This window comes from Papio anubis, chromosome 13, assembly GCF_008728515.1.
Source record: "Papio anubis isolate 15944 chromosome 13, Panubis1.0, whole genome shotgun sequence".
In the NCBI taxonomy this organism is placed as follows: domain Eukaryota; kingdom Metazoa; phylum Chordata; class Mammalia; order Primates; family Cercopithecidae; genus Papio; species Papio anubis.
The window spans coordinates 65,959,330-66,246,714 of record NC_044988.1 but is presented as its reverse complement, the minus strand read 5'-3'; the positions used below and the strand labels follow the sequence as shown (position 1 = coordinate 66,246,714).

General features: G+C 48.5%; 2 protein-coding genes and 3 non-coding genes across 5 annotated transcripts; 3 read left to right on the top strand and 2 right to left on the bottom strand.

The window, feature by feature from the left end:
• Nucleotides 1-10,415: 10,415 nt before the first annotated feature.
• On the bottom strand, nt 10,416-10,519 carry LOC116270178. Its single transcript, XR_004178104.1, has one exon. It is a non-coding gene; the product is annotated as a small nucleolar RNA U13 (small nucleolar RNA).
• Nucleotides 10,520-55,064: 44,545 nt separating this feature from the next.
• Nucleotides 55,065-55,198, bottom strand: LOC116270147. Its single transcript, XR_004178078.1, has one exon. It is a non-coding gene; the product is annotated as a U8 small nucleolar RNA (small nucleolar RNA).
• A 78,090-nt stretch (nt 55,199-133,288) lies between these two features.
• Nucleotides 133,289-133,880, top strand: LOC110741489 (the record flags this gene model as incomplete). The annotated part of the gene is made up of 1 exon (XM_031654340.1): nt 133,289-133,880. A coding segment is annotated over one exon (474 nt), but the record flags the coding sequence as incomplete, so codon positions are not given.
• On the top strand, nt 133,461-282,177 carry SHB (SH2 domain containing adaptor protein B). The gene is made up of 6 exons (XM_021927365.2): nt 133,461-134,618; nt 186,069-186,189; nt 226,119-226,334; nt 244,760-244,931; nt 252,114-252,233; nt 281,306-282,177. The coding sequence occupies exons 1-6, from the start codon at nt 133,902-133,904 to the stop codon at nt 281,487-281,489; spliced, it is 1,530 nt and encodes a 509-aa protein (XP_021783057.2). The 5' UTR covers nt 133,461-133,901; the 3' UTR covers nt 281,490-282,177.
• LOC116270141 lies at nt 264,345-264,408 on the top strand. Its single transcript, XR_004178074.1, has one exon. It is a non-coding gene; the product is annotated as a U7 small nuclear RNA (small nuclear RNA).
• Nucleotides 282,178-287,385: the final 5,208 nt, after the last annotated feature.

Below are 287,385 nucleotides of genomic sequence, written 5' to 3'. Positions count from 1 at the left end.
TGAGGCAGAGGTGGAGAAGCTGAATTAAAGCCATAAAGAGGAAATAGGGCGGCACCGGCCTGTCTCCCCCACCACACACACAAAGGATCCTGCACGCAGGTCCTTAGGAAAAGCCACTGGCTGCATAAGCCACTTTGGCTGCTGCTGCTGTTAAGGAAGCATCTCCAGAGAACTGTTTCTAGTCTGCCTGAGCAGGGAGAGCCTTGAAGGGCCCTGGAGAAAGGAACGGACTGAGCTGGGGTTTCACAGTGAGCAGGTGGGAGAGACAGGACTTGCAAGCACCCTGGCCTCCCGCCTGCAGACTTATGCAGTCTCTACTGCCCCATGGCCAAATATTCTTGCACTGTCTTCCTTGGATCTTTCCTATGATTTGTGCACATACTGCAGTGAAAATGGCAGAGAGAGATCCTGCAGGGATTGGTAATTTTTCACCACGGGTGGCACTGAGACTTCCCTGCTCCCTGGAGGAGGGAAATGAAGAGTTGATTAAGTACTCGAAACATCCCTGCCTGTGTACTATTTAATAAGCGCCTCGCCTGTCTCTCAGCCATAGAGCAGACATTTGGTTCGCTAATCCAATTTGGCAAGCCTCTCCCAGGCTGCGAACGCTAGCTGCTGGGCGCCATTTTGTTTGATGTGTTAGGAATCAATGCAGGCTCCCAGCACTCGCTCGCACTACTGCTTGACTGATTACTAACGAGACCTCTCCCTTGCACAAGTCACCGACAGAGAACCCCTCCATGTTCCAAGAAGCTCTGAGGACCTGGTGATCATCCAGTCATCCCCCTGATTCTCTTAGCAAGGAATCTGAATAAATCAGCAAAAGCAGGTGTGGGACTGCAAAATATTTGCTTCCCCAACTGTGATCCAAGCTATGTTTTCCACTTAGCAGGAGGAAGTCTGTAAGAAGGACAATATTTTAGCATCTTCCATAAAAACCACAGCAATGGCATTTTCATTTTGATATGTGATATCTCTTATTCAGATGCAGAATTAGTGCTCGGCGCATCTGTTTCTTTCAACCAACAAGAGCTCTGTGAATTAGTAGGGTTTCTCTTTGCCGTGGCCACCAGGAAGCTCGGTTATAAATGCTGGTTGATAGTTTGAGATGCAGGCATATTTCTGCCCACTTAGTGAGCTTTCTCACCTCCTTTTTAATAAACATTTTAAAGTATTATATCATATGTGTTCCTTTAAAAAAATGAATGTGAATTTATCATTTTTCACCACAAACTTGCCTTAAGCTGTTGGAAAGTTCCCTTCTTTCCTTTTCATAGAGAACACTCTTGGAAAAGGGAGATGGAGTGAATGTTTATTTTTTGCCTCCATAATATTAGCTCCTCACAAGCGACAACCAGGATCTTCTTATGGGGTCCAGGTACCTCACTCTTAGTCTAATTGTTCTGGGCACTTTTCTACTCTCTGACCCAGGAGAGGTTTGTACTTCTTGGGCCATGGCGATAGGGTTTGAGTGACACCTTAACTTAAGGTGGTTCAATGAGAGCAAAAGTCAGAATTTCTGCTGGAAAATGCTGGGAAAAGATTTCTATCCTTTTCTACAGGGTCTGAACTTAAAAGGACATAGGCTTAGGGACTGCTAAAAGCCATTTTGTGACCAAAAGGGAAAAGCCTGTCTGAGAATGAGTCAACCTTGAGGAGGAGGAACTGAGAGACAGAAACAGAAGTGCATCCTGACATTACTTGAGCACCTATATCAAGCTATTCCTGAAGTTTGACAGTGCAGGGATGTGAGCCAATACACTGACTTTGGGTCTGGTTTCCAGTGACGTACAGCTAAAAGAGTCCTGATAGTTTCTAGAGGTCAGCAAGGGATTCACTGCACCTCTGCCTCCAAGTCATCCTATCCCAAGCCCCCTCCTCAGGAGACCCTGTGACCAGTCTGGTATCCTCTCCAGGTAGGCAAAGATAGTCATGGTGGCACTAAAAGCCTCTTTAATGTCCTGATACAAGTGGGATCGGTCCTTTTTTTTTTTTTTTTTTTTTTTTTTTGAGATAGAGTATCACTGTCACCCAGACTGGAGTGCAGTGGCGCGATCTCCACTCACTGCAACCTTTGCCTGGGTTCAAGCAATTCTCCAGCCTCAGCCTCCCGAGTAGCTGGGACAGGTGCATGCCACCACGCCTGGCTAATTTTTGTATTTTAGTAGAGATGAGCTTTCACTATGTTGGCCAGGCTGGTCTCAAACTTCTGACTTCAGGTGATCCACACACCTCAGCCTCTCAAAGTGCTGGGATTACAGGAGTTAGCCACCGTGCCCAGCCCAGTCTTTTGTTGATGATCTCTAGGCTTATGTCTGCTGATGGCTTCCGAGTCTATCTCCAGGTGGGTCTCTCTACAGTTCCTCACCTGGTGCCTCTTGGCACCTTAGCCTTAGGATCTCCCACCACTGTGAAGGCACCTCTGTCCACGGCATCTCTTCTAACTCTGTTCTGTCACCAACAAATTGATCACCAAGGCCAAGCAGACATCTACCAGATATCTCTCGAATCCACTTCTGCTTCTAGTTTTCACTATTTCAGCTTCAACTCAGGTCAAACACTGGTCTCCACACGGAAGCCTCTCCTCCAACTTACTCTCCACGCCTCCATCTGACAACTCCTCAAGTGCTGCCCTTACCTCACAGCTTCCCTGCTCATAACCCTCAAGGGCTCCCTCCCACCAAACCCCCCATCTGGAATTCAAGACCCTCATGATCTGACCCCAAACTGCGGAGACTGTAGCAAAAAGCACATCTTTTCCCACAAATAGTTCACTTCTCTTCTGCCATATTTTTGTTTACATGGTTTTAATTCCTTCTGTTTCTACTACTGAATTCCTACACATCTGTCAAAACCCAGCTCCAATGCCCCTCCTCTAAGAAAACTTTCTAATTATCCCCCTTTCACCTTAACAGTGGAATTGTAGATTCCCACAGACCTAGAAAAATTACTTTATAAAATCACAGAGGCCCACTCTGACAATTTTAGGGCCCAGGACAAGTGAAAGAGAGCTCTTGCAGCCCACAGTGCCTATTCTCTTCTCTTCCACCCTCCCCACAACTCCATCCTGCAATGTGAGGGGTCTTGTGCACACAAGCAAGGACCTTCAAGCCCTCACGTTCAAGCTTCACCCCACACCCCCAACAGCCCCTTGCCAACTGCCCCAGTCACTCTTTGGCCATCCCTTGGGGTTGGGGCACCATGGCCTGGGGGAAGAGGCCAACACAGGTCCTGGAAGCAGGCTTGGTCCCTTTGAGCAGTAAATCCCAGGGTTGAGAGTACAGGAGTGAGGTCCAGAGAGTGTGTGGGTGGGCCCTCTCCCCTGTGGGGAGGGCAGAGCTGGGCCCTCTACAGTCAAGCTGTCCCATATCAGTGTGCACGTTCATGGGGAGCTCCTGCAAGTCTAACAAGCCCCCAGGGCACGAGGCGACTGCCAGGCAGCAGCCCACGCCAGGAGTAGCAAGGGTCTGAACATGAGACCCGGGTCCAAGGGTGGATGGCAACATCAACCATGTGGAGTCTTCTTTGTTACATAATGGGTAAAATAAACTTGGAGCTGCAATTCTCCAGAATGAAGCTCAAAAATAGTAAGTTCACAGCAAGGGCGTCTTGGTCTCAAAGCTGTGCTGAGCTTTGCTGTTACAACTCGATCTCGCTTATGGATTCTCCAGCAGCCCAGAGAGGCTGTGACTTGGCAGGTTGGTACATACGGGGCCTCCTGCCTCTACTTCCAGGCCCTTTGTCTGCCTGGTGCTGTGAAGACTGACCAGACCCCATGGAGCAAGTATTAGAAAGAAATCAGGCCATTTCCTGGGTACATGACTCTGCCAGTGAAAACGAGCCTCCCTGTCACCCCCATAGAGCCAGGACCACCCACAGTAGAATCGTAAGGATGTCTCCCCAGGGGTCTTTGCTTACCCTGCACCATCTCTCCTGGATCTCATTGTATGTCTGCTTGAGTTGAGGAGTTCCAGACCAGCTTGGGCAACATAGCAAGACTTTGTCTCTACTTAAAAATAAAAAATAAAAAACTTAGACATGGTGGTGTTCATCTATCATCCCAGCTACCGGGAGGCTGAGGCAGCAAGATTACTTGAGCCCAGGAGTTGAGGTTGCAGCGAGCTATGATCATGCCACCACACTCCAGCCTGGGTGACAGAGAAACACCTTGTCTCAAAAGCAATAATAATAAGATAATTTTTAAAAAATGTATGCCCTCCCTAACTACTCAACCCCCTTCTCCCTCAGCAATCTCAGACACAGTTGGGCCTCCTCCCAACTATTTGGCCCCCAGGCAAAAAAAATCTGGCATGAAGTTTGAGAAGTGGAGGAGGGTAGGAGAAGGCAGAGTTTCCTTCCTTCTTTGTTGTGCCAGGAGTCTTAATCACCCCCTTAAGTTTAAATATATATATATATTTTTTTTCTTTTTCTTTTTTGCCTTAGAGTCACTGATCATCAGGACTGAAAGTGCCCTAGTACAATTCTCTCACTTTAACGATGGGGAAACTGAGGCCCAGAGAGGGTAGTAGCTTGCCTGAAGTCCCACAGCAAGTTGGTATGGAGCCATGACTAGGACGCAGGTCTCCTCACTCCAGTCCAGTTCTTGTTCTGCCCCACACTGGCTCTTTGCTAAACTCACCCCTTGCCCCATGTGGCATAGAACAGACCTCACCCTCTTACTACCTGGGTGAGTTTACAAAAGCCACTTACTCTATCTGAGATTCAGTTTCCTTACTGCTCAGAGGGGAAGAGCAATTCTTACCTGCTGGAGTCATGCAGGTAGAGGAGCCAGCACAGGGCCCAGAATGTGGGAGGTGGTTGAGCCCAGTGTGGGTCCTTTTATTTGCCCATTATAAGCATGACAAGGAAAGAAATGGTCCTCAGATTAGCTTCCTACGGCTGCTGCAACAGCTTGTCACAGAGTGTGAACAGCCTGGAGTCTGTATGGGTCTGCAGCAACTACAGATTCTTAGCCTCCTCCGAGGAAAGAATTTGTCCAAGGGGCATAAGGCTGAGTGAGAGATGGAGGCAAGTTTTTGAGCAGGAGTGAGTTTATTAAAAAGTTTTAGAGCAGAAGGCCAGGTGTGGTGGCTCACTCCTCTAATCCCAGCACTTTGGGAGGCTGAGATGGGGGTATCGCTTGAGGCCAGGAGTACCAGTGTGGTCAACATAGCGAGATCTCTTAAAAAACAAACAAAAATGTTTTAGAGCAGGAACAAAAGGAAGTACACTTGGAAGAGAACCAATTTGGTGACTTGAGGAATCCAAGTGGGCTGCCTGACCTTTGACCTCTGACCTTGTTTATACGTTGTCATGCTTCCCGGGGGTTGTATCTCTCCTCCCTTGATTTTCCTTGGTGCAGGCCGTCCACACGCATAGTGGCCTGCCAGCACTTGGGAGGGGCCGTATGCACAGTGTGGTTACTAAAATTGTACGCATGCTCGCTCGAGGTGTTTTTCCCTTACCAGTTGAGAGTTCTCAGAGGAAGGTCCCATGCCAGTTAAACTCTGCCATTTTACCTCTTAGTGTACATGCTTGAGCCACTTGCCGCATCCTTTTTTTTTTTTTTTTTTGAGACGGAGTCTTGCTGCATTGCCCAGGCTGAGATGCAGTGGCGTGATCTCGGCTCACTGAAACCTCCGCCTCCTGGGTTCAAGCAATTCTCCTGTCTCAGCCTCCTGACTAGCTGTGACTACAGGCGCCTGCCACTACACCCAGCTAATTTTTGTATTTTTAGTAGAGACGGGGGTTTCACCTTGTTGGTCATGCTGGTCTCGAACTCCTGACCTCAGGTGATCCACCTACCTCAGCCTGCCAAAGTGCTGGGATTACAGGCATGAGCACCGCACCTGGCCACTTGCCCGATCTTATTGGGAAGTGACTGATTACCAGCTTCAGGTGTTTTCTATCTATTGGAAGCTTGCCTTTGCCTGGCACCAGCTACAACCAATTATTATTTGAGAGAGACAGTGAAACAACCAGCTGACCGTCACCTGATCATCACCTGACATTCCTGGTGGGTGTGTGGAGCCTCTCCCGCCCTGCTCATGTCTGCCTAACTACCTATTCTAGCAAGAGGAACTTAAAACAACACAGATTTCTTATCTTACAGCTCTGGAGTCAGATGTCCAAAATGTGTCTCATGGAGCTAAAATATAGGTGTCAGTGTAATGGCCTAAAGGGTTCACCTTGCCCACTGCCTAGACAGAGCCCATTTCTCAAGACAGGGAAATTGCAATAGAGAACAAGTAATTCACGCACAGCCAGCTGTGCAGGAGACCAGAGTTTTATTATTACTCAAATCAGTCTCCCGAGCATTTGGGGAGCAGAGTTTTTAAGGACAATTTGGTGGGTTGGGGGAGGCCAGTGAGCCAGGAGTGCTGATTGGTCAGAGATGAAATCATAAGGAGTCAAAACTGGCTTCTTGCACTGAGTCAGTTCCTTGGTGGGGGCCACAAGATCAGGTGAACCAGTTTATTGATCTGGGTGGTGCCCCCTATCCATCAAGTGCAGCATTTGCAAAGTATCTCAAGCACTGACCTTAGGAGCAGTTTAGGGAGGGTCAGAATCTTGTAGCCTCCAGTTGCATGACTCCTAAACCATAATTTCTAATCTTGTGGCTAACGTTAGTCCTACAAAGGCAGTCTAGTCCCCAGGCAAGAAGAGATGTGCTTTGGGAAAGGGTTGTTGTGGTCTTTGTTTTAAACTATAAACCATAAACTGAGTTTCTCCCAAAGTTAGTTCAGCCTGCACCCAGGAAAGAACAAGGACAGCTTGGAGGTTAAAAACAAGATGGAGTTGATTAAGTTAGCTCTCTTTCTCTGTCTCAGTCGTAATTTTGCAAAGGCGGTTTCATTAGTAGGCCTGGGTCCCTTTCTGGAGGCTCTAGGGGCGAATCCATTTTCATGCCCTTTCCAGGTCCTAGAACCACCCACACCCCTTGGCTTGGGGTTCTCTCCCATCTTGAAAGCCAGCAGTGGCGGCAAGTCTCCCACACATCACCTCACTCTGACTCTCCTCTTTGACTTATAAGGACCCTTGTGATTCCACTGGGCCCCCCCTAGATACTCCAAAATAATCTCTTCTTCTCAAGACCAGAGGATTAGCAACCTTAATTCCATCTGCAGCCTCCATTCTCCTTTGCCGTGGAACGTAACATATTCACAGGTTCTGAGGTTTAGGATGTGGAGAGCTATTATTCTGCCTATCACAGAATAGGCAGAAAAATTATTTTGGGGCTTGGGGCGTCTGAGGAAAATCAAGGCTTCACTTCCAGAAAAATGTACATGAAAAATTGTGGCATATAATCTCAGGGGATTCACTGGCACCCATTCATGGACCCCAGCTACGAACTCTTGAACTAAAAGGATAATGTGGGTCCTCCACCCTGCATGACATTTGTCATAGATTTATTAGTTGTGTACTCCCATGTGTACATACGCACACATGTATGCATGAATCTACTTGTTGTGTATGCTGACTTATCCAGATACACACACCTGCATACACATGTACCTGCCACACCATTTTCCTACAGAAATAGCAAGACTTTCTTTGGCTTCTCTTTGTGTGAGATGCAGCCAGGAAGGCACAGAATAAAAGTCTTCCCCTGCCTTTGCCTTTCCATCCAGCTCATTTCTCCCCGACCCCAAGGCCCGTGGGTCCGCGGCCCCTCTGGGCTTGTCCCTCTGCCTGACTGATCTTCATCAGCGGCCCTGGTAGATCTGACATGGTGAGTACGGACCGGCCCTGGCTGGCAGGTGCCCTGTTGCTTGTTTTGCTGCAGCATGTTTGGCTTGCAGAGCAGCTTGGGGTGCTACTCTGCACTTGCATTTTCAGAGTGGTGTCCTTTTAGGGTTCCTGGCCCTCACACCTGTGAATTCAGAGCCAGAAATGCAGTCAACAGAGGCTAGTCACAAGGAAGACAAAAGGGTTAACTGCATCATGCACCTGCATGGACAAGAACACTCACTTCTAGGGCCACCATCCACCCCCACTCCCCCACGGCCGCCTGTGCATCTCCAGGACGGCAGGTCCCAGAAAAGAGGAAGTCACAGGGAAAAGAGTGGCCTAGCTCCTACCTCAGCAGGACAGAGACACACTATTGCCCCCAGCCCACCTCCCACAGATGCCCTCCTCTCACCCCCGCCATGCCAGGCTCCTCTGAGAGCCCCGCTTCTTCCCCAGCCTGTGGGATAAGCCGTCAGTCACTATTTACCTTGCTTCAGTCCTGCTGCTTGATCAGGTGGCAGACGCTCCAAGTCCCAAGGGCAGAGAGGAGAGAGGGAGGATCACTGTGGTCTAGCCTCAGGTGAAATATTGAAAAACTCTATCATGCTTCTGAGCCTACAAAAGGCAACTTCTTGCTGAAATATCTCCAGTAACTGATTATGTTAAGAGAGTATATCTCTCCTTTCCAGCCTTGAGCCATTCACTCAAAAATCTGCTTTCCTTGATTATATTACCTTTGAAAGGGACAGGGTCTAAGACAGGAGGGAAACTAACTGAGCCACCCAGAGGGGGATCCCTGTAGCTGGTGAAGGGTCTGGTGGGGCCTGCACCTTCCCAGAGAAAAATGCTGCTCTCTGATCTATGAGGAATGCAGTAAGCCCTTCTGGCAGCTCTTCAGAGGACAGTCTACAACCAGTTGGCGACAATGACCTTCCACGCATGCATGGAGGAGGAGCAGTGAGGCAGGTGGCATCTGGTCTCTCTCCCCTCCCCACCTCACTGCTCATGCCAGTTAGCTGTGACAACCACTGGGCTCAAGGACAATGACATGCTCCTGGAGGTGTGGCTTGGGGAGCACTGAGGAGCCACCTAGGACTTCCTCCTCTCACTCTCTTCATCCAGGCTATTGCAGCTCTGGCCGGGAGTGACATAAGGGAAATGGGGGCTCCCAGCTCGACATGGAGGCGTGGCAGGGAGGACCTAGATGTTGGGAGAAGGGAAAGGTGGCTGGGAGAAGGTCACTGCCAGAGAGAGAGAGAATAGGAGGAGAGGGCAGTGTAGCGGAGACTACTCGCAGCCAACCTGATCATGATTCCCCTGCTTCCTGGTTTTCCAGGAGTTGACAGTGTGCCCAGGCTCCACTGCAGCCAGCAGCAGCCACAAGATACAGTTAAGGCCAAGGTGATGTAAGCAGAAGCCATTTGAGGGGAGTTTCCAGAGAGCCTTTTTAGTACTGTCTGTCCTTAGACTCTGCTCTGGGCCTCCTGCTTCAGAGGGCCTCACTCGAATGTCTCTCTCTCTCTCTCTCTCTCTCTCTCTCACACACACACACACACACACACACACACACACAGAGCTATGGTTTGAATGTGTTCCCCAAAGCTCATGTATTGGAAACTTAATCCCCAATGCAGTGGTGTTGAGAGATGGGGCCTTTAAGAGGTGATTAGGTCGGAAGGACACTGCCTTCCAGAATGGGCTAATGTCACAGTCTTGAGTTATCAGGAGTGGGTTCCTGATAAGGAAAGGGGTGAGGCACCCCGTCGCCTTTCTCGCACACTCTCACGTCATCCTTCCATGTTAGGATGCACCAAAAATGCCCTCACCGGGGACAGCCCCTCCATCTCAGACTCACTAAGCCTCCAGAACTGTAAGAAACAAATTCTTTTCTTTATCAATCACCCAGTCTCAGGTATTCTGTTATAGAAACACAAAACAGACTAAGATGGCCACACACACACACACACACACACATAAATATTTCCTAACAAACACAAAGGTGGTCTCTATCATCTGGGATCAGGTCCTCAACACAGACACAGTGCAATCCATACCCCAAATATTCATTCTTACCGACACCATGCAAGCCCAGGGATACACACATTCACAACTCTTGCCCCGCCCTTGAAACACTCTGAGCCTGGAAATTTTGCATCTCTGTGCCTGAGGACATTGGAGGTGGTTGCTGCTCAGAGAGCAGGAAGGATTTGAATGGCAGAAGAGCTTAGATACTGGAAAAACACAAGTTGCTTGTTAATTCTTTCCCAGCAGATATCATGGGTTTAACATTCCTACACAACAAAGTAGCATTTCCCAGTTGTCCCAAACATCTATTTTCTTGCTTCTTCTCAAGTTCTAGCCCACTATTCTGAAGGTCCTCACCAATTACAGGGCATTCATAGCAATTGTATCTGGCAGCTGAAGAACATGTTGCCATATTCAACAACTCATACTGCTCTGAAATCCGCAATATGTAGGTCTAAGTAGAATCGCATGAAGAATGGTACGAAGTCTTTGCACTGGCAATCACATAGATGTTGAATGGTAGAAGGTCAAGTTTTATTTTGACAGAAATGTTTAATAAGATTTATTTAAACGTGTTAAATAAAATTTAGCTTTATTTAAGTAATGTTAATATGCATGAATTAGAATTAGTATTTTACCTTTTTAAAAAAAAATTTTTATGTGAGATGGGTAACGTGCTGACATCGTACCAAGGTTCATGAGGGTGATATCTCACACATGCACATGAACATGCAATCATCATGCTTGTGAACTACAAAAGAATCTTACCTTTTAATTTGTTAAATTATGACTTCTTTAGGAAAAGACTTCTCTAGAAGATATATACAAAAAAATAATTTTAATTATTGAACTTCTTTAGGAAAAAACTTCTCTAGAAGATGTATACAAAAAATAATTTTAATTATTGAATTTCTATGTTCACTTTTTTTTTTTTTTGAGATGGAGTCTCACTCTGTCACCCAGGCTAAAGTGCAGTGGCACAATCTCAGCTCACTGCAACCTCCGCCTCCCAGGTTCAAGCAATTCTCCTACCTCAGTACTCCCGAGTAGCAGGGATTACAAGTGTATGCCACCACACCTGGCTAATTTTTGTATTTTTGATAGAGATGGGGTTTCACCATGTTGATCAGGCTGGTCTTGAACTCCTGACCTCAAGCGATCCACCTGCCTCAGCCTCCCAACGTGCTGAGATTACAGGTGTGAGCTGCCACGCACGGCCATCCATGTTCACTTTAACTGACACTTCTTAATGAAAATAGATTCAAATTTTGTATATTTTGACTACAATTACATTTAAAAAATACTTTAGATCAGGGGTTGGCAACTTTTTCTTAAAGACGCAGACAGTAAATATTTTAGGTTTGTTGACCATACAGTCCCAGTCACAGCTACTCAGCTCTGCCACTGTAACATGAAGACAGCCACGGACAACATATAAAAGATGGAGCATGATTGTGTTCCTTTAAAATGTTTTAAACAAAAAACAGTTGACTGGACTGCAGGTTATGGTTGACCAATCCTTGCTTTAGACAAACAGTCCCCAACCTTTTTGGCACCCGGGACAGGTTTCCTGAAAGACAATTTTTCCGTAGACCATGGTTGTGGGGGAATCGTTTCAGGATGAAACTGTTCCACCTCATCAGGCATTAGATTCTCATGCAACCTAGATCCCTCGCATGCCCTGTTCAGGATAAGGTTCCCTTGCCTACGAGACTGTAATGCCTCAGCTGATCTGACGAGAGGTGGGGCTCATGCGGTAATGCTTGCTCACCTGCCGCTCACCTCCTGCTATGCGCCCCAGTTCCTAGCAGAGAGCTGGTCTGCACCTTGGGGCTTGGGGACCCCTGCTTTAGAGCATTACGGTCAACAGAAGACAAGTTTGTGAAAATGTTGATATTAACATAATTATTGAATTTTGCTCAGATGATAGAAAAATAATGTATGGAATAAATACATCATGACTTTTGAATTATGTATACCTTGGTTTTATTATAATACCTTGGTGTCATTCAGACTTCGCCAGCTCATCAACAGAATCCCAGATATATTCAGTCATAATTAAATTCAATTGTCTTTGGTGCTTCGTGGCTTCCAATCATAGAAAAACTATAGCTCAATTCCACATTGAATTTGGGCGCAAGAGAAAAAAAGTATAGCTTGACATGTTTTTGCCTTTGTCATTTTGAGGGTAGGAAGATAAACATATATTACTTAGTAGCCTGTTGGCTTGAATTATAACTTTTAAATACATAAACATACAGTAGCTAGACCTCCCTTTGTACTTTTTTTTTTTTTTTTTTTTTTTTTTGAGACAGAGTCTCTTTCTGTAGCCCAGGCTGGAGTGCATGGTGTGATCTCAGCTTACTACAACCTCCGCCTCCTGGGTTCAAGCGATTCTCCTGCCTCAGTCTCCCGAGTAGCTGGGACTACAGGCATGTGCTACCATGCCCAGCTAATTTTTATATTTTTAGTAGAGACAGGGTTTCACTACGTTCCAGGTTGGTCTCAATCTCCTGACCTCGTGTTCTGCCCGCCTCAGCCTTCCGAAGTGCTGGGATTACAGGCATGAGCCACCGCACCCAGCCTTGTACTCTTATTGTGGGCCCTGCAAAAGGCAGGAGCAGCCTGAGCCCTTTAAGAGGGGACAGACTTGGCTGACTTCCCCTTTTGCCTTCTTCCTGCTGCCTCCTTCCCCTTCCCTGGGACAGAGATGTAACTGTCGGATTTTGGCTGCCCTCTTGTGACCATGAGGAAGAGGCCAAGTAAATGGCAGAAACTTAGGCTTGACCACCCCCGCAAACTGCACCAAACCCAATTCAGAAACCACCCACCCCTGGACCCTTACCGTTTGAGGAAAATGAATCACTATTTGGTTAAGTCATTAACCAAAATTAGGGTTTTCTGTTACAAGCAGCCAAACACAAATTCCAACAAGGGTATGGGGTATGTGACTCTCATCCCACTGCTTTTCTGATGCATCTCTCCCAGCTCCCAACACACTGATACATTCATTCATTCATTCATCCAATAAGCCTCCCCAAGGGTCTATTCTGGTCCAAGGCCTAGGATAGTGCTGGGCCTACCATGAGGAACTGGAAGAAATGTAGGGAGGGATTGTCATAAGGAGCTCACAGCCTCATAACAGAGACAAGATGGAAACGATCATAGATCCTTGCTTTACCTACAGTGTTAATTAGGACACGGGTCCAGATATGTCATCAGGAACCCAGGCTAACAGAGGCTTAAACAAAAGAGGAGATCATACACAAGAGAATACTCTTAATCCATAAAAAAATTAAATCCTGTCATTTGCAATAACATGGATGGAACTGGAAGTTATTATGTTAAGTGAAATAAGCCAGGTACACGAAGATAAATATTGCATGTTCTCACTCATTTCTGGGAGCTAAAATGTTGAACTTGTGGAGGTAGAGAGTAGAATGATGGTAACTAGAGGCTGGAAAGAGTGGAGAGGAGGATAAAGTGGGGTTGGTTAATGAGTACAAACATATAGTTATGTAGAAGAAATAAGTTCTCGTTTGATAGCACAATAGAATGACTATAGTGAACAGTAATTTATTGCATATTTCAAATCAGCTAGATTTGAAATGTTTCCAACACAAAGAAATGATAAATGTTTGAAGAGATGAATATCTTAAAGACCCTGATTTGATCACTACACGGTGGATGCATGTTTCAAAATATCACATGTACCCCATAAACATATACAATGACTACATATAAATAAAAAAGAGAGTTAATTTATCTCAAGTGTAAAAGTCTGGGCTGGTATAGCAGCTGTAGCTCCGAGGTTGTCAGTGGTCCAATTGTAACTACCCAATTGGGTTCACCTTGCCTGCTGCCTAGAGAGAGCTGATTTATCTTTATCAAGTCGGGAACTGCAACAGAGAAAGAGTAATTCACGCAGAGCCAGCTGTGCAGGAGACCAGAGTTTTATTATTACTCAAATCAGTCTCCCGAGCATTTGGGGAGCAGAGTTTTTAAGGACAATTTGGTGGGTTGGGGGAAGCCAGTGAGCCGGGAGTGCTGATTGGTCAGAGGTGGAATCATAGTGAGTCAAAGCTGTCTTCTTGCACTGAGTCAGTTCCTGGGCCGGGGCCACAGGATCAAATGAGGCAGTTTATTGATCTGGGTGGTGCCCCCCCATCCATCAAGTGCAGCATTTGCAAAGTGTCTCAAGTACTGACCTTAGCAGCAGTTTAGGGAGGGTCATAATCTTGTAGCCTCCAGTTGCGTGACTCCTAAACCGTAATTTCTAATCTCGTGGCTAATATTAGTCCTACAAAGGCAGTCTAGTCCCCAGGCAAAAAGGAGGTCTGCTTTGGGAAAGGGCTGTTACTGTCTTTGTTTTAAACTATAAACTATAATCTGAGTTTCTCCCAAAGTTAGTTCAGCCTGCGCCCAGGAAAGAACAAGGACAGCTTGGAGATTAGAAGCAAGATGGCATTGGTTAAGTTAGAGCTCTTTCACGGTCTCAGTCATAATTTTGCAAAGGCTGTTTCACAGTCTTCTTCCTTGTTGCTCTTGGTCACACCGGAGTTCTGTGGCCCACCTGGTCCAGGATGCCTCACCATGTGTCCACATTCCAGCCAGTGGGAAGGGGCAGAGGAGAACACGCCCCCTCCCCCAGTTGGACACAGCTTACTCCCACCTCCCACTGGGCACAAGTTAATTACAGAACCGTAAGTAGCTCCAGGGACACGTGGGAAAAGTGGTCTTTCCTCTGCTCAGTCTCGTGCTCAGAAAAATACTTAGGCTTGTAATACTATAGATGAAAGGAAAACCAGCCATTTTTATTACCCTTTCTAAAACTTTCCTGAACCACCAATGTAACGAACTTAGATGTGTAGGCGCCTGACTTCTGGCATCCCATTCCTAACAAGACACTGGTATTTCCTATATTCACCCCCCCATACCCTATTACCAATTAACTGTCTTTTGAAAATTTCATTAACGTTTTATTTATTTCCATGTATTGCACACACACACACACACACACACACAAAATATAAAACACTGTTTTTATCACTTAAGTGGAGTTACCTGCTAAGCGATGGGAATGAAACCGCCTTTGCAAAATGACTGAGACAATGAAAGAGATTTAACTTAATTGACTCCACTTGCTTCTAACCTCCAAGCTGTCCTTGTTCATTCCTGGGCGTAGGCTGAATTAACTTTGGGATAAACTTAGTTTATAGTTTAAACAAAGACAGTAACGGTCCTTCCCAAAGCAGACCTTCTTCTTGCCTGGGGACTAGACTGCGTTTGTAGGACTAGCCACAAGATTAGGAATTATGGTTTAGGAGTCATGCAGCTGGAGGTGACAAGATTCTGACCCTCCCTGAACGGCCCCTAAGATCTGTACTTGAGATATTTTGCAGACCCTGCACTTGATGGATCATCTGGCCCCACCCAAATCAGTAAACTGGCTCATCTGATCGTGTGGCCCCCGACCCGGGAACTGACTCAGCACAAGAAGACAGTTTCAACTCCCTGTGATTTCATCTCTGACCAATCAGCACTCCTGGCTCCACTGACCTCCCCCTGCCCACCAAGTTATCCTTAAAAACTCTGCTCCCCAAATGCTCGGGGAGACTGATTTGAGTAATAATAAAACTCTGGTTTCCCACACAGCCTGCTTTGCGTAAATTGCTCTTTCTCTATTGCAATTCCCCTGTCTTGATGAATCGAGTCTGTGTAGGCAGCAAGCAAGGTGAACCCCTTGGGCAGTTACAGGAATTGAGAACGCCAAACTTCAGTGGGAATTGAACACTGGGCCTTCTGCTAGGTTCACTGGCTAGCTCTGAATCTTGGTTCAGGAAACTGGCCTCACAACTCAGGATTCCAATCCATGGCCTTTCAGGTCTTCAGAAGGAGCTAAAGCTGTGTGTTTATTGTTAAGCCTGTGAATCATAAATTTTTGAACCTGAGTGAGTGTTATGATAGACATCTGAGTGAAGCAGTCCATTTTGATGTGGCTGTTTTCATTCAAAGGACATGTTAACATGGTACTTTTAACCCAGGTCATTTGGGGCTATATCAAAATGTAAAAACTGTTTTCTGGGCAAGCCACCTTTAGTCCTGCCCTCTTTCCCAGCTTCAATCCACTGCTTGCTCTACTCCCCCCATGCTATTGTCATTCAGCTGCAAAATTTATGGCCTTAGCAAATCGCCCATAATAAATGGGCTCTAGTAAAAGATCTGTAAATCCGCCATTCCTCTCCCAAGGGAAATTTAATAAAAACGAACTCAGATAAAAACACTCATTAAGAATTGCAACAAAGATTGATACAGTGTTTAACTTATAATTAATACATGTCTTTCTCTAGGATATTTGAAAATATTTTATTCTCATGATTTTTGACCAGTATCGAAGTGGTTCCACCAGTTCTCACATTTTAATAATGCCTGTGGTGTGTCTTTTCTTTGTACAAAAAGATTATATTTGAGGTTTCTTTTGGGTTGGTCCTTGGACTGGCAAATTTCCAAATGGCTTTGACTGAGCCATTTGGAAAGGTAATTCTTAGCCATTACCTTTCATTTTCCTTTCACTAGCTGACCTAACATGGGTAGAAATAATGAGGTTTTGTGAGGTTTATTTTTGACAACTTTGGTGGCTTTAAATACATATCTTTGACCCAATTTTTAAATGGTTGTAGATTTTAAGGTATATTATCTACTAACACATCAAATGGAACCTCTGGGTCTTTAGTTGTCACAAACAGAATCACTTGAGCTGTAAGGAAGAACTTAAACCACTTCCGTTTGGTGTTTTTAACTCTTCATTGACTAATTTCTTTTTTCTTTTTCTTTTTCTTTTTCTTTTCTTTTTTTTTTTTTTGAAACAGAGTCTTGCTCTGTTGCCCAGGCTGGAGTGCAGTGGCACCATCTCGACTCACTGCAGCCTCCACCTCCCAGACTCAAGTGATTCTCCTCCCTGAGTATCAAGTGATACTCAGCCTCCCAAGTAGCTGGGATTACAGGCATGTACTACCATGACCTGCTAATTTTTGTATTTTTTTTTTTAGTAGAAGAGGAGTTTTGCCATGTTGGCCAGACTGGTCTCGAACGCCTAGCCTCAGGTGATCCACCTGCTTTGGCCTCCCACAGCGCTGGGATTACAGGCATGAGCCACCACACCCAGCCTCTTTGGCTAATTTCTTTTACAGTTTCTTTCTTTCTTTTTTTTTTTTACTAAATGGGGAAAAAAAAATAGTACTCAAGAAGACTGAATAGGTAGCATATAATCTATCCTGCTTCTAATCCATCACCACAGTTGGCTCAGTTTCCTCATCTATAACAGGGAATAATAATGGTACATAATTCACAGGGTTTGAGCACTCAACTAAGATGCATAAAGTGCATAGCACAGTGCCTCGCACATAATAAATGGTCATTAAATGATAGCTGTTGTTGTATTATTGTTATTCTTTAGCACAAAATTAAATCCTAAATATCTTCCTCCAAAAGGGATTAAATTATGATTTAATTTTACGATTTAGTTTTTGAGGACAGGCTCTGAAACTGGCATAATGAAAATGGTGCCTTCACAATGGAGAAAATTGGAGGAGAAGATTAAAATTAAATCAACAATAGTGTGATGGGTTGACATCAGGAATGTAGATGACATTCCTGATAGAGCACATGGAAAGCACCCAGCATCATTTCTGTGTAATTCCTGCCAAACCTCATGTTGAAATTTTATCCCCAATGTTGGAGGTGGGTCCTAATGGGAGGTGGTTAGGTCATAGAGGTGGATCCTTCATGAACGGCTTCATGAGGTTCTTGCAATAGTAAGTTTTCACTCTACAGTCCCTACCAGAACTGGTTGTTAAAGAGAGCCTGGCACCTCTCCCCACACTCTCTTGCTTCCTCTCAGGCCATGTGATCTCTGTACACTCAGGCTCCCCTTCTCCTTCTGCCATGAGGGGAAGCAGCTTGAGGCCCTCACCAGAAGCAGATGAGCTTCTTGTAGAGCCTGCACCATGTTTCCTGTACAGCCTGTAGAACCATAAGCCAAATAAATCTCCTTTCTTTGTAAATTACCCAGCCTTGGGTATTCCTTTTACCAATACAAACAAACTAAGACAGCTTCTCTAAGGATAAGTCTATCAAAGCAGCATAAAGAGCCATCCCAAACAGGTATGGCCTTTGTCCTATTGGTTTCTGTGTGGCACCCGTGCTAAGGAAATAAAAATGTCTTGTGTGAACAGGTTTCCAAACTACTGCCAAAAATTTTCCTTTGACCTGTTGCTGTGACAAATTGCATTAATGCACTTATTCATAAAGAGCCACCTTTACATTCCTGTAGTAAAGCTGACTTGGTCATAATGTAGTATTATTTTAATATACTACTGAATTGAATACTAATACTAACATTTATATGGGATTTATGCCTCTATGTTCTTAAATGTGTAATCATCGTATTGAACAGTCTGAAGTCAGCAGGGTATAAATATAAAATGGTTTTATGGGTGTTTTTTTTTTTTGGTCCAATCGCTTATCTTCAAACAAATTCTTCCAAATCTCTTCTTCCTGTCCCATAATGACATTTGAACAAATCATGGATTTCTGGTCACTTTCAATTAATAAAAAGTCCAGGCCAACCTATCACCAGTTTAAAACTTCAGTTACAGCATCAGCAGTACTGTGTCCAAGTGCAAGGATGTCAAGAATGTTTCCTTATCAAACTTCCAGGAAGAATTTAGAGCTCAGACAGAACCCCACAGAAGCTTTTTCACAAACGTGCAGAGGATGCAAATAAGTGCCTTTGCTTGCTCTCCGTGGTCAGCATGAGTTTACAGCAGGAATAAGGGCATTCAGAACACCTGGAAGCAGTAGATATCCTTTGGAAAGAACAAGATGATGGTGGCCTCAGGCAGAGAAGCCTGTCTGCTGAGTACAAAGACCATGTGCACCAGTCTGATCATAGTTAAGGGAAGACGTTGGTCTCTAGTTTACCAACCACCTAAGGAGGAAGTGAGTGAAATTATCTGAAATGAACCATGCCGAGGCTGGATCCAAAGCAAGATTCTTCATGAGCCTGGACTTGGAGGTCTCTGTAGTTATTCCTCCATTCCACTGGGGCTACACTCAGCCTGCTCACCCCCATCAAGAGCAGTGTGAAAGGAATGAACTACTGATACACACTGCAACATAGATAATCCTTGAAAATATTGTGTGCTGTAAAAAGAGCCAGTCACAAGTGACAATATACTACTTAATTCCATTCTTATAAAAGTCCAGAATGGGGACTCTAGAGAAACAGGAAGTAAATTTCTGCTTGCTTATGGCTGGGGGGCAGTGGTTGAAGGATAGGGGAGTAATAGCTAAGAGGTACAGTGTTTCTTTTTTCGAGATAATGAAAATATTCTAAAATTGACTATGATGATGGTTGCACACATCTGTGAATGTAGTAAAAAACCACTGAATTGTACCTACTGTTAAATGGGTGGATTACATGGTTTGGATATGGTTTGTTTGGCCTCACTAAATCTCATGTTGAAATGTGATCCCCAGTGTTGGAGGTGGGGCCAGGAGGAAGGTGTTTGGCTTGGTGCCATTCTCACAGGAGTGAGTTCTCACTCTTAGTGCCCAAGAAAACTGGTTGTTGAGAAGAGGCTGGCCCCTCCTCCTCTTTCACCATATGAGTCTGCATGCCGGCTTCCCTTCCTCGCCTTCCGCCATGAGTGGAAGCAGCCCGAGTCCCTTGCCAGAAGTAGATGCTGGCACCATACTTCCTATACAATCTGCAGAACCTATGCCAAATAAACCTCTTGTCTCTTTAAATTATCCAGCCTCAGGTATGTCTTTATAGCAACACAAATGGACTAAGACATATGTTATGCAAATTATATCTTAATAAAGCGATTTTTAAAAAAAGAGAGACAGAGAAAGAGATGCAGAGATTCTGCCAACCAACGACAAAGTGTGCAAGAAAGACAACATGTTAAGGTATGGCAGGCCCATGTCCTGCAGCTCTTTAGGTCTGAGATGTCTGAATTCAAAAGGGCCATCTGATTCATGTGGCAGGCACAGCTGGGAAGGTTTGAATCAATGGGTAATGAGGCAGGAGGCACATGTACATCCTCAGAAGCAAGAGGAAGGGGATGATGAATACTGGGGTACTCAGGCCTGTGAGCAAACCCCACCCAGGTCACAGAACTCCTCTTCCTGCTGTCTCCTCTCTGGGAAATACTCATTTGCTTCTGGCCTGGGGACGAGGAAGGGAGACAGGAAGGACTGACTTTCTAGAAAAATGTTTAAAAACCGTATCTGCAGTTGACTCCCTGTGGGCAGCAAAAGGGACTTTTCTTAGAAAAAGACTCTCTGAAGTTGTGCTTTCCTCCAGATTTCTAACATTCAGAGCTGTTTTCCCGCTCTGGCTGCTGTGACAGGCCCCTGGCCACAGCAGTTTCTCTGCACGGGGAGTGGGCACCAGAAACCACCAGCACTGGGATTTCTTTCCTTTCTTTGCCCCTGCTTGGAATGGGGACTTCTGAGGGACATGTGCTCCCTGTCCACCCTCACCTTCGCCCACGGGGAGGAGGCCTGAGTCCTACTTATGCACAAGCCCCATGAATGTCACCTGAAAGAGAAGAGCACTTAGCCAAGGGAGGAGGAAATCCACGGCTGGGGTGCAGTGTAAGCAGGATGGTCCGTGAGGTGTCAATGGCCAACGGTGATCTGGATGCTTTAGTCCTCCCTTGGGGGTGACTCGGATGGTCTTTGCATGTATTGTCCCATCTACAGGGTTGAGAAAACAGCTCCTTCTGTGCATGTCCCCCCTTTTCTATCACATTCAGCAGAGAGAGGGCCATTCTGGCCCCTGTTGAGAGGCCAGGCTGGCTTTCAGGATGGGGGAGATCCCCAGGGAAGGGTACAGTTACCCATGAACCTTCCACCAGCCTTTTGTTCTGCTCCCCCTCACCAAGTCCCCAGGAAGGACAGGTCCCCTAGGTCTCTCAGGTGTGAGCTACCAAGTCAAGTGCCTGCTTTATCCAGACAGGCAGTGCCAGAGAAGAGCTGCTTCACCATCTCTGTGTCAACAGCAGTGATGACAGGGATGGACTCTCTGACTCCAGGGGTGCCATCCCTAAAGAACAGGCAGCTACAGCAGCCACCTGGCCACAACAATGGAAGGGAGAGGTGGCTAAGTGTGGGAGAAAGCCTTTGCCATCTTGAGCCATGAGAGCAAAGGGGAAACAGATGGTTCATCCATGAATAACCAGGTCAAAGACCCCACGGCAGCAGACTCTGTGGTCCCTACTCAAAAGCTAAGAGTTCTGTTCCAGCAGCTTCATGCTAGACTTGCCCAGAGTGAGCACATGCCCTGGAAACCCTGTAAAGAGAAGCACCAGATGTCATTATCTAGAAACCTTCATTACATTGTGACCAGGGAAGTCAGACAGACAGACAGACACACACACACGCACACACACACACACACACACGCTGCTCCCCAAGACTGACATCATTTGGTTAGTTTAGTTAGACTCTACTTTGTCCAAAAATAAGTTAAGGAGCCTCCAAACACTGTAGCTATGTGGCTAAAAGCCTGTGCTCTGTTCTCAGGCCATGTCATCTTGTCATGGCACAGAGCTGAGTTTGGCGCCCAGTCCTGTCACACAGCAGCTGTGTAGACTTGGGTCTGTGCTTCACCACACCCAAGCTCCCGCTCCCCTTTGTAGGATGGTTACAGAGATGGGAAACTACGTAAAGCAATTAGCAATAATGGGAGCTGTTTTTGTTTAACAAAATACTTCAGTCGCATTTCCCAATGGGAGGTTATTTGCTGCTCCCGCAGCCCCTAGCTTGGCCCTGGGAGCAGTGAAGGGAGGGAGGGATTTTTTCTGCTGCTGAGAAAATCTCCTTCTTGTCCCCCTTCATTTTCAAGGCTCAAGCCCCTAGCGCCAGTGTCACTTTATGTAACTGGATAGCTCTTGGGAGTGAGAAGCACCCAGTGAAGTGAGGAGCACTCACTTCGGCTTAGTCCATTCTTTCTGTAGCTAATGGTTCCACCGATTGGCCCCTGTGGTCAGGGCGAGGTACTGGTTTTGTTTGGTTAGCGCTTAGCTCTGCTCTGGGAGACGACAGTCCCATCTCCCTGCTGGCCCAGCACCCATTCATGCCCCCCGTTCCCTGGTTGTTTGGGGCACCCACTTGTCTGGCCCAGCCATCCAGGCATCCCCAGAGCCTCCATCCCTCCTGCACTTCACCTGTTCCTTCACATAGAGTACAGAGGGCCCTTTCTGCACACCCTGAAGGCCTTAGCCATCTGGGAGGGCAGCCCCCACATCCAAGTCTTCCAGGCACACTACACCAAAGTCCTCACCCACCCTCTCAGCACAGGCTGCCCAGCAAATCCTCAGGCGAAGCAGGTGCTGTTCTCTATGTTCACAGCTGCTATGCGCTGAATTGTGCTGCCTCAAAATTCATATGTTGAAGTCCTAATCCCCAGAATGTGACTGTATTTGGAGACGTGGTCTTTTAAGAGGTGATTAAGGTTGAGTGAGTTCACTGGGATGGGCTCCAATTCAGCCTGACTGGTGTCCTCATAAGAAGAGAAGATTAGGTCCCAAGAAGCGTAGAGCAAAGATGATGCACACGCAGAGGGAGAAGGCGGCCACCTAAAAGCCACAGAGAGAGGCTCAGAAGAACCCAATCCCTATTGTGATTTGGACCTTGGAATTATAACCTTCAGAAGTGTAAGAAGATTAACTTCTATCCTTTAAGCCACCCAGTCTATGGTATGTGTCATGGCATCTCTAGGAAACGGATACAGCAACCACCCCACACGTGCCCCAAACTCCTGGGGACGCCTGTCAGGCTGCCCTAGGGATCTCCCACCACACTGCCATCATCTCAGCCCCTCTTCTTGGGGTCATGCTCCAGATTTCACAGCTCAACCAATACCCACCCAACAAATGGGATCTAAGACTTCCTGCAGCCTCCACAAGTCTCTAGGAAGGATCCTCTGGGGTCCTCGCTTGCCCAGTGGGGAGCACACCCTCCCCTCAGTCCCTGATCCAGATTTCTGTCAAGTACCTTCTCCCTCCCAGTCCTCCAGCGGGAGCTGGGGAGGTTGCTGGAATGAGGAGAAGGTGGAAGGAGCCTGTGCAGCCAGCTCCTAAGAAATCCAGATATAGGTGCCTGGGCCTCTGATGCTTTTTGACTTTCTTTACAATGTGGCTGTGATGGTTAATTTTATGTATCAACTTGGCTGGGCTGTGGTGCCCAGATATTTGGCAGAACATTATTCTGGATGTTTCTGTGAAGGTGTTTTTTTGGATGAGATTAACATTTAGATCCATGGACTTTGAGTAAAGCGGATTACCCTCTGTAACAGAGATGGGCTTCATCCAATCTGTCGAAGGCCTGAATAAAGAGAATATAAAAGATAAAATAATAGACTGACCTCCCCTGAGCAAGAAGGAATCCTGCCAGCAAACTGTGTTCGCACTGGAACCACAACTCTTCCCTGAGTCTCAGCCTGCCAGCACACCTTGCAGATTTTGGACTTCCAAGCTTCTACAATCCCATGAGCCAATTCCTTGAAACAACTCTCTCCATATACATATACACATATCCTGTTTGTTCTGTTTCTCTGGATAGCTCAAACAGGTCCAGTGGCTTTCTTTAGATCTACTGCTTTGGGTATCAATTACTCATTCTGAGGCAACTGGAAAAGTCCCACTCACTTCCTGCCACAAGTGAAATTGGATTATAGTTTTCTGGGATCTCATCCTCAGGTTTTTGGTGTAAAGTTATGCTATTTTCAAAAAATACGATCATATGCATTTCATACTTTTCCCAGAAAGTTATCTATTTCCTAAAGATTTAGAATAATCCACCCATAAAACCACTTCCTTTTCTGAATGCAACTCTTTAATAACTTTCTTGTTTTCTTCAGATCTATTATGATTTGGCTACATTTTGCCAATTTATGTTTTCTTATATAATTCATTTTGACCATTTTTATACATTCTTTTCTCATTAAAAAATTTTATGTCTGTATGCACATTTCTCCTTTCTTATTCTCTATGTTAAATTTTTGATTTTTCTTTTTTTTTTTTACTAAACTTGTTAGAGCTCTTCCTCTCCCTCTTCCCTTCTATTCCTCCAAAAGCCAGTAGCTATGGCCAAGCAAGGTCAGTGCCTGCAGGGCTGAGGGAGAGCCTTGGTAACCGGAAGCAGGCTGTCAGAGCCCAGGTGGAGCACCAAGCGCATTGTGCAGGGGTGCTGCCAGGCATGGAGTGCAGAGCCTGAGCGTGAGAATATTGGTTCAGAGGCGGAGGTGTGCAAACAGTGTGAGGCATCAGAGAATAAGAGAAAAACATTCAAGAGGGGATGCCCAGCGTAGGGTGTCAGAATCTAGCAGGATGAAGAAGGCTTCCAGGTGGGAAGGGCAGACTGGTGCTCAGATGTGGTGGGGAGGGCGTCTGCACAGGGTAGAAGGTGCAGTTGGAGGTTGATTACATGAAGGGGATTGATCAAATAAGTAAATATGCAGTCAGTCCTCTGTATTTGTGGGTTCTGCATCCATGGGTTCAACCAACTGTGGATCAAAAATATTCAGGGAAAAAACAATAAAAAATAACAATACAGTAATTAAAAATAACAAATTAAAAGACAATATAGTATAATAGGTATTTACATAGCATTTGCATTGTATTCAATATTATAAGTAATCTAGAGATGATTGAAGGCATATGGGAATATGTGCATAGGTTCAATGTAAATACTATACCATATTAGATAAGGAACTTGAACATCCATGGGGGGTCCTGGAATCAATACTCTACAGATACTGAGGGATGACTGTATTAAGGATAATGTGAATAATATTTCTCATTTCCAGGGAAGGGAGCTATAACATGTAGAAAATAAGAGAACTAGAATGAATCCAGCCATATTGGACTAGAATTGGGGCTGTTGGTGTGAGCCCATTGATTTCAAAATATGGAGATAGATATAGAAATATAGATGTAAATGTATATATATTAAGGGAGATATGTATACACATATCTTCAGAGGAAGAGCATAAAACTACAATGGCGAATCCTGGCAAACAGGAGGCCTATCAATGTCCACTGAAAGGGCCTGGGGTAGTGATACCCCAAAAGCAATGAGCACACCTAGTGTTCAGGTCTTGGCTTCTAAATGCCATTCTCCATTCAAAGGAACAAGAGTTCCCTGGAGAAATGGCTGACTCCAGAATTTAGAAGGGGAAAGTGCAAGATATCCTGGAATGTACTATCATTCTAGAAAGCAAGGTAGCTTAAAGAATGATAGAAACATGTCAAAATGAATCAGCTTAAAGGCGCTACCAAACACCAAATCAGAGGCAATTTGGGCACTAAGATAAATAGTGATAGTAATAAACCATAACTTATTGAATAAAACAGAAAATCCTGAGACTATCTGACATAAATTAACAAATGAATACATTAAAAGTTTAATGAAGAATGGGACACACTCTCAAAATATCTCCCCACAAAGTACTTATTAATTACGTAGAGGAAAAGAGTAAAACTATAACGAAGAACCCTGGCAGATACAAGGTTTATCAACTTAGATTATCAACATGAACATTATGAACAATGGCATGAATCGGCATTCTGAGCCACCTGCAAGATTGCAACGAGAAGGTCACAGAAGCATCACTTCTGTGTTATTCCTACTTCAGACACGTAACTTGAATCTAACTGTAAGGAAATGTCAGACAGGCCCAAATTAAAGGATATTAAACAAAATAAATGGCTCATAATCTTCAAAAGTGTCAATGTCATGAGAGTCAAAGAAAGACTAAGGAAGTGTTCCAAAGTGAAGGAGTCTGCAGAGACAAGAAACTAGTCACTAAAGGCAACACATGACTCTAAACTTTTTGATGTAAAGAACATTATTGGGATATTTGGCATAAGGAACATTATTGGGACATTTGGCAAAATGCAAATAGACTCTGAGGATTAGATGGTAATAAAGCATTGATGAAAATTTCCTGATTTTGATGGGTATGGAGGACTAGTAGGGAGGGTCTGCTCCTCATAATCCCCTCTGTTCTACCCTGTGCTTCCTCTCTTTTGTTGGGGCAAAGAGAAGGAAGATGGAAAAGGGAAAATGTCTCTTACTTAATTAGGCAAGCTTGTTATTTTTTTCCTAGATAATGATAACTGAGGTGTGTATATATGTGTATGTATGTGTGTGTTTTATATATTTTGATGCTATGTTACTTATAGCATAAAGATTTATAATTGTTATATATTCAAAACAACTGTACCCTTTGTCGAAATAAAAGCTCTTTAAGGCCAGGGTATGGTGTCTCATGCCTGCAATCCCAGAACTTTGGGAGATCAAGGCAGAAAGATTGCTTGAGGCTAGGAGACCAGCCTGAGCAACACAGCAAGACCCTCATCACTTTAAAAAAAGAATAAATACATAGATAAATAAAACCTCTTTGCTGCATTGAATCTGTTTGGTTTTGAATCCTGCTTAGCCTGAAATTAATATTAGGGCTCCTGCTGTCTTTATGTTTATATGTGCTTGATGTAATCTTGCATGTCATTTACTTTCATATATATTTTGTATTGGGGAAAGTATACCATTTTAACCATTTTTAGGACTACGATTCAGTGGCATTAATTACATTCACAGTGTTCTGCAACTATTACAACTATTTTGAAAACTTTTTATTCTCCCAAACAGAAACTCTAACCATTAAGCAATAGCTCCTCATTTCCCCTTTCTCCAGCCTCTAGTCATCTCTAATCTACTTTCTGTCTGTGAATTTGCCTATTCTAGGTACCTCAGTATTTCTCCTTTTGTGTCTGACTTACTTCATTTCACTTAGCGTGCCTTCAAGATTCATCTGTGTTTTAGCATACATCACAACTTCATTCCTTTTTGCGGCTGAATGATATTCTCTAGTACATATATAACACATTTTGTTTACTCACCGACCTGCTGATGAACACCTGGATCACTTCCACCTTTTTTCTATTGTGAATAATGCAGCAATGAACATTGATGTACAAGTATCTGAGTCCCTGCTTTCAATCACTTTGGGTATACACCTAGGAGAGGAATTGCTGGATCCTATTTGCTTTTTGCATTACTGTTTTACTTTATTTTGAAAGCCTCTCTTGTAGGAAGCATACAATTCGAGATTTGTTGTCATAAAATAAAGGAATATAGCCCATTTACACTCATAGTTGAAATAGATTATTAGTATTATATCTATTACCCAAAAATTATTTTAATGCTTTCTTGCTTCTTCCAGTGTTTGCTGTTTGGTATGGTGACCACGTATTCTTGACTTTCTATATTTTCCTCTGGGTGTGTGTGTATATATATTGCATATGTTATATAATTATATATTATTATTATTATTAAGATGGAGTCTCACTCTGTCGCCCAGGCTGGAGTGCAGTGGCACGACATTGGCTCACTGCAAGCTCTGCCTCCCAGGTTCATGCCATTCTCCGGACTCACCCTCCCGAGGAGCTGGGACTACAGGCATCTGCCACCACGCCCGGCTAATTTTTTCTATTTTTCAGTAGAGACGGGGTTGCACCATGTTAGCCAGGATGGTCTCGATCTCATGACCTCGTGATCTGCCTGCCTTGGCCTCCCAAAGTACTGGATTACAGGCATGAGCCACCGTGCCCAGCTATATTATATATTGTAATGCACTTTATATTATGTGTATTTATATATGGCACATTTTCTGTCTCAAATTCTACAAATAATTAACTTTTCAAAAGCATTCTTTAACTCACAATTTTTTCTAACTATTAATCAAGAGTACATCAATACTTCCCAAGTTCTCTTTGCTTCTTCTTGAGAATATTTCTAACTTTTCAAATTTTGAGCCACTTTTTAAATTCTTTAGACTTTTCTCTGTTTAGCAGGCATTTATACCCTGTCATTTCATTTCATGGCTTCCCTATTCTTGATTCTTAAATGTGCTTCATCTCTTGACAATTTTAAATACTTCTCAGAGTTCCTTATTTAAAAAGGGCTCAGGGTGGTATATTTCTTAAACCCTTGCATATTTGAAGGTATCTTTCCTGAGACTGCAAACACTGTAAGTACCTTGGTTGGACATCAAATTACTGAATCACAATCTTTTCCTCTATTCTTCTGAAAACTCTGTAGATGTTCTTTATCCAAATTGAGGGCAATAAGAGCTTGAAGCCAGTCTGATCTTCCTTCCTTAGTAGATTTCCTCTTTACTCTGTGTATATACTTATAGGCTTTTAAGAATCCTGATTCTTCAAACATTTTTGTGGGGTGTCTAGGTAGAGGTCCATTTCCAGCCATTTTGTCCTGGGATATATCAATCTCTAGTGAGCTGCACACTCAGGGTGTGCACAGTGGTCCCTTATCTCTTGGATGATGGCTTCTCTCTAGTCTCACCCCTCAGAATCACCAAATTTCCTCTTGGTGCTTCTGTGCTCCCTGGTCTGCATATATATAGACTTTCCTCCTGCCTTTTAATTTCTGTATCTTTTTCTCTGCATTTTTGATGAGATTTCTCGACCTTGACCTCCACAGCACTGATTTAATATTTTACAGTACCAATTCTGTTCTTTAATCTCACCCAGGGATTAGTGGTGGGTTTTCATTCTGTGATTACATTTTTAGTTTCTCTGACAGTGTTTCCTTTTCTTATCAATTCCCTTTTCATTTAATCTTTTTTAAAAAAAATCTCATTCTGTGGCTTTTTAAAGAATGCCTGTCCTTCTCTTTATGGCTCTCTACATTTATTTCATAAGGGTTATGACTTCTGACATGCAGAGTAGGATGTTGAGTACGATTTTCCCTGTAGACCAAGAACTGTTGTTAGCAAGACCCAAAATGAGGCTGAAGGGCTAGGTGCCCAAGTTCTAGCTAAAGGGATGCAGCCTATGTAGAGCCTCTGACTTGATCCTGTAAAGCCACCTCCTTGGGGGCTTTGGGCCATTCTTGGGGTTCCTGGACAGACATCTGGGCCTGCATTTCTGAGAATGCTCCCACAGAGCCATGACAAAGCACCAATTCCCAGCTGTCTCCCTTCCCTTGAAGCTGTCAAAGGCAGAGTTTCCAAAGCCCAGGAGGTTTCTTTGGCAGCAAAAAAGCTCCAGGGCTTGACAGAGTCCACATTGTTTCCTGAGGGGAACTCGGTTTTTCACCAGCTTCTAACCAGAGCCAATCCTCCTTCAGTTTTTCCCCAGTCTTCCTCCTTGCCTCAGCCTGGGAACAAAAGCATTTCAACAAACCCGCAGGATCATGCTAATTGGCAAATAACTCAGGCTTTCGTGCCCTGAGGGGGTCATAGGTCTGTTGGGTACTGCCAGGGGAAGAAGAAAACCGAACACCTTAGCAAATGCAACATCTCCTATATTTAATTGTATTTAAATATGTCCCCTCCAGGAGTCTGCAGGCCCTCAGGGGTACAGGAAGTTATGAGCTAAAACAATTTCTCCTAATTGCTGAACCAGACACCCAAACAGAACCCTGGGTTTGAGATTCTCGTACAGAAATCAGCTCATTCTAATTACTGGATCAGCTAAGACTCTACCCTAGACCAGCGTCTCTCAAAGTGGCTTCCGCAAAGCACTCTTTCTATAAAATGTTAATAGGTGTTTCTGAAAATAGGGTTCCAATTAAAATAAACTTGAGATACTCACAGTAAACAGAGTGTCAGGTTCTTTCCTACAGGACTTCTTGGCATCTGGCATGCTAATTGCCTATTATTCAGTCAATCACTGGGGATACACTGAGTATCTGTTGTGTGCCAAGCATTGTGGAAACAGAGATTCCCACATGGTCCATGTCTGCACGCTTACAGCGAGGTTTTTTTTTTTTTTTTGAGACGGAGTCTCGCTCTGCCGCCCAGGCTGGAGTGCAATGGCCGGATCTCAGCTCACTGCAAGCTCCGCCTCCCGGGTTCACGCCATTCTCCTGCCTCAGCCTCCCAAGTAGCTGGGACTACAGGCACCCGCCACCACGCCCGGCTAGTTTTTTGTATTTTTTAGTAGAGACGGGGTTTCACCGTGTTAGCCAGGATGGTCTCGATCTCCTGACCTCGTGATCCGCCCGTCTCGGCCTCCCAAAGTGCTGGGATTACAGGCTTGAGCCACCGCGCCCGGCCTACAGCGAGTTTTATAATACCTTCGTACTCAGTACCTGCAACATCAGATGAAAACTTGTTAGAAATGCGGCTCTTCAGCCTTGCCTCCACACTTACTGAATCAGAATCTGCATTGTAACGTGCTTCCTGCATGATTAAAGTATGAAAAGCCCTGGAATAATGCATTGCTAGGAGAGAAAAGGAAGGAAAAAAGAATGGCCGAACTGGGAAGCCAGGAACTTTGCTATGGGGCCCAGGTAAAACCATGGGCAACCAAACTGGGGAGGAGCACATTGTCCTCACTTCAGCTTAGACGGTGAGGCTCAAGCCAGGAGGACTGAGAAGAATGCAGTTCCATTTTGGCATCAATATCTGTTGAGACAAGGTTCGACTTTGAGGAAAAGAATGTTAGAAATCAATTTTCGGTGCTGCAAAAGAAATAGCACTTGAACATAAATTTAATTTTATCAGCAAGGCAATTTTACTTCTATAGAAGAGTGCAACTCGTGGATGGAGCAATGGCAAGAGCACACCTGAACAAGGGAGGAGAACGGGTTTTTATTCCTGATGAAGGTAGCCCCTACTGCTATGTCGTTCCCCTATTGGCTAGGGTTGGTCCACACAGTCTAAGCTAATTCCGACTGGTTATTTTAAAGAGAGCAGGGGTACAAGTCAGAATGGCGGGAAGAGTAGTTTGGCAGGAGGGACGGTTACAGAACAGGTGACTCAGGATGACTCAGGTCAGAGCAGGTGACCAGGGGTGAATCAGGATGGAGCAGGTGATACAGGCTAGAAGGAGGTCATTTACTGAAACTAGGGGCAAGGAGACTAAGAGAACGAGGAAGTTAACTTTTAAATGAAGAAAAAGAATAGGGGAGCTGTGTTAGATACAGTGAACTCCAAGTTTTTCTTCAAGGAATCAGTATGTCAGTATGCTCAGCTCTCTTATTCTTTGTTCTCCATTTTAAAGTTTAACTTCCTGGTTCTCTTCGCCCTCTTGCCCCTAGTTTCAGTGAACAACTTTCCCGCCAGTTCTAATCAGTAGTTCACATCTGTTCCCCTGGTCACCTGCTTTGACCTGAGTCACCCTGGTCACCTGCTCCGTCCTGACTCATCCTGAGTGACCTGTTCTGTAACCGTCCTTCCCGCCAAACTAATCACCCCACCACTCCAACTGGTACCCCTGCTCTCTTTACAATAGCCAATCAGAATTAGCTTAGACTGTCTGATCCAACCCTAGCCAATAGGGGAACAATGCAGCAGTAGGGGTTAGCCGCATCAGGAATAAAAACCCCTTCCCCTCCCTTGTTCAGGTGTGCTATCGCCATTGCTCCATCTGCAAGTTGCACCTTTCTATAGAAGTAAAAATTGCCTTGCTGACAAAATTAAATTTATGCTCGAGTGCTATTTCTTTTGCAGCACCAAAAATTTATTTATAACAGCTAAACGTACTGATATATTGGTTCTTTGGAGGGGATCTCAGAACTCGTTGTACTTAACAATTTACAGGCTAAAACATTTGAAGAGGAATCTATTATATCCTACAAGAAAAACCCCAAATAAGAGTCTCTTAAACAAGATAAAATGTTTACGGAGAAGCACCACAGGCCTCAGCCACTGGGCCTCAAGGTTTCTTTTTTTGTATTTTTAGTAGAGACGGGTTTCACCGTGTTAGCCAGGGATGGTCTCATCTCCTGACCTTGTGATCTCACTGCCTTCAGCCTCCCAAAGTGCTGGGATTACAGGCTTGAGCCACCCGCCTCGCCTCTTTCTCTTACTTTCAAGAAGTCCAGCCGTTAGAAGTACTGGGCTGGTATGACACACTACAAGATCAAGGACCCATGCTCTTTCTATCTCATTACTATACCACGCATAGCTTCCATTTCCAAAGTCAGCTCATGGTCCGAGATGGCTGCCAGACCTCCAGCCATTACAGCTGCACTCCAGCAAGCAGAAAGGGAGAAGCCTGCTTTTTTTTTTTTTTTTTTGACAGAGTCTCGCTCTGTCACCAGGTTAGAGTGCAGTGGTGCAATCTTGGCTCACTGCAACCTCCACCTCCTGGGTTCAAGCAATTTTCCTGCCTCAGCCTTCCGAGCAGCTGGAACTATAGGTGAGTGCCACCATGACCAGCTAATTTTTGTATTTTTAGTACAGACGGGGTTTCTCCATGTTGGCCAGGATGGTCTTGATCTCTTGACCTCATGATCCTCCCGCCTTGGCCTCCCAAAGTGCTAGGCTTACAGGCATGAGCCACTGCACCCAGCCATCTTCCTGCTTTTAAAGGCACTTCCTTAACAATTATACACAATGTCTACTTATATCTCATGTGCTTAAATTTAATCACATAATCACACCTAGCTGCAAGGGAGGCTAGGGAATGTCCTCTTTATTCCAGGTGGCTATACGCTGAGTTAAAAATCAGAAGTCTGCTTCTATAAGCCATAGCATCTCTCAGAACCATGTTTGGGAACACTAAGATATGTAACTGACAACCGAAATGAGTAACTGAGACAAAAGTCTCAATCACTGAGGTTTGTTAAGCCAACTTTAGGGCACATCTAGGAAAAAAACATGAGCCACAGACACATTTGTGACTGCTTTTCCAAAGAGGTTTTCAGGAGGTTTAGGATTTATACATTCCTTGAAGAGGGGGAAGGCATGTAGGGTAGGCAGTAAGGAAAACAGTTACATTCTTGTGAGACTTCAGTTAGTGCCCAGTAAATCTACATTTTACATAAGGCAAGGTAAATGTTTAAAGAAAAAAAGGAAGCAAAGGAAGAATCAATTATCCAGTCTGTGGGTAGGTAGACGAAATGAGTCTTGACTTTGTTCTACACCTGGGAAGATAACCTTGTAATAGACAGTATCAGTGTGGAGTTTTAGAAGCTAGACTTAGATTGTTGACCCAGAGTTACAATTGGCATGTCCTTGTTTATAGAGGCCAGCAAAGAATTTACTTATGAATGATCTGTAGGGGCAACCCTTTGCAGATGCCTGAGGCCTTTAACCCTACTCTGGGGATGCATAAGTTTAGTAATAGTTACTCATTTGGAAGAGGGGGCTGCAAGGACTCAGCCTTCAGGCTTAAGCTTCCCTTTTGCATAAGAAGTTTGAGGAGTTCAGCCAGGCACAGTGGTTTAAGCCTATAATCCCAGCACTTTGGGAGGCTGTGGTCAGTGGATCACTTGAGGTCAAAAGTTTGAGACCAGCCTGGACAACATGGTGAAACCCCGTCTCTACTAAAAATATAAAAATTAGCCAGGCACGGTGGCACACACCTGTAAACCCAGCTACTCTGGAAGCTAAGGCTTGAGAATTGCTTGAACCCAGAAGGTGAAGGTTGCAGTGAGCCAAGATCATGCCACCACACTCCAGCCTGGGCAACAGAGTGAGACTCCATATCAGAAAAAAAAAAAAAAAAGCAGCAGCAGCAGAGGAGGAGGAAGAAGAAGAAGAAGGAGGAGGAGGAGGAGGAGGAGGAGGAGGAGGAGGAGGAGGAGAAGTTGTTGTTTTGTTTGAAGAGTCCTGAGTATTTTTGTTTGTTTGTTTGTTTGTTTGTTTTTGAGACTGAGTCTTGTCCTGTCGCCCAGGCTGGAGTACAATGGCACGATCTCAGCTCACAGGAAACCTCCGCCTCCTGGGTTCAAATGATTCTCCTGCCTCAGTCTCCTGAGTAGCTGCAACTACAGACGCCTGCCACCACACCCGGCTAATTTTTGTATTTTTAGTAGCGACAGGGTTTCACCATATTGGCCAGGCTGGTCTCAAACTCCTGAACTTGTGATCCACCTGCCTCAGCCTCCCAAAGTGTTGGGATTACAGGCAAGCGCCACCGCACCTGGCCTGTCACGAGATTTTTTATTTTCCTTTGTATAACTTTAGACAAGGAGTCAACTCTGCCATAGATGACATTAGCAGCAGACACAGGGATGAGGCGCCTATTTCATGGGACCAAAGAGTACAGAAATCAGTGGGGAGCCAGAGCTGGCAAACACAAGAAGACTGTGAGCATATGTGGGACCCTCTCATGGCACAACCTGGAGAGATTTCAAGATGGCTGAAGATCTAGCAGATTTTAAGTTATTATTATTAACACAACCTCCTTTCTACCCACAGTGTGTGAGAACCAGGGAGTTCAAGGTTACACTCGTTTCCAGCATCAGAGGGAAAGAGACATATGGCATAGTTCTGTCAGCTCTATTACTTTGGGAGATGGATGGGGTCATCCCATGCAATGGTTCATCATTTCTCAACTTCCAAATAATGAGAATAACATTAAGTTCATGGGGAGAATTTTCTGAATTTAAATTTTGTATTTATATATTTTTCCTTAAAACACTAGTGCTTGCAACTGCTTGCCTACTTTTCAGCAGAGGTTTTTTTTTTTTTTTTTTTTTAAGTGAACGAATGGCAAATGGCAAAATAAATATTAATAGGAACAGAATAAAATTGCAAGTTCAACAAGTTTGCAATGAACACCTGGTTGTTACTACATTTTGCACAGGTAGAAGAGAGCCATGTTTGTAAAACTGTTTCTCACTCACATTTGCAAGATGAACTTAGATGTGTTGAGATTTCCTGGTGGACTACAAAAGGTAAAATGATGTCCAGACACTCTGTCCCTGAAAGGAGTGGAGGTCCACTGCTCTAGAAAAAGGCTAAAGGCAGGCTCTGAAACCTGGGAGGCCAAATCAAATGGCCCTACCATCTTCCATAGCCCAAGCCATGATGACCCCCACATGCCAGCAGTCACAAGCCCTGTTCAGGCCTCCCAAATGCCTCACTGTGCACCCCCTGCACCCTGAGAGGCTAGAAAACACAAGGCTAAGGATATGGACCCTGGAGCTGGACTGCCTGGTGCAAATCTCATCTTGACTTAGTAGCTGTGTAACCTTGTGCAACTCTTCTAACTGCTTCATGTCTCAGTTTCTGCATCACTGAAATGGGAGTAATAATAGCGCTTATTGAAGAGGGCTGTGAGTGAATAGACCTGAAGCATATTAGCCATGTGGGTGTCGGCTCCTGTTACTGTCACCGCGGTTACCACCTTGTAGACCAGGCCTCATGGAGGCCATTAGTGTTCTCCTCAGAGCCTTGGCCCAAACCGTTGGACAGTGAGTGCCCAAAGCCCTGAGCCCTTCAGTCACCCATCCAAAAACCTCCAGTGACTCCTTGAGAGCCACGGAATTGAGTAGAAACTTCAAATCATCCCATTCAATGGTCTTCACGATATGGAGATTGACAGGTGTTGAAGGAGGGAAGGAGGAAGGGGATAGAATAAAAGAATGCAGGGAAGGAAGGAAAAGAGTGACGGGGCACTGCATCATTGCTTCTGCTCATTGGCTACTGTCCTAAATGCATGGTCAAGTTGGAAATCAATTGTTTGGTTAAGCTGGTCATCTTAAGAGAGTCTGTTCCCTCTGTGGGTCAAAACCTAGACTGTAATTGGGTTAACGTCAAAAATAACTTATCACTCTAAGATAGGCATTTGGGGATTTTGTCTGTGACTGGCCAGGAGAACGTAGCTTTGTGGATCCCCTGGGTGTGCAGAGCCCTTGACTGGTTGCACTATGAACAAGATCAACCTAACAGGACTTGGAGATGGACATCTGCAGAATTCACCTGCACTTTCTCTTCTGGGCAAATCAGAGACACCCAGCAGTACTGGGCCCATCCACCACCACCCCCTGCCCGCCCTGGCCCAGCCCAGTTTCCTGAAGACTGTCCCAGTTGGAGCAGGGAAAGCCCTGCATTGCAGGAAATCCCTGAGTTCCAAACCAGGATGGTTGGTCCCTGCAAGGACCTGGCATCAGTGAATTTACTCTGGCTCTCAGGGACTCCATGTTTGCTCTGAGAAGATACCAAAAGAATCCAAATTCCTCAGAACTGTAGTTCTAACAGAGGTTCACAGATGATGTGTTATCAGAGCTTCCGGGAAGCTGCTGGCTTCTAACTAGGACCTTCAGTGTTGACTGAAGTTTGGGCACGTGTGGTCAGCCTGGAGCCTGGGCAGCTTCAACTTTTGCTTCCCCACATTGTCCCCACCCTCATAGGCCTCACCCCAGACCAGCTACATCTGAATCTCTGAGGAAGGCCCCCAGGCAGCAGCGTTGTAAAATCTCACCAGGTGATTCCAACCCACAGCCAAGTTTGTGAGAGCCAGTGATCTGGAATAGGGGCTGCAAACTTTTTCTGTAAAGGACCAGAGAATGACAACTTTTAGCTTCATGGGCCATGTGGCCTCTGTCCTGACTGCTCAACTCTGCCATCATATGGCAAGGGTAGCCACATACAGTACACGAACAAATGGGCATGGCTGTGTTCCAGGTAGAGCCAGCCTCATGGGCGTTCAGCCCGTGCAAGCACAGGGCCCACACTTAAAAGGACCCCTGTGCCTAGCTTAGTGCTCTGCTATTGCTGTCTTGACAGTCTTAATAATTTTTGAACAAAGGGTCTCACGTTTTCACATTGCACTGGGCTCCACAAATTCTGTAACCAGTCCTGGTTCCAATAAAACTCAATAAAACAGACTTTAGGTCACATTTTCCCATGGGCCACAGTTTGCCAACCAATCACCGATCTAGAGCCTTGTACCCAATGTTCAGTCCACTCGGAGTTGGTATGGAGACCAGCGACAGCAGCAGAAGCAGCTGGTAGCTTGTTAGAAACCCTGAGTCTCTGGGCCAAGCGTGGTGGCTCACACCTGTAAACCCAGCACTTTGGGAGGCCAAGGCGCAAGGATCACTTGAGCTCAGGAGTTCGAGACCAGCCTGGGCAACATAGCAAGATCTTGCCTCTACTAAAAATAAAAGTTAAAAAATTAGCTGAGCATGGTGGTGTGTGCCTGTAGTCCCAGCCTGCTCAGGAGGCTGAGGTGGGAGGATCGCTTAAGCCCAGTAGTTCGAGGCTACAGTGAGTCGTGATCATGCCATTACACTTCAGCCTGGATGACAGAGTGAGGCTGTGTCTCAAAATAACAAAAAAAAAATTAATCCCGAGTCTCAGCCCAGACCTGCTGAACCAGAGCCTGCAGTTTAGCAAGATCCCCCAATGATTCCTATGCACAGGAAAGCTTGAGAAGCACTGCCCAAAGAAAGGGGTTTAAAAATGGGGTTGACCACAGAAATGAAGTGGGGGTGTTTTAGGCAGGCATTTTCTTAAAGCTGGCTCCTTGAAGCTCTGTCTGTGTGCACGTGTGTGCACATACTCATGTGTGTACAGGTATGTGGAAATAAACAAAGGTCTTGGTTTGCTTGAAACAGAGCCAAATTAAACAAAAAGCTTTGTCCTCAATATAACCTGCACACCCATTCATCCATTCCTTCATTTACGCACCACACACATTCTCACACACACGCAGTGGTTTACGTTCACACGCAGGCACACGTTCCCAGGCATACCTGCTCACTCACCTGCACACACACATTCACACCACCATTGCTGCCCCCTGCAGGAAGGGCAGAGGAAATGTGGTGAGGTGCTGGCAGGGCCAGCCCTGTTGAGAGGGAAGAGGCATTCCCTGAGGGGATGCCAGCCCCCAGGCCTGGAGGGGAGGGTGCGGGGATCAGCAGTTTAGCATGAGTGGGGCAGAAATACAAGGAGTGGGGGGTTGGGGGGAAGTCAGAAGCAAAGACCAAAGGGACCATAGAGGCAGGAGCAGGGCAGAGACGAGTGAGGGCAGCCCGGAGCCCCAGAAGCACTCTGAAGGTCCTCAGGGCTGAACGTGACCCCAAGCCAACCATATCACAGGCTGCCAGAAACTAACAGTCTAAGGAATAGTGAGATGTGCCCTCCCTTAGTGTCAAAGGGGAGCCTGAGACCCAGAGAGGAGCAGAGACTTGCCAAGGTCACACTGCTGGCAGACCCCAGGCTGAAGATCTGGTTATCAATCAAATCCTGCCTCCTTGCTTGCAAGTTTTCCCATCCTGGCTGGGGTTTCAAGACATTCCCATGGTGAAAGATTTCACAGTTTTGGGGTAGGGGGTGGCAGTGGCTATTCTTTGCGGGGAACAACCTGCTAAGAGCAGAGCATGGCAGCCCTGGAGGGACCCCCAGCTGAAGCTCAATAGGATGCACCCTCTGACCTGCTTCCCTTTGCACAGTGAGGGGAGGGATAGGGAGCTGACATTGTCCCTCCAGTCCCTGTATCCATGGAAGTCTCCCGAGACGGAACAAGCGGCTTTGGGTCCTGTCTGTTGCTGGGTGTGTGTTTGGTCAGGAGAGAGAGCCTGGGAGAAAGGAAGCAATTATATTTAGTATTTACTGCCCCATACATGATTCAGTTGAAAAAGAATGTCACCTTTACTGTAAAAATCAATTTTAATAAGGGAAATGCTTCTACACGTGACAAAATTCTCAGCCTCGGGACATACAAGCATTAATTAATAATGCTGCTGCTCCATCTTTTCTGTCACCCCCAACCCCAATTCAACAGGAGGCCATGGGGCCAAAGAATTGTCATGCTGGAAGGGACAGGAACCAGCCCTGGGGGAGGGAGCCCTGTGCTCTGGGAACCGACCACTTCCTAACCTCCTGCACCAGCCAAGGCACAAACCTGCCGGGAGTAGGTTACTCCAAAAGACAAACAGAGTGGACTGTGCCAGGACCCAGGTAAAGTCCTCAATTTCCTGATTCAGCACAGGTATCAGCAAGGGGACCCAACACACCGCTTCTGCCCTCTGGGACTCAGTTTCCCCACCTGTGCAATAATGAGGGAGTTGGCCCTTCCAGCTCTGATGTTCTATAACTCTAGGGGCTAGACCAGGGCTGGCAAACTACAGCCTACAGATCCAACCAGACCCTCAGCTGTTTCTGTATAGCTCCTTGGCTAGGAATTTCACAGATATTTTTAAAGAACTATTTTTTAAAAAAGGAAAGAAAACCACAAGGAAGGCTATGTGACATAGTCTGTATGTGGCCCGCAAGGCCTAAAATACTTACTATTTAGCCTTTTACAGAAAAGGTTTGCCAATGACTTCCCTAGACAATGCTAGATTTGTGCTCCTCTCCATCAGAAGTCATAGAACTCTCTGGAACTCTTTGGGATAAGGAGGATTTATCTGCAGCTGTGCCATAGTTGCTGAATTCTCCCACCTCCACCGTCCTGTAAGCTCCCGGGAGGCTTGTTCATCAATGCCCTCCTATACCCCAGCACACAATAGATCTTCAGTTACTATTTGCTGAATGACCGAATGAACGAAGTCCAGGCTCTTACATCCTCGTAGCCTATATGCAGCCCCCCTCAGGCTGAACACTCACTTCGGTGTCATGCAGACTGAAACCATATGCTTATTTTACCCAATTAACCATCACTGAGCACTTTACTAGAACAAGGTTCCATGCTAGGCTGGAGCCCAGGCCTGGCTCTGCCCACCAGGAGCTCACAGTCCAGTAAGAAAGATCAGACACAGACACAAATAACTACAATACAAGATAGGCCACTATTCATACCCTGAAAGGAAGGTAGAGAAAGTGCAATGCACACACAAAAGGAAGTGGCAATTACATCTAAACACGATTAACAGTCCACTAGATAAATGGGCAAAGGCAGGAAAAGACAATTCACAAAAGGGAATGTACTCCAATAAAACCAATATATGGGAAAGTCTTCAGCCTTACTAGTAACCAGAAAAATGCTAATAAAAATTACGATATATCTTTTTACGATTATTAACATAATAAAAAAAAAATCTATTTCAAGTCATAATGCCCCGTGCTCTCAATGGCACAATGAAAGGCTCTCTCGCACAATGCTGTCAGGTAGGAGTGGAGTTGAATGACTACTTGAAATCAATTTGGCAATCATATCAAACATCACAAAAATGTTCAAACTTTATGACCCAGTCATCCCCCTTCCAAGAATTTGTCCAAAGAAAATAATTCAAGTTAAGGAGAGGTTTGTATGCTAATACACGATATGACTACAGTAGCAGTTGTTTGGAAGCAGTCTAAAACCTTCCCGTGAAATTATCTTCCCAGGATCCCTTTCCTACACGAGCTACCTGGTCCTTTAAAGATCACCACGTTAGTGGAATCTGACCCTGCCCCCTTGCTCCACAGGAGGAGCCAGCTCCTGAAAAATAGGGTCAGTCTCTATTTGGGAGGCTGTATTGTCACATGTAAAGCTTGGGTGTGGTCAGTGGGTATTTTCTGCCACATGGATAGGAAAAGCAGAGGAAGCCAGTCTGCTGAGGGAGAGGGGAAAGAATGAAGCCAAGGCAGGCACCAGTGCCTCAGGCGTCTGCACCTAGGTTCCACGTCCCCACGGCCCAACATTTCTAACCTTGGCTTCTGCAAGATGCCCCAGCAGCCTCTGCACAAAGATCCTTTTTTGCCTAAGCTCTTTTAGGTTGAGTTTCTGTCACTTATAACGATTACTAATATACAATGGAACAGTGGATAACCATTAACAATTGTGATGTTATGAAGCAACATAGGAAAAGAATATTTTGACCTAATAAAGGGTGAAAAAGAAAAGCAGGCTGGGGGGCTGGGCACAGTAGCTCTTACTTCTAATACCAGCATTTTGGGAGGCCAAGGCAGGAGGATTGCTTGAGGCCAGGAGTTCAAGACCAGCCTAAGCAATATAGCAAGAATTCCTCTCTACAAAATAATGGGGGGGGGGCGGGGAGAAAGCTGGGCATGGTAGTATGTGCCTGTAGTCTCAACTAATAAGGAGGCTGAGGCAGGAGGATCACTTGAGCCCAGGCAATTGGGCTGCAGGGAGCCATAATCCTGCCACTACACTCCAGCATGGGTGTCACAGAGAGATCCCATCTAAATTAAAAAAAAAAAAAAAAATTAGATACAACATTACATGTGCACTACATATACCAATGTATGTGCACAGGGAAACTGGAAAGGGATATATTAAAAGTTGTGTCAATGTCAGTGATGTGATACGAGTGATTATTTCCTCTATGCCCTTACTTGCATTGCTTTTCTTAAAATAAAATTCTGATTGAGATGAGCCATAGAACAAAACAACAGTGATGCTAAGTGAACACTGCTTGTTGCCCAGAGAGGGGTAGATATGGAGCTGGGGAACTCAAAAGAAGGATATCTTTATTACCTCCAGCTGGAGAGATCGGAAAAAAATGATGAAGGAAGCAGCATTTGAAATGGGGTTTCAGCAACGGGAAGGACTTGAACACAGAGCAAAGTCTGCCAGGCGGGAAAGAAAATCGAGATTGAGAGAAAAGGATAGATGGGCGTGGAAGAGCACCGCATTTAGGGAAGGAGGAAACATTCCCTGTGGCAAGAGCAGAAGGTACGAAGTGGAGATCAGTAAGAAATCAGGCCACATTCCAGAGGTTTTAAGCTGGCGACCTTCAGGCCACATTGGCCCAGTTCTTTTTTTGCTCACTGGCGCAGTGATGACATATTTCTAAATTAGGTGCTATGCCTCTCATCTCTAACCCTATCCACTCTAAATTTGCCTTTTATGATGACAGCTGGGACACTAATATTCTGCTTGGCCTGCTGACGCTCTCTTAGCCTCTGCCAACAGGGGGCGCTAGAGAGATATCGCAAGGGGGAGGAGCCAGGGAACCACACAATGAAGGTGGGAGCCCTTCCTGATCTGGCTTTAACTTGTAAGGTTCGAATCGCACACGTCATATGATCCAGCAACCCCACTTCTAGGTACGTCTTTGAGAACCTCTTCCATGAGCCCTGGGAGGCATGACCAAGAATGTTCATAGTAGCGTTTCATGATAGCAAAATACTGGAAGCAAACCAAATGCCTAATACCAAAAGAGTAGATAATATGTGGTGTTTTACACGGTGAGATATTGCACAGCAGGGAAAATGAATGAACTAAACTACAGGCATCAACATGGATGAATTTTAGAAACAACGTTAGGTGAAAAAAAGTAATTTACAGAAGACTGAATATTTTACTGTAATATCAAACGGTATGATTGTTTCATAAAGTTGAAATGCAAATGAAAGTAAATAATGTATGGCTTTGGAATATGAATATATGTGCTAAAACTATTTTTTAAAAAAACAGCCAGGAAATAATAAACACCAAAACCTGGGTTGAGGTCGTTTCTGGGGGAGGCGAGGGGCTAGAATAAGAAAGAGGTACCCAGACACATGCAAGAGTACCAAGAAAGCTCTAGTTCCAAAAGCGGATGGTGAGCTCATGGGTGCTAATTTTACTATCGTGTTTTGCAATGAATATATGCATTACAAATATTGTTCTGTATATATATAAAACATTTCATAATAAACATCTTGAAAAATTCAATCATAAAATAGCTTGTGACCAAGAAATGGTGTTTTCGGGAAGATCCTGTGGGCTCAGCCCACAAATGTACTGGTGGCTGAGGTCTGGGCAAGGATGGAGATGCTGGTTTGGACTCTGGCCAGCACCATGTCCAGGTATCCCACCTGTTTGCTGCATCCCCAGGCATAGCCAACCCTGAGAGGAGTCAGGAGAGCCTTGACCTGGACATCTGGACCAGCTTCCAGTTCCACGTCTACCTTACCGAGTTACCTTGATCAAGCTCCCTCACCTCAGTTTTCCCATTTGTACAATGGGAGAGTAGGGAACAGGTGATTTCCCAAAGCCTTCATTCTAGTGTTATCGAGTGGCCCAGGTGCCTTGATGGAAAAGGTGAGTTAGGAGCTGATGGTCCTGCTGTCACCAGCTGGGGGACTTTGGGCTTTTTAAGAAGCAACTTAACTTCTCTCTGCTTAGTTTCCTCATTTGTTAAATGGGGATGGACCGGGTCTCTACCTCATAGGATTATTGTGAGGATGAAATAAAATAATACTTGTAAAGCATCTAGCATAGAATCTGGAAAAGAAAGCTGCCAATAGACAGCAGTCATTGTGTGGAAGACCAGGCAGCCTGAGTGGCCACACCCATGCTGTGCAAGTGCCCTCTCAAGGGCCATGCTCCAGGAGGTGCACCTGGCCCATGTCGTGCCAGGCCTTTTCCTGGTATCACCATCACTGGCTCCCTAGTGCTGTCACGATTAGCTCCTTAGTGTGACATTCAGGGCTCCTGCCACCTCTTGCCAGCCTCCCTCCCAGGCTTCCTATAGTGCATCCTTCCTTCCTTCCTAGTGCATCCAATGGTGTCTGAGTCTAATCTGCTGCCCCAGGGTAGATTCCCACTCCACTTCAAACCAAGAGTGTTCACCCCACTCATCAGTAACAGGCCTGAGGCTTGCTCCACAGCTCCTGGGATGCAAGGACCATTGCATGCTTTCTATAATAAAACCAGGTTGCCCAGCCATGTCCATGGTCGACAAACAGTCCCTCCACCTCACTTACATGTTACAGGAAGCCCCCAGGCTTACACATTCCAGTTCTCAGGGCTACTGTCCCTTGTGGTCATGGCTACCCCGCTTCTTGCTCAGACCCCTAGGGGCCATCCAAAGGCAAGTCATTGTGCTGGACATCCTACTCCTCCTTCTTCACCATGCAAGGCCATGTGGGTCCCTGCTGAGGCTCCTGGGGCTCCCAGGCTACCATATAGCCCCCGTACCCACCCAAGGAGCCACACTGCTATGAGGCTCAGGCCCCTCCACCCTCTTAGGAGCTTGCCATGCCACCACCTTTCCGAGGCAGGGGATGGGGGAGCAGGACAGGCACTGTACCCTGAGGTTGGACACATGAAGTTCAATCCAGAGCATGGGTCCTCATGCCCCCACCTCACACAACCCAGTGTGATCACCTAGGCTCAAACCCCCCGACTAGAGATGGTCTCAGTTCACCTCTCCCTGGCAAATTCTTCACTCTGGACTTAAGACTCCAGAAAGCCTGTTTCCTTCCCCCAGTGAAAGGTCAAAAACAAAATGAAAAGCCCAAACTTTAGAAACATAGGCAGGTTCCTCCGTAGGCAGGGAGACCTGCAGGCTACAGTGAAGCCTGGGGAAAAAATGCTTTTGTTCCTCCTGGAGGGCTCAAGAGAGTCAACACAACAAAAAACCAATTAATTTCTCAATACTCCTGTTGGTTACATATTCAGTGTTAGCCAGAATCCAATCTAGCCCACTTTAAAAGAATAGTTCTTATCTTCTCCATCCCACAAAACGCAAACTAAAAGGATAGAAGGCTGTGCATAGCAAGTAAGTAATCATCTTTGGGGCGGCAGGAAAATGTCTGCCTCTTCAGTGGGAAAGCTTTGGAGATACATCATGTTTCCCTTCGACCCTGTAGTCCACTGAAGAATGACCCCCAAAATCTCCAGGTCCTAATCCCTAAAACCTGGGAATGTTACCTTATGTGGCAGAAAGGGTCTTGGAAGGCGTGATTAAATTAGGGATCTTGAGATGGGGAGGTTTTCCTGAATTATCTAGGGGGACCCTAATTGCAATCACAAGTGTCCTTATAAGAGGGAGGCAGAGGGAGATTTGCCACCAGTGGAGAAGGCAATGTGACCACGGCAACAGAGACTGGAGCGCTACAGCGGCAGACCAAGGAATGGAATGCCAGAACCTGGAAGAGGCAAGGACATGGATTCTCCTCTGCAGCATCCCGAAGGAATGTGATTCAGCCCTGTAAGACTTGGTTTGGATTTCTGGCTTCCAAAACTGTAAGAGAATAAATTTCTGTTGCCTTAAGCTATTAGGTTTAAGTTAACCGGTTACAGCAGCCACAGGAAACAAACATAGCCCTGACTGCCAGGAACCTGTAACCAACTGCAACAATCTTCTTGGTCTAAGAGGTCTGAACAATTAGGTTCCTCCTGCTTTATCTGTAGGGTATAAATAATTTGTGTCTAGAAAGAAAGAGGCAAGTGAATGGATAGGTAAACTGAGGCTAGATCATAATAAGGATGGTCTCCAGCTCTTGACCTCATGATCTGCCCACCTCGGCCTCCCAAAGTGCTGGGATTACAGGCGTGAGCCACCGTGCCTGGCCATAAATGATCTTAAGTGACAATCTAAGGACTTTAGCTTTTACTCTGCAGATTGTGGCAAGCCATAGAAGTGGAGGAGGGAAATGGTGCGAAAAGATTTCTTTTTAATACACTGCAGCTCTGTAGAGAAAGAATGGGAGGCAGCCAAACTATATGCCAGGACACGGGGAAGAAACTATTGCAATAATGCGAGAAAGAGATGAGGATGGCAGGAGCCTGAGAGGTCAGGTGGGGAGACAACCACAGAGGCCTTTAGGTTCTGGCACAGAATGAAGAAGAGTAGCTTTTATAAGAAGGGGGCAGAGGAGAGCAGGTGATTTTCAAAAAGGACAAGCCAGGTTCCCTTTTATTTGGATGAAATCTAGCCTAAGAAGAGGAAGGCATTTGATCACATGCCTCTGGATATATTTTTAAATGGCAAAAGCCAATCAAATCATTCACTTAAAAAGGAAACACTTTTGAAAATTCCAAGCAGATCAGCCCATCTCTGACTAGTATAGTGATCAATATAAGTCAGTTCACATACTTGCTTTGTGTCATATTTTGCAAAGCATCCAGCCGCATTTCATGTGGGGCTTTGCGTGATCAATGCAAATGACATGCAGATGTGGGACTTTTACAAGGGAGGTGGCCTGCAAAAAGGTACCTTAGGCTGGGAGGCAGGAGCTCCTGGGTCCAGTCCTGACTTTGCCCCTAGCTGTGTGGCCTCAGACAAGCATTGGCCCCTCTCTGGGCCTCAGTTTGTCTCTAGAGCAGCAGTGTTCAAACAGGCGGCAGAGCTCGGGAATTCCTTTTTGTTTGTTTTTTGAGATGGAGTTTCACTCTTGTTTCCCAGGCTGGAGTGCAGTGGTGCGATCTCGGCTCACCTCAACCTCTGCCTCCCGGGTCCAAGCGATTCTCCTGCTTCAGCCTCCCGAGTAGCTGGGATTACAGGCATGCACCACCACACTTGGCTAATTTTGTATTTTTAGTAGAGATGGGGTTTCTCCACGTTAGTCAAGCTGGTCTTGAACTCCCGACCTCAGGTGATCTGCCCGCCTCAGCCTCCCAAAGTGCTGGTATTACAAGCGTGAGTCACTGCGCCTGGCCAGAGCTCTGGAATTCTTTTTTTTTTTTTTTTTTTTTTTGAGACAGTCTCGCTCTGTCACCCAGGCTGGAGTGCAGTGGCGGGATCTTGGCTGACTGCAAGCTCCGCCTCCCGGGTTCACGCCATTCTCCTGCCTCAGCCTCCCAAGTACTAGGACTACAGGTGCCCGCCACTACGCCTGGCTAATTTTTTTGTATTTTTAGTAGAGACAGGATTTCACGGTGTTAGCCAGGATGGTCTTGATCTCCTGATCATGTGATCTGCCCATCTCAGCCTCCCAAAGTGTTGGGATTACAGGCGTGAGCCACCGTGCCCAGTCCTGGAATTCTTAAGTGCACTGGGGCCATACAGGCCTCAAAGAGGCCAGGTATCCCTCTCCTGCATCTTGCAGGAGGCCTGTTCAAAGGTAAAAGCCATTTGTTCTCTTCCTTTAGCTGACATTTATTGACTACTCACTATCTGCCAAGCACTGTTATAAGACCCTTGCCTGTGGTACTTGTTTTGCCAATGAGGAAACAGAGGCACTAAGAGATGAAATGACTGGTTCAAGGTTGCACAGCTAATACGTGACACAGCTGGGATTCGAACACACACAGTCTGGCTCCAAGGCCTGCAGTTTCAGAAGCTCGCTTCTTGTCTCTGCTTATTCTGTGTCCCCACAGCCTTCCATTTCATCCTCCATTGCACCTGGAGCATGCTGCTGTGGATGTTTGTGTCCCCCACCCCACAGCTTGATATGTTGAAATCCTAACCCCTAAGGTGATGTTACTAGGAGATGGGGACTTTAAGAATTGATTAGAAGGCTGGGCGCTGTGGCTCATGCCTGTAATCCCAGCACTTTGGGAGGCCAAAGTGGGTGGATCACCTGAGGTCAGAAGTTCGAGAGCAGCCTGACCAACATGGAGAAACCCTGTCTCTACTAAAAATACAAAAATTAGCTGGGCGTGGTGGCACACGCCTGTAGTCCCAGCTACTTGGGAGGCTGAGGCAGGAGAATTGCTTGAACCCAGGAGGCGGAGGTGGCAATGAGCCAAGATCACGCCACTGCACTCCAGCCAGGGTGACAGAGTGAGACTCTCAAAAAAAAAAAAAAAAAAAAAGTGATTAGGTGATAGGACAGGGCTCTTGTGAATGGGATTAATGGGATTAGAGCTCTTATAAAAGAGGCCCCAGAGAGCTCCTTTGTGCCTTCCACCATGCAAGGACACAGCAAGAAGGTGCCATCCATGAACCAGGAAACAGGCCCTTATCTGACACAGAATCTACCAGCACCTTGATTTTGGACTTCCCAGCCTCCAGCACTGTGAGAAATAAATTTCTATTATTCATAAGCCACCCATTATGGAATTTTTATTATAGCAGCCCAAACAGACTAAGACACATGCTGTCCAGTATAACTCTAGGTTGACCTGTCAGACTCTTCCTGCCACTCTCAGAGCACCTCAAGGATCAGAACTAAGTCCATTTTTATCTCTGTCCACTCTCCCCACCCCCATAGCAAGCCTGACACCTGTCAGCTTAGCTATCAGTGACAATTACTAAGGAATTGTCTGAATGAAGGTTGAAATGAGGATCAGAGCGAAGCCCAGCAATAAGGCACCTCCTCTGCCCACATACTGGGCACCAACTCTGTGCCAGACCATGCGCTGGGCACTGTGGACACAGAGGAATTCGACTGGGCCCCTGACCTCCGGAAGCCCAGCCTGGCCAGGCAGACAGATCTGCGAGCTGATAACAGAAGCCCAGTGTGCCATTGTCTAGCATCACCCAGACAAAGCTCACTTACACTGGGGAAAATCATAACGACATCGCAGGAAACCTGCCTGTGCGTCTGACAGCCAGCCCCTCACCTCACAGACTTGGAGCCCAGCCTGTCCTGGGGGAGGGCAGACAGATGGTGACCCTTGCCGGCCAGCCCCCCACCATCCCCCAGAGAGCTCTTCATTCCCTCATTCAGTCAGACACGCACAGAGCAGCAGGAGGCTGGCCCCGGGGGACACAGATGAGATGAATCAGACACGGTCCACTCCCTCAGGGATGTCACAGGCTAGTGGTCAGGGTGAGCCACAGACACAATAACTGTCTCCCTAACATGCAGGACTCCCTGAGCCACCAGCAAACCACCTCCAGGTGCCAGGTGAAGGGAGGTTGATTCACATATTACAGCTTCCAGACACACATTGAACCAAACCTTGACTTCCAGACACGCATTGAACCAAAGCTTGACTTTACTGTCACACAGCAGTCACTAGCAGAACCGGGACAGAAACTCAAGCATTCTCTCTCTTTATTCCCCATCCTCTGCCCCAGTTTGGAAAGTGGAGATGTTAGAAACTTAATAGGTACCTGTTCTCCCTGGCAGTTGTTGAAATTTGGGTGACATCAGACAAAAGAACTCAATGCTCCCATTTCCTGGGCTCACAGCGACAATGGCCACAATTCTGGTGCAGCTATTGCTCTCACAGCCAGCTTAGCCAAGGGCCTGCTAAATTCCAGACAGAGACACGTGGGTTGACCCCAACCCACACCATCAGCCTGACCCAGTAGGTCAGAATCATGGCTGCCCCTAGAAGGAGCCAGCACTGTCCCCAAACCAACCTCCATTTACAGCCCCTTCATGATGCAGGCAGATGCTGTGATGTGTTGGCAGAGGCCTGGGCACACTGGAGGGTCTATGCTAAGGACAGAAGAGGCCTCCACATCCTATGCCTGGTAGGAATCTTGAGGTTTACCAGTGCATGGAGGCTTTAAGTGGAGCTTCCTGCTGTGTGCAGTTGTCTAGTGAGCAGGAGCACAGGCTCAGGAGGACCGAACTTGAAGTAAGATGCTCAGCACCCTGAGCCCCATTTTCCTCATCTGTAAATGGGGATACTGAGAGGAGCCTCGAACAGCCATAAGGACCGAGTGGGATAAAGCACGCAGAGCTCTGAGCACGGTGCCAGCCTGTAAGCAGAGCTCAGCAGACCATAGTTGCTGGTAGTAGTAATCACAGCATGAGTTGTACCAACAGTGGTATCAGAGCTGCTGAGTCACTGGAATGAACAGAGGCTACAGGTTTCAGAAGGGTCCCACAAGGTCTTCGGACTCCTAGGAGCTACCTCAGGACTCAGAGGCCACGCGTTGGAATCAGACAGGGCTATCCCTAGAAGGGAGCAAAGCATGGGGCAATTCAGTTAACACAGGGCCACCCTGCAGAGTCTACACAAAATGATTATCATAACAACACAGTCAGTGCCAGATGGTGTCCATCTAAGCGTGGTCAGTCAGCAATGCCCTGCAGCACCTCATACCCCCCCAGGCAAAGGGCCTAAGGGGTCTGGGCTTAGGGAAGTGCCAAATACTTTGGCTCATATTCTATTCCCAGTACCTAGTGCAGAGCCAGACACACAGAGGATCCTTGATAATTTTGGTGGGATGAAAAGGACTACTGGGCAGAGTTCTGGCCCCTGTCAAAGGACCTCCCTCTCACTTCTGTTTTATATAATGAGCTTCTATTATATGGAAGATTTTCCTTTGAAGTAAAAGAGTTTTTAAAAAATAAAGCTGAGGCCAGGTGCAGTGGCTCACTCCCAGGACTTCGGGAGGCCGAAGCAGGCAGATCACCCGAGGTCAGGAGCGCGAGGCTAGCCTGGCCAACATGCGGAAACCCCGCCTCTATGAAAAAATTCAAAAATGAGCCGAGCATGATGGCGGGCACCTGTAATCCCAGCTACTGGGGAGGCTGAGGCAGGAGAATCGTTTGAACCTGGGAGGTAGAGGTTGCAGTGAGTCAAGATCATGCCATTATACTCCAGCCTGGGCAGAAAGAGCAAAACTCTGTCTCAAAAACTAGATAAATAAAAATTAAAAATAAAATTGAAATCCAATGACCTAGTTTATGCTCCTCCTTTTATAGAAGGGGAAGCCATGGCACAGAAAGGCAGGGGGACCTGCCTGAAGGCACAGAACTTGGCAGTTCCCACAGATTCAGGCTTTCTCCCTCACCTGGTTAGGTCATGTTCCAGGATGCTGAGGCTGTGGGGCGAGCAGCAGGACTGGTCTGGGTGCTGCTAGAGTTACAGACCCTGGGCTCCTGGTGCTAGAAGGGCAGGAGAGGTGCAGAGCGTCTGACCCCCCCACTGCTGGGAGTGAGACACGAGTGCACCATCAGAGGGGCCGCCCAAGATTTATGCACCAGAACGTTCACCATCATGTTATTTATAATGTCAAAAAATTGGAAATGACCTAGAAACAGGTTAATAAATTATGCCAAAACCTTTCAGTGGAATATAAATCAGCTACCAAAATTTATCTCTTTGGAGATTATTAACTGGTGACTTAGAGTCGAGGCTAAACAAGGCTGACACCAATTTTTAAAAATACGTATATATAAAAAAGTGTTAAGAATAGTTTTTGGGGGAGGCTGGAGAGAGTTAATGAGTAATTTTTTTATGGTTTTACATATTGTCTGTTTTTTTCCCAGTTTCCTACAGTAAACATACATTGCTTTTAGAATCAAAAAAGTAAAAAAAAAAAAAAAAAAATTAAGATTCCCTGCCCAAGGCCAGGTAGAACCCTCTGAGAGGGCCAGCCTCATTCATCCCTTAGTGCAGCAAACTACCACTGTCTTATTTCAGGCCCTTCTGTTTCCAGACACTGGAAATGTCTTAGACACGTGGATCCCTTTTTTTTTCTTTTTTTGAGAGAGAGAGGGTCTCGTTCTGTCACCGAGGCTGGAGTGCAATGACGTGATCACTCCTTACTGCAGCCTCAACCTCCCAAGGCTCAAATGATTCTCCCACCTCAGCCTGCCAAATACTTGGAACTACAGGTGCGCACCACTACACCTGGTTAATTTTTGTATTTTTTTGTAGAGGCTGGGTTTTGCTATGTTGCCCAGGCTGGTCTCGAACTGGGTTCAAGTGATCGGCCTGCCTCAGCCTCCCAAAGTGCTGGAATTACAGGCGTGAGCCACCGCCCTTGGTCTTGGATGCCATCTTTAATCCATTTCATGAGTCAGTTGCCAAATATTAATAATATTAATAGGCTTCTTCTAATTGCTGAGGCAACCATTAAAGATTCTCAAAGTGTCATAATACATATTTTGCATTTTGGGAAACCGTTTATATGTTCAAACTTTAAAACACCAAAAGCGACTATTTTTGTCTTTTGTGCCCTGTAGGTTGCCCTTTGCATTCTAAGAAGGAAACATGCCCACTCTTCTCCCTGCTTAGACTTTAGCAGTTCCTTTTTTCTTCCAGCTAAACTTATCGCTGGTGCTAATGGTCCCTGGTGCACTGTGTGACTTGGAACAAGTCACTTGACCTCCCTGGACTTCAGCTACCCCTCTATAAGGGCCTTTCCAGCTTGAGATTCTTACTCTCTCTCAGCTTCAGTTCCCTCGTGGCAGCCAGCTGGCAGTTTTCAGCCTCCAGATGCCTTGGCTGCGCCCTTACATGGTGCCTCTCAAATGTTGGGTCAGTTGATTTCAGCATCCAGAGTTCCAAGAGAAGTCAGAGAAGAAGCGACACCTTTCAGGGGCGGTGCTAAGACAGATTCGGCATCCTAAATGGACAAATCATTCTAATCTAAATCTTTATGGGCTCCCAGTGCCTCATTAAACATCCAAGCCCCTAAGGCTCTGAATCACAGCTCCTCGTCCCTCGCAGCCCTCCAGGAGGAGTTCTGATTACCCCATAAATTACATGTTGTCAGAGAGTATCTGCAGGCCCTTCATCTTGCAACATTTTTACAGGATGTGGATCCTGCCAGGCTCCCACTCCCTCCATCCCCATGGTTACCAGGGAGAGTACCAGTCGAATGTCCTCCTTGGAGCACTAGCTCAATCTCCACTGATGCTTCTCCCCTCTCGGAAATGCATTAAATTCTCCCAAATGGAGAAGTATTCATTCTCAGCTCTTCTACCAAAATGAAGTCCAGGTGGCCTGCAGACCCTGCTGCCTCAGTAAAACTCAGTAAAACCAAACAAACCACTTTCTAGACACTCTCACTCCTCCTGGGTGTTCAAAGGGGCTGGCCCAGGGGCCAGAACCACTACTGGGACCCCAGTCTCAGGGTCAGACCCCAAATAGCCATGGTGACCAGCCAGCCAAGCAGAAGGAATGGCCAGAGAAGCCATAAAAACAAGGTGGAAAGGAAGGGGCCAAAACCCCCTCAGCTCACACCACAGACTCAAAATCTCCATCTCTCAGCCCAGTGGTGGCTGCATTTGATCCCAAGGTCTGGTGTGCCTCCACCTCACCCCTCTGGCCATTTTGATCCATTGCCTACTATCTTGGTTTGGGTTCCCCCAAATGCTGACTATGAGACAAGGATTTAGGTATATTTATTTGGGAGATGACCCCAGAAGACTCCTCTTGGAGAGTGGGATGTGGAGCAGGGAAGTGAGTCAGCCAGCAAAGGGTACAGTGCAAAGCTTTAACCCACTGGGGAACTCTAGGAGCCAGTGCCAAATTCATGCCTCTGAGTGCTCCACACCCCACCTTCCAGAAGCAAGGAGCTGGGGTATGTGCACACAAACCTCAGTCAGTCATTGGCACGAGACTGCTGGGAGGACAAATTCTCCAGCGCTTGTGACCTGCCATAGACTCTGGCAGGCAGGATAAGTCCTTGGGCAAAGAGATGCAGATGCTGTACTTGGAAATCAGGTATCCATCATGATGCTGGGGATGAAGGATTAGCTGCTACACCTGTTTAGCCACTTAGAAGGCAGGTCACCTCCTCTGGGAAGCTGTTCTGGCTGCACATCCTGTGCAAAGTTAGACAGCTTTACTCCTTGTAACGTCATCTCCTTTAAAAGAGGCAAGAAATGTCAGGATGCTGGGACTCGGGGCAGGGAAGTAAGCTGCCAACACAGCCAGTGATTGCAGAGACAGGCTGCTGTGATGATCTCACTAGGAAGCACAGTGTAACCTGCACCCGGATGCCCCTCCATTCCCCATACTCAGGTGATGCCTTTGTACCCTAGGGAAAACTTAGATAGCCCTGAGCTACATGATCTACGTGGGTTCCCAGAGTTCCCCGGTGAGAGGAAACGCCAGTCACCCACGATGGTCACTTGCTGATAACACTCCCTTTATTGGCAGCCTCCCTTCCCTGCTTCACTTTCTCACTCTCCTACATGTGTGTCCTGGAATCACCTTCCAAATAGACTACTTGCACTCAAACCTTTACCTGAGGCCTACTCTGAGAAACCCAACGGTGATAGCAGGCAATGAGCAGAAGTAGACGGACACTGAGATGCTTTTCTGGAGAAATCTCAGTAGTAAGACTGAATAGTATAAAAATGTGAGTTCTTCACAAATTAAATTTTCTGCTCAATACAGTTCCATCAAAATTGTAATGGAAAAACACTTAGAACATCATTTTAAAAAAATAATTTTTAAGTAGTATATTAGCTTCCTACTGCTACTGTAACAAATTGCTACAAATTTAGTGGCTTAAAACAACACAAATTTATTCTCCGATAGTTGTGGGGGATCAGAAGTCCAAGATGAGTCTTTAGGAGCTAAAAGCAAAGCGTTGGCAGGGCTGGTGCCTTCTGGAGGCTCCAAGGGGTAATCTGTTCCCTGTTCTTCTGGCTTTTAGAAGGTGCTTGTACTCCTTGGCTTATGGTCTCAGGACTCCAATCCCTGTTTCTATGGTTTCCTCTCTCTACCACCCCTGGCTCCCTCTTACAAGAAGTCTATTACCCTATGTAATCACATAGGGCCCTTCCCAGATAATTGAAGATAATCTTCCCATCTCAGAATTCTTAAGGATCTTAATCACATCCGCAAAATCCCTTTTGCCATGTAAAGTAACATATTCATAGGTTCCAGAGATAAGGACCTGGACATCTTTGAGCGGTCATTATTTAGCCCTCCACAGTTAGAGAAGACAAGTAAACGAGCTGAAATTGCAAAGAAATTTTTGAAGAAATAAAGAGTAATGAAGGTAGACTTGCTTACCTGATAAATAAACTCTAGAATCCTAATAATTGAAACTGTACTATTGGTGGAAAAATCAACAATAATAGGATCACAGAAATAGACCCAATGATATGTAAAAGATAAATGTGGTAGATCAAATAGGTGAAGAAAGGAAGAAGTTGTTATTCAATATACAGTCTAGTTGGTTAAGTTCCTGAGGACAAATAGTTTCCTTACAATTTAAAACAAAATATAGGTAAAGAGTGTAATGTTTAAGAGTTTAACCAATAAAGGGCTAGAAGGAAATAAAAGTAAAAATATTTACTAGCTTTTGGTATTAAGAAGGATTTCTCTGCCTGTAATCCCAGCGCTTTGGGAGGCCGAGGTGGAAGGATCTCTTGAGACCAGCCTGGGCAACATAGAAAGACCCCATCTCTACCAAAAAAAAGAAGGATTTCTCAGTATAAAATCAATAAAATTCATAACAGAAAAGGTTAATGAATTCAACTACATAAAACTTAAAGTCTCCATGTCAAACGTACCACAATATGATGGTATATTTGATCAAACAGCACATAAAAAGGAGTTTGACATCCTAAGTCATCAAGGAAATGAAAATCATTATTGCAATGAGTTGCCACTACAGTCCACGAGAATGACTAAGATTTTAAAAACTTACAACACCATATGTTGGCAAGATATGGAGAAACTGGAACCTCATACATTGCTGGGGGGAGTGTTAAATGGTACAATCACTTTAGGAAACAGTATGGCAGTTTCTAAAAAAAGTTAAACGTACACTTGCCATATAATCCAGCAAACCATTCTTAGATATTTAGCAAAAAAAAAAAAAAAAAAACATATGTCCACAAAAAGACTTGTACAAAAGCATTCATTGGAGCATTATTTATAATAGCTAAATACTAGAGACAACCCAAACGTCAGCCCACCAGAGAATGAATAAACAAATTGTGCTATGTTCATACAATGGAATATCACTAAGCAATAAAAAAGAAGAGCGTATCAACCATGACAACATGGGTAAATCTCAAAACACATTATGCTGAGTGGAAGAAGCCAGACACAGAAAAGTCCATGCTTTACAATTCCACTTGCATAAAATTCTAGAACAAGCAAGACTGATCTATGGTGATAGAAATCACAACAGTGGTTGCCTCTGGCAGAGCAGTGGGAGGGTGAGGATTGACTGGAAGAGAGCACAGAGAAACTTTCTAGGGTAATAGAAATATTTATATATATGTTCATTTTTTTCTTTCAAAGTAGTGATCGTCCTGAAGAATCAGACAGGAGTACTCAGGGTGTTGCAAGCCCTGATTAGGCAGAGGCATCAGTCACATTTCATGCAACTCTAATCATCATGTTCTATCTGCCTTCCAAAAGGAGGAACAGGTAAGGATTATCCCACCCATCGACAAGTATCATATATTTTGATAGAAATGTGGGTTGCACAGGTATATGCATTTGTCAGAATTCATGAAACTTACATTTAAGCTCTGTGTCAGGATGACCAATCTTTTGACCTCCCTGGGCTACATTGGAAGAAGAATAATTGTCTGGTGCCACACATAAAATACACTATTGTCACAGGATCCTTGAGGTGTCACTTTTCTGGCTGGAAACCTCTGTGGCTGCTGGCACCTTTGCCTGAGTTTTGCTTGGGCCCACTGGACTCGTTCTGCCCACTTGGCCTGGCAGGCTTTGTTCACCTTGCACTACCAGCCTGGATCCCACAACTGCCAAGGGCGAGTCAGGTGCAGAGTGACAAGGGGTATGTGAGTGAGTGAGCGTGAGGTCTGGCTGCAGCAGCCAGGCACAGCAGCTGCAGCAGGGCAGGTAGCTCCAGGCACTGGCATGGGTGCTGGTTCCCTGCAAGGCTGCAGCTGGACGAGGAGTACTGCAAGCAGTTTCCATGGCTGGCACTGGGGAACATGGTGGTGCCTGGAGGCTTGGAGACTCCAAGAACTGTACAGCCCAGAAAGGGTGTCACAGCCCTGGCTCAGGGAGCTCTTAGGTCTGGGATCCCCAAAGGGCTGAAGCTCTTCTCTCCTTCTCTGTTCTCTCCTTCTCATCTTCTGCAATGTGGCAAGCAAGGGACATGTTTCAGTCCTGTTCGTGTTACAGTTCTTTCAGCCCTGCCATTCGGTAGGTCCCAAATTCTTGTCCTGCATCCAGAAAGAATGAGGTATACAGACAAGTGGAGGGTAGCACGGTGAAGAAGTGCTTTACTGAGTGACAGAACAGCTCAGAGGAGACCCGCAGTGTGTAGCTGCTGTCTGCAGGCAGGTCATCCCAACAAGTGTCCAGCTCTAAGCAGAGAGGAGACCCACAGTGGATTAGCTCCTCTCTGCAGACAGGTCATCTGTGCAGGTCTGGCTGAGTCTGGGGTTTTTATATGCCTCAGAGGGGAGGAAGTATGTGCTGATTGGTCCATGGGCAGCCATGGGCAGACCCAGGAAAGGCACCATAAGTTCTCACTCTGGTTGGCAGATCTGGAAGCCTGACCCCTAGGCCTCAGGCTTTCCCTGGCCTGAAGGTGGGGTTTCATCAGGGACCTACCCCTTTTTGCCGAGGAGCCTGTCTGTCTCCTGCTGCCATTAACCTGCCATCCATGGTGCCCACAGTGCCCAGGCTGTTCATGCTGAGGGGTGCCTGCAGACCCGCCCTAGCTGCCCTTATCCCTGCCTTGGCCTCTCTCCCCTGCTCATCTGCATTCAAAGTCTGGAGGGGGCTGAAGCAGCAGGGAGCTGGCATGTTAGCACTGCCCTAAGTGTGCACATACCCAGCTGGATCATGACAGCACCCGGGCTCAGCCACAACTTTGCTCCAAAATTGGAGTGGGTGCTGGGAGTGGGGAGAGGCCAGGCAGCAGGAGCAGTGACTTCAGAGCCTACAGGGACAGGGGGCTTCCTGGGACCCTAGATTGCAGAGATGCCTGGGTCCGCAGCTGTGGCTGGGCAGCTGCAGCTGCCCCAGTAGGGTGGGGCTCCCACCCCTCCTACTTGGAAGCGGGCAGGGCTTCCACCTGTTCCCAGTTCTCACTGGTTCTGTGGAGTGGGCAGCCCTGCCTACGCCTCCCCCACTGCAGCCAGCAACATGGCAGCAGCCGGGCTACCACTGCCATCACCAACACTAACAATAGCTGATGAGCTAAAAACAAACAAAAAAAATCTCATAATGTTTTAAGAAAGTTTACAAATTTGTGTTGGGCTGTATTCAAAGCTGTCCTGAGCTGCATGCAGTCCGTGGGCCACAGGTTGGACAAGCTCAATTGTGCATTTCAGTAATAAAAAGTGACACCAGGTGCATTGGCTCATACCGGTAATTCCAGCACTTTGGGAGGCCAAGGCGGGCAAATCACTTGAGATCATGAGTTCAGACCAGCCTGGCCAACATGGTGAAACTCCGTCTCTACTAAAAATACAAAAATTAGCCGGGCATGGTGGGATGTGGTGGGGCTGAGGAAGGAGAATCACTTGAACCCGGGAGGCAGAGGTTGCAGTGAGCTGAGATTGCACCACTGCACTCTGCCTGGGCAACAGAGCGAGACTCTATCGCAAAATTTTAAAAACAGTGAAAGAAACAAAATTAAAGGCAAATAAATTAAAAATAATGTTTGTGAAAATACGACCGTCTTATAACTTTAATATATAAAGGTTACTTGAAAGTGAATAAAATAATTAACATCCAAAAGAAAGAAAAATGAACACGAACAGTCAATTTCCCCCAAAAGAGATGAATACACACACACAGACACACACAGACACACACACACACACACACACACACACAGATACACACAGACATGAAGGTATGAAAAGTAGTAATAAAATAGTAGGAATAGATATTACACATATATATGTATATATATACACACACACATATGTGGATACATATATATGAAAAGTGATCAAATACATCTGTCTACGAAAATTAGTAATAAAAGAAATAGAAAGTATAATACCAATAAATCTAGATATCAAATTAATTAACAGCAATTGTTTAACAATGGTGAAACTAAATGGCTATCTGGATAAAGAAGGGGACAGTGCTCAGTAACTGCTCACCCAAGGCTTAAGCAAAATCCCTCCTCGGTTCTATCTGTTTTCAAGTCTGCAGCACATGGCAGAAATGACACCATCCAGGTCGGCATTCTGAAACCCAGCCATCGCTGTCCGGGTCACCCAGAGTTCCATTTGGAAGCCGAGAGGTGGAGAACCCTGAGCCCTCCACGTTCCCTATGCTGCCCATGAATTTCCATCCTGACTCATACATTCTTTCCCACCTCCCTCATATCTGCAGTCCACATCATTACCTAGAGTCTCACTCATTCAGTTCTCCTATCTGTCTTCACTCTGTATCTCCTAAGTCTTTTCAATTACTCCCTCCTGGGTGTTCTCATGTCAAAGATAGATTTTGATAATCTGATATCAGTCAATAATTTCCCAGAAGGTCATAGGGCCTGAGGAAAGAGGTTTCCCTGATAAGATATCATCTTATTTCCTGTGTATAAGAATGTGCTATCACTAAACGAGCAGAAAAGAAGACAGTTCAGAGAGGTGAAATGCAATTAATAAACAAACATATTAAAATATTCAACCTCACTGGGAATAAGAAAAACACAAATGAAATTAAGGCCTCATTTTTACTTATAAAATTAAAAAAAATTAATTTGCATTTACAATACCTACTCCTGAGAAGAGAATAATAAAATTGGGGGTACTGTGTATTGTATTGCCCTTTGAGAAAGCAGTTTGACAATATGTATTGAGTCATAAATGTTCATACTGTTGACCCAGCAATTCATCTTCTGGAATAGTACACTGAAGAAAAATGTCTAAAAAGAGAAGAAAAAAACTTCACGTACAAAGATATTCACAGTTGTTCAGAAACCATATAAATAACCCACAAGAAGAGAGTTAAGTAAATTAAGGCACATGTAAAAGATGAAACAGTGTGTAGGCATTAAAGTATGACTTAATAGAAATGCAAAAGCAATTTACTGAAAAAATGATCAGCCACCCTCATGATTAAATAAATGCAATTAAAGTGATAGGGACATACCATTTTCCATCCTTCAGATGGACAAAGATTTAAAACCTCGTTAACGTCCTGTTGGGAAAATCAGGGCATGTTTATTTACTGTTTGTGGGAGTGTAAATATTGTGACTCCTTGTGCATATGTGGGTAGACCATCCAAGCATACAAAAAATATGGGCAGTAATGTAATGAACACCTGTGTATCTCCTACTTAAGCTCCAAAACATTCACACGTATGTGACTTCTTTGAAGAGCAATTTTGCATTGCCTATCACACTTCTAAATGTATACATTCTTTAACTCCAATAATTGCATTCCTAAGAATTTTATGTACAAAAATAGTTCCACCTGTGCACAAAAATAAGTATACTAAAAGGTATATTGCAGTATTCTTTTTCATGGCAATAGAGTAGAAACAATAGAAAGTCCACATAGTAGAGAGTTGTTGAACAAGCCCTGTTCCATCCCCACAATAGAACAGCATCCCGCTCTTGAAAGGGAGCGAGTTCTCTCTATATGCTAATAAGGAAGTATCTCCAAGAAATAGCATTGAGTGAAAAAGCAAGGTGCAGAACAGTATGCGCAGTAGGATCCCACTTGTCTATTTTAAAATATATGCACATATATATTTGTATATGCATTAAAAATTTTGGGAAGAATTCCCAAGAAACTGATGAAAAGCAGTTTCCCTACTGGAAGGCAGACTGAGGGAGGATGGAGAAGACTTTCATTTTCATCTTTTATTCCTTCTGAGCTGTTTGCATTTTGTTTTACCATGTGCATGTGTTGCTTTTGTGATTTAAAAACTAATTTTAAAAGATAAGTATGAATGCTACATTGCAAATGGAAAATGCATATGATACTAAGTGAACAAGATGGACTCTGCTCTGCATGTCATGCAGCTGTATACAGCAGGGTCTTGTGGAGACAAAGGTAATCCTGCTGCCTGTGTCCTTGACTCTGGCCCTGCCATCTACTCCAGAATCCCCTCCCTCTCCCCAAACTTCATCCTCTCCCTTGAGTATTAGCACCTCAGGTGTCTCCTCATTAAATCAAAAACAAAAACAAAAACTCAGCAACCTCTCTGGCTCCAGCACTCCCTGTTCCTTTCACAGCCCCTCCAAGCTGGCTTCCATCCCATCACCCCCTTGTCCCCAGCTTTTTCCAAGCTCTCAATTACAGTCACTCGATTGTAAAATTACTTTTCCATTACCATATCACTGGAGCTCTCTGCAGAGGATCACTTCCTCATTATCTCCTCTTGAGTCTTGGGTCGCCCTGGACCCTTCCTGACTCTCTCAGCTCCTGGAAGCCTCTTCCTGGCCAGTCTCCTCCCTGAACTCTGGCAGATTAAGCTCTAGCCCTCCTCTCTTATGTCTATATACAGTCTCCCTAGATGATGTCATCTATTTGAGCTGCAGAATCCTCACTTGTATAGTGAAGACACCTGACACCGCCTATGGATGCTGTACTGTTTCTTGACTCAGAATACATTCCTAGGAATGACAACTCACTTCTGCTTTGCGGAATTGCTCACTCTCCTTTCCACACGGTCACAGGGGAACTGCCAATCACAATGACCCCGTCCTCTAACTTCAGGACTGGGGCACTCTTATTCATTCTTAATCCAGGCCAATCAGAGTTCTCCCAGAACTTTGCTGCTGGCAGAAATTAGCCTCTTTCCCCTGGAGATACTAAGCCTTTCTGGTGGAGAGAACCTACATGCAGAATGAAGCCAAATACAGCCCAGCAGAACTGAGATGCGGAGAGACAGACAGATGGACAGACAGGCTATAACTGACATCATTGAACGTCACTGAACCCCTAGGTCCAGCCACGCCTAACGTCAGAACCAAGCAGCCCCTGGACTTTCCACTTACATGAGCCAATAAATTACCTTTTCACTTGAGACAGTTAAAGTTAGAATTATGACTCATAACTAGAAGAATGCTGGCTAATATACTCCTAAACCACTATCTGAAGCTTCACATTTATAAGCACGACAGTCTGCTGGATATCTCCACTTGCAAGCCACCATGAACCTCAGCCCAACACACCCAGAGCTGAATCCTTTGTCTTCCCTGCCCCCAGCCACCCAGCTCCTCCACCACGGTCTTTTCCCAGCCTCTCCAGCCACTAGACACACAAGCTAAAACAGAGCCAACAGAAAGCTTGAAATAATAGCTTTTTCTGCCTTGTTTGAGATTTTCCAATTCAATTTTGTAAACATCAAATACTGTATTCAGTTGTACGAGTTCCAGGAAACTAGGTTAAAATGGCATCTTTAGAAAAATTGAGGATCGGCTATGCAGGAGCTGTGCATCAGTGCCTCACGCAAGTGCCTTCTAAAAGGTTAGACTTCCTCCTGCTTTGCTAGCCCAGAAATCATTGCTGATGAGTCCATGCAGACTGGATTTCACCTTTCCCAAACCTAATACTTTCAGCTAATGGCAGTCCCAACACTGCCATGAGAAGCAACTTGCCAATCACTGCACACCTCCAAGCCCATCACTCCACTCCTCAAGAACTTTCTATGGCTCCCCATCACCAAAAGGCTCCAACCACCCTGGATCATCTACTGCTCCCTGGACATACTGCATGCATTTCTGCCCCGGGATTCCACTCACTCTCTTCCTAGTCATTCTATTTCCACCTCGTCTCTGCTTCCATCCTGCCAAGGCGTGGATCAAATTCGCTCCATCCAGGAAACTGTGGTGCCACCTTCATTCCCAAGTAGGATAAAAATGCCTTCTTCTTCTGATACTCAAAGAACTTATTTGTAACTCTGATACCTCTGAGAACATATTGCCTTTGGTTAGTTTCCATGTGTGGGTTCACACAGCTCATCTCCCCAGCTAGGTTGTCAAGTCTACTTGAAGCCTCGCCTCAAAGCTGGATTGATGTCTTCCTCCTCTGAGCTCCCGTAGCAACGAGGTGCATCTCCCACACTGCCTTTCACAGTGACTATAACTGCCTCTTCCCAAATCTGGCTCTCCTCTTTTTGTGTGGGTGCCAGGCGAACTCATGTGTCTCCATCACAAGACCCCTGACACATTTGCTTGATGCCATCAGGTACTGTTCCCTTAATCAGATGCCTTTGAGAGCTTGAATCAATTCAGCTCAGCCAGAAAGGAGCAGTGGCTGCCTTATCTAGGGTAAAGGAGGTGAGAAGGCAGAGATTCCTGCCTGGGGACATCCAGAAGTCACCAAAAATTAAGCGTACATTCACAGGGCTAGTCACCCCTTCAACTGCTGATAGCCCCTTCCCTGGGATCTCAATAGTAGGTTTGGACAGGGACATCACATGCAGAAAGCTGCCAAGTCCTCTCCCTTAGAAACTCTTCAGGAGCTGAAAGAAGAATGAGAGGAGACAAGGAGAAACAGCCGAAGGAGAGGAGAAAAATCGAAAGAGCCAGGTGTCAAGGAGGCAAGGAATCCATTTCGAGAAAGAGGGCTGAGAAGGAGCCAGAAGAAACTGGCTTCCCTGACCGAGAGGAAGTCTCAACTAGGCTGATGGGTTAGGGAGGATAGGGGTAAGTCTGGAGCCCGCTGGAATCCTTCAAACCTGCTTGTGTAACTAAGAAGGAAAAAGCCTTTTCTTTCTTTCCACCTCCAGCCCTTTGCTCAGGTGCAGCCTTCTTCTCCTCTAAAACCATTTCCTACCTGAAAAGTCCTCTCTGCCTTCACTGCCCAGCTTGATCTGACCCCTCCACGAAGCTGCCTTCTGGGTGTCCTGCCTTCCGGATTGTGGGAGAGATTCCCAGTCCTCTGAGCTTAAGGCTCTGACTCTTGATGATAAAAGGCATTTCATTCTGCTGCATGTCACACTTACGTGCGGCCTATCCTGCCCTCAAGGCTGTGAAAGCAAGCTGCAAAGAACAGGAGGAGAAGGGTAAGCGACTCCTGCAGACCCACTAAATGCTGCACCCAGGCTTGGGATGCTTTCCCTTTCTGCTCTGAAAGCCCTGAGGCTCTGAGGATGAGACTCAAAGCAGCCATCAGAGGTGAGATATGTCTTTTCCTTTTAACAATGTATGCATAAAACCCCACACCCGTTAGGATGGCTAGTCTCGAAAAAGAGAAAATGACAAGTGTTAGTGAGAATATGAAGGATATATGTACCACTGAGCGGAATGAATGGCACAGCCACTACGGAAAACAGTGCGGTGGTTCCTAAAAAACATTAAACATAGAATTATAATACCAACTGGGTGTGATGGCTCACGCCTGTAATCCCAGCACTTTGGGAGGCCGAGGTAGGCAGATCACCTGAGGTGAGGAGTTTGAGACCAGCCTGGCCAATGTGGTAAAACCCTGTCTCTGCTAAAAATACAAACACACACACACACACACACACACACACACACACACACAAAATTAGCCAGTCATGATGGTGCACACTTGTAATCCCAGCTACTTGGGAAGCTGAGGCAGGAGAATCACTTGAACCCGGGAGGCGGAGGTTGCAGTGAGCTCCACTTCTTGGTATATACCCAAAAGAGTTGAAAAAGCAGGGTCTCAAACAGATATTTATGCACCTGTGTTCATAGCAGCATTATTCACAACAGCCAAAAGGGAAGACCACCCAAATGTTCGCCTATGGCTGGATGGATAAGCAGAATGTGGCATACATACACACAGTGAAGTATTATTCCAACTTAAAAGGAAGGAAATCCTGACACTTGCTTCAACACGGATGAATCTTGAGGGCATTATGCTAAACAAAAGAGACCAGTCACAAAAAGACAAGTATTGTATGATTCCATTTCTATGAGATACCTAGAGTCGTCAAATTCGTGGAGAAGGAAAGTGGAATGGTGGCCGCCAAAGCATGGGAGGAAAGGGAACGGGGAGTTATTGTTTCGTGGGTACAGACTTTGAGTTGTACAAGACAGGAGAGTTATAAAACTGGATGGTCGTGATAGTTGCACAACAATGGAAATATGTTTAACACCACTGAACTGAACACTTTAAAATGGTTAAGGTGGTAAAATTTTTGTCGTGTATTTTATCATAATTTTTTAAAAGCATACAAAACTTGCATTCTACTCCATAATATATCCATCTGATCTTAGTATTAAAATGATTTATGAATTTTTCTCTCTCGAAATCTTTGGTAACAATTGATGTTCCAGGAAGATGCTCTGTGTTTATCCTGTCCCCGGGGAGGGAAGCCAGAATCCCTGTGTCCGCCCTTCCTCTGCCCTCCTCCCCCAGGTCCTCAAGTGCTCTCCTGCCTGCCAAGAGCTTCCTCCTTGCCTTAGGGAGGCAGAACTTTGTTCTGCATTCTTCTCTGCTGCTGATGGTGGGAACAGCCTACTCTAGAGGACCGGAAGCTTTTGAAGAGTGGGCCAGAGAAGGAAAGCTGAGTGAGATGTTAGAATTAGACCAAATGCAGCTTCTTCAGTTGACGAATTCGGTTTCACAGAGCAATCTTTTTTCCTTTGTTAGAGTAGTGGCTGTCTCCTGGCTCCCACAACTGCACAAAACAAAGGAGCTCAATTCAGCTAATAATCGTGTTTCCATAATTGTGCATTGGAGTGCTGAGGCTACCCTAGGATACGCCTGCGACTTCCTACCCATCCACTCCCCTGTCTGCAATCTCAGGTTCTCCTCTCCACACATCACTGAAAGGGGATTCCTAAAACTGGGCCACTTAGCAACTTAATGTCCAACACAGCACTAGGCTCTATAGGACATAATTGGACAAGTCTGACCCCATTCCTTCCCTGCCTCCTACGGCTCCCCCTGTCTCTAGGTCAAATCTGAAGCTCCATAGCCTTGTCCCCAAGCCTCATCGCCTGCTGCCTTCCCAGTGAGCCAGAAGCTCACAGTTTCCCCCAAGCTTTTGGACACTCTGTTCTCTCCACTTGATTCTAAAACCACTGTCATCCCAGAGCACCATATCTGCTCTCTTTCAGGTCCAAAGAACTTGCTATCGTGTGCTTTGCTCCTCTGTTAAACTGTGGTCACCCTAAGTCTGAGGTTGCTCACAGTTCAGCTCTGGCCGGGTGTGGCATGTAGGAGACATTAACAAGCATTCTAAAGAAATTAACTAGAGAGGGCTCCCTTAAAAGAGGTTCCCAGACTCACTGCGATTTTCTGTCCTCTGCAGACAGTTCCCAGCACTTCATGGTTCAGGCCATGGGTGGGTGCCTGATCCAGCCCAGGCCGGTTTGAGTCCTTCTAGGGATTTCCCCAACAGGACCTGGGGAAAGAGGACCCATCTGTCTCTTGGTGTAAAGCTCTGAGCTGTGGGACAATGGAGAGTGGTCAGCACTGTGTCCTCTAGTGTGGAAAAAGCCATCAGAGGCACAGCTGACAAGACGATAAGCAGAGATGAAAGATGGTCCTGGCTGCATTCAGCTACGGGGACATGATTTGTTGACATGAGTGAGGCCTTTCCATGATTTTGTGACATGGAAAAGCCCAGTGTCTTTTCAATAACTCCCTTTGCCCTTGGCCTAAGCTTATTTGTGTGGGGTTTCTGTGACAGCCAAAAGCATCCTGACCATAAATGACTGAGTGAACCAAGTGTATTCTGACTTTTTATTCTGACTTTTGTCTTTGCTGCAAGGAACCCTGAAGTCAAGCTTGGAAGACTCCCTGTAGGAAGAGGTCCCAAATATACCTTATCATCCACCTGGGGCAACAAGAGGCCTTTGCCATTGCCCCTGCTCCTTCTTCCCTGGACCCAGTCTCAGATGCTTTCCTCCCTCTGCCTTCCATTCTAGAGAACTCCATGAAATTCCAAAGAACCTATCCCGACAGGCAACTGCCAGTCTGTCCTCTTTAATTCCAGGAGCTCAAGCCCAATGGAGTTTCCTCCCCAAAGGAGTGGCCCAGTCCTATTCCTCACTTGTCCCCTGTCCAGGACTTTTTCCTGGGACCCCGCACAGACAGCCTGGCCAGCAAGGAGGGGTGACTGGAATGGAGGCCAGGGGTGACTGGAATGGCTTGGGTGAGGGAGTGGGGGTGGGGAAGTGTTTCTCTCACTGTACAAGCCAAGAGCTGTTCGGAAGTCGATTTCAAGATCCCATCTCAGTGCTATCTCTCCAGCCCCTCATCCTTAATGAGATGAGACAAGATGAAACAAGATAAGAGAATGGGCAAGAGACAGCCCAGAGCGCACTGGAAAACCCCTAGCTGGTGCAGAAGCCTCAGGCTCCAGTCCCAGCTCTGCCCTGACTGGCGGTACAAACGCATAAAAGCCCCTTCCTGTCTCTGAACCTCTCTTTCTCCAGCTGCAAATTGAGGGGGTTGGATGGCTTCTAAGGGCCCTTTCAACTCTGATGGAGGAGGACTCATCTGTTAGATGGGAAGGGAGAGGGAACAGGGAATTCCCAGGGGCAGGGGGAGAGAGGGCAGCACACACATCAGAGAAGTGCAGCCACGTGGCAGCCTGGGACCCCAATCCAGTCCCAGGCACAGCCGGAAACTGATGCTTGCCATCCTGCCTATGGTCCCTCCCTTCAGACAGCAGGGCGATTTGGGGGTCCCCCCAGAGATAAGAACCTTATGGACAAGGTCTGTAACTCCAGTGCCCTGTGGAGGTCCCTGCAGCCTAAAAAGGCATCTCTCTTTGCATCCGCCCCACCACCTCTCCTCCTCCCACTTCATCTTGGCCCCCTCTGATGGCAGGGAAAAGAGATCCAGGGGATAAGCCCAAAGAACAGACACCTTTGAGGGAGGTTTCAGGAGAAGAGGGTGACAGGGAAGCCATGGCTGGGAGTCAGGAGACCCTGGCCTACCCTGTGCCCCTTGGTTAGTCCCTTCCCCTCTCCAGGCCCAGGTCTGTCCTTTGCACAATGAGGGGCGGGGCCACTAGGCTGCTGAGAACCCTGCCTTATGGAGCGTTTACCCTGGGAACAATCCTAGGTCCTCAGTCTCCCAGAGATGGTGCAGCTCGATAATCTCATCATCTCACTTACCTGGGGCATTTGATGGTTAGCCTGAGAAGAAGAGAGAGAAACAGTCCCATCCACGCAAATTATAATCCTCAGCCATCACACGCAGCCAAGGAGCCAAGGACAAGACGTAGGCCACCTCCCAGTGCCAACCCTGCCACCATTCCCACCATCCCCAGTGTACAGCCTGCATCTTTTATGTGTACTGGAAAAGCAGGGCGAGGGGGGTTTTAATAGGAATAATCCTTTCCCTGCCCCAAGGAAGGCATGGCCCAGCCAAGTCACACCTGTGCTATGGGAAGAGACTGAGATCCAAGAGTCAGCTGTGCTGCCTCAGGCCCCAGGGAAAGAAGAATGGGAGGAGTCAGGGAGGGGAGGCAGGAGGAAGGGGCTTCTCCTGGCTTCGCTGCATCCAGTGAACCTCCTGGTGGATCCCCTATAAGTAAACACTCCCACATATAAATGTAGGGTCCAGTGCAGCCCAAGGGCAGAGAGAAATGATTTGTGGATTATGCACCTTCACCCTGTAGAGATAGATGAAGAGTTGTTTCTGCCCCAACTAGACCATGTCCGCCAAGGCCAGGGCCCTCTCCTGGGAACTGACCATGTCAAACCACTCAGATTTCAAGACTGTTACCGTAGTTAGTCCACCCTGACTAATACACAATCCCAAATGAGTGACTTGAGTCTATTTCTTCTTAACTGTGGCTGGGTGCCTGAGGTTCTCCCTGGTAGTTTGAGGATCCCCAGGAAGCACTCCCATCCCTCTGGGGAGCCCCTCCTGTCTACCCTGGCTCTGCATGTCTGAACCCAACTCCATCCTTCTAACCCCCTGCATGTCATCATGTCCTCCCCCCGACTCCACACCTCACCCTCTTTCATAGACCTTCATTTCCCCAAGAACCATTAGCCGCAGCCACATACATCACTGAAGGTCTGAGGTTAACAGCAGGGGATTACTTTACAGAATAAGAAAACCATTTAAAATTAAACATCAGGCATCACTCTTGCTTAAAGCTCATCTGCCAAACTTACCATGGGGAGTCTCTTATTGCTTTGGCTTCTGATAAGATTCCAGCCACTTTGTGTTTATTTATTCATTCAACAATTATTGATTGTGCACCTGCTGTGCTCCAGGCACCCCTCCTAAGTGCTAGGACATGCAGAAAACAAAGCCATCCCTTCAATCACAAAGCTTACTTTCTATTAGGAACAAAAGACAATAAACAAGCAAATAAACACATAATATACTGTCAGAGTTAAGAAAAAAATTATTCCAAACATGAAAATGATTCAAAACATTGTCTAACAAGCTGCCTAATTGTCTTGTGACTTTCTAGGGCTAGGCTGTCCAATACGGTAGCCATTTGCCACATTGGCCATTTAAGTTTAATTTATTAACTTTATATTAATTGTAAATTGGCCATTTAAGTTTAATTTATTAACTTTATATTCATTACATGAATTAAATATATTTAATATAATAAATAGATATATTTTAGATGGGGTCTCACTCTGTCACCCAGGTTGGAGTGCAGTGGTATGATCTCAGCTCACTGCAACCTCCACCTCTCAGGCTTAGGCAATCCTCCCACTTCAGCCTCCTGAGTAGCTGGGACCACAGGTGCTCGCCACCATGCCCAGCTAATTTTTTGTATTTTTGGTTGAGATTTTGCCATGTTGCCCAGGCTGGTCTTGAACACCTGAGCTAAAGCAATCTGCCTGCCTCTGCCTCCCAAAGTCCTGAGATTACAGGCATGGGCTGTACCATACCTGGCTCATAAATTATGTGTTTACATATAATTTATATATGAATATTAAATTATTCATGTTATCTTAATATTATAGTAAAATACATATAACAATATTTAATAGACATTTACTATATTGATTAAATTTCTTTTCTTTTCTTTTTTTTTTTTTGAGACGGAGTCTCGCTCTGTCGCCCGGGCTGGAGTGCAGTGGCCGGATCTCAGCTCACTGCAAGCTCCGCCTCCCAGGTTCACGCCATTTTCCTGGGTTCATGCCATTCTCCTGCCTCAGCCTCCCGAGTAGCTGGGATTACAGGCGCCCGCCACCTCGCCCGGCTAGTTTTTTGTATTTTTTAGTAGAGACGGGGTTTCACCGTATTAGCGAGGATGGTCTCGATCTCCTGACCTCGTGATCCACCCGTCTCGGCCTCCCAAAGTGCTGGGATTACAGGCTTGAGCCACCGCGCCCGGCCGATTAAATTTCTTAAAATTTAATTCAAACAACTAAAATTCTGTTTCTTAATCACATCAACCACATGTCAAGAGCTGAACAGCCACTTGGGGGCTAGGACTATCCTATTGGTTGGTGCAGATTTTCTTCATCAGAGAAAGTCCTTTTAGACAGCGCTGTTCTAGGAGAGTCACTTTGGCTTGACTTACTATTTACTATTGATTAGGGCCCAGACTCTAGGAAGTTAAATGTTAACTTCAAGAAGATTAATAAGCTGCAAATGATTTTTGTCCAGCAGAGATGCAAATGGTTTCTATCTGGAAGAAAAGATAACCCCAAAGGTTGCAGTTTTATCGTCCTATAGGACATTAACCAATTTAGTATCTAACTTTGCCATCTTATTCCAGCACTCTCTGTCCATTGATTACATATAGCAGGTTCTCATATCCCCTCTTGAACCAGCTCTGTCATTTTGCTGATTCCTCACTAATGAGTTAAATAAATCACTGACACATCCCGCTAGATGCTTCTATGAAAGTCATGTTTTTGACTCTTTGGAAATTATACTTTGACATCAGGTAATGATCAGTGCTATGAAGACAATTTAAGCAGAGTGAAGAGACAGTGACCGTGTGTGATTTTAGCTAGTTAGGTCAGGGAAGGCCCTTTGGGGGAGGTGACCTTTGAGCAAAGACAGAATGAAACAAAGGAGCAGTCCTTTAGATACCCAGGGGTGCCAGTTCTGGCAGAGAGAGGAGCAGGTGCCAAGGTGCGAAGGCAGTGTGGAAGCTGGATTGCACTTGGTGTTTGAGGCAAGCAGGAAGTGGTGTGGTCCTGGTGGGTGATGAGGTATGGACAGATTTCTTAGGGCCTTGGGATCCAAAGGAAGGACTCTGGATTGCATTTTGGAGGTGCCTAAGGTGGGGTATAACTACTCCCTCTCATACTCCAGGGGAGAGTTGAGGAACAGCCTTTGTGATCAGTCCTGCTGGGGTTCTCACTAGTGGTGGGGCTGGGGAGGGGCACCCTTCCCAGAGGGGTAAAGCTCCCTTTTACCCCCTTTGCCAGAGGGGTAAAACATGCTAAGTCCCAGAGGCTACATTCACAAGGCCATGTGGATGGGCCCGCAGAGGTGTGTGAGGCGGTAGACCTGGGAGTCACCTCCCCTAACTCTCTCTGCTCTCCCATCCTCTATCTAGAGTTGCCAGGGCCCTTGCCCATGCCGTGCCTCATCTAAAGGCTCTCAGAGGAGTTCTCTAAACAAAGAAAACTTTTTCTATACCGATGATGACTTTTGCAGACCTTTCAGAAGGTTCCAAAGCAGCCAGCTTTCAAATGAGCAGTTTTGCTTCTCCTTCCAGATAGGGAAACTGGGTTTTCACTAGATCTGGTAATAGCTCTGGGGCTTCAGAGCACTGGTGAGGTTGCTAGTATGGGTCTAAGGATTTAAGCAGGTAAAGTGAAGGTAGGAGGGCTAAGAGACGAGTGAAATGGGGTGAAGGTACAAAAAAGACCTAAAGATCTCTATAAGGTGCAGAGGGACCCTGTGGGCTGTGGCAGCTGAGGTTTCAGAGGTGGGGAGGCCCCAGGTGGTGTTGGTTCAGGCACTAGGGTACTTGCGCCAAATTCCAGCTCTCCTGACTTGCATGAATTTGGGCAAATTGTGAATCCTCGGTCATGTGTAAGATGAGTAGAAGAATGATGCTCTGCCTGGGTGCAGTGGCTCACACCTGTAATCCTAGCACTTTGGGAGGCTGAGGAGGGCAGGTTACCTGAGCTCAGGAGCTCAAGGCCAGCCTTGGCAACATGGCAAAACCCCATCTCTACTAAAATACAAAAAATTAGCTGGGCATGGTGGCGCACGCCTATAACCCTAGCTACAGGGAAGGCTGAGGCATGAGAATCGCTTGAACCTGGGAGGCAGAGGTTGCAGCGAGCCGAGATTGCGCCACTTCACTCCAGCCTGGGTGACAGAGCGAGGCTCCCTCTGAAGAGCTATTGGGAGCATCAAACAAGATGATGTGTATGGAGAACCTTGAACAGGGCCTGGCGTGAGGCAAGTGCTCCATTAACATTAGCTGCTGTGATTGTTATCAAAGGTGATCCTGGACTGTGGGGCTGAAGTGGAGTGTTAAGTCCAGGGGACACTGAGGCCACCTAGGTTGGCAGCGGGATGTAGATAGAGAGGAAGTGTGTGTTGAGTTGGGGCAGGAGGTGCCTGGGGGCCAACCGTTGGAATGATAATATGCCTGTATGGGAACCCTCCAGGGCCATGTTCCAGGCTCCTAGCCCCTGTCCCCTCCTCCCAAACAGAACCTAGAGTGAGGCTAAGCCGCTAGGCAGCCCTCAATGTCTCCCCACATTACAGAGTCCCAAGCTTTACATATATTATATCATCCTTAACAGCCCCGAAAGACAAGCATACTTCCCCCATTTCCCACCCCGATCCAAGGCCTGGGCTGAGTTGACCAGCCAGGTGTTAGGTGCTCAGCTAGGCAGAGACTTCTTCCTTGGCTTCACTCAAAGCAGTCTCCTATTTATTGGTGTCCATATTGGACTTTCACTGAAAATGTTGCTTGATAAAAGGATGTCACAATTTAAAGAATAAACAAGCAGGGAAAGACTGAAAAAGGCCTAGGTTTGATCATCTTAAGGGACCCTTAAAACTCTGACCTTTCTTGGCCCCTTTGCATGAATACCTTCCAATTATCCCCTTAGCATCAGTAGGACCCAAAAGGTCTTTTCCTCCAAGGTCATTGTCAGGGATGCTCCTTTAGCCTCACACAGATCCATGAATAGGCAGAAATGCCTGGGATTCTAGGGAGGCTCTGCTCAAGGGCAGAGGAAGCTTGAGATGGCGCTAGAGAGAAAAGAGAAAAGGACATGATATTGTCCCTTTCTAGATCCTTCTTGTTCATTGCAATTCTGCAGTGGCCTGCATGACACATTTCAATGTACCCCCCGCCCCCAGAGTGATGCACAGAATGCAATGATCCTTGAAGCTTATCTGCTCACCCAGGCAGATCACAGGACAAAGGGCAGGCAGGGGAGAGCCTGTTCTGCTCCACCCCACCTCACCCCTGCCTGGCTCTGGAAGCTGTGTGCCCACTTGCACTGAACACCTGCCACTCCCCTTTCTCCCAGGACATGGAGCCATCTCTACCCTGGGACAACTTCATTCCACTGCTCACTCTGCTTCCTCCCTCGGGAAGGGAATGTCCTTCTGAGTCAGGAACCTCCCAACCTCCACCTCTGAGTATGGAAATGATCTCCCTCCCCAACCTTATGGGAAGTAAGATTTTGGTAACTTTAAAATTTTTCTTTTTTGCACTTTTCTGTGTTGCTTGACTGTGTTTAATTAGTAGGTATTACAAATATAAAGCAATAAAGCTATTAATTTTTTTTTTTTTTGAGACAGAGTCTCACTCTCTAGCCCAGGCTGGAGTACAGTGGTGCGATCTCTGCTCACTGCAAGTGCCGCCTCCCAGGTTCATGCCATTCTCCTGCCTCAGCCTCCCGAGCAGCTGGGACTACAGGTGCCTACCACCACATCCAGCTAATTTTTTGTATTTTTAGTGAAGATGGAGTTTCACCATGTTAGCCAGGATAGTCTCAATCTCCTGACCTCGTGATCCGCCCATCTTCAGCCTCCCAAAGTGCTGGGATTACAGGCGTGAGCCACCACTCCTGGCAAAGATATTAATTTTTTTTTTTTTTTTGAGACAGAGTCTTGCTCTATCACCCAGGCTGGAGTGCGGTGGCACGATCTCAGCTCATGGAAACCTCCACCTCCTGAGTGTTCAAGCAATTCTCCTGCCTCAGCCTCCTGAGTAGCTGGGATTACAGGCACCCACCACCATGCCCAGATAATTTTTGTATTTTCAGCAGAGATGGCGTTTCACCATGTTGACCAGGGTGGTCTCAAACTCCTGATCTCAGGTGATTTGCCAATCTTGGCCTCCCAATGTGCTGGGATTACAGGCATGAGCCACCTTGCCCAGCCAAAGCTATTAATGTTATGGAGTTTTTTTAATGGCTAGCTATACTTCAGAGTCCAGAAAGCTTCCTAAGCCCCTGCCAGCAAGGACATCTACCTCTTCCAAGCCCTCAAAGCTTTTCATTTTCCCTCTCTCATGTCCCTGAGCCCATCCATCTGCAGATATAGGTGCTTTGTCCAGGTCATAGCTCCTTCCTGACCAGAGTGTGCTAAGAACCAAAGTGGGGGATTTGTCTCCATTGCCCACACTCCCATAACCCTTTCAAAAACACTACAACTATAACCACCCACCAATATCATTACCACCTGTTCTGCCCCATTACCACAACCATTACCACCCTCCACCATCACTACACTCATCATCATCAAGGCCACAATCACCATGGTCACCACCATCGTCACTACCGTCATTCCCCCTATGATGGGCCAAAAAATTATTCCCTTAAAGATATCCACACTCTAATCCCTAGAATCTGTATATTTGTTACCTTACATGGCAAAAGGGACTTTACAGATATGATTAAGGGTACAGATCTTGAGATGGGGGGATTATCCTGGGTTTCCGGAGTGGGTACAATTTAACCACAAGTCTATGAAAGCAGAAAACCTTCCCTGTCTGTGGTCAAAGACAGAGATGGACAGTGGGGGGAAGGGTCAGACAGATATGACATCACTGGCTTTGCAACCTCGCTGGAAGAAGAAGGCCATGGGCCAAAGAATGGGTGTGGCCTCTACAAGTTGGAACACGAAAGGAAGTCAACTCTCCCTAAGAGCCCCCAGAGAGGAAGTAAGCTTGCTGACACCTTGATTTTAGCCTAGTGAACCCTATGTTGGATTTCTGCTCTACAAAACTGTAAGATAATAAATCTGTGTTGTTTTAAGGCACTAAATTTATGATAACTTGTTACAGCAGCAATAAAAAGCTAATACAACTTCCATCAACAATACCATCATCAATACCACCACAACCACAGCTACGATTGACACCACCACTACATCCATCACCACTACCAGCAAAACCTACCATCATCATAAGCAATGATATCACAATCACTGTTACAATAGCCCCATCAACAGCAACACGTTTACTCCCAAAACACCCATCAGCACTATGCTTATTCCAATCACCATCACAGATAACACTCACCACCACCACTATCTACATCATCAGCTCTGCCACTGATACACCGATCAACACCACCACCACAATCACCACTACCCATCATTACCACCCAACAACAAAAACACTCACCTACCACCACCACCACCCACCATCAATACCACCACCCACTACCACCACTACACACAACAATATCACCAACATCCATCAGTACAACCCACCACCAACAAAAGCACCCCCTACCAGCAGCACCAACACAGCCTACCTACCACAACCATCACCACCACCAATGCACCCCCTCCACTTCCACCATCACCACGACTGAACATGCACACCATGAATGACTGGTTGGTTGGTTACATGAATGAATGAATATGTGTCTGAATGAATAAGTAAAGAAACAAAGAAAAAGACAACCTCAGAGTGTCTATGAAAGAAAGTCCACTCCACCATTTGGTGACTTGTGCTGGGTAATATAGATGGATTTGTTTGTCTGAACTTCATCTTTTGAGCACTCTTTTCTTCTTTTTGACATACCCCCATCTGCTGCCTTCTGCAGCCACTGCCCAGCACCCCCAAAAGCACAGTCATGGAGCAGCCTCCTCTAAGACCATGCCCAGAGGACTGGCCAGCCTTTGAGAGAGAGGAGCTGAAAGTCTGGGTTCCTGGTGATTGAAGGGGTAGTGAGCAGCCAGCTGCGGCTGAGCTAGCTCCTGGGCAATGAAATGGGACAGTCAAAGTGTCCCTGAAACAGCCTAGGTAGGGAAAGAGAAGGGAGAAACTGTACCATCCCACCCCAAATTATGGGGATGTTTCTGGGGACTTGGCTGTTCTCGCTGCCTAAGAAACATGTGCTCTTCGCTCCCTGCCACTCAGCATGCAGCCTGGTGCTCTGGGGTCCATGACTGGGCCAGCAGATCCAAGTTCTACCTTCTAACTCCTGCCCTGATGATGGCTCTCTGAGTCTGTCTCCCTATCTGAGCAATGAGGAACTCAAGAAAGACATGCCTGGTACCCCTCCAGCTCTGACAGTCAGTAATTTCACATTTCTACCAAGAAGATTTCTTAAATCAATAGGTGAAGTTAGTCTCCTCGGGTGGACAATTCCTCTCTGACCACATCCTTGATGGCTGACATGATCCCAAAGTAGTGGTTAGGGATGAACATCCAAGAAGGGATGGAACCCTTTATCTGTAGGTCCCACGGGCTCAGGCAGTCAGGAATGTTAAAGCTAGGAGAACTTTAGGGACCAGCTGACCCAAGCTCGGGAGTAAAAACCTCCTCAAGACTCCCAGCCAGGCAGCACAAGACCCCAGACCAGGGCCAGATGTTCCTGCCCTTCTGAGCTCTTTGTGCTGCCTCAGGAAACCCAGTGGACCTCAGCACTGTTCTGAGAGTCCCACCTCATACTCACAGAGCTGCTGCAACCCATGCACTACCTGGAAAGCTGAAGCCCCGGGCTCCAGTGACGAAGCCTCAGGCCACATCATCCTATGGGCCCCACAGAACTTGGAGCCGGCAACAGCTGCACCTGCCTTTGAAGCATTTCCCAGGGGCCCTGAGGAGGAAGGAGGCAGGCAGTTGTAGAGAGGGCTCCATAACTGTAGTCTCCCTCGTCTGTGCTTCCCATGTCTCTCACGCACTGTCTGGTGGTCTCTTTCTGACTCTCTCTTGATCTCTTTGCTGGACTTTGATCATTTTTTATCTCTATCTCTTTCTGGCCCTGTGTCTCTTTCTTTGTCCCTGTCTCATTCTTTGTTTCTCTCTCTCCTCCTTCTCTCCTTTTTTTTTCTTTCTCCCCTCCCTCTCTCTCCCCTCCATCACTCCCTCCATCAGTGATTTTGCTCTCGGAATTTCAAAGATAAGTGCCGATTTCAAGGTCATATTAATCTAGCTCTAGGGAAATCCCTATTCATGAGAGAAAATATCCAGGAATTACAACAGTACTCATAAAACCCCACAGCCTGGTGAAGACGGACGAGCCCAGGGAATGAGAGCCCTGAGTTTCTTTCCCAGCCCTGCCCTGATTTGCTGGGTGGTCTTGGGAAGCCTTCTTGGGGCTTAAGCTTCTGCATCTATAAAATGAGTGGGCTGGAACACATTGATCTCAAGCACCAGCTCCAGCTCTCTAGAACTGGAAGGATCCAGATGCTCAGGCTCCACAGCTCAGCCAGTGGGAATCCTATCTGCGGGCACCATCGACCACTGGCTTTTGGGGGCACTTGCTGGGAATATCGCCAAAGCTCCCTGTGCCAGCAGGTGTCTGTGTGCTCAGTGACTAGCATCTTGCACTAATCCTTGCTTCTTCCTGCTCCTTTGTTTAAATGTGGAACATACGTTGGACTTGGCAGCAGATGAACCCAGCTGCCCTTCAAGAGGATCTATCTATGGTGGGTAGATTAAAGGAGGCCTCTCAAGTAGCCCTGCTGGGCAGGGAGACAAAAGCCAGAAATCCATAAAGAAGCCATTCCCTTAGTCACTAAATGTATACTGAGCAGCACCGATGTGCTGACCACCTGGCTGCATCAGACACTGCCACTGCCTTTATCATGAGATGAAGAAGAAAGAAAACGATCCTTCTCTGCAGAGTGAATAACATTCTGGGGGAATGCACAAGTAACAGCATTTTTATTTGAATGAAGAGATCAAGAAAAGTTTTCCCAGAAAGTAACAGTTGATCTGAGGCTCAGTGGGTGACAACATAGAATGTCACCGGACACAGAAGAGAGGGGAGGGCACACTCCATGCACAGAGATGGAATCAGCAGAGGAATCGGGGGCCCATCTCTTCAGGAGCAGCTGAGTAGAGCAGTTAGGTTGAGACCAGACTGTAGAGGGGTGTGGGATGCTTGAAAAGGAGGTTAAGGAGATAACCTTGATGCTGGGGCTTTAGAAAGCCACTGAAGGTTTTTCAGCAGGGGAGTGACAAGCTCAGATTTAAGCTTTTAGAAAGATCCCTGGGATTGTCAGTGTGGGGCTGAGATGGAATAGGAGAGACAGGAGGCAGAGACTTTCTGCAAGACCAAGAGAACACAGAGCAGAAGCTATGCCAACAATCAGAATACATTTGTACATCAACACACATACCCTAGGCTATAGGGTAGGGGAAGAAGCCAAGGGGAGTGAGTCAGAGATACGAAATGAAGTCTGAGAAGGACTTGGCAAAGGAGAAACTCACCTTAGAAGACAAATCTGTCAAGGTAGGAAGAGAGCGAAAAAGGGATGTCTCAGAAGCCCCATGAATGAGCCTTGTAATTGAAAGAGACCGCAAGTGATAAATCGCCACATATCAGAGATGGCAGGGGCCTTCAAGACTGAGAAATTCTTCATCTCACTGTGTGGATGGGGAAATCAAGGTCCAAAAACCATAAAGAACTTGCTGGATCCCCTGGCAAAGCCCATGGCAAGCCTAGGCTACAATCAAGAGCTCCCACCTCCACATTCTACAGTTTGCTCCCTCTCCCACATTTTGCCAGGTTCGTGTGTGGCCCCAACTTGCCAGGAAAAAGAACCAGAGCTGTAGGAAACATAGGAAGGTGCCTGGACTCCTAGCTCCTCTGAGAGCCAAATCTAAAGGCCAGGGATCAGAGGTAGGTGGGCCACGGTGGTATCAGGGACTGTTCCGCCACTCAGAGTCCAGTGACCACACAGCTAGGACAGGGGCCCTGAGGGTGGAAAGAAAAGAGGGAGAAGGGGGCATTGTGAAATAAAAGTTAGCAGGATCAGGTGACTGATGCTCCAGGGTGAAAGAAAGCAAGAGCCTGGGCATGGACAAGCTCTGGCGATGTGGGACACTTGTGGGATGATATTGTCATTAGTGAACAAGGCCTGGTCGGAGGTGACCCCAAAGTGAGGGCACTAGCAGGATGAAGGGGGCAAAAGACAGAAGGATCTAGCCTGGAGTGAAATTATGAGCTTAGCTTGGACAGGTTGAGTTTGAAATGATAGTGGGGCACCAATGGTGAATATTTTTCAGCACTTACTCTATCGTGTACATTGGACACAGGGTATTTATGATATCTCCTTTAGCCTCACAAGAGCTCCTTTGGAAGACACTATTCTTATCCTTATTGGATAGATGAGGAAACAAAGGAACAGAGCTATAAATAAATTTGTTCAAGGTTCCCAGCTTGTAAATTTCCAAGCCAGGCTGGAAACTCAGGTCTGCCTCACTGTTTCGCCTTCCATCACTAAGGAGCCAAAGAGAGGAGGTCATTGAAGAAGTCAAACCAGGTGAACACTGGAAAGTAGAGAGGAGAGAGAGAAAAGTGAGAGTATGGCAAACCCTGAGCAAGATGAAGAATCCAGTGTAGAGTCAGAGAGGGGCAGACAGAGGTGGAGGGAGAATCAATAGAGTCTTTGTTACAGGAGCCAAAGTTGGAGAAAGTGTTCAAGCCAATGTCGAGGTAAGTCTTGAAGTCAATCCAAAGTGTCTTATGTGGTGAAGATATAGTGACCACCATGAACACAGAAGAACCTTGGGGGATGAGGAATCCCCGTGTTTCAGGGGGCCAGGCTGCCTGGAAGACTTAGAAGGCGCAGTTAGAGTTCAGAAGAGAGTCTCATTGGAGCAGGATTAAAACAACCAATTCTGACCAGGCGCAGTGGCTCATGCCTGTAATCTCAGCACTTTGAGAGGCCAAGGCGGGTGGATCACTTGAGGTCAGGAGTTCAAGACCAGCCTGGCCAACATGGTGAAACCCCATCTCTACAAAAATTAGCCACGCACGCCTAATGGGAGCTACTTGGCAGGCTGAGGCACAAGAATTGCTTGAACCCAGGAGGTGGAGGTTGCAGTGAGCTGAGATCACACCACTGCACTCCAGCCTGGGTGACAGAGCAAGACTCCATCTAAAGAGAGAGAGAGAGAGAGAGAGAGGAGAGAGAGAGAGAAAGGAAGGAAGGAAGAAGGAAGGAAGGAAGGAAGGAAGGAAGGAAGGAAGGAAGGAAGGAAGGAAGGAAGGAAGGAAAGAAAGAAGGAAGGAAGGAAGGAAGGAAAGAGAGAGAGAGAGAGAGAGAAAAGAAAGGTCAATCCTGTGAGGACATATCAGCAAACACACCCTGGAAAGAAAAACAGACAAACTGGACTTCAGCAATCTTAAAAATGTTTGTGCTTCAAAGGACACTATTAAGAAAATTAAAAAGCCATCAAATGGGAAAAAAAATGTTTTGCAAATCAGGGCTATAGTGGTTCGTAACATTTAAGAAACTTTAAAAACTAAACAATAAAAAACAAATACCCCAGTTACAAAGTGGACAAAGGATGTGAAGAAACAGACATTTCTCCAAAGAAGATATATAAATTGCCAATAAGCACATAAAAATTACTCAATGTTTTTAGTCATTAGAAAATTGCAGGTTGGGTACAGTGGCTCACATCTGTAATCCCAGAACTTTGGGAGGCCAAGGCAGGAGGATCTCTTGAGCTCAGGAGTTTGAGACCAGCCTGGGCAGCATAGTGAAACCCTGTCTTTACAAAAATAAAAATAAAAATTTAATTATCCAGGCATAGTGGCACACACCTATAGTCCCAGTTACTTGGGAGGCTGAGGCAGGAGGATTGCTGGAGCCCAGGTGTTTTAGGCCGCAGTTAGCCATGATTGTGCCACTGCACTACAGCCTGAGTGACAGAGCAAGCCCCTATCTTCAAAAAAAAAACAAAGAAAAAAAAACAGAAAAAAAATGCAAATCAAAACCATAATGATATATTACTTCACACCCACTAGGATGGTTATAATCAGAAAGACTATAACAAGTGTTGCTGAGGACACAGAAAAAGTGAAACTCTTATATATTGCTGGTGAAAATGTAAAATAGTGTAGCCACTTTAGAAAACAGTTTGGCAGATCCCCAAAAAGTTAATTATAGAGTTACCATATGACCCAGATATTTTTTTTTTTAAAGACAGAGTCTCACCCTGTTGCCCAGACTGGATTGCAATGGCACCATCTCAGCTCACTGCACTCTCTGCCTCCTGGGTTCAAATGATTTTCCTGCCTCAGCCTCCCAAGTAGCTAGGATTACAGGCACCTGCCACCACGCCCAGCTAATTTTTGTACTTTCAGTAGAGACGGGGTTTCACCATGTTGGCCAACTGGTCTTCAACTCCTGACCTCATGATCTGCCTGCCTTGGCCTCCCAAAGTACTAAGATTACAGGTGTGAGCCACCGTGCCCAATCATGACCCAGACATTTTATTCCTAGGTATATACCCAAGAAAAGTGAAAACACATGCTCAAATAAAAACGTTTACACTAATGTTCATAGCAACATTATTAATAACAGCCAAGAAGTAGAAAGAATCTAAATGTATATCAACTGATGAATGGATAAACAAAATATGGTATATCCATACAATGCAATATTATTTGGCCATAAAAAGAAATGAAGCACTAACATATGCTGTTTTTATAGACGAACCTTGAAAATATTATGCTACATGAAAGAAGCCCAATAAAAAAGGCATCATATTATATAATTCCATTCACATGAAATGTCCAAAATAGGCAAGTCCACAGAGACAGAAATAAAATGGAGACAGCAACTGAATTAGTGGCCAGGTACAGTGGCTCAAGCCTATAATCTCAGCGCTTTGAGAGGCTGAGGCAGGCAGATCACTTGAGGTCAGGAGTTCGAGACCAGTCTGGCCAACATGGCAAAACTCCATCTCTACAAAAAATACAAAAATTAGCCGGGCATGGTGGTGTGTGCCTGTAATCCCAGCTACTCAGGAGGCTGAGGCAGGAGAATTGCTTGAACCTGGGAAGTAGCGGTTGCAGTGAGCCGAGATCATACCACTGTAGTCCAGCCTGGGTGACAGAGTGAGACTTTGTCTCAAAAAAAAAAAAGAAAAAAGAAACAAAATTAATTTGTTGCTAGAGGCTGGAGAGACAGAGGAATGGGTAGTGATCGCTTAAAAGGTATGGTGTTTCCTTTTGAGGCGATGGACATGTTCTGGAATTAAATAGTGGTGATAGTTGCACAGCCCTGTGAGCATATTCAAAACCACTGAATTGTATACTTTATATGGTGAATTTTATGGCATATCAATTATATCTCAAGAAAAGAGAGACAGAGAGCAGGTAGAAGTTTCCCAAGAAAATCTTGAGTGGTTGTTTAATCCCTCAGGGAACATCAGAGAAGCCATTTAGGCTATCCAAAAGGAAAAAAAAACACACATTTTATTCGACTGTTAAATTCTTTTGAACTTATTACTCCGAGGGCTAGCTTATGTTGCATTTTTTACTACCTTTTTATAAAGTTATATATTAATAACAGCTGGATTTATAGAGAAATACCTGAAAAGCTTGTTATCTGAAATGTAAACAGTGGCTGCCTCTGGGAGATAGTATCTTGTGTGATTTTAAATTTATTCTTTATGCTTTTATGTATCACTTACATTTTCTTTATGCATATTTATCAACTTTATAATCAATAAAATCCATAAAGCTCCTTTTATTTTTGGAAAAAAATATATATATATAAATAAAATTGGATATGTTGAAAAAATATTAATAGATAACTTTTAAAATTCTTTCAACTTACATGAAACCAGTGTCATTTTGGTAGTTGCTCCCAAGGTGGAAAAACTGTCCAATTAGCCAAGTGATCACAATTCAGTTATTTTCTGAACACTGAACAAGGAGCTGTGTGTGAGAGAAGGACGTTTAGGGCATGGTTCCTGCATTCAAGGGTCTTTTGATGTAGTAAAGGACCTCAGATGTGTAAATAAATAACTGAAAGCAAGGCAGAACATGAAAGTCTAGAACAGAGGCACCCGTAAGATGCTGCAGAATCCCTGAGGACGCTGTGATTCTCCACTGAAGGATTCAAAACGGCAGGTCCGCGGCAGAGCTTGCCTTGAGGCTGAGTCGGATTTCGCTGTGTGGATGGCAGGAGGGACAGGCAACAGCCAAGGCCAAAGGTGAAGCATTTTCAAGCCCACCCACCCTTCCTGTCCCTGTCCACCTCACACTCCATGCCCTAACCTTCCGGAGCTGCTGATTCTCCTGGGCACAGGCCTGGGTCTTGCACCTTCACCTTGCTGCTCACCTGGAATGTGCATTCCTCCTTCATCACCTAGCTCACTCCTGCTGTTCCCTCCAAGACTGGGGTCCCTGTCACTCTTTCAGGAAGCCTCCTTGACTGAACAGGTGGAGTTCAAAGCCTCCTGCCCAGGTTCTGACAGCATGCTGAGTCTCCAGCACTGGTGCACTTTACCCCCTGCACTTGAGATTATCTGTTTGGGTATTTGTTTCCTCCACCAGATTGTGAACTCCACTGAAGAAAGGCTGGAGCCTGGCACAAAAGTTTGGTGTCCAGTAAGTGCTTAACTAATGGCACATGCACTGTGGCTAGGATGTGCAGAGCAGGAACGGCAGCCACAGCTCTGTCTGGCCGATACATTTCCCTCCTCCCTCCTTCTCCTCCTCCCACCTCCTCCTCCTCCCTCCTCCTCCTCCTCCCACCTCCTCCTCCTCCTCCTTCTTCTCCTCCTCCTCCTCCCGCCTCCTCCTCCTCCTTCTTCTTCTCCTCTTCTTCCTTCTTCTCCTCCTCTTTCTCCTCCTTCTTCTTCTCCTCCTCCTCCTCCTTCTCTTCCTCCTCCTACTGTTCTTCTTCTTTGATTTTTTTTAGAGACACTGTATCACCCTCTCACCCAGGCTGGAGTGCAATGATGTGATAATAGCTCACTGCAACCTCCAATTCCTGGGCTCGAGTGACCCTCCTACCTCAACCTCCTGAGTAGCTAGGACTACAGGCGCATGCCACCACACCTGCCTGGTTTTTTGTTTGTTTGTTTTTGTTTTTGTTTTGGTAGAGGATCTCAGTATGTTGCCCAGGCTGATCTTGAACTCCTGGCCTCAAGCAATCTTTCCACCACAGCCTCCCAAAGTGCTGGGATTATAGATGGGAGCCACTGTGCCTACTCCTTCTCCTCCCTTCTTCTAAGGGTCTATTTTGCCCTCCTCCTGACCACAGAGTCAGGCCAGTAATGCTGGCTGGGTCAGTTACAACTCCCCAGCCCCCAGATTTAGTAACTGGTCCAGGGCTGCATTGACCCAATCCAGGCTAACCAGTGTTCATCCTCTAGAGCAGCAGGGAGAAAACACTTTCCTTGATGAGGAGTTAGACTGACGAGGGCCACATTCCTACTATGTAAAGAAAACCTGTCTTCAGGAAAGAATGAGGCCATTACACAAGACAAGCAGAAACGGGGAGATGGCAGTTGCTCATGGTTTTGGAGACCCTAGTTTCAGTCTCAGAGGTCTCCAGAGCTGGGGCCTTTCTCCAATTCTGTGTCCTATGCCAGGACCTGTCATTAAATATCCCTGTGAGTATAAGCTAGGGAGCTTGGATTTCTGTCACTTATAAAAAGAACATCCCTTTCCAGTGCTGGGGTCCTCGGTACAATGTAAATCTGGAAATGTCAGCTGAGGCCAGGCTGGGGAAGACTCTAAATGCTGTCCTTGGGGATTTAGCGTCTATACTGCAGGTGCAGTTAAAGTCTCATGACAGAACAACAGCAACATGTGACTTTCAAATCAGAGGGGAGGCCAGACTGGAAGCCAGTTGGAAATGCAAAATAAAACCACCTCTATATATCACAGAGGTCAAGGAGAAAGAAGATTGAATAAAACCCTGATTTTGTTATGTAGGAAAGAGCAGCAGGGCTTGTGATGAATGGGGAAGTAAAGGAGAAAGGTGGTCATGTCTAATAAATAGTCATTTCAGAAACACAGCCAACATCTCTGTGTGCAAACATTAGTCACTCATACAAATGGGATCTCAGGGGTTTTATAAACAAGCAAGCTGTTGCCAACACCCAGATCTGGCAGATGATACATCCATCACGTGTAAATACTTCACGTAGCATCGATTACCCTGATCAATTTTAGGCATCTGTCATTTTCCAGACCTGCAACCCAGCACAGGGAAATTACAAAGAAATACAATAGAATGCTCTGATCATTCTACTACTATGGCTCATAGGAAAACAGTGAATAAATCTATGGCAAAACTCAGGGGGTTTTCAAGGCATGAAGAAAAAAATTATTATTGTGTTTTTCCTTAGAATTTTTTCTTAACTAGATCAAGAAACCACTCTTTTCAAAATTCACTAAGAAAACCACCCTCATCTTGGGAGGGAGAAAGATCGATAATGATACATAAGAAATACGAACAAGAAATGCTTGACACTGGGAGCTGCAGTCCTTGACTCTGATACTGCAGTGTGACATGTCCTTAAAGGAAGAGGAAGTAAGACTAAGAAGGTGGAAGGCAGTAAGGAGTTCTATCTTGATAGGTGATGGGGAGCCATAAGAGTTTTCTTAAGCAGGAAAAAGACATGGTCCGAATGGGTTCAGAAAGGGCCTTTCTAGACAGGCATGGGAGGCACTATGGCCCCTGCATGTGCAGAGAAAGTCAGCAGACTTGTAATTGTCAGTCAAGACAGATGATGGGCTGGGTGCAGTGGCTCATGCCTGTAATCCCAGCACTTTGGGAGGCCGAGGCGGGCGCATCACTTGAGGCCAGAAGGTCAAGACCAGCCTGGCCAACATGGTGAAACCCCATCTTTACTAAAAATACAAAAATTAGCTGGCCATGGTGGCACGTGCCTGTAATCCCAGCTACTCAGGAGGTTGAGGCAGGAGAATCGCTTGAATCCAGGAGGTGGAGGTTGCAGTGAGCGGAGATCGCACCATTGCACTCCAACCTGAGCGACAGAGTGAGACTCTGTCTCAAAAAAAAAAAAAGAAAGAAAAAGAAAGACGATAGGAGGATGGGAGTCTGGAGTGGGATGTGAATGAGAAGCCATTAGGACTGAAGTGGTGGTGGAGGCCCTGCAGTGAGGCAGGAGAGAAGAACGGGCATCTACCAAGGAGGGACTGCGATGACTGGTCCTTTACTAGGTGCCAGGCACCAGGCACTACTAGTAGCACTTTCTCCACTGGATCTGCTTTAGTCCCTCCAAACAATCCTACAGTATTCCCAAATGCACATATAACAGAAAAGAGCCTCAGAGAAGTTGAGTAGCTTGCTTGAGGCCACACAGGTTTTTTGGACACAAAAGTCTGAGTTCATTTCAGTACAAAACATGACCTCCTGATGGACATGATTTACCCCTTTCAACTTTATCAGGTAGGTGCTGAGGCTCAGAGATTTTTAAATGCACCGACTTTTCCCCAGCTAGTGAGAGCCCCTGTCTCAGTGTGAACTCAAGCTCTCATTCCAGCCTCGCCTCCCCGACCAGCTGATCCTGTTAAATGAACCTTTGTTCCATCACAGTGAGGAGCTCCCATCCGATGCATTGTTAAGCCAGAAAGTCTTATTGGGGATGTCTTAAAAGGAATCTTGGAAGGGCCTGGGGGAGGACATGGGATAGGAGTGGCCTTCTCAGAGCCCAGAATATGCTCTTCCTCCTGTTCAGGAGGAGTCTCCTTGCCTTTGAAAATAATTCCTCCAAAGTCTCCTAACCCCCAATTCTCTATCCAGCATCCCTGGCCTGTCGTGGTAATTTCTAAAGCCGCTGCCTTGAAGGCTCACAAATCCTCCGTTCATGCTCAGACATATAAATTGCATTAGCAGAGAGAAGAACTATGCATCTGGTGGGGTGATGGCTGAAGAGAGAAGGTACTGAGCTCAAGTACACACACGTGAGCATACCCAGGCCTGGCCCTCTCCAGGGGAGCCCAGACGGGAAGGATGGGCCTCTCCAGGCCTCTTCAGGCAGGGATGAAGGAGCCTGTTTCCCTCTTAAGAGCGTCCCAGGTATGGGGGAAATGGAGCTCCTGAAGTAGCAAGCACACATGCACACTCCCGGGTCATTGGCGCTGGAATTAAGTTCACTCAGAGGCTGAGCCCAGAGGGTCTGCCGGAGTGCATGGGTTAAACATCTTTTCCTGCAGACAGCCCAAAGACTCCAGATTTTTTCTTCTTTAATGCTTCCAGATAGCCATTAGTATTCCAATAAACAAAATATTTTTCAATCCATGCATATTTATCTTGAATCCTTGCTCTGTTTGGGGTTTTGTGTTAGATTCTGAAAACCCAGACCTGAATTGGAAATAGTCCCTGATCTCAAGTTCTCGATCTAGAGGGAAGGCAGACAGTGCACAGGGTCAAGGGCTTAAGAAAAGGGCTCTTTGGAGACAGACAGGGCTGGGTTCAAATCTCAGTCCCCACGCTCACTGGTTCTGTGGTCTTGGGCAAGTTATTTAAATAAATGAGCCTCTGTTTCTTTACCCATCAGGTAAAATCTATCCAGCAGGGTTGGTGTATGGGGGAAGAGGGAGGGAGGCAGGGAGAGACACACAGAGAAAGAAAGAGAGAGACAGAGAACCCAGCAGAGAAAAATATATGAAGGCTTCCTAAGGAGGTAAGTGGGTAGGTTTTTTGTCTTTTGTTTGTTTTTGAGACTGAGTCCTGCTCTGTTGCCCAGGCTGGAGTGCAGTGGCATGATCTCGGCTTATTGCAACCTCCGCCCCCTGGGTTCAAGCGATTCTCATGTCTCAGCCTCCTGAGTAGCTGGGATCACAGGCGCCCGCCACCACGCCTGGCTAATTTTTGTGTTTTCAGTAGAGACAGGGTTTGGCCATGTTGGCCAGACTGGTCTTGAACTCCTGACCTCAGATGATCTACCCACCTCAGCCTCCCAAAGTGCTGGGATTACAAGCATGAGCCACCATGCCTGGCCACGGTAGGTTTTTGACATATAAAAAGCCAAGAAAAGTCATTGCTAGGGACTCATGGAGAGGTTGGGGCAAGGGAGAAATCAGTGGAGCACAGGATCTTTAGGGCAGTGAAACTCTTCTGTATGATAGAGTAATGGTGGATACATGTCGTCACACATTTGTCAGACCCTATAGAGCCAGGCACAGTGGCTCAGACCTGGAATTCCAGCAGTTTAGGAGGCCAAGGTGGGAGGACTGCTTGAAGCCAGGAATTCAAGACCAGCCTCGGTAACATAGCAAGACCCTGTCTCTACAAAAAAAAAAAAAAAAAAAAAAAATTTAATTGGCAAAGTTTGGTGGTGCACACCTGTAGTCCTAGCTACTCAGGAGACTGAGGCAGGAGGATCGCTTGAGTCAAGGGTTCAGACCTGCAGTGAGCTATGATCATGCCACCACACTAGCCTGAGTGACAAAGTGAGACCCTGTCTCAAAACAAACAAACAAAAACCTATAGAATGTATAATACAAACAGTGACTCTTAAGGTAAACTATGAACTTAATAATAATGTACCAACATCGGTTCCTGATTCTAACAAACATAACACATTGGTTAAGATGTAGATAATAGGGGAAGCTGGGATGCGTGAGTTGTATATGTGGGAACTCTCAGCAAAAACAAAGGCAGGTGCCAGTGACATATGGCTGGAGGCTATAGTACCTGGAAAACAGTGAGCCTGGAGAGGTGGGTTGAATATCATGTTAAGGTGTCCATGCTTTATCCTGAAACTATGGAGAAAGGGCAATTATTTCATCAAGGGGCTTAACATGATCAGCCTGCAGTTAGATTGCTACCAGACAGACCTGAAGCTATGACAGAGGCCAGGACAAGAAATTATGAAGATCTGAGTGAAGACAGCAGCAATAGATGGAGAAAAGGGGCCAGATGCCAGAGATATCCTGAGGTTGTCTTGGATGGGACCTGGTGATTGATTGATTGATTGATTGATTGCCATGAGTGGGAGAGGAGAAAGAGTCTAGAGAGTGCCCAGGTTTCTGGTTTCCCAGCTAGGTGGGTGGCAGAGCTCTGGAATGAAGAAGGGGCAGATCTGAAGACATGATAATCCCATCAGCTCCAACACAACTTTGAGAGAACATCATTGCAAGTATTGTACAAAATACTTCCTGGAATTCTTCCAATCTGTCCCTTTCTGGGGGCTCACTACCTACAGACATATGCCCAAGTTTGCATTCTTGGATGCTCAGCCTGTTACTGAGGTCTTTCCAATGCTTGAGCTGAGGGCTCTTTCTCTGTATCTTTGATTACTGGACCTACCTCTGCCCTGGGGGGCCTCACAGACCTTCTCGCTCTGCCCCAGGGCAGCCCTTTAGAGATCTGCAGACAGTGCTCATGTCTCCTGAGTCTCATTCTTCAGCTGAACAGCCCCAGCCCTTCCCTTGCTCTCACACAAGATAGTTGCACCACCCTAGACATACTCCAGGACACGAAACCTCATGAGTGTCTGATGCAGCCCAGAGTATCTACTTCTAGACATTATTTCACTCTGAATGCCCTCTGGGGTTGTCTTAGTTCTGAGGGCGGCTCTTCATACCTCCTACTCAGCCAGCTGAGCTCTTCTCTCATTTACCTCTGTTGAGCCAGAATTCTGCATCTGGCTTTTCTGCATCAAGAATGGGACTTAGGGCTGTGCACAGTGGCTCACGTCTGTAATCCCAGCACTTTGAGAGGCTGAGGCAGGTGGGTCACCTGAGGTAAGGAACTTGAGACCAGCCTGGCCAACATGGTGAAACCTCATCTCTACTAAAAATACAAAAATTAGCCGGGCATGGTGGGAGGCGCCTGTACTCCCAGCTACTTGGGAGGCTGAGGCAGAGGAATTGCTTGAACTCGGGAGGCGGAGGTTGCAGTGAGCCTAGATCATGCCACTGCACTCCAGCCTGGGCGACAGAGCAAGACTCCATCTCAAAAATAAATAAATAAATAAATAAATAAATAAATAAATAAAATGAAGGGATTCAGCATGACATCAGCAAAATGTCAGAGTAAAGACTTCTGAGAATTGTCTGCTCCATATAAGCAGTGGAAATACTGCCCAAAACTGGCAGAATCAATGTTCTCAGAACTCTGAAAATTAACCACAGCCTTGCAGGAATCCAGGGAGCATTTATTCAGAAAAGCATATGTCCTTTCAAAGATGTAGCCATAAATGTTCATAGCAACATTATTCATAATAGCCCAAAAGTAGAAAAAACCCAAATGCCCAACAACTGGTGAAAGGATAAATAAAATGTGGTAAATCTATACAGTGGAATATTATTCATCCTTCAAAAGGAATGAAGGCCGGGCACGGTGGCTCACACCCGTAATCCCAGCACTTTGCGAGGCTGAGGCAGGCAGATCATTTGAGGTCAGAGTGGCAAAACCACTACAACAAAACCCATCTCTACTAAAAAATACAAAAATAGGCTAGGCATGGTGGCAGGTGCTGTAATCCCAGCTACTTGGGAGGCTGAGAGAGAATCCACTTGAACCTGGAGGCAGCAGAGGCAGGTCGCAGTGAGCTTGAGATCAGCCACTCACTCCTGCCGGTGAACAGAGCAAGGCTCCATCTAGAAGGAAGGAAGGAAGGAAGGAAGGAAGGAAGGAAGGAAGGAAGGAAGGAAGGAAGGAAGGAAGGAAGGAAGGGAAAAAATGTAGAACTGATCCATGCTACAACATGGATGAATCTTGCAAACATTATGCTAAGTGGAAGAAGCCAGGACAATAAAGTAATTATATAAATGAATACTCTGGTTCAGTGAGAGAAATATATTTTAGATATATGAGATATCTAAAATAGGCAAATCCATAGGGACAAAAATGCATTTATATCAACAAAGTGTAGGGAAATGGAAAGTGTAAATGGGAAATAAGCCAGGTGGATAAAAATTTGGAATCCATAGAGTAATGGTGATGGCTGCACAACTTTGTGAATGTAATAAAAATAACTCGGCCATGTGCGGTGACTCATACCTGTAATGCCAGAACTTTGGGAGGCCGAGTTTGGGAGGCCGAGGTGGGAGGATCACAAGGTCAGGAGATTGACACCATCCTGGCTAACACAGTGAAACCCTGTCTCTACTAAAAATACAAAAAATTAGCCAGGCGTGGTGGCACACGCCTGTAGTCCCAGCTATTTAGGAGGCTGAGGCAGGAGAATTGCTTGAATCCGGGAGGTAGAGGTTGCAGTGAGCTGAGATCGCACCACTGCACTCCAGCCTGAGTGACAGAGACTTCGTCTCAAACAAACAAACAAAAAAGACTCAATTGTGTCCCTTTAAAAAGGAGGTTTTATGGTATATCAATTATATCTCATTTTTTTAGAATTCCTAGTAAACTAAAATTACAAACAAAACTAAAACTAAAAAGCAACACCAGAAAACACACACACACACACACACACAAACCATATATGTTCCTCTCATGTTTAAAGCTCCTCAATGACCCCAATTGCTCTTAGAATGGCTCTTGGGTTTTGTTGGGGTTTTCTGTTGTTTGATTGTTTGCTTGTTTGTTTTTTGAGACAGGGTCTCACTCTGTCACCCAGGCTGGAGTGCAGTGGTGTGATCATAGCTCACTGCAGCCTCGACCTCCTGGGTTTAAGTGATCCTCCTGCCTCAACCTCCTGAGTAGCTGGGACTACAGGTGTGCTCCACCATGCCCAGCTAATTTTTAAAATTTTTTGTAGAGATGGAGTCTTGCTATGTTGCCAAAGCTGGTTTTGAACTCCTGGCCTCAAGCAATCTTCCCACTTTAGCCTCCCAAAGTGCTGGGATTACCGGTGTGAACCACTATGCCTGACTGCTCTTAGAATGAGTAAGACCCTGGATGACCTAGTTCCTGCCCACCTCTTCCCCTCATCCACATCTGTCTCCCTGTTTTGCGCTGAAGCAAGGCTGGCCTCTGTTCTGTACCAGTACTTGTTCCCCCTGCCTGAGACCCCCTAGCTTGCAGGGCTAGTCCATTCTCAGACACCAAGTCTAAGCTCACAATTCCCCACAAGCGCTCTCACTCTCCCCAATGTGCCTCCCTCAGTCGCTCTGCCTCACCCGCCTATTAGTCCACACCACGGCACTCCATACTCACCATTTATTATTTGCTTCTCTGTTATCTTTCTTTCCACCCTAGAAGGTAAACCCCATGAGAACAGAGACTTTGCCTATCTTGTTCACTGTTAGCACAGGGTGGACGCTCAATACATGCTTTCTGAATGATGAATAAAGGCAACGTCCTCTCAAATACATATTTTTCTGTCCACGCTTCATTAGGGGTTTCGGATAGCATACTTGCCTGATAATGGGATATTCAGATCCCCTATTTGGAATGTTTTAGGCCAAGATGAAATAATTACTATCTTACTGGCCACATTAGTAGCTTGAGAGGCACCAGGAGGGACTAGTGCCCAACAGAAGCCTTGCCCTCTTGGCTGAACGACTCATTTTCCCTATTCATGGATGCAGATTAACGTGGGCTGCTGGCTGTGTCCCTGCCCGCGGTAGGCTCAAGCCATGCTTTGCTTGCAAGCTGTTGATGCCAAATGTAATCAGGGAGGAAGGGCTCATCTTGGGTGTTAGGCAGGAGATTCTGCTGGATATTTTCGAGACAGTTTTTTCTTTCTTTCTTTCTTTCTTTTTTTTTTTTTTTTTTGAGACAGAGTCTCATCCTGTCGCCCAGGCTAAAGTGCAGTGGCATGATCTCGGCTCCCTGCAACCTCCACCTTCCAGGTTCAAACAATTCTCCTGCCTCAGCCTCCCAAGTAGCTGGGATTACAGGCACGTGCTACCACACCTGCTAACTTTTGTATTTTCAGTGGAGACGAGGTTTCACCACGTTGGTCAGGCTGGTCTTTAACTCCTGACCTCAGGTGATCGCCTGCCTTGGTCTCCCAAAGTGTTGAGATTACAGGTGTGAGCCACCATGCCCGGCTGAGACAGTTTTTGCTTAGCCAGTATTGGCCCTTTCCTCAACCCAGACTTCCATACAATTTCTCATGCAAATGTCTTCATTTCTCAGGCACATAGATGATACCTACTTAGATTGTTTCCATTCTTTTCACTAATGCCCACAATACTCCCTTCTGTAAACATCCTTGTGCACACATTTTTGCACTTTTTTTCTTTTATTACTGCTCCCTGTGGAGCAGGGCTAACTCAGAGGCAGTGCACCCAGAGTCAGCACATTTTTGTGTTCTTATCCGTTTACTTCCTCAAATACATTCTTAGAAGTAAAATTATGGGACTGGGTGCAGGGGTTCAAGCCTATAATCCCAGCACTTTGGGAGGCCATAGTGGGAGAATCACTTGAACCCAGGAGTTCAAGACCAGACTGGGCAACATAGTGAGACCTCATGTCTACTTTAAAAAATTACCCAGGCATGGTGGCATGTGCCTGTGATCCCAGCTACTCGGGAGGCTAAGGCAGGAGGATCACCTGAGCCCAGGAGATTGAAGCTGTAGTGAGCCATTATCATACCACAGCATTCCAGCTCCAGGCGACACAGCAAGACCCTGTCTCCAAAAGAAAAAAAAAAGTAAAATTATTGAGTTGAAGAGTATTCGTTACAATTTCAGACATATTACCAAATTGACCTCCAAAAAGGGTAAATCACTTTATGCTTTATCCAGTAGTATACCAAGTCCTGTTTTTGAAGTCGTGTTCCAAAAACTTTTTATTCCCAAATCCCACCTCACCATATTTCATTTCTCACAGAGAAGATGAAAGTAGACTCCCGTCTCACTTGAGAAATTTGCTGAAGTGGAAACCCATCCTTTAAGAGAACAGCACTGGTGTTGGCTGGGAAGGGTCCTCACCTCCTGAGGTTGTTCTGGGGCAAACAGAACGGGTATCTCAGACAGACACCCTCTTTCCAGGTGGAAGTGCTCTGAGCCATGGCTGCTGTAAGTGCTCAAGACAGCAGAGAAGAAGTTACCCGCGACATGAGGCAGCCTTGGTGCAATTCCTAAACATTCCTGACACCTCCACAGAGCTGCCTGAAGAGGAACCGTGCCAGCAGAAAACTGTTCTCTCAGTGCCCTTCCCCACCTCCCCATTCCCACACTGTGCTGGTCGAAGTCAGACTCATCTTTAGTCAGAGAAAGGCATTATTCAGCAACAGCATTGTTCTCCATCAAAATGGCAAAGATTAAAAAATGAAAATAGTGGTGGCGGGTGTGCAGTGAGATAGAAGAGCTCCTACACTGTGAGTGGGAATGTGATGGGCCAGTAAATACCCAAGGCCATAGAAATGTTCACACTCTATGACCCAGCAGTTCCACTCCTCAGATTCTGCCCTAAGGGAATACCCAGATGCCATCACAGGTTTTATGTACATGAATGCTCATTTCAGCATTATTCATAGTAGCAACCAATTTGGAAACTACCAAAATATCTGACTATAATGAAGTGATTACACAAACCCAAAGTATTGACTATTAAACAGCCATCAAATATTATATTTTTAAAGAACATGTAATGGCATGGGCAAAGACCCTTGATGTGTGAAATGAAAGACCAAAGTGCGGCCAAATTGTCTATATACAACGACTTCAATGTTGTTAAACATAGATACGAAGCCTGGAAGGACACTCCCTCAAATGTTTACTGTCGTTGCTCTGGATTAAGGATAGCCATAATTATATTCTTCGTCCTTTTTTGTTTTTCTCAAATTTTCTTTTAGGCGCATATATTTTTAACTTGGAAAAACTTATTAAAAATAAAAAGTGCTATCACATCTCAAGGCTCAGCTTAAATTATACTTTTCCCTGGAAACTGTCCCACATGGGTATGATAAGCATTACAAAAATGTGGCCATTAACATGACAAGTTCCTGTAACTGTCAGACCTAGTCCTTGAACCTTGGCCCCCTTGCACTTCTTCTGTGGCATGCATCTCAGCCTGTCTTGCTTGAGTTCCTTAATCAAGTGTCTGCCCCACCAGCTGCCCTTTCTCCAGCCTGTCCTCCAGACGAGGACCAGAGGAGCAGGGACAAGGCTTTTTTTCTGTTTTTCAGGGCTGAATACAGTGAATGTTTATCAAATTTGGTGAATATGATAAATCAGATTGTTCAGAAAATAAGAAATTCTAATTGTATGCAGAAAATCTAACTCAGTGGAGCTCATATTCCAAGATAAAGGGATGCCAAGATTAGGGGAGCTCACACCTGTAATCCCAGCACTTAGGGAGGCCAAGGCAGGAGGATCACTTTAGCCCAGGAGTTTGAGGCTGTAGCGAGCTATAATCATGCTGTTGCATTCCAGTCTGGGTGACAGAGCAAGATTCTCTCTCAAAAAAAGGGGGGGGGGAGCGGGGAGGGAATGCCAAGATTAAGATCAAGACCTCTGCTTCTGACTACAGCCAAGAGAAAGAGCTCAGCCAGGCCCTCAACATCAGTGCCAGCAACAGTCCCTCTTGCTCACCACATCTTACACACACTTGCTTTCTTGCTTGGTCTCTGGGTCATGGCAATCTCCTTCCAATCTCAGGGCCTTCACACCTGTTCCCTTTGCATGAAAGCTTGGCCCCTTTCTAGCTGGGCATCTACTTATTCTCTTTCAAGTTTCAGCTCCATAACGGTCTGGTTAGGTCCCTCCCCATAGCTCTATTCTCTTCCTTGTACCATTACCACAATTGTCATTCTGCATTTGTGTGAACATTTGCTTTATGCCCACCTCTCCCACTTCACTGTAATCCCCATAAAACCAGGTCCGTCTTGTTTATGGCCGGTCCCCGGCACCAGGCGCAGAGCTTGGCATAATTGTGGGCTGAATGAATGAGGTAAGATCAATTACATGGAAAGGACCTGATGTTTAGTAGGTATTTTTCCCCCATTTTCCCGCTTCCGCAGATCTCAGAGCTGATCCAACTCCCTGTGTTGAAGCTGATGATCTGATGGTGGCATCAGACTTTTAGAGCTGACTGAAGCTGGGAGAGGCTACGTCGCAGCGCTTAGCTCAGCTTGCTTTGCTGGGGCTGTTTATGGAGGGAAAGTACAGGATCCATTTGGCTCTAATCAGAGCAGAGGGACTAGGGTCAGGATCAGAGCACAGGGACTAGGAAAGGAATGCTGGGCATAAGATCCAGACCATGTGACTGGGGTGACCTGGGTACAGTCATGGGGAGGCCACACTAGCACAGTCAGGTTTTCACGCTGTAGCCCAGCTGGGGTACACAGCTTCTAGCAGTAGTGTAGGGCCCAAAGCCCAGGCTCCTGACTCCTGGCACAGTGCTCCAAAGAGCCAACACGTGGTGTTGGAAACAATCCCAGGCTGGGCTCTGTTTTCCCACTGCCCAAATCTCTTCCACGGAGCAGGTTTTGGTGTGGTAGAAGGGAGTGGATAAAACCTTTTCTGCAAGCCTTTATCACCAGTGCAGGAGATCCAGAGCTGCTGGCTTGGGTTCAGCTCAGTGCAATGACAATATTCCTTACATCTTTACACTGCTTTGTTATCTCCAAAGCATTGTCACTTTTGTTTTCCAGCCTCACAGTAATCCTGTGAGTATAGGAAAGCAGCTGATTAACCTCTTATCACGCATGAGAAAACAGAGGCCCAGAGGGGCGTGTCTGCTTGCCCAGACCTTCACAGCTGCTCAGTGGAAGAGCCAAGCCCGGAAGCCAGGCCTCCTGACTCCCAGTCCAGAGTTGGTTCAGTATTTTTCACACACAACCATGACACTCAAATCTGTGTGGTTTCTTGTAGCACTTTCTAGTCGGTGGCATCTCAGCACTGTTGGGGATTTGACAAACAGCCAGGGGAGGAGATGATGGGGTGATGGCTGTGCTGGTGTGGCCTCCCCGTGGCTTTGGCTGTGACTGGGCCCCAGTTTCCACCACCCTAGTCATGTGGTCTGGATCTCGGGGTTGAATGTTTCTGTCCTAGCCTCTCTACTCTGATCCTGACTCTGATTAAAGGCAAAACAGATCCTGTGCTCTCTCCATAAATAGCCCCAGCAAAGCAGGTAAGACAGCTGTGAGAAAGCCTAGGGAGTGTTTTTGATGGAATCGGAACCAGGGGTTACTGGTACTGAAGAGGAAATGCGCTTTCTGGTTAAGAAGACTGTGAAACAAAGACAGAGAAAAAGAGTTCAGAACCACCTAAGAGTCTGATATAGGGTTCATTAAGAACCAAGAATGATACTGGGAAAAGCCCAGCTTGGGGGTTGAGTTCTGACCTCCAGTCTGGTTTTCATGCTGTAACCCTAAGGAAGTCATTATGCCTCTTTGGGCCTTTTTATTTTCCTTTTGAGACGAAGTCTCGCTCTGTCGCCCAGGCTGGAGTGCAGTGGCACGATCTTGGCTCGCTACAACCTCCACCTTCCAGGTTTAAGACAGTCTCCCTCTCAGCCTTCTGAGTAGCTGGGATTATAGACATGCACCACCACGCCAGGCTAATTTTTGTATTTTTAGTAGAGATGGGGTTTCTCCATGTTGGCCAGGCTGGTCTCAAACTCCTGACCTCAAGTGATCCACCTGCCTCAGCCTCCCAAAGTACTAGGATTACAGGTGTGAGCCACTGCGCCTGGCCAAAACTGTCGGGGAGGCAGAGAGCTGGTCACCCTCCTGGTGGTGGCCTGTCCCCTGCGCCCATCTTTGGGCTTTAATTTCCTCCTTTGTAAAATCGCAAGGGGAAAGGAAGGAATCAAGATATCAAGTGTCCGGTTTTCCCACTTTGTCCTGACTGACCTGCAAATTCTCACTGTGACAGTGTCCACACATACATTATATGAATGATCACTTCGTAAAAAAAAAAAAAGTCCAAAGAAAGTAAGTCTTTGTTATATGGGACACCCTAGAATATAGTGCTTACGAGCTCTTTCTCTCTCGGGAGCCAGCCTCCCTGGGTTCAAATCCAAGCTTGCCACTTATTAGCTATGTGACCTTGGGCAAGTTACTAAACCCCTCTGTGTTTCAGTTTCCTCATACTTAATACAAGAATAATATTTGTACCATTGCATAGGGTTGTTATGGATCAAAGGACTTAAGAGAACTATAAAGCACTTAGGATAGAGCCTGACATATGGTAAACACTCATTAAATGTGACTCATCATTACCTAGCAAAAGCTGATACTCTCCATTCCACTTAAATGAAATTGAATGATAACTGAAGATTTCCCTTGGTTAAAATGTTTAAAACTATAATTATTTCAGACATAAATTAAGAACTATAATGATTTTGAACGTAAATCTTTCTAAAACACACTATAAAATGTCTTTTCTTTCTTTCTTTCTTTCTTCCTTTTTTTTTGAGACAGAGTCTGGCTCTGTTGCCCAGGCTGGAGTGCAGTGGTGCAATCTCAGCTCACTGCAACCTCTGCCTCCTGGGTTCAAGCGACCTTCCTACCTCAGCCTCCCAAGTAGCTGGGACTGCAGATGAATGCCCAGCTAATTTTTGTATTTGTTGTTAGAGACGGGGTTTTGCCACGTTGGCCAGTCTGGTCTGGAACTCCTGACCTCAGGTGATCCACCCACCTCAGCCTTCCAAAGTTCTGGGATTACAGGCATGAGCCACCACACTCAGCCTAAACAGCATCTATTAATTATTATATTTTTCCTCCACTCCTGACTTAGGCTCAACAAGAATGGGAGCCCCGCAAAGGCACAGGTCTCTGTCTCTGCTACCTTTCCAGTTGGCAGAAGAGTGCCTGGCACAAAATGAGTACTTAATATGCTTTTGCTTAGGAAATGAAGGCAGGACAGTCACAGGCATTAGGCTCTAGGATGTTTTATAGAGATGAAACTCTTGGAGGTTGATGAGGGATATTGAGCCGTGCCTTTTCACAAACGGACCCAGATAAGGGTCCTTTAGTGCCAGAGTTTTAAAGTTTTCTCACCTCTGTCTTTACTCTTCAGCTACCATTATCACCACAGTTGTCCTCCTAAATCCTGCCTTTGAAATCCTGGGCCTGCTTACAGCAAGTCCCTTGGGGACCACCACAACCGGACTGCCATGGTGCAGGCAAAGAGAAGCCAGATCATCAGGACAACTGCCCTTGGTGACTGCTTATTCCTTCACACACACTAAGGCATCTACTGTTCATACACAAATGTGTGCGATTGGAATCATTATATTCCCATTTTACACATTAAAACAAAACAAGGCTTAATGTGGTTAAGTGACTTCCACGCCACCAGTAAGTGGAAAAGCTGAATACTAAAATCACAGCTGGCCTGGCGCAGGCACTCATGCCTGTAATCCCAACACTTTGGGAGGCTGAGGTGGGCAGATCACTTGAGCTCAGGATTTCAAGACCAGACTGGGCAACATGGCGAAATCCTGTCTCCACAAAAACTACAAAAATTAGCAGGGCATGGTGGCGCACACCTGTAGTTTTACTCACTTGGGAGACTGAATGGGAAGATTCCTCGAGCCCAGGAGGTCGAGGCTACGGTGAGTCATGATCCCGCCACTGCACTCCTGGCTGACGGGGGAGACCCTGTCTCAAAAAAATAAATAAAAAGCACAGCTGGAATAGCTTGTTCAAAACCTAGCCACCAACTGAAATGGCCAGGTGTGAGGACAAAAGGCTGGGCAGTGGTGGGGTGGATAGGAATCAGGAAAATGGAAGATGAGGAGTACCAGGGCAGGCCATTTGGAGGTGGCCTAGAACAATTCCACAGACAGGGCATAGGCACCAACAGCAGCTTTGTATGAGATAACCAACAGGGGGATGAGTCAAGATCACTTAAAGGGGCTGGAATGAGGAGCCTGTCTCCAGAAGCTTCCATCTCCTTTTGGATTCACCATGGTCTAGTAATCCGGCAGCCAAATGTGTTAGAACTGTCTGTAAACAAAGAGTAAAAAGGCTAGGCAGAGCTGGGCATGGTGGCTCACACCTGCAATCCCAGAACTTTGGGAGGCTGAGGCAGGTGGATCACCTGAGGTCAGGAGATCGAAAACAGCCTGGCCAACATGGTGAAACCCTGTCGTTATTAAAAATATAAAAATTAGCTGGGTGTGGAGGCAGGCACCTGTAATCCCAGCTACTCTGGAGGCCAAGGCAGGAGAATCGCTTGAACCCAGGAGTCAGAGGTTGCAGTGAGCCGAGATCATATCAATGCACTCCAGCCTGGGCGACAAGAGTGAGACTTTGTCAAAAAAAGTGCTAGGCAGAGTCTATTTTTTAAGTAAAGTGAACTTCCTAGTTCCTAGTTAAGTTCTTGGTCTTCAGCTTTGTTTTGTTAGGAAAGCTCACATAAGTAGATGGTTGTTTTTATTTTTAAAATGCATTATGGCAATACATAATTATCTCTTGCTTTGATGAAGGCAATTCAGGCCCTCCAGTGCCCGCTGAGCCAAGGATCTTAAACATAAAGAGTAGAAGATCATGCGATTGTAGTGAATATATTCAGTCCGTGAAGGGCTCTCAGGGAGTGGAAGGAAAGGACCTGTTCTCTGTGTCTAAGAGGGCAGAGCCAGAACCAGCAGAGGAAAGCTACAGGTAGAAGAAATTTTTTTTTCTTAGTAAAGAACTTCTCAAAAATCAAGCCGTTTAAGATCAACAGGGTTGCCTTGAACAGAAATGATCTCCCTGTCAAAAGAGGCAAGCAAGCAGAGGTCTGATGAGTACTTGGCAGGGAGGTGTAACAGGGGGTCTGGGGCTCAGGGTTGGCCCCATTGACCTCTGATCTGAGTCCCCTCCCATCCCAAAGGGTACTGGTCTGCCTGCAAGTGAGGGTCCCTCCTTGCAGTAGCAATCTGCGCCTGGTGGATTTGCCAAGCATATTCCAGTCCATGAGACCTTTATTAGTGCTCCTGCTTTGGGGTGGATCACTTCATTTCTTCAAAATTAAGATATAATTCACACACCAAAAATTTCACCTTTTAAAGTATACAATTCAGTGGGGTTTAGTATATTCACAAAGCTGTGCAACCATCACAACTATCTCATCCTAGAACATTTTCATCACCCCAAAAAGAAACCCACACCCATTAGCTCTCACTCCTCATTTTTCTCTCCCTCCAGCGCCTGGTAACCACTAACCTGTTTTGTATCTCTATGCATTTTCTAAGACTGTTTCATATTAATGTAATCATACAATGAGTGGTTTTTGTGTCTGGTTTCATTTATAATGTTTTTATGGCTCATCTACATTGTAGTATGTGTCAGCACTGTATTCCTTTTCTTGGCTGAATAACGTTCCAGTGTGTGGGTATACTCCATTTTCTTTACCCACTTATCTATTGATTGACATTTTATTTTGACTTGGCTATCATGAATATTGCTCCTATCAACATTTGTGTACAAGTTTTTGTTTAAACATGTTTTTAATTCTTTTGGGTGTATACTTAGGAGAGGAATTGTTAAGACATAACTCTATGTTTAACTTACTGAGGAACAACCACTGTTTTCCAAGGTGGCTGCACCACTTTACACTCTTACCAGAAATGTATGAGGATTCCAATTTGCCAACACTTGTTATTGTCCATATTTTTATTATAACCATCCTATTGGATATGAAGTGTTATCATTATGGTTTTACATTTGCATTTCCCTGATGGCTAATGATGTTGAGCACCTTTTCATATGTTTATTGATCATCTGTAGATCTTCTTTGGAAAAATGTCTGTTCAAATCCTTTGCCAATTTTTTTTTTGCAATTATTTATTTATTTAGTCTTCGTGGGGATTTAAAGATTTTTTGTTTTTTGTTTTTTGTTTGTTTGTTTGTTTGAGACAGAGTCTCACTCTGTTGCCCAGACTGGAGCCCGATGGCCCTATCAGAGCTCACTGCAGCCTTGACCTTCCAGGATCAGGATCCTCCCACTTCAGCCTCCCAAGTAGCTGGGACCACAGGTGAGCACCACCAAGCCCACTTAATTTTTTTTATTTTAATTTGTAGAGATGGGGTCTCCCTATGCTGTCCAGGCTGATCTTGAACTCCTAGGCTCTAGCTATCCTCCCACCTCAGCCTCCCAAAGTGCTAGGATTACAGGCATGAGCCACTGAGCCCAGCTTTTCATTTTCTTGATAGCATCCTTTGAAGCAAAAAGTTTTTTTTTTGTTTTTTTTTTTTTTTTTTTTTGAGATGGAGTCTCGCTCTGTCCCCCAGGCTGGAGTGCAGTGGCCGGATCTCAGCTCACTGCAAGCTCCGCCTCCCAGGTTTATGCCATTCTCCTGCCTCAGCCTCCCGAGTAGCTGGGACTACAGGCGCCTGCCACCTCGCCCGGCTAGTTTTTGTATTTTTTTTAGTAGAGACGGGGTTTCACCGTGTTAGCCAGGATGGTCTTGATCTCTTGACCTCGTGATCCGCCCATCTCGGCCTCCCAAAGTGCTGGGATTACAGGCTTGAGCCACCGCGCCCGGCGCAAAAAGTTTTTAATTTTGATGGAGTCCAGTTTATCTATTTTTTTCTTTGGTTTGCTTGTGCTTTTGGGGTTGTATCTAAGAAAGCACTGACTAAGAAAGTCCAAGGCCATAAGATTTAAGTTGTATCTAAGAAAGCACTAACTAAGAAAGTCCCAGGCCATAAGCTTTACACCTATATTTTTTACTAAGAGTCTCATAGTTTCATCTCTTGCCTTTGATACATTTTGAGTTAATTTTTGTATGTAGCGCAGGGAGAAGTCCAATATATGAAATCAACCTAAATGTTCATCAACAGATGAATCTATGTAAAGAAAATGTGGTATATATACGCAATGAGATACTATTAGCCTTTAAAAATAAGAGAACCCTGTCATTTGTGACAACATAGATGAACCTGGAGGACATTATGCTAAGTGAAATAAGCCAGGCACAGATACAAATATTACATGCTTTCATTTATATGTGGAATCTAACAAAGTCAAACAGTTAGTCATGGTGACTCATGCCTGTAATCCCAGCACTTTGGGAGGACAAGGTAGGCAGATTGCTTGAGCCTACAAGTTCAAGAGCAGCCTGGACAACATAGGGAGACCCCATCTCAATTAATTAATTAATTAATTAATTAAAGTAAAATAAAATGACAAAAAACTCAAACTCATAGAAGCAGAGAACAGAATAGTGGCTACCAAGGGCTGGGGATCAGGGGTTGGGGAAGAAATTGAGGAAATATTGGTTAAAGGATCCACACTTTCAGTAGACAGTGAGAATAAGTTCAGAAGATCTATTGTAGAGTATGGTGACTATAGCTAATAACAGTGTATTCTATACTTGAAAATTGCAGACAAGCCAGGTGCAATAGCTCATGCCTGTAATCCCAGCACTTTGGGAGGCCGAGACGGGGGGGTCACGTGAGGTCAGGAGTTTGAGACCAGCCTGGCCAACATGGTGGCCATGTTGGTCTCTACTAAAATACAAAATTACTCTACTAAAAATACAAAAATTAGCTGGGCGTGGTGGCACACACCTGTAATCCCAACTACTCAGGAGGCTGAGGCAGGAGAATCACTAGAACCTGGGAAGTGAGGTGGAGGTTGCAGTGAGCCAAGATCGTGCCACTGCACTCCAGCCTAGGCAACAAAGCGAGACTCCATCTCAGAAAAAAAAAAAAGAAAGAAAGAAAAAGAAAAAAGAAAAAAAGGAAAATTGCTGACAGACTAGATTTCAAATGTTCTCACCACAAAAATGATAAGTATGTGATGTAATAAATATGTTTATTAGATTACTTAGCCATCCCACAATGTACACCTATATCAAAATATGACGTACAACATAAATACAATTTTTTGTTAATTAAAAGTAAATTAATTAATTTTAAAAAATCAATTGATCATAGATGTTTAAGTTTATTTCTGGACTCTCACTTCTAGTCCATTGATCTATATGTCTATCCTTATGCCAGTACCAAACAGTCTTAATTACTGTAGTTTTGTAGTAAGTTTTAAAATTAAGAAATGTGGTTTCTCCAACTTTGTTTTTTTTTTTTTTTTTCAAGATTGTGTTGGCTATTTTGAGCTTCTTGCATTTCCATATGAATTTTGGAATCGGATTGTCATTTTCTCAAAAAAAGCCAGCTGGGATTTTGAGATAAGTTGCATTGAATCTATAGATCACTTTGGGTAGTATTGCCATCTTAGCAATATTATGTTTTCAAATCCATGAGTATGGGATGTCTTTCCATTTGCTTAGGTTTCTTTGATTTCTTTCAGTGATGTTTTATAGGTTTTAGTGTACTAGTTTTGCACCTTTTTTGTTAAATTTATTTCTAAGTGGTTTGTTCTTTGTGATGTTACCACAGAGGAATATTTTCTTAATTTCAGTTCTGGATTCTCCTTTGCAAGTGTATAAAACTGCAAGTGAATTTTGTATATGGATCTTGTATCCTAAATTTTGCTGAACTCATTTATTATCTCTAAGTTTTTTTAAATGAATTTCTTAAGTTTTTTTATACAGACAGTCCCCAGGTTACAATGGTTCAACTTATGATTTTTTTTTGACTTTACTATAGGTTTATCGGGACATAACTCCATCATAAGTCAAGCAGCATATGCATAGTAGTTCATGTCTATTTGCATGCAAAAGAGCTAGTTTCACTTTTATTCCTTTCCAATTTAGATGTTTTTTTTTTTTTTCCTTGCCTGGTTTCTCTGGCTAGAACCTCCAGCATAATGTTGAATAAAAGTTGCAAGAGCAGACATTCTTATCATGTTCCTGATGCTAGAAAAAAAGCTTTCAGTCTTTCTCCATTACATATTACATTAGCTGTGGGTTTTTTATACATATACTTTATCAGGTAGAGGAAGTTCCCTTCAATTTCTAGTTTCTTGAGTATTAATCATAAAAGGGTGTTGAATTTTGTCAAATGCTTTTTCGCATCTATTGAAATGATCATATGGTTTTTATACTTTATTCTATTAATATGGTTTATTAAATAAATTGATTTTTCTATGTTGAACCAACCTTGAATTCCTGGAATAAACCTCACTTGATCATGGTGTAATCTTTTTATATGTTGTTGGATTCATTTTTCTAGTATTTTTTGAGAATTTTTGCATCTATATTCATAAGGAATGTTGGTCTGTTGTTTTCTTGTGATGTTTGTCTGACTTGGGTATTATATAAGTTATACAGCTAGTATCATGATAATACTGGCTTCACAGAATGAGTTGAGAAGTGTTCTCAGTTTGAGGAAGAGTCATGTTAGTTCTTTAAACATCTGGAAGAATTTACCAGTGAAATCATCTTTTTTTAATGGGAAGGGGTTTTTTTTATTCACTATCTTTTCTTGTTATACTCTGTTCAAATGTTTTAATTTTTCTTGAGTTAGTTTCAATTGTTTGTGTCTTTCTAGGAATTTTTCCATTTCAGATTATCTAATTTTTTGGCATCAGTTTTTGTTTTTAAATGATCACTCTGGCTGCTATATAAAGAACAGATTACAGCAGGGCAAAAGTAGACATGAAGAGACCTGTCAGGTAGTTATTGCAACGATAGTTGGAACAAGGCCAATGGAAGTATGGATTGAAAGAAGTAGAAAAATTCAGGACACATTTTGGAGGGAGAATCAATAGGTCTTGAGGATGGATTAGCTGTGATAATGGGGAAAAGCAGGAAATAGAAATAATACCTATACTTTTGTCTTGAGCAACTAAATGTTTGAGCTCTTTGGTGAAAATTGAGAGGACATGAGGATAAATTGGTTTGGGATAGAGAATCAAGGGTTTTCTTTATCCCTGTTAAGTTTGAGATGCCTTTTAGATTTCCGAGTGGAGCTACAAATGTGGGGACACAAGTCTAAGATCAGGGAAAACTATGGGCCAGAGATACAAATTTGGTACTGTTTGGTGGAGAGATGATACTTAAAGCTATGGCTCTGGATAGATTGTGCAGAGAAAAGAAAAAAGGGCCCAGGTCCAAGTGTTGAAGTATTTCAATACTTTCAAAGCTGAGCAGAGGAGGAGCCAGGACAAAAGGCTGAAATGGACTGGTCATGAGGTAAGAGGAAATTCAAGAATGTGATGTCAGAGTATACAAGAGAAAAAAGAATTTCAGGAAGATGGGGAGTGGTTGTCCATGTCACATTCTTTAGAAAGCCTGAGCGATAGGAGAGCAGAGAAATGTCAGTTGCATCTAAGAAAAGGATAAGCCACTAGATTAGGAAAAAATGCTTTAAAATGTAACCCACAATTGTTGAATTTCAAATCTCCATCAAGTCTATGTCTCTATGAATTGGAAAGACAAACACAAGGCATTCTCCAGTAGCTCAAAGGAGAACAGAGAACATCAAAGTGACTTGAATGATGAATCCAGATATTAGTAGGAATTCCTAAAAGAAAGAACAGAGCAAATGAAGAAATGATCATCAAAGAAAAAGTAGAAGAAAATGTCCCTGAACTGAATAAACACTGTAGCTTTCAGATGAAAAGGGATTACAGAATACCAGACGACTCATTGAATAAATAAGATGTACTTTTTTATATAAACTACTGAAATTTTTCTGTCAATGTAAATTGACTAAGTTCCAGCTATTTGTTACACATAAACAGAAGAAAACTTCTATAGGCTAATCAGAGCAGGAGAAAAATAGGTTATCTTTAAATGAAAAAAATCAGATTGCCACAGTTCTCTGAAATAATGAAGTCAAGAAGAAAATAATGTAACATCAAGAGTTTGAAGGGAAAAGATTGTAAACTAAAAATCTATATCCAACCATGTTGTTATTTATATACAAATGCAATGCTCAAGTAACTTTTGGGATATAGGTAAAGCCACATTCTGAGAACAATTTTGGGGTTTAAATATAGGTTTAAATACTTTTTGCTTTTAAATAAGAAAAACATTTTTTAAAACTCAGCATTCAACTAAAAAAGATAGGGGAAATTAATTCAATCAATCCAATTAGCAGATGGTAAAGGTAAAAGCAGATATTAAGGAATTAAATGCCCACACAAACACGCACATACACAGGAAGTAGAATTAGTAAATACCTCCAAGAGCAAATTCCTTGAAAAGATCAGCAATAGAGGAAAGTAACAATGATCTCTAATCAGGAAAAATAGAGAGAAACACAAACAATGATAGAAATGAGAAATGTGATATAATCAGAGATTCTAAGGAAATGCTAAAATTTGAATTAAAAGAAATAATCCTCTAAAAATATAAATTACCAAATTATTCTGAAGAAGATATAGAAAAGATAAACAAAAATAGAAAGGCCCAGAAAACTTATTTCTAAAATAAGCCCTTAAATAGGCACCAGGTCCATACAGTTTTACAGGTGAATTATTTTAAGCCTCACACAATAGATAACTCCTGTGCTATTTAGGTGGTTCCACAGCATAAAAGCTGAAATGCTCCTTAATTTGTTTTACAAATCTAACATGTCATTCATATCAAACCTTATAGCTTTTTATTCACAAAGATATACCAAGCACATTAAAAGCTAAATATTAATATCACATAAATACATTTGCAAAATAGCAAGTCAAATGCTGCAAATCAAATCAATATATATTAAACTATATATTCATATCTAATTCATTAAATATTTCATATATTTATATATGCAATATATTAAAAGAATAATATATCAGCATTACAAGTCTGATTCAATATTAGAAAATCTGTTGTTATAATTTGTTTTAATAGATTAAGAAAGAAAAATATGATCATCTTGATAAAAACCCAAAAGGAATTTCATAAAAATCCTGAAGATAAAGGATATGTAATTATATCCACATCCATTTAGAAGAAAAATTCTAAGCACAGATCTTAGAAAATCAGAAGAAAGAGGAGAATGAAGTATACTTATCACTTCAGTGTCTAATATTATCCTGAAGGGCCTAGCTAATGCAATCAACAAAAAATAAGAAAAAAAAAAAAACTAAGAACTTAACTCTACATTATTAATTAAACTTTGGTATAATCATACAATGGAAAACTCTGTCACACATATCAAAGAAGATGTAATGTCATGGAAAAATACAATGTATATAAGAGAGATAGTGATAGATGATACAGATTATAGATACAGGCAACATATTGAGGTATATACAACAAAGTTTTGAGCGGAGAATGTTCTGTTGATGGAGACAGTGGGTCGTCCTGCTCAGCTGGCCTCTCATTCACTATTCACTGGGGTTTCAAGAGATTTCAAATAAGAAGGAAGGGGTTTGCTCAGGAAGAGAAAAATCTGACCTAATTCCTATTCTTAGGATAAAAAAGATACTATAGTCCCCTGGTTAGTGAGGAACCCCCAAGACTTCACAGAGTTGATGGAAAACAAAAGAGTTCTCTTAGGAAACTAATCCCTTAAAATTGTAATCCCTTTATAATTTTATAGTCATTTGAGAGGACCAAGTAATATGGGAAATGAAAATAACACTGCATTAGGTTCCCGTCTAGCTGCACCACCAGCTCCAGTATGTGACCTCAGGAAAGTCTCCTTTTCTTTCTGGGCATCCATTTCTCCATCTGTACAATGAAGGTGCTCATTGTAGACTAGACCACTTCTACAAACCTACCTAGCCTAAGTTCTAAGATCTCACAGGTAAAACAAAAACTCACCTCCATCCCCCCGGGATGGCTCAGGCAATGCTCCGGCTGCAGTCCAGTCCTCCGCTGTTAGATGGTGTTCTGCTTTCCCCTGGCTAAGTCCCCAGGAGCCCAGCATCCATGCCTGTCCCTTCCATCTGCTCTGCTGCTGGACTCTCTAGGATCTTCTTTGGCCCTGCTTCAGGGTTGACAGCAAAGTTATGCTCATACGCTCCTGTGTTCTCCCAACATGTTGAAACTCAAGCCCATTTGGCAAGAAATTTGGCACCTTGGTGCCAAGGATGGCAGTCTGCCCACAGCCCCACTGCATGCCAGGTTTGGCCTGCAGGTTGGAGCTTGCTTTCCTTCTATCCAGGGCTTGAGTCACACTGGGCAGGGACTACAGGGTCACCGGGCTTTCCATGTGGCCTGGGAGAGTTTCTGGTAAGCTTACGCTAGCTCTTTTGGGCCATCCTTCTCAAAGGATGAGTGGTAGCCAGTCATAAAGTAGCTCCTTGCCACTGGCAGGAAGCCTCTTTACACCCCAAAAGGGAAAACCTCTGAGTTTTCATGGATTAGGAAAATTCTGCCTCTTGAGACCTTACCTGAGGCCAGGCTAGGCTTGAACTCTTAAGGAACATGGTGGAGGAAATCTTTCTATAGGTCCACAGGAAACGGAGATGTTCCTGCTCGGGCTTCAGGGTCAAGCAGACAAGCCTGGTCCAAATGCTTAGTCCAGTTACCTCCTAACCTCTTTTGTGAATTCGTGTTTTTCTAACATGCTGTGTTATTTCTTTGGTTTAGTTCTTACATGCTATTTTATTCCTATAAAGGAATACCTGAGGCTGCGTGATTTACAAAGAAAAGAGGTTTATTTGTCTCACGGTTCTGCAGGCTGTACAAGCACAGCACCAGGATCTGCTCAGCTTCTGGGGAGGCCTCAGGAAGCTTACAATCATGGAGGAAGGTGAAGGAGCAGCAGGCCAATCACATGGCGAGAGGAGAAGCCAGAGAGGGAGGGCACCATGTTCTTTTAAACAACCAGATCTCGCGTGAACAAATAGAGTGAGAATTTACTCATTCCCAAGAGGACAGCACCAAGCCATTCATGAGGGATCCACCCCCATGACCCAAACACCTCCCACTAGGCCCCAGCTCCAACACTGGGGTTCACATTTCAACATGAAATTTGGAGGGGACATACATCCAGACCATATCACATGCTTTGTATGGTGTCTGGTAAACATATAGTACAGTAACGGCTTAACAAATGTGAGTTGACTCTTCCTCCTCCCTAAACCTTCCCCGTTTCAGATGCCCTGACACACACACACACACTCACACACACACACCTTTCCACCTTTCCCAACCAGGGCCCTGGAAGCCCAGATTACGGGGGAATTAGAAAATAGATAAAGGGGCTGGGTGTAGTGGCTCACACCTGAAATCCCAGCACTTTGGGAGGCTGAGGTGGGTGGATCACTGGAGGTCAGGAGTTCAAGACCAGCCTGGCAAATATGGTGAAACCCCATCTCTACTAAAAATACAAAAGTTAGCTGGGCATGCTGGCACATGTCTATAATCCCAGCTACTTGGGAGGCTGAGGCAGAAGAACTGCTTGAACCCAGGAGGTGGAGGTTGCAGTGAGCTGAGATCCCACCATTGTACTCCAGCCTGGGCAACAGAGTCTGACTCTGTCTTTCAAAAAAAAAAAAAAAAAAAAAAAAAAAAGAGGCCGGGCATGGTGGCTCACGCCTGTAATCCCAGCACTTTGGGAGGCCAAAGTGGGTGGATCAGAAGGTCAAGAAATCGAGACCATCCTGGCCAACATGGTGAAACCCCGTCTCTACTAAAAATTCAAAAATTAGCTGGTCATGGTGGCGTGTGCCTGTAGTCCCAGCTACTTGGGAGGCTGAGGCAGGAAAATCACTTGAACCCGGGAGACAGAGGTTGCAGTGAGCCGAGATTGTGCCACTGCACTCCAGCCTGGCAATAGAGCAAGACTCCGTCTCAAAAAAAAAAAAGAAAGAAAGAAAGTAGATAAAGGCACCAATCCACTCCCCACCATTCCCCACTCTCCAAATGTGACTCCTCCCCCCACTTCCAACCACACTGCCAACAGAAGGCCCAGAAGCCCTCTCCCTCCACACCCCATAACATCACAATTATATTCAACAGTTACTGAGCAGTTCTCCTGTGCCAGGAGCTGTGCTGAATGCCTTTTGTGCAGGATTCCCCAACCCAGGAGCCAGGGCAGGCCACCCTCAGGGGTCCCAGCCAGGCCCTAGTTTTCAAGACAAAACCTTCTGGGACTCCTGCAGCCCCAAAGCCCAACCCTTCAGGCAACACCAGCCCCAAAGATCCAAGCAGGTGGACACGGTGGCTCACACTTGTAATCCCAGCACTTTGGGAGGCCGAGGCAGGAAGATCCTGAGGTCAGGACTTCGAGACCAGCCTGGCCAACATAGTAAAACCCTGTCTCTACTAAAAATACAAAAATTATCTGGGAATGGTGGCAGGCACCTGTAGTAATCCCAGCTACTCGGGAGGCTGGGGCAGGAGGATCGCTTGAACCCAGGAGGCAGGGGTTGCAGTGAGCCAACACTGCACCACCATACTCCAGCCTGGGTGATAGAATGAGACTCCATTTCAAAAAATTTTCTTAAAAAGATCTCCAAGCATGGCTTCCTGAGGCTGGACATTACTAAGAGCTAACCTTCGAAACCCAGCGCTCTCCCACATGCTGCCTTTTTTAATCTTAGGATTGTAATTTCAACTTTTTTTCTGAACTGATATAGCAATGTTCCTTGGAAAAGAAAAAAAATTGAAAATGACATTTACCGAAGTCATTCTTTCAACTTTGCTTTTCAGTTGGGTTTTACTGAGTTTGACAAATTGGAGATACAGGAACAGCTTTCTAGTCCTTTCATAAATATATAGATCTGCAACCCTGAAACTTGAAAGGAAAGGAAGTTATCCATTCAAATAGACTAGGTTTGCCCAGCAGCTCCCTTTCCCCTTCCATTCTCTCCCTATACATATTAACAGAATTTCATAAGACGTCTCCTAGCAGCGTTTCCACTGTAATTAATTGCTTTTCACTCAAAGTGACACATCTAAGAAATGAACTAGCACAAAGAAAGATACATTTAAGAAATTGAGAGCTCAGTTAACTTTGCTACAGATTGCTGTGAAAAGAAGTAGCTCTTCTTTAGAAACAGAGGGACTCTCGAAGATTAAAGAAGTTTGCCTCACTTGGAAAAAGATTACAAGAAACGGAGCAAAACGTTATCAGGTGTTGACTCCGGGTGATGGAGGGTAGATACATAGTTCCTCGCTTCTAATGCTTTTGTGAGCTTTCTACATGTTCAAAAATCAGCATGAGTTATTCTTACAGAGAAAATAAAAATATATACTCGGGGTGATGGCTGCTGAGATTAAGACCCCAATGTCACAAGTCATTTCCCATCTCTCACTTCCCACCCTTTCCTGGTAAAAACATCAGAGGAAAGCGGGGAGAAGGTTGTATCATTGAGAAGGTCTTGTCCTTGAGTGAGCAGATGAGAATTCAAGAGATCGCACAACTTGCCCATGGTCACGAGTCATTGGCAAAGTTATGATTGCTCTCTGTGGTTCTAGGTTATCAGGTTATCTGCCCATAAAATGGTGTGATACTTTCCCCATTGCTTAGTTCTAATCAGTAATTAAAAATTGCTCTAAGCCAGTCCGGAAACACAGGCACACCCATTAGAATAGACACTTCCAAGAAAACAGAAAATAACAAGTGTTGGTGAAGATGGGAAGAAATTGGAAGCCTTGTGCTCTGTTGGAGGGAACATATGATTGTATACAACTACTATGGAAAATGGCATGGTGGCTACTCAAAAAATTAAAAATAGAACTAACATATGCTCCAGCAACTTCTCTTCAGGGAATATTTCCAAAAGAATTGAAAGCAAGGGTCTCAAGAGATATTTGCACACACCCATGTTTACTGCAGCATTATTCACGATAGCCAAGAGATGGGAACAACTCAGAGGAATGGATGAAGACAATGCATACCCATATTATCGAATAGTATTCACCCTTAAAGAGGAATGCAATTCTGATACACGCTACACATGGATGAACCTTGAGTACATTACACTAAGAAATAAGCCAGTCACAAAAATACATATACTGCCTGATTCCACGTATATGAGGTATCTAAAGCCATTGAATTCATAGAAACAGAAAGTAGAGTGGTAGTTACCAGGGGCTGGAGGAAGGAGGTGAGAGCAGTTTTTGTTTAATGGGTATGTGTTTCAGTTTTGCAAGACAAAAGCCTTCTGGAGCGCTGCTTCACAACAACGTGAATATATTTAACATGACTGAACGGTACACATAAAAATGTTAAAACAGCCAGGCACGGTTTCTCATACCTATAATCCCAGCACTTTAGGAGGCCAAGGCAGGTGGATTGCTTGAGTCCAGGTGTTTGAGACCAGTCTGGCCAATATGGCAAAACCCTGTCTCTACCAAAAATACCAAAAAAAAGAATTTAGCTGGGCGTGGTGGCACAGGCCTCTGGTCCCAGCTACTCAGGAGGCTGAGGTGGAGGATTGCTTGAGCCTGGGAGGCAGAGGTCGCAATGAGCTGAGGTCGCTCCACTGCCCTCCAGTCTGAATGACAGAGTGAGACCCCATCTCAAAAAAAAAAAAAAAAAAGATGAGATGGTACATTTTATGTTATGTGGGGTTTTTAAACCCACAATTTTATAAAGAAAAAGAATAGGTTGAAGACATAAGCAGGCTACTGTCTGTTTCCATGGGCTTAAATGCATTTCTCTAATAACCCTGGCGGTGATCTGATTAGCAGGCAGCCTGTGGTCACCCTCCATAGATCCCATTGGTTCCTTCATGTGACACCCACAGCAGGAACCAGACAGAGGTCCACTAGACATGGAGTGACCAGAGCCCAAGAACAGGGAGGACCCTGAAACCAAGTTGACTTTCTGTAGATGCCCTCTAACTCCTAAGTGAGCACTCCCAGGGAAATACAGCGTTGGCCTCAGAGCTCAGCAGGTCTGAGCCTTTTAAGAGAGGAGGTGTTGAGTCCCCTCCGGGAAGAGGAGGGCTAAGGGGCAGAAAGCTAGGAAGAGAGTTACAGTCAGGCCCCTGCAGAGTCATAGATCGCTTGGGGCCCAAGGATTGATTTCCAAAGCAGAAAGAAGAATCAGAGGTCAGCCCTTCCTACTGCTGGGCTGCCTCTCATGTTCAGGTCACTCAGCTTGTCTTCTTGGTTTCACTCTGATTCCTCCAGCCTCTGATACATCCTATTACTTACCTTGGCTCCTACCTCTCGTGTCTCCCTGATCTTACTACCGTTTGCACCTCTGCTCATGAATTTTTTCATTTATTCTTCCACTCATTCTTCTGCTCATTCATTCATCCATTTGACCTATTACAGAGGTTAAGAGCACAGACTCTGCAGCCACACTGACTGAGTTCAAGTCCCAGCTCTGCCCTTGACCTTGAGCAAGTTACTTCTCTGTGCCTCCATTTCTCCATCCCTAAAATGGAAATTAAAATGATGCTTACCCCAAAGTGTTACTAGAACATTAAAGGACTTAAATGCATGCCTGGCACATAGTCAGCACTCAAAGCATGTTAGCTTTGATCATTCATTCATTCATTCATTCAGTGAGCAAACATTCACAAAATATGCACGTTGGGCATAGGTGAGACTATATTGGGGGCAACAAAGAGAAAGAATTTAGATACAGTCCTTGCCCTTGATTAGCTCCCAATCTAGTGCGGGAAACAGACTTACACACAACTAAACGTAAACCAAAATAGGAACATAAGCAAAACACAGTGGGCAAGAGAGCAGAGAGAAAGGAAGAAATGATTTGTTGGAGAACGTCTTCTCAAAAACGTGTCCTGTAAGCTGGATCTTTAAGTCAGCATAAGATTCAAGAAACTATAAGATATAAGAGGCTGGAGGGAGCCTCTTCCTGGTGGAAGTTGAGCCTGGAAATGTGTACCTACTCGGGAAATGAAGAGAAGTGCTATGCCCCTGGGTTAGGGTTGCCAGAGAAAATACACGATGCCCAGCTAAGTTTGAATTTCAAATAAACACACAAATTTTCAGTACTAACATGTCCCAAATACACATAAAAAAAATCATTGCTTACCTAAAACTCAAATATAATATAATCGTGCATCCTACATTTTTATTTGCTAACTGTGGCAGCCCTGTGAAAATAAGCCTGCTTTGAAACCTGTGACCCAGGTCGCAGTTCTGGGGTACCCCCTCACCCCATTTCTGGTTTGCTACCTTCATGAGTCATTTGGCATTCTTGACTCTGGGCTTCACAGGGAACTTTATGAACTGTCAGCAAATCATTTGGTGTCACTTTGTTATTAACAGTCACCGTCCCCATCCCCTAGGCAGAAATGAATGGAAAAATCTCACATTTGTTCATCCTGTTGAAGGTCACTGTGTCTTCTGTTTTTATGTTGGCGTCTTTATTTTTCTGAGATCTTATCTCTTTTTTCCCCCCTTTGACATTCATTAACATCACGATGGGAAGGAATTCATTCCCTTCACGGCTGTCGGGAAGAGGGGCGGGCAGGGGGGATCCAGCAGAATGGAGTGTCTGAAGCCTGTAGCACTGGCTGTGAGGTGCACTGAGAGGACCAGGTCTTCAGGGTGGGCCCAGAGCTGCTACAGGCTGGTGGTATTTTGAGCCAACTCTTGGGGCGTGTCTAGCTTCCACACAGGCTGGGCCTTCCAGAGGTTACCAGCAGTGAGAGAAGCAGCTGCTAAACCTTCACCTACAGAAGAGTAGCCCAGGCAATCTGCAACCAAGTCAGAGGCTGAGGACATGAAAGGCAGTCCTCAGGACCCTCCCCTCATCCATAAAACATGCCATGCAGAGTCATTTCACGCCCCAGCATCCACCCGCTGTTCCAGAAAGGTACACCTATTCATCTTTCTCAAAAATGTTTATGGAGAGGAATTATCAGCAAGAGAAAACAAATCCTCAGGCGAGATAGTGCCCTTTGTGGGATATCTATTACTGCGGAACCCTGACAGTGGGGATGATGTCTGGCTTGACTGTGGTATGCCTGAGAGCACTGGGTAGAGACAGGCTTTAGAGAAATCCCTGGGGCTGGGGGGATTCTGCCACCCTGATGCCTGCCTATATGATGGCTTAGCTGAAAGACAGGTGTTGAAATGAAGTTTCTGAGATTAAAGGAAAGTGGAAGGGGGTGTTCTTTACCTGTTGATACATTCAAAGCTTGCACAGGCTCTCAGGTCAGAAGACATGAGACAAAAACTAATAATGGAAAGAAATGACCCCCCACTTGAACTCAGCTGCCTCGAGCAGAAGGATTTTTCCCATCAGGTGCCACAGACAGGACGGAGGACCTATGAGCTTCTCAAGAGCCTCGAAAAATGTTTCATGGACTACAAAAATTCTCACTGACTCCAAGTCACAAAATGAAAATTCCACAGTCAAAATGTAATGAAATGCCCTGAAATTCTGCATTACATCAACTCTACACATCGTTATACTTAGTATCTGTAATTTTTTTTATATTTGAAAACAATTAGCAGATTCTTTCACTTCAAGGAATTCCTAACTATGCATGATGATTTCTAAGAAATCATAGCCATTGAAAATAAAATTAGCAAAATAATCCTCAAAGCAAAATTATTAAAATGCCCCCAAAAACTATTTTAGAGAAAACGAATTGCATTTCCAGTGGGATGTGGGGGCATTTTGGTGTGTGCTATGTCATGGGCCAGTGTATCTAGAAATTAGACTGCTCAGCTTCTACAAAGGTCTTTGAACAAACCTAGTCCCAAGGGACCAGGGCCCCCTCAAAAGTTGTAAAGAGAGCAGGTGTATACAGGCAGAAGTGAGAAAAACATGGTCTTTGCAGCCAACTAACTGTTTTGTTCATGTCACTCAGAGACCATTGACACTGAAAGGAATCCTGGTCATCATGGTGCCCAGTGCAAGGGTGGGGCTGGTCTCTCAGTCTCCGGACATCAAACTTATTTGGTAAGATGAGACACCTGAGACGCAGAGAGGGAGCGGTCACCTAAGGTCACACAGTACAAGCTTCCATCAGGGGCCATAGACACAGGATTAAGTTCTTGCCCAGATTTAGTCCTTGCCACTGTACTATGCCTGGGCTTCCTGCTTCCTTCTCCAGGACACTAAGTCATCTCTCATCCTTAGCAGAATATCTGGGTCACTGGACATTCACTCGCTGATTTAATTTTGGACAGTCTAGCTCATATTCTTTTTTTTTTTTTTTTCTTTTTGAGATGGAGTCTCGCTCTGTTGCCCAGGCTGGAGTGCAGTGGCGAGATCTCGGCTCACTGCCAGCTCCACCTCCCGGGTTCACGCCATTCTCCTGCCTCAGCCTCCCAAGTAGCTGAGACTACAGGCACCTGCCACCATGCCTGGTTAATTTTTTGGTTTTTTTTTTTTAGTAGAGACGGGGTTTCCCCGTGTTAGCCAGGATGGTCTCGATCTGGTGACTTCGTGATCCACCCGCCTCGGCCTCCCAAAGTGCGGGGATTACAGGCGTGAGCCACCATGCCTGGCCTCTAGCTCATATTCTTAGATGTTTATTGATGTTTGCCATCCATCTGTTCATCCTTGGGCTTTCCTAACCTTGGTCCAGGCACGCTGCTTCCTAGGCCTTCTGGTTGGAGGCTGACCTTATCCTGTGCAAATCACCTAGGCCAAGATCCCCTTTCCAGCCAGGGCTCAACTAGCAGACCAGCCAGCTGGCTGACCCCACAGCCGCGGCAACATTTTGGCACCTGGACCATGCCCTTTGTCACCCCCTTGTGGCCGCTGGGAGAGGTACACCGCCTGGGACTCAGGGTCCACCCCATGTGTGCCAAGTGCATTTGAGCCAGCTTGATTATTCTTTCTAGAAAGGCTTCCTTATTCCTGGATGACTGTGACTTGGGCAGCATTACTCTCCTCCACTCCTGCTCTCCCATTTAATTGCCCATGGCAGCCTCAGCCTCCCCATTTGAGTCATCAGTCCACCAACTCCCAAAGATTCTTGAGCACCAGTCAAAGGCTATAAATCTGTGAGGATGCAGTCCATGGCAGGAAGTTACAGCCGGTAAAGGGCAGCTGAAGCACTCACCAAAAATTTTAAAATAATTTGAGGTTCAAATTATACTGTGCCAAGAACTTCAAGAATTAAGAAATGGCCTAATGTAGCTGTGGAGGCCCCAAAGAGAAAAGAATCAAATTGGTCTTCGGGAGACAGGAAGTCTTTTGAAAACAGAAGGAAAGGAAGAAGAGAATTCTGGAAGAAAACAAAAGCCATGAGAAGCAATAACTAACAGCCTGGGCAACATGGGGAAACCCCGTCTACACCAAAGATACAAAAAATTAGCCGGACGTGGTGGCGTGCACCTGTGGTCCCAGCTACTTTGGGGGCTGAGGCAGGAGGATGGCTTGAGCCCAGGGAAGTCAAAGCTGCAGTGAGGCAAGATCATGCCACTGCACTGCAGCCTGGGTGAAAAAGTGAGACCATGTCTCAAAAAATAAAATTAAATTAAAATAAAAAAAAGTAATAACTAAGGTAGAATTATGGTTTAAATAATATTTCCAAGGAAAAAGATAAAATGAAAATGAACAGTTTCTTTTTCTTTTTCTTTCTTTTTTTTGTTGGTGGGGGGGATGGAGTCTCACTCCTGTTGTACAGGCTGGAGTGCAGTGGTGTGATCTTGGCTCACTACAACCTCCACCTCCCAGGTTGAAGCGATTCTCCTGCCTCAGCCTCCTGAGTAGTTGGGATTACATGCGTGCACCACCATGCCCAGCTAGTTTTTGTATTTTCAGTAGAGATGGGCTGGCCAGGCTGGTCTTGAACTCCTGACCTCAGGTGATCTGCCCACCTCGGCCTCCCAAAGTGCTGGGATTACAGGTGTGAGCCACCGCACCCGGCCAAACTCTTTCTTACTATCTTCTCTAGGTGCTCAGATTCCTTCATTAGTTCTTTTTGCAAAGCATGCACCACACTCTGACTCTGCAATGTTTACATGCTATCCCTTCTGCTGTTCATTAAGACCCTCTTGGTTGCAAGTAACAGAAATCTAACTGAAATTAGCCAGGGCAAAAAAGAAATGTATGGATGGAAATAACTGAGAAGGACATGGATAACACTGCATAAGGTAAGCCTTCAAATCCAGGGCTGGCTCAATATGATCAGTGTGCTCTCTCTTTCTCTCCTTTGTCAGCTCTGATTTTTGCTCTGCTTTTCACTCTTTGGGGGTTCATTCTCTCCTACCATAGCTGGGATAATGGCTTCCAAGGTAATCAGTTTCACGTCCTTCCAGCTGTGACCCCAAGAAAGAAATAGCAAGAAACGTCTTCCCCACTTGTCCCCAGGGAAAGCCTTTCCTTGACCAGCACCACTTCTCTTCTCTCCCCTGGATCACAGGAGCTAAAAGCCTGGGAATTACATGTCCCAGAATCCCTGTCTGAATTCAGAGTCCTGCATTGAAAAACACCCATGAGAAGCACCTGCCAAGATCTAGAAGGGAGAAAGAAGGCAGAAGCCAGATTTTTGCTCCTCTGGCAATGTCAAACTTTGGGCTTAGGCAGACAGGGCATTTTGCAGCAGTTTCTAGGTACTTTCCTGAAAACCTCAGGCCTCAGGATTGGAGGCAGCTGAGATCATCCCTAGTAGTTTTCTGAGTTCCTTCAAATTCTCTATCTATGAAATCTATCCACAAAACCAGTGGCCTTCCTTGACCTTGGCTTTTCCAGACTGTCTTTTGAGTTTTGTTTGTCCAGATTTTCCAAGCACCTGATTGCCTTCATTAAAACCCTTTCCACGTGGAAGGCCTAGAGTGGTTTCTGTTTGTGACCAATTCCCCCAGTGATTTATGCATGTACCCTTGTGCAGGGGTGGGAGGAACCAGGGAAGTCAGGGAGAAAATGCTAGGAGCCAAATCAAGAGCAAATAGTCAAAGAAATGTTCCGGTAGGGGATGAGGTGAGACCATGAAGGGTACTGAGTGCCAGACAGTCAGACTTGATGTGCTGGGGAAAAAGGAAGCCAGGCGAATATGATGACAAGGGCCACATTTTAGGGCAACCCATGGTGGTATGTACGGAACAGGTTAGGATGAGGGCAACAGAAAGGAGGCCGAAGCGATAGAAGTGCCCTTGAATGGCGAAATGGGAAAGTACAGAAAAGGGTGCATCTGACAGGTGTGTTGGAAGAAAAAGTAGGATATTTTGGCGTATTGTTATTAAGGACTTAATAGTGGCTGCCATTTATGAAGCTAAGATTAATTACGCATCAGGTGGTCTGCTAGGTTCTTTATTTATATTCGTTATAATCCTGCAAGGCCAAAACCATCTACATTTACAGAAAAGAAAACCAGGTTCTAGGAATATTCATTGATAGGCTCAAGGTCAATCAGCCAGGGACATAAGCCAGAACTTGAGCTCTCCTCTGCTGCCCTTCACAGCGTATATTCATCCCATCAAACTGAGCTGCTTTTCTTCCCATTCCAAGCCTTTTAACAACATAAACAGCCATGCTCCATCCTCACTTGGTAAGAGGCAGTGGCAGACAATCAAAAGAGTAGAGCCTCTGTCCCCGTGACATGAAGCTCTAAGACGAAATGACCAGTCAAATCCAAATTGACAGATATTCTGTAAAACAACTGGCCTGGTCTCTTTAAAAAACATCAGTGTTATAAAAGATCAAAAAACAAAAAAGGCTGAAATGCTATTTGAGATGAAAAGAGACTCAAGAGACTTGACAAGTAAATGCAGTAAGTGATCCTGGATTGAATCCTGAATGAAAAAAAAAAATACTGTAAGAAACATTTTGTAAACAATTGGGAAAATAAACCAGATATCCGTTAAATGATAATGTATTAATGTGAAACTTCCCAAGTATAATTATTGTATTATGGTTCTGTAGGAAAATGCCCTTGTTCCTTGGAGATAAACTGAAATATTTAGAAGTAAATCAACACAATGTTCCCAAATAATTCTCAGATGGATTAGCAAAATTAGTTAGGTAGCTGGGTAAGATAGATAGACAGAGAGAGAATGCAGATGTGGCAGAATGCTAACAATTAAAGGGTCAAGGGAGGTTACTATACTATGCTTGCAATCTTTCCGTAGTCTAAAATTTTTCAAAATAAAAATTTGAGGGAAAAAACCTTAAATGTATCCATTACCCCACCCCTGCAAAAGAGAGAAAGAAAAAAAAAGGAAGGCCTTTAAGTTGAACATGCCTGAGTTTACAACAAAGCGCCTGCCACTTCCTAGCCGTGGGACCTCTGAGCTCTCAGCTGGAGAAGTGTGCAGTAATGCCAACCCACTATGCTTCTGTGGGGGTGATGTCAGACACAATCGGTGTGAAGCTGGGAGCTCAGCATCTAGCACAGTGTTCTCACTGTTCATATTTGTTTGTTCTCTTCCCTTCCTCCTTCCTAATCCCCATTTCATCTGCAGAATCCATTAAACTGGGCACTGAGGGAGATTAGCTCAGGACAAATAAGAAAAACTATGTACCCTGTAGGGCACACAATGGAGACATGACGCCCCTGCAGGGACACTGACTGCAGCCTGCCTGCCTACCTGTGATGCAGGCTGGCCGATCCTCCGAACATCAGATTTTGGCTGGGGACATCGACCAGCCAAAAGTCAGAAATGCCTCCATCCCAGATTTTGTCACCCACAACTTGCTGGTTCATATCACAGATGAGAACTCAGACACTAACCAGAGTTTCTCAAAGTGGGGTCCTCGGCTCATCGGCAACAGAATCGGCTGTGGCTCATGTAAAAATACAGATTCCTGAGCCCCACTAAGCTCTGTTGAGTCGGCTTCCCTGGAGTGGCTGTGGGAGTGTCCATGCTAACACTGATGTCTATGTGGTTCCGAGGCACAGTTGAGTCTGAGTGCCCTGACCTGCACTGTGGCTGTGGGAGATGTGCTACCTTATTGCAAAACTGGTCCACTGGAGGAGTGAATTCCTGTGGAGTGCCTAATAATAACATGCAAAGGCTATAACCACCACAAAAATGTCTGTCAATAGGAGCAAACAGAAATACAAATTGACTTGTACATAAAGATAAAACTGAGCCAGGCGCGGTGGCTCACACCTGTAATTCCAGCACTTTGGGAGGCCAAGGCGGGAGGCCTGAGGTCAGGAGTTTAAGACAAGCCTGGCCAACATGGTGAAATCCCATCTCTACTAAAAACACAAAAATTAGTCGGGCGTGGTGGTGGGCACCTGTAATCCCAGCTACTTGGGAGGCTGGGGCAGGAGAATCGCTTGAACCCGGGAGGTAGAGGTTGCAGTGAGCCGAGATCGCGCCATTGCACTCCAGCCTGGGCAACAAGAGTGAAACTCCATCCCAAAAAAAAAAAAAAAAAAAAGATAAAAGCAGGAGGCTTAGGAAGAAAGCAGTGCTTCTCTCTGGCCTGTGCCAGCTCCTGACTCAAAGCGTGCAAATGAGACACTGCCCAGCCTTGGAGTGAGGAGGCCCATAGTCTAGAGCCCCCAAACAATCATTGTCTGCATCTTAAGACTGAAAGGATCAGAGTGGGCTCGAAGGCCTGGGCAGAAGGAGCCCCTCTACCCACCATGACTCTGGAAAACTGCAAAAACCAACAGTTCTCTCCTTCGGACATTTACAATATGCAGTGATTCTACAGTATGTTGTAAACCCTAAGAGATCCAGAAATCCTAATGATGAGATGCTCACTTAGATTCTGCTCCAGATGTACCAGTGCCTCTCTGCACTGTGCCCAGCAGCCTCAGAGGACTCTCTATGGGGACGGATGCTCTGTCGGATGCCACTTAGGTGAAGGAAGATGACAGCAGTCATCTGGGTTCCCTGAGGGCCCTGCAAGAGCTTGTTAGTGGATGTTTGGTTTGGAAGGTTACTGAGCTCCTTCCTCTCTCTTCCAGCCCAGGAGATCAGACCATTTGGCCAGGAACATTCCCTTCCAACCCTGAGAATCCTCCATGCCAAGCTAGCTCCTGCTCAGGGCAGGCATCTCCCCACAGGGTCTGAGTTATTTTAGGAGACTTGATATCCCGCACTCAGCCCTAGGGAGGGTAAGAAAAGGACAGACAATTGGGCGGTATCCACCCCCATCCCCAGACTGAGAAAGATGACAGACGGCCATTTGCAACTTTAACTCTTTCTTGGCTCTGGCAAAGACCAATGCATCCCACTTAGCAAAGCCTCAGATGGCAGCATGGTAACCATTTCAATTCGAGAAAAAAAAAAAAAATAACAAAGTGTAGTGGGAGAAAATTATGCATGGAAAGTGACTTTTAAAAATTGCCTTTAAATATTACAGCCAAAGTGAGAGGCTGGAAATTGCATCAGAACATTTTTTTGGTGTGGTTTAACACTGAAGAAATCCACCACTTTCCCAACTGCAGGGCTTCAAGTAATATTTCATCTTTTCAGGAACACCAAAGTTTAGTTTGAAAATGAGGAAAATTGGATTAAATGCTTCAGATTTAGGGTGTTTTCCTGGCACCCTAGCACATGAAGTCACTCACAAGTAAACCCAGGTAACTTTAATCTTAGTGGTTTCAATGTTTAATGCCTTTATGTTCTTTTTTTTCTTTTTCTTTTTTCTTCTCTTTTTTTTTTTTTTTTTTTTTTGAGACAGGGTCTCACTCTGTCACCCAGGCCAGGCTGGAGTGCAGTGGCACAATCATGGCTCACAGCAGCCTCGATCAATCCTCTCACCTCAGCCTCCCAAGTAGCTGGGACCACAGGCACACGCCACCATGCCTGGCTAATATTTTATTTTGTATTTTTTGTAGAGATGAGGTTTTGTCACGTGGCCCAGGCTGGCGGTCTTGAACTCCTGGACTCAAGCAATCCACCCACCTTGGCCTCCCAAAGTGCTGGGATTATAGGCGTGAGCCACAGCGCCCGGTATGTCTTTTGTTTCCGTTGTTACAGTCAGTGTGTGAAGCCCAGGCACGGGAGCTGGGTGGGTCTAACATCTGGACTGCTGTGCACAGAGAGGATGCTCTGCAGGAGGATGTGGGAGGGAGGCAGAGATGGATGCAGCCAGCAGGAGAGTCTGCAATGATTCTGCAAAGATAAAGGTGCCCTTTTGCATGTGGTGGTGTGGTTTAAGGCCAGAGGTAATAACTCAGATTTAAGAACTGTGACTTGGTGGATTTCTACTAGATTCAATCCCACACACAGTCACTGGGGCTAGCACTTGGCAGGCACTCAGAGAATCCCGGGTGGGCAGAAGTGAATAATGCACAGCCCCTGCTGCCTACCCTCCAGACCTCTCTCAAGAAGAGGAGGATCACACATCCTGGGTACCTGGTAATCCCAAAGCTAATCCCCCATAGAAGAAAACCTAAAGGTGCTGGTTGGCTCATAGTATTTAAGTCCTCCTCAGTTGCAGAAAAACACTGCTGTGTTCTTGATCACCACTTGCTTCTGAAGCAAATCAAAGCAAGCACAGCCTTCCTGCTTCACTCTGACACCAGCCTCCTCCAGTCTGTCCCAGTTCTGGCCTGACCTGAGGCAGAAGCTCCTAGCAGAAGCTCCAAGCAGAAGCAAGGTCTGACCACCCACCCAGCCCTGCAGATATCCCCATATATTCTCTCTCTGCCAGCGCCCTTAGAACCCGGGGACTCCTTGGCACCTGACTGACCTGTGATGTCCTCCGACCAGGCCTGATTTCTTTTCTCCCCACGTTCACTTCCTCCTTGCCTACAAGCTTCACAGATCCTTCTGCCAGACCTTCAGGCTATCTGACCCAGACCTTTCTGCCCCTACATGCCCCTGTGTACTTCTGACTCTCACTGGCCTAAATTGACCTATTGCCACTAAGCCCCGGGTTCCAGTGGTGGCCTTTGAGACGGCTATCAGTCTGACGTTTGGGACTGAAAAAGCCACTGCACTCAGCGGATTTGCAGGCTTCATAATTTATGCTGCATTTGCCAGATGGCAGGCAGTTTGACCATTAAGATGCATCACTGCAAAGCAATTCAACTCATTTGCTCTCTTAGCACCCACCTGTAGATCAGGGCCCTGCGTACACAGCCCCTTGAGTAAGGCACCAGAGAAAATACAGAGTATTCAGTTATACTTGGATTTCTGGTAAATAAATAATAATTAGCTATAAGTATGTCCCAACTATCTCATGGATGTCCTTTGTTGTTGTTGTTTTTGAGACAGGGTCTCCCTCTGTCACCCAAGCTGGAGGGCAGTGGCACAATCATGTCTCACTGCAGCCTCAACCTCCCAGGCTCAAGTGATCCTCCCATCTCAGCCTCTTGAATGGCTGGGACTACAGGCTTGCACAACCATGTCCAGCTAATTTTTTTTTAGAAGGAGTCTTGCTCTGTCGTCACCCAGGATGGAGTGCAGTGGTGCAATCTCGGCTCACTGCAACCTCCACCTCTGGGTTCAAGTGATTCTCCTGCCTCAGCCTCCCTAGTAGCTGGGGTTACAGATACCTGTGCCTGGCTAATTTTTGTGTTTTTAGTAAAGATGGGATTTCACCATGTTGGACAGGCTGGTCTTGAACTCCTGACCTCAAGCGATCTGCCTGCTTCAGCTTCACAAAGTGCTGGGATTACAGGCATGAGCGCCCAGCATAATTTTGTTTATTTTTTGTAGAGACCAGGTCTTACTATGTTGCCTAGGGTGGTCTCTAGTTCCTGGGCTCAAGCAATCCTCTCTGCCCTGACTTTCCAAAGTGCTAGGCATGAGCCACCATTTTTTTTTTTTCTAAATATGGCAGCCCTATCCTAAGACACCTCTACTATCCTGAATGGAAAACAATGATCTGCCAGCTTATATTTTACAAACTAGCCCCAGAGGTCACAGAGGATGTCAGATAAGAATGCAGGAGTCTTCACCCCAGACTGGAACTCTTTGCTTCCATTACACTTAACTTTGCAAAGGCATATACCCTCTTCTTGCTAGAAGGTGACTGTCAGTTGCCTGGAGGTGATTTCAAAGGGTCACTGAGGTCATAATTTATGACCTCTCTGCTCCACCCCATCCTCACCTCCACCCCCTTTCCTATTGCTGTAAGTATCACAGAGGCTGTCCTGGGTTATGGCCATTCTGGGGCCACATCATTAATGGCCACCTCAGAGAGGAAGTGGACTGTAAGTGGCAGGGCCAGAGACAGCTGTGAGTGAGAGCCCATAATTGGGTAACACAAGGACAAGTGGGATTTGAAACAGGCAAACACCGGGCAAAGCATGTTGGGAGAGGCCCACTTAATTCACAGAGACACTTGGAATTAGCTGTAAATTCTCTGGGAAGAGATCAAGGCAGCGGCATAAACAGCTCAATTAAACTGTCGGCTCAATGCTCAGTGCACAGTAATGGTCAAAACACAGACTTTAATCTAGATATAGAGGATTATTTCTCGACCCATAATGAGATTCCTAAGATTAGTTGTACCTGATGTGGAGAGAACAACAGCTGGCTCAGCGACACTGGGGACAGGCTTGCATGTCAGCAGGACTGGGACTCATGTGGAAGGCGCTAACTGGATGCCACAACCTTCCTGGAGCCCCCTCCGGATGCCAGGAAGGCAGAGATGAGTCATGTTCTGCTTCCTCCATTTAAGAGATCTGAGAACAGAACCCCAGAATGCATGTGCTTCAAAAGTACAGCAATTTAAAACAGTATGGCTCTGGCATAAAAACAGACACATAGACCAATGGAGAGAATAGAGCCCAGAAATAAACCTGAGTGTATATGGTCAACTAATTTTCGACATGGGCACCAAGAACACACAATGGGGAAGAGACAGTCTTTTCAATAAATGATGTTGGGAAAATTGGATTTTCACATGGAAAATAATAAAATGGGACCCTGACCTTACCCCAGACACAAAAATTGACTCAATATGAATCAAAGACCTAAACGAAAGACCCAAAGCTATAAAACTCCTAGAAGAAAACACAAAAGAAAAGCTCCTTGACGCTGGCCTTGGCAATGATTTTTTTGGGTATCACACCAAAAGCATAGGCAATGAAAGCAAAAATAAACAAGCGGAACTACATCAAATTAAAAAGCTTCTGCATAACAAAGGAAACAATCAACAGAATGAACTGGCAGCCTACAGATTGGGAAAAAACATTTGCAAACCACATATCTGATAAGGGATTAATATTTAAAAGATGCAAGAAACTCACACAACTCAATAGCAAAAGGGTTTGTTTGCTTGTTTGTTTTTTGAGATGGAGTCTCGCTGGAGTGCAGTGGCATGATCTCGGCTCACTGCAACCTCCACCTCCCGGGTTCAAGCAATTCTCTGCCTCAGCCTCCCGAGTAGCTGGGATTACAGGCGCCCACCATGCCTGGCTACTTTTTTGTATTTTTAGTAAAGATGGGGTTTCACTATCTTGGCCAGGTTGGTCTTGAACTCCTGACCTTGTGATCCACCTGCCTCGGCCTCCCAAAGTGCTGGGATCCCAGGCGTGAGCCACCACGCCCAGCTTTTCTTTTAATTATTAAATAACCCAATTTAAAAATGGGCAAAGGGCTGGGCGCAGTGGCTCATGCCTGTAATCTCAGCAGTTTGGTAGGCCGAAGCAGGTGGATCACCTGAGGTCAGTCATTCAAAATCAGCCTGGTCAACATAGTGAAACGTCGTCTCTACTAAAAATACAAAAATTAGCCAGGTGTGGTAGCGGGTGCCTGTAATCCCAGCTACTTGGAAGGGTGAGGCAGGATAATTGCTTGAACCTGGGAGGCAGAGGTTGCAGTGAGCTGAGATCACACCACTGCACTCCATCCCGGGTGACAGAACATGACTCCATCTCCCACACACACACAAAAATAATAATAATAAATTAAATTAAATTAAAATGGGCAAAGGACCTAAATGGACATTTCTCCAACAAAGACATAAAAAATGGCCAACATATATAGGAAAGGTGCTCAACATCACTAATCAACAGGGAAATGCAAATTAAAACCACAATGAGATCCACCTCCCATCTCTTAGGAGGGCTATTATCAAAGAGACAAGAGATAACAAGTGTGGGTGAGGGTGTGGAAAAGGGAAAGGGAACCTCTGCACACTGTTGATGGGAATGTAAATTTAGTGCGGACATTATGGAAAACAGTATGAGGTTCCCAAAAAAATTAAAACTAGAACTGCCATATGACCCAGTAAACTCTCCTCTGGGTATATACCCAAAGAAAATGAAGCCAGCACCTCCTAGAGATGGTGAACTTCCATTGCAGCAGCATTCACAATAGCCAAGATACAGAATTAACCTAACATTCACTCAATGGATGAAAGGGTTAAAAAATTGTGGTGGATACTCCATTTACTCTGATGTTGATTATTATACATTGCATGCCTGTATGAAAATCTCACATACCCCACAAATACATATACTTACTATGTACCCATAAAAATAAAAATATGCTGAGTGCAGTGGCTCATGCCTGTAATCCCAGCACTTTGAGAGGCCAAGGCGGGCAGATCAGTTGACCCCAGGAGCTCGAAACTAGCCTCGACACCATGGTAAGACCCTGTCTCTACAAAAAACTTAAAAATTAGCCTGGCGTGGTGGCACACAACTGTAGTCCCAGCTACATAGGAAGCTGAGGTGAGAAGATCATTTGAGGCTGGGAGGTTGTGGCTGCAGTGAGCCAAATCATGCCACTGTACTCCAGCCTGGATGACACAGTGAGACCCTGTCTCAAAAATAAATAAATAAATAAAAATTAAAAATAAAAAAATTATGTACACACAATGGGACACCACCCAGCTTTAGAAAAGGAGATACTGCCATTTGTGATGACATGGATTAATCTGGAAGATGTTCTACTAAATGAAATAAGTCAGATACAGAAAGACAAATACTCTATGATCTCACCTGCATGTGGAATCTGTTTTTAGAGAAAGTTGAATACATAGAAACAGAGAGGGGGATGGTGGTTACCAGAGGAGGCGAGAGGACAAGATTGGGGAGAATGCGGAGATGTAGGTCAAAGGGTACAGATACGTAGAATAAATAAGTCTAGGACTGTAATGTACAGCATGAGGACACAAGTTAACAATATTGCATTGGATACTGGATATTTGCCAAGAGAGCAGATTTTAGGTGCTCTTACCACACACACAGAAAGGTCACTATGTGAGATGATATGTTAACTTGCTTAATTTGACTGCAGAAACTATTTCACTATGTATATGTATATCAAAACATCATGTACATCTTACATATATATTTTTTCAAACATAGTAAGTCTGACATGCTCCTACCTCCAGGCCAAGGCTAGCAAGCTGAAGTGGACAGAGATGTCCAGCTGTGACCTTCTGTTCTTCCACTCTCCATGATATCAATCACTTCCATCCACTCATTCATTCAACAAATACTTATCATGTGCCTACAGAGTATGACCAGAGGCACTGTTCTGGACATTGGAGATACGCAGTGAACAAAAGGGCAAAGATCTCTTTCCCGCTGTGGGGCAAGACAAAGAATGAACAAGAAATATACGTAAAATATACAGTAGGTAAAATGAGGAAGAGAGTTCTCAGGAAAATAAAACGAGGAAGAGGGATGGCAAGTGTTGAGCGGGGACTGCAGTTCTAGACACTGTGCCCGGGGAGGCCTCACTGAGCATGTGACATTTAAATAAAGACCTGAAGGAAGTGAAGGGTGAGCCATGGGGATAGCTGGGGAAAAACACTCTTGGCAGAGGAGACAACAGTGCAAAGGCCTCGAGGCACGAGTGTGCCTAGAGGCTTCAAGGAACAGCAAAGAGGCAGCTGGACTGCAGCAGGAGAGAAAGGATAGTATAACAGGAGGTTAGGAGTTTAAGGGGACCAGTCATACAAGGCCTTATGGGCCACTGTAAGAATTTTGGCATTTCCTATTAGGAAAATGAGGATTCCAGGGGGGATGTGAAGAGAGGAAAGACATAATCACACCCATTTTTAATAGGATCACTGACTGCTGGGGTGAGATGGAGGCAGGGAAGATGGACAAGACATTCCCACAATAATCCAGGCAAGAGATGAAGGAGTCTTGGTCCAGGGTGGTAGAGGTGGGGGTGGTGAGTAGTGGCCGGATTCTGCATATACTTTGCCGACAGGCTGGATAAAGTAGGAATGAACTAAGGGGTCATGGATGACAGAGGTTTTGGCTTCAGATCTTTACTGAGCTCTAGTAACTCCCAAATCTATACCTCCAGCTCAGACTTGTGCCCTGACCCTCACAGCTGTTTATACAGGTAGCTAATGCCAAGTCAGCCACCTTCTCCTTCCTGCAGCATCACCTTTCACTGGGAAGTGGTTGGTCACCACTCACTAAGTGGCCCAAAGGCAAAGACTTGAGAGTCAGGCAGAGTCTGTCCTCTAAAATGACTTAACACCCTTTCACTACTTCAACGTTATTTATTCATTCAACAAAAGTACTGAGTGCCTTCTGTGCACTAGCTACTGTTCTATGCACCATTTTCTGGTTCCTTAATGTTCCTTTAACTGCTCTGCCTACTTTCTGTCTCTCCCCAAGAAATACATCTTCCACACTGCTTCCCAAATAATCTTTATAAAATGCAGAAAACATAAGGTAATTAATTTCCTTGCTCAAAGACCTTCAGTGGCTCCCTACTGCCTACAAGATAAAAAATTCTCCTGAGTTTGATATTCAAAACTCTTCCTGATGGAGTACAGCCTACCTTTCTACCCTTACCCACCATTCTGTGCATTCACAGATTCTCAGCTACTCCTACTCCACTTGGAAACTCATTATGGCCCAAGTGGTTTGCCACATGTTCTTGCTTCTATGCCTTTCATGATGTGTGGCTTCTACACCTCTCTCTCTGTGTAGAATTCTCTTGTCTACTTCTACTATATCATAATGCTACTGACTCTTCAAGGCCCAGACCAGATATCACCTCTACTAAGAACCCATTATGATCTACCCCGTCTCATAATTAAAATCTCCCTTCCCCATAGCCCCACAGCTCTTTGTCCCTTGTTCTGTCTTGCACTTCTCTCGTCTTGCCTTGTATAATTATTGGTGACAGACTGTGGTTCAGATGATCTCTGCATCCCCCAGGGCCTGGTACACAGACAGGGGACTGACGTTACCATTCAATGGACAGAACTGAATAATGTTATCTAAAAAAAAGTAGATGAGGCCAGGTGCGGTGGCTCACACATGTAACCCCATCACTTTGGGAGGCTGATGTGGGAGGCCGACATGGGCAGATCACCAGAGGTCGGGAGTTCATGACCAGCCTGATCAATATGGAGAAACCCCATCTCTACTAAAAATACAAAATTAGCCCAGCATGGTGGTGCATGCCTGTAATCCCAGCTACTCAGGAGGCTAAGGCAGGGGAATCGCTTGAATCCGGGAGGTGGAAGTTGTGTTGAGCCGACATCATCCCATTGCACTCTAGCCTGAGCAACAAGAGCGAAACACTGTCTCAAAAGAAAGAAAGAAAGAAACAAACAAACAAAAAAGGGCTGGGTGCGGTGCCTCACGCCTGTAATCCCAGCACTTTGGGAGGCTGAGGCGGGTGCATCACGAGGTCATGAGATCGAGACCATCCTGGCTAACACAGTGAAACCCATCTCTGCTTAAAAAAAAAAAAAAAATTCAAAAAAATTAGCTGGGCGTTGTGGTGGGGGCCTGTGGTCCCAGCTACTCGGGAGGCTGAGGCAGAATGGCATGAAACCAGGAGGCGGAGCTTGCAGTGAGCTGAGATCACTCCACTGTACTCCAGCCTGGGCAACAGAGCCAGATTCCATCTCAAAAAAAAAAAAAAAGAAGAAGTAGTAGTAGATGAGTCTGTTGGGTTGGTGGTGGCACTCTTTTTCTGGACCTGTACAAGTGGCACAGCCTTCCTCCAGATACTGGAAAGAGGCGCAGCAAAGGAGACACCATGCCCCTGGCAGCTTGAGGGGCTCTTGTTCTAAAGTGATAGGCTAAGATAGAACAGAAACAGAAATAGGGCCATACTCAACCTTTCTAATAAGAAAACTAGGGTGGGACTGGAGGAGGACATGAAAAGCAAAAATTCCAAAAATGATGGACACAGTTTACAGCATCAGACAATGTTGAGTTTGTGATGTCAAGAGACTGGAGACCAATCCTAGCTGTGCCTCTTGATTTAATCTCTTCCCTTCACCGGTACCAGTTTGCCCTCTGTAAAATGGAGTGGCTGGATCTCTGAAAAGACAGTCCGTCCATCTCTTCCTTCCTATAGTGCTCTAATACTTCTCCCACAAGTGTTTGCCTTCCTAAACCATTTGGCATAGTCCTTAGGAAGCTTTTTCTATTTCCCTTCAGAATGATTATTTCGGACTCTGAGTCTTGGATAGTTGTCTCTACAAGCTCCTAAAGGAAAACACCCATGTGGTTTTTGCCTGCTTGAGGTAAATACCACCTTAGGCCAGCTACCCCATCTGTAAACTGGGAATAACACCAGATTGCAGGGATGTTGAGGAGGGTTAATTATATACAGAGTGTCTAAGGGTTGAGCAGATACACAAGTGCTCTGGACGTTCTTGGCATAATACTATAGCATTACAATAATTCTGGCTTGCAAATTACACCCCAGCAGAGGTATCACATGGGAAAGTGGATACGACCCTATGGCCTGCTGAAAGTGACATGGAAAAAATAAGTTACGAAATATAACGTCTCTTCCTGAACCTTTGGAAAAGGCAGAGATAACCCTTCCATGTGCAAGGCAAAAGAAGGGAGCAAGCTTCCAGATTCCAGAGAGGACTTTCTTGTCTCAGATGGCCTGGCCTATTGCCAGGATCTGAGCTCAGAAGTAGAAATGGGAAGGAAGGTAGCTGGGGAGGATTTGTGGTTGGATGAAAGGTGGGGCTTAAGACAAGGATGTCCTTGCCTTTCAGGTTTTCTACTGAGGCCTCCTTATATGCAAGATAATTAAGTGCCAATGTGACAGAGGAGCAATTTAAAGGGTAACGGAGATATTCAAGTCTAGGTATATTCAAAATAAACATCCTAGCCAGGTCAACTTCTGGGTCCTCTCTGCATGCCCCAGACACATCAAACACGCGCGCGCACACACACACACACCCCTTAGATTATTTACTGTGAAATGCTAAGTAAATAGATCTCAGGCAATGAAGAGGCTGTGTAGTTGGTGACAGTATCTGTGACTATGAGACATAGTGGGTTTGGAAAATTCAATTGGCCACAGAGGATGACAGTATTGTCTGACCAAGGAGGGAAAGGGCAAATAGCTTGATTCTGGAAGAACAAATTTGAAGTCAATTCCACTTTACTACTGTGTGTGGCTGAGCAGACGGAGGTCAGCTTCAGGATAAGACCTAGTTCGAGTCCTGCTTCTATCACTTCTGCGCTGTGGCCTCAGGCATGAGTCTGGGTGGGTTACAGAGAGGAAGCAGTAACAGCTCTCAGGTCTTCCCTGTCCAAGTGTCTCAGACTGAGAGTTTGACCTCCACTTCCAGCGTGGCCAGAACTACAATGTGATCAAAAGAGCCCCTGGCCTTGCTGTCTGCCCTCACAGTTCCCGCTGTTACTACAGGATAGCGGAAAAACAGACTCCCCCAAATCACATCTATAATAGATGGACAGTAAATGCAGATTCTTGATTCGGGTTATTGTTTTAGTAAATCAACATTCTTAGAGAATTTCTCAGCTCTCAGCTGCCCACATCTCAGAGTTAAGTCACATTTTGGGGCTTGCCCAGGCAAATTCAAAGCAGCACCAGGCACTAGTGGCAGCTACTTCATCTTCAGGCAGCATTTCCCTCTCAACAGGGAGCATGCCACCTCCCCTAGGTGCAGATCCCAGGAAAAGTTACACTGAGCAAATTGGGCCACTCCTTGGGCCTATTTCCCCAATTTTGGTTAATAATCAAAGGATGATCTGAAATCGCAAAGAAGAGACTCTTGGAAAAGACATAATTGTGGTGCCACCAGATTTAGGAACTGGCATCCAAGTCCACCTGTGTGACTTTCCCCTGGGCCTCAGTTTCTCCATCTGTAAAATGAGGTCATTTATTTTTTTTGAGACGGAGTCTGGCTCTGTTGCCCAGGCCGGAGTGAAGTGGTGCGATCTCGGCTCACTGCAACCTCTGCCTCAGCCTCCCGAGTAGCTGGGATTACAGGTGCCTGCCACCACACCCGGCTAATTTTTCTATTTTTACAGCGGGGTTTCACCATCTTGGCCAGGCTGGTATTGAACTTCTGACCTCGTGATCCACCCGCCTCAGCCTCCCAAAGTGTTGGGATTATAGGCGTGAGCCACCGCACCCGGCCGAGTTCCTGTATTAAATGGAGCCCTGCCAGCCCCTACAACATATGGCATTAAACGTTCCCACAACTTGCTCCGCCAGGCTGGCAGTGAACAGGGCTAAAGCCTCGACTTCCTCAGAGGTGAAAAGGTAAGCAAACATTCCGACCTCCCCTAGACTTGCCCTCGGATTGGTGCTGGGCCCGGCTCCCACCGCCTATCCCGGCCACATCCGTCATCTGGACTGCTAATACACTCATTAGCATAAAGATTCCTCCGAAGACCCGGTGCACGGGGCTGAACCGGAGTCTGTCCCTTTAAGGAAAAGGGGGACAGCCAGTCTGTCCCTAAGGACACTCGGCACTGCATTTCCTCCACACGGGCCACGCTGTAAACTAGAAAGGTTCCGTGTTAATCCACCCCCACTCCTCAACCCCGACAGGGGGGTTGGAGTGAACAACGCGCGGGGTCCCGGAGGACTGCGGACAGGTTTGGCCTCTGCGCGTAGCAGGCTCCGCCAGGCAACCTCTCGCCCGAGGCAGCGGCGAGCAGCAAGCTAGGCGGAGCCGGCTGCGCGGCGGGACCCCGGCGCCCTGGGGCACGACCCTGGTGCTGGCGCCTGGGCGGCCGCGGGAGGTGGCGCGTGCCGGAGCGGAGAGGTGCGCCCACCCCGGCCCCGGGCGCGAGGGAGGCGGGGCTTGGGCCGCGGCCCCGGGCCAGGCTCGCGGGGGTGGGCGGTGCTGGGTCTGCGGGGGCGGACGGGGGGCGGGGCGCGCGCGGGCTCCGGGAGGGCGGGACGGCGGCGCGGGGCGGGCTCTGGCGGCCTGAGTGTCACACACGCGGCGGCTCGGGAGGCGGCAGTGGCAGCGACAGGCGCCGCCGGGACGGGCACGGGCGCGCGGGCTCGGGCGGGCGCCGGCTGCCTCCCTCCGTCGCTCGCTGTCTCTCCCGGCCGCATTCTCCTCGGCTGCGCGGCAGAGCTCGCCCCAGCGCTCGCAGGAAGGAAGAAGGGAGCCGAGGACGCCGAGAAGTTCCCGCGGCAGCCGCAGATCCCGGCCAAGGCGGAGGCTGCGGCTCCGACGGGGCAGGAGCGCGCTCCACGGCGGGGGGCTTACGGCCACAGGGTCTGCGGCGGTAGCGCTCGGACCTTCCGCTCTCCCCCGGGTCGTGGGCCGGGACCCCATGAGACGCGCCCACGAGGGGCGCGAGATCCCTAGCTCGGGCGGCGCTAGGCGGAGGGCGGTGCTGCAGCTGCCGGAGCCAGAGAGCTGCCGGCAGGAGGCGGCGGCGGCGAGAACTTGAACTTGGCGTCGCGAGCGGGCGCCCCGGACGCCCCCCGCCGGGGCCGGGGCGCCGAGGGACCTGCGCGGCAGCGCTGCCCCCCGAATGGCCGCGGCGGCGGACCGGGCTCCCACGCCGCGGCCCTAGGCGGCCTCTCGCCATGGCCAAGTGGCTAAACAAGTACTTCAGCTTGGGCAACAGCAAGACCAAGAGCCCCCCGCAGCCGCCGCGGCCAGACTACCGCGAGCAGCGGCGCCGGGGCGAGCGGCCCTCGCAGCCCCCCCAGGCCGTGCCGCAGGCCTCCTCCGCCGCCTCGGCGTCCTGCGGTCCGGCCACCGCCTCCTGCTTCTCGGCCTCATCGGGCTCCCTGCCCGACGACAGCGGCAGCACCAGCGACCTCATCCGCGCCTACCGCGCGCAGAAGGAACGCGACTTCGAGGACCCCTACAACGGGCCTGGCTCGTCGCTGCGCAAACTGCGCGCCATGTGCCGCCTGGACTACTGCGGCGGCGGCGGGGAGCCAGGCGGGGTGCAACGCGCCTTTTCGGCCTCGTCCGCGTCGGGCGCCGCGGGCTGTTGCTGCGCCTCCTCGGGCGCGGGGGCCGCCGCGTCGTCGTCCTCCTCCTCCGGCTCCCCGCACCTCTACCGCAGCAGCAGCGAGCGGCGGCCCGCCACGCCGGCCGAGGTGCGCTACATCTCCCCCAAGCACCGCCTCATCAAAGTGGAGAGCGCGGCGGGCGGCGGGGCCGGGGACCCCCTGGGGAGCGCCTGCGCGGGCGGCCGCACCTGGAGCCCGACGGCTTGCGGAGGCAAGAAACTGCTCAACAAGTGCGCCGCCTCAGCCGCGGAGGAGAGCGGGGCCGGCAAGAAGGACAAGGTAAGGTGCCCCTTGGCCTCTTCCCGAGGTTCCAAAAGAGCCACGGTGCGCACGGGGAAACCAAGGCACCCACCGCTCTGGTGTCGAGTCCCTACTTCAGCTTCGGCCTAGGACCCTGGGTCGGGGCTGGCGTGCTGCTTCCCGGTTCTGCCCCCTCCCGCTCGCTTTTCCTGGGACCGGCGGCCTCCTGACACCACCGCTTTCGCCGCTGCTCCCAGAACGTCTCCTCTCTGAGCCCACAGCCCGAGCGAGAGCGCCCGGCCCAGCCTTGTCCCAGGAAGACGGACCTAGCCAGCCCTTCCGGCTGCCAAGGAGTAAAGTCAGAGTCGGAGCTGTCAAGGACTTCAAAGAGCTTTGACTCCTGACTCCCCTTACTCCAGCCTCCACCCTCCGCTCACGCTCTAGGTGGGGAACTGAGGTCCAGAGCAAGGAAGGGACTCGCCCAATATTACACAGCATTCTTGGTGGCAGATCTGGACCGGCTGTCTCCAGCGTGTATATGTAAATCCCTCGCGGCTGCCCTGCCCGGCCCTGCCCCGCCCCGCCCCACCCCCAGCTCCAGGTTTCCAAATCGGGCTGCCTGGTACCGGAGCTGCTCCGGGAACCTCCACGCGTGCTTTTCCGGTTGAAATGCGCTGCCTCCAAGAGCGCTCCTCACCGAACCCGTCAGTTCCTGCCGCTGCGCGCGGGAGGGGGTCAGCCTATCAGGCCCGGCTGGAAGGAGACCCCACCCCTCCTATCCTCACCTGCTTCCTTCCTGACCTCAACCCTACCCCATACGGTCCCAGGAACACGGGGGGACTTTGTGACAACCCCCTTCCTAACGCATTAGGCCATCTAGTTCCCTCCCTTTGAAGCAGACGAGTTAATTACAGCCAGACTAGGCCCCCTCCTCCTCCTTCACACTCCTGTGAAGCCCTCCCTTCCCCCATAAAATAATACTTGTTCTGTCTACTTCTGGTGGAAGGCAGTGTTTTGATTAAATCTGAGGCCCGGTGGGAGAGCTTCTTCCTTCTCAGCGCCCTGGTCCGTGTCTGTTGTTCTCCCCACCTTCTTCCCCCAAAGATAAACCTTTGCCCAGGCCTGGGCTGGGGGAGACAGATTAAGAGTCTGAGTTCCTTTTAGGACTGGACGTCCAGACAGCAGTGAGGCAGGCTCTTACCTGCCAGCTGGTGCTTGGAAAGGGATCTTATTTGTTTGCCAGGAGAGAGGAGGAAGGGAATGTCCCTCCTCTAGTTTTTCTGCCTGGCCTCCTCTCCCCGAGGTCCCCGGAATATCCCATCCCCTGCTTGATCTGCATGGGCAGTCCGTGGAGGATCCCACCTCTCCCTGGAGGCAGTTTGGGGCACGCCTCAGAAGCTTGGACTCTGGGTTTCCTAAGCACCCAGGATGCCACACCTAGATGACAACTAGCTGGGAGCCAGGTGGCCACCCAGGAGCTGCCTTGGGAGAGGGGGTAGATTTCCCTGGGAGCCACCAGGACCCTGGGTTTGTGGTTGATCAGTGAGGGAAACACCAGATAGGCTCCGTGCAGTCTTATGCATGGCCCAGGCTTGGCTTGGTGCAGGCACTGGGGAGGTCTTGAATATAAAAGAAGGCACATAGGGTCACTGCCAACTGCACCGGACTTTATGCATCCTCCTTGTTACCCTGCAGCCACGCCCCAGGTGGGCAGATCTCCTTTCTCTTTCACTGCTAGTGGTTCAAAACTTAAGTAAATATTTTTTTCCCAATTACAATTAAGACTGTTTCAAACACTGAGAAATGATTTGTTTTATAGCCAGGTTGTCAAGATGTTTGAGACTTGACTTCTTTTCATCACCAGATATTTCTTATGGGTCTTCTCTGTGCCCTCCCCTGCTGGGTGCTGGAGCAGAGACCCTCTGCAGTGAATGCTATGACAGAGGCCATAGTGGCATGATGGTGATGAGTGCTATGATGAGACCTTGTGTTACAGGGTTACAGGAAGGATGAAGGGCACGGAAGAGGTTGGGGGGTGTGGCATCGAGGAGTGCACCTTGGAGGCAGGGCCGTTATTGTGAGGGGGGCAGTGGTCACCATGGTTGGCTGGAGAAGAGCCCTGTGCTTCAGGGAACTGCAGGTGAAGTCCCATGTGACTGAAATTGAGAGGTTAAGATAAGTTGGGCAGGGCCTAGATCAGGGAGGACCTTGTAAGCTAAGCACAGAGGGGGCCTGTGAAGGAATTTAGCTGTGAGAGTGTTGTGATCAGATATGATTTTTTAGAAGATCTCTCTGGGCTGCTTTTCACCTACTAGGTTGTGACTGTAAGACCTTTGATCTTTTGAGAAGTTGTCCAGATGTTCTTTCTACCCAGGAGGGAGGAGGCAGCCAGAGAGGGTCAGCAGAACGTTCTAGTGCAGTGATCCTCAAACTTTAGTGTGCCTAGAGGGCTGGTTACAACAGATTGCTGGGGTCCATCCTGCAGCAACTAATTGAGCATGCCTGGTGGGGGACCTGAGTATTTGCATTCCAGCATTTCCCAGGTTGAGGGGAAGTGGCTGAGGGTCCTGGGACCATGCTTTGAAAACCACTCATGCAACAGTGGCTTCTTCTTAACTGTCCGTCTGGGTCTTCTGGTCAGGGCAGCCTTGGAATGCAGAGACTCTGGATGCCCTTGTTTCTGCCATCTGTGTGTGGCTACCTCCTGATCCTTGGCCAGCACCCCTCCACCCCCACCCCATCAGGCAGTCAGGAAGCAGTTGTTTTCACATTATTTCCAGCCAGACAGCTTTTGGGAGGCCAGGCACACTGTAGATCCAGCCTTCCTTCTGCCCCTCACTCATGGATCCAGGAAAACCCACTTCTGGCTCCTCATTTAGTCTTTGTCCATTGTTAGAGGTCTCACCCTCTCACCTAGGCTGGAGTGCAGTGGCGCAGCTATGGCTCACTGCAGCCTCAACCTCCCAGGCTCAAACAATCCTCCCACCTTAGCCTCCTGAGTTACTGGGGCCACGTACTGTCACACCTGGCTAATTTTTTTATTTGTAGAGATCAGGTGTCGCTATGTTGCCCAGGCTCCTGGGCTCAAGTGATCCTCCTGCCTTGGCCTCCCAAAGTGCTGGGATTACAAGTGAGAGCCACAGCACCCCACCCACTTTTCCGTTTGTAATTATTTGGAAGAAAAACTAGCCTTACTCTAATGGTTTCTCCCCTAACATAGCCCATTTTTCCCAGCATTTACTTTGTGCTCAGAGATGTCTTGGTATAAGTGTGAGGAGGGGGGGTAATGAAGGATGCAGGAGATTTGTCCATATCTCTGGCCTGAGCCCCTGGAGGAGATTGACAGGAATTTCATCCTTTGTTTCCCAGTGTTTTTATCTTGGAGAATTTGGGGAGATCATCACCTAGGAGGTGGCTTTGAGCTGGATCTAGAGTTGGAAGTGGAATCCCAGCGCAGGGGAGAGGGTGACTGCAGGCTGCAGGAGTGCTTATGTGTCAGGGTGTGCATATGTAAGTGTATACGTGTGTGTGAACATAGACGTGTGCATGTACGTATGTGTATGTGTACAAAATCTCAACATGGGGCCTGTTCTTGGAAAGCAGCATTTTCATGCAGCTGGGCCTTGTTTGGGGAATGAGAGATGACAATATGAGAGAGGTAGGGGCTTGAAGTTAGACCCCACAGGGGAGACCTTGAAGGTTGTTGAGCCAGGGAAGGGATGTACTCAGAGCCATGGTGAAGGGGCATCCAGGCTATAAACAGCTGCCAAAATCTGGGGATCGAAGTTAGGGCACAGTTGTAGTTCTGGTGAGAGACGGTAAGGGCCTGAGCTCCTGGGAAGAGAAAATGAAACTGGAATAGGTAGACACATTATTCCTTCAAGTTGTGCTTTATTAAAAAAAAAAAACAATGATTACAAAAGAGGCCAGTTACTTTGGTAGGTCTCCTTTTGTGCAGCCAAACAGGTCTTATCCAGTTATGTTTTCTGCTGAAGTCTTGTTTCTTTTATTATAATTAAATAAATGTTGTTTCCACCACAATTAAGTCAGGATGCATCATGACATCAGTTTTCCCGGGTTTTAAATACATACTGATGTGTACCAACACTTTGTATTTTGTCAGCATCCAGAGTTGAGTTAAATAACACTTTTTCCATAGTTACAGAATAAATAATATCATGTCTAACTTCTTTTTTTTTTTTTTTTTTTTAACATCCAGCAAACAGTTTCTAAACTGCCTGCTAGGCAGGGGGAGTTCAGAGAGAAATAAGTGGTGGCTAACTTTCCAAGAAGGAAGCTTCTCAGTTTGCAGTTGAATACCAGCTTCTCCTGGTCTAGTCAGGGAGACAGATACAACCAGAGAGACAATATCACAACCTGAGGAATGCCAGAAGTGTGTACAGAGGGCTAGGAGGGCCTGAACTTGCCTGGGAAGCCAAAGAGGGCTTTCAGGAGAAGATCGCCCTTGAGCTGAGCGTAGAAGGCTGAGTGGTAATTCCCGAAGCAGGGGAGTGGGGAAGAGGGCTTTTCATGCAAAGGGAATAAAGCAGCCAGTGCCATGGCCTGGAGGCTGGAGAGGATGGCTGGGGGCCGCAGGGCAGGTATGGCGGGAGACTGCAGAGGGACGTTGGAGCCCACAAAGGGAAGAAAGTCTCATGTGCCTTACTGCATAGTTGTGAATTATCATTTGTCCTGTTTCACATACAATCATTGATGTAGGGCTTGATTGAAGCCAGGGTCAAACATGAGTTGTCAGTCATTCCCATTTGATGAACAGCCACATTCTCCAGTTCTTAAAGTGTCACTGATGGAAAAGGTCAGGGTCGCATTTGGTAGCTGTGGTTAGGCTTGGGACACTTTCCCCTATGAAGTCCCATCCCCTGAAAGTAGTGTGAGAGAAATGCTGCGTATCAAATCCAGTTTTTCCTGGTTGAGTCCCCAGAAGGGAAATGCATTCTCCAGGCTTCATAGTAATCACTTATTCGGTCATTTAATTCTCACCATCCCACTGGGAGAGGCTTGGGTACTGTATTAGCTGTTGCTACATAACAAATCACCCCAAAACACCTGTGGTTTGATTGTGGGCCGTGTAGTCTCTATCGTAGCTCTTCAACTCTGCCACTGTAGCTTGAAAGCAGCCATGGACGATATGGAAATTAATGGGAACAGCTGTATTCCAATAAAACTTTATTTACAAAAAACAGGCAGCTGACCTGTGCACTGTAGTTTCCAACCCCTGCTTTAAATGATAAGCTTTTATTATAGCCACGAGCCTGTACATCTGAGTCATTTTTCTGGTCTCAGTTGGGCTCACTCATGCCTTTGCAGTCAGTGGGGGTGGGGTGGGTATGCAGCCCTGCTGATCCTGGCTAGGCTTTCTTACGTGTTTGGTGGGCTGGTTTAGGATGGCCTTGGGCTGCAACAATTCAGCTCTGTTCTGTGTGGTCTCCCCTCCTCCAGCACATGTTCGTATGACGGCAGCAGGGTTCCAAGAAAAAGCAGGAGCGCATGAGGTCTCTTGAAGTTGGAAACTGGCACGCTGACCCTTCTGTTGACCAAAGCAAATCATAAGGCCAGCCACGATTCAAGGAGAGAGGAGGAGCTGCAGTGTCCCATGGCAAAGGGCAGGGATACAGGCAAGCCATTAATTAGAGCCTTCAGTGCCATCATCTACCTTATCCCCATATTCCAGGTAAAGAAACTGAGGCTTAGAGAGGTTGATGACTTGCCTAATGTCACACAGCTACAAAGTGATAGAGCAAGGATCACACCAGTGCAGTCTTGAGTTCAAAACCTATATGCTTCCTCTATTTTCCGTGGTTTCAATGAAAATAAGTAGTATAAAGCTTGGATATTTACAGGAATATGTGTTACATGTCTCCTCCTCCTCTTTACTTAATGCTACTTGCAGCCCTCTGCCCTAATTTCTCCGCTTTCAAGCTTGTCTTTGGTGTCCCTAGAAGAGGCCCTAGATCTGGCTTTTCTGTTTCTCTCTCTTCCATCTGCCTCAGAGTTCCAGAAATGAGATGTTAATGCAGCACTTGAGTTATTTTATAGAGAAATTCTGAGCACAGAGTTGGCACATCCCAAGGGACAGCTGCACAAAACGTGAGTCTTGTAACTGTCATGTCTTCTCATTCTAACACCAAGCATTCCTTCCCTTCAAGGATTCGCCAGGCTGTGTGTGCTCTGTTTGGAGAAAGAGACTGGCGGTACACTGGCCCTGATCAACAAGGAACTTAAGTTTCCTTGAAAGAGATCAGGTGACTGTCCTCTCTAATCTGACAATCTCAGAACATGACTGATTACCCCAGGGCTTAACCCCCATGACTTGACCGTATCCTCTTTTTGCCCCCAGAGCATTTCTGACCCATAAAAATTAGCTTTAAAAGTCAAATCTGAAACAGCTGTGGTTTCCTCTGATGAGTCAGCAAGGTTGAACTTGCCTGTGGTCAAGCCTTCCCCTGATTAGTTTAGCTTGTGCTGGGAGAGCCCAGAAGTGGTGACCTGTGGGGAACGGGTAGGCCAGCTTGGCCCTAGAAAATAAACTGGGACGTGTGACTTTCCAACAGAGCTGGGATGCTGGCTGGCTGACGGCAACACACCCTGTGGTTTTCTGAAGTTGGTTGATGGTGGCGGTAGGAGTGGTGCTTTTTTCTTTTTTTGAGACAGGATCTCACTCCTGTCCCCCACACTGGAGTGCAGTGGCACAATTACAGCTCACTGCAGCCTCAACTTCCCGGGCGCAGGCGATTCTCCCACCTCAGCCTCTCAAGTAGCTGGGACTACAGGCAGGCACACACCAGCACACCCAGATAATGTTTTGTTTTGTTTTGTTTTTTTAAGTAGAGATGGGGTTTCACGATCTTGCCCAGGCTGATCTCAAACTCCTGGGCTCAAGTGATCCGTCCGCCTTGGCCTCCCAAAGTGCTGGGATTACAGGTGTGAGCCACTGTGCCCAGAAGGTGGTGCATTTTCCGCAGGACAAAGGCGGTGGTCGTCTTTGACATCCTAACTTTCATATGGCCTGTGCTGACTGAGGAATTGCTATATTCAGGCCACCATGAGGAGCTGTGTGGATACAGGGATGAACCAGGGCCTGGATAGTGCCCGCCCCTGAAAAGCTTATCTTCTGGTTGAGGACACAGGAACCAAGGTTCAAACTCACATCTGTATGTCAGAATTTATCTGTAAATAAAGTGGTGTGGGTGAGCTAAAAGCCATCTTGGCACAGAGACTGTTCTGGGCAGGGCCTTGATTTCATGGAGCCACAGGAGAAGCAGTGTGAGGAGGCGGTATTTGAGTAAGAAAAGCACAATCACTTGAATTAAGGGAGCTTTCCACTACAGTAATATTAGCTAATACTTTTATTGTACATGCTCTGAGCTAGGTGCAGTTCTGTGTGCTTTGTATGTAACCTTACTCCTCACTACAGTCCTTTGAGGTAGCTACTACTACTGCTGCTACTACTATTCTTGTTTTTACGTATGAGGAAACCAAGGCACAGAGAGGTTAAGTCACTTGTCTAAAGTCAGGTCGGCCGGGCAGGGTGGTTCACGCCTGTAATCCCAGCACTTCCTGTAATCCCAGCACTTTGGGAGGCCGAGGTGGATCACCTAAGGTCGAGAGTTGGAGACCAGCCTGGCCAACATGGTGAAACCCCATCTCTATTAAAAATACAAAAATTAGCTGGGCGTGGTGGTACATGCCTGTAATCCCAGCTACTTGGGAGGCTGAGGTGGGAGAACCGCTTGAATCCGGGAGGCAGAGGTTGTAGTGAGCCGAGATAGGGCCACTGCACTCCAGCCTGGGCGCCAGAGCGAGACTCCATCTAAAAAAACATAATAATAATAATAAAGTCCGACAACCAGTAAGTGGCAGAGATGAGATGTGAAGCCAGATCCAGCATCTGTTTGTAACCACTCTGCCATACTACTGCACAATCGCATGCCCGAATTTGCTCTATTGTCTCTGCCTTATTTGTGGCTAGACTTACTCTTTGTAAAATATCCCCTCTGTTGGCATGGTAGAAGTGACTGATTTCAACATTTATGTAAGTGTTCCACAGCTTAAAGGGGGCAGTTTCACACCGGTAATTTGTTTGCTTCTCAGAGCCACTCTGTGAGGAACGGGCTGTAATCTCCCTTTTGCAGATGGAGAAACAGAGGCTCACGGGGAGGAGTGCCTTCTGCCCTGCCTCGCAGCAGAGGCAGAGCTGGTGGCCAGTATCTGCTGTGTGTATTGACCTTGTGTTGAGGCCAGTGCCCTTTGTGCCGGCGTGGTGTGGAGGTGGCGTGGCCGAAGCTGGAGTCTACAGGAAGGGTGACAGCCTGATTGATTTCCGCTTCTTCCTGTGTTTTGATTCTGAAACGCTTTGCTGAGACCATTAAGGAGCATTGACAGAGGACCTTGCTTCCACAATGGAATTTTCCTTCTCTTCCTGTTTGGTATTTTCCAGTAATATTTCTATTAATGTTTCACTTTCAACGGCACTAACTTCCTGAGAATTTGAGCTTTCCTAACTCCCGAGGCAGGAAGAACTGAATTTTCCTCTAAATCATTCAGTTCCTTTCCATTTTCTCCAAGGGGAGCTGTCTCTGGATTTCCCATTATGCTGTAAAGGAAGGATCTTGGAGGTGGGTCCAGGGGATGGAGAGAGAATTAGAGCCCCAGGGAGTGACTCAGGCCCAGTTTTTTCCAAGCAGCAAATAATACTCCTGGTCAGAAAGGGGCTTCCCAAGGCTAAGGAGGGGAGAGTGACTCGACAGGTGGGCGGGTGGGTGGGGGAAGCAGATCCCCTGGCCCACTGCTGGGCCTTGACTTACAGGCTGGACCCAGAGTTCCCAGTGTGGCTGTGAGAGCCCATGCCAAGTCCTTTCTTCTCATTCATTCATTCATTGTTGAGAGCCTGCTATGTGCTGGGGATTGTTCTGTTTAGGTGCCGGGAATAGAACCATGAACAAAGCAGATAAGAGTCTATGCTCCCCTGAGCCTGCTCTCTCATGACAGGAGTCAGGTAAATATAGTTATGTCAGGGGTAGGGACTGTGAAGAAAGTAAAGAGGAATAAAGAGGCGAGGGCAAGTGTGAATTTGGGGTGGGATGCTTTTTGTTTGGGTGCTCAGAGAGGGCCTTGCTAAAGATTGTGATGGCATGAACCGCCCTGCTCTCCGAGGAGGGCATTCCAGGCAGAGGGAAGAGGAACAGTGCAGAAGCCTGAGGCAGTAGCATGCCTGGGTGGTTCGGGGAGCAATGCAGAGATGAACGTGACTGAGCGGAGCAGGCGAGGAGGAGGTGTGAAGGCAGATGAGGGCTGAGAGGTGTGGGGCAGAGGAAGTCGGGCCTCACAAGCATCGAAGAAGCCTTCCTCGCTAACCCTGGGTGAGATGGGGGCAGCAGAGGGTTCTGAGCAGAGGAGCCAACCACGCAACTGACTTGGGTTTTTAAAGGGTGGCTCTGGAGATTTTAGAGCAGAGGGCACCAGTGGGCAGACCGCTGGAAGCAGGGCTGTGGCAGCAGGTGATGAGAAGAGAGCAGATTCCCGTGTGTGGTGAAATTGGGCCTTGGGATTTCCTGACAGAGATGAGAGAGAAGAGCCAGAATGGCTGCAGAGTTTTGGCCCTGAGCAGCCACCAATGAAGCAGATTTAGCAGCTGAGGCCTAGGGGTCCAGGAGGTGCCTGAGATCCCAGGGAAGAAATGGATGGCCCTCTGTGTGGGCTCTGTGTAGGAGGAAATGGGGAAAACCATCGGGAAGAGGAGGCCTCATGGGAGATGGGTCCAGAGCAAGGTGTGGTTGGGGCATCCGAGACAGATGGGATCCCATCCACAGTGGCTGAGATTGGAAGGGGAACTCTGCTGTGTGCAGTCAGGGGTGGCCAGAGCTTGGGGCATGCCATGGTGTATTTGCCAGGGATAGAGGAAGGTGGCAAGGGGCCGGGCCCCACCTGCCACTGGTCTGAAATTGCCCCAATACTCCTAATTCAAAAGAGGCCACCTGCTGTGTTGCATGGCTGAGCTGGGCACCACAGGAGGGTGGAGACAGTGCAGTGATTAAGTCTCCAGGGACAGGGCTGGAGCAGCCACTGTTTTGCTCAGCAGAGCATTTCATTGCTGGCTGCTTCTGATAGGAAGTGGTCCCTTATATTGTGGGTTCACTGGTACATGGGCTACGGGGAGGATGCAAACAGAACTAGGAGGAATGAGAATTTTCAGGTTTCTCCAGGCTACAGCTAAATTCTAAAAATGAAAATCATCAGAAAGTTCTTAACAGTGAAACTTTACCATTTCGTTGGATGTGCACTCCCAGAAAACCAGACAGCCTGGTAATCCCTCTGGTGCATTCCAAAGCCACACATGTGATTGGGGACTGTGTGGCATTTGCGAAATGGCGCGGTGCCTACCTGCCCTGTGTGGGGCCCCAAGTTGGCTGTGCTCTGAGCCAGTTCCTCAGAAAGGGGCCAGCTTGCATTTTGAGCTATAGTTCCGCGTTTATCTTTTGACTAACCTTTTACCCCTTGTAACAAAATTAAGACAAGTTTGGTATAGAAAATAATAAGTAAGCAAAACTCAGAAGCCAATCCTAATTCTGTAATTCAAAGAAACCACCATTAACATTTTACTACTTTTTTATCTAGCCATTTTTCAGTGCATATATATATATATATATATATATGTTTATTTTTTCCTCCACAAAAATTAATACCGTCTATTTTTTTTAAACTTAAAGACACGGAAAGATGTCTACAATATCTTAAATATTTAACAATGGTAATTTAATAGCTGCATTGTATTCTGTTTACACGTTAGGCTTTTCCTCATTTTCACCAATTTAACAGTGCCATAATGAACATCTTTGTAACTTAATTATTTGCATAGGTCTGTGATTATTTCCTTTGTGTTGATTCTGAGAATTGTTGGATAAGACAGCAAAAAGTTTGATACATACTTTCAAATTGTGTTCTAGAAAGACTTTACAAGTTGACACCTGTTCTACCCTTCTCACACAATCCTGGGAATTCTAATGCAAGTTAGTTGCATTTGCAGTTTCCTGGATTCCTTGTGCAAATGTGTGTTGACCATTTGTGTTGCTTTTCTAAAATTGTTTACTTTATCATCTGTTCATTCTTTTCTGCTGCAGGGTTTTCTCTGTTGATTTATAAGAATGCTTTGTGGATTAACAATGGCAGCTCCTTGCCTGCCATTTGGGTTGCAGAATATTTTTTAAAGTTTGTAATTTGCCTTTTGGTTCTATATGTGGCAATTGTTGGTTACAATGAATTGTTTTCTATTTAATCAGTCTCCACATTCATGATTTCTTGAGCATGCTGCTGAGAAAAGTCTTCCCGTTTGGGCACGGTGGCTCATGCCTGTAATCTCAGCACTTTGGGAGACCGAGATGGGTGGATCACATGAGCTTAGGAGTTCGAGACCAGCCTGGGCAGCATGGCAGAAACCCGTCTCTACTCGTAAAAAATTAGCTGGGTGTGGTGACGTGCGCCTGTAGTTCCAGCTACTTCAGAGGCTGAGGCACGATAATTGCTTGAACCCAGGAGACAGAGGTTGCAGTGAGCTGAAATCGTGCCAGTGTACTCCAGCCTGGAAGACAGAGCAAGACTCTGTCTCAAAAAAACGAAAAGTCTTCCCTACTCTAGTATTTATATTTTCTTCTAATACGTTAATGGATTTTCTTTTCTTTTTTCTTTTTTTTTACATTAAAATTTCCATCCCCCTAGAGTTTGATTTCATGGTATGAAGTATGGTTGTCATCTTGTTTTCCAAATGGCTAGTGTGTTTCTGGACACCCTGTATTGTTTGTTAATGATCTGTCTGTTTTTTCAGGTACCTTTTTAGACTTAAATATTTTGACTCCATCTTGCCCTGACAGTGTTTAGGTCTCATCAGTGATTATGATAAGGACGATGAAGGCCTGTCTTTATAAAATGACACCTTTCTTCAGCAGATACCCATGCGCTTATTACACATTCAACTCCTGACATCTGAGGAAAGTAACTAGGTATTAACTAGGGCTTCATCTTTACCCACCACGGCAGAATGCCAAACCTGCTGTGGTGGGTGGGATGTGGCCAAGACAGCCTTGTCTTGCCTCTGGTGAAGTCGGCGTCCTCCTCTGATACCAGAGGCTGGGCTGTCTAGGTGTGTTTGAGGCGATCACTTACGGTGGTCTGCCCTGCCCATGTGGCTTGAACCAAGCGAGTGTTTCAGTTTTCACAGTGATTTTTGTAGAGAGGGGGTGTAGTGTTCAGTCATCCGACCATATTCCAGCACTACGCTGAGTCCTATGGGACAGTCAGAGACGGTTAAGCCTGGGTGCTCTAGCTCAGAGCCCAGGAGTGGGTATTGGAGAGGGAGAAATTCATTGCCAGCGTAGACAGGCAGGTAAATGACTCCCTGAACAAACAAGAGAAGCATTTGGGCTGAGGTGGGTGTGGCTGGTGGGAGAGTTCAGAATGGGTAGGATTTGAAGGTGTGGCCTGTGTGGGCCACACGATTTTGGTCACTCAAATTTTTTAACACCTGCAAAAAGTCCAGGTGATCATAATTCACCAAGTTCTTCCTCTGCACCCCACCCCTTTCTGTCCCCCATCAACCCAGGTGTCCCGTGTCTTCAATCAGTGAGAGATTTTTTCCAGACCACTCTAGCCTGTTTCTCTTTTTCTGGCTCATGCTGGTGTCAGGAAAATCCATCCTGCAGTGTTTGCTGTGAGGCTGATGACATTAACAAAATTGGTATTAAAGGAACAGATTAAGTCCAGGAGTGTTCATGGGGAATAAATCCAGGAACAAATGCAGATTTCTGAACACTGCTGAACACGACTGTGGTTCTAAGAGGCTGAGGGTGTCTGCCTAACTCACCGCACTGTGTGTCACATCACGTCACTGAACCCAGGACCAGCCCTAGCAGCACAGTAAAATTACCTGCACATTATTTTACAAATTTCAGTTCCCTAGGCTCCCATCCCAGATTAATTAATTTCTGGAGATGGGGCCAGGGCATCAGTAGTTTTTGAAGCTCCTAGATGATTGTGATCTGCAGCCAAGGTAGAAAGCGGCTATCCTTGACCTTTGGTGTCCCAGAGAGCTGAGGATCACCCCATCCAACCCTCTTCCAAGCTGAAAACTTCCAGGGTTGAGATTTATCACCTTTTGTCCAGCCACCTTTGCACAGCTGAGGTTGACTTTTTTTTTTTTTTTTTTTTTTTTTAATGTTTACTCTAGCTTGTTTAGCACCTGGTATTCACAGGAGTTCTGCTGGCTGAACTTTTTCTTTGTAGATTCGACTACTGTCTTGGTTTAACTCTCTGAGGTCAAGTAGAACCAGTCTAACCTTGCTTCTCATAAGGACCCTCAGATGTGCGATTGTATCTTCAAAGGCAGAGAGAAGCTGCAGGCTATAACATTGTTCACAGAGTCAGATTCCCAGCCAGGACCCCAGCTGCTAAGGGCAAGGATGCTTTGATGTCACGACTGTGGGGGTCTTGATGGAGCCCAAGTCTAGGAGCTTCCTGTGGGCAGGAAGTAATAGGCTAGAGCAGGTTCCCAGTGGGTGAGTTGAAGTTGGCACTGAGGTGTTAACTGTGCAGGCAGGTGACTGGATGGGGAACAAGGTCAGATTCCCAGGTGGATTTGGGGAGTCTCAGCAAAGGAACTGTCAGAAGTGGATTCCAGAGGAGTAGGTGGCAAGTGGAGCAGAGGTTGTCTGGCTGAAAGCAGTGTGATGTCAGGGTTGGGCATTCCCTGTCCTGGTTCTTGGCCGCCTTGTGGGGGCTAGCTGGCAAGGTCATATACCACAGGAGCCCAGGGCTGTTGCTCCAGACACAGCAGAACCCAAGTGTGTCCCACTGTGGTGGCGTGAAACACTCACTGGCTTTAGGGTCAGAAGTCCAGAGCTCAAATCCTGGCTCTGGTGCTTGGAAGCTTAGTAACTTGGGACAAGTGATTAAATTCTCTGGGTCTGGAATGCCCCATCCGCTATGTAGGTAAAATAGTAATAGATGGTGTTTCCTGACCATTCACTCTGTCACCATAGGCAACACTTCCAGTACTTGATCCTTACTGTGGGTCTTTGAGGTAGTGCTGTGAGAACCCCCATTTTACAGATGGTAAGGCATTTGGGAGATGAGGTTCTGGGGAAGTACATTGGGTTATTGTGAGGATTAAATAAAATCGTTTGTTGAAATGGCTGAGCATAATGTCTAGCATTTAGGAAGAGCTTTATGAATGTTTTATATTATTTTGGCCTGTGTGTCTTGGGCCTCAGTCCAGTTTGGAACTTCGGGCTTTCTATAGCCACAGTAAAGTCAGTGGGCTTGCCCTTTCTGGGCTGATGATGTGGTCCTCAAAAAGTGAACCTGTCCTTATCTTGATGGGTCTGCTTATGGTTAAGCTTTACCTAGGATCACTGCTCTGATCTAAGAGCTTGAGGTACGTTAGCTCACTGATTCCCACAACACCCCATAGGAGGCAAGTTCTATTAAGAGTCCCATTTTGGCTGGGCGCAGTGACTCACATCTGTAATCCCAGCACTTTGGGAGACTGAGGCAGGCAGATCACGAGGTCAGGAGATGTTAGACCAGCCTGGCTAACATGGTGAAACCCCATCTCTACTAAAAATACAAAAAGTTAGCCAGGCGTGGTGGCACATGCCTGTAGTCCCAGCTACTCAGGAGACTGAGTCAGGAGAATTGCTTGAACCCGGAAGGCGGAGGTTGCAGTGAGCTGAGGTCGCGCCATTATACTCCAGCCTGGGCGACAGAGAGTGACTCCATTTCAAAAAAAAAAAAAGAGTCCCATTTTGCAGATGGAGAAACTGAGGCAAATAAGTTTGTATCTTATTTTAGATGACACTGCTAGTAATGGGCAGAGCTGGAGCTGGGGTTCCAGCCAGGCAGTCAGTCTGTGTTACACAGGCGCAGGGGACAGTGATGGGGTCAGCTCTGTGTCAGCTGATGGCCATTTAGAAACCATAGCTCTCTACTGTCGATAAAGTGTCTGGTTTGGGCCAGGTACACTCCATAGGCATTCTCAGGACAGTGCTGCCAAAGGGGCATCAAGGAAGGCTTCATGGAGGAGGTGGCATGGGAGCTGGGCCTTCATGCATAGGGAGGATTTGGAGTTTTAGAGATTGGTGGATGTGGAGGAGGACTTCCTGAGAGAGGGGCCTTCTGAATGGTCCCTAGTAGATGATGGAGGAGAAGCCAGGTGTGGGAAGGCCTTCAGGGCCAGGCCACAGTTTGGTCTTTAGTCTGTGGGTAATGAAAGGTGGTAGAGGGAGGGAGTGAAAGGGTCAGCTTCATGCTTTAGGGACACTTGTATGTCTGTAGCCTGAGGGGATAGTTTACAAAGGGTGGGTGGGGGGTGGCTCTAAGCTGGCCATGGAGGTGAGGACCTCAGTTAGGAGGACATCAAATGCTTTAGGCAGAGGCACCAAGGGCCTGAAATACTGCAACTGACTGCTTAGGCAGCTCTCAGATGACACTGGGCAATCAAGAGAAATTGACCGAGCGCTTGTCAGGAGGATAGATTTTTCTGTCAATAGCTGAGACATCCTCTGTGGGAGTTTGTGAGTTACTCAGTCCATCAGAGCATTTGTCCACATTCTGTCAGAGCCAGACGGAACATGTGCTGGGGTCATGGAGTCTGGGCCGGGAATGGCCCTGCTGGTCGGAGAGTTGGGCGGAGGAGGGCTCGTACAAGTCAGACTGCTTGTTTCTGTTGAAACACGAAGCAGGAAAGGACAGAGCTACCGAGCAGCACATCCAAAAGGAAAGACATGGGGGCACTAAGGAGATGGGGGAGCAGGCCGTGTGTGTTCTGGGGGTGGACAGAGCTAGTCACCTGCCCTTGAGATGGAGTTCTCCCATCTGATGGCAGCACCTCGTGGAGTTAGAGGCATTCCAGGATGTCCAGGCAAACGATGGCAGTTCGAAAGAAGCCATGTAAAGTTGCTGGCATCGTAGTTGAAGTCTTCAGAAGACAGCAGTGCAAGAGGGGAAAGGGAAAACCAGGGCTCTGAGCCAGTGCAGGATGCTGACCTTCAGAGGACGTCCTTCCAGGGAGAAGCTCTTTGAAAAACAGTAAGTGCTCAGGTCCCCAGAGGGAAAGAAACATTAGCCTCGATGAAGATGTTTGCTGGGCTCAATCGAAGAGCCCCTTGAGGATCCCTGGACAATTCCTTATGCCTTCACTGCTCCATCAGAGGGCTACTCTGGCTGGCAGAGCTCGCTTTACAGGCTCAGAAGAAACACTTTGTAAAGATCTAGGAATAACGTTGCCATCAGTCAGCTCCTGCTTGCCGGGCTTCTGTGGGGCTCTGGATCATCTGAAAGCCATCTGTGGTGTGACTGTGAAGTGATGAGATGGTGGGAGTTGGTGTCATCACTTCCTCGTCACCCACAGGACTGCTGAGAATGCTGTCACAGCCTGGATGATATTCCCAGGCCTTGGGCCTGAAGGTTGTCAAAGTGCAGACACTCAACCCGGGCATGCTTTGAGGTCTTGCCTACTTGCCCCTTGTCCCTCTGCCTTGAATTTTTTTTTTAGTCGGAGTCTCACTCTGTCGCCAGGTTGGAGTGCAGTGGCGCGATCTTGGCTCACTGCAACCTCTGACTCCCTGGTTCAGGCAATTCTCCTGCCTCAGCCTCCCGAGTAGCTGGGATTACAGGCATGCACTACCACACCCAGCTAATTTTTTTATTTTTTAGTAGAGACAGGGTTTCACCATATTGGCCAGGATGGTCTCGATCTCCTGACCTCGTGATCCGCCCGCCTCGTCCTCCCAAAGTGCTGGGATTACAGGCATGAGCAACCCTGCCTGGCCTGCCTTGAATTTTATGTGCAACTTTGACTCAGATTCTTTGTCACCTGCAGACTAGGGTAGAAGTGGGCCTGGTTTTGAAAAGGCAGAGAAACTTTTCTTTATCCAGGCAAACTGTTTGGTTTGAGGAATCCTTACAGATGATTAGACTTGAAGCCTCCAATGGAAGCAGAAATTGTGACAACTCAGAGGGTGCTAAATAAGAAGTTTGGTAGTAAAAGATTGTAGTCAGTGGTTGAGGTGTGAAGGCACGTTCTTTTTTGTGTGTTTTATACTGTTTGGTTTTCTATCTGCCTGGCCTTTTTGGGAATGGTTATCCTAGAAAATATCTTACTCTTTGCTTTTGATGGTTTCTTCTGATTACACCTTTTTTCTACAAATTAGTGGACACTTAAGAGTATTGGATTTCTTAACATTCGGCGGCTTCTAGTTCCATATATATTCAAGTATTTCTTACTCTGAAAGTAAATTTCAGTTGTATACATTGATTCATTTAGAGAGTCATTTTATGCTTGCACATTTCTGATGGCCGCCTTCATAGTTATGGGGAAGGGACTTTAGATCTGTGAAGAGTACTGAAACAAAACATACGTTTTGTTCATACGTTATTGTGTCTTCCCAGACTTTTCTTCAAAAAAAATCCCAAAAAGGGAAATCAGGGCTTCCCTTGCAGAAAGAGGCCTGGCTGCCTTAGAAGATCCATATATTTGTATTTCAAAGGTTTGTTTGAATGTGAAATCTAAGGTAACCTTGCATTCATAGTCTAAATTCAGAGACGAGCAAATTAGATTGTCATTATTAAGTCTATTCCTTAGACTTAATTGGGCCATGGCATTTTCTGTTGCTTAGTTCTTTAGTGGTAGAAGGGAAACTTTCCCATTGCCGAATAAAAGAAAGACTACTTGAGCCCTTTTGCTGAAGGATTGTGCCATTTTCCTGCATTGGTTCTGGGGTTGGATGGTCAAGACTTTAACAGGTGGATTTAAGATTACAGGGTGAGACTTGGGGACCGTAGCAAGCTGTGTTTCAGATCATCATGCATTCAATTTTTAAATGTTGGCTGTGCGCAGTGGTTTACGCTTGTAATCCCAGCAGTTTGGGAGGCCAAGACAGGAGGATCACTTGAGGTCAGGAGTTCGAGACCAACCTGACCAACATGGTGAAACCTCGTCTCTACTAAAAATACAAAAATTAGCTGGGCATCGTGGCAGGCGCCTATAATCTCAGCTACTCAGGAGGCTGAGGCAGGAGAATCGCTTGAACCAGGGAGGCGGAGGTTGCAGTGAGCCGAGATTGTACCACTGTACTCCAGCCTGGGCAACAAGAGTGAGACTGTTTCAGAAAAAAAAAAAGTCCCCATGGTACCTGCTCAAATACTGGCCTGCCTAGGGGCCTATGAGGGAAGCAGTGTGGGCCAGTGAAGGAGCTCTGCCCAGGGTTATTCTGGGTTCGGGGTCAGACTGTGACCGTGGGCAAGTCACTTGACCTCTCTAAGCCTGTTTCCTTTTTGTTTTGTTTTGTTTTTTGTTCGTTTGTTTTTTTGAGACTGAGTCTTGCTCTGTTGCCCAGGCTGGAATGCAGTGGTGCGACAGCTCACTGCAACCTCTGCCTCCTGGGTTCAGGCGATTCTTCTGTCTCAGCCTCCCAAGTAGCTGGGATTACAGGCATGCCTCGCCACACCCGGCTAATTTTTGCATTCTTTTAATAGAGATGGGGTTTTGCCATGTTGGCTAGGCTGGTTTCAAACTCCTGACCTCAGGGGATCTGCCCACCTCAGCCTCCCAAAGTGCTGGGATTACAGGCATGAGCCACCACACCCGTCTGAGCCTGTTTTCAATGAGGATGTGGGCTGGGCTCTCACACCTGTAATCCCAGCACTTTGGGTGGCCGAGGCAGGAGGATCGCTTGAGCCCAGCTTGGGCAACATAGGGAGACCTCATCTCTACAAAATAAATTTAAAAATTAGCCAAGTGTAGTGGCATGCATCTGTGGCCTCAGTTAATTGGAGGCTGAGAGGTAGGAGGATCACTTAAGTTTGGGAGGGTACGGCTGCAGTGAGCCGAGATGGCACCACTGCACTCCAGTCTAGGTGACAGAGCGATAAGTTAAATAAAACAAAAAGGATGTTCATTCCTGTCTTGAGATCAGCTGAGAAGGTGCCTGTGAATAGACTGTATAAATCAAAGTTGCCCTAAAAATGTTGTAGACTTGGTTTTAGATCAAAAAGTGTGACTGGAAACAGTGAGAGAGCAACGTGGAGAGGCTTAAAAGTTGTTACCCTGGGACCCCAGTGGTGCCCTCCTAGGGAAAAGCACCTAAAACATTTGGCAAAACCCCAAACTGGAAATTACCTGAATATCCAGCCATGGGAAATGGCTGATGTGTGGCCTAAAGTGAGAGGGAATACAGCCAACAAAAGCTGAGTTGAGTAACTCCACTGCAAAATCGTCAAGATAGAGAACGCTCAACGACGTAATACTTTTTGATTTTTTATATGTGTATTTATCATTATTATTTTGAGGCAGGGCCTTGCTATGTCGCCCAGGCTAGAGTGCAGCAGTGCCATCATAGCTCACAGCAGCCTCCCCCTCCAGGGCTGAAATCATCCTCCAGACTCAGCCTCCCAAGTAGCTGGGACTACAGGCACTCACCACCATGCCCAGCTAATTTTAAAATTTTATGTAGAGTCAGGGTCTCACTGTGTTGCCCAGGCTGATCTCAAACTCAAGTGATCCTCCCACCTCAGTTCCCAAAGTGCTGGGATTACTGGCATGAGCTGCTGCAACCGGCCAAAAGTAATACTTTTTTAAAGGCAGGATATAAAAAAATGATGAATATTTGTATTCTTTTCCAATTACTGCATTCCCACCTACTTATATAGAAAAAAGACTGGAAGGAAATCGACCAGAATGTATACACTTTTTATCGCTGGAAGGTTGGAATATTTTATAGTTCTTAAAAACAAGTGCAAATCGTTTAATTACTATTGGAAATTTTTTTTAAGTAGTAACATTGCAAGCACAACGTGGGGAGGGGATGAGAAGGTGAGGTAAGGGAGCGCAGACTCTCCACCTCCCAGCAGAGTTTTTTGCTGGGGCCATCTGAATGAGTTGTTGAACTTCAAAGCTGCTGAGTGTCTCATTGTGTTGGAATGCTGGCAATGAGGATCGCAGGAAGTGGTGACAAGCCCTTTGTTATATAAGCTCACCAGGCTTGCTCATTGGTGCCAGCTTTGGCCCTTAGTGTTCGATCAGGACTTTATCTGTCTGTGTCCGGGGCCACAGCCTTAGCTCGGGCAAGGACCTGTGCGGGAACTGCATAGTCAGGCATAGGAAGCTGCAACTCACACCCTTGTTTGCTTAACACCCACTGGCACATTGGGCTATTCCATGAAAGGAGAAAGGACAAAGTGGAGGGATTTACTGGCGCTATTCCTGACCTGTAAAGATGGGGGATTTTCCCTTGCCTCTTTGGAAGAAATCTGTCTTGCATCCTCCAAAAGCAAGAGCAACCTGCTTTTTGATCTGCTGCTGTTTCTCAGTTCCTGTTAATTCTGTGTTTATAATTGTGGTCCTGCCGAAGACATTAGCCAAGAGGGGTAGGAATGATGCAGTTCCAGAGCCAGATTGCAGTTTTCCCCTCTGTTAACTTCCCTGTTGGAGGCAGGCAGGGCCAGTCCTCGCACAGGACAGGTGCTCAGTGAAGCCTTGCAGTCTCCAGGAGTTTTCTGTACCGAAGGGGAGGTGTGTGTGCACACTTGTGGGTAAGAATATTGGACTGTTGCAACTAGAAAATAGCTCAGCCTTGTGCCTGAAGTGATTAGCTGCTTTCTGTTGAGCACTTACTGTATGCTATGCTCTGCTGGGTTCTTTAGGTACACCTCTCATTGGAGTCCTCACAGGAACTCTGTAAGGAAGATACTATTTTTCATATAAGTAAGCAGACTTGGAGAAGTCAGGGGACATGCCCAAGACCTGCCAGACTTCTCTGTTTTTATTGACATTCCTGTGTTATTTGGATACCAGGGACTGGGCTCTTGGAGAACATGAACTCATTTTTCACTCACCCCCCACAGCTGGCACTGAACCTGAAACATTGGCCACTCTGGGTGTGTTGAACCTTGAGGTACCATGGCTAGGTGATGTTGGCAAGGCCCCTCCCCTCCCTGGGCCACGGTGTCTGCATTTGTAAAATGGCCAGGTATTCTTTTCTCTCACCAGGCCCCATCTTTTCCAAAAATTTCCCAGGACAGCCCTTAACAGCCCTCTCCAGACCGCAGGTTCCTGTGGAATGTGGTTTGTCTTGTAAGAGGTAGTCATAAGCCACAAACAACGAAGGGATTTTTACTGTCAGGCCGAGGCCCAAACATTCTATGACTGTTGTCCCCAATTAATGAGACACAAGAAACAAAGTTGTGCAACTTTACAATGAAGCCACATCTCATTGCGATTTCAGTTCCTTCCGTGTTAGAGGCATGCGTCCTGCCCCTGGCAAGCTTGCACGTTTCATTCCTTGATCACCCACCTTTTCACGTAAATTGGTTTGGAAAAGCCGTGGGCAGTTTCTAGAAATTAAATTCACTCCAGAGTATGGAAGTTTGACCACCCAAGATGTTCAGAGGAATGTGGTGTCTCCTGAGGGCCCTACTCAGAGAAGGAGGACCGGGTTGGGGGGGGGGGGGGGGGGGGCGGCGGCGGCTTCAAGCATCAATATGTTGCCCTCAGGGCAACTGCTTGTACTTGTTTGCCTGTATTCAATTCTTATGTCTCTAACACAGAGGTCAGCAACTTTTTCTGTAAAGGGCCAAATAGTATTTCAGGCTTTGCCGCAATACGGTTTCTGTTGCCTCTGTTCACTTCTTCAGGGGGCCATAGACAATATATAAATGGACAGGCGTCGCCACGTTCAGCAGTGCTTTACTTACAGAAGTAAAGCTTTGCCCATCCCTGGCTGAAAACATTAGGCGCCTCTTTTCTTCTTTTTTCTTATCTCAGCTCACTGCAACTTCCGCCTCCCGGGTTCAAGCAATTCTCCCGCCTCAGCCACCCGAATAGCTGGGATTACAGGCACACACCATCATGCCTGGCTAATTTTCATATTTTTAGTAGAGGTGGGATTTCATCATGTTGGCCAGGCTGGTCTTGAACTCCTGACCTCAGGTAATCTGCCCTCCTTGACATCCCGCAGTGCTAGGATGACAGGCGTGAGCCACCTGTACTTGGCGCCTCTTTTCATAATCATGACCCATGTTGATTTGTCATCGCTGTGTTTTATACATACCCATTTTGACCTCATTGTTTTGACCTCTCCCCCTCTTGATTTCTTTCAGCTGTCTCTGGCCTAGACACGCTAGAAGATCTTTAATCAATTTTTACGTTGCACAGAAGTTGCCCACGTTCTCATGTCAAAAAGCGTATGTCTTTTAAAAATGCGCAATTTTTACTGTATGTGTGTTGTGCTGTGTAGGATCTCTCATTGTATAGTCAGGTTCATTACGAAGTGGTAGGAAATTGATATTAGTCAAATTGTTTATTGTTGTGGCTTTTTTTTTTTTTTTTTTTTTTTGAGACAGGGTCTCGCTCTATCGTCCAGGCTGGAGTGCAGTGGCACAATCCCGGCTCACTGCAACCTCTGCCTCCCGGATTCAAGAGATTCTTCTGCCTTAGCCTCCTGAGTAGCTGGGATTACAGCTGTGCACGCTCCACCTATCGGCTAATTTTTGTGTTTTTAGTAGAGACAGGGGTCTCACCATGTTGACCAAGCTGGTCTCGAACTCCTGACCTCAAGTGATCCACCCACCTCAGCCTCCCAAAGTGCTAGGATTACAGGCATGAGCACCTGGCCTGTTGTGGCTTTTACAAATGCTATTAGAAGAAAAGTCCCATACCTGATATCCCATGTTGCTGGAGTCTTGACCCTTTTGATTTGTCCTTCATCTTCTGTCTTCCGAAAGTGAGTCTGGACATGTCATCATTTAGACACTACCCATGGCTTCTATCATGTCCAGACTCATAGCTTGACATTCCAGCTGACCCTTACCTGTTGGAAAGGCTTCTTGTTACTCCATCCCTTCCACGACAGCCAGCTGGGAACCTCTGGCCTTACGCCAGGATGCAAGGCTCACCTGTATGCCTCTGTGTTTTCACGCGTGTGTCACACCTTTATCCTCCTCATCCTCTTAAGTTCAGCTCAGCTGTCCTGCCATTTGGGAGGCTTCCTGACCTCCCACCCTTCCCTCCTTTGCGTACACTTGTCTACACCTCTGGCGGGAGCAGTCACACCATGTAATGGCTCCTGGAGAGCTACAGTGAGAGCCCTGCACCTTGTACAGGGCTTGACCCCAGAGTGGATGCAGGAGTGCTTGTCAGATAAGTGATCTCAGAGAGTTTGACTGAAGAGCCAGTATGCTGTAAAACCCCAGTAGTCCCCAAATTGCCAGTAACTCCAACATGAGATAAAACCTCCAAACTCCAGTGCCCTCCAGAACAGCCAAGACTCTACGTTTTAGGCTTCTAGTGGCCTCATGCAGGCCTGTGCTGCCTGCCTTTTGGTGTGGTGGTGAGGTTTCTGGGTGAGTGTGTTGGTGGGCATTGGGAAGAGCAGCTTTTGTTCTCCTCAGTGGCAGTAGGAGTGATAATTAAAAACAGTTACTGAGCACCTCCTCTATGCAGAGCTTTAAGCTGGGGACTTGTGTGTGATCTGCGAAGGATTCAGGACCTGTGAGACCTTAGGAGTGCTTCACCTCCTTCAGCATCATGCTTGGCACATAGTAGGTGCTTAATAAACATCTTATAGATGAATAAATGAATTAGACTGGAAAGAAACTTTTCTGGAAAGATTTGTTGCAGCCAGATTGAAGGGCTGCAAATACCATACTAAGGAGTTAATTGAGCCTTTGGCCCACAGGCAGTGGGACTCCAGGACAGGTTTGTGCAGGGAGGGACGGCTGCACAACATGTGTCGCACTCACCCCATTATTTGCCCTTTCCGGTGTGACTGAGTTGCCAGATAATGAGGTGTTGGGCTGCACAAAGTGCTTCCTTGTGCTGGAGGGAGGCAGAGCCAGCCTTGAAGCCAGTTGGCCACCGGCCTCCTCCCTGTAATTTATGTGCAGTGGCAGGTTAGAGTGGGCTGCCCGGCAGAACCAGGGTATTCCTGGCTCTCCGGGTCACCGCCTTGGTGTGCTGGCTCCAGCATAGGGGCCATGGCCCTGGCGTGAGGCTTGGCCCTAAGCTTTCTCTCCCGCCAGTGCATTCAGGGAGACTGGTTTCTTTTCTTAATTTTTTTTTTGAGACTGAGTTTCGCTCCTGTTCCCCAGGCTAGAGTGCAATGGCACGATCTCTCCTCACCTCAACCTCCACCTCCCAGTTCAAGCCATTCTCCTGCCTCAGCCTCCCAAGTTTGGCTGTGATTACAGCATGCGCCATCACACCCGGCTAGTTTTGTATTTTTGTATTTTCTCCATGTTGGTGAGGCTGGTCTCAAACTCCTGACCTCAGGTGATTCCCCTGCCTCGGCCTCCCAAAGTGCTGCGATTACAGGTGTGAGCCACCGTGCCCAGCCAGGTTGGATGGTTTCTATGGCAGGGGAAAGGGGAGCCCCGCTGACCCTTGATACCTCTCCCCTCCAGCTCCACATTCCCAGACTCAGACACCTTGGGTTTCTCTCCCACCTGAAGGTGGCCATCTTCACAGCGGTACTCCCAGTAATCACTTTTTCAGGGAGGATGCAACTTACTGCTTTCAGATGGGGAAATGCACAGTTCAGATGTCAGTCTCCAGAATCTAAGTACACAGAGCAGTTATCTTGTTCAAAGGAGGGTGTTGTTTGTCTTTGTTTTGGGTTCAGTTCCCTATATGTTTACTAGGTAATGTCCCCAGGCATAGGCACAGCGGGGAATGCAGGACAGGGCACTGTGGCGAAGGCAGAGAGAAACTGGGGGCAGAGCATTGGACGCAAGGCCTTCCACTGCAAAGCAAGAGAGGGTATTGCAGTGTGTCAGATGGATTGATTCTGGGAGAATAATCTGGGCAGGCTACTTGGAGGAGGTGGTTTTGGTCTGGCCTTGAACACTGGCTAGGGGAAGAATGAAATGTACTCTAGGCAGAGAACACAGCTTGGCCAAAAGCACAGAGGTTGGCAAGGACAAGTTGGGTCTGGTGAGAAAGGTGGAGGACTGGAGCTCGGAGTGGGAACAGGTGGGGCTGTGGGCGATCTGGCAGACTGGGGGAGTTTGAGCAGCTCCTAGGGCCTGGCCAGAGACTTAGCTGGGTAGTCATGGGTTTGAGGAGCCTCTGTGACTGCAGGGAGCCCAGGAAAGCCCAGAGCCTGGCCTGGCCTGGCCTGGGGCGGACATTTGGTGGGGATAGTGGGAATTAACAGGAATTCGACTTCGAGACTGGGCCACGTCGCCCCAGGAAAGCCCATGCTTGGCCAGGCTGGAATTGGGCCCCCGCTGTTCTGGCTGTGGCTGCTGCTTTCTTGGCCCAGCCTTCCAAGAGCCTGTCACAAGTGATTTCCGAGGGAAGCCAACAGAGGAGCATGGTGGAAATGTCACTCCCTTGGAGGCAGATCCCCTCTTAAACACCCAGCTGAAGGTGGAGGCAAGAGCGCGCTGACCCCCCGCACCGGCCACAGCTCGCCTTGAGCTGCCCCTGGAGGCAGAGAGACTGGGGATTTTCCCTTCCCATTTTAGGGTTGGAGAAGTGAACTGCTTGGTCACCCAGCAGTCAGGGAATGCCTGAGCGGGGCTGGGGCCTCCCCACTCTGAACCCAGTGTGTTACACACAACACTGCTCCTCGGTAATTAAAGGGCATGTGTGCAGTTCGGAGGTGAGGTTAGCAATTAAATGATAACCAAGCTGATGGGTGATTTCTGGATCTACTAATACGTAGTGAGCTCTTTCTGTGTCCTGGGCACCATGCTAAACTCTGCTTTGCTTTGTTGCAGCAACACTCGTGGGTATTTTTGTTACCCTGATGAGACGGGCACAGAGGGTTTAAGTAACATGCTTGGTGACCCCGCACGGGACAGATGTGGCAGTCCCATCCTAGGGCCTGTGCTCTAAACCTTGATGCCGCCTCAGCGAAGCCAGACGTCGGCACGTTTCCCCCGTCTGCCCCAGTGCTCCTAACGTACTTTATAATTAGAACAGACTGCAGCACCAGCTAATGATTTCCTCATGAGATTAATATTCAGAAACTCGGGAGAAAATTGAAGAACAAGAAAGGAAATAGGTAGAGAATGAGGTTGTTTCCACTAAGGCCCAAAGCACTATTTAAAAAGTATGTTTGAGAGCCGACTTCGGCTGCATTTTGGCAATTGGAAGGCTCGCACTGTGAGTACCTCTCCTCTGCCTGTGCTTCGGGCATTGAGTACTGGCCCCTGCCATGACCTGTTTGTGGAGGGCAGTGGATCACATCCCTCCTGTCAGAGCATAAGCCTGAACCACGAACCAGTTTGTCGACTTCTCAAAGCCTCTGGTGGCTTCCCACTGCCTTTCGGAATAACGTTGAGTTGCTTTAACCTGGCATCCAAATCTCCACCCTACCACCACCCCCAACGAGGTTTTCTTCACCTCCCTTTTCTTCCCTGAACTCACCCAAGTTTTACACCTCTACACTTACCTGTGCCCATTTCTTCTCCTTCCCATCATCTGTCCAGCCTAGCAAATGCAGGTTTGCCTCAGATTCTGCTACTTGGCAAAACTCTGTCCGACGCATACAGATTCTGCTACTTGGCAAAACTCTGTGCGACGCAGTCTCCCTCTTGCCCCATACTCGTGGGTCATGCCTGGGCCTTGTTTGTGACCACCTGGCCCATCTCATGTCATAGTGGTAAGGTTTTAGGTCTGAGTCCCTTCTCCATACACAGCTCCCGCCTGGCTGGCGGATTCACCAGTGCATGTGCATGGTTATGGGAAGGGAGCTGGGGTAGAACCTTTACTGGGCAAAGGTAAAATGCAGGCTCTTGATTAGGGAAAAGGGCTCTCCGGGTATCAGGCATGAAGGGGAAGGGCTGGTTTCAGCTTGTGTAGAAAGAGAGCAAAGAACTTGGTGGTGGTCACTTTTTGATCCTCCATCCCTGTGCAGAAGAAACTAAGCTGTGGCTTGTTAGCCTGGAGAAGAGGACTTCAGTAAGGACAAATGTCCTCAGACATCCTCTGCTTGGGTCCCACCAGGTGCCCAGTCCTGTGGAAGTTTAAGCGTCCCTGGGGCAATATCTTCCATCCCAGCCCTGCCACGTGTCCCCAGTGTGACTTCGTTCCCACCATACCCCACCCTGCACCCTCCCTTGCCACTCATCTTCCAGAGTGCACATCATTCCTCTGCTCCAACACTTTCATGCTTCCTCTGTTTATGGCAAAGTCCCAGAGACTTTAGCATCTAGAGCCCTCAAAATCTATCTCCAAACCCCTTTTCTTCATTTGGCTGTATACCTCCCCACAAACTCTGCAACGTCATAAATTGGTCTCTTGACTGCCCCTTTCCTCACTTGCAGCGCGCCCCCACCATAATGTGCCCTATTGCTGATACCCCTGCCTGAACCCAGGGGAGACTGCCACCTCCTCCAGGAAGCCCTCCCAGCCACTCCAGCACTACCTGCCTGTCTGACCGCCCGCCCACTCACTCGCTGTTGGTGGTATGGCATGCAGTGGCTGGGGACAGGGGTAGCTCTTCACTTGACCAGAGCAGCAGAGCTCTGGCTGACCCTGTGCCCTCTCTGTCCCTCCACTGCACTGCGTGGGTGCTGACACATATCTGGGGATGCCTGCCTTCCCAAGCCCCCCTTTAGGGATAACGGCCGGCATTCATGCGGCAGCTTCCCGCCGTGGTCTCGTTTCCTCCTCACGACAGCCCTCAGCAGCCCATCATCTCTGTCTTACCCTTGAGGCAGCCAAGACTTGCCCAAGGTCACACACGTGGCCAGCCAGTGGTGCAGTGGCGGCCACACCCCAGCCTTGCACCATCGAGTTGTGCCCCCTCTGCTTCTCTGAACCTAGTGTTCAGCTGCCACTGACGGCGAGTTCTGAGCTTGGGAAGGAGTTGCCTTCCTGCAGACAGCAGACAGCGGCTGTGGGGAGAGACTTGCTGACCTGAGGTCGTATGCTAATTTCTGAGGAGGAAAAACTCCCAGGCTTATCCTCCACAAATAATCACCACAAGAATTAGCCTGCTGTGAAGACACCGAGGGCGTGGCTCTAAAACGTGGTCTCAGAACCCAAATCCCGGATTCTGGCTCAAACTAAGACTGGGGCCCAGGGATTAGTGGAGGGCAGGGTATGGGCCACCAGACTCTCGTGGAGAGGCCATTTGATGGGATTCCTCCTCCTCTCCCCTCGAGCTCCGGCTGCGAGTTGCCCCAGAGGCCTGTGGCCTACTGGACCAGCCGCTGCCCTTGCTGAGGCAGGAGGGGATGGCAGGCCTGGCCAGCCTGGCCTGGACTCATGAGGGAGCTGAGCTTCCCTGAGGTACTTCTTACATCAGGGCTGTTTCCGGATGACCCCCTTGCTACATATTTTACTGCGGTTGTGTGGTCAAGTTAAAGAGGTTGTTCAGGAAGCAGGATTACAACAGGACCTTGTCATGGCTTTGTGACCTCTGCTCTGTAGATGGCAGGGACTGGGCCCACAGGGAGGCGCCAAGGGCAGTAAAATCCAGAATCTTGGAATCCATTCATTCGCATACTCCTTTGCCACAAAATGGGATGGGCATGCTTGGCCCCAGAGCCATGACCCGCTTTGGATCTTGCAAACTTGAAGTCGCAGTAGCACATATGGGTTAATGACTGAGCAGTTCCCATGACGCTGTAAAGTCTTGCCCTAGGCTTTCTCTTGTGCTTATCGTTCAAAATGCACTTTTTTGCAAAAGATCCCATTTTGTCAGTTTTCTTCTTGTTTAGATGTAATGATAAATCACAAAAGTGGTTTTTTCTTTAGGTTTTTTTTTGTTCGGAGATGACATTGGAGGCTTAAAGGCCTGACAGCAGTATCTGACAGGGCACTTTATCTTAAGGATGCTTTTCACCATCCCAACTATATATTATCCACATTTTTCTAGGGAAGAAAATGTTCTCTGGCCATCCCTTTTGTGTAGTGTAGTGTCCTGGGCTGTCACGTCCGCCCGCCAGCCCCACCTGATAAGCTTCAGGAGTTCAGAAACATGTTTTTCTTCATGGCTGACAGTCTATCTCAAAAAACTTCCATCTCCTCACTTCCTCGGGCTCCCGATCCCGCCCGCTCCGTTCCTGCCTTTGTTCTCTTTGGCAGACACTCCCTCTCCAGGGTTCCATCTGCCTTTCCCCACTTCTCCTTGATACCTTTCTGGGGGGTGGCCCCTGCCCACTGTCGCTTCCCAACCCCAGTTTCTCCCTGCCCCACCCCCCGTGGCCTCCTGTATGCCCAGGCAGCTCATCGGTTGGCCTGGGAAGCTGGGCTGGCCTGTGACCCGAGTGGGGGCAGAGTGGGCTGCATCCCTGTGTCCTGGGGAAGGAGGCACTGGGCTGGGGCAAGAGGGAGTCTGGGAGTCAGGCAGACCCACTGCTTTCCTTTGCTGTGTGACCTTGAGCACATTTCTTAACCTCTCTGAGCCAGTTTCCTCATTTGTAAAATATATTTTTTCATCTACTCAGTACCTTACTGTGTGCCAGGTCCTGCATTAGATTCAGGGACCAAAAAAAGTGAACACAGGCCCTATCCCAGAGTCTCCAGTTTGGGGTGGGGGGGGGTCTTAGTAATCATGGTAAGATGACTCCCTGGGTATTTGGGAAGGGATAGTGACAGACACAGATGTGTTTTATGAACCGTACAGTGCACAGGTGGAGAGTGTTGGTTCCTGGGGCTCCCAGGTCCATTGCTTTTGTGATAGAACAGGGCCTGCCTTGTGGCACTCCTAAGTCTGGAGGTCCCCCATGCCTAACCTGACCACGCCTGGTGCCTGTGCACCCCGCCTCTTGTGTGCTGCTGAGCTCTGGCCTGCATAGAATGTCTGGGCTGAGGCACACATGCATGGGATTTGGGGTGGGGAGGGCAGAGCCAGACAGCCAGACCCAGGCTGTAAAGCAGGGCTAGGGGAAGATTCTGGGTGCTGTTTGGAGTTCTCCAAATAGAGTTTGGCCTGACTTTTAAAAACTCTTAGACAATGTGTCAGGAGTTAGTTAAACCACTTTTAGTCAGTAGGAAGAGAGCCAGATTAAAAAAAAAAATCTTGTTAGAGTGTGACAGAATGTGAAATGTCACTTTTTAGCTCCTCTTCTAGCCCAGCCACCTTGTGTCATGGCTATTTGTGAGCCTGTGGCTGTCTCCCAGTAAGCCTGTGGCTCCTGCTGGAAGGACCACTGCTTCTACTCTGTGTTCCAGAGCCCAGCACAGGACCAGCCCAGGGAGGCTGAATGGAGGAGCAGACAGAACCGCAGGGCTCAGAGGAGAGAGGCTCACTTCTGGCAGAGGTGGGGGGCCTCAGAATGGTACATGGGGGCTGAATCGATGATAATGACACATAGTTGAGCCCCTCCCGTTGCCAAGCACTGAGGTGGACTCTGTTACCATCCCCACTTTATAGTGAAGAAACGCCCAGAGAAGTTGAGCAAGCTTCTCAAGGTGACATGGTGTGGATTTGAACCCAGATCTCACTCTAGAGCTCATGTTCTCATGTGCCAAGCATTTGAGGTTAGATAGAATTTGAACGTGCAGTGATCAGAGAAGAGAGAAGGAGGGCACAGTATGGGCAAAGACCCGCTGGGGAAGCTGGGGGCTGGTGACTCTGCGTGTGACTGGAGCGGGCAGTGGGGGCATGTGTTGGAAACAAGCTCACAGCCCCGTGGACCATGGACCTATGTGGAGGTGAGATAGGAAGTTTCTAAATGACGTGGAGTACTCCAGCAGTTGGTACTTTACACAGACTGCTGACAAGAGCCCTGTATGCCATCTCTTTCTCCAGTTCTCTTATTTGAGCCCGCTGTTGTGTCATAAGGAGGTGGCAGGACTCTTCTCTAGGAGGAGAGGGAGTTGTGTCAGCCTCGTAGGGCCCAAAGCCAGGCTGTCTACAGGGCAATACACAGAACTGCTTTTACCGCAGCTCCTGTGCTGCGTGGTCCTGTACCAGCCCCTTGCTCTCTCTCGGTCTGTTTTGCCATCTCTGCAGGGAGGAGTTTCACAGTAGAGTCACTTCTAAGTCTGTTGAGCATAACATTAAGAGACAGCACCCGACTTTGAATCACGGCTCTGCAACTTACTGCTTTGGTGACCTTGGACATGTTATCCAGCCACCCCATGCCTCGGTTTTTTTCATCTGTAGAATGGGGACAATATGAAAATCAAATCCTTAGGGATGTTGTAATAAAAGAACTGAGCATAGTCCCTGGTAGCTGCTCCCAGTATTTTTTGTATTATCATTGTGCTTGTGCCATCCTTGCTCTCTCAAGTCCCTCACTGTCCCGTGGCTCAATGGAGAGAACAGAGGGTCTGGGGCTCACAGACTCTCCAGTTACCTCCACCAGCAGAGCTTCTGCTGGGCGGGGGATGCCTGGGTCTGCCCTGTCTGTCGGAGCGCGTTTGCTCTGTAGACGTTGAGATCATCACCGCCAGTGGCCGCCCAGCCTCAGCCAAGCTCTTGCAACATTCCCAAGGGCTCTGGGGGTTCCTTGTGCCCAAGTCCTGCATGGGCAGAGCTCTGGGCAGCGGCACGTTTTGGCAAGTCTTTAGTGGTGTCATTGGTAAAGAGTTTCCTGTGGCTGTGCTTGTTAGGACTGAAGAAATGCAGTTTTTACAGCACTCTTTTGTTCCTCCCAGATGCTAATAAACTGTTAGCAATTTTCGTTAAAAAGTGGCTGTTTTGGAAATTCATTCCCCTGTTAGTTCTAAGTCACTGAGGTCTGGTCTGGAGAGAGGGCAGTGCCCCATACGTTAGAGTGCGTCGAGGCGAGTGTGGCTGGTGTTTCTCTGAGGTCTTCACCTTCTGGGGCAGCAGGGCTTGAACATGAAGGCCCTGGTGTCCCGAGCTCTGGAACAGGAATTCGGGCCTGTCTGTGCCTCAGTGCTGCAGGGAGAAGATCCTGGGCTCAGATTCTTTGCTTCTTGACTCACTGTATGACCTTGAGCGAGTCACTTCCCCTTGCTGGGTTTGGGAAACCACTGGGGATTATGCTGAGGTTTTACCCGAGCCTGTTTCTGCTGGAGACCAGTGATTCTCAGTCTTGCATGGATTGTATCCAAGCTCCTAGGGGAGCTTTTAGAAATACTAATCCCAGGCCCCACCTTGGGCCACTTAAAACAGGATTTCTGGGGGCCACATTCAGGCATGGGTGCATTGTTAAAGATCCCCAGGAGCTTTTTCTGATGTGCAGCTATGTTGAGAACCACTGGACTAAACCAGGAGTACTGTGTGACCCTCAGGAACCTAAAATATTTTCTGTATGGTAATTTAAAGAAGAGGGTTGCTGACCTCTCCCTTGACTATCCTCTTGTTGAAGGTAGACACTGACTGAGCTTTGTCCTTCTGTCCCCAATACCTACCCCACCATGGGCATTGCTGAATTTCAGGATGTGATTCTGTGCTTCTCCCACGGCACCCAACCTTTCACACGCCGCTGGGGAAAGAGGTGGAGAACCTCTCCCACTGAGCAGCCTATGGAAGTGAGAGGGAGGGATGCAGTTTTTTAAGGTTAGACCAGTCTCTTCAACACTGACTCCCCTATCCCCAGTCCTATGCTTTAGGGTACCATAAAAATCTCAGGAGGACCATAGAGTTTCTAGTGGCAAAGGATCTCAGTCTAGGTCCTCCTTGCCAGGTGCTCAACCCGCTTCTGCTTGAGGTCGTCTGTGGCAGGGAGCTCACTACCTCCCAAAATACCCTGTTAAACTTTGAATAGCTCTTTGATCATTCTTCCTAAAATTGAGTTGAAATTTTTTTGAGAACTTCTACTGGTTGGTTCTCATTCTGCCCTCTGATCCCACAGAACACGCCTGCATCCTGTGCTAGGGGTTGACCACTGTCTTGCATGCCCCCAACAGACACCCCTGAATCTTCTCTAGTAGATACCCCTTGGTCCCTTCAATTATGCCCATGAGACGTGGAGGAGAGTCCCGGCTCTTTATCATTCTGGTGACCGCTCCTTAATTAAAGTACAAGGCCCAGGCTGGATGCGGTGGCTCATGCCTATAATCCCAGCACTTTGGGAGGCCGAGGTGGTTGGATCACCTGAGGCCAGGAGTTCTAGACCAGTCTGACCAACATGGTGAAACCCCATCTCTGCTAAAAATACAAAAAATAGCTGGGCATGGTGGTGCACACCTGTAATCCTAGCTACTCAGGAGGCTGAGGCAGGAGAATTACTTGAACCCGGGAGGCAGAGGTTGCAGTGAGCTGAGATTGCGCCATTGCACTCCAGCTTGGGCGACAGAGTGAGACTGCGTCTCAAAAAAAACAAACAAACGGACAAACAGAAAACATAAAGTATAGGGCCTGGAGCTGGACATGATTCTCTATTGGTCCTCTGGTTTGTGCAGAGTGGAGAGAGACAGTCTCCTCTCTGGTGGTGGATCATAACATCATATCACTGTCCATGCAGCCTGTGGTCAGGTTGGCTGTGGGAAGCTGTGTTAGACCACACGAGCACTGCATCACTTTCATAAAGTCCAAGGCAGTGGAGGCCTCTGAATTCTTGCATACAGGTGGCAAGTTATTACATTATTTCTTCCTCCTGTCTACCTGCATTTGGTTTTATGTGGGGTGTTAGCACACTTCCCAAAGGGCTTGCCCGCAGGGTGAAAGGTGCACACTGAACTCCCTCACCAGGTAGATGGGAAGTGTCGCCGTGAGAGAGCTTCAGGGGCCCTGGGTTTATGACATCGCTGGGCCAGGAATGAGGTTAATATTTTTAATGGCGAAGGGTGAGCCCCATTATTATCCGAGCTCATTCATCAATGGCAGAACCCGTTTTACCTGTTACGTGCCCTCGGTGTGGGTAATTCATGAATGGGAATCCAGTTTTCTTTTTAAAACCCAAGCCACCTCCCTCTTCTTAAATCCAGGAGGTGGTGCTGGGGAGGGTGTCAGGATTTTACAGCAGATTTTTCCTGGATAGGAAAGGCCGTGGACAGCTTCGAGAGCCCTTCCTGCCTTATTCACCAAGCGTGAGCCAGTCCATAAGACTGAGAGTTATGGAGAGGCTGGGGTTGTGACAGCTCTAGTTGTGGGACCCAGGATAGATGGGAAACTCAGGACCACCTGTTTCATCCTGTTGCCCACTAATCAGAGGATGGGCATGACAAAAATATGGGGAGGGGGAGTGTAATGAGACCACTCAGGTGGACCCTCTCCAAGCCCTTCCGAAATGATTGGTCAACTGAGGCGTTGGATTAATTTTTATTTTTATTTTTTGTAGAGGCAGGGTCTCCCCCAGGCTGGTCTCGAACTTGGGGGCTCAAGTGATCCTCCCAGCTTCTACCGTCATGAGCCACCACAGCAGCTGGGGTATTGGTTTAAATGTCTCCAAGAAGTACATATTTCTGGGATCTGTGGGTTGGAAGGGTCCCCTCCCCAAATTGGCTGGCCCCAGTCACTGGTGTTATCCCTGAGAAATGGGCATGATGGGGCACCCATAGAGGTGATGGGGTGCTCACTTTTATCTTAGGAAAGCACGGCTTTAAATTATTCCCAGATGCCCCATCGGAGCCAGCACCTGCTCCGATGGGGCATCTGGGCTGTGATTGCAGGCTGACCATGCTGACCCTGAGGGCCGCCGCCTATCCTTAGATCGTCCAGTCCTCACTGCATTGTGGATGCTTGGTTTTCTAATTCAGCTGATCTCACGCTAACCAGATGAAAACGGAACCACCTCTACCATAAAATTCACTTTTTTTGCTAGTTCTGATGAGAAAAATCAGGTTTTCTTTACAGTCATCTTTGAAAATAACAACAGCCAGCATAGTTTAGCACTTAGTACTTAGTGCATGCTGGGCCCAGTACCAGGGCTCACTCTTACTAGGGAAGCACGTTTCCCTTCTGGCTCTCATTCCCTCCCGTACCTGGCATGGATATGCTTCCATGTGCAGAGGTTTGGTGATGGGGTCCGGGGCCTCTCCCTAGGGACAACTTCAGAACAACACTGGTGTTCATTCTGTGTAACTTGAAGACAAGGACTCTGCCACATTGCACTGGTTTTGGTATGTGGGGAAGTAGGATCCCCCAGGCAGGAAGGATACGGCTCGTATAGGGTGGAGGGAGAGGAGAGCTGGAAGCCAGGCCTCAAAGGCTGCAGGCGGAAGCACTGCTTCCCCAGGTGTGGCCCGGGCAGGGCAGGTTGCAGGTGTGCCGGAGTCACAGGGCAGCTGAGGAAGGGGAAGGGAGACTTCCAGCACTCAGCTGACTTAAGGGAGTTGTCAGGTGGCCTTTGCTCACGGTTGGCGCAGCTGAGCCAAGTTTTCAAAGCTGCTGCTTCTTCCTGTCAAACTTCCCTTCAGAGATCTCTTTCTGCTGCCCAGAAGGAGCCTGGACTTAGAAACTCATACAACAGGCTGTGGGTGGCCCAGGAGGGCCAGAGCTTTGGGGTGATGCTGGCCTGGGTTGAAACCTACACAGCCTTCTGTGCTCTGAGGCCTTGGCAGGGTTCCTAGACACTTCTGAGCTTCGGTTTTCTCATCTGAAAATGAGGTGATGAGGAAGGATGAAGTACGACGGTGAACGTGAAAGCACAGAGCCAAGAGCCTGGCTTGTAGCGAAGGCGCTGTCTAGGCGGTGCCCCCACTGTACGTGTCGTCCCTCAGCCTCCTGCGAGTTCTAGTCCTCTAGAACACTCAGGCTCTTGGAGGGTCTGGTCCGAGGTTCTCGGGCCCTGGCACTGGAGGATCCCAGGCTCTAGGACTCAGTCCCCGTGAGTCCTGCCTGGCCCAGATCTTCACAGGGAAGTGGGTGAAGAGAGAAAGCTGGGTGGTAGGTTGAGGTGTCTTGTAATAGCCAAGTTGTCAACAAGGGGCCTGCCTCCCCATCACTTGATTTACTCAGCAGCAGTGGATCAAAGTTTGCTCTTTTGAAATGGGTAAGTCTGGGATTCAGTTCAAGATACCTTTGCCTCCCTTTCAGGATAGAGTGTTTCCAGTGGCAGGTGATTTATGACTTTCCATTTGGAAGGGGATTTTACAATGTGCATTAATAAATAAGGGCCATTCTGGGCCCAGTTCACACAGCTGTTGTCAAGTGCTGTGTTGGTGTTTCATGGACCAGCCCCCGTGGTGGTCTCAGATGTGCCCTTAAAGCAGAAGGGATACAGGGTGGGAAGAGGGTCTGAAAAAGTCAGTGCTCTTAAGCAATAACGTGCACACCAGACCATTGACACCTGTAGGAAGGCTTGGTTTCTAAAGTAATACTCAGAGGACTGAAACACCCACCTGAGGTAATGCTTCTGCAGAAAGCATGGTGATCTTCAGTGAAATTAGAAAAATGGACGGTTAGGGGACTTCTTATGAAGCTAAACTTAATCACCTTAAAGGACTATCCTTTATTCTCAATTTCCTTTTTATCTTTTTACTGTTAGATTGTTATTGTCTTCACTTTTTTTTTGTTTGTTTTCGTTTTTGTTTTTTTGGTATATAGTCTCTCTCTGTCACCAGGCTGGAGTGCAGTGGTGAGATCTGGGCTCACTGCAACCTCTGCCTCCCGGGTTCAAGCGATTCTCCTGCCTCAGTGTCCCAAGTAGCTGGGTTTACAAGCGCATGCCACCACACCCAGCTAATTTTTGTATTTTTAGTAGAGATGGAGTTTCACCATGGTTGGCCGTGATGGTCTCAATCTCGTGACCTCGTGATCTGCCTGCCTTGGCCTCCCAAAGTGCTGGGGTTAAAGGCATGAGCCACCGTGCCCAGCCCTTTCCTTCATAAAATATGTGTGAGGACAGATGGTAGTTGGGTTCTTTTAGTGTTCGTAATCTTGTCTTTCCCCTTCTTTTTTTTTGTTTGTATAACTTCTTTGTATAGTGGTCCATGAAATCCAGGATTCTGGCCCTAACAACCCACTCTACCCATTCTACAGATAGGGAAATTGAGGAACTGATAGAATGACTTAGCTAATGGTGCCCTGCTGGCAAGGGGAGGGGATTACAGTCTGGGCCTCAAGCTCCCCATGGAAACTTCTGGATGTTGGTGTTTGGGGAGGGGTCATCAAGATCAGCTACATAATTTACACGGCCCATCCCACAAAAAATAAGAATGTGAGGCCCCTTATTTAAAAATTATTAAGAATTTCCAAATGGTGATGGCAGGATGTTAAACCGAGTGCAGAGGCCTTTGTGACTGTACAGGCCACTCACCTGTGAAACTAGCCCTGGAAACTATAAATGTCAGTCCCTGATATACTGGCATTTAAAAATAAGAACCTAATGTTCTTAACCCCAGAAATAAAGTGCATTGGGCCAGGCCTCTTAAAATCCACGTTATGCAGGACTTCAAGCATTTCCTCCGCTCTCTGCAGCCCTCTGTGAGGAAGCATGAGTTAGAGAAAGCCGCAAAGTGGGAGGAATCGCAGCGGTGAGGCCTCTTATAAACCTGGAGGAAGGAGGTGGGCAGCTGGTGTTTATCTGGGCTCATTTTGCTGTGTTGTCTACAGAGTGTGTGCTCTGGGGGCTCAACATCTCTGAGGGGGGAAGTTGTAAACATGGTCCAGGACTAATGGAACTGGGGTCCCCCGCCCCAGGCCAGACCTGTGTGGACTTTGGTGGGCGGGCCTTTGCTTTCTGACTGGGAGCAGCAGCTGGTGTGATAGCTGGGTCCAGCCAGATAGCTGGGTCCATTGGCCACAGCTGCTGGTCATGCCCTCACTGGACTTTGTGGTTTAGGGCAGACTGCAGCCCTTTTCCCTTTCCCCACTGGCTATGAGAGTGCACCCCATCCATCTCGCAGTGATGTGGAGAAAACCAATTGCAGTACGAGCTGTTGTGCTGAAGCACACGGGAGTGTGGGCAGACCTGCTTGTGTACACGCATGCATATGCACATCTAGGTGCAGTGGCAGATGCTGTGCAAATGTGTATGTATTATTTACCAAATACTTAAACGGTGCTTACCATGCATATTGGTCTGAGCATCTGACAAATACTAAGTCATTTAAATCTCATAGCAGGCTGGGTGTGATGGCTCACACCTGTAATCCCAGTACTTTGGGAGGCCGAGGTGGGCATATCACTTGAGGTCAGGAGTTTGAGACCAGCCTTGCCAACATGGTGAAACCCCGTCTCTACTAAAAATACAAAAATTGGCCGGACGTGGTGGCGCATACCTGTAGTCCCAGCTACTCGGGAGGCAGAGGTGAGAGAATTGCTTGAACCCGGGAGGGGGAGGTTGCAGTGAGCCTAGGTCACACCATTGCACTTCACCCTGGGCAACAGAGTGAGACTCTATCTCAAAAAATAAAAAAATAAAATAAAAATAAATTTTAAAAAAATCTCATAGCAACCCCATGAAGGTAGGTCTTAGTATTATTCTCATTTCATAAATAAGGAAATGGAAGCACAGAGAGATCAAGTATGTCATGTAAGTTGCCCAAGGTCATGCAGTCAGAAAATGGGCAAGCACTTGAGTAAAACCTTGCTTGTCTATACTGTTGTATGAATTGTCTCTTATTGGCAAGGACTTCTGGCTTTGCCCTGGAGAGAAATGGCCCCATAGACTCCCTAGATTCATTTGCTCATTGACTCCCCTAGCATTTACTCGCACCCCTTTATGCCAGGCTGGAGCTGGGCAGAGTTGATTGGACCACTTGGTGTTGAACGCTTTGGGCCTGGTGGAGATTTCAAGGCAAAGGCTGTGGTAGAATAGAATCATTTACATGTTTACAAATAGGCATCTGGCTAGGATGCAGTAAGGGGTCCAGGGCCATGAAGGGGAGGCTCCAGGAGCAAGGAGGGTTCCCTGGGCCTGGGAAGCTCAGTGGTCCTGTGTCCACTCGTTCATGCCCTGGCCCTGGAGGGCTTGATCAGAGAGGAGCAGCGGGCAAGGTGCTCCCCTCACCCCACCACTCTGTGGAATGGCAGGTGACCAGGGAGGCAGAGAGCGTGCTTCTGTGTGTGCTGTATTGCCTTCATTTCTTACTGGTCCTTTTTCTATGGCTATAAACACATTTCTTTGATGTTATATTTTAGAAAAATAGAATCCCTTTATAAGTACTGTTTTGAGACCTGATTTTGTCAATTGCTGAGATGCCAAAAAGGATTTTGTTTTAATGAATAAATAGACACCTTAACTTCTTTCACTGGCTGTTAGTATGTTTCCTCAGCTAACTCACTCTGCTCTGGAGCTGGCCTTGCCGGGTTAGAGGTGCCATAGGCCTCTGGCTGGAGTTCCTCTTCCGCAATTCTGGTGTGGCCTGAGCCATATTTGCACAAAGGAGGAGATTGGTTTTAGAGGCAGTCAGGAAGGGCATCACTGAAGGTGGCTTGCTTCTTTGTGTGTAGGGTTGTGAGCAAGCCTGGGTTTCCAGCATCCCAGCTGCAGGGTGATGAAATGGGCACACCGTGGTGTTCTGATTTACCACTAGCCAGTCATGAGGGACTATGGCCTGGACCACATGGACTTGCCCCTGAGGCCTTCATTGGTATCATGGGGTGCATGAGCCCATCCATTATTGGCACAACAGCTCTGGGTCCTCCTTGAAGCTGCCAGGCTGATGTTGCAGGCCTTTGCAGGGTCTAAAGAGGCCCGTAGGGTCCCCATTTGGTTTTGTCCATGTACTTCCTCAGGGAGGTGCCTGCTTAGTCCTGGGATAGGGCCCTAGACCAGGAGAAAATGATACTTGGGCTTTGGGAGGGGAGGCAGGCTGTACTAGGGAGGTGGCTTCTGGGGGACTCCTGTTATTCTGTGCAGTCTCCGATGCATTTGCAAAGCCGTTATTTGTTTCAAACCCTGGGTGGGAGATGGGACATGAGATCCAGGTTAGGAACCACGCAGATGGGAGCCCTGCACAGTACCGTTGCTTCAGCTGGGTAAACGTACCAGAAGAGATCTCTTGGCTCAGCTCCATCCCTCTCCAGGAGGTGCCCCCTGCCCTGGGCAGCAGTTGCTGTCAAGACCCCACCCTGTCTTTTCTGCCTCCCCAGTCTGGCCTTCTCCAGCTGACTCAGCCACAGCTCTGTGCCCGAGGGCTTTTCGAGAACATAGGAATGGGAATAGGTGCTCTGCCTACACCAGGAGCTCCCAGGAGTTGGTGCCTGACCCCCAGCTCCCTCACTCTTGGTAAGGTAATTCTGAGGGGTGGGTTGTGCATGGTTTCCCAGAGTTTCCTCTATCAGATCAAGCTCCAGTTGCCCAGTGTGGGTAGCTGGCTTAGTAACCCAGCTTTCCTGATACCCTTCTCAGGCCCATTTTCCCTGTCCCCGGTAAGTGTCTCCTCCCAGATCAACCACTTGCATTTGAGTGCCTGCTTCAAGTTCCCCAGACTAAGAGGCATGGCCTGTGGCCTCTAGAGGATAAGAGCAGCGTCTTTTCTGTGTTCTCTAGTGCCCTTGCCTCTGCCAGCATAATGTGCCAGGCACTGTGTATCCCTTGGTTCATTGACTCAGCTTCTCCCGCACCGCAGAATGAAGATGTTTTCCCAGGGAAGTGAGAGGGCTCAGGCTTAGAGAAGGTAGAGCTCCGTAGCTGATGAGAAACCTGGAAGCGTTGGAGCTCAGGGCCCAGAATCCACCACTGTGGAGGCCCCGCCCTGCCCTGCCCCTGGTTTCAGCCCAGCACACCTTGCTGGGGCCCTGCTGTGCACCAGGTGCTATATTGTAATAAAAAGGAAACAGAGCTCCAGAACCTGCCTTCCCGGTGGAGTGGAAGCAGACAGGCCTACACATAGCTGCAATTCAGGGCAGGGTGGGAAGGGCCCTTCACCCAGGCATTTACTCCCCCTGCCTAGCACATGCCAGCCCTCCTTGGGGAGGTGAACTGAGTAATGCCCATCTCCCCTGGGAACCTGGAAGCAATGCAAGAGCAGGGGGAGGAGGCCATTGCCTGGCACGTGGAGGAACGAGGTGATCGGACTGAACAGCGATGTGCACAATCACAGACCTGCTTGACATCGCAAAGCCCTAGCCACAGTAACTTTCCTGTACATTAGAAAGCTCCGAGTACATGTGAGAAACAGGCCTGTGAGGTGCAGGGATGGTTTCCCAACCTAAATGATGGCACAGGAGAAAGAGTTCATCAAGACTTGGTTGCTGGACGATACAGCATTATTTTTAAAAATGAATCAGCATTTATGGAGCACCTGGTGTTAAGCGGAATATAATTGGAAGCCCTGAGACACGGGGCTGGTAATTGTGGCTGATGGTGCGTATCCTCAATAAAGAGAGAGTGACTCTTGGGGAGAGCAGCTGTTTAGTGCTACTTGTGCCTTAAAGGGGCCTGGCCAAGCCTTTTAGCTCCCCTGTGGGAAATGTGCATGAGTCATCCTAATGGGCCCCATTCGGAGAGAAATGATCCTTCACTTGGTGCAGGTTCCTGCGCCTCTGCAGCTGATCATTAAAACGCACTGTGCTCGCCCGATCTTGTGCTCTTCCAGGTCTGGGCTCTTTCTCCCCTTTAACCTCGGCTTTGAGCACAGGAAGCACACACAAGAGAGAGGGTGCACTTGGTGACTCCCGGGCCTTGGCTGGGGCACGGACGCCTGGCTTTGAAAGGTACCACGTTGCACAGGAAAGGCCTTTGGCTCACAGGCGCTGCTGTTTTGCTTTTACATACTTTTCCTGTGAGCACACTGGAAGTTATTCTTACTGTACAGAGCCTTACGTTACCGTGAGAAAGCCTCGCGGGCATTCCTGATCCTTTCTTGGGAAGGGAGTGGGGGACCAACAGGCTGTGCCTATGAGAAGCAGAAAAATGCCTCGAATTACACTGTCTAAAGCGAGTTTGGGAGGCATGCTATAAATACCTAGTTCAACAGATGACATAGGTCCTCTCATGGTTGGAATTTGGTGGGAGTCTGGTTCTGTCACCCGCTCAGGAGTGTTCTGCTGTGTCACTTGTCTACTTGGAGCCTCTGGTGGCTCCTCATCAACATGGGGAGGGGGATAGTCTGGATTTCTGATGTCCAGATGACCCTGGGCAAGACCCAGACTCTGCAGGCTGGCTGGTGTGTTGAGCTGATGATCACACCTGACATCGAGCACTTGCTGTGTGCCAGCCCTGTTCCGAATACACCGTGTGCATTAGCTCAGGTAGGCCTTGCCCCATCCTCATTCCACAGATGAGGAAGCTGAGGACAGAGAGCTAAATGATTTGTGGAACCATCTGGCACCCATGACTCTGGGCTTAACTAGTGCCTTCCCCTTACCCTTCCAGCCTTCAGCTCTGAAGGAGAAACAAAAAGAAAATCTTACTCTTATTCTTCGTGACCAGGGCTGGTCTGAGAGCATTTTCTAGACAGTGACCTCGGGCCCCTAGAGGAGCACTCATGCACCCTAGAGCAGGAAGCCTGGGAGGAAGGACTGTCTGGCAACGTGGACAGAGGTTGATGGAGTCTGCAGGAGAGCTGAGCAGAGCCAAGTAGGAATTCAGGGGAAAATGAGGGGCAGCTCAGTCAGTGGTTCCACGGGGACCCAGCCTGGCCCAAAGCCCACCTCCCACAGAGAGCTGTCCAGAGCAATGGGTGCTTGGTCCTTGAAAGGGGAGGTAGGGAGGTTCTTCTGTGAGGGAGTTGTGGTGGATATACTCTGAAATTTTTAAAGATGATTTTAAGAGGAAAGTTACCAGTATAGGCATTGAAGAAATTGTGTGGACCTAGGAGTTCGGAAGCATGGGTTGGGTTGGGTTACCTGTTCCTGGCATTAACCTTACTAAGTTCATCCCCGCTCAGGGCCTTCTGTCCCCAGTGGATAAATGGTTTTCAGACTGTGCTTGGTGTCCCTTTCTTCAGTGGTGCATGTTGGGATTCTGTGTAAGATTGTCGTTGCAGAAATCATGTACACACAAGAGTTTGAGATCTAGTAGAATAGACCATCCCCCAGGGATCCTTTCAGTAGTGGCTGCAGACCCTTTCCCGGCTGTTTTGTCCTCAGGAGGGATGTGCTGGATTTTCTATCCATAGTCCCTGGCTGAAAGCACTTAAGAAATTCTAGGATTGAGGTATTTCTGAGTTCAAAATAGAACCTCCCACTACTTGAGAGATGCTGAAAAGCCTGACTCTACCACTTGAGGTTCTGGGGTAAACAGAGGGTGGAGCCAGGCTCTGTTCTCAGCAGCCTCCTACCCAGGACCCATAGCTCACTCTGAGGGGGTGAAGCTGGAAGACAGTGGGCTGTGTGTGTATGACGGGGAGAGACAGAGAGGAGAGAGAGAGACCGAGCAAGCAGGCTTGAGAGGAGCTGACAGAGGCTGGAATTTGGAATGTGTTTTTCCTAACAAGTTGGAGCCTGCAGGTGTCTATGCAAGCAGTTGTGGCCGTGGGAGGGGCAGGACTGGAAAGACCAGTGGTGACCACTTTAACCCCCCACACTCCCAGCCTCCTGACATGTGGGACAGGTCACTGTCAGGTCTGTAAAGGCGTGTTTAGGACAGAACCCTTAGGTCAGTACAAAAACGGATAGTGGCTGCAGGGAGACATGTTTCAGCTCAGTGTAGGGAAGACCACTTTAGTGGTGATGGCTGTCCCAGAGGACTGTGTTGCCACATCATGAGCTCCCTGCCCCTGGAGGTGTGTGGGCGGAGCACTTGGCAGGGGCCTTCACGATGCAAGAGGGGGCTTAGAACTTTGAGGCGAGCCAGATCTTAGAAGGTAGAAAGCGAACCAGTCCAAAGTGGAGTGGAGAAGCAACCTCCCCACCGTCTGATTTCCAGCAGTTGCAGCTGAGTGCATGAATGTAGCTAATTAATCTTCCCTAAATTAATTTCCTTACCATGTCAGCAATGATTTATTGGCATGCCTATAAGGAGAGTTGGTCTATGATGATTGTCAAAGCCGAGGACAGGAAGAGGCGAGTAGTGGGTGCTTTTGTGTGTGCCTGCATGGAGTGTCCCCGTATCTCTGAGTGGTGTAACAACCTGGTGCTGTGGACCCCTCAGGGCCCTGGATGCTGGCCGTAGGCAGGGATCACACTGCTGTCTCCCAGCACAAAGGCAGAAGTGCCTTGAGAGTTGCGAGAGCTTCTCCACCATTTTGCCAGGTGCCTCAACTAGGGCGTGAACCTTACCTAAAGCATGAAAAGGGGGAAAAAAGAGCATTCACAAATATTTTCCTTTTCGTGGTTGAGAAATAGGACAGCTGTTGCCATGCATAATTGTAGCCATTTTCCCTAGTAATCACTGGGACCTTGGTGGGGGTTTCTTTTCATGTCTTTGTCTTGTCTTCCCTACCAGATTTTCATCATCTCGTGGGAGAGACCCTGCCTCAAGGTGCTTTTGCCCCTCACTGTACTTGCCTTCGTCCTGGAGGTGCCACCTGCTGTGTAACAAGGACATGGCCTTTTCTTTGTAAATCACTGACACATCTTGAATCATCTGATTATTTGCTCCTTACAACGTTTATGTGAAGCTGAGAAGGCAAACCACCCTGCTCCACTTCACAGGTGACCTGCCGAAACTCAGAGAAAACAGGTTGCCCGGAGTTACCCAGCAAGGGTGTAGCAGAGCCAGTTCCAGAGTTTCACTCGCCTGGACTGTCCCTGCCTGGCCACATCCTTTCTGCACTGCCACCTGCCTTTCTGTGTATTTACATAGCCTCGGGCAGCTGCTGCTGCCCAGCTGCCACTGGTCAGCCTTGGGGCTTTGGAAATGCTGCCTGTCTCGGCCATGGTAGGGGTTCTGCAAACAGCCACCCACTTAGCAAGTCCTTAAAGCCAGGGTTCTGCTTGGGGCAGCTCAGACCTCTACGTCCAAGTTGAGTCTGGGCTCTGCACTGTGTGTGCACTAGAAAGATACTGAGTGTGGCAACCAGTCAGCTGACCTTCCCCCCAAAACAGAAGCCCATCTTAGAGCCTCTGTTTGGACACCCCAAGCAGCAGGAACTGCCTTTCCCAGGCAGCGTGTTCCTTTATTGGCCGTCAGTGTCCTTCCTGAATCACCTGGCTGCACAGAACATCTGTCCACTGTCTCTTCTCTGAGCAGACTCATCATTATTTGAAGCCCTCTCCAGACCCCCAAATCTCTGTTTCTTTAATGTCATCTTTGTTGGCATGGCAACAGAGCCTCCATCCTGTGGACATCAGGCCCACCAGGGCCTGTGTTATGGTGGGGGGTCCCAAAGGAGGACTGGGACTTTAGGCCTCGGAGGGGAGACAGAGGCACTTGTGCTGCTGCTGCCGCCTCACGTCCCCACCTTCAAGGAGCCCTCCTGATCCCCAGAGCTGGGGAGAGGGCCAGGGCTCCTGGCAAGCCAAGACAAAGAGCCCCAGGCTGTCATTCTCTCACAGTGACCCCCACACAGCCAATGACAGGTTTGTGTCAAACACCACACCGCATTTTTAGCCAGGTGAATAATGAGTGTTGAATTACGATGCAGTCAGCACGTCATGTCTGCGCACCTGCCGCCTTGCTAAGGCAAAGGAGAGAGTGTCTTATTTGCACTGTTCCTTACTGTGGCCCTAGGCAGGGGGGCTTGCTTCATGACCTTCCTGTGATGTGCCCAACAACACTCTGTGGGTGTATGTAATGTGATGAGGGGAGGCACAACTTCATCAATGATCACATTCTCTAAGAGATTAGTGGCCCCCAAACTGTTAAGGAAATTAATGTAGAGTCTTAAAGGTGAATCATTGAGAAAATGGTCTGGGAACATTGAGAACATTCTCAAGTGCATTCATATGCGGTTTGCTTTGGAGTAGAGCAAAAGTCATGGGCCTGGCAAGAATCAGGGGCCTTGTGGGGTGCTACCCCCTCACTTTCCGGGGAGAGGAGAGCAGCACAGAGACCCTTCGGCCAGCAAGACACTCTCTCCTTTGCCTTAGCAAGGTAGTGGGTGCGCAGACGTGACGTGCTGACTGCATCGTAATTCAACACTCATTATTCAGCTGGCTAAAAATGTGGTGTGATTTGTGACACAGGCCTGTGCTGTCCCACAGACAGCAGGGCACTTAAGGGTGACCATGGGGCAGTAGGGACAATGTGGGCCACCCAATCCTGGAAGATGGCAGCCTGTCTGCCTCTCTCACCATTCTTTTTTTTTTTTTTTTTCCTTCTTTTGAGATAGAGTCTTGCTGTGTCACCCAGGCTGGAGTGCAGTGGCATGATCTCAGCTCACTGAAACCTCCACCTCCCGGGTTCAAGCAGTTCTTCTGCCTCAGCTTCCCAAGTAGCTGGGACTGCAGGCATGTGCCACCATGCCCAGCTAATTTTTGTATTTGTTAGTAGAGATGGGGTTTCACTATATGTTGGCCAGGCTTGGTCTCGAACTCCTGACCCCAGGTTATCTGCCCACCTCGACCTCCCAGAGTGCTGGGACTACAGGTATGAGCCACCATGCCTGGCCTCATCTTTCTTTCTTTCTTTTTTTTTTTTTTTTTGAGACAGAGTTTCGCTCTTACTGCCCAGGCTTGCCACAACCTCTACCTCCTGGGTTCAAGTGATTCTCCTGCCTCAGCCTCCCAAGTAGCTGGGATTATAGGCATGCACCACCAGGCCCAGCTAATTTTTTTGTATTTTTAGGAGAGACGGGGTTTCTCCATGTTGGTCAGGCTGGTCTTGAACTCCTGACCTCAGGTGATCTGCCTGCCTTGGCCTCCCAAAATGCTGGGATTACAGGTGTGAGCCACCACACCTGGCCATGCCTCATCATTCTTTTTAGCAGGTTTGAACAATTTCAGCAGAGATTCCCTTTGCATTTCTGCAGTGGCTCCTCTTGGCAGTGCCACCAGCCCTTCTTGGAGCCAGGTGATCTTCCTGGAGTGAGTTTGCTGAGAGTAAAGTGGCCTTGGCCTGAAAGCTGCTGTGGGTTTCAAACAGAGAGCCTTGCCTTGCACACCCTCAGGGCTAGGATCCCTGTTGGGCCACCCCCTCACCCCCTCCCTTTCGGGGTGGTGGCAGGGCAGAAGTCTTTTTTTTTCATTTGTTTAAATTTTTATTTCCATAGGTTATTGGGGAACAGATGATGTTTGGTTACATGACTAAGTTCTTTAGTGGTGATTTGTGAGATTTTGGTAGCCCTCTCCCCCTGCACAGGCCGAATTGCTCAATCTGGAGCCAGCCCACATGATTGCAGAGAGGTTGCCATTTCCTCCACGTCTTAGATCCTGGAGATGGCACGTTGGGTCCTCTCTTTCTCCAGTTGACCCCCAGGGAAGAAAGCAAAAGAGCTGCAGTTAGCACAAACTTCTTGCTTCACTTCAGTGAACAGGGCTGAGCAATACCTGGGAAAAGTGAAATTCCAGAGTAATATCCGGAGGCTTGCCTCTAGACTGGTGGGGAAGGGTGCTAGCTCTAGCTTATTGTTTCCCAAGCTTTCCTGATAAGGATCACCTGGCTTGCTTGTTAAAATACAGATTATTGGAGCTAGGAATCTGTTTCCTTAACAAGCGTTCCAAGCCATTCCTGCCTTCAGGCAAGTTTGGGAAACTGTCTGTCTACTGTACCAAAAATAGCCTGTGGAAGAGGAGTGCTTTTAAGCAAGTTTAGTTTTGCATATAGTACATGAATAGGTTCTCCTTGTTTGAAAATGTTTTAGCATTACAGAGAAGTAGGTCTCTTTTGACTTCCCCTAAGCACCCCATTCCAAGTCCTTCCCTCCTCCCCAAAGAGGGGTCAGTTTGGAGTGTGCATCTCCCAGACCCTTTCTTTAACTTAATAGAGATACAGGTTTCTGTTTTGTTTTTCATAAGTAGGTATCATGTTGTAGTTATTCTACAGCTTGCTTGCTTTCCATTCAGAGCTATGTCATGGAGTGCTATGCCAGCTCACACAGAGCAACTGCTTTTTTTTTTTTTTCAGCCTGCTGCATAATGTTACATCGTATGGAAATAGCACAATGTATTTAGCGGTTCCCCTATTGATGGATGTAATAGTTTCGGGTCGTTTCTCATTATTACTTCAGGCAGCATCCTTGCCCATGGACCCTTGTGCACATTTGGGAATAAATACTGAGAAGTAAAATTGCTGGGTCAAACTAGGTGCATTTGGGGATTTTAATGGATTCTGCCCAAAGTTACCCTTGTAAGTGTCTCCACCAAAGAATATTTCCCCTGAAAGCATGTGGAGAGGACCTAATTCTGCTCACAAGTGCAGCTGTCCCACAAAAGAAACTAAAACTCTCACCAGTCCATAGGGAAGTGTGACCAAGGGGCAACACCCACCTTCCTCTAGTCCTTTCCTTTGGGGATGAACAGCTGCAGACTACTTCCTATCACAAAGTGAAGTTCCTAAGATAAAAACACAGGGGCCCCAGCAGTGTGTGCGTTCCAGAGAGGAGGCATGAAGAGGCCATCCCCAGGCCACTGCTGGTTTGCTAGGTGACTATGACAACGCCCTGCCCTCTGGGCTGCAGTGGGCCCTGTGGAAAACAAGGGGAGACTAGATCAGGTCTCCAGGAGGACAAACTTATGGAAGCCCTTTAGGGGCTTTGGGCTGACCTGGGGTCTGTAGTTTTGTCTGAAAGCAAGAAAGATGCTTGCCAGGGGTTTCGCACTCTTCCCAAGAGGCCAAGCAAACAAAAGAAGACGTGGCTCACTGGCTAAGCAGTCGCACTCTGCAGCCTTTTTTTCTGCTACTGCTCAGCTCTGCCTCTGTGGCTGCCAGGTCTCTGCCAATCTGAGACTAAAATCAAAGGAAAGCTTCTTGTGGACCCAGGTGGCCTGACCCGCAGAGGAGTCCCGGCTGGCTGCCTTTTGGTTGAATTGTTCAGTTACATATACAGGAGTTGTCCGCTAACTGGGAAGTTTTTAAAGCAAAGCAAAAGCAATCCCATCAGAAATCCAACCCCACATCTGGAGAAAACTCATTCCCTTTCTTTTAGCTCAAAAAAGCAGCACCCTTCACACAAACCTTCTGCCGGGCCATCTGGACTGGTGGTGAGCCCTGGGCAGCGTGGACAGTGGTCATACTGCCCAGTCCTGGTGGCTGGGGCCTGTGGTACTTCACAGGGCATTCTGGTTGACTGCCTGCTCAACTCTCCTAACACCTGGTTGAATTTTTATTCCCAAAACTAGGACATGATTTTGCGAAAGGTCAGACAGTTCAGTGTAGTGTTTGCCAGGTTTCAGGTTGCTCAAACCTCAAATTTCTTTCCCTCCACCAACCTCACTTTGAAGTTCAAAAGCAAATTGATTAAATATACATTTTAGGAACTTTCCGATTTGCTTCTTAAACTAACAGAATTCTAGACTTTTTTTTTTTTTTTTAATGGAAGGATTTTCAACTGTCAGCAGGTATAACTGGAACCATATGTCAGCAGAGACCAGGGGCTTTTCCTGGTTTTAGGATTTGTACATTCTTATTGAAACGGAAGTAAGTGGAGCAGGCAGCTCCGGCTCCATGACAGCCTGAGCTCAGATCTCATTTTCATTAGAAAATATAGGTAGTACTTGCTGAATCACAGGCCTTCCAGAACTCCTGTCCCAGGGCAAACAAAGATTTGGTTTATATCCTGCAAACCTCTATGTTTGCAAATTACAGAGCACTTCTGAGAGCTGGAAGGGCGATTTCTAGATTACTATGGAGACTGCAACCCACCTGCCCCTCCCACCCCACCAGCAAATCCCCCCAAATGATTTTGTTTTGCAGAGGAAATATTTTTTCCCTTCCTTATTGCAGAATAGATGGAGCATGTTCATGTTGAAGAGAGACAGTGAGGAAGTCTGGGACAAGAGAAATGAAATTAGATGTCCTCCGCAGCAGCTACATCATTTTCTCCATTTGGATGTCTGGCCCCTTGAACTCTGAGACACAAAACCCTGCACCTGACCAGCATTTGAACCATTCTGTTTGACAGCAGTTTACGTGTATAATTTTCTCTAATGTATTCTGCAAATGGTAGAGTAGAAATAGCAAATGAAAGACATTGCAAGGCCTAGCTCTCTCCCACTCCTTCTTTCCCTGGCCTGGTGTCATTTGAGCTCAGTGAGTCTCAAGAAAGGCTGCCATTACAATGTCAGCATCTGGAAGCCACCCCCACTGGGTTCCCCCTGGGACTCAGACTGAGCCGCAGCCGCGGAGAAAGCGGTGGAGTAGGGGCAGTGGGAGCCATAGATGCTCCAGTGCTGGGCACTCTGGGCTTTGGTCTTCACTGATGACCTTCTCTTGTTTGGGGAGCAGTGACCGCTGTGTGCTAAACCTCCTGTTGGCCTCCAGCCACTTGCCAGGGACATAGCTGCCGCCTGCTGTCCCTTCTCGGGCATCACATTCCTGGCAGCTGGTGGTCACTGGCTCACCCTGCCAGGATGGCTTCCACAAGCTGCCATTTACCAGGCAGACAAAGGGGGATTTTCCCTTCCCCTGAGTTTGCAGGCCCCTCAAATGCCTTACATTCCAGAAGCTGAGAGAGAGAGAGCAGGCTCCTGTGGTTTCTAATTAAACCCACAATTTAAATAACAATTCATGTAACCCCAAGGGTTGAGAGGAACGCTAACCTACCCCTCCCAAGAGAAGCAGCTGGTGGCACTGGCTGAGGAGCTGAGGGCTTGGCCTTTGCCAGATATGTGACCAAAGAGGGCAAGAGGGAAGTCCCAGGGCAAGTTTGTGATGAAGCGGGGCTAAGTAGGAGGGGCGTGGATTCGGTGGGTTCTGTGCCCCTCCTAAAGGTTAGGAAGTAAAAAGGGAGGAACACTTGCCATGTTTAATTGGAGCCTCCAATCGAGAATTTTTGCTCTTCTCCAGGGAAAACTTGGAACGGTGGTCTCTGAAGTGTTAGAATCCCAGATACTAAGGTTCTCATGGGAGTTCCACCCGACCCCCAGGTGACTCACTCTTTGTCTGTGAGTTGTAGAATTTTTCTCTGGGGAGAAGAGGCAGGGGCTGTGTTCTGGAATACAGACAAGCGGGGAGCTCAGGCAGGGCCCTGGGAGGTGGAAGATCTGGCCAAGCCTCTGCTCACGCTGGACCTCAGTTTACCCATGTGTTGTCGAGGGGTCTTTGGGTCTGTTGCTTTCAGTGTCCTTTCTGGCCCTGGCTGTCTGTCGATCCTTGAGCTGCTTTTGTGTTTTTATTTGGCCTGTCTGTGGCCACAGTGATCTTTGTAGTACATTGATCTCACCAGATTGTTGTCTGATGACCCAAGGCGTGGTTGTGTTCCAGGTCTGGGGAAATGGAACGCCGAGCCAATTATCTCTAGACAAGCTCTTCTGTGCCTCAGCCAGCACCAGGGGCTTGTCAGCATTTCTAGGCTTTCTGTGATCTTGTTTCCAACTTTTCCTCCACTTCCATTGCATTAAACCAAGCAACTCACATTCCCTGAGGATGCCCTCCAGGTTCTCACCTCCATGCTTAGTGTGCGTTTCAGATGCCCTTCTGTTCTCACCTCACTGTGCCCAGAGCCGGCCAGACATGCACGAGCCCAGAGGGCTCTTCCTCGCAGTGGAACCCTGCCAGCGTGGGTCCCATTCCTTACCCCTGTGAGACGTGGAGCTCCCTGAGTCCGGGCACCGGCTTTGGTTCCTGCCTCCCCTGCCTCTCCTTGCTCATCTAGCTGAGGCCCAAAGCATAGCTGTGAAGAGATGTGAAACAAAGAAGCCAAAGGTGGACTCACACCTGCCGTCTTCCTCCCTGCAGGTGACCATAGCCGATGACTACTCAGATCCCTTTGATGCCAAGAATGATCTCAAGAGCAAAGCAGGAAAGGGGGAGAGTGCTGGCTACATGGAGCCCTATGAGGCACAGAGGATCATGACAGGTAAGCGGAGCTGAAGCACAGGGGCTCACGGCTGGGGTCAGGGGGTAGAAAGGGAGTGAGGGCACTGCTGGGTGGTCCCCAGCCAGCCTCAGTGGGGGCATGGTGTGTGCTTTCAAGTTGGTAGGTGGGGGCAATGCTGTATTAAATCTTCCTCACAGTTGACCTGCTTATGTTTCACCTATATTAGGAAAAAAACTGGCAGGGCACCATGATAGTCCAAATACAAGGATATCACGTACAGTTAACCAGAGGTAGGGGCCAAGAAGTAAGTGGGGAGAAGAGGGAGAAAAAGTAGTTCTATGAGCAATTTCTGAGTGAAGAAAGGTAGCATTTGAGACATAAAACTTTACTTGGAGCTTCCTAGTAGGCAGGGCAAAAAGGGAAGCAGGCTGGGTCACCTGGCTTTCATTGCTTAGTAGGAGAGAGCTTACTAGATTACTAGTAGAGACAAAATTATTTCTGATCACATACCAGAAATCTTTGTTTTGGAGCTGGAAGCAGCATAAAGAACCCTGGTCTACATGACAGGGTTACAGTAAGCATGGAGACATTCCCCCAGTGGCTGTTTGCCTGTTGGCCCTTGGTGACAAAACCTTGTCAAAGGTATTATGTGGAGTCAAGAAGAATGTGGCTGGGTACACAGCATCCTGGGGGCCTATTTTAGCTGGAATAATACAATACTTGGAGCATCTTTAAGGAGTGAAGGGTTATCAGACATCAGTTATCTTGTAGGCAGGATTGGGGGAAGGTCACAAGCAAAAGAGAAACCCCTGTTGTGGCTTCTCCTGGTTCGGGAGGGCAGGCCAGACACTGAAGAGCAGCTGTGTGGGCTGCCCCCGTGACCCCACACAGGCAGGGCCATGAGCAGCAACACATCAGCACATTGTGCTGCAGGGTACAGGAAGGTGGCTGGGAGCAAGTTTGGGGCTGCCCTGGCTTTGGAGGCCTCTCGAATTGGTACCCTGTATATTCGGGGACTTGGGGTACAGATACTGTGGCCCTCTTATTGTTTGTCTGGTTTTTGTTTGTTTTTTTGGCATTCCTGTCTTTGAGCACCTTCTCCTGATTCCTTCTTGAATTAGTAGAGACCCCATCTCTACTAAAACTACAAGAAAATTAGCCTGGCATGGTGGCACGTGCCTGTAGTCTCAACTACTTGGGAGGCTGAGGCAGAAGGATTGTTTGAGCCTGGGAGGCGAAGGTTGCAGTGAGCCAAGATTTTGCCACTATACTCCCACCTGGGCAACAGAGGAAGACCCTGTCTCAAAAGAAGCCAAAGTTCCTCAGGTCATTTTTAGCCAGATGAACAACTACTCACCTTTGAGGTCTTCAGCAGCACCCAGTAGGGGACTCCAGCTCCATTCCTAAGGCACCAGGCAGGGGCAAACCCTCCATGAGATCGGGGCTCCCAGCAGATGCCATCTCGCATCCTCCTTCCATTCCCAAGTCTGGACTCCTATAACATCCTGCCTGTGGCTCCATGGGACCTCAGCCCCTGTCCCATGTTCTGTACTCAGAGCAAGCCACTTACTTCTATTGGTGCAACTCCAGGAAAGGAGCCGAACCTCTCAGTTTCCCTCAGCCTCATGATGAAGAGATATAATGAGGCTTAATGGGGGTGTATGTCAAAGTGCCCAGCATGGAGTCTGGTTGGTCTGGACTCATCTAGGCTGGTCTGGACTAAAGCAATCCTCCCACCATGGCCTCCTGAAGTGCTAGGATTGCAGGCATGAGCCACTGCACCCGGCCGACTTTGCCATTTTAATGAGGGCACACCCCACGGGGTTAGGTCCAACGCAGGGCAGTTTGATTGAGGCAGTTTGATTTAGAACCTGTTAAAGACCTCATGCATTCTCTCTCCAAAGAAGCATTCTAGCACATGGTGCTCTGTGTTTGCATCCTAGCTTGGCAGCTATGCCCTAGTTTACCCACAATTCTTGTTTTTTAAGAATATAGGTTATTAAAAGGGGTGTTTTCTGGTTGTAATGATCCTTGCTGAAGCTGCCTTTGACTCAAAATTATTTGTGTGTAATTCTTTGTGGCGTCACCCCAGTGATTGATGGCAGGGCTGAATGTGGGCTAGGATGAGCCATCAGTGCGTAGATGCTCCAGGAAGCTCGCAGAGCTGACGTGAAGCTCTTCGAAGGGGAGATGGTGGGGGAAGAGAGGGTGGTGCTGGTGACGGCAGTGGAGTGGGAGTGGCATGGAAAAAGTTTAACCTTTTAGAGTGATCCTTTTTGGATGATATTACATTTTATGTGTATGTGTGCATGTAACTTGTAGTTATAGAGCAGTGTCTTAAGTAAGTAAGCAAAATGCTGACAGGAAGGCTGTGCCCTCTGTGTGCCGCAGGTGGCGTACCTGTGCAGGAGGAGCCCGAGCGGGAGTCAAACAGATCTGGGATGGTCATTTGCCACGTGAATGACCCAGGGACCTCAGTTTTCCCCTACAAAGCAGTAGCCTCAGAGCAGGCAGTCATTAGTGCTTCTAGCTGCTTTGGGCTGCTAACTGGCCGTGTGACGATGGGCAGCACGTTGTGTGCCCCCCATATTTATGTATGGAATGATGGGCCAGTGATAACAACAGGGAGGCAGCTGGTAACAACTCTCGAGTACTTGCTTACAGCACTTGATGTCAGTTCTTAACTGGGTCCTCACCATTCCCCTTTGGAATATAGGCTGCCCCACTTGACCAGTGGAGAAACCAAGGCACAGAGAGGTTAAAAACTAGTCCAAGACATCCCAGCTGGTAAGTCAGTTGTGGGGCTGACTTCCTAGCCTGTTTGAACCATCATGTGGGACTTTCTTTCCAGGGCCTCTCCAGCCCTGGTGCACTGCAGTTTGGTTTTCAGATTCCCCAGCACAGCCATCTTGGGCAGTGATTCACTGACGAGTCTTTGTCCTCTGTGTCCCTTGGCTCCATTCAGCAGCTGGTGGGGAGATTGGCCCCGCCTTGTGGGCTACAGCTAGGATGGAAGGCCTGAGGAAGTGTGCCTGTTTCTCCCAGGGGCTCCTCTCACCCCTGCCCTCTGAATGCCTCATCTTATCCTCTCCACAGGCTCCAGTTTGCGTCACCTGCAGGAAGTATGTTCTGCTTCCAAGATGGATGCTCAGCCCTTCACAAACCTCTGAGCCCAGTTGTCTGGGCCTCACTTGCCATCCCCATCGCCTCTCTCAGCCCAGCAGCATCGCTGGGGGTGTCTCCTTAAATGCTGCAGCTCTGTGGAACCTAGTTGGAGAGCTAGTGACCTGGTCCAAGCTTTCTTTTTTTATAGAGAGGGAAACTGAGGCTCAAAAAAGTTATCCTTTTGAGATTTTTTTTAGAAACCCACTGATTAAATGTGAAGCTGTCTTGTAAACCAGTGAACTGCCTATCCCCAGAGGTATCAAAGGAGAGGCAAGACAACCAGCGTTGGGCAGTGACATGAAAGGGAGTTGAGTCTCAGATGGGTGGCCGGCTCAAGCGACTTCTGAGGTCTGCATTAACCCTGAGCTCCCAGGATGCCATGATTCACTGTGACCTGCCTTTCAAGCACAGTGCCTGTCATGAGTCACCCAGGACCAGCCCCACAAAGATAGCACCTGAGACCAACTCTGAATAGAAGGGATCTGAGTAGGGCTGGCAGCTTCCTTTCGCAGTGCTGGCCTGGCTAATTGTTCAGTCCTGTTTCCCCTTTTCATCTTCCTTGACTTGTCTCTCAAGAGCAAATTCTGGTCTTGGACTTTTCTATGGCCTGCTGCCCATCTGGGCCTCAGTTTCCTCATGTATAATTTAAAGAGAAAGTACCAGAGCGCTTGTGGGTTTCCTTCATGCCCCAGCGTCTCTGTATTTAGAATCCCCAGGCCACGCTTCCTGTTGAACCAGTGATCAGGCTGCCTCACAGCCCCTTCTTTCCCTCTTCCCTGGGTCTTGATCCCAGGCTTAAGGTCCCCAGATATATGAAATCCTGCTGATGCAGCATGAAGGCTGCAGGACCCTGATCAGGCCAACTTGGGTGCCTGGATGGGTCAGGGTGCTTAGCCCACTGAGGGCCATGGTGTCATGGTAAAATAGGGCCTGTGATCCTGATGCCCATGTGGAAAACAAATTTTGCATGAGATTGTTGTTATTGGAGGACAGAGGGCCTGTTTGTCCTTCCTGTGGTACACTGTGCTGTTGAATTCTCTAGTTATTCCCTGTAGGATCGCCTGCCCACCTGGAGGTAGGTTGCACCCTTGCCAGTGCTGGAGCAAGTGGTCCTTGGGTCCTCTGCAGTGCACTCGGTCATCGCAAGGGCTCCAGGCCAGGCTGTGTTGGAGACTGGACCAAGTAACCTGGGCAGATACCACCACTGCCCCCCAGGAACATCCACAAAGCAGATAGGCATGGACCTGGAGTGGTCAGTGAGATGAGCATGTGGCTCTCCAGGAGTTCAGAGGAGGGAACAAGGGCTTCCAATTTGGGTGATCCAAGTAGAGTGGGTTGTGGGAGGTGGTGGTGATGAGCACTGAGTCAGGCATCCCAGGCCAAGGGGAGAGCTTGAGAAAGGCATAGAGGTGGGCCCTTGTTGCTAGAGAGGAATGGTTGGAGATGAGGCTTTTGATAGGATAATGATAGGAAAATCTCATGGGGCAAGAGCATGTAGAGATTGACTGGGATCTGGAAGCCCAAGTTAACCTAAAGGCACAGAGTGTTTTTGTGCCTGAGATCTTCTCTCTACGGGCCTTCAGCCCTAGGAATTCTTAGAGGTACCCAAGGAGTTGTGGTAACATGACAGTCACTAGTTTTTGCAAAGGGCTTCCTTGTGTGCCAGGCACTGCTCCAGGTACTCTCCATGGATTAGCTCACTTAATCCTCGCCTATGAGGTATAGGGATGTTCATCATCCCCATTTTACAGAGGAGAATACCGAGCTTCAGATTAAATAAACAGCAAAAACAGAATCAAGAAGCACCTTCTGGAGCCCTCGCTTGCAGCTAAAACGCTCTCAAATCTGTCCCGTGTTCCCCACAGGGTCTGAGGAATAATTGGGAAATTTAGTTACTTAGGCCGCCTTTTTAGATGTGACTAACCCTTCCTCTGGCATCCTTTATAAAACTGTTCAAAGTGTCATCTCACAGGATGAATCCTTAAGCATTAATTGAAAGCATTTTCACATAATTTTTAATATGTAAGCAATTACACATTAAAAAGTCCTTAGCATGTTTTTATTATTAAATCAACTTTATAGCCTAATAAGAGGAAATTAAAGTCGTTTCACACAGAGCCCCCCTGCTCTGACGTGGCTGTTTTTCCTTGCTTACAACTAACCTTCTGCCCTTTTTAACTGTGTGCTAGTAGGCACAGTCCAGATGAAACCAGTCACTGATTTTAAAGGCAAGAGGGGATGTTCTTTTGTATTTTCTCATCCTCTGGTGTGGCCTCTTCTAGTGGCAACATGCTCTCTGGAAGAATCATGGGGTTTATCATGTTAAAGACAATGTTCCAATTGTGGCCCCTGTGTTTCAGGAGAAAGGAGGCAGGAAGTACAGGTTCTGGGCTTGGCTCTGCCCCTGGCTCTGTCCTTGGGCAGGTTGCTTCTCTTCTCTGGGCTTCAGTTCCCTCATCTCTAAAATCAGATTCTGCCTCCTTCACAGGGTGTCAAGAGGATTCTTAGAGGTCATGGATCTGGAATGACTTCATAAACCCTTAGGTTACCCGCCTCTGCGGCCACACTGGGCTTTTCCAGCTACCCTTGTCAGGCCTCGTTCTAATAGTCCTGAGGGTCCTGCCCCACCCCCAGCCACCTCCGCGTGGCTCCAGCCTCAGCCCCTCCCAAAAGCATGCATGCTGCCATCTCTGCTCTCAGAACAGACAGGACACCATTCTGGACAGCCAGCTCTAGAGGCCCTTCCTAGGACTCCTGTTCTCTCATTCTGGAATGAACTCTCCCGGAGACCGGCAAATGCTTCTCAGAAAAAGGAGTCTGTGAGTCTTGCCTGGGTGTCAGAGAAGCCGTCTCTGGCCACCCTGCCCGAGACTTCAGCCTTCCTCTCATGTTTGCCATCAGCCCTGACCCCTGGTTCCAGGCAGCACTGTTCCTCTGACAGCTGGGAAAGCAAAGAGCCTTCTGTCTGGGTCCTGAGTCCAGGCCCTTCCCAGCCCCAGCTCTGCAGTGCCGTGGACTCTGCTCCCAGGATGTCTACACGCTTGCCTCCCTGCACAGCTCTGCTCCCCAAAGCCTGTACCCTGAGCCCCCTCATTTCCTTCTGTCCTGCTGCCTCTCATCCTCTGCAGGCCTCAAGCTTCTCCCTCGCCTGCCCTCCCCACCAAGTCACCACAGGCTTCAGCCTGGCCTGGTGGTCACAGCTCTCCCCCAGCAATCATCTAGGCCCCAGCTGGATGATGGCAGGATGGAACTGTCCTTGAGGAGCAGTGCTTCTCGCCCCATGTAGGCTTCCTGCCCGAGGTCCAGAGAGGGGTGTGCACTAGCCAAGTTCACACAGCAGCAAGCCACGGGGCAAGTCTCCTGATTTCCATCCTGGAGCTCCTGGGCCTTGTTTTGAAATGTTGTGAAATCTGTTGTCACATCCTCCTGCCTGGTAGATAGCAGGCTTGGTCATGGACTGTGCAGAGTTCCCTGGCTGGTCTGTCATTTACCAGAATGACTTACCTATCGGACAGGAAGGAGATCATCAAGTGTAAATAGATTTTGTATTAGTCACCTGATGACTTTCCTATTCTTAAGAAACAACAGGGCTCACACACCCAGCCCAGTGGTGCTCACCCACAGAGCTGTGGGCGGGGAGGGAAGTGGGAAGCCTGGGTTTCCATGGCGACCTGCGGGCCCACTCTAGGAGCCACTTTCTATTCTCTCACCCCTGCTCCCCTCTTGTCTTTGACCCCTGACACTGAGCACATTCAGGTTTTCAGGAAAGTTGCAGCAGGCCTGGAACAGGCCAAGGAAAGCAGACAGTCATTGGCAGCACCCCCGCTGTGGGTTGAGGGTCTTTGCTCTCCAGGTGCTCCTGTCACTTGGGGAAGGTGGACAGGGGCCCAGAGAACACTCAATGTCTGTAGCATAAAACAAACTAAGAAAAACTACACTGGAGAGAGAAATCTGGTCTTGGAGAGCACAGAAGAAGGAGTAGTACAGCCTCCGGGACCAAAGTGTGCTGCACAAAGAGGGCAGCATCCCAGCAAAGCCACACTTGAGGTCCTGTCTCAAAATGGCCTTCTCAGGGAGGCCTTCTGGCCACTTATCTTACATTTCCACACCTTCCCCACTTCTCTGATGTTGTTCCTTAACACTTGTCGTTATTTAGCTTATTACATACTTTTTTTTACATTTTCCTTGTTTGTTGTCTGTCCCACTACTGAGATGTGGCCTTCACAAGGGCAGAGACATAGATTTTATTCCCTGTTGGAACCTGAAGTACCTGGTACAAAGTAGGTGGTCAGTAAACACTGGTTGAATGAATGAGTGCATTAATTCACTCCAGAAACCAGGGCTGGTCCACAGAGTGCTGGGTGCCCCTCAGGAGCCCAGGGACCTCCTGTCCTCCTCCAAAGGATGCCAGATCTTTAAAGTCTGAGTTTAGCCACTTGCTAGGTGGGCAGGGAGGAGCTGCCTTGGCCTGAGGGTGGGAGTTGAGTAGGCGTTCCGAGCAGTTCTGTTTCTGCAACTGGCAGACTGCGTAGGGATAGCTGATTCTGCCTCTTCTCCTTCCCTCTCTGGGCCGAGAGCTCTGTGAAGGAAGGGACTGGTCGTCACCCATCTTCATTTCTCTTCTGGGCCCAGTAAATATTCAGCAACTGAATGATTGAGTATAGGAATGCAAGTCTGTATGGAGAAGAAATGAAAGAAAAGGAAACAAACAAACATACTCCCTATAAACAGCCTCTCCCGTTCTGCTGAGACTTGCTTGCTTGAAGTCACAGGGTCTGGGTCAGGGGGAAAACGCAGTGCATTCATTCATTGCTGGGTGGCTATTTGCGAGCGCCTGCCAAGTGCTGGCACTGTTCTATGCTCCAGGGTCTATCCATGAACAAAACAAAGTTGTTCTCATGGAGTTAACAGTTGAGTGAGGGACCAGGGTGGCATTGCCTACCCATGATTCCCTGAAACTCATTTCCTAGACGCTGCGGCTCCAGGTTATCGAAGGCTGGAATTCAGGGGCTTTCTCAAAGTCAGGAGCTGAGTGGAGACTTGTCCCCAGGGCCAGGGCCACCTTCAGTAGGAAGGACGGTCTCAGTGCTGTCTTCTGGGGATAAGGGGGACAGCTGTGGCCCAGTGACTGGCAGGTGTGTTCCTCTGTCCTTGGCCCCAGTAGAGGAGGAGCACGGGCCCTGAGGGTTGCCATGGGTTTTTCCCGCGCTGCTGGCACTAAGCCTCATAGGTGTGAGAGCCCAGCAAACAGATTGCAGTCCTGTTGAGCGTTTGGCAGCGAGGGCCCAGGCCCCTCCGAACACAGCCCTAACTCCTCGTCTTTCCTGGCAGCTGTGAGAGAAATGTGCATTTTACCCAAGGTAGAAATACAGGAACAAGACTGTGAAACGCAGGCGTTCACCTCCCCAGGCCTGCCTCAGCCTTGCATTTCAGCATCCCAGAGAGACATTAAAAGATCTGAAAGTGCAGAAACTGATGGAGATACCTGTCCTGAAATAGGCTCAGGGAGACTCAGGTTAATCCACAGCAAAGCTCCTGCATCCTACACCCGCCCAGCTCCTTGCATGCTGGACAGGGTGTGGAAACCGTGCGGAAACCCACACTGCAGGGGTGTGGCACGATTAGGAAGTCATTTAGGAAAACAGGCCTGCCCGGGAGTGTGGATGGAATCTTGCAGCGCCTAGCAAGAGGCAGGGAGACAGGTTCTGCAGTTCCGGGGCTATAGCAATCATCTAGGCCAGGCCAGGGGCTGTGGGGTCAGGGTAGGTGTGGTGGACAGGCCCACCAGCCAGTGGGTGCTGTGTGGAAGGGAGAGGAGAGGGTGGGATGACAGCACCAGTGGGGTCCTCCGTTAGTGGGTGGATGAGAAAGTCAGTCACCTGATGGGGCCTGTCCTATCAGAGAAGGGAAGGGAGGTTCCTGGGGAGGAGTCAGAGTTGAGATGTGGTCACCTTTGAGGTGGGAGCAGCCAGCTGGGTGCTTGGGAGAGATTGAATGCATTCATGTGTGACGGAAGGTGCTGGAGTCAGATCAGAGGAGGGCCCCAAACTATTCCAGGGGCCTGGGGGCCACCGTGAGAAGTCCTGGATTGTGTTTCTGGTCTGGGGAGAGGAGTAGTGTGCAGGGAGTGGCCAAGGAGATGGCCGGCCACAGTTCCTGCCTTTCAGAAGCCTGAAGGAGGAGATTCCGTGATTTGCCCCACACCCTATTGTTTGACTAATTAATTAGTGCTCTCCTCTAAGTAGGACTCAGGCTGCCTTTCTGGAAACTTAGAGATGACAGAAGTCTGTGTTTAAAGGTTACCTTTTATAGATGATACCAGGAATCTCCCTAAGGCTCTGAGAGGAAGCCGGTGAGGTGATTTCCATTTTGCAGATGAGAAAGCCGAGTCGTCGTGGCTGACAGGACTTCTGGCCCCTTCTCCCTGCAGGGGTCACTGCCTGGTGATGCAAGGGAGGGATACTGAGTAACAGCAGGTCTGAGTCCTGCCTCGGTGGCGGCAGTGTAGCCGATGCCTCGGGTTCGGTGATCTTCCCCACCTCTTGGAGAGTCCCGCCTTCTCCCTTTCAGCCAGCTTGGCCCGTGTGTGTTCCTGTGGTTAGTGAGGGCTGGCTGTGGTCCTTTTCCAAAACAGGCAGCTGAGCGGAAGGAAAAATAAAGTGCCGCCTCTTCACTCTCCCTTTCAGGGTATAGGCGTGTAATTGTACCTGGCTACCTAAAAAAAAAAAAAAAAGCACCAAACGAGGGGTCATCTCCCAAGCCTAAGCCTCAGCTTTTGGGCCTCTCTGTTCTTACTGCCCCCGTCACCCCATTCTGTCCATATGCCGACACAGCCCTCACCGTGTCCACTGTGATATATCTGCTAGACTGGGAGCCCCTGGAGGGCAGGATGGCAGGACAGGCCGGGGCTGGGGTGTCTTGCGCTCAGACTGTGGGTGCCATGTGTTTGAGGTTTTGGCCTGGAACTTTCTGGTGAAGAATGTCCCCTCATCCAGAACTTGCCGGTTTTGGGGGGAGCGGTGTGTGTACATGGTGAGTAAACGTCCCCCACAAAGCTCTCAGCTCCCAGAACTGAGTCTCATGCCTGCTGGGCTGGCTCACCTCTGCCCTGGCCGATGGGGCAGCATGTATCCTGTCTCCGGCACCCCAGCTGGTCTCTCACCTGCTGGCCTGTGGCCCTGTTCCCTCCCATCTGCTAAGCCTCAAGTCTCTGTGTGGACACTGGCACATGCACTCATGTGCCCACACCCCCAGCCACACAGTCCTCCGTGAAGCCACCCTCTCTGGCAACTCCTCACCAGGTCGGGGGCCTTCTGAGTCTTTGTGCTGCCCTAGTGGGCCTGTCTTGGCCCCTGGGTGCCCCTTCCCCACCCTCTGCCCCTCGGGCTGGGTTCTGGAGTCCTCAACTTCCTGAAGTGAACGGCCTTCATCATGCCTGCCTTCAGCTCTAGCCTCTTGCTGCCCAATTCAGAACACCTCTCGCCTGGTCCCCCCACCTTTGCCAGCAGAGCCCTGGGGGGTGGGCTGGGGGGCGGACTGGGGGGCGCCCACCTCCTCAGCAGATTTTTATTCACTCCGTTCCACCGCGGCCCTTCCCTTCCAAGTCCCACGCAGCCCCCAGCAGCTCAGGTTCACCTTCCCCAGAAGCCTCTGCACGCTTTAGGCTCCCTGACCTGCTGCTTTCCCCAGGTGCCTGTGACTCAAGGCAGAACCAGGCCAGTTGGCGTTCAGTTTTCTGCTCAGGTGGTGTTTATTGAAGCCCCGTGCTCTCATGCCCTTCACAGCATCTCTCCTAAACCTCCCTGAGGCCCAGGGAGGGAGCGCCTGGGTTGTTTCCATTTGCCAGTGAGGAAACTGGAGCAGAGGCTTCCACGACGGCTGGGGGCCTGGGAGTTGTGTTCCAAAGTCCAGGAAGGAGCAGGGCAGGTGGTCAATGGGCCAGATGGACCCTGGGCTGAGGGAAGTACATGGTCCTGAGATGGATCCCCCGGGCCAGCTCGTGCCCTCCCCAATAACAGAGGCAGAGCTCTGGAGCCGGGAGGCCCCAAGCAGTAGCCTCACCACCCCACACAATTGGGAACCAGCAGGTGGGCTTCAGCATCCTCCCTTCCTTGACCTCTTCTAGGATTTGCTTCCGTTTCTGTGCTATGTCCCTTTACCTTATGGAGAACTGCTTCTGCTGAGTGAGTCTTTGCTGGGGGAAGGGTTAGTGCTGAGCCACTGAGTGGCCTGCTTTGGTGGCCACTGAGGGACATAGTAGTACAGTTGGGACAGTGTCAGACCTGGGTAAGATAGAGCAGGGGCAACCCGGCCTCATGCTCCTGTCTTGCCCTTCAGGGTGAAGCGCAAGAGGGTCTTTGTGGAGCGTCCATGGAAGCCCTGCTGTTCCGGGCACTGCAGCGAGCACAGGGGCTGGGAGGTGGAGCCCACCTTGGCCCTCCCCTCAGGAGGGCTGTCCACCGGGATGTGGCTTATGACTGCTGTCACATGTAGGTGTAGAACCCTGCCCTCGTGGGACTGGGGGCCGTGGGGCAGGTGTGGCCCATTCTGCTTGGTTAGGGGTGGATGTTGGTTAGGACTGGGTGGGAAGGGTGGTGGAAGCAGGTGCATCGAGGGGCATAGCCTAGCCCCAGGGTTTAAGGGTGGAGTTGGAAGGAAGTGGAGTCTCTAGCCTAGGACAGAACCCAAGGAGGTCACGTGTTTAACTGAAGGGGACTCACAATTGTGAAAAGCACCCACCTGGGGCAGGTCCCTAGGCTTTTAGCTCTCCCATCCCTGCCCCGCTGTCACTCTCATCTCCATCTCAGCCCAGGCTGCCATGCAAAGTGAGCTGTCCTCCAGCTGATCCTCAGAGGAAACTAGACAATATTTTTAATTATTGTCTAATTTACACCCAGAAATTAGGAGGAAGGGCTTGGTCCTTATTAATAGTCTCAGCCTGTTTACCCCCTAGACTTGAAACTAATTTTCATCAGGACCAAGATTTGTTGTAAATTCCCAAGGCTCCATACTAATAAAAAGTTTCTGGCTGCCTTTTGGGCCCCAGTTCTGTGCCCTGGACCTGGCTCCCAAATTTGCAGAAATGTATGATTTCTTGGGGTGAGACAGGGTGGATCTTAAAACTCACGGTCTCCACCCCAGGGAACTTGATGCAGGGTCCTGGATCTGCAGGAACTAGTACTGCAGTTAAAATTCACAGTCTGGTTTTAGCTCACTTTTTAACTGAACTGTATGTGATGTTGTTGGAAAAGCTTGAACTCGGGTATTAGAACCTTTCCTCTCTCTGAAAATCTTCCTTCATAGAGTGAGAATTTTAGAGCCAAGCTAGGTTGGGGGACTAGACAGATGGTAGTGGGGCTAGGGTGAGGAGGGTGTGGGAGGAGGGTTCTCACAACTGTCCCCTGAATGGTGGCCTGAGCTGAAGTCCTAGCCCAGGGCCCCTTGCAGTCACTAGGGTGCCTTCTTATGTGGTTCACGTGGTTCGGTAGTGCTCTTGCAAAGCAAGGCCTCCTGCCCTGCCTTCTCCTATAGGAACCCTGTGCAGGTCAGTCATTTGCTCTGCCTCTAGGTCCTCTGCAGGGAGTGATGGCTTTTCCACCTCTCTGTTTAAGCATCTAGGAGGAAACAACTTTGTTTCAGGTCATTTGTGGCTTTGTGGAAATTTCTAATTAATATTGTCAGAGTGTTGGCATTGCTCTTATTTCTTCCAAGACCTTGGCCTTCAGTTATATGTGTGGGGTTATTGCTATCACCATTTATATTTATTTCTCTTTTTGCTGACTACCCATATCTCATTGCATCCTCAGAACAACCCTGGAGGCAGTCCTTGCTATCCTTTTCTTAAGATAGACAAACTGAAAACCAGAGAATCGAAGTGACCCATCCAGGGTCAGCCAGCAGTAGTGCCAGGGCTTGAGCTAGGGTCTGTTTGCTGTATCACATCAGTCCCCATCCCCTTCCTCTCCCTTCCATTAAAAAGAGTCTGTGTGCAGAGCCGGGTGCTGTGAGGTGGGATCAGGGTGGATGGAAGTCACTCACCACCACTCCTGCCCTCTGGAGCTTATGGGGAAGATGCACATGGCCTTTTCTCTTCTCTCCTCTTCATATCCTTTGGGCTGTTATCTGCAGAGGTCTCAGCGGGTAAGTGTAGGTGAACTGCCAAGCGCTCGAGTCATTGTTCTAACTCCATGGTAGATGCTGGGAGAGAGCCTTTCTGCCGGCGAGGATGTGGCCCCCAAAGGAACTAACCCTCACCCTCTGGGGCCAGCCAGTATCCTCCCACTCTAAGAGGCTGCTTGTGCCTCAGTGTCCCTGGCACCTGGTCTCACCATGCAGCGAGGCAGGACCACAGAAGACCTAGCTTGGAGAGTGTCCAACCCAACGCGCCTGGACGTGGCTTCCAGGTCAAAGCGTCCAAAGGGCTTGGCCTGGAGAAGCCGTCTTTGGCTGAAGGACAGAACTGGCCAGGCTCTCCCCAGCCCACAAAAAGCCTTGCATGTCTTCACATTCAGGGGTGAGGAAAGGCATAATTGTGTCTGGAAAGAGCCCTGGGTTTGACACTAGCCATGGAGCTGTAATTATCGTCTTTAATTACACGATGGTGCCTTTGCCAGGAAGATGTGCTTGACGATTATCTCCTCTCCTGACAAGGGTGGTTCCGTCTCCCTTTGTAAGTACTGATGTAAACACACAGGCTCACTTGAGATTTTGGGATTACCAAAGAGCCATTCAGAGTTGCCTACCTAAGGACCCCTACCTTTCAGAGGAGAAAGGGGCAAGCCAGGTATCAGCCATGCAAGTGCTTTCTTGCCTGCTGCAAGTGCTTTCTTGCCTGTCCATATACCTCTGAGTTGACTTGATCTCTGAAATGGAAAAAAAAGAACAAACTTTTCCCTGATGCTTAAAATAAAGAAAAAAGGAAGAGCAAAAAGCCATGTAACAGTAACCCCTGCGTTTACATACCAAGCACATCCCTGCTCATTTGATTCTCACACCACCCTGGCGAGGCAGGCAGGACACGTGGTGCTACCTCCGTTGTATAGATGGTGAGATGAGGTCTCAGAGAGGCTAAGGGAGTTTCCCAAAGTCACACAGGAAACCAGGACTAAAGCACCCTGCCAGCACCCTGACTATAAGCCAGGCTTTGGCACCTGCAGGGCAGTATTTTGGTTCATTTTGTGAGATCCCTCAACCCCAACTCACTCTGGGGCTCCTATGTGGCAAATAAAGCCCCTCAGCCTTGAGGGGCTTCTGAGGGCCAAGTGCCATGCACTTTATAGGACTGAATTGAGGGGCAGCCCCCAAAGACTTAGGAGGCCAAATGACAGTGCATTCCCCAATGGACTATACAAGTTAGCCCAGTGTTGCAGACAGAATCAGCCCACCCGGCCTCGGAACAGCGCCACCGGGGAATCAGCACACAGTGCAGAGGATGGGAGGCTCGGTAGAATGCCCCCCGCCCCCGGGCGCTGCTCACCACACTGGGTCAAGGTGAAGGGCAGGCTGCCCTGAAGATCCATGAGTGCAGGGCCTTCCAGGGTCAGTTGGTACCATGGTCAACATGGGGAAACAAGGGCAAGGTGGTGGGCAGTGGTGAAAATGCAGATTCCTAGGCCCCATCCTGTAGAGGCTCTCACTGAAGCCCAGGAACCTGCACTGTAGTACATGGCTCCATGGCTCTAGAACAGATGGTCCCATGGTTAGAGAGTCCCTGCTTTAGCAAAGGGCTCAGGCCTGGGGTCTCCTTCAGTTCTTCAAGCTGTGGCCTGGCCTGGCCTGGTCTGCCAGCAGCAGCAGTGCTTCCTGACTTCTCCCTCCCTCTCTCTTCTCTCTCCACTGCCTGCGGGAGGGATGGACATCCATTCTGTTGTCTCCTTGAAGCTACCTGTGCAAGTCCTGAGGGTCCAGCCCTGGGCCTATGGAAAGGAGTGGAAACCACTCACTCAGGTGTGGCGCCCCAGCCTCGTGGCTCTTCTTGTCAGCCTTCACAACGCTGTGATTCTTACGGGAATCTTGTAAATCTCTGAATGGCCAATAGAACAGGGCGGGGGTAGAGGGCGTGGGGTGGCTAGTGGAAAGAGTCATGAGCTGGAGGCTGCAGAAATGAATCCCAGCTCCTCTGACACCTGGTTTGAGCTCAGACAAGGCATTGCCTCAGTTTCTCCATCTCTGAAGTCAAGGCTTCAACCAGATCCTGAGGTGACTTTAGTGCTAACCTGCCCTGGTAGTGGCGACGGTCACACAAAGACACGCTGGATGCACACAGGGACACAATCTCCCAGAACACAGAAGCCCCCCAGGTGCTGCTGGTGGTTGGGCTGCTGCCTCGGCTGCCTTTGTTTGTCCCCAGTCTCCATCAGACCTCCACTCAGGATGTGGCGCCTGGTGTCAGCAGCTTCCACTCAGCACTCCGGAAACCTGTGTGTGAGCTAAAGTCACACTAGCCTCCCTAGGGCGTGTCTTTCCACAGAAGCCTACTTCCGAATTGGACCTAATTGTTGCATATATACCTTTAAATAATTTTTTTCCAGTGTATTTTAAACAGCTGTCATTTTTGCACATGCATCATTGGAATAAAGTGGAGCAGCCATTTGAGCTCCTGGTCACCCCGAGTCTGCAGCAGGCTCTCTCCTTGCAGGAGGAACACCTCAGGGAGGAGAGAAGCTAGGAGGTTTGAGAACAGCGTGAGATCAGCTCGCCTGCTGGGCTCAGCGCTTCCCAGATCCCTCCTCACTGTCCCCTGATGAGTTTCCCAGGCCTGGCTGGATCATGTTACTTTCCTGCTCAGAGATCTCCACTGGGTTCCACAGATCTGAGCCCAGACTTTCCAGGCCTTCTTCAAACCCCACACCCTAGAGGGTTCCCAGGGCCCGGCAGCGCCCCAGCACCCACTTGTTTCATGTGTAAACACTCACTGTCCTCTTCACTGAGGGACTCCCCAGGGCTCTGTGATCCCACAGGGAATTCCTCCCTCTTGTTCTGCCCTGCTGTTGAGTTCCTCCAGCAGCCTGGGCAGGGCCTGAGTGACTCACAGTGGGTTCCCCAGAGCCCAGCACAGAGCTTGACTCTTGGGAAGAGCTGGTTGAAACTGGATGAAAAATGGGCCTTTCCTATGCTCCCATTTCATCCTTGCCTTTGAAGTCAGTTTAATGGCTGCAAATATATTAACCATTGGACTGTTGAATTTCCTGTTTGTCCCTGAAAAATAAGCATTCAAAATAGGATTTCGAGGACAGGCGGGGCAGCTCACACCTGTAATCCTAGCACTTCGGGAGGCCAAGGAGGGTACATAGCTTGAGCTCAGGAGTTGGAGGCCAACCTAGGCAACATGGCGAAACCCCGTCTCTACTAAAAATACAAAAATTAGCTGGGTGTGGTGGCATGTGCCTGTAGTCTCAGCTATTCAGGAGGCTGAGGCAGGAGGATTGCTTGAGCCCAGGAGGTGGAGGTTGCAGTGAGCTGAGACCGTGCCACAGCACTCCAGCCTGGGTGACAGAGCCAGACCCTGTCTTTAAATAAACAAAATAGGATTTTGAGACCACTGAAACATGTGCTTTCTTGGATTTGAAAACAGGCAATGCAGAGACCATATATCTGTCCCTGAGGGTGGTGGGGGAGGTTGTGAGTCTCTGGGGCGCTGGCGGTTTTGGGAAGTTTGCCGTTTATGGAGCCCTTGGTGGTCAGGAATCCCAGGCCAGCAGGATAGCGGTCCAGCTCAGTACTGTGTTGGGGCCCTGGCCCTAGTGCTTCCCTCCCTCCTCCCTCTGAGCTGCCTGCTCCCGGCCACTGGTGCCTTGGAATTATAACTCAGAGCTCAGAGCAACAGGAATGCTGTAAATCTCCATCGCGCTCCCCTTTACAAGCAGGCAGTTGGGCGTGGCGGCACTTTACAAGAGAAAGCAGCTCCACCACAGCAGAATGCAGTGAGTGCCTGTCACACAGGCTGTCTTGCCTCTGCCTCTGCTTGCTCTGTTGGACACAGTGGGTACCACAAGCCAGGAAGAAGCGTCACTCTTGTTTATCCCCATCCCATCCCAGAGCCCTCTGCCCCTTAGCAGGGTCTCCTCCTGGGCCTCAGGCCCCCAGGGCCTTATTGTCCTTTCTCCCACTTGCCCTTGTCACACAGTGACAAGCTGCTGTCACCCTGGACAGCTGTTGTTTGACAAGCTGGCCATCTCCCCCGGGGTGAGGGAGCAGAGTGCCTTGGCCTCCGTGTCTCTGTGGTGTGAGAGGTACAGGGCTCCAGTCCTGAGGAGGGTGGAGCTGGACAGCCCAGAAGGCCAACCACAAAGATAAGATAACTTGGAGTACAGTCCTTTAGGAGTTTTGCCCACTCTGCAGTCATTTTGCACCCTCCTGTGCCAGCTCCTACACTGGGCGTCCAGAGATGGACATAAATGAGACCCAGGCCCCAGTGGATGTGGACTCAGGTCTGACATGTCTTGGGCTTTACTGATGAGCAAGCCGGGGGGAAGGGGCTGTCTAGGCAGCAGCCCGAGCTCAGACCTTGAGGAGAGGACTAGTGGCTCTGGGGACCCAGCGGTGGTTTCGTAGGTGCTGAACTGACACCTGAGTTGGGTCCTGAGGTTAACTCAGAGGTGGGTGCCATGTAGAGAAGAGGGAAGGGGTGGCTTGCAAATGGAGATACAGCCTGTGGCCGGCATAGCTGCAGCTTCAAGAACTTACAGAGGGGAGACATGTGGCTGCCAAGATGTTCGATGACCAGTTTATAAAGGGCTTTCCGAGCCCCCTAAGAGGCTTGGACTGTATCCTCAGGACTATCTGGAGTTGTTGAACCTTCACCTGCTCCCACCCACCTCCTGCTTGTCAGCTTACCATTTCCCTGACTCAGACTGTTGAGCTCATTGAAATCCTACTGACACTAAGCGGACACACAGGTTTATCGCATCAAGCCTCTGCTCTCAAACCTGGGTCAAGTTGGAAAATTAGTCCAGGATAAGAAGGTAGATGTGGAGAGTCACAGGGCGGTTAGAGCCAGCACTGGCAATGTCTTTAGGCCTTGGGTGATTAATTGACATATGAATCAGACAGATAATTAGCACTACATTGGGGTGCCAAAGGGACAGAATTCTTCTCCAGGATGGTTAAGGGACTACTGTAGAAGGAGGGGAGATCTAGGCCCAACCTTGAATGCCTTTGGGTGTTGAATGAGGAGCTGAAAGGAAGGCCATTGCTGGGTAGGTGGGGACCAGCAGGCTCCAACCTTGGCCCAGAGCCAGCACATCAGTGGACACTCTGTGTCTGTCCAACATTAGGAGATGGGGAGCCGGCTGGTGCTATAGAGATAAGGGCTTTAGACTCTCACCTAAGTGTTCATTGACTTACCAAATATTTTTAAAGAACTGCTGCTTTATTTAGGCTCTAGGCTCCTGTGTACATGATCACAGAATTCTGCACACATACAGGCCTCAGACCTGAGTTAAGGACCCTCCACCTGAGGGCTGAACAGGCTGCAAGGCTGTTCCCTCTGTGTGCTATTTCTCCCTGTTGAGCAGGCTGCAACCATGAGTACCAGCTAAGCTCAGACTTTATGATCCAGGTGAGAAGCAGGAAAGTTCATCCTGGGTGTGAGGGAAGAGGAGGGGCTCAGATGCTCCTGAAAATGGAGTCTCTTCATGCAGCCTGTGGACAGATGGCACGGCGGCTTCCTCAGGAAGCTGTCCTGTGTCCACTCCCACCTGCAGACCCTGGCTGACTGCAGGCACACAAAATGGCTGCAGTCATTTCGGCTTGGACATTATTCAAAACCGCCATTTCATGTCGTCCACCACATAGAAAAATCTCCACAAAGCACCCTGGTACATTTCATTTTAAACAGTGGGAGCTTCCTGGTGAACCCTGTAAGAGGAATTAGTTGCAAATTAAACCCCCAGGAAGCAGAATGACTTGACCTATTGTATGGAATTGTTGGGTGTAAGCCAATTGGATGTTGAAAGACACCTGCCTAAGATGGTGATTTGGGTCTCAGAGCAATTGATCTTAAACCCCTCTGGCAGATGTAAGGGAGTGCCATCAAAGTGTCCTCAGAACAGTGACCTCTGCAGAGTAGATGAGAATGACGGGAATCAGCCAGCGTGGAACGAGGCCCCTGCAGGTACTGGGAGCTTTCTGGATAAGTTTGTCCTCCTTGTTTTGAGCACCCTTCATCTCATTGCTCCCTCTCCCCTAATATTCCTTCTGCTATTAATATACATGACATTGACAGTGAGGAAGGCAAACTAGGAAGGCGGCTTCCCACCAGTGGAGGAGGAATGAGAGTAAAATGACCTTTGGGGTGATGCGAGACTCAGCAGGGCCTCTGAGGTCCTGTGCTCCCCAGGCTTGGAGCACTCTGTGACCCAGGCTGGCCTGTGCAGGAGCATTTTTCCAGACTGACTGACAGTGGCCAGCCCCTCTACCAGAGCTGGGAAAAGCAGGGCCTTCTCCCCACCAGCCGTGGGCAGGTGGCTGGAATATCAGGCCCAGAGACCAGCAGGTATACACAGCAGAGGAGGGCTCGCACTACGAGGAGTTTAAAGATTCCTTGGGAGGGTGGGGCAGGACTTCCCCAGGGAAGTGGCCGCCTCTGTGTCTCACCAGGACAAGGATGAGCGGGATGAGCTGGAGCCTCAGCGGTCATGTGGCCTGTGGCTGGTGCTTTCCTCCGTCAGGGGACGTGAGTGAAATCTGAAGTGCGTGTCTGTGTGGTGGCAGCTGTAATGTGACAGCTGCCGCCTGCCCGCCCTTCCCCCAGCCTGTTCTCGAGTGAGGAAGCTTGTCTGGCAGCGCCAACTCAGCTGTCATCCCACATCAGTTTTTGTAGGTTCCCAGCTAGTGGAAAAGTGCCAAACACAAGCAGATGATACACTTAATGAAACACTCAGGAAGAACGCTTCAGTTCCAGATATTAAGGGTTTGTGTGTCACGTTTCTGAGCCCTGGAATCAGATCATGCCTTCTCAGCCTTGTCACAGAGTACAGGGCTCTTCCTTTTAGGAGTGAATATGAGAAATATTCCATGGTGAAGTAGAAGTTTCTGCTATTGAAGGGCAGCATACGTGACTGATATTACGAAAGAAAAATGAAATGAGACGTCTTCTCCATGTGGACGTAAACCTATTGACTGGTGAGTCACTTATACCAGATGTCAGCTAGAAGGAAGGTTGTGTGTCTGTGCACTCTATGTATATTCCTCATATGTAACATCTGCATGGAGTTTTATGGTTGCCGGACTCTTTCATATACCCTTTATTTTATTTTAAACAGCCCCATGAAGTTGGTATTAATATTCTCCCCACTCCACAACAGAGGTTGCCAAGTCTCTACTGGGGCAAATCACTCCCCAGAGGACATAGGCTGGCGGTCAGCACAGCCAGGGTTTGAACTAAGTCTCCTAAGTCCAGTTCCAAAATGAACTTACTGGTATTTGGAATTGCCAGTGTATTTCATATGTGGAATCAAAGGGGAAGTAATCAGTCATTTGAGTTATATTTGCATTTATTCTAACCTGATCAAGTTTGAATGAGGGATGGGACAGAAGAGAATAATATTTATATGCGCGATGCTCTTCATTGGTTACTCTTTGATATCTACTGATGTCATTTGGCTTTTGAGGAGCTGGAAGCACAGGGAAGCTGGAGTATTTGCCGAGGTCATGCGGCTTGGAGTGGCCAGCTGAGAGTCCATTCCAGATCTCATGGTCACTTTCTACTGTCTCACATTGCAGCGTTGCTATAACCATATGTAAATATAAAGTAACAAAGGGATAATATGAAAAAGGGTGATTCCGTAAATAAATGAACCACTGAGGCCGATCAGCTGCCTATGGTTCCATCATTTTGCAGACAAGGAAGCTGCAAAGGAGAGGGGGTGCTGCCTGGGGTCTCTCAGCAGCAGCTGGGGCCAGGCTCCTGACCCAGCCATGTTCCACCCGTTGCCCTCCTAGGTCTCAGCTTCAGGTAGGTCTTCACAGTCTAAGTTTTTTGTAGGTCTTCGAGCCAATAGACAGGAATGCTCTTGGAGTTGATCTCAGTTCTGTATCGTCAGCTTCCTAGTTAGAAGAGAACCTTAAAATTCCAAAGTTCAGGCAACTCCTCCCTACCAAGCGAGACTGTAAGCTCAGGCTTATATCAAAAATTCCGTATTTCTCCAGCGGTGAAATTCCACGTTGCACTCAGATTCTTTTAGGTGAAAACTTTATATTTTCTGTTTCGTATCACATTGGCTTCCTAGTAACTGGGCTTATATTTTTGTCTGCGCGTAGTGTTGGAAGCTGTGCGCACGGCTCGGTTCGTTTTTCTTCCTGTGGCTTCCTTTTCGCGTTTGCTTTTACACACACACACACGCACATTCAGTAGGCATCCGTTCCATGCGTGCTCCTGCCAGTTCTCATTCGCTGGTGCAAGACTTACCATCCAAAGGCAAGTGTTAAGCCTGTCATTCCGGGAGAAAGGAAGGTAGCAAATCTCAAGAATCTACTTGTAACATGGGCTGCTGCTTGTCATTTTATTAAAATCTCTTCACCTGTCACTCACCTCGCCTGCCGCCACCTCCTGGCTGAGACACTCTCGTGTGCACACCTGATAAGAAATGCTTTGGATCCCCCTTGCAGAGAAAACCTATTGACTACAGTTGGGGGGATGTTCTCAGGGGCTTGGGTCTTAGGCTCCTAGAGGGCCTAGAGTGTGAGACTGTGTGTGTGTGTGTGCATGCGCGCATGCATATGTGTATGTATATGGTGCTCACCAGACCCTGTTTCCATGCCTGCCACCTGTAGCCTTTGATTCTGGTGGCAGGCACCCCCGGAGGGCACTTGCCTGTGGGCCCGTGGTTGATGATCCTTGTTGGTGCTGTCTAGTTCATTTACACCATGCTGTATGGTGGCAGGCCAGAAGTGAGAATCCAGTCTAAAATGTTAGGAAACAGGCCAGGGGAACATGGCTTACACAGCCCCCTGCGTGGGATAAAGTACGGGGCAGACCCCAGGCCCCTGCTCACCCCGACTCTTCCTCAGAAACCTTCAGTGGCTCCCTGTTGCCCCTCCACTGAAGTGTGAGCCTCTTTAACCTAGTGGTACTTGAGCAGGTGACACACTTAACTAGCCCCAAAGAAGACCACGTTTTTAGGCCATGAGCTTCTCTAAAGCTGGACAAGGTTTTTGTTTTTTATTTTTATTTTTTTGAGATGGAGTTTCGTTCTTGTTGCCCAGGCTGGAATGCAATGGTGCGATCTCAGCTCACTGCAACCTCCGCCTCCTGGGTTCAGGCGATTCTCCTGACTAGCTGGGACTACAGGTGACCACCACCACACCCGGCTAATTTTTGTATTTTTAATAAAGACGGGGTTTCACCATGTTGGCCAGGTTGGTCTCGAACTCCTGACCTCAGGTGATCCTCCCACCTCAGCCTCCCAAAGTGCTGGGATTACAGGTGTGAGCCACTGTGCCGGGCTGGACCAAGTTTTTATTGTTCAGTGTTTTCCCATAAAACAGCAACACAGGTGCTCACGAGGGGAGGAGTGGAAGAATGAACTAGTGAAGTGATGCGTCGTATCTGAACCTCCTCCTTCACCTACTCTAGCCATGTGTCTCCCGAAGCATGTTTCTAGTTGGGAGCCTGGGACCCTCTGTTAATCTGTGGGAAAGAACCTGTTGTGGTGCTGCCTGTAACCCCTTCAGATCCCTCAGTGAGGCATAGCCTCTTCTGACAGGGTGTCTGACCTCCTTCACTCCCAAGCACACCCCCCTCCACGGAGCGCAGCCTGCGGGTTATCATCCATCTCAGTTTGGTTTTTGGTTCAGAGCTTTGCTGATGAAAATTGGGTGATGGGCATCACTTTGCCGTGTGACTTAGAGGGTATCAAGCTTCCAGAAGAGTGGGGCTCTTTGCAGTGAAACCATGGGTCCCAAAAAGTCATTAGGCCTGTCCTTGTAGCTGTGTTTTTAAGGAAAGCTTTCATCATTTCCTGTGCTGAGACCATAACTACGGTTCTTTAATGTGTCTTTAAAAATCGAGTACCTCTGTGGATGACCAGGGTCATGTTTGAGGCCATGTTATAATTAAAATGTACATCTTGGAATTGAAAACCGAAACAAAATTTGTTCCAAACTTAATTTCCTAAACTTCAAAATGTATAAACATTACATGAAGTGAAAATTGTTTAGAAATACTCATGAATGCAGAAGGCTGTTTCACCGGAATATTAAGTAGAAGTTGATGGAATTCCATGACAGTGTCCCCGAAAGCATGGAGCCCTGAGGAGAGCGTGCACAGACTCTGATCAGAAAAGTGGAGGTGGGAAATTCTAGCTCTGCCGTACCAGCTCAGGTACCTGCCCTCTCAGTCTCAGCCTCAGTTTCCCCATCTGTCCTAGGGGTTAGTGTAGAACTCCTGGCACTGTGCCTCGTTCCACATAGGCCCTCAACAAGTGCTGTCACAGATATTGATAATATCAAACAGCAGAGTCTTCATATGCCACATTTGCAACTTCCTTTTAAAATTTTAATTATTACATTAAGTAAATGTGCTCTGAGTAAGAAGATTCAGCATACAGGCTTATAGGAGGTAAAAAGTGAAATCTCCCTCCACAGACAAGGATTGTTAATAATTTGTTATGTTTTCTTATAGCCCTTTTCCATTTGCTTACAAAAATACACATCTGTGCATATCTGCAAACACAGTTTTCTACATAAATGCTATGTATGTTTGGTAGAAACATTGTTCTATGTCACAGATCTTGTCTGAGGCCATTTGTTCTATTGAACAATTCTGTGTGACTGTAGCATGATGTGTTCAGTTGTTTTCTTATTCATAGACTTGTAGGTTATTCCTAGTTTCTGGTCCCTTCATTCTGGGCTCCCTTCATTCTGTAGCAAACATTTGTGAGCAGTTATTTCTGCCTGTGGGTCTGGATATTTCTGTAGAGTAGGTTTCTAAAAGTGGAACTTTAGGCCACAGGATATTTAATTTTTGTTAGATCTACCAATTTTACCTCTGAAGAGGGCATTTCCAGTTTATACTCCTCCAACAGTCTATGAGTACGATTCCCTTCTTAGAATACACAAATGTTTTTTTAAAACATTTGTTTTCTGTGCTAAATTCTGAATTTGCAAAAGCCTGTTTGTTTATGTTACTCCTTCACCAGTATTTACTGAGCATCTGTGGAACTGGGTTCTGCTCTGGGAATCATGCGAATGTGTTAAGTGGATTCGACTGGAACTTGACCCCCAGAGGTGGGGTGGGGTGGGAGCTGAGCACACAAAGGGCTAGAAAATGGTAGAAACCTCAAGGCTCCCAGGGTGGGCAAGAGACGACAGTGAGAATATCGGATTCATCTCTGAGCCCCCATACCACCTCCAGCACCCTTGACAGTTTAGAGTACCTGGTGCTCTAAACTGAACAGAGGCTGAGACTTGAAGCTGGGGCAGCAGCATGTCAGGCAGGGCACCTGGAGCGGACTCCGTTAGAACAGACCACCAGGGGAGATGAGGCCGTCTCCAGTCTCGTGTTCTGGAAGTTGATGACATCTTTCACACAGTCTGGAACCTCTTCAGGACGCCTTTTCAGGGACCTGAGCAGGGACTGTTCTTGTTTCTTCCAGCACAAAAATGTTTATTATCCAGATGTTTCCTTCCACATAATTCTTGGGATGGTTGTGTGGATGGTGTCATCTGTAATAGCTATTGACAGGAAAGAGCCGCCTGAAAGTAATTTCAAACAGTGGCAGCTTTCAGGTTCCTGGCTCTTGTGCATGACATCGCACACACACCTTTTCCTTCCCCACTCCTCTTTAAAACAAAAGCGAAAACAACGACGACGACAACAAAAAACACTGTAGTAGGGTTTTATGTACTGTAGAAATACACCAAGAAATACAAGAAGTGACATCAGAGTTGGAAAGGCCATTAGGGTAGGGAAGTGGAGACAAGGAATTGTGCCGACTGCTCACTCTGTGACTTTGGCAAGGCCCTTCGATTTTGAGTTTCCTGTTTCCCCGCTTAAATGGAGTTGCCAGCTCTGTCTGCAATCAGGTGATTACAAGAACCAAATAATCCGAAGGGTTTTGCGGACCATGAAGTGCTATATGGAAGGAGGGAGTCTTGCTGTTAGTCCTTTTTGTTCAATTTTGGTTGGCCCCTGGCAGGCAATCGCTTCTGGGCCAGGTGGGGAGCCCCACTGAGATCCTTGGGCTCATGGCGGCTTTGCTACTGTCAAGTCTCCTGAGTGTAGAATTGCAGATACTCTTAGGGAACTGCTGTTTGGCTGCATGCCTCATTCTTTGGGGTCAGGAGAAGTGGCAGACGGATCCCCCTGTAATGTGATAAAGATAATTCCTCATGGACTTGACTCTGAATTGATCCAGTCTTTGCAGGAACTTTGTTTCCTAAGAAGAGAAACAGACAAGCAGCTAGTCTGAGGACCACGTTCTGGGTGTATGGGGAAAGGGCTCTCCATAGAGGCATGTGTTAGGGTTCTCCAGAGAAACAGAGCCAATAAAATGTGTGTGTGAGAGAGAGAGAGTGTGTGTGTGTGTGTGTGCATGTGCAAAGAGATTTATTATTTTAAAAAATGGATCATGTGATTATGAAAACTGGCAAGTCCCAAAATTTGTTGGTAAGTTAGTAAGCTGGAGACCCAGGAGAGCCAGTGGTTTAGTACCAGTCCAAGAGTAAAGGCCTGGGAACCCAGAGAGTCAATGGTGTAGTTCAAGTCTGAAGGCAGGAAAAAGGCTAATGCCCCATCTCAAAGACCGTCAGGCAGGAGAATTCTCTCTGACTCAGGGGAAAGTCAGCCGTTTTGTTCTATGCAGGCCTTCAACTGATTGGATGAGGCCCACCCACAACAAGAGGTGTGCAATCTATACTGTTCATTGTACCAATTTAAATGTTGATGTCATCCAGAAACACTCAGAATAATATTTGACCAAATATCTGGGCACCCCGTAGACCAACCAAGTTGATGCATAAAAAGAACCATCCCAGGCAGGAAAGCACAGCTTTGTGTATGAGAGAGAAGCTTCTCGGTGGGCAGGGTTCTTGTTGCATGTGGTGGTTAGATTTTGGAGGCGTTTGCTGGAAGGTGGTCAGGATGCCGGGTCAACGTCCAACGTGCTGGTAGGATGGGTGCTTCCGACAGGTCCCCTTCCACCTTAACTTGATGGAGCCACAGCATTAGCTAGTTACAAGAACAAGAAGAAGCCTGTGTGAATATCCACTCTTTGTAGAAGCAGACTGAGAAACTCTGGAGTCAGAAAGGCCTCTGAGATCATCTGGTTCAACCCCTCTCACCTCACCTGCGAGGAATATTAGCCCTGATGGATCAGGCAGCTGGCCAAGGTCACACAGCCGGTGAGCGGGGAGCCAGGCTGGTCCCAGGCTGGCAGCCTCCTCATTGTTATCCAGAAGGCAAAGGTTGTCTCTCAGTCCCTGGGGGGATTAGTGCCTCTCTTGAAGCAGTTCCAAAGTGAAGAAGGGTGGGCAGAGCACGTGCCAAGATCTCAGCAAGTTGCTTCCGCCGGGGCAGCTGTACTGGGCACTGAGCACATTGTCAACAGCACCCCTCAGCTTGAGGCCGTGACCCTGTGATGAGCCCCAGGTATACAGGTGGGGTTTGGCCACTTTGGCTGGGAAGGCTGGCATGTGGTGAGGGGTACCTCAGCCCAGGTGACCAGGGCCCCTAGGGTATATAGGTAGAGGGGAAGGTCTTCCCCAGCAGAGGACCCTGGCTCTGCTCTAGGCAACTGGCACCCTGCCTCCACTGCCAGTTTGTAACCACTAAGCACCAGCCAGACTGGCACCAGCAGCCTGTGTTGATCACCCCTCTGACGCATCTAGAATGTGCTGAATACCTCCTTGGTGGGCCACTCTCTTCCTCGTGATACCCACCTCAGGCTTTCCTCCCAGGCCCCGCAACCATGATGAATCCTGTGGGGAGCTGCGTGTGATCACATCAACCTCAAGGCTAGAGGGCGGGGAGCCTGAGATTACTCCAGTGACCCTGACTGATGACCAGCTGACAGCCAGAGGGAGAAAGCGACTTGCCTGGTGTCACTCAGCCTGGTGGGATCAGGACAGAGCTGGAGCTGGGACTGGGCTCTTCCAGCGCCTGCCTCTCTTGCTGACCTGAATGTGACCGTGTTCTTTTGTCCCTAGGGGAGTGGAGGGAACACCGACTTGGGCTGGAAAGGAAGGGTAGATGGCTGCACAGTTAAGGACATGGACTTTGGAGCCAGGCCGCCTCCATCCCTTCCTCGATTGCCCTGTGGCCGTCCATAAAATGGCAGTGTCTGTGGGGTACCACCTCATGGGGTTGTCTTGAGAGTTAAACGAGAAGCTGGATGGCATGCACTTAACGCAGACCCCAGCATGCAGTGTTCCTAGAATGGTGATTACTGCACTGTTGACAGTTGAGTTTTTGAGACCTTGGCCCCACCACTGAGCTTGTCTGAGCTGTGGACTTGGCAGCAGTCAGGCGGGGAGGGGCCTGGTTGCACCACAGCCCCTCTGAGGCTCTCTCTGTGAGGTTCTGTGAGAACTGCAGGTGAAGCCACTTGGTGAGCAGGGAAGCCCCCACAGGGTAAGGGGTGTAGCCGTGACTGGTCTGGCGTGAAAGCCTGTCCCCTGTGGCTTTACCTCATTAGAGTGTGGCCCCAGGCCTCTCTGGAGGTGGAGACCTCACTGTGCTCAGCAGACTGGAAGATCGCGTGTGTGGGGCGCTGGCCCTTCGTGCAACTGTGGTCTGTCGATACTCAGAAGGCACAAGCTCAGATGCACATCTGTCTGTGTGTGCCGCTGCCCTGTGAAGTCCTGCTGAGCCCTGGCTCTGTCTGCAGCACAGGGACCCCGGGGATGCCCGCCCTGTCACAGTTGGCCTGAGGATGCTGGTGCCTCCCATGCTAGCCCAGCCCCTGCTCCTCATCCCGGTGGATGTGCCAGCATTTCCACATCTGGGGGCTGTTCACAGGAGTGTGTTTTGCTTTCTGGAGCCCTCGGCATCTTCTGCCCACTTCTTGAAAGGGTGGAGCCCTAGTTGTTTGGAAGGCCCAACCTTCAGATTATCAGTATCTAGTTACCACACCTCCGTTTCCTGCCAGCTTCTTAAAGGATTTTGTGTATGTGAAGCACAAACCCGATGAAGGCTCCTGGTCTACCTTTCCCAGTTTCCTGCCTTTGGAGTCTGCACCCCTAGTCCTGGCATCCCAGATCCTCCATAGTCTGGCCCCACCTTCTGTGGGGGCCATTCCGTTTCCTTCTACCTCATGAGCATTAGGCTTAGGGCAACAGGAACCCTGATTTTCACCTCAACATCCCCCAGCTTACCTCTCTCCCAGACTTGGTTTATGCTTGTCCTGCTGCAGTTCCCCTTTCTCCTGATGGCCTCATCTTCCTCCTCGCCTGGAGAGCCTTCTACACCTGGGCCCACCCCTTACTGTTTGTGACACCAGGCAGGTCAGTCAGCATCCCTGGCCCTCAAGGTGTCTCCTTGCATCAGGACTTGAGATTCTGTGAAATGCCACCTCCACCCTGAAGTTTTACTGAATCCTAGGGCTGGATTTCCTTTCTGCCTCCACCGAGCTGCTGGTACATGCACCACTCTAGGGCCCTGGGAGGCAGGCAGAACTAGGCTTGTCCTGGCTTAGCCTCTGCTCCTGTCTGAACCTCAGTTTCTGAATGATAAAATGCAGTATAACTCTTGCCTGTCTGTTTTGAGGATGAGGAGTAATTTACTCCCAGTGCCCAGGACACAGGACAGTGCCTGGCACAGGCAGGCACTCACTCATCACTACCGTCCAACTCAGTGCTTACAGACGGTGGTGTCCCGTTTCTCCTGCTAAGCCATGAGTTCCCTAGGAGGCAGGAGTCTTATCTAATGCATCTAGTGCTCAGCATCTGGTCTCGGGTCCAACGTGGCATATAGCAGGGGCTCAGTGGGTATTTGAGGAAGAAAAGCAGGCACCCCACTTGCCTATGAAGTTGGATCTTGCAGTCAACGAGGATTTAGAAAGCGGTCTCCTAAGCAGACGTGGCTCCTTTAAAGGGAGGCCCATTCGCCCCCTGCTTTTGGCTCCCAGAGCAGCAAGCTCGCCTCAATGAGTCTCCACAGGGGATGGCGCCAGAACCTGGGCCCGCAGCGGCTCAGAGGCCTCCGCACGCAAAGGCAGTCACTGGAAGATGCAGAGTGACGGCAGGGCTGAAGGATACTGGATCATTGCAGAGCTGCACGGTGAGGTCCACGTGGCCTTTTTATTCACAATGAAAGCAGTTGGTCGTCAGCAGGTTTGCAGGCTTTGTCTCTCTTCTAGTACTTCAGGCCAGAGGGGCTCATGAGAAGACCCTGTCCCTGTACAGATGACCAAGGGAAGGGAGCAAACCCAGGCACCCTGACTCCAGACTTGGGCCTTTCCCTTGCCCTCGGGCTGAGCATAAAAGATCAGGCAGTACAGGTTGAGCCAGGCAGCCACAGGCCCTGCTCTGCTTCCGAGGTGACCATTGTTCTTGTCCCACAGCCCTGCTTCCGCGGAGCCCGCCCTCTGTTGCTTGGGTGTTTCTGTGCACGCCTGGAAAAGAGATGATAGAAGAACTCCAATTAGTCAGTCTCCTGGCTCCTAGACAGCTCCGGAAACTAGACTAGATAGAGGAGGAGGAGGTGGGGCCTCCTGCCGTGTGACGGTTGGGGTGGCTCCAGCTCTGTCTCTGAGCTGCCCTGCCCTGCTCTGCCCTTGCCATCCTGCAGCATCCACCCCAGAGGCCCCCTGCTGTTCCGTGCCACTTGCCCTCAGCCTCTGAGGGACCCCTGAATTCAGACGCTAAAAGCACCCTGGTTGGGGGGAGGATTCTTCTCCAGCAGATGTTTGAATGGTTTAGATGGGGGGGAAGTCGTCTCCCTTTTGATGTGGCACCTGGAACTTGGCTGGTTTTGCCGCGTGTCTAATTAGGAAGAGCCGCCTGCCACTCCCGCGGAGCTCATCACTCACTCCGCGGAGCTCATCACTCACCCCGTGGTGCCCGGTATGCTTTTAACACCTCAGAGACCTGACTGCAATAGATGCCCTGGCCCCCAGAAGACCAAAACCAAGACTGACTGATTAAAAAAAAAAAAAAAATGCCAGAAAGCCTCTGGAAAAGGCCAGGAGAGCCCTGGTCCAGGAGTTAAGGAGCCTGGGGCCTAGTCCCTGTGACTTTCTTCCCTTCCTCTGGCCTCAGTTTCCCCATCTCTAAAATGGGGTGACTAGACATACATGAGACCTTCCCTGTGTGTTTCGTGTTACATAAAAGAGCTGACCTAGAACTTGGCTCCTATGTGGGAGTATCAGATTATCAAAGCGGCACTGGCCTCGGGAGTTGTGGACCCAGAAATGGGAACAGGCTTAAAGGTTGTTATTGGGACCCTCCCATTCCCAGTGCATTGTTGGCCTGTGAGGCTTCAGTCAGCAGGCCTTCTGTGGCTCTGCAGGCAAAGACAGCCTCAGAGGAGGAAGAGTCTGGGAGATGGGACTCCAAGGAAGTGCCCAGGAGTGGTCATTGAAGTGACAATATTCACAAAATGCCTTCTTTGCACCAGGCAGTGTTCTAAACACCTGACGTATATGGATTCATTTAATCCTCGTAACATCCTTCCTCCAGTGGGTGCCGTTGTCTCCCCTCTAGAGATGAGGAAACTGAGGTAACTTGCCCCAGGTCACCTGTTGGAGCCAGGATTCAGGCTAAGCAGTCTAGTGGGATCGGTGTTTTCAGTACACAGTGCTGCTGTGGCTGTTGGTTCACTGGATCCAGGGCTTGCCTCCCTCCACGTAGTTGGCGAGGAGCAGCCCTGGCAAGTGGCAAGTGCATCATTCTAGTAATGCAGCCCTTCCTGACATCGCTGGGGCCCTGAGCCTAATCTACCTGCAACCCTGGCGTCTCGGGCACAGATCCCCGGTGGCTGCAAAGCCATGTGAGAGAGATCAGATGGCATGCCCACCACTGGCAGAATAGAGATTTCCTGGGCCGAGAGGTAGTGGCAGGGCCTGGGAATGGAGAGCCATACAACTCTACCTAGCTCTGCCACCCTATGATTAGGGAGTGGTATGGATTCCCAGACAAGCCCATCTGGGAAAATTAAAGGTGAAGGGCCTACAGGCCAGCGTCTATCATTTCCAGCGAGGCTCCTGCACGTCTGTGCCAGCCTGTGTCCTGCCCAGCTCCTCCCTGCCCAGAGGTACCTGGGCATCACTCCTTAACCACTCCTGGGGGTGCTGCGGTGCAGTACTTTTAAGGCCATCCAGAAACCCCCTTCCATCTGCCTCCAGCATCATCTGTCACTGGGCACCTGTCAGTCCCCAGCCCTCCCGAGCAACCTCATGTACACCTTAAGCTTCTGATTCCCTGGACTTCTGCCTTGGTTCTTCCTCTGGTACCCATTTTCTCCGCCACATCACTGTGCTATGACCTCCTGTCTAACTTCTTTAAGGCTCTCCCAGGTTCCCCCAATGAAAACCTGTCTCTTAGTTATCAGATCGTGGTATCAAGTCTGCTCCCATTAAGGAGGCTCAGTGTCTGTCCCTGTTGGGAGCTCTGCCCTCTGCTACCAAGGGCTTCATGAAGGCCAGGACTGCATCTCATTCCTCTTCGTCTCTTCTCATACTGGGCATTCAGTAGATACTTGGTTGGTTGCGAGGACAGGTGGATGCCAGCACTGCTGGAAAAGATGGGGACTGGGCACCAGAGAGGCTGCTGATTTCCTTGCCCTCAGGTTTCCAGAGAGCAAACCCAAGCCTTTTTTCCTCTGTTCCTGAAGAGAAGGTAAAGAGGTAAAGAACAGGTTTCTTCTGATGTTTACCATAGGGCCTGTTACATATCATTTCATTAGATGCTTATCCTTTTTTTTTTTTTTTTAGACAGAGTTTCGCTCTTTTTTCCCCGCTTTGTTTTCATTCGCGGGGGCTTGGCTCTCTTCTTTCTCCACCTACCAGGTTCAAGCGATTCTTCTGCCTTGGCCTCCCAAGTAGCTAGGACTACAGGTGTGTGCCACCACACCTGGCTAATTTTTTTTTTCTATTTTTAGTAGAGACAGGGTTTCACCGTGTTAACTGGGATGGTTTCAATCTCCTGAATTCATGATCTGCCCACCTCAGCCTCCCAAAGTGGTGGGATTACAGGCGTGAGTCACCACGCCCAGCCTGCTTATCCGTTTTTTTGAGACAGAGTTTTGCTCTTTTGCCCAGGCTGGAGTAAAGTGGCACAGTCTCAGCTCACTGCAACCTCTGCCCCCTGGGTACAAGCGATTCTCCTGCCTCAGCCTTCCCAGTAGCTGGGATTATAGGTGCCTACCACCACACCCAGCTAATTTTTGTATTTTTAGTAGAGACGGGGTTTAACCATGTTGGCCAGGCTGGTCTCGAACTCCTGTCCTCAGGTGATCCACCCCGCCCCGCCCCGGCCTCCCAAAGTGCTAGGATTACAGGCGTGAGCCACCACGTCTGGCCCATCCTCTTTCAAAATATAGATTTTGAGACTCTCCATAATAAAATGTTTAGGCATACTTCATTTTATTGTGCATCGTTTCATTGTGGTTTGCAGGTATTGCATTTTTTTACAAAATGAAAGTTTGTGTCAGCCTTCTGTCTAGTAAGTCTGTCAGCATCATTTTTCCAACAGCATGCGCTCACTTTGTGTCTCTGTGTCACATTTTGGTAATTCTCATATTTCAAACCTTCTTTATTATTATAGCTGTTACAGTGGCCTGTGATCAGTGATCTTTGATGTTACTATTGTCATTGTTTTGGGGCACCACAAACTGCACCCACATAAGACGGCAAACTTAATAAATGTTATGTGTGTTCTGACTGCTCCACTGACTGGCCATTCCTCCATCTCTTTCCCTCTCCTTGGGCCTTTCTATCCTGTAAAACACAACAATATTGAAATTAGGCCTATTAATAATTCAACAATGGCCTCTACATGTTCAAAGGAAAGGAAGAGTCACACATCTCTCACTTTAAACCAAAACCTTAGAAATAGGCCTACAGGGGAAGGCATGTCAAAAACCGAAATCGGCCAAAAGGTAGGCCTCTTGCACCGAATAGTTAGCCAGGTTGTGGATGCAAAGGGAAAGTTGTTAGAGAAAATTAAAAGTGTCACTCCTGCGAATACACAATCGAAAAGAAAGCAAAACAGCCTTATTGCCGTTATGGAGAGAGTTTGGTCTGGATAGAAGCTCAAACCAGCCACAAATTCCCTTAAAGCCTAATCTGGAGCAAGGCCCTAACTCTTCAATTCTGTGAAGGCTGAAAGAGTGGAGGAAGCTTCAGAAAAGCCAACAGAGGTTGATTCCTGAGGTTTAAGGAAAGGAGCCGTCTCCATAACATGGAAGTGTATGGTGAAGGAGCAAGTGCTGATGTAGAAGCTGCAGCAAGTTACCCAGAAGATCTTGCTAAGATCACTGATGAAGGCGGCTACGCAAAACAACAGATTTTCAATGTAGACAAAGCAGCCTTCTACTGGAAGAAGATGCCATCTAGGACTTTCAGAGCAAAAGAGGAGAAGTCAATGCCTGCCTTCAAGGCTTCAAAGGACAAGCTACCTCTTGCTAGGGACTCATGCAGCTGGTGATTGTAAGTTGAAGTCAATGCTCATTTGCCATTCTGAAAAATCCTAGAGCCCTTAAGAATTATACTAAATCTACCCTGCTCATGCGCTGTGAATGGAACAACGAAGCCTGGATGGCAGTTCCTCTGTTTACAGCATGGTTTATTGAATATTTTAAGCCCACTTTTGAGACCAACTATTCAGGAAAAAAAGATTCCTTTAAAAATATTACTGCTCATTGACACTGTTCCTGGTCACCCAAGAGCTCTACTGGTGATGTACAAGGAGATGAATGTTGTTTTCATGCCTGCTAACAACATGCATTCTACGGCCCATGGATCAAGGAGTAATCTCAACTTTGAAGTCTTGTTATTTAAGAAATACGTCTCATAAGGCTATAGCTGCCAGAGATAGTGATTCCTCTGATGGACCTGGGCAAAGTGAATTGAAAACCTTCTGGGGAAGATTTACTGTTCTAGAAGCCATTAAGCACATTTGTGATTCGTGAAAGGAGGTCAAAATAGCCACATTAATAGGAGTTTGGAAGAAGAGTCCAATCCTCACAGATGACTTTGAGGCCTTCAGGACTTCAGTGGAGGAAGTAACCGCAAATATGATGAAAATAACAAGAGAACTAGCATTAAAAGTGGAGTCTGAAGATGTGACTGAATTGTGGGACTCTTATGATCAAACTTGAACAAATAAAGAGTTGCTTCTTATGGATAAGCAAAGATAGTTTTCTTGAGATGGAATCTATTCCTGGTGAAGATGCTGGGAACATTGTTAAAATGACAACATAGGATTTAGAATAGTACATAAACTTAGTTGATAAAGCAGCAGCAGAGTTTGAAAAGATTGACTCCAATTCTGAAAGAAGTTCTGCTGTTTGTAAAATATTATAAAACAGCATTTCGCTACAGAGAAGTCTTTCGTGAAAGGAAGAGTCAATCTGTGTGGCAAATTTTATTGTCTCATTTTAAGAAATTTCCCCAGTTGTGGGGAGGGGCATAAAAAAAGGAATTTCCACAGCCACCTCGGCCTTCAGGAACTACCACCCTGATCAGTCGGCAACCATCAACATCAAAGCAAGACCCTCCACCAGCAAAAAGATGACTCACTGAAGGCCCAGATGATTGTAAGCAGTTTTTGGCAATAAAATTTTTTTTAATTAAGGTACTATATTTTTTTAAGGCAGTGGTATTGCACATTTAATATACTACAGTATAATATAAATATAACTTTTGTATGCATTGGAAAACCAAAAACTTTTACAGGTGCCTACCACCATGCCTGGCTAATTTTTGTATTATTAGTAGAGATGGGGTTTCACCATGTTGGCCAGACTGGTCTCGGACACTTAACCTCAAGCGATCTGCCCACCTTGGCCTCCCAAAGTGCTGGGGTTACAGGCATGAACCACTGCACCCAACTTTGGTGGTGTTTTTTTTTTTTTTTTTCAGGGAGGCACAAAGTTGGTGAATACTGGAGCAAAGTATAGCTTGTTGCTTGCGGACTGGACAATCTTTTAAACCCCATCACATCCTCTCAGGATTATCGTCTGCTCTCTTTCCCCAGCCCTTAACCTTCTCCACATTCCCATGGGCAGACCCCACCATGGCCACAGTCTGTGGGCAGCACACCCGCCTAGCTCTCCTAGTGAACAGGCCCAGGCAAATTCTTAGGGTCCCTTTCAGTTCTAACATTCTCTGATTCTAAAGAAAGTGCTTTATTCTTCCGTTCTTTCTATGTATGTAGTTCTACTTGCAAACCTTTCTGCTACAGAAGTCAGCAGAAACCCCCACCCTGTTAATGTTTCTGCTCTCTGCCTAAGAGGCATGAAATTACAGCCTGCCACCTAATATTAAAGGTCATTTTGCATGAATGTGTAGATGGTGATGTCCAGATAACTTGTGACTTAAAACATATGGTCACAGACTCCCCTGTGAGATCGGTCTCTGGACCCTCATGGATTGGCCCAGCTAGTAAGGAGGATGGGCCTGGTAGTTAGGCAGGAGACAGCAACATCTGGCAAGCTGGCCTGGCACAAGGGCCTTTGATGTCCTGGGGCTGTTGGTGAACCTCTCCCAGGAGAGAAGATGCTCCCAAATGGGCATTTTCTCAGGGAAAGGCAGCTGCTTCCTAAACACACACAGCTCCTGGAAGCCCAACCTGCTTAAAATCATATTTACTCTCATGGGGCTTAAAATCCTATTTACTTTCGTGTGCTCCTCATCTTAATCACATTTTTTCTTCTCTAGTGTCTTTATTCATTATTTAAAACAACTTTCAAAAATAATTATGCGATAATCCCTTCTCCTCTACACAGTAGTTGTTTACCTTCCTGTATTGGGTTTTACAGCTCTTGGTGTTGTGGATGTCTGTACTTACAACGTTGCTGTCATCACAGTGTATATATTATAGGCCAAATGTGTGATGTCGGTATTTACCAATGCCCAGGCAAGGAGCAGAATTCCCTGTGGGGCCCTGCTCACATTGAGACTTGTTTAAAAGGCCAGCGTTATGCTTTGCCCTCCACACATAAACAATCTTGCGTTTTACTTTTTAGCTTAGCATAATTTCATGCACGGTTTTCCATGTCACTACATAATCTTCAGATTTATCATTTTAATGGCTGCTTAATATTCCATCCAGTTAACAGGCCATAATTTACTTAACTGTTCCCTATTGTCTGGGCCTTAATGAAAATTTGAATTCGCCATGTAATATGGGGGGGAGGCTTGTTTTAATGATTACCGTTTTAACATCCCCTGCCCTAACTGCATGCCATTAGTAGCCCAGCTTTGGTAAGGTGCAGATGCTTCTGGAGCAATAAATCCTGCATGAGAGTGTATGTACAAGCCCTCTGATTTAATAGCTAATCTGTTCACTGCACATGTTTCCCTTTAAGGCTGGTGTTTATGTAGAATATCCGTCTCTTCTGCATATTGTGTAACACTAAACTGTATGCATTTGGCATATTGTCCCAGATCCTTTATCACTGCTGTCAGGGACTTTCATAAAGTATCTGGAATTTGGGGGTAAACAGTGGTTTCTGGCTGCCAGTTCTCTTTCATTTATCCCACCACATTCACTGAGTATCTCTTTGGCGTGAGAGTGAGCAAAAGCACTCCTGATTATCAGGGGCCCAACGGGAAGTACATCTGTGAATTGTTTGTGGCACTTTCCATGCTTCATCAATTGTGTACATAGGAGTGGTTGCTGGTCCTGCTTTTGTGAAGGAGGGTGAAGAGGAAGGTGGTTTTCCCAGGTCAGTGCCTTCTCAGCTGCCATATCCTCAGCCCCCAGAATTCTGCAGACAGAAGGCTAGACTTCACTCCTCAGAACTGAGGAAGACGAATCCAGGTGATGAGGACCCTACAAAGCAATAAGTAGCAGATTAGATAGTTTGGTAGATTTAGTGATTTATGAAGTTGTCCACCGTGCTTAACAGTTGGTCTTAGTTGGTCTTCACCTTAAAGTGACAAAGTCCTACCACTCTATAGCTTTTCCCTTCTCTTTTCCTGTTCCTCCCTCTGTAAAAAAAAAAAAAAAAGGAAGCATCATCCTCAAAATTAATAAATGATCCCAGTTTACTCATGGGACCCAACAAAAGCTATGTTTACCAAAGTAAGGGACACCTTCTCAGAGATGTGATATTAGGTGTCCTGAGAACTACATAGTGAGAAGACTTTTCCCTTTTTATTCTTTCTCTTTCTGGAGAGAGAACATTATTCATATTTGCCAGAGAAAGTGTCTGTTTGCTGATTGCATTTCCCAGTGGCTCTCCAACACTTGCAAATCTCCCCTCTCAGCAGAGAAAGCAAGCCCCACGCTCAACTTCCCAGCAGGCATTGTTGGTTCTCATTCATTCTGCTTAGTATCTATTTTTGGCAAAGAATGATGGCTTATGGGATGGTGATCCAAATTCTCCTTTTTAAATGAGTTATTTTATCTAAAAAGTGAGGCAAGATAAATAAAAATGGTAAGTAACCACCCAACTGGTAGGCAGAAATGGCCCAAGTTGTGAAGTCACATGACTAAATAAAGTTTAGGAAATACTAGCATAAAGCTAATTCATGTAAATACTAATGATCACAGGCACAGCATCCTTAGCTTCTGTTTCATCAGGGCGTGTGTCCACATGAGCCGACCTGGGTCATAAAGCCCAGCCTGAAAGCAGCTCTCTTTCTCAGAAGGGCTGATGTCATTTGTGTGTGTTTTATCAGCTACTCTTCAAGGAGCATAACTCCCGTGTCTTCTGCCATATCTTTATGCCATCAGAATTCTGATTTCGGGAAGGCCTCAAGAGAGCATTGAAATAGCTCACTTATAGTCCTCACCCCATTTGCATCAAGCCTCACGTCTACTCCCTCACCTCCTTGGACCTGGTGCTCTAGCCAACATGGACAGTGAATATACATAATGGTGGAATATTAGCCTGAAAAAGGAAAGTCATACACATGCTACAACATTATAAAACTGAATGATTCCACGTTGTTCAGGATGTGCCTAGACTGATCAGATTCATAGAGACAGAAAGTAGAAGGGTAATTGTGGAGGCTGGGGAGGGATAATGGGGAGTTAGTGTTTAATGGGTACAGGGTTTCAGTTTGGGAAGATGAAAACGTTCTAGAGATGGATGGTGCCAAAGGTTACCAACAGTGTGAATGTACCTAATGCCACTGAATTGTACATTAATCATGGCCAAAATGGTCATGTTGGCTGGGTGCGGTGGCTCACACCTGTAATCCCAGCACTTTGGGAGGTGGAGGTAGGCAGATCACATGAGGTCAGGAGTTCGAGGCCAGCCTGGCCAACATGGCAAAACCCCGTCTCCACTAAAAATACAAAAATTAGCCAGGTGTGGTGGTGCACATTTGTGTTCCTAGCTATTTGGGAGGCTAAGACACAAGAATCGTGTAAACCCGGGAGGCAGAGTTTGCAGTGAGCTGAGAGTGTACCACTGCACTTCAGCCTGGGTAACAGAGTGAGACTCCATCTAAAAAAATAAAATAAAATAAAATAAAATGAAGTGCTCAATGTTATTATATGTATTTTACCACAATAAAAAATAAAGTAGGCAGCAAGCACGTTCTTTCCAGCCTCATTGCATTGGCTTGTCCTGGTCCTACCACCAGGAAGCTGCCCCTCTCCTGTTTTCAGTTGTCAGAGCTGACGGTTCAAATGCCATCTCCCTTCCCTCCTGCCCTGCCACTCCCAGGTCCTGCATTGAGTCCCCTTTGCCGCCAAGCATGATGGCAATTTAGGCACATGTTGTGTCTGCTGGGAACAGTGGGGTTCCTGAAACCAACCTCCATGGTAAACCTTCCCCACATTCCCCGCTCAGGCCATGCACATAGTATCCATGATCAAAGAGCAGGTCAAATTTCCCTGTTTAACCGGAAAGTGCCTGATTTTAGCATCCTAGCATCCATCCTGCCAGCTACCACTGGCCTCCCAGGACTGAGCAACAGACAAAATGAACACCTCCTGTCTGGGACCTCATCTAGACAGGCAGTCACCCCTCAGCCCACACCAGTGCCAGGCCTTAGCATCTTCTCTAGAAGATTAAGAGCTTTCTTTCTTTCTTCAGAAGTGAAGCTGGACACCCTCTCAAATCCCTAAATGAATTCAGTCTGTTTAGAAGATGTTCTAAGGGAGGTAGAAATAAAGGGAAGGGGTCACTCAGCCTTTGCAGGAGAGAAAAGTGGCCTCTGGTCTCCTTGGGGAGGCTCTTGCTGGTTCTTTTAAATGAATGTGTGAGCAGGTGGAAACTGGGAGCTTGTGGGAACTGCATGGCCTAGTCTTTTCCTTGTACAGATGACGACTGAAAGTCCAAAGAGGGCAAGGAACTGCCCTAGAGGGAAAGACCCCAGCCTGCCTATGAAGCAAGGAGTCAGAAGCTCTGCGTGTTCTGGGTGGACATCAGGACACACCTGGAGCATCATGTTCACATCTGGGCTCTGCCTCTTAAGACTGAGATTCATGAGTGGATGGAGGCAGGGCTGTCATTCGGTCTGCCAGCCTGTGAGCCTTGTGAGCAAGCCTGGCACAGGAAGAGCAGAGACACCGCATTGAGGGTTGGTGGGGTAGGTAAAACCCAGACAGAGGTCTGTCTCTCTGTCACCCTCACCAGCCCACTGGCAGCTCTTGAGTTTGTGGTGTTTCTGAGTGCGAATCCAGGTGAGGAAGTGCATACCACACTTCCATTTAATCTCTGCTTCCTTCCTTTTTGCCTGCAGAATTTCAGAGGCAGGAAAGCGTCCGGTCCCAACATAAAGGTATCCAGTTATATGACACCCCTTACGAACCTGAAGGCCAAAGTGTTGACTCGGACTCGGAGAGCACAGTCAGCCCCCGACTGCGGGAGAGCAAGCTGCCCCAGGATGATGACAGGCCCGCCGATGAGTACGACCAACCTTGGGAGTGGAACCGAGTCACCATCCCAGCCCTGGCAGGTAAGGAGCCCTGACGCTGCTCAGGAGGCAGCTGCTGAGCCGTGCTCAGCACTCACCTTGGTCCCCGCCTGCGCTCAGGACAAACTCCAGGACTGTTTAATAATCTAATTGGGTGGTGTTTTTTCTCAGTACCCTCAAAGATGTAGGCTGCAGAGGAAAGGGAGAGGTGAGGGAAGGGAAACCAGGCCAAGGAGAAATTCTGGGCCTGGCTTCCAGGGTCTGTGTTCCAGCCTCTGCACTTTTCAGAGACGGCTCAGATGCTGTCATTGTCTGGCTCTGTCGTGGTGCTATTTATTGATGATGCCGTAGCTCACTGAAACCAAGAGTTTAGTTTTCAGTTTTTTTATTTTTTGAGACGGAGTTTCGCTCTCGTTGCGCAGGCTGGAGCACAATGGCACGATCTCGGCTCACCGCAACCTCCACCTCCCAGGTTCAAGTGATTCTCCTGCCTCAGCCTCTCAAGTAGCTGGGATTACGGGTGCCTGCCACATTGCCCAGCTAATTTTTTGTATTTTTAGTAGAGACGGGGTTTCACTATGTTGGCCAGGCTGGTCTGAAACTCCTGACCTCAGGTGATCCGCCCACCTCGGCCTCCCAAAGTGCTGGGATTACAGGTGTGAACCATTGCGCCTGGCCTGATTGCAGTTTTCAGAAGGAACTGTCTTAGAAAGTAAGAGGAAACCAGTGTGCACAGCAGCTTCTGTTGAACCTGAGCCGGCCCGGCGAGCCCACCCAGTGCTGCGAGCTGAGCTAGGCCTGCAGGGTTCACAGGGCTGCTGTGTCTTCTATCCCAGCTTCAGCGTGCACCTGCTCACAGAGCACAGGTGATGGGCAGAGCTCAGCCCCTCCCAGATGACCTTCCTCTGGCCAAGAGCCCTTTGAGTGACTTGGGTGTCCCCTTCCTCCCTACTCAGAGTCTGGTTTTTCTAGAATCTGGGTATCTGTCACATTTCTAGAACTCCTCTCCCACAGCCCTTTTGAAAAGTGATCTTGGGCATGTGCATCATAAATCATAAACCTAAGCCCACACCTTTTTATTCTAATCCCACTCCTCAAAATCTATGCCAAAGTTATGATAAAAAAAATTCAGAAGGCTGGGCACAGTGGCTCACGCCTGTAATCCTGGCTCTTTGGAAGGCCGAGGCGGGTGAATCACCTGAGGTTGGGAGTTCAAGACCAGCCTGACCAACATGCAGAAAACCCGTCTCTACTAAAAATACAAAATTAGCTGGACGTGGTGGCATATGCCTGTAATCTCAGCTACTCAGGAGGCTGAGGCGGGAGAATCGCTTGAACCTGGGAGGCAGAGGTTGCCGTGAGCCAAGATTGCACCATCGCACTCCAGCCTGGGCAACAAGCGCAAAAGATAAAAAACAAAAAAAAATTCAGAAAAGGCATTGTTTATAATCACGGAAAATTGAGAGCAACCCAAGTGTCCAGCAATGGGGGCTGGATTTCTGTGCGTCTGTGTGGTAGAATATTGGAATATTGTGCAGCCTCTAAAAGGTGATGTTTAGCAAGAGTTCATAACAACCTAGAGAAGTGCTTATGTCTGTTGTTAAGAGATGAAGAGCCAGATGCCAAACAATGTTTAGGTGTCTGAGAGTTTAGGCATGTAAAAAGAGAGACAGTGAGTGACATTTAATTCCTACCACACTGACAGTCATAAAGGGAAACTTTTTGTTTTTAATTTGTTTAAAATTTATTTTGCCTTAAATCTCCCCTTTTTTCATATATAACTAGACCCTTTCTCCCTTTCTAACCCCAAACAGTGAGGCCTCTACCCTACCCTTATCCCAGGCCCCTTAATTGCTGTTCTAGCCATTCCAACATAGATTACTCACAGTTCCTTGAATATAGCATGCACTGGGCAAATCCCTTTTTTCTAGCTAAAATGCCCTTCCCTGCCTGTCTTGTCTGGAGCAATCCTATGCCTCCTTTGAGGTCCAGCTTAAACATTATCATCTCTCCAAGCCCTCCCTGGTACACAGCCATGCACCCCACAGGCTTCCTGCTGCCCCTATGGGTCTATCGAGTTTCCTGCATACATCACTGGGGGAACATTTCTCACACCACATCAGGGTTAGTTCTGTTTTGGTCTCGCCTGCCAGGCTGTGAGGTCCTCAAGAACAACCTGTCCCAACACCTTTCTGGAGCCCCAGCTCCTGACTGAGAGCCAAAGATAAGAGTCATCCTATGACTGGGGGTCCTTAGTTGCCCCAGGCCTCTCCTGTGCATTTTACAGCCTCCTCTAGTCCTTGAACCAAAGGAATCCAAGGCCTGTGCCCTGGGAATGGCTGATCAGGGGCTGTGCTTCTCTGGGCATGGGAGTAACTGGGGCCATCCAAGAGCTTACTCTTTGCAAACACGAGTTTGATTAAAGGGCTAAAAAGGCTCATGTGGCAACTTTCCCAGACACCCAGGGCCCACATTATAATGTAGCACCACAGGCAGGTGTGGGGTCTCACCCTCCCCTGGACTGACCACCTGTGGGCCTCTCAGGGGCTGCCCTTGCCTCTGACGGTCTTGTCTAGCCTGGCATCTTGATACTCAAAGTGTAGTCCCTGAACCAGCGGCATTGGCCTCACCGGAGCTGGTTAGAAATGCAGGGTCTCAAGTCCCATCCCAGGCCTACGAGTCAGAATCTGTTATAACAAGATCCCAGGTGATTTGTGAAAGTGAAAAGCAGTTCCCCTATTGGACATCATCTTTGAAAACTCTCAGGCCAGAACTTGCCCACTTCTGCCCAAAGGTGGTTTTAAAAATCCTGTACATTTAGTTGTTCACAAAGGATCGTAAGGTCTCAGATGGAACTGTCTCAGAATGAGTTTCTGAGCCCACAAACATCCGTTTTGGCCTGGGTTTTGTGTGGCAGAGTTGCCATCACAGGTGTCACGATCAGTCTGAGTTATTGGGCTATTGATAGAAGATAGACACAGAATCACATCCAGGTCTGTGTCTCATCCGGTCACTGGCCTCTGTGGGTCCTGCTCCAGAGCGGGTGCTGGCTGTGCTTTTCCCAAGCAGCTTTTGGCTCAGTTCTGCCTCCTGGGGCATAGAAGAAGGAGACCGTCTCACTCAGGGGCTGGAGGGGTCCTATGGGCACCAGCCTTCTCTCCCCATGTCTGTGGACAGAGTCCATTAGGTGCTTCATTGGCAGGTGAGAAGCATCCTCACTGTTTCCTGTCGCTAGAGGGAAAGTGGAGAGGTGGGTGGGCCATCTCTCAGGTGGCGAGTATGAATTGAAGTAGCTCAGTTAGACTGCTGATGTGTTGCCACAGCCCCATGGGTAAGACCAGACGTGCCGCTGCCCGGGAATGACAGCAAGGACCCCCACCTGAGTCAGTGTTGTGTGTGCCTGTGAGAGTGTGCTTCCACCTGCATGTGTGTGGGTGTGTGTGCAAGTGTATGCACTCACACTTGAGTGAGTCGTTGGTATGGTCAGTGAGTAAGGCAGCTTAGCTGGGCCCCATCCATAGCATAGTACCTGTCGGAAATGCCCTGTGCAGTTTTTTCTTGGTTTTTGGGAGCTCTCTGCACTGAGTCTTTGGAGCCTGGGATGCGGGATCCGTAGCTGGAGGAAGAGCTGTATGGGATGGAATTGGCTGGCCAAAATCATTACCCTCTCCTTTCACCCCTTGTATTTGCTGATTGTGCAGATTTGGCCTGGATTAAACTTGGGCTGGGAATGGGGTCAGTGCTTTCAAATTTCCAAAGGGTGGAGAGTGTGGGGGACCCTTAAGGGACAGACCTGGGCCTGCCAAGGGGGAGTCACAGGGATTTAGGGGCCAGGTGAAGGGTAAGAATTTTGGTTAGACCTGAATGTGTGTAATGAGCTTCCCATCACTGGGGGTTTGCAAGCAGAAGCTTGAGCAAGGCAGGGCTCTGACAGAGGGTGTGTCCTGGGAGGTCAGTCTGCAACCAGCTCTGGGGAGGCATCCAGGCTTCATTCCATCAGAACCCCAGCATGCTGATCAGAGAGGGGGAGAGGGGAAGATGGCTGAATTATCTCCATCCATCTATGAAGCAAAAGTTCCTTGCAGCTTTCGAAGCACTGTCCCGAACTGCATTCATGAAAAGAGGCGCCTCTCAGACACTGCCTCAGCATTCTCCACCGGAGCGCCCTTCTTGGGCAGTGTTTCTGGAAGTCAGCGCCTTCCTTCCCATCTCATCAGGCTGGGGCTGCCACCACGGAAGGCTCAGTTATCACTCCCAGCTGTCACGAAAACAGCTCTTAGAGTGTGTGAGGTGGCCCCAACTTCTTAGGAATGAAAGTTTCCCCTTCTCTGAGAATGGCCGACATGGAATTTTATTAAGGATTCGGAGTGTTGGTGAGAAATACTTGGAGCTGTCCAAAGAGCAAACCCTGGGTGTTCATTACCTGCTCTTCTCCAGGAAGCTGACTGGCCTCACCAGACCTCCACTCCCACTTGTGGGATCCCAATCCCCAGGACAGTGCCCGGTCAGGTTCCACCACCGGCTACTGGCTGCAGGGAGTGGACTGCAGCTCTGCCTCCACAGAGAAGTGGTGTGGCTTCCATCAGGCTGTCAGCCCCCTTCCCACCCGGCAGAGACCCCTGCCTTCCAGAGCAGGCTAGACTCTGTTCCTGGCCCACTTCGAATCATCCCAGGAGTCTTTACAGCAACCAACAAATTGCAAGGCTGGCAGGTGGGTCTAGAAATGGCCTTCTTGCTCTGTCCCCAACCCACCCCCGCCAGATACAACTCGGGCCCACACGAGGCCTATGTGACATCCCCTGCCCAATGTTGGGAAAGGGACAAGGAGCCTTGGATGATGTCATGATGTCTGGGGGTGGTGCAGGTTGGTGTGGCAGGTCTACCTGGTTGTCGGCCTTTGTGGCACAGATTGCAGGATGGACAAATGGAACCCGAGCAGAAAGTGGCCGCGTAGGGAGGGGCCCACAGGCAGGGACCAAGGAGCTGGGGCGGATAGCCTGTAGAAGCAAACTCCGGTGGAGGTGGCATGGATTTGGTGTCTTCACACCTCTGAAGGACCAGTGTGAGGACTGGGAATGAACGTGTCCTGGGAGTCTCAGTTTCCCCACCTGGGAAGTGAGACCAGTAGTTCCCACTTCAGAAGGGTCTTGCTGAGACTTGATGGGTATCACATCAGGAAAGTACTGGCATCGTTGCTAGCACTTAGCACTTTCTGTGTGCATTGTCTCATTCAGTCCTCACAATCACTCTCTGGGAGGTTAGTTTCCTCCTTCTACAGATAAGGAAGCTAAGGTCCCATGAGAAGAAATAACTTGGCTGAGGGCCCAGCCCATGGCTGGTCAGCAGCAGAGCTGGACTTTGAACCTGTCAGCTCCAACTCCAGAGCCCCTGCCCTAACCCAGTCAAATGTCTGGCCTCCCTGGTACTACCAAGGTGCTGCAGGAAATGTGATTGGAGCTCTCATCCTCCCACAGCCCTCAAGAAGTATCGCATGCCCTTCATCTCACTTGCACTAATTTCTGCCACATCTACACCAGGATATGTTACTGGGTGGTGGCTTCCCACCTGAAATGGTTCCAGCCAGGGTTTCTGTAAGGGACTGGGTTCTGGAGGTTCATGCCTTCATTGTAGGGGAGCCAGCACCATCCCATGGGTTGGTCATGTCCTGCCACCACTCAGCACAGAGAGGGGCCCACATACCATAGAGTCCCACTCTCCCTGTCCTTCTGGGGAAACTAACGCTCAGAGTGGAGAAGGGAACAGCTGGAGACCTCATGGCAGAGCCAGTCAGGCCATACACAGAGGAATGACCAGCATTTCCTTTTAACCCAGTGGGTAAACGGCTATGTCTGTCATAATTTGCTCTTGTGTCTGAGAAGTAAGTAACTGCAGCTCTTGAGCTTGATGGAGGAGCCAGATGACAGGAGGGTGTGCGAAGGGCACCCCCCAGACCTTCTTGAGAAACTAAGTCATCTCATTTTGACTCACCCTCTGAAGCTTTGTCTCCATGAAAGTTACTCTTCAGGCAGTGTCCTGGGCTCAGTCAGGTCTGCCTTCCAGCAAAGATAAAAGACACATGACTCAAATAGTGCTCAGCATACTTATTTTGGGTACTTATCTGTCTTCCCTACTAGCTCCTTGGCAGATTTTAGAAGTTTAGGTCATGTTGGGACCCACGGGGCAATGGGAGGAGTCATACAGTCCCAAGTTCACATGCCAGCTCCACCCATCACTGCTTCAGGACCCAAGATGGACTGTTCAGTCTCCTTGAGCCTTAGTTTACTTATCTGTAAAATGGGGATGGTCACAACTTCTCACTTTGGATCTCTGTGATGATTAAATAAAAACAAAAGATCTGAACGAAAAGACAAGGTAAGCCCTAAACGATCATGCATGTAAGAATTGGTTTTGGTGTTCAGAGAGGGCTTGCTATATTACATAAAATTCAATTTAACATAGAAACCATGCTGCATAAAGAAGTACTTAGTGGCCACAGAGGGCCTGTTGCCAAAGCTCATTCCCAGTAATGCTTGGCAGTGGGAAGCAGGGACGGTGTGGAAAGCGACACTTCTTCAGGAAACCCCATATCTCAATCCAGCAACAGTTCTAACGAGTCCCGTGGTTCTTCCATTCTTTACTCAGTCCCTCCGAGGATTAGGCCACTGGCCCGCCTGGGTGGGAGAGGGTCCCCAGGTCCTTTCTCCGATCCACACCTTCCCTCTTCTAGGTCTGACATGTCTGTGGATTTCTTTTTTGCCTGGAGCAGTGAGTCTTAAACTTGCAGGCTTCAGAATCACCTGGAGGAAGTGTTACACAGATTGCTGGGGTTCCACCCCCAGGGTTCCTGATTCAGTAGATCCGGGGTGAGGCATGGGAATTTGCATTTCCAACAAGTTCCCAGGTGATGCCGATGCTGCCATCTGGGGACTCCACTTTGAGAACACAGAGTGTATAGAGTACATGCTTTGTATTAGGTGTGGAGTTGGGGTAGAGTTAGGGAGGGGAGATCACCTCCTCCAGGAAGCCTTCCCTGGCACAACCAGTTCCTTCCCCTCTGTGCTCCTACTACACCCTGTACTGGAGTACACTGGTTTATTCTGAAATAGCTAGATACACACTAGACACTGTCAGCCTGTGGGGTGCTTAAGCTGTGGTGTCACCCCTTAGGCAGCCTCCCTCTTGAGTTTTGACACCTTCAAAGCCTCATCAAGTGAGGCTAAAGGGAAAGTAAGGCCCCAGGTATGTCTATTTCCTAAACACCTGTGAATCATCTCAGAGCCAGCTCAACTAGCTAATTTAAAATAATCCCATTAAGGTAAGGAAGGATGGGGAGGAACCAGGGACAGGAAATTAACATTTGTTGAGCAATAATTGTAATTCCAGCGTGGGTTAACCCTACAGAGCCTTGCAAGGTAGGGGTCACTTCATTGTCGTCACTCAAATGACGGTACTGAAGCTCAGAGAGTGTGAGCAGCTTGTCCACAGTCACACAGCTGTGAACTTGGGCCAGTCTGACTTCAGAGAACTTGTTCCACTGCTGTGTTGATATCCTGTGTGTGGCTGGGGTCAGGCTGGACATTCCCTTGCACACCAGTACAAGGCAGAAGCAGTTGCACGCATACCATATTGCCCTCGTGACTTGTCACCGTCCCCCACAAACACAGTCACTCTGAAGCTGGTTTAACGCCACCATTGTGTGTGTAGGACACTGCTCCACACCTGCTATTCCCACCAAGCTATGTGACTCATCTTCACGTGCTCAGAATAAACAGGGCCCCGGCATCTGCAGAGGATCCCTTGGAGAATCTTAAACCCGGCCGCCACCACCTGTCCTAGCCAGGAGAATGCTGTCTCTTCCAAACTGGCTCCCCTTAGGCTCCCATGATGCTTCCTGTCTCCTGTATAGCTTCCCAGAATGCCTTGAGCCTGTGAGGAAATTAACAATTGTGTTTGTACCAAATGCTTTTTGCTATGTAATGAGTAACAGTTGTAATTAATGTTTAACACGTGTGAACAGCAGGTCTGCCCAGGAAAGGGGGGTTTCAGTGAGAGAACTGGGATCACTTGCTTCCTTTGGCTAATGTGTTACTGAGGGACAGGTTTTTCCAGTTGGTTTTTCTATTTGACATATGAATAAATTCATTTAGTAATCTAAAAAAAAAGGAGAGAAGAAAAACATCAATGTTTAATAGCTTTGTTTCGTCTGCTAATTACATTGATAGAAATATTCCTCCCAGTGCCTTTGTCTCCTCAGTGGAAAAAAAACAAAGAGTTGACAGAATACCTTTGCCCTTCTGTTTAGCAGCTCAGAGATCTTCATGTGGATGTGATTTTTAAATTCCCTGAGGTCGGAGACCCTGCCTGTCTTGTTCACACCTGTGATCTGTGCCTGGCACACAGTGAGCCCTCAGATATTTGAGTAAATCAGGCCGGATGCAGTGGCTCATGCCTGTAATCCCACCACTTTGGGAGGCTGAGGCAGGTGGATCACCTGAGATCAGGAGTTCGAGACCAGCCTGGCCAATATGGTGAAACCCTGTCTCCACTTAAATCCAGGTCTCTACTTGAATCCAGGCCTCCTGAATCCCGGAGGCCCCTAACAAGTTCAGCATAAACCCTGTGTGTAGTGCAATACAGTCTCAAAAACAACCACGGTAACCACAGTGATACAACTGTAAGTACTCACTGTGGCCCCAACTCTCAGTGCATAGTACCACCCCCACTGTACAGATGAGGAAACAGAGACAACTTGGCCCAGGTCATCCTGCCAGCAAGTGACAGCACAGGACTTTAAATCCAGATACCCCGGCCCCAAAATACAAAATTAGCCAGACATGGTGGCAGGTGCCTATAATCCCAGCTACTTGGGAGGCTGAGGCAGGAGAATCACTTGAACCCTGGAGGTGGAGGTTGCAGTGAGTCGAGATCGTGTCACTCACTCCAGCCAGGGCAACAGAGCGAGACTCTGTCTCAAAAAAAAAAAAAAAGATATTTGAGTAAATCGGGTCTCGGGAAAACCAACCCCGTGTTCTCTTAGGAGCGGTAGAATGCCAATAAATCTCATGGCCTGCCCACACACAGACAGTGTGTTTTCATGTCTTTCTTGCAGGCTGTATACCTGTCTCCTCGCTATGTGAGGCAGTGGGAAGGCATTTCTGAGTAGCCATTGACTGCTGTGGCTGCTACCTCTGGCCTCAACTCCCAGGGAGAAGTGGACAGCATGTCCCTGCCTGTCTGAGGATTGGCTGTGAATCCAGATGCCACATTGTGGACCTGGAGACTGGTGTGCTGGTCAGGTGCAGGCAACCCTGGCAAGCCATGTTTGTGGCCAGTACTTGGCCTGTCGCCCGACCACCACTCCCCATCTGTCCTGGCCTCCCTCACAGCCATCCACAATGGGCAGCAGAGAAACATGCACAGTGGGGCTGGGGCTTTGGGTCTTACGGACAGGGAGACTCATTCCCACAAATGCCCAGCCTGCTCCTTGCAGGTCTTTCGGCTCGTGGATGGGGAAAAAGTCACTTTCCCAGGCTCTAGGATTCTATATAAGTGTCTGTGGGTGTCTGCAGGTGAAAGTGTCAGGAGACATACTGTATCAGACGTGTGTAGGTTCCAGGTATGTTTGACAGATGGGCCTGGCCCAGAACTCAGGAAGGAACTCAGGCGCTGGGGCGAGGGGTATCTGGATTTAAAGTCCTGTGCTATCACTTGCTGGCGGGATGACCTGGGCCAAGTTGTCTCTGTTTCCTCATCTGTACAGTGGGGGTGGTACTATGCACTGAGAGTTGGGGCCACAGTGAGTACTCATAGTTGTATCATTGTGGGTACTGTGGTTGTTTTTGAGACTGTATTGCACTGCACACAGGGTTTGTGCTAAACTTGTTAGGGGCCTCTAGGATTCAGGAGACTTGGACTCAAGTCCAAGTTCACATCTAGCTGTTGACTCTGGGTGAGTCAGTCCTTTTTCCAGCCCTCCATTTCCCATCTGCATAATGAGTTATGACAATAAATATGGCTTGCTTTGGCAGCCGTAGAGGCCTCTGCATTCGGGTTATTTCATCATCTTCATTGGGCTTTATCTTTAGATTTCCTGTAGCCAAGCAGCAGATCTTAGGGTGGGGTCCTTGCTCCCAGTAATAGCATTCATTTTTCTTCTGGGGATGTCACAAATAAGAGGACAAAGGCACGCCCCTTCTGCCAGGCCCGCTGTCCCCATCCCAGGCTTGGACATGTGTGTACGGCATTCCTGGAACCCAGGCAGCGTCCTGGCACCTGCCTCACAGCCTTCCCGCTTGCCTGCTTTGTGGTGAGTTGCTGGCTGCCTCCCTTCACAATGAGGACCTCTGTTCTCAAGCACCTCCCATCTTGAGTGGCAGCACAATGCCCTGAGGCCTGTGTGTGTCTTCCAGGCGAACACAGAGGCCTCTTGTTGGTGATCCTGGAAATACAAATCAAACATTTGCTGAGCCACTTGTCCTGCAGGTATCTGGAAGGAACCTACACTCACTGGGCAGGTGGGATAGGTGGGTGAGCGAAACTCACTCTTGAACTGGAGGGAAGAAGGGGCCTCACCTCTCTGGGCCTCGGTTGTGTCATCTATAAAATGGGAGTTCTCATACTTGTTTAGGAATTCTAATATTTGTTTTGCTGTGTGTTGGTGAGGGTCAGATGAGATGATACAGTACATTGTTTGGAAAGCTGAAACAGCAGAGGCCCACTGTCATGCAAACAGAGTTTCAGTCATCTACAGGTGTTAGTGTATTGTTGTGAAAGTTGATGGCATTTTCATAGACTCCGGGGGTCATGTAGTCCATCCCACCTCCCATACCAATGCATAATCTCCCCTCCTTGCCCCTTTCTGGGGTCGCACAGCTCCCTGGTCAGCAGCCCCTTCTGTGCTCTCCACCCCAAGCTCTCCCCACTCTCACCCACCTTTACCCCTCACCAGCACCCTGGAGTCCCAGCCTAGCTGTCGGTGCTATGCAGGAACCCCTGCCGGGGACTGTGTGCAAGGCCCTGGGCACCTTGACTCTGCCTCTGTACTTTGTTTTTATAGAGTACTAGAACATTTGTGAACTAACACCGGGGCCAGAACAGCCTTCAAGCCCCTCCTGTCAGCCACATATAGTTTACACATGTGGCCCATGTGCATTCCAGCTCATCCGCAGAGGGGCTAAGAAGACTATGGCTGTTGAGAGCTCCTTGCAACTCAGTCTACACACAGTGACTTGTTTTTCATCGTTCCAACCTTTATTGCCTCTGCTTAAAGGAAACTTCATCTTATACTGGAGAACTGAGAGGGTCATAGACTTCAGGCCAGAAGGAAGCAGCCAGACAGTCAGAACTTGGAGAACCATACCAGTCTCCTCTGGGTCCTGTTGCTCCATTCCAGTTCTCTTTGAATGACCCCCTATCCCCGGGAGCCACTGCCCACCCCCTTGGTCAGTGGTGAGGACAAGAGGATGTGTGGCAGACTGTCAACTCTTCTCTCACTGCACCTCCACCGGGAAAGGCACTCCTGGGTGGGGGAGGTTGCCCAGGGCTGCAGTCCCAAAGCAGAGGGCTCAAGGGCTAGCGCTGGGACCCACTGCCTGTCATAGCAACCTGTTCCTATTGCCCTGGGCAAGTTACCTGACCATACCAGGCCTCACTTGTAAAAACATGGGCAGTAATAGCACTGACTTCATAGGTTTGCCACAATGACTAGAGAAAAACACGGACTTTAAGTCCTCCATGGTGCCTGCCCATGAGCAGGAATCACTAAATAGTAAGCTAGGCCAGGCGTGGTGGCTTCTTCCTGTAATCCCAGCGTTTGGGGAGACTGAGGTAGGAGGATCACTTGAGGCCAGGAGTTCAAGACCAGCCTGGGTAAGATAGTGAGATGCCACCTCTACAGACTTAAAAAAAAAAAAAAAAAAAACTTAGCCCAGCATGGTAGCATGCACCTGTAGTCCCAACTGCTTGGGAGGCTGAGGCAGAAGGATGGCTTGAGCCCAGGAGTTCAAGGTTACATTGAGCTATGATCATGCCACTGCACTCCAGCCTGAGCGACAGAGCGAGACCCTGGCTCTTAAAAAAAAGAAAAGAAAGATGAAGCCATTTTTCAAAATTGTTCCCAAAGTCACTTGAGGAGTGAGTCCAGCTCCTGAGTTTCCTTTGTTGGCTGATGAATGGAAGATTATAGTCCTGTTGAGCAGGGTGCAGGTTCATTCCTTCAACAGGTGTTGAGCATCCACTGTACATCAGGCACTGTTTTAGGTATTGGGGATTTAGCCTTGAACAAAACAGAATGAAATGCCCTGTCCTCTTAGAGCTTCTGACTCCAGAATTTCAGCAGGAGCCATAGAAAAAGAGGTGGTTTCTGATACAGGCATTGTTTCAGAGCATAGATGTAGCCATGGGTCGGGGTTACCTGCTTATAGGGGGCCTGCCTGGACCTTGGTACGTTATTTATTACCTTCACGGTACAGGTATTGTCAGCCCTGGTTTGCTGATGAGGCAGCTAAGGCTCAAAGAAGTTTAAGAAACATGCCCCAAGTCACTCAGTAATGACAGAGACAGGATTCAAACCCAGGTCCTCCTGATTCCTAAGCTGTGAGTCGAGACACTGCAGCTCCTCCATTCCCTGGGTGGGTTTCAGCCATGGGCCATTCATTGGAGCTGGCTGCAGGTCAGCCATGGGGAGACTCCAAGGAGACTGAGGCACAAGGCCCCATCTCTGCGAAGTGTCCAGTTGTGAGAAGACACCTACATGCCTCAGTGTTACAGAGGCCAGTGCCAGGACAGTGGTGCAGACTTCGGCACTCAGAGGAGGAGAAAGGAATTCTATCTGGGGGTCTAGAGCAAAACCTACCTCAGGAGGTAACATTGGAGCTGAGCTCTGAAGAATAGCTGGGGTTTTTGCAGAGAAATAGTGAAGTAAAGGGATTCTAGAGGGTAGACTTAGCCAAAGCAAAGCCCTGAAGACAAAAAAGCAGATGATAGATCTGGGGACTGCCTGTCCTTTGTGACTGGAGCCTAAGGGTGGGTGTGGAACCCACAGGGGTTTTGTAGGGGAAGATGCATCATTACATCAAATTCAGAGGAACTTGAGCACCAGAATGAATTGGCCCTTTGCCCTGGGGCACTGGGGAGCCAGGGAGGGTTTGCAAGCCCAGGAGAGCTATGCTTTAGAGATCCATCGGCTTTTTGGAGTTTGCTCTCTGGCCAGCTCTGAACAGTGGACAGGACAGTGAAAAGAGATCCACCCTGAAGGAACACATTTATCTCATCCAAGTGCCTTCTCCACATGAAACTTCTGTGAGTTAGGGGCAGACACGAGACTGGAGAGGGCAAAGGAAAATAAATCCCAGGCGCAGCACCCACAGCACCCAGGCTGACTGGGAAGGGTGGTGTGGATGCCCCCTGAACTACAGGAGATGTACTGAGGGCTGGGAGCCACCGAGAGGGAGATGATGGTTCTCTGCAGGTGGGATCAGGGTAAGCTTTGTGGAGGAGGTGGCATTTGTGCCAGACCTTTTCTAGACATCATTCAGATGGAGCAGAAGGGCAGTAATTCTAGGCCTAGAAGTAGGAAGTGCACAGCAGGGAGGCTAGATGAGGCCCAGCTCCTGCCAGACCAGCAGCCCTCAGGTATTCTTGTGGGGAAGGAAGACCCAAAGGTGGGATGAGCCTGACCCTGCAGGCCTGCAGTCCTGGGCTGGACCCTCACCCTGCTATTTGGCCTTGAGACCCTGGAGGAGTTCCTCCTACCCTTCCTCTGAACCTCTGTTCCTCCCCTCTTACCCATGTGGCAGGGCCAGTAGGAGGGATAGAACTAAGCTAGGTGTCTTGGATGCTGTCTTCTGTTGTTAGCAGTGACCACACTTCAGGGCTGATTGGTATAAAATCTGTAATACAAGCAAAAAGGGGACCAATCCAGATGGGAGGGCCAGGAAAGCTTCCTAGAAGCGGGGCACTTGAGCTGAGTCTCAAGGAATGAGTCCTGTCACCATGGCAGAACTTTTGGAAAGATATTGACCAGGCTCTCTCTCCCATCAGCCATGAGGATCTGGTCTCCATCATCGAAACCAAAGTCAGAAGCTTCAACCTGAGCCTCAACCTGCCCAGCTCTAAATCTCACTTTCCTCCTTCAGATTCCGACTTCCATTTTTAATTGCCCATAGGTGAAATTAATTAGGTTCTGTCATTCTAATGACTCACGGGGGTAGCGTATTTTTTTCTCTAAATGCAGATATTCTTTTGAGGGATTGTGTCTTTATCTTTTGCAAAAAAATTACTAAATTAAAAGAATTGCCATGTTAAATTGCAGATTAAGGAGAAACTTAATTAGAAGGAATGAGAGCAGTTGTGTTTGCAGCTTTTGTTCTTAACATTTTTTTTTTCTTAGGCTGCCGAATCACTGCACTTGGAGTTCGTATATTTGTATTTTAGGTGAAATGATTTGCCTAATTAAGCCTGTCACTCATCACCACCTGTTCTCTCTAAGATATATGGCTATATTATTAAGCTTGCCAGCAAATGTATAAATTATTTCAGTGGGGAATTACAGTGTTGACTAGGATGTTACAAGTTTTTAATCCAATTTATCTGGTATGAAAACCAATTTTTTTCCCAATAAAGCAAAACAGCAGCTCATTAAGTTTCTTCATTTAATCACTTATTGAGCATCTGTTATGTTGCCAGTAACTGGGGTAGGCATGGGGGAAGGGGCACATGGTACAGCCCCACCCTCAGGGGGCTCACCGGGAGCCAGGAAGGACACGCAATTAGGGTGCTAAGATCAAGGCGAGTCTTGGGAGAGGTGAGGTCCAGGAAGTCTTCCTGAAATAGGTGACCTCTGGAGGGTAAGTGGAATGAGTCAGGTGAAGAGGTTGGTTGACCTGAGACTGGACAAGCAGCCGGGTCCTAGAGAACCTTTTGGGTTGTGCCGAAGAGCTTGGGCTCGCTCCACAATCATGTTCTGTGCTCCATGCCTCTGTATCAGGACATCGATTGTAGAGAATTATATTGGCAGAAATCCCCCAATCCTGATTTTAGCCAGTGGAGCCCCAGGATGTCAGGAGTGAAAGTGACTTGTAATTCATCTGGTCCCTCGGTCTCCTGAGCCTGTGGCAAAACTAAGCCTAGAACCTCACTTGCCGCTTAGTCCCCTTCCTATGCCAGGCCACTCCGCTGCCCTTTGACACTGGCAGCCCCATGGGCCAGGATGCCTGCTGAGTTGTATCCTCTCTATTCCTAACAACCAGAAAATTAGCAGCAGGGGGTATCGTGGAGAAGTACAGGCTGGTCCCATGCTCTCTGACCATATCTCCTTCTGTGCCCATCCCAGTGGGGAATATCACCCTCCCCCAAGCCAGAAATCTGGGCATCACACAGCAGTCATCCCAGGCTCACTCCCACAAGTAGTCAAGCTCCTACATCCCTGCTGTCATTGAAGGGGTCAGCCTCCATCACCTTTCCCTGACTGTTCTTCCCGTCTTCAGGATTGACCCCAAACCCACCCTCCACCAGCACTCAGAGAGGTCTCTAAAGCCCATTCTCTGATTATCCCCATCCATAAGTTCAAGTCCAAGCTCTTTAGAAAGGGTCTCCAGGATGACGTGGCCCCAATTTGTCTATCCATCCCCAGTGCTCTCCCCTGCCCAAGGTCACCCATGGAGGGCTCTGCAAAGTGAGGGCTCGGGTAAGAACCTGCTTCACCTCTTTCCTTCTCCCAACCTCCTGTCCAAGACCATATGTCCCATGATTTGTTGCCATGAGGGTGCTCTCATTCAGCCGGAACCCCAGTGGGAGATCCAGGCTACTGGAAGTCCAGGGAGGGGTAGATGCCAGTAGTATGTGTGTGCTAGGGCCCCAGCTCCAGGTTTTAGCCCACCACCACAAAAGCCCCCTTATCAGCTGATGGGAAAGGGCCTTCTCACTCTCCAGCCCCAGGACCTGTCCCCTGGGAAGGCCTTGAGGTCATTCCTGTCTGTGTGTGGTTGGACACAGGACGGAACTGCGGCCAGAAGGAAGGTCAGGAACCCCCAGCAAGTCCTCGCTCTGCCCCCTCTCCACGCCACCCACCCTGGCATCATGGAGCTGTAGGTGTCTCTAAGGCGTGGCCTCCATGCTGCTTTCCTGGAATCTTAATTAGGGCCTTTGGTGAGTCTTCCTCTCGTGGGTAAGGCCAGCCCATCCTTCTAGTGCTTAGGTAAACAGCCTGTGGTCACCCGTAGTCCTCCTCTCACGCTGCACTTTGCATGCACAGGCAAGTCCTGCCATCTCTGCCTGCAGAATGTGGCCAGATCTGACCACTGGCGGGCACTGCCTCACTGCCCTCCTGTGTGCTCTCTGTCCCTCTAATTAGCCAACTGTACTTTTTAGAGCAGTTTTAGGTTCACAGCAAAATCAGACAGAGTCCAGAGTGTTCCCACATACCCCTTGCCTCCTTCTCTTTTGAGCACAGCAATCATGTAAGGAAGCGCCCGGTCAGAACGGCTCTCCACGTCTCTCAGAACAAAGCCAGAGTCCTTCCTAAGACCGGGAAGCCCAGCTTCCTTCCCAACTCCCTTCCAGTCACTCTGGGTCATTTTGTGTCTCACTCTAGGCACAGTCCCACTCCAGGGCCCTTGACTTGCTCTTCTTTCTGCCTGGAGTGTCCTTCCTACAGATGTTCCTCCCTCGCTTCAGGTATTTATTCAGATGTCACCTTTGGAGAGGGCTTTCCTGCCCTGCTGTATTTTTCTCAGTGGCACTTGTCACCAGCCGTTGATATGCAGATTGATTTATTGCCTGTCTCTCCTCACGAGGCCCCTGCGCTCCATAAGGCAGGGATCCTTGTCTCTTGCGCCTACCGCTATTTTCCCAGCCTTGAACTGTGCCTAGTACATGTGGATGAGTGGTTAGGAGCGTCATCGCAGGTGGACTACCTGCCGGTGTCACTGCTGGGTAGCAGGCTGACCACACGCTCGGCACAGTCCTGAAAGTGGGTGGGTCCGGTGTCTCTGGAGCCTTCTGTTGGCAAGAGCCTCCCTTCCCACTGTTTTCCAAAATGGTTAATGGAGAAAGAGTGTCTTAGAGGGACAGAAATGCCCCATAGTCCCTGATAGGGAAGATGGTTCAGTAGCTGAGATGCAGAACAGGTTCATCACACTCCTCGCTTTCAGCAGACAGCACATTTCCCCGCTGGCACTGAGGTTTCTCCAGGTCCTCCTGTGAGCATGGGGGTTGATTACCGTGTGTCTGGCCGGGCTTGGAGGATAGCTTGCCACAATCATGCTTGCTAATTAGAGGAGAGGTTTATGCCTTTGTGTGGCACAGCCAGGAACATGTTTGTGGGCCTGCAGCTGGCCTCAGCTTCAGGAACCTTCTTCTGCAGGCTCTGGCCTTGTTTCTTAGGCACCCTCTGTGTGTCAGGTCCTGGAGTATCCTCCCTTCTGACCTTCACAGCAGCCTGGTGGGACAAGAAACAGGGACTCGAAGAGGTTCAGTAGCGTAGCCGAGGCTTGCAGCTAATCACTGACAGGCTTAGGAGAGGAACTCAGGTTGGTTCAGTTGCTTCTATGAGGTGCCTAGTACTGTGTGTGCATTGAGCAGACACAATAAGTGTGATTTATAATAACAGCACAGACTGCGTTCCAGGCACACTACTAAGATTTATAGGTGTGTCACCGGCTTTAATCCCCATGAGATGGGTGCTGTCATTATCCCTGTTTTTCAGAGAAGAAAACAGGCCCATCTGGATAACTGGCAAGGTGGACTACTGGTCTCCAGGAACCCTCTGGCAACTCTAGTTTTAGCTCAGTGCTTTCTGTTCTTTGTGGTGTCTCCAGGGTCTTCCTCAAGGAGCATCCTCCCCCAGCCTCTGGGAGTGAACGATGCTCCCACAGGCCCAGGGCGGGGAGAAGAGCATGTGAATGGCCCTTCCTGTGCTTTAGGCACTGCTTCAACCTCACCTGGGCGCTGGATCCTGGACCCATGCAGGGGATCTGAATACAGGGGATGTAGTATGACCCCCAAGTGGCACTCTGTAGGAGTATCCCAGGGAAAGGGACAGATGTGGCCAGTATGGCCTGAGGTGGGATGAGAGGAGGAGAGGAGCCACTTGGAGGCAGATTTTTGGCCCAATACAAGAAACAGCCTTTTCCCCTGAGAACTGTCCTGAGGGCAGAGCTCCCCCAAGGCAGTGCCGTGCCCCACTGCTGGAGGCTGCAGAGAGGTTCCTGTGGGGGTAAGGCTGAGCTCAGTGGCCTCCGGAGGCTCAACGAGCCCCTCACATGCCCCATTGGGCTGTGACCACGTGGGTGTCCTGTCTTAGGAAGCCAAAATCTTTTGTGCCATGTTATTTCTTTGCTTGAAACCCTTCCTCCTGCAAGTCGTAAAGTGCCAAATAGAGCAACTGAACGTTACCCTTCTGTGCATCACAGTAGCTCCCTGGGCTGAGCTCTGCTAACCCTGCACTTTCTCTCTCTCCCTCCCCACAGCACAGTTTAATGGCAACGAGAAGCGGCAGTCATCCCCCTCGCCTTCGCGGGACCGGCGGCGCCAGCTTCGTGCCCCTGGAGGGGGCTTTAAGCCTATCAAACATGGGAGCCCCGAGTTCTGCGGGATCCTAGGAGAAAGGGTGGATCCTGCTGTTCCCCTGGAGAAGCAAATGTAAGTTCTGAGGGAGCCAAAACCCCACCTCACCTCCCAGTTCACCTAGTTTTTGCCCTCTCTTTCATGTCATCTTCTTTTAAAAATCCATAGATTGGGCCAGGTGTGGTGGCTCACACCTGTAATCCCAGCACTTTGGGAGGCCGAGGTGGGTGGATCACTTGCCTCGGAGTTCAAGACCAGCCTGGCCAACATAGTGAGACCCTGTCTCTACAAGAAAAAAGAAAAAAAAAATACAAAAATTAGCCAGGTATGATGGCATACACCTATAGTTCCAGCTACTTGGGAGGCTGAGGCAGGAGATTCAGTTGAGGCCAGGAGGTTGAGGCTGTGGTGAGCTGTGATCACACTACTGCAATAGAGCCTGGGCCACAGAGCGAGACCCTGTCTCAAAAAAAAAAAAAAAATTCCCAAACTGAGACATGCTAGAACTCCAGGGGCCTTCTAGTCTGCCCCTACCTCCGCTTCCGTGTACACATGGGCAGACTGAGGCTCTTGGAAGGTCAAGGCTCCCACCCAGCCAGTGGTAGGCCCAGGATTAGAACACATACCTCCTGGCTTCTAGCCCTGAACTTACGCTGTCCACACTATGTGGCCACCCTTACCTTCAATGGCAGGAGGGACAGCGAAAAAGAGTCTACAGGGTGCACTCCTCCTTTTCACATCCTAGTTTCTCATTTCATCATGCAGCAAATAAATTCTTGGAAAAACGAAATATAAACTAAATCCTTTCCCCTAAGTGTAAAACTGCGTGTAAATTAGATTTATTTTCTAGCTACAGTCGTGTTCTTGCTCCATGTCTGCTTGATACTGTTAGAGTTGGGCAAGGCCTTTCCACTCTTGATGCAGGTTTTCTCAGCCCCTTTGCCCAGAGGTTTCTCACCTCCAGTCAATGGCCAAGTCCCATCCATGCTGCCTCCAAGGTCCGACATCCCTTTCTGTCCTTGCTGCCCCCAGCACTGTGCAGGGCCCAGCCCTTTATTGCCCCTCCCCTTGGCCATGGTTATCATCTCGTTGCTCTGCCAAATCATCCCTGGGTGCAGGTTCCTGCTCTGTTCTGAAACCTTCAGTGGCTCCACATTACCCCCAGGATAAAGTCCCACCTCCCTAGCCTGCCATTCATTCTGTGAATTGTCCCCAAACTGTGTTTTCAGTTTCTAACCGTGCCTCATACCTGGATTAGAATGAGCTTCTCCAGGAACTTGACAAAGCAGGTGCAGGACTTGCGCTGGTGTCCTCAGGTGTCTTGTCTGCTTAAACAAGAAAATGTACAGTAAAGGGTTGTTAGCCCATTGCCTAGATGAGAACATCAGAGCCCAGAGTGGTGCAGAGCCTTGGCAAGGACTCATGGGTCAGAGTGCCCCCAACCTCGTGACCCAGTCCCTACCCTCTCCCCTCTTCTGTCCTCCACTTACTCTTTGCTCTTGCCACCCTTTGAGTAGGCACACATAAGGCCACAAGACTCACTGACACCACGCACAGTTCGTGAGCCCTCCCTGGTGTGTGTCATGTACTGTGTTTGTCTTGGCCCGGGGATTCTGGTCTTGGCATGGCCAGCAGGGCATCCCCTCACAGGAAATTCTCACTCGGTGAGCAGGATGCAGGGTTTTCCGAATGACGTCATATGCCACCCTTTTAAGCAAGTGCTGTCACCTCTGGAGGCTTCTGCCACCTTTGTGAGTGCTCCCCTCCTGCAGTACAGGGCGCATGGGCGGGGGGGGGGTGGGGGGTGCTCCTAGCCGGTGCTGTGAATCATGTCTCACAGCTGTGCAGATCATCTGGCAGGTTTTGCTTATTTCTGATCAAACTGTGTACTTTTAATCAACAAACTGTGACCCACAGATGTTCGGCGTGCATCCTGACCAGCAGTGGCCAGATCTGCCGGGGTCAGTCTGGGCCCAGCCTGCCCTCTCCCATCCCCGGACTCAGCCTTCATCGCAAGACAGGGGGAGTTGGGCTGCCTTTCCTTTCCCATTCCCGCTTGATGAGGCCCCCAGCCAAGTCCAGCGTCATGACTGGCTTTTCCTCTCCCATCGTCTCGTCTCTCCACGATTAACTCCCCAAGATGAGTCAGAAGTCCTGACTCATCACCCAAGGGGTGTGCTTAAGGTAAAATCCCACTTTGGATAGAGCCTGATGACCCCACTAAAGAGGATCACCTCGTCCCCCGCTGGACTGATGCTGCTCTAGAGTTCAGGAGGCGCCTTCCGGTCTGAACCTCTCCTCCACCCTAGCACAGAGGGAGGTAGGAGGGGAGACCGAGGCACTGGGGGTATGCCCCGGGTCACATGGGGTGGCCGTGGATGGGCAGGCACACATCTGCCTAGGTGCCCATACCACCTGCCTCGCCTCCTGGGACAGCAGAAAGGCTGCTCCAGTGCTCAGGGTCTGTCCCCACTGCCTCCTGGAGGCAGCCCCACACACACCCCTCTTCCTTCCTCCATCATTACCATCAGTGTATAAACATGTCCCAGTAACAAACTTTGCCAACATAAGTTAAAAAAAAAAAAACAAAAAAACCCTTGACCTAACATTCCTCTCTAGGTACTGCCACTGCTGAGAACAGAAACTCCATGAGGGCAGGAACTTGTCTAAGTCACCACTGCATCCCCTGTGCCCAGAACAGTGCTCAGCACGTAACAGGTGTTGAATAAATAGCTGTTGCATGAATGAACAGTATCCAAAGAGCTGCCAGCACTTCTCACCTCTCTGTCACCTCCCCTTCTCTCTCACCCACCACAACCAGCCTGGGTCCCCAGACGACCCCCTCTGTCCTCCGTGGCAGTCACCACAGTTGACCACTCTCCTTCTGGGCCTCTGGGCCTGGTGCTCCTCCTGCCTCCGTGGCCACTCTTCCATCTCCTCTGCTGGCTCCTTGCCTCTTCTTGACCTGAAGGTCCGACTTTGCAGGGCTCAGTCTCCAACTACGTGCTCTCCCTGGGTTGTCTCTCCCAGGATCCTGGTGGTGACTCACAGATGCATAGCACCAGCCCACACCTCTCCCAGAGCTCCTGACTCCTACGTCCAGTTGCTTCCTGGCATCTCCATTTGGCTGACAAGTGGGCATCTCAAACTTAACGTGTTCAAAACTGGGCTTCTGATCTTCTCCTCAAAACTTGCTCCTCCCCCAGCTTCCACACCTCCATAAACACATCTAACTAGGTGTCACATCTAACTAGGTGTGGCTCAAGCCACAAACCCGGCATCATCGTAATTCCTTTTTTTGCCGGACACCAGCATCTGTTGCTTTACCAAATTCTGCCAGTGTTCCCTCCAAAGGACGACCAGAATCCATCATTCCTCCACCTCCGCAGCCACCTGCCATGTGAACTACTGCACTAGCATCCTGACTTGTCTTCTCTGACCCCTCCTCAGGCCAAACTGACCGACCGTCTGTAAGATTTCCCAGGGCAAACATCTCTTAAGACTCTTACAATCAAACTTCTCCTCTTGAGCACAAGAACTGGGCCCACCTCCTGCCCGCTGCTCACAGTGCCTGGGCCGTTCTTGCCGCCTTTCTGCTCTGTGAGTGCCAAGCGCATTCCTACCTCAGGACTTTTGCACTTGCTGCCTTTTTTGCAGAGAAGATGTTTTCTTTAGCTCTTCACAATTGGCTCCTTCTTATGTTCTCAGGCCACATGTCATCTCCTCAGGGGCCTCCCCTGTCTGTTCATTTCTAAGCAGGCATCTCACCCAACCCCAGTCACTGCCTTATCGTAACCCCAGGATGCCTGCATAGCCCTCGTCACTATCTGGAATTGTTTCCTGTATCTCTCTGTTGACTCTCTCTCCCCCTCCGTCAGCCCCGTGAGATCAAGGATATGGTGAGTGGTGAGTAAATACTGGATGAGCTCATGGGTATTGGCTGGGGTGAGGGACGAAAGTTGAGTCTCCCTAATCCCCCTGGTTCTGACCTGACTGGCCAACCCCATGAGGTCCAGCCCATCCCTGAGATGACCTCCTGCCTGGATGCTCTTTCCAGGTGAAGCAAGGCCTACGTGGGCCCAACAGTTGGCCATAGCCCCCCACAGGATCGCCCAGCCCAGCCTGACTCCTGGTCTCCAGCCTCCTGCTGACAGGCTGGCCAGTGCCGGCCTGGCCTCCAGATCCAGCACCCTCTGCTCCTTCTCTCCTTTGTTTTTCAGCCCCTTGTCCCCTGCCCTTGCCTCTGTGTGGAGCGGTTGGGGAAGGGACTGGTAGCTTATCGTGTTAACCACCCGGATCCCCCTTAACAAGAATCCAGAGGCCGTGCCCCCCCTCAGAGCAGGGCTTGCTCCTGAGCTCAGGGAGGGTGGACGGCAGGCAGCACCTCCCCAGGGACCACTTCTAGGCCTTTCCCTGAGGACGGCTCAGCTTCAAATGGCTGGGACTTGTTTTTCTAATAAAACGTTTTTGTCCATTCACTGAGGGTGTGTTACACAGTGAAATCTCCCAGAGGACACAGCCTTCCCAAACCTGTTAACTCCTACTTCCGAAGTCAGTGCTGTCTTTGTTTCTCCTGATTACAGCCATGTAGCCTTTCTAAAGCATAACATGGGCCTTCATGTCTCAGGAAATGTTTTACTTGTGGTGTTTTAATTGTGGCAACCCATGCATTCCCCAACTTCACGTTCCTCTTTACATATTTCTCTGTACCTTTAGAAAGAATGGGGTCTGTGGTCTGCATGCTCTTCCTGCCTTCTCCCCTAGAAGGTCTCCCCTCCGGATGTCCAGCTTGGTGGCCACCGCCTGGACCATCCACCGCTTGGCCACATTCCCACTGGACAAGGACACTCACATTTACTCTCCAGTCCTTGACTTTAAAGTTGATTTTTTCTCTTAGAGTTTTAATTTTGCTGTGGCCACTGCTACTAACTGTTGAGCTCTGCCTTGTGAGTGGGGGGAATTGCACGGGGATGGGCGGTGTGGGTTTTTCTCTGAGGAGAATGTCAGTGCTGGAACTCTCAGGGGCACGGTTTGCAGGACACTCTGAGACAGGCACCGGGAGGCAGCATCCCCACTTGCACCTGGAAATGTAAAATGCAGCCTCTGGATGGGCAGGGGCCTGCAACCATTGTAAATGGGAATGTCACCACGTGGTCTGGAGGGCAGTCTCTTTCTACTAATGCTGCAGCTGCCGTCAGTTAAGACTCGCCCCACATCAGGCTCTACATTAGCCCTTTCTGTGGGGCCACTTGTTACATTCTCACAACCCAAGAGAGGTTGGCATGATCCTCCCATAATAGAAGCCACCTGGTCAGCGGCTTGCCTGGCCAGTGGGCAGCAGAGCCACCATTTGGAGCAGCATTTTTGTCTCTGTGGACAAAGCACACTCCAGCCATGGTAATGCTCAGTGCCTCTGCCTCTCATGGCTCAGTCTCACCCCCTCCACTGCCCCACAGAGACCATCATGTAAACAGGAATGTATTTTGAGTGTGTCCACTCATGGGCAATGAGGATCTTTATTCTTGCCCTGCAGTTTTACTGTTAGCTCTTCCAGTCGTGAAAATCAGTGAGCCAGGCTTGGTGGTGCGTGCCTATAGTCCCACTACTTGGGAGGCTGAAGCAGGGGGATCCTTTGAGCTCAGGAGTTTAAGGCTGCAGTGAGCCGTGATCACACCACTGCACTTCAGTCAGGGCAACAGAGTGAAAACCTGTCTCTAAAAACCAAAAAAAAAAAAAAAAAAAAAAAGAAACACACACACACAAAAGGAAAATCAGGCCAGATGTAATGACTCACTCCTGTAATCCTGGCACTTTGGGAGGTGAGGTAGGAGGGTCACTTGAGCTCAGGAATTCGAGATTAGCCTGGGCAACATAGTGAGACCCTGTCTCTAGAAAAGATTTTAAAATAGCCAGGTGTGGTGGCACGCACCTGTAATCCCAGCTACTCTGGAGGCTGAGGCGGGAGGATTGCTTGAGCCCTGGAGTTTGAGGCAGCAGTGAACTGTGATCGCACCACGGCACTCCAGCCTGGGTGACAGGATGAAACCCTGTCTCAAAAAAAAGAAAGAAAATTATTGCGCCCATTTCCTCCTCTGATGGGAGATGGGGGATGAGTCGGGCCCTCTGCATGGCACTCCTCTCCTCAGATTCTGCCGCCTGCCCTCCTCTGGCATGTTGGGTGTCTGGGAGCAGTAATGCTGGGATTCCCACAGGCTCAAGTGGCGCTAGAGCCATCTGGCAGGAGCACGGACAGCTACCTCACTGCCCACCATCCGTGTCGCTGCACACATCCCTGAGTCAGAGCGTGGCCCTCCCGTCAGCACCCTCTGATGATTTCCCTGTTGCTCAAACAGAGAAAAGCCCCTGCTGCAGCCCCATTTCCAGACCTCTTGCCCACCCCTTCCCCTTGCTGCCTGTGTCTGTCCATGCTGGCCCCTGGCTGTTTCCAGAGCACTCTAGGCAGTTTTCTGCCTTGGCCTTCGCTGCTGATTTGTCTACCAAGAAAGCTCCTCTCTGGCTTCCCTCCTCCCCTCCTGCAGGTCTACACTGAAATGTCACTTTTTTTCTTCTTTTTTTTCTTTTCTTTTTCTTTTCTTTTTTTTTTTTTTTTTTTTGAGACAGAGTCTTGCTCTGTCTTCCAGGCTGGAGTGCAGTAGTGTGATCTAAACTCACCGCAACCTCTGCCTCCCAGGTTCAAGTGATTCTCCAGGCTCAGCCTCCTAAGTAAGGGGGATTACAGGCGCCCACCACTACGCCCGGCTAATTTTTGTATTTTCAGTAGAGATGGGGTTTCGCCATGTTAGCCAGGCTGGTTTTGAACTCCTGACCTCAGGTGATCCACCCGCCTTGGCCTCCCAAAGTGCTGGGATTACAGGCATGAGCCACTGCACCTTGAAAAGGCCTCCCTGGCCACCCTGCCTGAAATAGTCCCCCACTAGCCCCCAGCCACATGACCCTATGCCACTTCATCTCCATGGTGCCTGTCCTCACACTGTGTGCTCTGTGATGACTTGAGTGTCTGTGGCCTGACTCCCTGCACCAGAGCGTAAGCTTCCTGTGAAAAGAGACTGGGTTTTGTTTGCTGTGCTTTCCCCAGGACCCGGCAGCAGCAGGCGGGCAGTGGATACCCACGGAATGAACCAGTGCATGCCTGCTTGTGTAGAGAGGCTCCCTGCGGGTGCTGAGCCTCCCAAGGCAGGTTAGGGCCATGGGAATCCCATCATGCTGGGCTCTGACTGCTCTCTGCCCTCTCCACAGATGGTATCATGGAGCCATCAGCAGAGGAGACGCTGAGAACCTGCTTCGACTCTGCAAGGAGTGTAGCTACCTTGTCCGGAACAGCCAGACCAGCAAGCATGACTACTCCCTCTCCCTGAGGTGAGTGCCGCCCCGAGCACCCCCAGCCCTCCTCGGCAGCCTCCGCGAGCACGGCTGGTCACTGTGCCTGTGGTGGAAAGACCCGCCAGTGTCCCCTGGGAAACTTGCCAGCACACGTTATTTCAAGCCTGGGTTTTTCGATTTGATCCTATTCTCCTGGGATACAGAGGAGTTTTTATGTTTGCCGTTGCTGCCCTCCCAGAAGACGAGGGGCCTTTTCCTAGGATTTTATATTAACTATCCGAGAATAGCTTTCACATCTGCTGTGAGGCGGGGTGGTACGAAGCTCCTAGCATGCCTCATCCCTCTCTCAGAGCCCACGACGGTCCTTTCATTTTTTTGAAGAACATATTGTCCCCAGTTTGCAGATGAGTAAACAGGCTCACGGAGAGGGGTGTGACTGGCCCAAGTGGCTGGGCCAAGACTTGTGACCAGCCCGTAACTCTCTGCCACTGTGAGCATGACCCTTTCCTAGTGCTCTGGCTTGCAGTTTGGGTGGGCCTGAGTTTGGGTTCGCGCAAAGTCTAGGAGGAGCGCCGGGAAGAGCTGGTGTTACTGCCTGTGGCAGCTTTGGAAACTCTCAGATCTTTCTGACCTGTGAGGCTTTTCTGTCAGGATGGGCAGGTCCAGAAATAAGAAAAGGGTGTTTTAGTTGGGTGCTGTTGCTGGACGGGACCCAAAATAATGTCTAAACCCATTTTGCAGAAAAACTGAGGCCCAGAGAAAGGACAGATTTGCCAAGGACACATAGCTGGTGACATAATTGGGGTGTAAACCCAGGCTCTTCAGCCAGCACAGACCCACAGACCCCCCAGAAGCAGTGAAGCCCTCTGCCTGGCATCCTCTCTGTCCCACTTACCGCTGTTAGAGGCCATGGGAGGGAGAGCAGGCCTGCGGGGACACAGCTGTCAGGAGAGCCCACACACATGCCAGCCATGTAGACAGAGGCTTCAGTAAAACCAAGGAGGGTGAAACTGGCCTGTGTTCTCTGCTGATGACTGACTCTTCCCCCCGCATTTTCTGGGCTTTGCCCTGAAAGGGACAATGACAAACTGCAGAGTCAGGAGGGCGGCAGGCACGGGCAGAGGCGGGCAGGGCATGGCACACAGGCTTTGGGAGTCCACCTAGAGAAGAGAGAGCATGTGGACACGGGGTGGGGACCATGCGTCTCTTAAGGACTGTCAGGGCAGAGGGAACCAATGAGCAGATTAGGGACTTCTGGGCAGATGATGGATAGACAGATTCCAGCTCTGCAAGAGGAAAAACTTCCTAACAGCCAGAGCAGATCAAGAATTAGAGCTACCCAAGCGGCCTCGAGGTAGTGAGCCTGTCATCACTGGGGGAAGAAGACCAAAGGCTGGACCACCGCCTAACCAGAGAGGATGCAGAGGGGACTTCTAGCCAGCGGGTAGGGCACTCCAGACAAACAAGAGATAGGTACTTTGCTCTTCTCCAGGCTGCTGGTGCCTGCGTAATTCATTGTCTGCCATCAGACCTGGTGACTGAAAGAATCGGATCGGTTATGGCAGCCAAGGAAAGTTCAATGTGCTAAACTGCCTCTGGGGCTGGGCAGGACTGGCTGAAACCAGAGGAGCGGAATTGGACTGAGGAGAGGGCAGCGGCAGGGGGGTGTGCATGTCACCAGGCGTGCTGATGGCGCCATCGAGGTGAGTGGCACTCTTCTGGGCTGTGAGAGGTAAAGGAAGCAGGTGGCATCCGCGACAGGACTCAGTGTCACCGGCCTTCCCTGCGTACTGGGCTTCCTCAGTGCTCCAGGGACCCTCTGGGGCACTGGTCATTTGGGGTTGTTACTCTGTCTCCCTCCCCATCTGTCTCTGAGTTCCTCAGTGAACCTCATTCCTCCTGGAATCCCCGTGGCTGGGGGCCTGGCTTGGAGGGGACTCCACGAAAGGAGCAGGGAGGACTGGACAGAGCACTCCATGCCAAGCCTGTCCATTCATCCTGGAGGGCCAGAGCCCCGTCAGCTGCTCCAGCTTCATGTTCATCCAGGCAGAGGTGGGGAAGTGCTGAGCCCCTGAACTGAGGGCCTGCCTGGCTGGCACTGGGGCCCTGTGGTGACTCCAGTGCAGACCTGCCTTCGAGGGAACAGCAGCCTATTGAGTACCCAGGATGTGCCAGGGCTGAGGTCCCAACCAGGGAGCACACAAGGAACCTAGACCCAGTGGCAGAAGTAATAGCACCAGCTGTCTCCTGCGGAATTCTCAATCCCCTATGCAGTGCACCCTCAGTTATAAAAGCAGGCCCAGATGCCAGCTCACAGCGGGGCTCAGAGGGCCAGGAGCATCGTTTCCCCTCCTCGCTGGGGTGTGCCATTCCCTAGACGTAGGACCGCCCTTGACGACACGTTGATTCTACCCTCACAGCGTAGGCATGTAGTCCCGAGGGCCCGGCTGCGTTTGGTGGGTAAGGCAGGGGACAGGCCTCATGCCTGGCTTCCTGCACTCACTGGCCTTATGGCCTTGGCCATCTGTGCACTGGGTATGGCAATGAGCTGCTGACAGACAGCGTCCCCAGCCCAGCCAGCGCCGTGTCAGTGTTATCTAGTGTGATTCCCATTACCCTGCCCCTGTTTTCTGGGGTCAGCCCTGCAGTTTGATTGAAGTCCATTTTTAACAGCCACAGGAAGGACCCATTGTCCAGAATTCTGGATAGGAGTCCTGTCCTGCCACTCACTGCTCCCTGTGTGACCCTGGGGTAAGTTTCTTGCCCTACATCTGTCCAGTGGGGAGTTGGGCTTTGATGGGCTCTAAGGCCACCTCCACCAATGACATCGGGGGTTCTCTAACTCTCCCCATGTCCCCATCTGTGGGCTGGACCACCTGCACCTCCCACGTGAGGGGAGGAGGTGGAGGGAGACTGGGAAGGCAGCCCAGCAGCCTCTACCATCAGACTCTGTGTTTGCCTTCCTGCACCCATCCCGTGGACCTGATTATCAGGAACTGTCATTTGGGTGACTGATCTGCACCCAAAGGAGCTAGAGGTGGGAGTCTAGTTTTGCATGCAGATCTAGAGGCATTAGATCACCACCTCCAAAGACCAGGGGTGTTCTCACCTGCCCAGCTTTCCCCTGAAGAATGCCAGAACTGGGGAGGTGGGCTGGGCTAGGCCTCCTATGGCCGAGCCAGGTAACCCACTCAGGGGAGATGAACTTGCTTCCCAGAGGAGCCCCAGCTCCCGATGACCAGTCCCACTGCTGGCTGGGGAGCAACGCCCTGGAAAGAATCACCTCAACCATAAGGGGAGCTGTCCTGGTACTGCATGTCCTGGCTGCCTGGAGCAAGCGCCATCGTTGTCAGCCACCAAGTGAGGGGCCTGTTCTCTCAGATACTCACGGCCTGCCTGGCAGGGGTGGGTGGGGAATGGCATTCCTGACACTGTCAGGAGCTTGGTGCAAATTGACATTGGAATTCCAGCTATGCTGGTTATCCACCTCTGGCCATTTTCATGTGAGCTTGTCCTGCCCTGAGGGTGTTCTAGGGTGAAGAAAGCATCTAGGGGAGTTCAGCCTCAGAGGACACCCCGTCCACCCTTCCCTCAGCAGGTATTTTTCAGAACCCTCTGTACCAGCCACTGGGCTGGGCATCAGAGAGAGTCCAGAGGTGAGAACAGTCAGGCCCAGCCTCCAGGGGCTCAGCCTGGCCAGGCCAACCTGTGTCATGTTGTACACAGGTCTGCACAGGGGATCTTGGGAGCCCAGAGCTCGGTGTGGGTGGGCGGTCCCTGCCACAGAGAGTCAGGAGAAGCTGCAGGGAGAAGCCTGCACGTGAGCCTTCAAGGGAAGCCAGGTGTTCCCCAGACAGGGTTGGCTAGCAGGGCAGCTCAGGTAGAGGGGACAGCCCAGGCAGAGACGTGGAGGTGCAGGAGAGCCTTGGCGGGTCTCAGGGGCTCCCAGAAGAGTTGAGATGCAGTTCTCAGTGATAGGGCCACTGATGTGCAGGGTGCACTCACCGGGGTCCTGCTGCGAGGCATATTCTTCCTCATCTTAGGCTGGGAGAAGCTGAATGCCTGCCAGGGTCCACAGCAGAGCCAAGACTGGAGTGGAGGCCATGGGGCTCCCAGCCATGTCCTCCCATCTCCTCCCCAACATTCCTTACACCCAGTCGAAAGGTCTTCCAATGTCAAACCTGGAAGTGTTTGAGGCCCATTAACTCCAATCCCTTTGCTTCCTGGGTGGGGAAACTGACCCCCAGAAGGGATTCGGGGTTGATGTAAGGCTGCCTGGCTGGCAGCTGACCACTGACCACAGAGATGGTGACAGCTTCCCACTGTGGTGACCAGGCAGGTCCCTGGACCAGCCCAAGCTGCCACCTGTCTGCATCCCACCCCCCAACTTTCTGCACTTGCAGTAACCCACGGTGGTGCCGGCACACACCTATCCCATCTCGGAGCCCCCTCCATGGCAGGGGGCCCCCACCTGTGAATCGTCTTCAGCGATTCTGCCTGATTACTCTTGAACAGTTTCCTTACCCCTTCCTGCCTGCAGAACTCTCCCCCTTGGCTGCCCGCCAACTCATTGACCTGGCGCCCACCACTGGCCCCTGGGTACTCTGACTCCAGCCTCAGGGAGCAAAGGGTTGAGCTGAGAAATTGGCAAGAAAATGTCAAACTCTTAACACAGTTTCCTGTCTCTGGAAAGGCTGGCAGTGGAGGAAAGGGATGAAAAGCCTTGAAATAAATCTCATTAAAAGGCTCTTCAGGCACTTTGGCCTGCGAATGAGTCATCCCGAGTTCTACTTTGGTGAGTTTTTGCAAAGGAATGTGGACAAGATGAAGGAAGGACTTCAGAGACTGGGGGGCTTGTAGCCGGGGGCAGGCAGCCGGGAGGCAGGGTGAGTGCTGTGGCCTCCAGTTCTGCTGGAGGCTCTGCCCTCATGGAGCAGGGATCCTGTGTGACCCATGGGAAAGGGGCACTGAGTGGCATCTCTGAGGCCTCTGCAGGCAGCAGCTTTAACAAGGACCCAGCCCCTGCTCGGTTGAGGTGGTGAGAGTCCCAAAGCCAGTGGGGGTAATGGCCGCATACGGTCCTCACAGAGGGACCTTTGGCTTTCTAATCCCTGAAGGCAGATTGCCTGGCCTCTTGCAAACGTGACCTAAGGAGGCACCTCTGGGGTCTGGCCTGTTTCCATCATGCTGTGGCACTTGGTTATTCACAGCCTCCCCGGCCCACCCCGTGAGCTCTGCCCTGTCCAGTGTCAGTTATTGAATGAGCTGCAGCCCTGCAGGAGCTCACAGCCTGACCTGGAAGGGAAGACACTTAGGCCTATAACCCACGGAGAATGTGTTCAGGGCTGCCCGAAGTAGAAAGTACTCTTTCTGTGAAAGGTTCCAGGCTATGAAAGAGGGAAGGAACCAGGAAGGGGAATGTGAAGGATGAGCAGGTCCTGGACCCATGGACAGGGGAGAAAAGGCAGGCTGCAGAGAGAATGGGCCCAGAGACAGGGCAGTGCGGAGCTTGCATAAGAACAACAAATGACACATTCATCTGAGCCCAAGTGAGGTGTAGCCCTGATCACCAGGTGGAGGGGTTGGAGCTTCACTTGTGAGGCAGCAGGGAGTCCTGAAGGTTTGAAGCAGGATGCAATGCTATTGTCAGGGCTGTATTCTAGAACCATGAGTGAACTAGGGGGCCCGTGAGTACTGGTGAGGAGGGACACAGCTTCTGCCTCCGCATCCCCTCAATGATCCCCCGTTCCCCGCCATGTCCCTACACATGCCACGTGAACTGGCACAGACCGGGAGCTGGGGAGGGGCCTGTTATAGGAGTCCAGAGGGTGAACAGCACGTGGGCAGGCCTCCCAGGAGACCAAGGCAGCCCTTGTCAAGATGGAGAGGGAAAACACAGGCTCTGCAGTCAGGTAACTGAATCCAAGTCCCGCTTCCATCTCTTTGCCCGCGCCTGATGCTAGGCAAGGTACTGCACCTTTCTGAGCATCACGGGATGCTTGCCTCAGCAAGAAGTAAGGCTTGGCAGGTAAGCTCTACACACAGATGGTACTCAGTATATACCAGTCTCTGCTTCTCCCAGCTTTTCCAGAGCCTTCAGAAATCACCATGGAAGCAGCAGAATGGACAGAGCCCTCGGTGAGTCCAGGCTGTCCCTGCTGTACTGGGTGACTTGGGCAAGTGTCTTCTCCACTTGCATCGAAAAAATGAGGGTCTGGGGTCTGATTAATAAACTTGCTTCCAGTTTAAGGGTTCCGTGACTAGACCACTTTCCTCTCAGTCCAAGGATGGCAGGAACGTCCCATCTCCTCCGAGGAGGGGAGGAGGAGCAGGACATTATCAAGAACATGCCTCCTGTCCTTCAGATTGCTTGATGACATCTATTTGTATCTGGCTTAGAGCAGCCGCGTTTGTGTTGACTGCTGGGTACTTAGTCTTCAGCCAGCAAATGCCTCCTGCAGCTCCAGAGGAGGTTGGGTGGGTGTAATAGGGCCAAGAAGAGCTGAGGGGCACTGGGAGGCGCATGGCAGTTAGGGTTGTTTTTCTCTTGTCTGTCCCTTCATTGATTAATATAGCGAAGGGGAGAGTTTTCAAACAGTAGGCATGTCTGGGTCCACGCAGGCAAGTGATTAATCTTAGTTTGTTGCTGCTGACAGCTAGGAGCAAGAAATAATAAAGGTTTGAGGGGGCAGTGGGAGTGGGGATATGAGGAAAGCCTGTTCTCCGCTCATCTATCAGCAGGGAGCAAGTCTCCACTTCCTTCTGCCATCCAAGCATCCCCTTGTTGGGTTAACATTTGAGACTCCAGACACTTAGCTCCATGGTGGTTGCCTGCTCCCATGTGTGAACCACCAGGGCAGTCCCTGCAAAGCCACAGTGGGAACTCCCTGGCTATTACTGAGTTCCCTGCACAGCTCCAGAATACCTGGACTTAGTCGGTCTCTGTATTCCCCAGCCAGGCCCCTGCAGGGGTGATGAAGCCTTTTAAGAGCAGACTTCAGGGAAGGCAGGTGTGTGCAGCTCAGGTGCAGTACTGCTTGCCCTGGGACCCCCACACTGCTCAGCTGTGGTTGCAGTTGCCCTGAGCTCCTGGCCGTGTGCCCCATGGCTCCCCCAACAGAGGGAGTTCTGCACAGCGGTGAGGACAATGGCTCTGGATCTTGGTTTAGGCTCTTGAAACCCAGCTCTGCCACATACTAACAGGGTAGTGTTGGGCAAAGGGACTGAACATCTCTGAGCCTCGGTTTTCTCATCTATAAAATGGGTTTCACAGGTGTATTAATGAAGAGACAATATATGTGAAGTGCTTAGCATATGCCCCACCATATAGTGAGTACTCTATCAGTGGTAGCTCAAGTATCTTTATTATAGACCTCAGAAAGCCACAGGTTGTTGGGGAAAGAGCTCGGTGTGGCCTAGTGCATTGCGAATTGTCTGGGTTCAACCTGGAAGTCTCCATCTTTGCCCGCATCCACTCTCCTTTACGATGATGGGTTCTAGATTTTATGTGGCTACAGCTGGAAAGCATGCTAGAGAATCTCGCAGAGCTGGAGTCCAATCCAGGCGCCCCTCTTCCTGGATAACCTCTCTTGAACCTCTCACCTCTCTTGCACTCTGTACGTTGTCCTTTGGTGTGACTTTGGATGAGTGAGTAAACTTCTCTGACCTCCTGGTTGCTCATCAGGAGCTGGAGATGATGACCACTCAACAGGTATCCTTTTGCATCACCATGCTGCTGCGCCTCCAGCTCTCCTGCCCATCTTCCAAACTTACGGTCTGGCCTCCTCATCTCATAGGGAAGCATGTTAGCAGCCAGTCAAGGTAGCAGCTCTAGGAGTACCCTGGGCAGAAATCTTGGGGTTTAGGGAACAGAAAGAGACTTTTTAGATTTTCTGGTCCAATATATTGAACAGGTAGAGATACTGAGGCCCAGAGACAGGAAGAAGCTTGCCTGCCTCTGGCTTTCCCAGCAGGCCCTATTTGCTAGCAGCATTTGAGCCAGCCTGAGTCAGGGCAGCAGGGGTGATGGGGGAAGAGGGGGTGTGTCTCTTTGCTTTTACCACATGGAGGATTTCATGTCCTTTCAGCACTGATGGAGGAAAAATGAACTTTCTGCTCAATTAGCGTGCTTTGTGTTTTCTCCTTCTAAAAGGTTTAAAGGAAATGCCACAATTAGAAGCCGCTGCTGTAGGCAAAACAGAGACTCCCCAAACGCTCTTTGCAAGGACTAAATGAGAACAGTGAACTTTAGAATGTGCAGATGCCTTGCAGGATAAGAGAGTGCACTGTCGAGAGGACACTGTGAGGAATATTAGATGACATTTCCCTTTATTCAGAAATTACTGAGAACATGTGCCCTGCTGGTGGTAAAACATTGCCAAGGATGCCACCCTCAACATTAGACTGGCGCCTCTCCTGGACTTTGGTGATTCTGGTGCAGTGAGGATGGGGAGTGTAGGACCAACCCTGGGCTTATGCCCGGGAGACCTGGGTTCAAATTCGAGCTCTGCCTCTGACAAGTTACAGGATCCCAGACTAGTCACCATGATTTGCACCCTTCTTTCTGAAGGGTTCAGACAGACCCTAGTTTGAGTTCTGTCTATTCTCTGAGCCCTCTGTTTACTCTCTAGCACAGCAGGTGTAAATCCTGCCACGCCACGCGCTCTGGGCTGCTGTAATATGTGAGTGAGGTGATACGGGTCAGCATGCCCAGCATAGGGCCTGATATTTGGGAATAGCCAGCTTTCACACTGTGATAGTATGTTCGAGAAGAGTAGCAACCATTGCCATCATTTTTACAGATAAAGAAACTTGCCAGGCATAGTGGCTCATGCCTATAATCCCAGCACTTTGGGAGGCCGAGGCAGATGGATCACAAGGTCAGGAAATGGAGACCATCCTGGCTAAGACGGTGAAACCCTGTGTCTACTAAAAATACAAAAAAATTAACCGGGCGTGGTGGCAGGCGCCTGTAGTCCCAGCTACTCCGGAGGCCGAGGCAGAAGAGTGGCATGAACCTGGGAGGCGGAGTTTGCAGTGAGCCGAGATCGCGCCACTGCACTCCAGCCTGGGCGACAGAGCGAGACTCCATCCCCCCCCAAAAAAAGAGAGACTGTTGTTCACATTACGTCACAGTTAATGCATTAAAGAGATGAGATTGCAACACAGCTCAAGGCCTCTTTCTACCTTATGGGGTCTCTCGGAGTAGAAACACCCCCATTCCTCTCTGGCAGGCACTGAGAAGTCCAGCCAATGGCCAACCCCGTCTCTGGACCTAAGCTGGATTTTCTGACAGCACCTGTGACCGTGAGCCTGGTGCCCAACATTTCTCAGACACCTTTCCCCAGGCAGTGGTGACATAGAGAAAGCCCAGAGACCTGAAACCAGAGGGGCTGGTTCTGTCTGGCTATAAGCAAACAGTGTCAGCATCCATAACCCAACTGGAGGAGTCTAGTTTCTTCTCTGGGTCCAGCCCTCAAGCAGCTGTGAAGAAAGCACAACTCATTGCTCCTACTTTACAGAAGAGGAAACAGAGGCTCAAAGGGGCTTAGAAACCTAAGGCCATGTTGTCAGGGAGGGGCAGAGGCTAACCCTGCCCAGCTCCTGGACCACTGTTCGTTCTTGACCCTTCTCAGCCAGTTGCTCCAGCTAAGCTTAGAAGTTCTCCGTTTGTACCCAGGTGCTAGGCTGATGATGCTGAGACTATCTGGTAGCAAAGTAGGAGACCAAGGCCAATTCAGAGGGGCCAGTGGCAGGCGGCCTACATAGCTGGCGAGAGAGAAGTTTAGGGAGCCCTATCTGGCCCTGGGTGTGTGACAGATCAGGAGCGAAGGACTAGGGCAGTGGGAGTAGAAAGGAGAGGCGTATGAAGGTAGAATTGATGAGAGGGAGAAGGAGTGAGGAGTCAAGGACCACATCCAGATTTCGGAGCAGCTGGGTGGATGGTGGCATTCCCGGCTGCAATGTAGACCTGGAAAAGACCCAGGAAAACAGACTCCCCGCAGCTCAGCTTCCCCCTTCCCACTGCCGCCTAAAACCCAGAGGCAAGAGGTGCCTGCACTCATTCTGCCTCACTCTGAGTTCACAGCCCAGTGCACCACCCCCCAACCTGGCAGTGCCAGACGTGCCCGTCAACAGGCTGAGGTTCCCCCTCTGAGCCAGGGATGCAGCATTGCCCTTTGTTTTACCGGAGCTCCTTGGTCTTCTCCAGCATCTGAGCAGCCCCGATTACATTTCTAGCCGGTTTTTAATTGTCTCATATCAGCCCACATAAATCTGCCTGTGCAGCTCCGCCACCGGGGAAACATTCCAACTGCCCGTCCATCTCCAGGAGACCTCTCGTGCCCCGGGACAGTTGCCTTCTGAGGCACTGGGTGGTCTCTCCAAATGAGAAAAACATTTCTTTCCAATGACATTTCTAACATCTTGTTAATTTGAATTATTTAATAATATTTTTGCAAAAGCCATCTGGGAATGAGTTGGTTGGCGACTTGGGAGAAGGCATACAGGGTGCTGCAGGGAAGGCTACGAGGACAGCTGCAGACGTCACATCTGCCATCAGTGAAAGGGTGGCTGCATGGAGAGAAAGGCTGTGACCAGGAGCCCAGGGATCATAGCCTGAATCCCACCATTACCACCAGCCAGGAGGTCACCAGTAAGTCACTTCCCGTCTCAGCCTCCAGCCCTGAGGCCCAGATTTGCAATGGCAGTGGAGGCTCTCGTAAACTCTGAGAGGCTGCACAGATGCAGGTGGGGTTGTTTGCAGAGCCTTTGTGCTGTAGGGGCTTATTTTACTGATAGCTGGTTAAGTGATGGAAAGGCCCCGTGGGAAACATGATTGGCCCTTACCTAGAGGCATTTGGTGGGGGCTTGATGCCACTAACTTCACACGGTAAAATCCCAGTGTTAAGGCAGGGCCTGACTGTTCCCCAGACCTTTGGGCAGTCAGAGCCCAAAGAGAGTTGAATCATCCAGGTCAAGACCCTGGCATTCAGGTGGGATCAACTGAGGCACAGGGAGGGAAGAGGACCTTCCTGAGGTCCTGTGGAAGGCTGCTGGTAGAGCCCCTAGATGTCCCAGCTCCCACCCCAGGGTTATCACTCTTTGGAGCTCCATAAGCACTGTATTTTCTTCTCTCATTTTCTCCACAGACATTGTCAGTACTTGAGGCAGATTTATAAAATCAGATGTCAAATTTTATAGCCCTCGTCTTCGCTCCCGCAGTTCAAATGTTAGGGCTATAAAATGAGGTTTTGTTGTGTGTGCGGCACGCTGGCACGCACGCGCCCTTGCCCTCTGCTGGAGCAGAGGCCGTTCCATCCACGGGCCTGTGTCTTGCGCCTGCCCTTCTCTAGGAAGCTCCGCTGTGAGCAGCCTCCATCCTCCTTCCAGCACAAGTGTTTTCTGCCACTTTTAATAATGCTTTGCTTTTTTTTTTTTTTCTCTTTATCTTTTTAAAGATTATTTCACCCAAGAGGAATATCAGAAACAATTGGGTTTGGCAAAGCCAGCTTATTACAAATGCTTTAATTAAAACCATTTTTTAATTTTAATTTTATTTTATTTTTGCCATTTCCTTTGGAAAATCCACATTCTGCTTATGGCCTCAGGCAGCTTGGCGATCACGCTGCCACATTTTAAGCACAGGCTTTCAGGGCAGGGCTTATAGACAAGCCAGCAGCAGGGTTTTCACCACTGAGCTCTTATCGTGCCTTGGGCTGTCAGCTGGGTGAGGAGACAAAGACACATCAGACTCTAAGCTCACAGTCTAGACAAGGAGACAGGACGGTAGGGAAGTACTGTGATGGACAGAGGTGTGGCAGAGGACAGAGTGAGGGAGGAAGAAAGTAAGACTGACTAGGGGCATCTTGGAAGTCTTCCTGGAGGAGGGGCCAGTTGAGGAGGACTTCAGATGATAAGATTTTTGAGAAGAAAAAACTGGGGAAGTTATGGGGAGGCAACAGCGAAGTACAAGGACGTTTAGGTTGGAGATTAGAGGAAAGGCCTATGCAGTGTCCTTCCTCCCTAAGGTCCCAGCTTGGCTAGGGTGGCCGGCTGTTCAGTTTTCCCTTGGAAGTGATAGAGCCTCTCTCTGTTTTGTAAAATGTCACCCAGTTTTTGTTTCTAGGTTTAAAACTGAGGTGCATAAAATGTTATAGCTCTTCTAGAATTTGTCCAGCAGGTTTTCCAGTTTTTACTAGAAAACGCCCAGGAAGAAATCTAGGTACATAAACCCTGGGACCTTGCTTTCTAAATTTGCCGTCTAACATCTGATTTTTACCCTCAGGGTTGTAGTGTGAAATGATTTGTCATCTGCTAGGAACCTTTCTTGGCTGAGGGTTCCTTTGGGAACGTGTCTTTCGATCTCAACACCCCAGAGGGCCTGGTACAGGATAGGTACTCAGGAAACATTTGGAGATGGTATTCAGGAGAAAAATAATCACAGCATTCAAAATGAGCCATGATTGTAATAAAATCAGTTCACAAAGTTCAGCCCAGTTGGTGACCATATGTCACATGCTTGTACGCATGTATGTGGGAAAAATATAGAAAGGCACTATGCCGAATTGTGATTAACCACTATCTGCGGTGATGAAATGGCAGGTTTTTACCTTCTTTTGGTTTATTTTGGATTTGTGTTTTCTGGATTTTCCACAGTGAATCTCTTTTATAATGGTGTTTTGTTTTGTTTTTTGAGACAGAGCCCCGCTCTGTCGCCCAGGCTGGAGTGCAATGGCATGATCTTGGCTCACTGCAACCTCCGCCTCCCAAGTTCAAGCAATTCTCCTGCCTCAGCCTCCAGAGCAGCTGGGATCACAGGTGTGCACCACCATGCCCAGCTAATTTTTGTTTTTTGTTTTTAGTAGTAGAGATGGGGTTTCACCATGTTGGTCAGGCTGGTCTTGAACTCCTGACCTCAGCTGATCTGCCTGCCTTGGCTTCCTAAAGTCGCCTGACCTATAATAGAGGATTTTTTTTTCTTTTAAATGAGGCAGAGCAGGAAGTTCATTGGCTGTGGAGTTAGGAAACCTGTTTTCTGGTTCCAGCTCTGTCTTGAACTTTTCTTTGTGACTTCTCTGTGCCTCAGTTACTTGGGGGTACTTTAACTGGCTCAGTAGAGAAAGAGCATAGAGTATTGTGGCTAAGAAGGTAGACCACCTGGATCCAGAATCCCTCCCTGGTTCAGATCTCCATTCTGCATCTTACTAGCTGTGTGGCCTCCATTTCTACATCTGTACAATGGGGAGAGTAATAGTTCCTACATCTCAGGATCGTTGTGAGGCATAAATGCAATCGTGGTGCAGGACCGCGATTTTGTACACCCTGAAGCCCTAGTCAACTCTCTCTGGCTCCCCACGGCAACCTCACTTTACGCTCAAGGAGACAGGCTTAGAGAGATGAGGGGCTCACCTGTGGCTCCACCAGCCCTCCACATCCCAGCCCTCCATCCCTTCAACAATCCCCCATGCCCTCCCAGTCTGCCAGAGAGCAAGCTGTGTGCCCATCATTTCCTCCTGGCACTAAAGGCGTATGCCCCACCGAGGCTGAACACAACCTCGCAGGGAGAAACGCATTTGCACGGTGCTGGGCAGGCTTTTCTTAGCTCCTGGTATAGCTGGTGTTAGGAACTGACTTGAACAGGCGTCCGCAGAGTGTTCTCAGAGGCAGGAAGAATGATGCCAGTAACAGTGATTAGAAACTCGAGGCAGTGTAGGATTCTGATACATCAATGGTAAGATGACTGAGGCAGCAAACGCAGGAGATGGTATGACCTGGACACCCACATTTCAGACTCACAGTCTCCAAATATTCGCATAACCCCATGTTGAGTTCAGATTTTCAGGCTAGGAAAATGCATTTTCCTGCTCTGAATTGTTCCAACCCTAACCAAAATAGTCATCTCTGAAGAAGCTAGGGTTGCCTGTTTTACTTCTGTGGGAGCCGTGCTTTCAGGAAGCAGTCAGTTCCTAGAGTAAGTAACTTTGTGGAACTCAATTACTTGTAGACGTGCTGGGGGGGATAAAAACAGCAATAATTAATGTGGTCAAACCCAAGCCAAATAATAAAATGAAAGCTTTGTTGTCTGTCAAGGCAGAAATCAATTTCATTAGGGAGCAAAGAACCGGAGATTTAATTTTGAGAAAATTCTCCACCTTGAGAAAAGAGATTGTCAAGAAGCTGCCAGAATGAATGTGCAACATGAGAAGATTTGCCCCCCAGAACCCAGACGACGAAGAACTGACAGTGACCTTTCAAAGTTCCATTTCCAAACCTTCCAAGTGTGGCCAAAGCCAGTGGGCTTTTGCTTCTTAAAATTCTTGGGCCCAACTGGACACAGTGGCTCATGCCTGTAATCCTAGCACTTTGGGAGGCCAAGGCAGGAGGATTGCTTGAGCCTAGGAGTTCAAGACCAGCCTGGGCAACATAGTGAGATGCGGTCTCTATAAAAAAAAAAATTAAAATTAATTAGCTGGGCATGGTGGCTCACACCTGTAATCCTAAGCTACTTAGGAGGCTGAGGCAGGAGGATCACTTAAGCCCAGGAGTTAGAGGTTACAGTGAGCTATGAATGTACCACTGCACTCCAACCTGGGCAACAAAGCAAGACCCCCCCATCCCTTCCCACCACAGAAAAGCTCTCGGCCCCTGCCCCTTTCGGGGTGGTCAAGAGACGAGTGTTGCTATACCTGATGATACTTTCATATCAATAAGACCCTGTCTCTTGGGACTTTGGAGGGGCTGGAAGAGGGGGGTACTCAGGAGGTCAGCAGACCCCAAAAAGGAGTTCAGCTAAAGCTCAGGAGTGTCCGTGTTAATGACGGAGTTGTGTCCAGCCAGCAGGGCTGATAGCCAAGCTGGCAGACCCCACAGGACCCTGTTCAGTTGCTAGCTCCCACTGTGTGACAGATGGTGACTGCCTGGGGAACGGGCAGCAGAAGCGACCAGGATGGGAAAGAGCAGGAAATTCTGCCCCAGGGGGACAGCTGGAAAAGAGCAGCCCAGGTCTTCCTGTCTGAGGGACCTTCGTAGGGCAGAAGCAGTGGACTTGGCCTGCAGGATCTAGAGCTCGGAGCTGGGCTGACCTCAGCAAGCTGTAGTTAGTCACATTTCAGCTCAGGACATGGAAGAACTTAACGATGGCAAAGCTGTCTGTTTGGAAGGGGTTGTCTTGGTGGGGAGTGAGCTCTCTGGTGGTGGTGGTAAGTAGCAAAGCTGGACAGTAAATATTGTGGATATTACAGAGGAGTTTCCATCATCAGATGGAGCTAGAATGATGGTTCTCAAACTTGAATATGCATCAGAATTTCTTAGAGGGCGGTTTAAAACAGATTTTGGTTGCAAAGAGACCCAGGGGGCCACAGGCTTAACAAGTAAGTCTCTGGGTACTGGTGGACATTCTAGGACACACTTGAATCAACTCTATTTTTTAAGAACCTCCACTCCTCTTCCAGCCCTGGGGCTCTGGGGTGTTTGTAATGAAGGCGAGTCCTTTTGTTTAATGTCCTTCCTTCCCATGTGGTGTGAGCATCTCCTATGTGCCAAGCTTCAAAGGTTGTCTCTTCATCATGTAGATGGGGGAACCAAGGCCTGAGAAGGCAGAAACCAGGACCCCAGCACCCAGTTCTGAGCTCTTTACTTAGCTTTCAGTGGACTTCAGGGAACATTGTATACTATTCTCCATTTCACAGATGAAGAAACTGAGGCCTGGATTCCCAAGAACTATTGGGAGTTTTTCCACCAGGAACCACAGTCATTCATATGATTTGCAAAAGGTCCTTGGCAGGGTTTCTGGGTGGTTCCCAGCCAACCAGATGCCTTTGAAATTGGGGAAGAAAAACCACCCTTGGGTTAGAGGCAGTGGCCTTTGAGCTGCAGATCTGTCTTAATTTGCAGTTTTAAAAGGCCCCTCTGGATTTTTTTTTTCTTTTCAAATAAAGTTTATTGTGTATAATGAAGATATACACCATGATGTTATAGAATACATATAGATAGTAAGAAGGTTACTATAAGCTGGATGCAGTATCTCCTGCCAATAATCCCAGCGCTTTGGGAGGCCAAGGCAGGAGAATTGCTTGAGCCTGGGAGTTCAAGACTAGCCTGGGCAGCATAGTGAGACCTCATTCCTATAAAAAGTTTTAAAAATTAGCCAGGCATGGTAGGCACACCCCTGTTGTCCTAGCTACTTGGGTGGCTGAGGCAGGAGGATTGCATGAGCCCAGGCATTTGGGGTTACAAAGTGAGTTATGATTTCACCACTGCTCTCCAGCCTGGGCAACAGAGCAAAACAAAAAAGGTTCCTATAGTGAAACAAATTAACATATCCCCGACCTTACATAGTTAACTTTTTGTGTGTGTGTGTGACTAGAGCAGCTAACATCTACTCATCTAGCATGAATCCCATATGAAGTACAATTTGTTTATTGCCTGTGGTCCTCCTGTTGTGCATCAGCTCCCTAGACTTGTTCATCCTGCTTGTCTGCTCCTTTGTACCCTCTGACCTACATCTCCCCATCTCCTCCCCACCCTGCCCCAAGGACCCACTGTTTTTTTCTCTATCTCTACATATTTGTATTTGTTTTAGATTCCATGTGTAAATGAGATAGATCATACAATATTTTTCTTTTTTTTCTTTTTTTCTTTTTTTTTTTTTTTGAGATGGAGCTTCGCTCTTGTTGCCCAGGCTGGAGTGCAGTGGCGCGATCTCGGCTCACTGCCACCTCTGCCTCCTGGGTTCAAGCGATTCTCCAGCCTCAGCCTCCTGAGTATCTGGGATTACAGGCATCCACCACCATGCCTGGCTGATTTTTGTATTTTTAGCAGAGACAGGGTTTCACCGTGTTGGCCAGGCTGGTCTCCAACTCCTGACCTCAGGTTATTCACCCACCTTGGCCTCCCAAAGTGCTGGGATTACAGATGTGAGCCACCACACCCGGCCATATACAGTATTTTTCTTTCTGTATCTGGCTTTTTTCACTGCCCCTAGTGTCCTCCAGGCCTATTCCTGTCTGGTGAATGACAAGATCTTTTTTAGGACCAAATAGTATTCTATCATACATACACCACAGTTTCTTTATCCATTCACCCTTGACAGACCTTCAGTTGTTTTCATATGCTGACTACTGTGAATGGCACTGCAGTGAACATGGAGTGCAGATGTCTTTACAAGATGGTGATTTTATTTCCTTTGGGTATATGCCCAGAAAAGGGATCACTAGGTCATAATGTAGTTCTACTTCTAATTTCCTTACAAAGCTCCTTACTGTTTTCCATAATGGCTGTACCAGTCTACATTCCCACCAACAGTGTATAAGAGTTTCCTTTTTTCCGCATCCTAGCCAACATTTGTTATCTTTTGACTTTCTGATGATAGCCATTCTACTGGGTATGAAGTGATACCTCATAGTGGTTTTGACTTGCATGTCCCTGATGATTGCTGATGTTGAACACCTTTTCATATACCTGTCAGCCATTTTTTTAACGTCTTCTTTGGAGAAATGTCTGTTTGGGTCTTTTGCCCATTTTGTAATCAGGTTATTTGTTTTTCCACTATGGAGTTGTGTGAGTCCTTTATAAATTTTGGATGTTAACCCTTTATCAGATATATGGTTTGCAAATATTTTTTCCCAATCTGTAGGCTGCTGTTTCATCTTATTGTTTCTTTTACTGTGCAGGAGCTTGGATATAGTCCCATGTATTTATTTTGAGCTTTTGATATGATATCCAAAAAAATCATTGCCAAGGCCAGTGTCCAGGAGCTTTTCCCCTAAGCTCTAAGAGTTTTATAGTTTCTGTTTTTGTATTTAGGTCTTTTATCCATTTTGAGTTGATTTTTGTATATAATAGAAGATATAGGTCCAGTTTCATTATTTTGCATATGGAAATCTATTTTATTAGCACCATTTATTGAAGGGATTATCTTTTCTCCATTGTGTGTTCTTGGTACCCTCATCAAAAATTAGTTGACCCATATGTGTTTGGATTTGTTTCTGGGATCTCTGTTCTGTTGCACTGGTCCATGTGTCTGTTTTTATGCCAGTACCATACTGTTTTGATTACTATAGCTTTGCAATATAATTTCAAATCAAGAAGTGCAATGCCTCTAACTTTTTCTTCTTCAGCATTGGTTTGGTTACTCAGGGTCTTTTATGGTTCCACATGAATTTTAGGATTGTTTTCTTCTTTTGCTGTGAAGAATGACATTGGGGTTTTGATAAGGATTGTTGAGTTTCTCATCTTTACTTTTTTTCTTAAATAAAACTGTAAGTTGGATCAGGTGCTTTGTGGATAGTGAGTCCACTTCATTGCTGTGCTGGTGAACACCCTTGGTCAGTTGGTGAGGAGGCCCCCACCAGGGTGGGCCAGGAAGACTGGTGAGGGTGAGCACCATGCTTTAGCAAGAGCTAGGGTCCATGGGGTGACTCGGGATGAGAAATGAGGAGCGGGGGGCATTGCTGCTTCCTTCCCCTCCCTGCATGCCCCCTCCCCCTGCCTCATCTCCCACCCCAGTACCCCATTACTGCAGATTCAGTCTGCTGGTCTTGCCAGAGAATCCTCCACAATAGAGGCATGGGGCAGGGGGCTTTATTGTAGAAAGAGAGTAAACCTCTGCCCTTCTCTGAGCCTCAGTGTCATCTGTAAAATGATGGCAGGGAACCATATGATCTCAAAGTATCTGGTTGGTGTCTTGTCTCCCTCAGAAATGTTGCATACAGAGCAATGCACACAGTAGACACTTAATAAATGCCACTGACCATCTATGACCAGTTTCCTGTTTAGTTCCTTTTCTGTTTTGTTTTTTGAAAAAGGATCTCACTTTGTCACCCAGGCTGGACTGCAGTGGCGTGAACACAACTCACTATAGCCTCAACCTGCCAGGCTCAAGCAATCCTCCCACCTCAGCCTCCCAAGTAGCTGGGACTACAAGCGTGCACCACCATGCCCAGCTAATTTTTAAATTTTCTACAGAGACGGAGTCTCACGATGTTGCCCAGGCTGGTCTCTCAAACTCAAGGGCTCAAGAGATTCTCCCACCTTGGCCTCCCAAAGTGCTGGGAGGAGCGCGTGAGTCACCACGCCCAGCTTCCTTTTCTATTTTCATATGGATCCTGTGTGCAACAATGTGCCTTAGAGAGTGTGGTGAAAGAACACTTGATGTTTCAGGAAATCGATCTGTGGGCAGTAAATGCCTTGCCCCGTGTCACCCAGCCACAGAGCTGTGCCAGAACCCAGGTATCCCACCCCAGCCAGGCGGGCTGCCCAACTGGAGGAGATGCTCCTGCAGCCACATCCACGGCTTCTGGGCTGCCAGTGCAGCCACGAATGACAGAGCAGACAGACGGGGAGCCTAGCTCGGTGCTCAGCCCAGACAGCACAGAGCCAGCCAGATGCACCAGACACACCAGACAGGCGGCCACTGGTGCAGTGGCTCCTGCCCAGCAGGTGAGAACAAGACCCACGCCAGGACCCTGAGTCCTGCATTGGCATCAGTATTTTCTGAAAGGCACTGTTCTTCATTTAAAAATTTAAAAATGCATTAAGCTGGAATCTAGTGCCAGCCCCCTGTTTCAAGTCATACTTATCTGAGGGGCCTGCCAAAGAGTGCAGATTTATACCCAGGCTCCAACGACATCCTGCACACTCGGTGGCACCTCCGCACCTGGAGAGCCTCGCTTCCCCACTGTCCAGACCTCAGACTACCCTTATGGGTGAACAGTGAAAGCTCTACTTCCCAGATCAGGGACCTGAAGCTCAGACCAGGCACAGCTCAGGGCAGGGACTCAGATAGATCTGGGTGGCCCTGAGCCTGGGCTGCGTCCAGCACCATCCTCAAGCACCCCAAGGCCCACCCCCCTCTCCGGCCCTGCCTGAGTGAACCCCAGGGTGCTGGCCTCCCTTGTCCTATAAAAGCCATTGTGCGCTCCAAGCCGTCTCCTCGGCAGCTGGGGCTTCCCCTGAGGCTGCCTTGGCCCAGCCTCTGCATGGTCCTGCTCTGGAGTCTCCTCAGATGCAGCACATCCCCCACCGTGTGCTGCTCAGGTGGGACTGGGGGGTCCTGTCCTTGGAAACAGCCTGGAGCCCTCTGGAACCAAGCCATTTGGCAGATTCCGCTCTGTGTCTTAAACCCTTACCTAAGGGGCCAGGCGAGCCAGGATTCGTCAGACGTTCATACTTCATGTGGAGGTTCTCATCTGCCCCTCACCACAGCCGTGAGGGTGGACTCTGGTTATTCCCATGTTGTGGATGAAGAATTTGAGGCACTGGCCGTCTAGTGAGTGGTATGGCTTTAGCCTAGGCAGTGTTGGAAGCTAGAGTACATTCTTCTTTGTCATGGGGGCTGTCCGTGCATTGTAGGATATTTAGCAGCATCCCTGGCCTCTTACAAGATGCTAGTAGCACCCATGTATCAAGACACTGCTGAATATTCCCCAGGGAAGAGGGAGTGCAAAATTGCCCCAGGTAGGAGCCACTGCTTTAAGGAGCCTAAGGGCTCAGACAGCCTTGTCCTCAGTAGGAAGAGATCACCCTTGGCCTGGATTCTGTCCATCCTGTTGGCACAGGCATGAGAAGCCTGCTTTTGTCATTTTGCTGTCCCCAAGCCCAGGATCCACTGTGGCCAGCGTACGCACCTGTCTCCCTCCATGAGGGGAGCCATTCTGCCCTGCGTTGTTCCTCCTGCTGGGCTGCTCCCACCCACCCTGGCATGTCCATCACTGGCTTGAGAACTCGGCACTGAAGGGACCCCCTCCAGCTTTTCCAGAGGGAGACGTTGAGGCCCAGGGAGAGGGGACTTGCCCAGCCAGTGATATCAGTGGTATCAGAGTTTGAACTTCCCCCTTTGGGGGACGCTTAGGGCTGAAGAGTGGAGAAAAATAATTTCCAACACACATAGGCCTTCGTGTTCCTAGAAAAGTCCTCAATTAAAGGTTAAAAAAAAAGAGAGAGAAAAAGAGCCCTAGACCCTGTTTCCCCTTCCTGAAGCTTTGGCAGCATTTCACCATCCCCTCTGCTTCTGCGTCCAGCCCTCCTTGAAATTCCATGTGCACTTGGCTGAGGCTGGTGGGAACCCTGAGGGGGGCACTACAAAAGGCATCCAGCGGGATCCCCGCGCCAAGTGTCATTGCCTTCCCACTTACACACCCCTGGTAATGGGAGGCTCACTCGCTCAGCCTGAGCCCTCATTTAAAAACCTCTTGTCTGATGATGTGTTGGTTTTCTCCTGAGAAAATTGACCAAAATGGGTTCATTTTGACATACCTACTGCTTTGTGTGCTAAAACGAGCCTTATGCCTCTACATGTTCGCCAGGAGAGGCATCTGCCAGGTCTCCTGCCTAGAGATGGCTTTCTGTCATGATTTACTGAAGGCCTTCACCCTGGGCCGCCAACTTAGAGCTTGAGAAATGCCTGGGCGTCTCGGGAAGGCTAATCACTGCTGATGCATGTATTGAAAGTCTAATTATTTGGTTGTAAATCACGTCATTTCACTCAGTAGCATTTACATCGAGACGTTTGTTCACAATAACTTGGCGTGTGTGTCTTTGGCTTGTCACTGTGAAGGCTGCTTTGGAAACTGTGGGCGGGATGCAGGTGTTGGCCGCGTGGGCCTCCTAAGCTCCTTTATCCCAGCTCCCTTGACTCTTAGAACATCTCAGCTAGAAGGAGCCTCCATGCCCCCTGCCCCACGCCTCACACAGTTGGAGAACCCAGTCACACAGTGACATGCACTCACATCCTGGTCCCCTGGCTCAGGAAGCCCTGATAGCCTTGCACGGTGACTGGGCAAGTTGCTTCTCCCTCAGGCCCTTGTTCTTCTCATCTGTGCAGTGGGCATCTTGCCTATAATGCCAGCCCTCCCAGCTTCCTTGGGAGGCCACACGTTCGTCCAGTCATGGACCAAGGGAGCATTTAAGGTCTTCTCAGCCATGCCAGAGGCAGGCCAGGACCTGTGTGAGTGGGCTCTGCCTGGGCTCTGGGTAATTGGACCACAGAGGTGGACTGTTCTTGCTGCCGTGAAGCCACATCTCTCACAGTGTTGGGGCGGTGTCTGAAGGGAGGTACCGCAGGTCCAGGCTACAGCTCTCCACGCATCTGGGATTCTTCGCTTTCCGCTAAGATAGCAGGGGCCTCTCTTTGCTGAATGCTGTACTGAAACAGTGGCCTATTTTTCTTCAGAGAGATTTCCACCCCCTCTTTGTCTGCCACACATTGAGGGAGAACGGGGTCATGCGTCTGCCTGGCAGGCAGGCACCCACTCCGGCTCTGTGAAGATTCAACGGACTTGTGTTCAGTCTCACTTCTCGCCTCAGTGGCTGCATACTCCCAGGTCAGTCACTTGAGCCCTCTGACTCTGTTTCCCCACCTGCAGTCTGTAGGCCCATCTCTTGATGTTGCTGTGAGGAGGTACATAGAGCACTTGGCAGCACATCCCCAGGCGGTAAGATGGGTAATGCCGTGCTTCTCGAATCTTCCAGCACTATGTTGCTGGAGTGGCTGTGTCCTGCTCGCGGGGGTGAGGGGGAGAGTGTCTTTAGAGGCATAGACCTGGCAAAATGTCACACTCCCCTGGAGGTCAGAGAGGCGGCGGGAGGAGAGCAAAAGCTGTGTCATAAAGGCACTGCTTTCGAGAGGCAGAATCGCCATCCTCGGGTGGGGTTATGGCAGGAACTGCCCATTTTGCAGGCTTGGTAGGTGACCACGGAGGTAGCTTGCTATGGTCACCCTCCAGGCTGGTTCTGTCACCCACATCACAGCAGGTTAGCATTAGAGCTGGGCCTGACTCCCTTGGATTCGGCACAAACTTCCCCGTTTGCTTCTACCCCGTCGGAAGCAAGTACATGTCTGTGGGGGTGGAAGGGCCCTCCCCGATGCCAGGCATGGAGGCGGCGCTCCCAGGGCTCAGAGTGTGAGCACTTGCTGCCCTGCTCACCAAGGCCAGGGGACCTGCGACACCTCCCTCCCCTGGGAATTATCTGGCAGCTGATGGTTGAGTGCCCTTTAAATGCACAAGCTCATTCTGCCTCCCCTTCCACCGACCTGGCCCAGGAATCTTTGCACAGCGTAACATTTAAATGTTTAAAATAGCCCAACAGCATGGTGCCACATTCTTTGGGATAATAGAAAATAAAGTCATAAGAAAGATTGGGGGGTAAAAAAATACCAAAATAGCCCAACAAGAAGAAAAGACGCAGCCACTTAGAGCCCGAGTAGGGAGGGGCAGGGCCAGCGCTCACCTTACGCCTTCAAGAAGACTACGATTTTGCAAGGGAACTTGTCTCACATTCATGTTTTTTTTTTTTTTTGAGACAGTCTCGCTCTGTCACCCAGGCTGGAGTGCAGTGGCCGCCTCTCAGCTCACTGCAAGCTCCGCCTCCCGGGTTCACGCCATTCTCCTGCCTCAGCCTCCCGAGTAGCTGGAACTACAGGCGCCCGCCACCTCGCCCGGCCAGTTGTTTTTTTTTTTTTTTTTTTGGTATTTTTTAGTAGAGACGGGGTTTCACTGTGTTACCCAGGATGGTCTTGATCTTGTGACCTTGTGATCCACCTGTCTCGGCCTCCCAAAGTGCTGGGATTACAGGCTTGAGCCACCACGCCCGGCCACATTCATGTTTTATTTAGGCCTGGGCAGGGGGCACTGGGCGGCTGAGTGGCCTCAGGAATAAGTCCTTTCCAAATCCTAAGGGAAAAGGGCTCTGGTGCATTCTTCCCTGTGGCCTCCCTGGGGGAGACTTTCTGATATGAAAAGCACGTGCCTGTGTACTCACCTCGCAGGGATGACCCTCTGGAAGCTCCCTAGTCCTTCCCATTTTGCCAGTTCTCACTGGCTCATCCTGGAACTGTTGTTGGCTGGATAAAGCATCCACTGTGTCCAGCCTCAGTGTGTGCAGCTTCTCCCTTTGCTGGGCCGCAGTCGGGGACAAGGTGGACCAGCCACCAGCCTGCCCTGAGGAGCTTATGTCTGGAGGGGAGGACTCATGGGGCCTCACTGCCCTGGCTCTGGGCAGACCCGGATGGATGGATGGATGGATGGGTGACAGGCACAGTGCCTCAGCTGTGTGCCAGGCATGTGTGTGCGCCCAGAGGCCAGAGGGGGCTACGGCTCAGCCGGCTGAGAAACAAACATCACAGTGGGCTTGCAGGATTCTCAGCCTCCAGTTCTCACCAAGCTGCAGGGAAGCCAGATCTTGGGGCAGAAAGAGGCCAGCGGGTGGCTGAGCAGAGGAAGATGAGGCTGTGGTGGGAGCTTCTGGGCCCTGAATGCCAGGCTTTGGAGTTCAGCAAACATAGGTTCAAATCCTAGCCCTACCATGTCCCATGAGACACAACCTTCCTGAGCCTCAGTTTCCCCATCTGTAAATAGTGATCATTCTAACAACTTAGCAGCTTTGCTCTGCAGTTTAAATGAGAGAATATGTGGCAACAGCTCAGCTCAGAGCCCAGTACCCAGTAGGGGCTCTTGAAGTACTGGATGTCATTACATCTGTTTTGGCCATGGGGAGCCTTGGATGGTTTTGACCTGAGGGCTAATGTTCTGAGGACATCTGGGTCAGGACAGCAGCACCCTACACACCTTTCAAGCTAAGGTAAACCAGAAATCCCCTCTGTGTCTGGAGTCCTGTAACTGGGTCCCACGTGTTAGTCCCAAAGGCCAATTTCCATCCTTCTCCCGCATAAATATTATATGCAAGTATTTTTAAGTCATTTCATCATGAAAAGAAGCGGTTTAACATAACTATTACCCAGGATTCTTCATGAAATATGCATCAAGCAATTAGGTCTAAAAGCGAGAGGTGAAGCCTTGTACCCTGCTCAGCGGCCGGCAGCTGCAGGCTGAGTAATGTTTTATTAAAGCCCGTGATTGCGCTGCGAGGTGGGGCCTGTTATTAGCCCTGCGTGCCCGGCACGTTTGATAATCCTGATGATGAGGAGGTGCTTTTTGTGATGATAATGAGCCATCTGAACGCCTGTGACAGCTCCAGCACCCCGGCCTCTGCCAGCCTTATAAGACTCATTAGACAGGTCACCCACCAGAGACACCTCTCATTGTGACTTTGCCCTCGCAAGATGTCCTATCAAAGGAGACGGGGCTGATGCAGGAGCCTGGCAGGCACAGCAGCCTGTTGAAGCTCCCCGGGGGCAGTGTCCTCCCTGAACCACGATGGTGCTGAAGTGTGGAAGTCCACGCTGCCTTGAAGAAAGGTGGGAGGAGGTGTGGCCCAGAGCCCGGCTTACCTGGCTCGGGATGCAGGACCAGGGCTTTGGGCTCACCTGCAGCCTGCCTTGCTGTGCACCTTGGGCCAGGGTAGTATACTGTCTGGCCTCAGTTTCCTCCACAGTACCCCAGGGGAGTGAGAGGTGACCCCCAGACTGCTCGCAGCTCAGAATACATGCTGTCTGCAGCAGCCACGCATCCCTGGGCATACTCCTTGCCTGATGTACCCCTCTGTTCTCCACAGAAATGCTCACGCTTCCTTTGCTCATGCTCGCCTCTCCTTTTGTGTGAAGGTGGGAGTCAGTGAAGCCACTCCTGGCAGCTGCTTTTAAATCTTCAACTGTTAGGTGACATCTCCCTCATGGGGACCTTAACCAATGAGAATGTATTGTCACAGCATGTCTCCTGGCTGTGTGTGGACAAGGCGTCACCTGACCCTTGCATTGGTCGAGGATTGACAGATAGTCTCGGGACCTCAGACCCCTGGCGGGCGGTCCTGGGGGCTCCACCAATCAGAACATGTCATTCCCAATCCTCGGCACAGCCCCTTGCGTGGGTGCCACACATTGTCTTTTACTCCCAGCCCCTCTGCTGTCTCTGACCTGCTGTCAGCCCTGCACCATGGGCGCTGTGGAGGCGGAAGATCAGCGTGGAGGGGATGTTTGCTCAGGGTCTGACGCCTCTCACCCACCCCTCTGCCTGGCTTCACGTGGAGCACTGAGGGTTACATGAGGCCCTCTCTTAGGTCTGGGGAGTGCTGAGGTCAGGAGCACTGACTCTGGACATCGGCTGCTGATGATCACTATGTGATCTTGGGCCGGACACCTCCCCTGTCTGCTCCTCGGTGCTTAAACACATAGAGCCTGGCCTATAGGAAGGATTGTCCCTGAAGGCAATCCTGGCCGATGCCCCAGCGAAAGCAGGACTGGGGATGAGGGCAGCGGTGGAGGGAATGTGTCAGGCTGCTTGCAGACCCCTTCTTGCAGGAAGCCCTCAGCAGGTAGGCAGCAGATTATGTTTTGCACATGTGGAATCCAGGACCTAGGGCTGGAAGCACCCCCCGGGGTCATCTAGTCAGCCTCCCTGTGGATGCAGTGGGAGAAGGGACAGAGCCCAGCAAGGCACAAGGACAGCCTGAGGGCTAGGGAACCCACGGGGTGCAGTGCTTGAGCCCAGGAGGGTCAGCATGTGAGCGTGCCTTTCTCCCTCTGCCTGAGAATGGTCAGGCCTCAGACTGGGGGTTCATGGAGCCCAAGTGCTGGTCCCAGCTCTGCCTTGGTCTCTGAGCTTCGGGACCAACCTGCCCCATTGGCACAGCCTGGCTCAAGGTGGTAAACTTGTGGGTGCTTACACAGGCAAAATAGGAGTGTGTTGGGGGGGATAAACAGCAGGCTCAGACAGGCAGGAGGGACTTCCAGGGGACGTCTAGACTCTTCTCAGCCTGGCAGCTGCCCCAACTCGCTGTCAGCAGCCAAGGTACAGAGGACATCGTACCTTGGCCATTCTAAGCCCCTATCCTGTGAACAGAGGAGCTTAGCGTCTGCTTCAGACTGTGAGAGCCATTGCCGCCATCACTGTCCACATCCCTTGCCCGATGCTGTAGAACAAATTAGTGTGAAATGTCACTTTCATCCACGTGAGTTACTCTCCTAACTTTGAAAATGAAACTGGCTCGCTCCCCTACAGCTTTATACCTGCACACTGGCAGACTCTTCCCGCCAGCGGCCGTGACCGTCTGCCTGACACCTCCTCCACTCTGTCCCCCAGGCATAGATCTGTGAGAATCACAAAGCCTGCTGGTCCAGCTCCCCAAAAACATAAGGCCACTCAGTGCATGCACGTAGAGGGGAATGATGTGCCCAGGGTCACACCCTCCTCCCTGCTGAGTGTCCCTGGCACCTGCAGCCCCTTCTTACCAGCCCTGCTCTCTCGCCCGCCCACACCCGTTCTCCAGGCGAAGCTGGGCATGTGGCTCTGAGAGCTCAGCTTTTTAACTCTTCTGCTGTTTTCTCAGCCACGCAGTTTCAGTGTGTTATTTAAGCAATCACAGCCCTTTCCAAGCTGGCACAGATCTGTGGTCTCTTCGGTGTGGCGGGTAGGTGAGTCTTCACTGGAATGGAGTTTTACATTCTTCTTGTCATATACACGCCGTTTCCTTTCTGCAGCCTAAGCAAGTGCGCCGCCTGCTTCTCAGACGTGTCTAGGCAATTCTCCAATGAAATGACCCTTCACTGAGGAGCAGAACTTGCCACAGGCTCTGTAATTAGAACATTGCCAGCCTTAAAAAAATCTTGATTTAAATTTCAGTTCTCTACAGGAATTATTCTCTCTTGAAATGTAATTGCTCTCCCAACGATTTCCGTTAAGCTGAGGGTGACATCTCTAAATACATTATTATAAGCAGACATATTGCTTAGTGCTCGCACTTCATTAAGCATTTGTTCTGCCCATTTGAAAATGGTCCTGGAGCCCAAATTAAGGTGTCAATAGAGCGGGCACTCATAAGCTTGGGAAGCCCAGTCCTGACTGGAAGAGATGTGTTCAAGCCCTGAGAGCCCCTGTGGGAGCAACAGTGGCGAGGGGCGGAGCTGGAGTGGAAAGGCTGCAAACCTTCAAGTCTGCTCGGAGCTCAGGTTGGGGGAGTCGTCTAGAGGCTGTGGAGATGGGGGCAGGTGATTTGTCAGAAGCTCCAGCTTTCTACCTAAGGGACAGACACCCGATAAAGTGGACTGTGCTTTGGAAAATCTAAAGCATCCACAGGTGTGGTGGCAGGATCATAGTGGAATCATAAAAGGGGTGGAACTGAGTGGGCAGGAAGACGGCAGCCTGGACCGAGGCAGGCTGGTGGAGGGGTGAGGGGTCCAGTGTGGCTGCAGCCCCAGCGAGAGCTGGGAGAGGTCTGCTGGGGCCAGGCAAATGCTGGTGGGAGGACCGTGGCCTTGGCTCTGTGTGAGCAGATGCAGGTGGGCTCCAAGGGCTTTGAGCACACAGGTTCTGCTCTGATCTCTGAGGAACCCACCCCACTGCTTTTCCTTGAGCAGACTTCAGGAGGTTCCTCTCAGGCAAGTCTGAAGCCAAGCATGGCGGACATAGACTGGGCCCTGCTCCGTGGCATGCTCAGAGGAGCTGGGATGGTGGCTAAGTACTTGCAGTTCAGGAAGGCATGCGTGTCCTCAGTGCCACCAGATGAAGGAAGGAGCTCTGCCTGTGGGAGCCTGGAAGACCACCCAGCAGAGACAACACAGGCTGGACCTTGGGAGAGACAGGGTTTATGAAGAAGGGGAGGATGCAGAGGGCAGGTAGTACAGACTTTCTGCCCATGTTGCATTGGCTAAGCCAAGTCACATGGGTAACTGCCTGCAAGGGAGGCTGGGAAATGTAGTCCCTGGCTGGGTGGCCCCTTCCCAGTGACAGTTTTCTACTACTGAAAGGGAAGGACAGATCACTTGCCATCCCTGCCACACAATTTCCTCCTCTGGAAACTGGGGGTAATGACCCTTGCCCTACCCACTTGTCATGGCACTGGGGATATGAACACACTTTGCACCTGTCAGGCAAGGCTTAAACAGGGATATGCACTAGTAGTAGAAAGAGGGACTAAGTTTTGTTTTGTTTTTCTGAAGAAGCCCCTAGAATCATTCAGTATTGGAATGCTGTCCTGTAGCCTGGCAGCAGAACCAGCCGTGCTGCTGGTTCTGGGTCTGATGCCGGAATTGGGGGTGCACTTGGGTGCAGCTGCGTTTCATCTGGTCCTGGGCCTTGGCCCTGGCATGGAGAGGTGCAACTCCCAGCCACTTCATGGCTGGGATCCCTTCTGTCCCAGACAGCTGAGGAGTCCCTTGGCCTCAGCCTGAGTTGGTCAGAGGGGTAGTTCTGATAACCTCTGTGTTTTGTTCACAGGAGCAACCAGGGTTTTATGCACATGAAACTGGCCAAAACCAAAGAGAAATACATTCTGGGTCAGAACAGCCCTCCATTCGACAGTGTCCCGGAAGTCATCCACTACTACACCACCAGAAAGCTACCCATCAAAGGGGCCGAGCACTTGTCCCTCCTCTACCCCGTGGCTGTGAGGACCCTGTGAGCGGACCAGACCTGCCCTGCTCTGTGACAGAGCCAGAGACTTGGAGGTGCCGGAGGCCCCCCACCAACCAGCCCGGCCACTGTTGCTGGCTGTGTCATTTGTGTTGTGTGTATGGTACTAGCACACCACTGCATGTCTCTAGAATGCTGTTGCCACTTACGGGGGCTGGAGAAGGCCTGGATAAAGACAGAGGGGCAGCCAACACACCACCCCAGCCCCCACCCCCACCCTCTCCTTGAGTTTCTGTGAATTAAAATATTTGCAAATCCAAAGAGATGCCTTCCAGGATGAACAAAGGCAGACCAGCTCCGAGGGGTGGGGGTAGGGCGGGGCGGGAGCTCCCTGGCTGACATCTCTTTGTTCTCCAGCTGTCTCAAATTCACACCTGTGTACGGGGCAAAGTTTTCCCACAGGGGCCCCCAACGGATGCTGGGAGCCAAACGCTGGTGCTTTGAGAGTCCCGGAGGCGCTGGCGTTCCGCCCCCGCTGGTGTGTGTGTGTGTCTGTGTGAGTGTGTGTGTGAGTACAGATGTGAGAATGTGGTCACACACAGATGGGTAAGCCCGCTGATCTACTTGTAGTCACTCAGTGTAATCATTAGGCGATCTTCAAGGAATCATTGTGCAGTCAAAAAGAGGATTCAATTATTTATGAATAGGGTATGTAAATAAAACAGTCATTTAATATATAGCCTTATCCTTTTCTGATATACTGCAGAGGGTCTCTGAGGGGTCAGTGCTTGTCTACTGGTTTCACTCCCAGAGAAAGGTGTGTCTCCTCTGGGCTTCCTGCTGTGGCAGGCCCCAGGGAGGGGAGGGAGGCCGAGGCCTCAGCTCCAGCCCTCAGCAGCTCTGAACACCAGAGCCATCTGCTCTGGCAACTGGGCTGAGGCAGTCGGTAGCACTCTGGGAGTCAACCCAGAGCTCAGGGTTCAGGCTTCAGCAGTGGACAGTCAGGAGCCTCTAGTGATCAAACAACCGGTCTTTCCCTCCTGCAGTGGGATGTCTGTGTTGACACCCCCCCAACCCCCGGACACAGCACCCAGCTGGCTACAAAGGGCTCTGTCCCCACTGTCTGTCAGCACCACCTGGGAGGTATTTAACATGTAGGGAAAGGGAGACAGAGAAGGGACGTCATTTGCCCAAAGCCACACAGCTCACTAGCGGCAGAGCGGTTCTGCAGCCGGTGCTCTTTCGTTGGTTCTGCATGGCCTTGTTGTCACTCTGCCCATGGAGGACGCAGAATCCTGACCCCCCAGGGACATTGAGCCCTCAGTGGTCCACACTGCTTCCACACACAAACACACACCCTCTCTCGCTGGCCGCAGCAGGGTCCTCCCACACAGGCCAGGCAGCCCCGATGAGGCTACGAGCTTCTCAGCTCTCCTGCTTTTTCCACCCAGCCAGCAGCGTGAAGGTGTGGCTGCCCTCTCCTGAATGAGATACCACGGTTCCAGAGCCTTCACCAGGCACCAGCTGGCCTGAACGAACTGGAAGTTTGACGACTGTCATCCCTGGCCCACCTGGGCAGAGCACAAGGGGCCGAGTTTGAACGTCATCAGCAGGTTCCGACATCAGCGCTGCTCATGTCTTTAGAGACTGTTTGGAGGTGATTCCAGCTCACTGTTGAGATGCAGACACAGGAGGACTCGCCACGGCCACGTGTTGAGCTGGGACAGAGCCCTGCCCCTTTAGGTAGCTGCACAGACTTCAGCAGTTTGTGCAAAGCCCTGCCCTTGGCGACCCGTCTTTAGGGACCAGCCGCCTCTTGGGTCGTCCTCCCGGGCCCTGTCTGGCAGTCCATGTGGCCCAGCCTTCATGGAGACCATGCTGGCTGTGGCCTGGGTCTAGTCTCTTAAAGAAGCCAATCCTTTCCTTGCATGTTTGGCATTTCCTAGAGCATCCCTTAATGAGGGAGGATGGCGGGAATGCCCTGGAAGGATTCATGCTTTCCTTTTGGGGAGTGGGAGGGTAGGTGGGAAATGATAAGATGAGTGAGGAGTTGGCACTGGACCCCAAGGCTTATCCTCAGAGGAGGTCCATGAGAGGCTGAGGAAGTGGGGGGACAACCCTCCGGCAGGGCAGGAGGGTGACACCTCTCACCCTGGCAAGTTCAGGTCCGGCCACTTCCTGAGGCTGCTGGGTGGGGCCGCACCTCATGGTCCTTCTCTGTGGACAGTCTTCCCGGGCAGATCGCTCCTCAGGAAAGGCTCTGGGAGGCTCTCAGTGGAAGCTGGCAGCTGTACCCTCTGGCCCTGACTTGGCCTCTTAGGGTATTCCTGGGACCCTCCCTCTGTCCCCGGCCTTCATCTTCCTGAAGTTTCCCTGGGAGGCCCAACCTTCCGAGCCCCTCAGGGACAGAGGCCAGCAGAGGAGCCAGCTTACAGGATGGGAGCTGCTGAAAAGAATTTTTTTCCCTTAATTTTATGAACCTCTCCCTCTTCTTCCTCTAATTGTGACCGTTTCCTCTGTCAGCCTGTATTCATGTTTTCTTGGACATCTAACAATTGAAACAGCTTTTCCCTTTCAGAAACACTCGCATTCAGGTTACTGGCGTTGGTTTGGTTTTTGTTTTGGGTTTTTTTTTTTTTTTCATCTGCTGCCAATTAATGGGGGAAAAAATTGAGCTGGATTTCTTTGAGAGAAAAGAAAAGCTCCTGCCACACAACGTCGCGCCCTCGGCATTTTGTCTGAGAACCTCCAGCACTAGCGGCTGTTTCTGTATCTCCCTTCTTTGCTGGCTTTATTATTGACCATAATGCCTGACCACTTGAGTAGCTCTGTCCTTGAGCGCTGAGGAGTCAAGGGCCCTTCTGGCAGTCCCCCAAACAGGATGGCGCCCGCAGAAAGAAAGGAGGCTTTGTAGGGGAAGAGGGCCCCACTGCCTGCCAGTCCCGTCCTGAAGTCAGAAGAATGGCCCAGGCTGACACGCTCTCCTTGAGAGAGGCTCACGCGCAGCCCTTCGCAGGAAAGGGGTGCAAAGGCTCCACGCCTCAGGAGGCAGGCCCTGTCCTCACAGGGCAGCTGTGGGCCGGGGCGCCTCTGTGGCCTGAGTGTGAGCAGGAGGGAAACCTGAAGCAGCTTCCCACAAGGCGTCCAGTCCACAGGGTGGAGCCCGCAGGCTCTCTCTGCCCATTTCCAGAACCAGCGGCCCCCTTTGTAAGATTTTGAACATGAAGTTCCAGTAGCTCCCCAGACGCTCTCTCAGAAGTGGTGATGTCATTGACCAAGGGCCTGGCAAGGACCAGCAGCCAGGGTCACCATTTGCTCTTGCAGCCCTCGGGACAGTGCAGGTAGAAGTCCTGCCAGCAGAGCAGGCTGGCATTTGGTGTTGGCTCACAGACACCTGTAAAGGGTCCTGGCTGAATCAGGCAGCTGTCCAGCCAACTGTCTCTCCACCCTTCTGGAATTGGTGAACAGCAAAGACCAAGTTCGGCAAGCTGTCCGGAGGGAGCGCAGGGCCCACAGTCTTAGATGTGGGCGCACCTCCCAGAACGCCACAGGGACCTGTTCACAGGCGCCCTCAGGACACAGGTGCCCCTCAGTCTTTCCACCTCCCTCCTTAGGGCTGTTTGCGTCCCCGCCAGGAGGCTCAAACCAGCCACCTGCTTCTGAAGTCTCTTGTAACATTCCAATTCTATGTGACACACTGTATAATGATGAATATTTAATGTGAAGCTCTTAATATACTACAAGTGTCTTGTTTACGATTGGTCTTTTTTTTTTTCTCTCTTTGAGATAGGGTCTTGCTATGTTTCCCAGGCTGGGATGCAGTGGCACAATCTCCACTCACTGCAACTTTTGCCTTCCAGGTTCTAGTGATCCTCCTACCTCAATCTCCCACATAGCTGAGACTACAGGCATGCACCACCACGCCCAGCCAATTTTTCCATTTTTATTAGAGGTGGGGTTGTGCCATGTTGACCAGCCTACTGGTCTCAAACTCCTGGGCTTAAGATATCCTCCCACCTTGGCCTCCCAAAGTGCTGGGATTACAGGCGTTTGCCTGGCCATACAATGTCTCATTTAAATGCACCTCCTTAGGCATGCATGATTTTTGTTTGTTTGTTTGTTTTTAATGCAGCCATGTGCCCCAGGAATCTAGCTGAGCTCGTGCCATCAGCTTCCAAAGGTGGATTGTTAAAGGTAAAAGCAACCTTTCTGCTTCCTAATTATGAGGAAGAAAGAGGCCTGATGAGCTCAATGGAAATAAATGAATTTGTTCAGCAGACATTCCTTGAGTACCTACTGGTCCTCAGGTCTAGTGGATATAGGGGTGAATGGGACCCAGCCCCTGCTCTCAAGAAGTTTCCAGTGTAAGGAGCTGTGGGATCCCAGTTGAGAGAGGCTTGAATCTGTCTGCAGCAGTCAGGGAAAAGTTGGGCCTTGGGAGATGGTAGGAGTTCAGCAGGGAGCCTGGTGGGGTGGATGGTCTGTGCAGAGGTAACAGGGTGGTAGAATCATCAGGGTGAGTGCATCAGAGCCTGATGTGGTGCAGCCTGCCTTGAGGGTAGGTGGCCAGACTCCTGGGACTCCAGAGGCCTCATCCCGCAGAGGCAAATGAACAGGGCAGGGCAGGGAGGATCTCCCTAAAGACGGGGAGATGCTGGCCACCTGTTTCCTAGAGGAGCTGAATTCTTAAGGAGAGAAGGGCAGGACATGAGTCTTGGCACAAAATCTGCCATTGTTTGCCTGCCACCATCGCCATGATGCCGCCATGATGCCACCATGATGACAGCATTAGGCAGCCCAGGTCCACCAGGAAGGTCTGCGCCCAAGCCCCTCCTCACCTACACCTGAGGGGGCACAGCCTTCCCCAGCATGTTGGGGACCTGCTCTGGAGTGATTCCCCGACCCGCCCCCGCTGTCCCCACAGGAACTTACCTGCCACTCTCCTCCCTCCTTTCCTTCTCCTTTTCAAGAATGTGACTCTCTGCTGCCCCCCTTCCTCCCCAACTCCCCAGGACTCTTGGGCTTTGGTTCACCTCTTCTCCCTCTCTCCCCCACCTCCCCAACACATCCCAGTGTCCCCGAATCCACACCTCTGACTGTCAGACTCCTTCAGAGCATTGACACCAACACCCCCCTGTCCCAACATACGCACGCACACACACACACGCCTGGGGAACGCCTGTGCTCGGGGAGGGCAAAGCCCTGGCACATGGTCCTGGTGACAGAAAACATTCATGAGCTTGGTCAGGACCAAGCGGTCACAGGCAGTGCCAGTGCTCGGCCACCAGGAATTTCCTGAAGGGAGGGAGGAAAGGTCACCTCTAGACTGTGTTATGCGTGGTGGTGGGTGGTGGTGGTGGCGGGTATTTCTCTTTCAGTTCAATTTAACACACGTTGAGCATGAAACAGACGGGACAAGCTGGTGACCAGGAGCAGGAGACTGAGCACAGGAAACCCCTTCCTCATCAGAGTCCACAGGAAGCGGTGGGCCGTCAGATGCCTTCATCCCTGCACAGAGAGCCAGCAGGGCGGGCCAGAAATGGAGGCCCAGACAGGGACAGAGGCACGCTCAAGGCCACACAGCAAGTCCCTCTCCACATGCCTTGGGGTGCTTGAGAGCGACCAGCTCCAAGGGTCACCTCGGCCAGTGCAGCTCTGGGAAGACTAGGGTAGGGCTAGGGGATTCTTCTCAGACAGAGTTAATGAGCCTTTTCTTTCCTCATTGGCTCCCTGGGTGGCAGCACCCCAGGCCTGTAGTGACTGGTGTCATCTCTGGCTTGGGAGACAGTTTCCAAAGCCTGATCATACCAGGATGGCAGGAAGTCACCAGTGTGGCTCTAGTGCCCTCGTGTGGTTTTCTTTAGTATTGCAGCCAGTCCCAGGGAGCGGAAATGCCGCCTCCAAGTCACCGTGTCGGTTACAGAAGGAGAAACTGAGGCCCAGAG

Bases quoted from the DNA above. Each gene is read 5' to 3' on its own strand.
- SHB (XM_021927365.2), top strand. From the start codon at position 133,902: ATGGCCAAGTGGCTAAACAAGTACTTCAGCTTGGGCAACAGCAAGACC. The intron at 226,335-244,759 runs GTAAGGAGCCCT...CCCTCCCCACAG, and splicing joins CACCATCCCAGCCCTGGCAG to CACAGTTTAATGGCAACGAG. The intron at 252,234-281,305 runs GTGAGTGCCGCC...TTTTGTTCACAG, and splicing joins GACTACTCCCTCTCCCTGAG to GAGCAACCAGGGTTTTATGC.